Source organism: Trachemys scripta, chromosome 10, assembly GCF_013100865.1.
Source record: "Trachemys scripta elegans isolate TJP31775 chromosome 10, CAS_Tse_1.0, whole genome shotgun sequence".
NCBI lineage: Eukaryota > Metazoa > Chordata > Testudines > Emydidae > Trachemys > Trachemys scripta.
The window spans coordinates 6,129,917-6,382,772 of NC_048307.1; the positions used below are offsets into that span (position 1 = coordinate 6,129,917).

General features: G+C 47.0%; 1 protein-coding gene across 2 annotated transcripts; it reads left to right on the plus strand.

Annotated features, from left to right (window-relative positions):
* The first annotated feature begins 17,180 nt into the window (after nt 1-17,180).
* On the plus strand, nt 17,181-222,920 carry CACNA1H (calcium voltage-gated channel subunit alpha1 H). Of its 2 annotated transcripts, XM_034783486.1 has the most exons (34): nt 17,181-17,288; nt 20,066-20,199; nt 29,531-29,628; nt 44,049-44,208; nt 65,199-65,514; nt 83,387-83,479; nt 86,059-86,848; nt 93,182-93,591; nt 134,953-135,104; nt 136,403-136,588; nt 138,707-138,824; nt 141,296-141,451; nt 150,255-150,345; nt 153,292-153,500; nt 157,103-157,537; nt 159,761-159,861; nt 160,436-160,559; nt 160,700-160,768; nt 160,937-161,121; nt 166,510-166,636; nt 167,151-167,276; nt 169,020-169,109; nt 170,519-170,711; nt 182,648-182,799; nt 186,590-186,699; nt 187,805-187,938; nt 189,557-189,627; nt 199,916-199,994; nt 204,745-204,866; nt 205,355-205,693; nt 208,610-208,765; nt 213,686-213,872; nt 218,113-218,291; nt 220,022-222,920. In XM_034783486.1, exons 1-34 carry the CDS (start codon nt 17,196-17,198, stop codon nt 221,210-221,212), a joined length of 7,176 nt encoding a protein of 2,391 aa, XP_034639377.1. In that variant the 5' UTR covers nt 17,181-17,195; the 3' UTR covers nt 221,213-222,920. The 2 variants fall into 2 exon arrangements, with proteins under 2 accessions (XP_034639377.1, XP_034639376.1); XM_034783485.1 differs by lacking the exon at nt 208,610-208,765 and having other exon boundaries at nt 17,182-17,288.
* The last annotated feature ends 29,936 nt before the right edge of the window (nt 222,921-252,856 follow it).

Sequence of the window (252,856 nt, forward strand, 5' to 3'; positions counted from 1 at the left end):
TTTATTTAAATGATCCTGTTTGGTGAGTTAAAAATAGCTTTAATCCGTCAACTTTTTAAAAATAAAAATCTCCCTTACGTTATTCAAGAGCACTAGCACCAAGTGCCTCTTGGGAATTTTATTCTGACTGATTTCCTAACTTCTTTGCTGCCGGTTTTTTTTTTTTTTTTTTCCATTTAATATTGTTGAGGGTTGAGTATTTTTTCACTCATTTAGCAGCTAATATTAAACATCTAGAAAGTGGACCTTTTCAATCATCCTGTTTTTTTCCTATCATCATGCTGGTAGGTAAGGGAGGTTGTTACTATCATAATGTATGCACGTATGTATGTGTATTAAGGCAGCACCCAGATGCCCCAATGAAGTAAGTGCTGTACATTCATACAGTTCTGTCTACTCAAGAGCTTACAATCTTAATACACCAAAGAGACAAAGGGTAGAAGAAAGGAAGTATTATTATCCCCATTTTACAGACGGGGAAACTGAGACACAGAGAGATTAAGTGGCTTGACCAAGGTCATATAGGAAGTCAGTGGCAGAGGCAGGAATCTCATCCATGCCTTCTAGGTCCCAGTCCAATGGTATCATGTTTATCTATCTCTAGGTGTTTATATTATGCCAAGTTCCCCATGGCATCTGACCTCCTTGCAAAAATGATAATGAGCCCAGTTCTGCACCTATATAAGTCAGTGGCCTAGCTCCCAATGACTTCATTGGTCAGGATCAACAAAGAGCTTAAACACGGTGGATGTACAGTTCGCCTGCCTCTTTTTCCCATTATTGACCAGTGCCCTGGGACAAAAGCTTCAGAAACTGGCCACTGACTCAGGGCGCCTCGGTGTTATGGTAACTGACTCGATGACTCTGGCCTGAATTTCAGAGGGCCGAGCCCCATCTACCTCAGCTGGATCTGCGGATACGGAGCACCTTTTGCAAAGCAGGCCCTCGCTATCCCAAGCTGGGCACACAAAATCAATGGCCACTTTTAGAATGGGCGGCCATGGTTCCCCGGGTTGGGGGCGGTTGCTAAGAAACTACGGCAAAGAGGCAGGTCTTACGCTTTGTCGGGAAAGTAGGGAGCTTCCTGGTTATTCTGATCCCTTGGGGAAGGGAGCTCTAGCTTTGGGCCAGCAGCTGTGAACGTTCTGCTTCCTAGTACTCCAGGCCTCATCCTTGTTCTTGACAGTTCCATGTTTCCTGACGGTAGCTGCCATGGCAGACTCTGAGGATGGAGGAAATTTGTGGGGGAGCGATTGAAACTTTAGGGAGGGATAATTAGAGGAAAGCAGAAAGAGATCTTCCCTTACTGTTCTCTCGCTAATGTATTCTCCCATCTCTCCTAATCCTCCCTAAACCAAAGCAAATGGCATGTGTGGGGCTGTTCTGCAGATGGAACAGCAGTGGCATGCACACACAGCTGTGCACATCTGGCATGCAGCTCTTTGATTCTCTGTTTCCTAGCTGGCCAGAGGCAGCCAGATTCTTAGGTGGCTCACAAAGAAAGAGAGAGAAATCCAGTGGCACCAGTCCTGCCTCACAAGAGCCTCCATGTCTGAGGCAGAGCTACTACTCTCAGTTTCTCTCTCTTCTTTCCCCTCTGTCCCCCACTCTGATCCGGATTCTGAGTTACTCACATCCTCTCTGAAATAGGTTAGGGGCAGTTGCACATAGGCACAGAAAATGCACAAGTGACATCTGCTACAAATTAGCTCTTCGGCAGTCAGAACTGGAACCTGATCTAATTTACACTGGCTTCAATCTGGAGTGACTCCATTGCAGTCAGTGAAGTCGTGCGATTTTGGTGGCTTCAGAATCTGCCAAGGCGCTACGGTTAAAGGTCCATTTCTCCCCTCTTCCCCACTCCATGCCTTATATTTCTAATTCAGGCCTTGATCCTGGTAGATCCACATGGGTGCAGGGATCTGTAAATCTTATTCTTATAATGGGAGCTGGGCACGTGACTCCCTTACACCTCTTTGAAAATCCAGGCGTAGGCCTGGTCTACACTGGGCGAGGGGGGGAATCGATCTAAGTTACGCAACTTCAGCTACATGAATAACGTAGCTGAAGTCGACGTTCTTAGATCGACTTACCGTGGTGTCTTCACCGCCGTGAGTCGACAGCTGCCTCTCCCCCATCGACCCCACCTGCACCTCTCATGGTGATGGAGTACAGGAGTCGACGGGAGAGCACTCAGGGATTGATTTATCACGTCTAGACTAGACGCGATAAATCAACCCCCGTTGGATCGATCGCTGCCCACCAATCCGGTGGGTAGTGTAGACATACCCTTACTCAAATAAGAATAATATATTTTTTTAAAAGTCCACCCCTTTTGTGTCGTGCGTTAGTAACATCATAGACTCTAAAAACTGAAAGTTCCCCTGACTGCTTCTTCTGTAAACACATGTAATTATAACTTGGCTTTTATTCCTTGTTCTTCTATTCCTTAAAGACTTATGCACAGTGTGTCACAGTACAGTAAAGCTACAATATGATTAAGTTTTGCCAACGCCAAGCATTTAAACACCACGAGTCAGTCCTCCCCCAAAAAACTAAGAGATTGGCTTAAAAATAATAAATTTACGGTCTTTTTCTTTGCCTTCTGTTTTATGAGCCTATAGGTCACATTTTCAAGCTTTTCTCCACAACCTGAGGGGGGCCAGAAACTTACTCTTTTCTTTTAATGAAAGCAGAGATTCTCACCTATTGATGGGGCATTGCAAAACAAACCCACTATCATGAGACTTGCAATGATATCACAAGAGTTGGCAACACTGTACACAATTCTAGCACTTTTAATGTGTTTATTTCAAAAATCTTTGTCAAATTACAGATATGGGTAATCCTGATTATTCCCATAAGTATTATTCCCATATTAGAAATGGGAAGCCTGACGTGACATGTGGGAACAGGACTTACCGGAGGTTACAGCATCAGAGTCAACCTATAAGCCATTTTTCCTGACACCCAGTCCTATGTTGTCCACACCTAGCTCTGTCTGGAGTTCCATAATGTTCCCCCCATGGAGTCTGAACCGTGAACAGTGCAATGACAGACAGCCAAAAGCAGGGATTACAGGGACAACAGTCAGAGTTTAAATACAAAAAGGAGGTTTGGCAGGGTAGTTACAAAAAGCCACCATCCAAACACAAATACACATATTTTTGTGGATTTTAAATATAGGGTGGATTTCAACATTTAGATAGATGGCTAGATCTTAAACCTGAATCTGCAGCTTTGAAACCCCAAACATCATGACACTAATCTAATGCATGAGACACTGGGACAGTGAAACTGACTGGAAACAGGAAGTGAAACTGAGCCATCTAGTTTTGCTGGCCAAAGATGAATGAAACGTGGAATTGGGCCACATCCTTGTAGAAAATTGCCTTTGAATTTTACAGTTCTTTCTGAGCTGAGAATCAAATGTTTGTTAGTGTCAGAGATAGGGAACGTCTTGTTTTTTGTTAGTTTTTAAATACTAATAATACCCAGCTCTTATCTAGCACTTTTCACAAGTAGATCTAAAATCGCTTTACAAAGCAGGTCAGTATCATTATCCCCATTTTGCAGATGGAGAAACTGAGGCATGGAGAGCTAAAGTAACTTGCTCAAGGTCACCCAGCAGGCCAGTGGCTGAGCCATGAATAGAACCCAGGTCTCATGAGTCCAAATCGACTGGACAGCACTGCCTATGTGATTTTGTTTTTTTCTTTTGTTTCGTTTTGATTGCATCCCTTTCAGTGTCACAATGTAAAACAATATTGACCATCTCAAAAATTTGTCTATATGGGAAAGTTGCACCAGTTTAACTTAAACCAGTTTAGCTAAACTGGTGCAAATCCTGGTGTGGACACTTATTTTGATTTAAGAGCATCTTATTTCTGGTTAGCCTATGTGTTCCCAAGCAACTTAAGCTAAACTGAAATAAATGTGTCCACACATGACTTTGCACCTGTTTGACCATATTGTTTTAAATTCACACTTTAGGTTACAACAGTGTAACTTTCTCACGTAGGCAAGTCAAGGTCTCATTAACCCCAGCACCAGAAGGAGTAGATATAACAGCCCCCAGCTGGGCAGACTCCTCCGTGACTTGGTTTGGTGGGGGAGGACTGGAAACATCACACACAGCAGCTACACAGCTTTTTTTTATTTTTTTATTTTTCTGTTTCAGTCAAATCAAGGACTAATAAATCTATGAATTAGAAGAAAAACGAGACCCCTCTTCTGGAAACACTTGCGGCATTAAGAAAAATGCATGTAAAATCTCTGCTGTACACCATAAAATGTAAAGTGTTGGTGACAATCAATTTTGCTCCAGCTCCAATGAGGCCAATTTCAAAGACTAAAATGATCTCTGCTAGTTGTTAGCCTGATCTCCTAATTAATCAATAATGTCCCTTACACAAGAAATGAGAGACTTGTTGACAAGTCAGCCTTGTCAGAACTCCTTCCATTTGAATAAGACAATGGCTGCTATCACAACCACCATATGCCAAGACACACTCTGCCTGCATTCAAGACAAATACGCACTGGTGCTAGGCAGTTTGTTATTTTGGGTTGTATAAGCCTCTCTGAGCATATTCCAGAAACACAATGAATCCCCCTAAAATTAATTGCTAGACCATGCTGAACTGAAATCCAACCCAATTTATTTTCTTTTGGCTACTTTAACTTAAAATACGCTAATATTTCCAGAAGTAATGTTGCCTTGTGCTAGTTGGAAAGTTGAGATTAAAATGGACCTATATTATTAGTGTATATTATTAGGATGGAAGATCAACTCGTTACAAAATGTGATTGCCAAGGAATGCTGCTACATGGTCAGCAGATCACGTGGGCACCAAAAGCTTTGATGGTGTGATAAGTTCACCAATGATGGACATAGATGGAACATCCAGCAAGATCATCTCAAGGACCTAACTAGATTGATCTGGGTGGTGCGTGTTCTGCAATGAGGCTACATCCTTTTGGGATTTGCCATGATGTTGGCGATTAGTGCAAAGGAGTCCTTAGCATCAAGTCAGATCCTTGCCAGATAAGTTGACACGGCTGAGGCCAGAGTGGAAAGATGATCTTGGTCATTCTTGATCTTCAGAACCAAGAGTCTTTCTTTGAGGTAATTCTGATTTTAATTAAGAAACGTTGTTTCAGTGACTGAGCGTGTCAGTTTAGCAACTGCCCTACCAGCCTGTGCACTGACATAATTTCCTGGAAGTAGCTGGTTTTAAAGTCTATTGCGTCTAAGCTCTGGACCAAATCCGGAAGTGGAAGTTACATTTCAGTAAGTGAGTTTAAGTTGGTGAAATTTACATGCTGAGGTAGAAATGCTGGACTGTTGCAGAATGTATAAAACTGTCTAGGTAAAATCAGACCCTTCAGGCTTCAACTTACAACTTCATATCCCCTCTAGCCCTTGGCATGCAAGTTTCATTAATGTAGACTCTCTTATTTAGATTCAGGTGCCCTTACCAACATATAACTTACACAGCACCTCTGAATTTGGCATTGAGTGTGGAAACTGAAGTCTTGCTATGGAGATGCATTAATGATAATTAGCACTCTATAGTGCTTTCTCATCTGCAAAGTGCTGGAGGTCTGGCTAATTGAATACTTGCTACCTGGCCTTGGACATGATGGTTCTTGGAAACCCATCAGGTGGAAACATCTCAATCTAGCCAGGACAAAGCTTTCGGTAGTACACTGTAGAGACCCATCTTGCCTTGGATGGACAAGATGACCCTATGGATCTTTTCCAACACCAATCTCTCTGAGTCTAACAGCCTTGTGTTTGCAAGTTTAGGTGGGAATTGGAGATTGGCCTAGTTCTGGTTCAGATGCCATTACCCTGGAATTTGCTTGCAGACAAAAAGATTAAGCAAATTTCATATACTTATCATCCCCTCTAGTGACAGATGACAGCAGACATCTCTATTGTGTCTTTTTATTTTTAAATCTCTGCTTAATCACTGACTCAGCTGCTTTTAAACTGGGTGGCGCTTCATAGGCCTCTGAGAGCAATAGTTTCCATGGTAACTAAAATTTACAGGCTTTTGCACAGTGATATTGTTAATGGGTCAGCAGCTATTACAAGTGGGTTGTGATGACATTAGCAAACTGAAGGGGGAGCTGAAGAATTCCAAGCAAGGAAGAAGTATCCGCACATGGGGGCAAATCGAGACCTGGCAAATTCAGCCATGGCATCTGTTCTGGTGAGGCTCTGCTGTGCAGAGAGAGCTGGATTTGGGATGGCGATGAAGCTGTGATAAAACAGGAGTGCTGGTAAGAGATTGAACTTCCTTTCCTGGCGCCAGTCACCTGACATGGTTAAAGGTTACTGCCCCTGTTACATCTTCCCTCCCATCATTGCCAGCTCTCATGATTTTAACATTAGTTTAGTGGTATTTGTTTTTTTTTCTTTTTGCCTGAGCTCCTGGAGTCATGTGAATACATGAGACTCTTGTACTTATGGTTTTTTTTTTTTGTTTTTTTTTTTTAATTCTGTCTCCAACCCTTATGGGTGCAGACTGAAGTTTGAAATGTGGCCTCTAATTGCTAAGAAGAAAGCCCACAAAAAGAATTTTTACAATTTGTTTAAAAATCTCATGATGGCTAAGCCTCCCTCGTGATTCTGAAGGCCTGCTCTGTGATATTGGAACCTATTGGGTAGGCAATACTGAAAACACAGTATCATCCAAACATGCCAACTGCAGCCTAATACATCCAGTGAATAACATGCACAATGGAGATGTATGAGATGGAGGGCATGGCAGGCGATCTGAACTCCTTGACACATGACTGCATTATCCTGCCTCTTGTGGGAAAGTTACTATCTCCGATCACGCAGAACATTTCTTATTCTGAGGCCTGTCCCTTCTGCCGTATCTTGTTTGGCCATTGAAGTGGATCCATCACTGGGAGGCTGTCTTTGCGGCTTCTTGTTTCTTTCATAGCCAGTGACTTTGTCTTGTGTGCTGTTCTGACTGTCTGCATGGTACTCTGCTTTCTGTAATCCACTGGGAATATAGTTTCCTCTCCTCTTTGTTTGTTTTAAAAGTGGTGGTTTTATTACTTTTATTCTCATTAGCGCAGTCTCACTTTCTTAGTTAACATTGTGTTGGTGCATGCATTACTTAATGTATGGTTTTAATAGTAAATAATCACAGAAAATAATAAGGGATGCTAGTAGCAATCACATCTCGTAGTGTTTTCTAGTATAACTTCTTCTGTTTCCATTGATCCGTTGTGTGTTACTGCTGTCATGCACGGGCACTGTCTGCAGCATTCTGGATGTCTTCAAGAAACATAGAGTCAGTGAATTATGTCCTCCAGTAGCACTCTCCCTTGGGGGTAGTTATCGTGTATGACAATAGCACAGATGGCATAGGTGTCACCTGGGTAAATTGTCAGCCACTTTCTGTATGGACTCTGATAACCTGTCCCACGTGCAGTGAGGGTAACTATATGTCATTTAGTATTCCTTCTAGTCTCCTGACTTGTTGCTTTTTTGCGACTACTTTGGGGTAAATTCACTTTGAATCAAGAAGCTTGTTATAGTAGATGGTAGCACTAAGATTTTTGTCTTTCCACAAGTCTCTGATCTGGTAGTCCCAGGCTCCCATTGTGACGTATGTTGCAATATTCCAGTAATGCTACGTATGAATTACTTGTACTAAGCAGGGCTTTTATTTTTATCAACTCCTTTGCTATTTGCACTGACCCAGACCTACTATTGGCTGGCACATTTGACTGTGCACAGTAAGGGATTGATGAGGTGCTTTAACTGATACACCAGAAAGAATTGCTGAAATGAACCATTTATGTGTTGTGCACCATTAGCTGTTATTAAGTCATCTGGAATCTCACAGCAAGCAAACTGTTATTTACAATGTGTTATTACATTGCCACTCAATGTGTTGTGCAACAGCTTGGGTTTAAAAGAGTAGTAGCCCACTAACGAGATGTAATCTTTCTCATTTATTTCAAATAAATCTGACACAACCTAAATTCCAGAGTGTTCAGAAATCACACTTGGTTTTAATGATTCTTTTGCATTGTATTCTGCCTTCCACTCATGGAGAACTTTTCTTGGATGGCAGCATTCATGCCTGGCCAGAATAGGCAATCTTGGGCTTTGCTTTTACCCAGTTGGGCACAATGGGTTATGCTTAGCGTTTCCAGCTTGTGTTGTGACACGATGCCGGAATCCCACCATCTGCAGCAATGTCTGTCGACCCAGTACGGGCTCTTATGGGAGTTTCGGCACTGCTCCCGAAGCCTGACACTACTCTGAAGACACTTTTTTTTACAAAATCAGCAGGCTATGGGTTAAACCTGATCCCCAGAGCAGTTCATCTACCAGGAAGCAAACCAATTTTCATTCCGATTGGAACATGGCCCAGTGCAAACTACCCTCACTTGGAGCAAGGGACATAGCGTTCTCAGTTTAGCTCATTGTTAAGAGAAATTGAGAATGAACTGAAATTGCCTCTGTCTGGAATTTCTGGGCACACAGGGAAGGCGGATTAGTTCCGTTAGACCACAGCTCTCAGAGTAATCCCACTTTTGAATTATGGAACAAATCACTGTCATTAATCTGATGTGAAAATAAATAGGCCAGGCGCTTAATGCATTTGTACAAAACCCCAGTTGCAGAGAGAGAACACTGTCTGGTGAGACAGGACAACAGCATCAAACCTCCTTGCACTACGCTAGAGTTTAAATTCAGAGTGCTTCTTCAAGAGGATATCAGTCATTAGTCTTTTTAAGATAGGAGTAAAGAGAGAGGAGGAAGGAATACGCATGGAAATTTCATACCACTGCAGATGGGGAAAATTCCTCAGGGGTCCTACAGTGTATTCTCTACCGCTTTCCCAATCTGGGTTAAGCATCCCAAGTGGTAAGCCGCCCACCACTTCTCGTTCAGGTGTCCACAGCCTAAAATCTCTCAACATTAGGAAACGCTTATTCATATTCAGCCTACATTTTCCTTTTCCTAATTTCTTCCCATGCTCTACTGTTATGCTCCTTTGCTCAGCTTGGGAATTTCCAGTGATGCCTTTTGCTGGACATGGCTACAACTCTCTAATCTGCGCGACTCGAGCTTTCTGCGCCACCACGTGGTAGGTGTTCCTTCCAAAAATCTTCTGACTTACTGCAAAATACCGAGTTCAGCTTTGGCATGAGATAAATGAGGGCCAGTAGTGCCTCCAACTTCCAGGACTCGCTTGAGCTTATTTCAACTCTATGGACAAAATTTCAAATGTAGGGGGAGGATAGCATAGGGGGGGGGAGGATAGCATGGGGGGGGGAGGATAGCTCAGTGATTTGAGTATTGGCCTGCTAAACCCAGGGTTGTGAGTTCAATCCTTGAGGGGGCCATTTAGAGATCTGAGGCAGAAATCTGTCTTGGGATTGGTCCTGCTTTGAGCAAGAGATTGGACTAGATGACCTCCTAAGGTCCCTTCCAACCCTGATATTCTATGAAAATGAAGCACCTAAATCCATATTTAAATGAAAGTGGCCAGGTTTTTAGCGATAGTGAGCTTCCTCATCAACCAGTGAAGTTGATGGGAACTTCTGGGCACTCAGCTTATCTGAAAATCAAGCCACTGACTTAGGTGTCGAAATATTGATTGGGGTGAAATTCTGACCCCATTGACGTAAGTGGCAAACTCCCATTGATTTCAGTGGGGCTGTGGTTTCATCTTAGATGCCTAATTTTTAGATATCTATGTTCAGGCATTCGACGGCAATAAAAAATTCCTGATTGAGATAAAGGGCATTGGAAACTCATATGAATTTATTTGTCATGAGAGGAAGAGCATGAAAGACGTTGCTTTCATTGATGTGCATGGGAGAGGAGCCAGAGAAGGATGAAAGCCCATGTTCGTCAATAGAGCGTAGAGAATTCACTGTAGGAAACAAACTTGAGCTAGCCAGATATATGGACAAAATGATCTACTGGATATTTTTCCACCTCTTAAACAGCATCTATTATTCTATTGTGGCCACAGAATCTATTACAGGGAAATGCTGGATGCTGTTACATTGCTGCTCCAGGAAGCTAGATTGAGTAAAGTAAACCCTGGGCAACCTTTGTGCTAGTCTGATAAGTTAGTGCAATCTATCTACCGTTTTTATGCTGTGCTGATTACTGTAGTGTGGGCCAATGTTCCCTCTAATTTTTTTCCATCCATGTGCGGAATGAATTTTATGATGTGCACTAATATGGAGGTCATGTTTGGTGGGGGTGGGGCTGAGGGGTTCGGAGTGTAGGAGGGGGCTCAGGGCTGGGGCAGAGGGTTGAGGCGTGGCGGGTGGGCTACCGGTGAAATGTATGAGGAGACCTTCCTGCTTAAAAGTAGGTGCTGAAAGTGGTTGTCCCTAGTGGTGGTGGTTGGTCTGAAGGGCCAAGTTCCATGCTTTGATACAATGTCCCATTGATATTTCCTCCTCCTCAGCAAGGCAGGACTTGCTTGGCTGAGTATAAGAGGGATTAGAGCTTTCAAACAGGGGAGTGGTAATCTCTATAGGACTGCTCTGAAATCCAACAGAAGACAGCAGTTAGCTTTAAAATGGTCATGAGCATCCGATTTGCTACCACATCATTCATGACGTGTTAGACCTCGGTATCTTTCTTTTCGGAAGGCACCGCCTTTCCAGGTCAGAGGGCAGTTCACAATCCGCAGGCCCATTTAGTTCTTGGCCTGTCTGTCGAGGCTGCCGACAATTGGGCAGCTGAGTGCCAGTTGTGGTGGTGACTTTCATGGTGTGGTCACTTGTCTACTGAGAGCTGGCGTGAGACTCACCAATGCACATCACAAAGACCACCCAGCACGCCTCCTCGCATCCTCTCCTGAGCTCTCCAGAGAGCGACCCCAGAAGGAACGTGGGGTCAAATGTTTTGTTCAAGCAAGGGTGGGAAATTGCGTAATGAGCAAGTCCACCTCATAAAATCCACCCCAGCTGACACTAACCAGAACATTGAGATCGAGGATGAACGGGGCCACGGAGAGAGAATTTCCCCTTTAGTCCCCTAGATGGCCTCTCTAGGAAAGGGCTGAGGCACGTTGGCAGGGGGGAGCATGCACTACTGTTGCTGAATCTTCTCAGTGGGGAAACGAGGCGCTATCTCTACAGCCCCTTTCACCAGCAGTAAATCTAGCCGCTATTACTCTTTTTCAAGGAAAATACAATATAAAGAGTGAAACAAATGTGAATGCAGGCATCAGGGAGTAACCCAGGAGCTATGTTAACACAGAGTTCTACATGAAACCCATCAAGCGAAGCAAACGTTGCAAGCAGTGGGTTGGTTTTTGTTTTGGTCTGACATGATCTGTTTTCTTTATGTTTATAAGTAGGGGCATTGCCAGCAGATTGAGGGACGTGATCATTCCCCTCTATTCCTGCGTTATGGAACAGGATTCTAACTCTGCTTCTAATTAGCCCAAAGATGAGGCTGAGGTGGAGCCAAACATGCCTAAAACATGCCCCAAATCAAAACCTAATGGCATCTGGGGGGATAAAACCGAAATAAACTCAAGCTGGTATTTCAGCAACGGGCAAGTTCTTTGAGACTATGTCCAGTAGCTGCAGTATGGGGCCCTTCAGACCACTCTGTAGGAGACATTGGCATCTCCAGTCTCATTGATTGATTGGATTTTTATTTGTTTATTTCTATTGAAGCTCTTCCATTAAAAATCAAACACGTTCAACACAAAATGTTAGTTGGGCAATTCTCCCAGGTGCATATTGTTCCGATTCAACGCTTTCTCATAAAACCAAAGGCGCTGTACCCAACCACTGATATTATCCTTCCGCCCCCAGCCTTTCCTCTGTGGACCTCCTGACTTTCTGAACTGCCTGATTCAAATCCCATTTAAATCAATAGAAAGGCTCAGGCAGGAACATGGCCAGGCAAAATATCTTAAATGTACCAGTAGATGGCAATGTTTCAGATTATTGCTTTGATTTGCGCTTGGTTTCTCCCAGAGGGCCCTGCCTCTATGTTCTCCAGCTGTTGTTGGCGGGGCATTTGGACAGTTTAGCCATGGGTTGGGCAGGGCTGCAAGGCGCCTGGAGCTACAGAAGAAGCCGGCAAACACACTGCCAACCCCAAGCATTCAAAAATTATGAGTCAGCCCTCTCCCTGTCAAATCAGGAGATCAGTTTACAAAGCAAGAGCTTTTAAAAATAATACAACTGGGGGGTTGGTTTTTTGTCTTCTGATTTCTGAGCCATTAGGATGCTCCGGGGGGCACATTTTCAAGTGTCTCGCTGCAGCCATTAGGGCTACAAATGTAGTCATTGTTTTAACTGAAAGCTGACGTTCCAATGTAATCACCTGACTCCAGGACCTGGGGCTTTAAAAAATACACCAAATGTCGTGACTTATGCCTAAAACTGCAAAAGTTGGCCCCGGGGCAGAAAGAGACGGCATGGGGCTGTCTTCTTTTAAAGACACTAAGAACTTGTACTTAACAACATTAATGCTACTTAAACAGTACATAGCACTGATACAGTAGCAACCAAGCCTGGTGTTGACTGTAGCCTGCAGTTCCCGGATATCCAGCACCCCACCTCCCAAATTGGAGGATGACCTTTGACTTCTGCAGCCATACCCCATTCTTGCATCATAATATCAGTAGTTATGCCAGGCAGACAGCGCACACAGACTTCGTGGACAATGACTCATACAAACAAGGTGCACATTCACTGAGAGATTTACCAGTTTGGTTTGCCTCTGTTCTCATTCCACCCTAGTGCCTTAACCTGTTGGCTGTCAAACCCTGCTCCAAGTACCAGTTTTGTATGGTGCTTTAGTCTTTTGTGACTGCTATTGCAGGCCACCATTCTCTCTTTTTGCTGAGGTTCCACACTGGACCTGAGGTGCCGACGCTGCATGTATCCATTCAGTGGTGCTGACCCTAACTCTCCATGTGTCCTAGCTAGCCCATGTTCTCTAATCGCTGAGGGTGATCATAACTAACAGGCAGGTGGCAGTCACTGCCTGCCACAACTGTGGTGAGTGGTGGTTGTTTTTCTGGATAAACTGGTACCTTTGTTTCATAAGTTTGGAAACTCTAGCTCTGCCATTGCCTGTTCTTCTGCTATGATTCTGTGACTTCGAAAGCTGTGGAAACGGACAGATTTGACCGCCTGGGCGGTGTGTCCTGGTGGGTGTAGCTGGAATATCGGGCTGTTAAAGATCTCCTCCAGACTGGCTCCATTAGATTGCATTATAAATCACTACTGAGATCACGCCATTGAAACCAGTGGTGTTTCGCCTGTAGAGACGTTAACCAATCATGTTTGTATTATGCTCTTAACCAATCGTGTTTGTATTACGCTCTTCTGCAGAAAAGGACCTAGGGGTTACAGTGGACGAGAAGCTGGATATGAGTCCAACAGTTTGCCCTTGTTACCAAGAAGGCTAACGGCATTTTGGGCTGTATAAATAAGGGCATTGCCAGCAGATTGAGGGACGTGATCATTCCCCTCTATTTGACATTGGTGAGGCCTCATCTGGAGTACTGTGTCCAGTTTTGGGCCCCACACTACAAGAAGGATGTGGAAAAATTGGAAAGAGTCCAGCAGAGGGCAACAAAAATGATTCCAGGGCTGGAGCACATGACTTATGAGGAGAGGCTGAGGGAACTGGGATTGTTTAGTCTGCAGAAGAGAAGAATGATGGGGATTTGAAAGCTGCTTTCAACTACCTGAAAGGGGGTTCCAAAGAGGATGGATCTAGACTGTTCTCAGTGGTACCAGATAACAGAACAAGGAGTAATGGTCTCAAGTTGCAGTGGGGGAGGTCCAGGTTGGATATTAGGAAAAACTTTTTCACTAGGAGGGTGGTGAAGCACTGGAATGGGTTAGCTAGGGAGCTGGTGGAATCTCCTTCCTTAGAGGTTTTTAAGGCCCGGCTTGACAAAGCCCTGGCTGGGATGATTTAGTTGGGGTTGGTCCTGCTTTGAGCAGGGGGTTGGACTAGATGACCTCCTGAGGTCCCTTCCAACCCTGATCTTCTATGATTCTATGATTCTTAGGAGCAAGGGCAGTCTCTTGAGGTATGTCGACAGTGGCAGTGTAATTTTTAGCTAAGATACACCTACCGCGCTAGCTCTGATTAAGCCAGCACTGTAAAAATAGCCGTGTAGGCTGGCTATACGGGCACCGAGATAGGCTTGCGGCAATGCTCCAAGTACAATCCCGTCCGAATCCCTATGTACGCACTCAGAGACTAGCCCGCGCCGCTGCCTGTGCAGCTGTGACTCCACTGTTTTTATTGTGTTCGTGTAACGCGGACAGACCCCGGTTGTCGGTGGGCAGGATCGAACCTGGGACAGAGCTTAGTGCCTGAGCCTCTAGCTAAGACTGTAGAGCAGACTCATTTAACTCTCCCTAAGTCGGGTCTCAAAGTCCCGGCCTGCGTGCCGCACTGCGGCCCACGGAAACGTTTTAAAAAGTTATTTCATCCGGCCCTCGCGGCTGCCAGCTGAGGGGGGGAGGGGCCAGAGGGAAGCGGGCAGGAGAGATTCACATGCCCCTCCCCCCGAAGGAGAGACCCATGCTGCCACGCTGCTGGCTCTGTCTGCTGCAGGCACCGCCCCCCACCGCTCCCATTGGCTGGGGGAGAAGGACAGAGATACCATCATTAGTTGCCGGGCAGAGTCAGCTGGGGCGGCATGCGGCCAAGGTGGTGGGGTGACATTATTGGCCCGCTGGGAGGATTTGGGGACTGGCACTGGCCCTAAGGGAAATTGAGTTTGAGACCCCTGCCCTAAGTGGTCTCAGTTCCACTAGATGGGACAGAACACCACCCCCAGGCGATGTGTGAGTTACACGAGCTTGGTCAGAGCTAACGCAGGTAATTCCACCCGAGCTAGAAATCTCACCTCCAGCTCCAGTGTCTATTTACCCTTCGATGCTCAGATACCAGACTGATGAGCAGTGTGGACACCTTGGGCCAGACCCTCGATTGTTGTCACTCAGTCGAAATCAATGGGCCTCTGACGGTTTATACGGACCGAGGACCTGGCCCCCAGGCTTCCTCTGAGGTTTGCAGAGCAGAGCTCGCACGGCTGTGATTTCAATGATCGTGCGCTCCATTACGGCTTCATTTCGCCCTCGCTCTGGCCTGGGAGGGTGTCTGTGGCTGGGCTTTATCAGAAAAAGCCTGACAAGCACTTAGTGGAAACCAAGTTCTCCTTCCTTTCTGGTGCACGGGCTGTCTTTGTTTTGTGGCTTTTAGGGAGGCTGCTGGTCGTTACGGCTGGAATGCTGCTGAGTTTGATTGAGCAAGCCGGATGGTAGCGGGATTCCAGCTGCCTCCCGGGTGCATGGTTTCCATCCTGTCGGACACACACTCACACCGCCCGGCAACCCAGAGTCCAGGCAAACCCAGGGAATGTTTTCAAAAAAACATCTTCAGGGACAATAACAACAAGACACAATCATGGGTGGTATAAATAAAGGATAAAACACGGGGCCACCAGGGCAAACTGACAGACCCATTTCTCAAGAGATGAGAAGCCCCGATAACTCAAGCTCTAGTTTTTGTTGGATGGTTTTCATGAACCTTAGTTGATCTTCAGATTATAAACACTGGATTTATTACTCAGGCAGTTCTTGCAAACACGGAGCAGTCAGGCAGCCTGGGAGGGGGGTTGAGTTAGGGATGTTGTATAATGAACAAACCACTTACTGTATAGTAATGAATAGGACAAGACATGGGAGGGTATTTTTTCTGACATTATTGATGCAAATAGGATCGTTTTCTACAGGGTTGTCCGAGGTAGAAGTGGTGTTGGTTTTTTTTTTGCATGGGAATATAAAATAATCTTCATCCTCTTCCTCTGCCCCATTCTCTCTCATGGTCACATTTATTTTCTAATATACAGTTCTTTCACACACACTTGTGAAACCAAGATTTTTTTCCCAAAAAATCTTTTTTTTTTTATTTTTTTATCATCCCAATAGTAGTAATGAAACCCTCTGAATCCAATTGCATTCTCATTTACGTTGGTGTAAATCGGCAGTTACTACACTGGAGTTACTCTGGATTTACATCCCTGTAACCTAGATCAGAATCTGGCCCTCTGGTGTGGTTGAACTATCAGTTAGAAGAAAATCAAAGTTCTCTAACCAAGAGCCTTTTGCTTTCCTGTGACTGTGAATCAGACATTTGGAAGAAACCTGGTAGTTCCATGGTGCCATCCAAAATACTGCTCAGCAGGCCCAAATTACATATTCTCCCTCTGTTATCGCCCGGTGATAACCTGGCATCCCCTCTTCCGACCGGCATCCGCTGCTGACTTCAGTTTGTTTTTGCCTTCGTTCACCTTGCCCGTGCGGTGGAGCTTGCATGAAGTTCCCATCTCCCAGGGCCTCCGACATCACCCTGAGGAGGAGTTGTAGAAATCCTTGGATTTGCAGCATTTGGTGATCGTGCCGAGAACCTTACATGGGAACAAAGGGAATATGTCAGTTTAATTTGGAAAATTATTAATTGTAATTAAATGTAAATGGAACCGCTAGTCAAGTCTTAGGTGCATCCAAGGCACAGAAGAGGCCCACAACTCAGGAAAGTAATGAGGTAAGATGCGGTATAGGTGGAGCAGGCAGGATTTCTGGGCTCTAATCCAGACTCTGTTACTGACTCACCACGTGACCTTGGCTAAGTTACTTGACTGTTCCTTCCTCAGTTTCCCCATCTTTGTAATGCAGAAATTATTACCACTAGCCTGCCTTGTGGAGGGAGGTTTGAGGATTTGGGTGATTCATGCTGATAAAGAGCTTCGAGATGAAGGTTGCTATGGATGGACAAAGAATTGTTGTGTCCTTGGCTGCTCTCACACCTGTATGAAATGTGGAAATTGATGACGAGGCGTGGAACTTCACCGGTGAAATCTACTAATTCGTCTCATTGCACTGTTCTAAAGCCCCTACTGTCCTTTCATCTCAGCAGGAGTCCCCTTTGCAGGGACCCTTTCCCCTCAGTTCCCAGAAACTTCAGCTGTCAGCGTATCTTTGGGGTGGTTTTTGTTGTTTGGATCGGGAGTGCTGGTTCTTTTGATGTGTAAACAGTGCCGTGTTTTTGCTGACACTCTCCATGTCTTTGCCCATTGCTGACCAAGTGCCTCCTCCTTAACTCGCTGCTCTCACCTGGTTCGAGCATGTCAGCATGCTGGTCATCCTGCTGAACTGTGTCACCTTGGGCATGTTCCAGCCCTGCGAGGACGTGGACTGCAAGTCGGAGCGATGCACCATCCTGGAGGTAAGAAAGGGAGCCTGATGCACTTTCACAGCTGGGTGGTAAAACATTAGCCAAAGGAGGACAGCGAGCCTTGTAGGCTAGTGATTCATTCAGGAGCCAGCGCCCTGAGGTTCTATTCCCAGTCATGAGCCCAAGGATCTGGCTAGAGTGTACTAAGCGCCCGTGCCTGCTCTGTTCTTCAGCTGAGGCTGCCAGCTGCATCCAAACGAACTGCAGATTATTGCCCCCTGAGGACGGTGTACAAGTCCTGAGCTCATAAACCCTTTTCCTGGAACCTTAATAGCCCCCCAGAGCTCCAGGGGGCAGCACGTGAGCCTGGCAATCACATAGCTGACACATGCCACTGGGCTGCTCGTCTCTAAGCCCCCGTGTAATGTCCTGGGCATGCTTGACTCTTTAACACATGTGTAGCTTTAATACCCTGCAAACCCTTCCGCGGTAAGGAAATGTCATTGGGACCCCTAGTAGATCATCACATACATCCACCTCTAAGGACTGGTCATGGATCACATGCAAATGTCAACAACCAGGGGTTCTCTCATCCCGGACCCTTCCAGCCTAAAGTTATGAGATGTTAGGTGCAGAACGGAACCAACCAGAGCAATAGAGAAACCACTAGAGATTGGTTACAGAATAAATTGTAGAACCGAGCTGAGAAAATACTGCAAATGGTTATCCTCCGTAGGAATTGCCACACCGGATTAGGGTAGGATCTGGTCCCAGCTGCTTCAGAGAAAGGTGCAAAAAATTGTGGTAGGCAATCATGGAATACCCTGCCCATGGGGAAAGTAGCTTCCTAGACCCCATCAGATGGCAGCTGGTCTGAAGCATCGGGTTTCCATTCCTCCCAACCATGTTCCTGCCTTTTGTTGTATGCAGTCGTTCACCCAAATGGATCTTGGCTTGGTGGATGTCTGTCATTCTTACAAATACCCCAATCCGCATGCAAACAGAGGGATTCCTGCATGAGCAAAAGTCATGGTTATTGATTATTCACTATATATTCTCTTCAGAGAATCTCATCAAATCGGTTAGCAGAAACCATATTATGGGTACGTCTACACAGCCCAGGCTGGCAAGCCTTCCCAGCCCAAGTTGTAAAAACAGCTGTGTCGACAGCACTTTGGAATTATGGTTCGGGCTGGAGCTAGGGCTCTGAAGCCCATCCTCCTTCCTAGCTTCAGAATCCGCGTCACTACATCTACACAGCTATTTTTAGGGTGGTAGCATGAGCTCTGGGAGCCCGAGTCTGTTGATCCAAGCTGGGAGGCTCGCTGCTCCGGGCTGTGTAGCTCATAACCTTTGTGACTTAAATGAATCTAAGTGAACAGTTCACGAGGAGCCCGTACAATGACCATTGTTTGCATTGAGCGTTGAATGATTACAACATGTCAGATATATTTGTAACAATCAGAGCATGTTGTGAACAGTTAGCAGACGGAAAAAGAGCGAAACATGCAAAGAACAATCAACCAACTTTCACCCCTGCCCCACTCCAGCTTGCAGGAAGAATGGAAGCCAAAAGAGGATGTAGGAAGCATTGAGCTCCCTTGCGGAGACAACACGGATGCCAATTATCAAATGAACTGAGACGGCTGGAACACATTCAGTATAGTTTGTAAAGGAGAAGTGTTGGTTTGTGAGCAGACCGCTAGAGTAGATAGCTCTCTCTCACCTGCACAGGTGCACCCCCAATAGGTATATGCAAAGGAAGACAGTTTGCAGCTGCCTGTTTTGTTACGTTTGGTAACAAACCATTCAGGCCTCAAAATGAACGTACCAGAGACACAACGTAGGAGGCTCTGCTGACTGTTACGATCACAAAGAAAATAGTTGGAGGCAGGGGCGGCTCTAGCTTTTTAGCCGCCCCAAGCACGGCAGTCAGGCTGCCTTTGGAGGCATGCGTGCGGGAAGTCCGCTGATCCCGCGGCTTCGGCGTACCCGCCGCCGAATCCGCAGGACCGGCGGACCTCGCGCAGGCAAGCCGCCGAAGGCTGCCTGACTGCCACCCTCGCAGGGACCGGCAGGGCACCCCTCGCGGCTTGCCGCCCCAGGCACGCGCTTGGAGTGCTGGTGCCTGGAGCCGCCGCTGGTTGGAGGGGTAGATCTGTCCACGTTCACATGTGTGGATCAAGAAGCTGCTGTAACTTTCCCGAGGATGTTTTTTCAAAACAGAAAAGCTTTTTCCGTGTGACTAATAATGATCAATACATCCCACTGCAGAGTCATAATTTATGGGGCAACATGTATTTAGCATTGAGTCCATTCCGTAATATTTCAGTTCCTTACCTGCAGCACATGTGGTCTGCCTGATTGATATTTCCTTCAGCCTGTGCATGATACAAAGCCTGGGCACCCCAAATGCACAGTATGTGTATCTCGGAGTTTCTCAATGGCAACTTGCCAGGACCCTGAGGGCTGCGCGGCATTTGCATATCGGTTTGCATATGCTTTAAATGCAAAAGTAAATGCGCAACAAGCATAACACGTTTGTGTGCTTGTATCTTTGTCACTAGATGAATAGAAATAGCTTATTGTTCCTCAGCAATAAAAACCCAACAGTTGCATTTCAGTCAGTGTTATCACCCAGCAGGCAATCCAGGATGTGTTTTGGGTTTTATAGCTGACACTTCAGTACTCCATGAGCCATGGTTTGATCACCTCAGTTGTAGATACACAATATCCATACAGTAGAAATATACATATGCCTGTTTTTTTTTATCCCTGTGATACAGAACCACAGTAGAACTCACTGCAATCATCTTTTTATGACCTAGGCATTTGACCATTTCATTTTCGCCTTCTTCGCTGTGGAGATGGTCCTCAAGATGGTAGCTCTGGGGATCTTCGGGCAGAAGTGTTACCTTGGAGACACATGGAATCGCCTGGACTTCTTCATCGTAATGGCCGGGTGAGTAGCCAAAGCTCATAAATTAATCATGCGCACTGGAGGCATAAACAAATCCACCAGTCGCCCAGGCGGCTTTTGGGTATTTCTTCAGGAAGCTGCCAAGTGCGAGCCAAAGAAAAGTCCTGTAAAACCTGATCTCGGAGGCAATAAAACGCTGTTGAGTTCAGCTGTAATTGATTTTGCAAAAGCATCTGCAAAATATGAAATGGGAAACTGCTGTTCATCAGCCCAGCCTGAACCTGAGGGTTGGGAGGGCGGGAAGGGGTTAGAGAAGGCGTTCTGCAGCAGGACATCCACCTGAGCCGGCTGCGTTCTATGGGTGTGTCCACACAGCAGCTAGACCCCCGTGGCTGGCCTGTGCCAGCCAACACGGGCTCATGGAGCTGGGGCTGCAGGACTCTTCCATTGCTGTGTAGACTTCCGGGCTCAGATTGGAGCCTGAGCTCTGGGACCCTCGCACCTCACAGGGTACTAGAGGCCGAGCTCCAGCCTGAGCCCAGAAATCTACATAGAAATGAAACAGCCCCGCAGCCCGAGCCCAAGTCAGCTGGCACAGGTCAGCCATGGGTTTTTCTTTCCTGTGTAGACATACCATGACGTTCTCTAGCCCTTGAAAGTTTGAGGTATGAAGGGATGGGGGGTAAACGATCATTTAAACCACTTGATTTTGTCCTGCCACAAACTCCACGTCATGTATCTGTCTGTGGATGTCGAAGCTTCTTCACCAGCAGGCACAGGGGAGGTCTGAGCAGTAGTGGAGGGTTGCAGGAAAAGTGCCAACTGGAATGCTGGCAACCCGGGTGCTACAGTACCAAAGGCATGTGCCTAAGCCCCTTGCAACCATTGATGTGAACCTGTGTACCAAAATAAGAGCTGTCAAGCCCCTTCTATAGCAATCTTTGCCGGCTTCATTTCAGTCAAATCAAATCCATTCTGATTTGGGCACCGTAATAACCAGCATGTTCCCAAAGCTCGCAGTTAAGGCTCAAGGACAGATGACCGGGTCCCTTCTGTGTCACTTGCAGCACGCGTTGCTGGACCATTGCAACCTGTGCTGGTGCTTGAGCACCTGAAAGGGACACTGATTAGAAAACCACCGCAAGCAAAGGTGAAACCAACTGGCTTTCTCCTTGCCCAAGCTCAGAGACATGCAAAAGTAAAGAGCAAAAACAGGGGGAAACAAATCTGTTCCTTAAGAGTTCTGTCCATGCTAATAATCTAAGATGTTAGCAACATAGATATGGGATTTAAATTAATGTATGAGATTTTCAACTTGACACTGTCCCTACCTGGGAAGCGACCATGCTGCTGTAACCCGCTGGCCTCAGTGGGTGCTGTGAGGGCGAACGGAGACAGCGGATTTCAGCTGAGCAGGAAGAATCTGGCTCAGGAAGGTTAAAGTAACAGCGGGGCTAGCCGTGGGGGGAAGGGCAGGGAGCTGGCTGTCTGGCACACTTTCTAATCCTCATAAATTATAAACACATGGTCATTTCTGCTTTAAATTTATGTTTGTTGACATTTGAACACACCTCGCCCAACCGCTGCTTATTCTCCTGAGACAAGTTTATGGAGCTGGTTATTTTACACTCCCAAACACCCTTGGAAGAGCTGATTCCTTTAAACTTCAGGTTCCCAGTGACCTGTGGAGAAATATTGAGCAGGTTTAAAAAATGTCCTACAAATAAACTAAATAGGTCCTAAGACTGGACAATACCTACTCAAAGCAATGTTACCGGCTTGGTGTACAATTAGGAATGGAAAATGTTTGGATATTGCGTGTAATCTTACCTTTAAAAATATATATATATATGGAGATATACCTATCTCCTAGAGCTGGAAGGTCATTGAGTCCAGCCCCCTGCCTTCACTAGCAGGACTAAGTACTGATTTTGCCCCAGATTCTTAAGTGGCCCCCTCAAGGATTGAGCTCACAACCCTAGATTTAGCAAGCCAATACTCAAACCACTGAGCTATCCCTTCCCCCCAATATGCAATATCCCTTGAATATCCTGGGTTTATAGTACTTGGTTTGGGAGTAATTACAACATCCCTGCAATGTGTTTTATCCTTAAAGTGCTCAACCTTAACTTCATCTTAATGTAGTTTTTTGTCCAGGAATACAATTAGGAATGGACTTACTGGTATGACTAAAACATAAACCGGTCTGAGCTGAGCCTCCTTGGAACCAGCCTTTGGCTACAGTTTAAGAAAAATCCAGTTAACTTCGTTTTAGCCCCACCATGTATTTTTTAGGCTATAGTCAGGAACCAGGTGCACAAGCATAGTTCTGTGTAAGACCATCAATCCAGGAACCATTCGATCTGGAATCTATACCCAGCTGTGCTGCCACTGTCTCTCTGTGGGACTTCAGGTAAATAACTGTTAGAATACAAATGAGAACGCCCACTCCTCTTATCCTGGGAGCAGTGGAGCTTCTGCATTCCATTAACATTTGGGAGGTTCTCAGATGTTATCACGATGAGCATCAGAGCAATGCACATTAAAATGACACACACGCACGAAGGGAGAGTCCTCTACTGCTGCTTAACAATCAGACTTTCCTTGGCTACGGTATTTGTATCTCAGTAAGCTGGAAAAGTAGGCCCACTAAGGGAGGAGGGATAGCTCAGTGGTTTGAGCATTGGCCTGCTAAACTCAGGGTTGTGAGTTCAATCCTTGAGGGGGCCACTTAAGAATCTGGGGCAAAATCAGTACTTGGTCCTGCTAGTGAAGGCAAGGGGGCTGGACTCAATGACCTTTCAGGGTCCCTTCCAGTTCTAGGAGATAGGATATCTCCATTTAATTTATTTACAATTTAAGTCTGTTAGAGGTAGTTTTCCAGCCCCATTTTATAGACATAAAAGGCTGGTGGAGGAGAGAAGGGAAAATCAAACCACTATTAACACAAGAAACCCTTCTGGTGAGATGCTGTTAATGCTGAGGACTGACATGCAGAACAATCCATTTGCAAGCCAGTCCCAAGGGCCTCTCAAGCAGCTGGAAGGTGCAATGTGGCCTATGACCATTGTACCTTTGGCGCATGCCTGTGGGAATTCTAACTTTGTCGCCCACAGGAGAGACTTGAACTTGAGGTCCAAACATGAACCATTTCTCCTCTTAATTTGCCTTGTCGTTCTCTGCTTGGCTAACAAGCCCTTGCATCCTCGCCCTGTTCCCCAACCCTGCCTGGGTTTTCACCTTCGGATCTAAAGAAAGGAGAGCCTTGGAGGGTGACTTGAATTACAAAGTACTTTGGAAACTTATTGCTGATGTTTCTGGGCAACAAGCAGCAGTTTTACCAGGCAGCGTGTGACATAATAAGTGGGTTGTTTTTCTTGGCAAGCGGACCTGGAAGCGATGGAGCCTATTAAGGGGCCCTTCTGATAAGCAGGGAAGTGAGTGACAAATGGGCAATGCCCGCCATTCCATTTGCCCTATTCAGTTTCCTTAAGCAAGCTGATTTACCCTAATAGCACAGTTATCGAGGAAAGCCAACAGTAAGCGGGAAAACTACAAAATAAACAGATCTTCTGCTGACAGCAACAGATTGCATCTGGAGGCCGCTCCAGCAGTGAATACTCGCTGTCTCTGCTTGCCTAAGAAAAGTACCATGGGAAGTTTCAGCCTGGAGAAAGCTGGCTCCGTTTCCTCTGAGGGCATGTCTATACGGCAATCAGGAGGCGTGACTGCGGCAGATGTAGGCATTTCCAGCCTAGATTGGAACAAAAAAGCTCACTACAAATAGTGGTGAAGCCATGGCTGTGTGGACTAGCTGCCCAAATGTAGAGTCAGGATCTCAGGCAGGCGTTTACTTGGGCAGCTAGGCTCACATGTCTCCACTTGTACCGCTGCAGCGTCACTCCTGTTTTCAGTGAGGAAGCTCGATCATACCTACCCGTGCTGCAATCATACCTCCCGACTGCAATGCAGACATACCCTGAGTCTGACCACGAGCCTTGTCCGAGCAGCAAAAATGTGATCTGCCATTTGACCCCTCATGACTGCTAATGTCAAGTGGGTCATTTACGTCTCTGCTCAATGGAGCGGCCCCTGTGTCGTGAGAAATGCATTAGATGCCATTAATCTAATTGCTCTCCAGACCAAGAGAGCACTTGCCTTTCTTGGGAGAGCAGAGAGGAAAGAGCTGTGACTTCTGTTCTCTGGCATATTGAGGCCACGATAATGGTCCAATCTGTACGAATGAATGATGCTGCTGCAGGACAGGACACATGTGACATGCATGTGAGGTCGTGACTGTTTCTCCCTGGATGCTCAGGGTCTTTGCACGCCTATGGTCTTCCATGGCTTTATACCCCACGGTCTGTGTGCCATCCTCCTCTATTATGCATCAGTGCATAATGGTTTGTATTTCCAACGCATCCCATCTAAAGCATCATTAAAGGCTACACAGAGAGAGACTAGAGCCAGACTAGAGGAAGAGTTTGGTGTAGCAATTGTCCTGACAACAAGAGAAATAAGACTTGGGGAAATAAATACAAGAGGAGGGGGCAAGGGAAGGGCTGACGTGTGAAAGCAGCCATGGGGGAGAGGGAGTGTAACATGGAAGGGAGAGTGTCAGGAGGTGGGACGAAGGGGCAAGATCACTGAAGATGAGTGCAGCAGTGCAGGGAGAATGGTAAGAAGGGGGAAGCTATGTGGGGAGCATGGGCTAATTAAAATAAGGGCAGATTAGATAATCCCCCGCCGAACTGTCGATGGATTTCCCAGCCAATACCCACCCGATTGCATGCTTTTAAATGTGTTTCTCTCTTCTTGCTTACCTAGAGCTGGGAGCACAATTCTGGTTATTCCAGTCAATGGCTTTTTTTACCCTAGACAGAGTCCAATGGTTCCGTATTCCATTGGATTCCCAGCCAAGGGTGTCTTTTCTCCCAGACAGATGCTCTGAGGGAGTTTCTGGGTTCCACCCTCTATCACATAAAGGAAGGAAAACCCCAAACAGTGAAACACATTTATGGGGTGGGGGTTGCTAAATTCACAAGGTTTGTTAATTAAGCCAATTCTTTTCCGCAAACCATTAGGAAACAAATCCCTGACTTAATCCTCCCTAGATGCAGTGCAATGAGTCTGCCAGTCCTAGTCTGTATTGACTACGCAACTTCTGTAGAGCTCAGGACAAGTCTTCACTACGGGGGAGGGGGGGTCGATTTAAGATATGCAAATTCAGCTAACAAATAGCGTAGCTGAATTCGACCTATCGGAGCCGACTTACCCCGCTGTGAAGACGGCAGCAAAATCGACCTCCGCGGCTCCCCGTTGACGGCGCTTACTCCCATCTCCTCTGGTGGAGTAAGAGCGTCGATTCGGGGATTGATTGTCACGTCCCGACGAGACGCCAATTCAAGTGGGTAGTGTAGACCTAGCCTTAGAGACTGAAGAAAGCTAGAAAGCACGTGGGGAAAAAATCCTATCAGGTATCTGTCAGGTCTCTCACTTTACCTTGCAGTGAAAATTTAACACTGAAGTTCATAGACTTAGATGGCCTGATTCTGAGTTACTCCATTCCTGTACTTGGGGCATGTAACTGGGTGGGTCAAAACTGAAGGGTGTGAAAATGAGAACCAATGGCCAAAAAAGAAAAGTGATCTAAAGCACTTCACTCTTAAAGAGAGCTTTTGTTTTGAGTTGTGTGTGAAGGTTTTTGATGGTTTTATTGCATACTAAGAGCTCAAGCCAAGCCTCCTGTCGTCAAAGGAGACAAACTGAATAAAAGCTAGGTAGGGATCCAAGGACTAGTACCCACCCAGACAGCGTAGGAACTCTCAGTGGAGCACTTTCCAACTGCTTTTACATTCTATTAGTAGTTTTAAAACTGGTGTCCAATTAAAGTAGAATCCACTTACTCAGCCACCTGATAAATTGCAAGTGTGCCTTATTAGGACGTCAGCCAGGGAACTGATTCAGGAATCAGTGGTATTCATTTCAGTGACTTTAAACAGAGGTTTGTCTATTCCTGAACGGTCTGTTTGAAGTGCACACCTGGTGCTGGCTACAGGCCTAGTTACTGTAACTAGCAGGTGCAAACTGATGTTTGTTATCAATTTCCCACTGTGTGGTCCTTGCTTCTGCTAAGTGCCACATCCCTGATATTCTGTGATCTGGCTGCTTAATGCATCCAGGTTAGTTTTCAGAACTGTTTTAGTGCAGTGCTAAATTTTAAAGCTGTCCCTCTAATGTAAATTTAGTTCCTAGAGGCAGACTTTAAGGTAAAGTTAGGGTTGCAAAGATTTATTAAATGCTTCAGGGAAAAAAGTTATTAAAAACAACAACAAAAAAGTCCAAAAAATGCTAAATTAAGGCTAAAGGGCCAATTTCATACCTGCTGTAATATTAGTTAAGTTAATGGATGTATAGCAGGAATAACTCCAGCCAAAGGTGTGGAAAAATCAAATATCTGAAATTCTTGAAGTTCCAAATTAAACTTCCCAAATAGCCTTAACTCTGTCCTATGCTGTATCACCAATCACTTGGAACAGATGTATACTCACACTTACCTCTGTCAGACAGATAGATTTACTCCCACTGGCAGAATGTATAAAGTATGCTGAGTCCTTGGCAGAACTTTCAGATATTCAAAATTACTGGTGCAAATCAGGCAAAGTGTTGCACTGCAGACTTCTCCGTTGTCAAAGGTGCCAGTAAGCTTGGAGAACAAATGAATAAGCAACACTTTCAGTGTGTAGACCAAGCCAATTTTGTGTTCGCTTTGCACGAAAGTTTTAGATATTGAGTGTACGTGGACACACGTCCGTGTTCTTTATGAGAATGTTTATGTGAGTTAAACTCCGCTATTCAAATGATTGTGGAAAGTGAACTTATGGGGGCATAAGCAAAAGTGAATGCATTGTTAAATCTGAGCAAGCACTCTAAGAAATGGGTGGAAATCTGTCATCCAGTTCTCCTATGCAATCATGATCACAGCTTCATAATAACCCTCTGCACAATGCCTTCCTGTGACTCCATGATAACGGGACCACCACAATGTTGCCATACTTCTCTTTCCATCTGGATGTTCCAAAGAAGAGGATTCCACTATATTGTAGCTTATCAGACTGTCGTTGCAAAACATGACCTTGTCCTCCCACATTTGTGCTAGCATAAAAATACCAATTAGAATCCTTGGGTTAATTTGCTGAAAGATGTGCTGCCATCATAAAGTGGGGATATTTTAAAAACAGAAATCCCATATCTGTTACCTTATTGTACCTTTAGAGTATTGAAAGTACCGAATTTTTTAAATCTCAGTCCAGGTCCTGGGCTAGTCTAAATCAGCATAGCTCAGTGGAACGACACGGATTTACATCCGCTGAGAATCTGGCTTCATGTTTGTTGCATTTCACTTGACCTGGAAACCAAAATCAGTGTGCAGTTAAAACTAGGCTAAAATGAGATTTCTAAAGCCCTGATGAAGCCAACCTTATTCTCATGAGTAATCCACTGACGTCAGTGGGACCACTTGCATGAGTAAAGACTACTCTCAAACAAGCAAGCTTAGCTATTGTTTCTAGTCGGTTTCGATTTCACTTTCACTCCCTGGTTGTGTCATGGGCAATCTCAGTGCCTATGTTCTTAACACGACTGTGGAATGTTTACAATAAAAATGATTTCTGCTGAAATTTTAAAATATTGGATGGAAACATTTCTGGGTATTTGCTTTTGTCAGGCCTCCCTCCTTCCCACTCCACTTTTTAATTTGTGTATTCTTTTTAAAAAAAAAAAAAAAAGGCTTTCTGGTACCAAAAACTGGTTCACAGTCTTGCTCTTGATGCATTCTGGTATCTGAACAGGAGTAGTGAGAGAGATGTAACATATTTACAAGTGCTTCCCTGTAGTCAGTTCAAATGCTATAAATTGTAATTACAACCAAGCTAACTAGCCAGAACCCTATTTAAGAAAAAAAAATAAAGCCTGACACATGTTTACCACTCCTTGTTATAAAAGACCAATGAAACTGACTAAATTTAACATCTTTCTCAGGCCAGGAGAGAAACACGCGTGTGAAATGGCAACAGGATGTGAAAAATAAAATGTTCCTTCTTTTTAATAATGTAATGCAGCCCAAACTACCTGAATGTTATTCCCCAGCTCTCTTCTGTAAATTTTTGTGGTAGGAGAAAAAGCCAAGCTTTTCATGAAAATACACAGGGGTAGTACAAGGAGGTATCACAGGAGTAGTGAGAAAGGAATATCAGGAAAATCTTCTTGTCTGTGAGCTGTGCGGAGCTGTGGAATAATCTCCCAAGCGAAGGGATTAAGCATTGGAACAATTTACCAAGGGTCACAGTCTGTCTCAGTTACTGACGAGTTTTAAATCAAGACGAGATGTTTTTCTAAAGGGAACTATTTTGGGGGAAAAGAACAGGAGTACTTGTGGCACCTTAGAGACTAACAAATTTATTTGAACATAAGCTTTCGTGGGCTACAGCTCACTTCATCGGATGCATGTAGTGGAAAATACAGTAGGAAGATAGATATATACGCAGAGAACATGAAACAATGGGTGTTACCATACACACTGTAAGGAGAGTGATCAGTTAAGATGAGCTGTAGGAGAGAAAGAGAAAGAGCAGGAGAGAAAAAGAACTGTTTGTAGTGGTAATGAAAATGGCCCACTTCCAGCAATTGACAAGGAGATATGAGGAACTGTAGGGGGGGGAAATAATTCCCCATTTCCCCATGCTTATCCCCACCACCCCTACTACTGCACCCAGTAGTCATGGTGAGTGGCACTAATGCATGTGGTTAGCCCCAGTTACTTCAGCAGGATGACTTCAGTAAGTAGCTGCAGCTCCGTGTAATGTACCATGGCGGGTGTTTTTCGAGGATGCTAGATAACTCAGAGACACCAGGGAGTGATACTTTGGCCTGGTCTGCACTGGGAGGGGAAGGGCAGGGGAATCGATCTAAGTTATGCAACTTCAGCTACATGAATAACAAATGTGAAAAATCGGGACGGGAGTCGGGGGTAATAGGAGCCTATATAAGAAAAAGACCCAAAAATTGGGACTGCCCCTATAAAATTGGGACATCTGGTCACCCTATCCAGGAGGCACTACCTCCAGCAGGTAAATCACAGCATTACCTAGGCAGCTTCCTCTGGTGCTGCAACAATCCCACCCTGCAATAGCCTTCTGCTAATCCTGCAGATCATGATGGTGCCCATTGTCTTGCTTAATCCTGAGATAGCCAGGGCACACACTGTCCGGCTAACTGACCCACCTGACAAGCTAGGAACTGCCCCTTTTCAGCCTTGTAAGGCCTAGGAGATGAGACACCTCTGTTCTGATTTCTTTCTCTCTTTCTTCCTTAGCATGATGGAATATTCTCTGGATGGGCACAATGTAAGCTTATCTGCCATCCGAACTGTCCGGGTACTCAGGCCTCTACGAGCCATTAACAGGGTCCCAAGTAAGTAAAATCCTTTTTTTCCCAGAGTGATGAACACAAATGTATATGTGATTCAGAACATGCCTGGGGAAAGTGGCACAGCACCAGGGAGCTAAGCAGGTGTGGTTCCTACTGACGTCCGTGCAAATTTGATCCCTCCTGGGTGCTTTGTTTATCCCATTGTCACAAGGTGTCTGACCCCTTAAGAGGAAGGGGGCCTCAGTCCAGCTGTGACCAGCTTAACTCAGCTCCCCAGGTGGGGCGAATGAAGATCATGTGACTTATAAAGGAGAGGTCTGGAGAGCGAGCAGTTGGTAACACTCTAGCTAGGAAGCCCAGGAAGGGCAGAAACCGAGGAAGCTGTAGATGGCATGAGGAGCTGGAGGGAGCAAGACTGGCTCCTGCAGGGAATAATGGGATTGTTTGCATTATAACCCAGCCCTGGGAAGGGGCACTGGGGGCTCCTGACTCAAGGGGAGAGAGACTGAACTGAACTCTGGAAAGGAAGGCTGAGGGTCTGGCTGGAGCCTATGCTCTGAGACCCTGTGACTGGTCATAGCCCCTCAGTGATGATGGCAGTGTGTGTCAGTGAGATCCTTGCCCCGCTGGTCACTGGGAGGGGCCGTGTCCCTGGCTTTGGGGCTCTGTGATGGGTGAGGAGCTTTGACCAGAGACACCGCTGTGGAGACAACGAATTGCTTGGCCACAGTGCTACAGCCATGAAACCCCACTGGGAGTGAATATGGCGTTGCCCTGGTGGTGCATGAATTAGACACGTTTTCTTTAAGGGGAAGGTTATCGCTGCTGTATTCTGTCCTTGTGAAGGTATGTGGTGATTTTTAGGGCTATGTGGGGGACACACGGTGGAGCCAGATAACTAGGGATTTCGGGTACGTGGCTGTGTGATGTATTTATATGATCGTAGCACCCAAAGGCCCCTATCAGAATTGTACCCCACGAGGCTGGGGGCTGAACTAACACAGGAAGATCCGGTCCCTGCCCTGGAGAGCTGAAGCAAATCTACATGTAGACACCAAAGGCTCTGTTGGTGCTACTTGCATCCCCCACTGCAGAGACCACAGAAGCTGCCGAGTCATGCAGCTCTGAAGGCGTTCCAAGGATCTGGGTCACTCACAGTCATAGCAGTTTTCTGCCGTATGTGGCTTATCACCTCTGCCCGCCCCCTTTTGGGGTGGTAAAGACTCTGGCTCCACCCACCCAGTGGCCATCCATGACAATCAAGCAATGTTGTTGCGACACAATTCAGTGAATCCCCCAGAGTCTGAACTGGGGGGTGGGGGGTTGTGTTCTTCCTTGTCTGACTGATAGCTGGGCTGAGGCCTCTCAGGGAGGCCAGTAAAACTGATGTTCCAAAGAGTGGGAAAAGCAAAGGCCTAGAATCTCCTGGGCAGAGTACATAGATTGTAAACTGTGCAAAAATCTACACCTCTGCTTCCCTAGGGCAAGTCACATTTTTATGGGTGAGCAAAATATCATTAGTTTTAGCATTATCATCAATCCTGGTGAAGGGCGGGGGTGTAGATTTTGTATCTAGGCCGGTAAATGTTCGTATCTTGATTTTAATAAAGTTTTGGACGCAGTCCCCCAGGACATTCTCATAAACAAAGGAGGGGAATGTGAACTATAAGGTGGGTGCAGAACTGATTGAAAGATGTACTCAGAGTGTAGTTATCAATGATTTGCTGTTGAAATGGGAGGAGATATCTAGTGGGGTCTGCAGGGGTCAGTCCTGGGCCCAATCTATTCAGTATTTTCATTGATGACTTCAATAATGGAGTGGAGAGTATGCTTATAAAATCTGTGGATGACGCCACGCTGGGAGGGTTTGCAAGCACTGTAGAGGACAAGACTGGAATTCCAAATGACCTTGACAAATCAAAAAATTAGTCTGAAATCAACAAGATGAAATTCAGTAAAGACAAGTGCAAAGAACAGCACTAGCGAAGGAAAAATCAAATGCACAACTACAACATGTGGAATAACTAGCTAGGTTGTAGTACCACTGAAAAGGATCTGGAGGTTACGAGTGGATCACAAATTGAGTATGAGCCAACTGTGTGATACAGTTGCAAAAAAGGATAATATCATTCCGGGGTGTATTAACAGGAGTGTTGTATGTAAGAGATAGGAGATAATTGTCCCGCTCTGTTCAGCACTGGTGAAGCCACAGCTGGAGTACTGTATCTGTTTCTGTGCACCATGCTTTAGAAAAGAGGAGAATAAATTGGAGAGAGTCCAGAGGAGAGCATCAAAAATGATAGCAGGTTTAGAAAACCTGACCTATGAGGAAAGGTTAAAAAAACAGGGCATGTTTAGTCTGGAGAAAAGACTGGGAGGGAGGGGGAGGGACCTGATAAGTCTTCAAATATATTAAGGGCTGTTCTAGAGAGGACTGTGATTAATTGTTCTCCGTGCCCATGAAGGTAGGAGAAATAGTAATGGGCTGATCTACAGAAAGGGAGATTTAGATTAGGTAGTAGGGAAAAGTTTCTGATTAAAAGAGTAGTTAGGCTCTGGGATAGGGGCATCCCCGTCACTGAAGGTTTTTAAGAACAGGCTGGACAAACACCTCTCTGGGATGTTCTAGGTTTACGTGTCCCTGCCTCAGTTCAGGGGGCTGGACTTGGTGAATTCTCAAGGTCCTTTCCAGCCTGATATCTCTGATTCTATGGTTATTTTCCAAGACTGTTTTAAACTCTTTGGGGCAGGGAAGATTGTCTCCATTCCTGGCTATAAAGTTCCCAGCACACTGGTATCTCAAGGCAAATCAAAATGTTCCTTTCAGGGGGGGGAAAAAACTCAAGGCTAAGAAGATCCCGATTTTCTAGATAGGCTCATTGCTCCTCTCAGATGTATAAGGTCTTGCCATTTCTTTGCGCTCAGGATTAGTGGCACAACAGTCTGTGCTTCTGGTGAAATACCAAAGAGCGTTCATTGCAATGTGGGACAAAATTGGGTTCACCCACTGTAGAAAGTTCAAGTGGTCCCTAAGCCCATTTTCAAGTGGATTCAGCTGTTTGTCGCCTAAATCCAATTTGAAAGATGAGCCAACCAGTTGAAATTGTTTCCCCATTGCTACCATCCCTCTTCTGAGTGATCCTTCACTGATATGCTAATTCTATATCCCTTTCATCACTCTTTAACTGAATCCTCTCTTTTTGGAGAGGCAGTGTAATTGTTTGCAAATCCTCAGGTTCCCTCCAGAAATTGCTTTTCCTGCTCCTTTTTAAAAATGCATTTGAATTATATGGCATTATCACTGAGCATCCCACTTAGATTAATTGCCCATAATGTCGGCACAGCTACAGACAGCAAAACAAACTCCCACTAAATTGTTCCGATTCCAATACCTTACATGAGCGGGCAAGAGAACAGATGATGTTTGCCTGCAGGAATATTCTTTGAAGTTTCTCTCGGCTCTTGCAGTTTTTAGACTTTCTTTTTTAAAAAAAAAAATTCCATGATGGCATTTTTTCAAGTCAGAAAAAACTTTGGAGGGCACACACAAGGAATGAGGGGACTTCAGAGGCTTTGGATTCAGAATTTAATTTTTTTATCACGCTTTCTCATCAGGCCAGAAATATCCCAGGGAGTAGCCTTTCTCATGGGTTTTTGGCTCCGTTGTTTCTGGTCCCAGCTGGGAGTGGGAAAAGTGCAGAGTGGAACAAAAATATGAGCTAGTTGGTAAGGGAGTTCTCTGAACTTCTTTAAACCACAAGAAAGGTTCAGGTTTTGGGGTAAAGGTTCAAATTGGTTCTTATTTTTTTCTGCATCCATTGAGCCACCCCTAGCTGCCTGTTGAATTAGAGCGTGTTTTAGGCTGTAATTCAGGAGAGCATTTAAACCTGTGCCTAATTTAACTCGAAGTCAATCGAACTTAGGCACATGCTTAAGTGCTTGGTTGAATTGGGGCCATAAGGACAATCATTTTATTCTAAGAGCTTGTCTGCACGACAGAGCCTTTGCCAATACAGCTATGCCAGCATAATTATGCGGAGACGCAGCGTATTCTGGCATAGCTACACTACTTCCCCAAACAACATTAGCTGTGCCAGCAAAAGCCCTCTTCTGTCGATCTAGTTGTGTATACATGGGAGGGGTTATCTGGCATAGTTCTATCAGCTGGGGGGAGATGATTTTTTTAGCACTCCCAGCTAACGGAGCTATGTTGGCACAACTTTGTATTGTAGACTAAACCTAAGTAAATGGGTCTGAACCAACATCCCGTCTCTAAACGCCTCCACAACTTGGGGAAAATACTGATCCGGGTCCAAAGTTTATGGCTTTGCCCCATTTCTCGGCTCTCTGGTTCTGCTTTATGAGTTTGCAACTGAGGCTTTGAAGTGGGATTTTTTTGGGCACTTTGTGCCATAATCCCTGGTTTGATTTTTCTTCAGAAGAGGGGTAATAGAAATTCATCTTTTTTTTTTTTTCATTAATAGACGATGAGATTAAATTCAAAAAGCTAAACCCATGTTTTGAGTTGGTTGGCCTGATGAGCCGCTGGGACAGCCTCCTAGTGTTAATAGTATCTTGAATTAGTGCCAAAGTAGGATTAGTATTCTTAGAAGTATCTCAGTTCCTGGAGGGTAGATAAGCACAGACTGTTTCTTGTTTATAAGGCACTAACTCTGTCCCCTTTTGACTTTGGTATTTTTAGTGCTCCAGCCTGATGTCTGATACAATCCAGGATCTCCCCTGAATGGATCGTGATAACCCCCCCATTATTTTTTCAGAGCAACTGACGACCTTTATAATAAAGATGACTTACGTTTGTACAGTCAGGCAGCTTTGATCCAGGGTGATTCCAAAGCTTAACACAGAGGGAAATTCACCCCCTGCTGAAACCCTGAATAAGGCGACTCATCCCATAAATCAGTATAACAATTGGCACTAATCAGCCATAGGGACGAAGCCACTCTCCAGCCATAGAACGGAATTAAGCTGTCTGAGCAAAAGGGTGGAGAAGGTGGGACGGGAACCTTGCACTGCAACTGCCCATTCCTGCTCTGTGATTGATGAGGGTCATTGCACAACTTTCCTGAACATAATTCAACCCGCAAAACCCCCTTCCTGTGCCTCCCTGAGATGCAGCATGTTGGCTTGGCCTCGTTTGTCTCCTCTTGGAGTGTGTTAAAATCAGCCTTGCCAAATTGCCATCAATTGGGGGTTGTGGATGGAGGGCTTAAAATATCTACCTGCCCATCAGAAAAAGGGACTTCCCTTGAGTGAGTGGCGTGGGATAGACCTTTGCAAAGCTGATCTAAATAGAGTAGTGTAGGAATAGCGGTTCTCAGACTTCCCCCTACTGGGACCCTGGGCTAGATTACGTCAGTCTGGAACATACCAGGCTACAGGACTCCCCTTGCCCACACCCCATACTGTGGTCCCATCCATCCATTAAGGGATGGGGAATATGTTCCTTTCAAGAGAGATGGGGCAGTAACATGGTTCCCCCCCACCCCCAGAGACATATGGTGCTTGGACCCTTCCCTTGGGGCAGCAGGCTCACATCCCCTGCACAGAGGCAGGAGAGCAGTGAGGGGGACCCCCATATTTAACCAGCAGTTGGAATGCATCTGTTTGGGTGAGTGGACCAGGCCTGCTGTACATGTCTTCTAGCACACACACAGCCCTCTGTTGGAGTAGTGCTGGTCGTAGCTTCTGAGTAGAGTTAACACCCCATTGAGATGTATGGTGCAGTTTTCCCCCTTGCAGCTTTTGTTTCAGGCTCTCTGCAGATTCAGGCAGAGGTTACTGTGCCAGTTGCAATGGGGTCACATTTTTCAAGCTTTTCTTTGCAATCATGAAAGGTAGAGACTTACTTAAAAAAAAACTGGTTCTAACAGTCACATGATTCCAGAACCTGGCACAATTTCCCTTTGCCTTGATCCAGCCTTTTTGAGACCTCCCTCCATTACTTTTTCCAAACCAGGACCCCCTCCCATTTATCACATGGGAAGGCAGGGTGGTCGCAAGAACCCCTGATGTAGGAAATCTAGAGGGAGTGATCTAATAGGAAAGTTTGGTCCTGAGATCCATTTTACCTCCCCCTAGATCCTCCAGTTCGGATGGAATAAGAAAGCAGGTAAGAATTCTTCTCTAGCTAGGCTGATCCCAAGGTCCTTTTGGAAAGAAACCCAAGTTGTATGTAGAGCTAGTATCATTTCACAGCATTGCAGCAGTGCCTGTAATTAAAGACAAGTGATGTATAAAGAGAGAGGTGGAGGGATTCATGCACACACGATTTGGGCACCTTTTTTTTGGATGCATAGATTCTAAGGCCGGAAGGGCCCATTGTGATCATCTGGTCTGACCTCCTGGATAACGCAGAGCATAGGACTTTGCTGAATTAATTCCTTTGTGACCTGGGGCAGATCTTTTAGAAAAACATCCCATCTTGATTTTAAAATGACCGGTGATGGAGAATCCACCACAACCCTTAGTAAGTTGTTCCAGTGGTTAATTACATTCACTGTTAAAAATTTGCCCCTTATTTCCAGTCTGAATTTGTCTAGTTTCACTTCCAGCCATTGGAGCTTGTTACACATTTGCCTGATAGATTGAAGAGCCCTCTATTATCATTTTTTTGTTCCCCACAGGAGTGCTGGAACAACTGACATAGTGGGGGTGCTGAAAGCCATTGAACCAAACTGTAAGCCCAATGTATTATGGAAACCACTTCAAACCAGGGGTTACAGCAGCACCCCCAGCACCTCTAGTTCCAGCACCTATGGTCCTCCATTTATTTAATTTAAAAAAATGAATCAAAAACACCTCCGTTGTACCTGGCTATGCCTGAATTTATCCTTCCTTGTAGGCATAACAAAGGAAGTGTCTCTTGGTTCTGTCTGACAAGCTCTCTGTCTTCGCAGTTATATGTGGTTTTCAATAATCATTAAGGGCCCCAAAATTGATGATGAGTTGCCTTGTTTGTTAGCGTCAGAAATCCAATGGAATCAAAAACAACTTGACCCAAAGCCCACTGACCTCAAAGGGGGTCTTGCTACTGACTTCAGTCGGCTTTGGATCAGGCCCTAAAGGAGTAAATTGAGGAGATATGGAGGAGATGGAGGAGGGGGCGTTCATGGGTCAGTTCAGGGAGGGCTGTTAATGCATGGAGGCAGCATGGAATGAAGTGTACAGATGTTTGTGAGGGAAGGTGGATGTCTGAATGGGAGAGGATGAGGGCAATGAGAACAGAGACCAACGTGCAAAAGTACAGAAGGGCACAGCTGTGATGGTCCTTGATGACCAGAACAAAAAGCTTGACGTTGATGAGCCAGCGAGGAGGAAGCCAGCGGAGGAATCCAGTGCAAGGAGAGGCGACCTGGTGAAAATGGTGGGGCTGGAAAATGGTCTTGGCAGCTGGTGTTTCAAAGAGACTGGTGGAAGCCAAATTGGGTATCGAGGGCTAACTGCATTGAGAGTTCAGCTTTGCAAGAACAATCGTCAAAGCAGATTTTAACTGCAGTTACTGCACAGTAGATAGAACTGTCCTCTAATTCCTTCCAACGGGGAACCAAAAGCCTCCAAAGTGGAGATCTGTCAAAAATAGCACAGCAACTTATCCACACGACAACCTTGCACTTTGCCTGGCCCCATCCAATTCTATTACCCCTTCGCTTTCATGTGCAATAAATTCATCCACAAGATATTTTTTCAAAGAAAAGAAAGAAAGGAGGAACCCAGCCAATAAAAACATCATCTGTATTAGAAATTATTCCTTGGAAATGACTGGGAAAGAAGATAATTCCACAATTTATGTTTTTGGCACGGGCTGTAAGGTTTTTAATAGCGGTCACTGTTTTCAAGCTCATTTCATTGCTGGGTGGTTGTTGTTGTTGTTGAAATATGTGGTTTAAAATGGGCACCACATGTAATGAAGTTGAAAAGAAATCATGAAGCTTGTTTTCAGCCTAACTGATGCTAATCCTCTTTTCCCATGCCACACTTGGCATTTTACTAAGAGGGTCCAAAGTGCCTTGCGTAGATAGCTAACAGATGGGATCAATCTCTAGAGCTGTGCCACTAAACAACCAAGTTGTCTGGCAGAGGAACATAGATATTAACCATTTTTGGGGAAAAGAAGGTAAGATGGAGGAAAGAGAATCGGATAAGGGCAAAACTTCTTCCTACCACTGGGAATTACATGAGCCTTTTGCTTTTCCAAAGATAGATTTGTTAAACAAGTCTGAAGGGCAGTGCTATTGAATGTGTTCCTTGGGTTTAGAATTACTGAGTGCATTGGGAAGGAACACTATGAAATAAAAACTCATTGTGCGCTCAAGTTAGTCTCCTACTGTATTTTAAAAATATATATATTTGTTGTGACATTGAAGCTCCTCGAGCTTGTGCTCTTGAGTGACCTTAGGGAAGCAACATGTTGAATAGTTAACGCACACGACAGAGAGTTGGGGAAGACCGAGTTTTACTCTTAGCTCTTCCATTGACTCGTTCAGTGACCTTTGACGAGTTATTTATGCTGTCTGTCCATCGGTTTCTCCATTTTGTAGGGAGTAACATCTACGTCACAAGACATTGTGAGATTAGTTATTACTGCTGAGGTTTATCTTACTGGTAAGGATTTTCTCTTCCTGATCCCGCCACTTTGCACCACTCGGACAGGGTAAAGTGATGGACTCTGGCCCTAACTAGTATAGGTTCCCCTACAGTTCTCTTGCCAACAGTGGAGTTCTCAGGTGGTATAAAGTAGCATTGCCATCTGCTACGCTAACCGCCCCCCCTACATCCTGCTATGGGGGTGGGAGGGCATGCGTTGGGGGTGGTGTGGAGCATGTCTGCACTAGGCTAACTCACAGCTGATATAAGATCCCACAAGGACCAGAACCCGTCTGTGTACGTTGTTGTAGCCTCCAACCTCTTGTAACTTATGCCAAAAGGCCTGGGAGGGTGCAAATGCAGTTGGGGAATTAGGGAGGCGTAACTTGCCCTGCTACTCATCCCCTTTCCCCCCGCATCAAGCTTGTCTCCGTGTAGGAGAAGAAATGAGCTATTGTTTGTAGCTGATGATCTCACCGTGCTTTGAGATCCTGGGATGGAATGTGCCATACTGTAGCAGCACATACATCTCTATATGCTGCGTATAAATCAGTGCAGCTCCGCTGACTTCAATGCAGCTGCATCGATTTCCACGAGCTGAGGGTCTGGTCCCGTTATGCCAAAAAAAGTGGCACTGCCTAGGCGACTGGGCCAAATCCTGATGCTCTTAGCCCATATGCAGACAAAACTCCCTCTGAAGTCAAAGGAGATTGAGCTGCCGCCCTGTGTAATTAAGAACTACTCAGAGATGCATTAGACATGACTTGAGAGTTGGCTGGAAGAAGCAGCAACCTGAAAATTAAGAGGCTAAGAGAGAAAATACATCAGAATTTAAATGCCATTCTCTATCCAAATGGGATAACTAATGGAGGGTAACATCTTGCAGGGGCGGGGAAATTAAGGGAGAAATAGCTCTACACAGACCGGGAGAGCACTTTGCAGCGCAGCCTCTTAACAGGATAAAATGCCCCTGAAGACTGCACTGTCGCCAGCACTATCTGTCAGACCGACTGATTTGCACCGTGCAGTAATCACGCGCCATGTTTTCTGTCGGAATGTTCAGTGCCTAAAGCTCTTTCCTTTTTTGGAACGTAGCACTGCTGGGGTTTTTTTAGTTCTCCTTTTCTTTCTCTCAAATCTACAATTATCAGCTGTTCAAATTATGGTTGGTTGGCTTTGCAAAGACTCATTTAACCTTTATTGAACCACTAATTTGCATGTCATTATTCCTCAGGATGGGTTTTTTTTGTTGCTTTAACTTAAACTTGGAAGTCACCCTGACCTCTAACTACAAAGTGCAGAGCGAAGACAGAGTTTGACCCTTCATTTCTGAGCATCTCAGGTTTGATGGGTAAGCCCCATCCATAAGTCCTTGACCAGTACAGTTAGGCTTAGGAGACTACGTTTTTTAATGGTGAATGTCAATCAACCTCGATATCACCATACACACACCAGCTGATGAAAAAGTATTCCAATCCAGAATAATCGAAATTTACAGCTAGGCAAAGTAAGGAAAATGCTGCTTGAAAACTTCTTAGAGTTGATTTAAGGACATTTAGTTGTTGACAATTTGTGTTGTAACAGTTATAAAGCTTTACTATTTTTTTTGAATTTCAACATCCACTGTCATTGAATAATTATTGTCTAACCCACACACCCAGCCCATAATTTCCTGCAACTGTGAAAATTTAATTGGATAAAAATCAGGAAAACATGCTTAAAAATAAACAGTGATATTATCAGTCGAAATCATAAAAAAACCTTAAAATCTAATTCTGCCAAGCCTAAGAATATTAGAGAGACAAGGTGGGTGAGGTAATTTCTTTGATTGGACCAAATTCTGTTGGTGAGAGAGACAAGCTTTTGAGCTTACATTGAGCTCTTCTTCAGGTCTGTATAAGCACAAAAACTAGTCTCTTTCGGAAGCTGGTCCAATAAAAGATATTACATTATCCACCTTGTCTCTCTAATATCTTGAGACTAACATGGTTACAACAAGGTTGCAAAGCCTACGTATAGTCAAGGAAACCATGCTAGCAACGGTCATTTTTAAACATGGTTCCTTCCACAGGGCCAAGAAGGACAAACCCCTTAATGGTACTAGTTTGCCATGGCTTCTTTAGGTGACAGGCTCAGTGTTATTAGGGAAGCTTTGTGCATCAATGTGTAAATGAACGGTCATCACACACAGCATGGGACCGTCAGACAGCACCAAACTCCATGCATTAGGAGAACTAGGCCTTGAAGAAGTAGATACGCCTCTACCCCGATATAACGTGACCTGATATAACACGAATTCGGATATAACGCGGTTTCACCTATAACGCGGTAAGATTTTTTGGCTCCCGAGGACAGCGTTATATCGGGGTAGAGGTGTATTATGACTGAGGTTTCTTTCCCTCTCCCTGCTGGACTGCTGCACCGTTTCCACAGAGCAGTCTTTCCCCTAATTGATTCTGCTCCAGTTGTCAGTCTCTGGCTCACCATCTTCCTCTGCAATATTACCGGGGCAGTGGGAGGAATAAACAGCAGGAGGAGAAAAGCTCACTTGCTGCTTTTTCACTTCCACTTACTGAAGCTATGGTACTATGAGACACCGTCACGGTGTCCAGAGGGTTTCTCTGCTGTCTGGCGCTCCGGCACAGCTGACATGACATTTCCCCTGCTTTGGGGTTGTGGATTGGTTTGCATGGACGCCGGTTCACTGTCTGGCCCTATTTCATAGGTGAGGAATAAACAGTATTAGTAAGAGATAGCAATTTTACAATTGTCCATGCTCTTTGCAGAATTCTAAACCATATCCAAGTAGGGATGGGTTCTGTCACTCACCCCCCCACCCCCAAATGCAGCCACCTCTAGGGTGGGACACATCAGCCACTAAAATGACACCAGCAATATTATACAACGGTTTAGTGCAGGAAATTGGGAAGAACCTTGTATTCAGAATAGATTGCCAACTCTTTGGGGCACAGTCTAGATCTTAATGCTACTTGTACTGTCAAGTGCCAAGCCCATTTCTGGATGTCTTAAATATATAATTACTACTACACCTCTACCCTGATAGAACGCGACCCGACATAACACGAATTTGGATATAACGCGGTAAAGCAGCAGGGAGCCCCGGGCCCTTTAAAGCAACACCCGAGCCCCGCTGCTTTACCACATTCTATCCGAATTCGTGTGGAGCCCCAGGCCCTTTAAATCCCCACCCAAGCCCGGCTGCCGGAGCTCCGGTGGTGATTTAAAGGGCCCGGGGCTCCCCGCAGCGGCTGGAGCACCAGGCCCTTTAAATCACCGCCAGGGAAGCCGGTCCAGCCCGGCACGGCTTACCGGCTCTTGCTGGTACGCCCTACCGGACTGAATCCGATATAACACGGTCTCACCTATCTCAGGCGGTGAGATTTTTTGGCTCCCGAGGACCGTGTTATATCGAGGTAGAGGTGTAATAATGATTCATTTCAAGAGAATTCATTTTCATTTTAGGTAGGCAAAATATAATAACCCATATTGGTATTTGGCCCCAATACCAGGTCACATACCCCTAATTTTGTGAAAAACAACACGAGTAGCCCAGAATTTCCCCCTAGCTGCCTTATTTGGGTATTTAACAATAACAATTGTATTTAACTACCTTAAGAACTTCTATCCCCTCCCCCACCCCGTTACCAAGGCATCTGAGTGCATCACAATCTTTACTGAATTTATCCTCCCAACTCCCCTGTGAGGTCAGGCAGGTCTCTCATCTGCATTTGACAGATGGAGGACGGAGACACAGAGAGGCTAAGGGCTTGTCCCCGCTGCAGTGTTCGCTCCAGGTATAACTCAAGTGCTGCCCCAACCTGACTCCCATCCACACACAAAAGTGTCGAGCTTGAGTTCAGTGGTACTTTAAACGCCAGCAGGCCGGCCTGGCAGGATGTAGGTTGAGGGTAGAGTGGCATTTGAGCTAGTGATGCAGTGGGGACTCCAGCAGCTCTGGGCTGCTCATACAACCAGCCTGCGCAGCTCAGGGATTGTGTTGTCCTCGTTCGACCCACGCTAGGTCAAGAGGAGTCAACTCGAGTTGACGCTTGCAGTGAAGGCAAGCCCTCAGTGACTTGCCCTAGGGCACACAGGATGACTCTGATGAAATGAGGTCTCCCACTTCCGGGGCTAGTGCCCTAACTTAGTGACCCGTGTCTGGGAGATCTTCCACAGGACTTTCCTATTGCCATGGCTACTAGAAAAGAATTATAGTCTAACTATGGCTAACCAGTCATAGGAAGTGTGGTGTAGAAGTGGTGATCGGTTCTTTATGCTGTACAGCAGTCCGGTTAATCCCCTTTGGCTCTTGACATCCGCCTGCTTTCTTCCTTTTCCCGTCCTTGTAAATTGCATTGAAATCCTGGTTTGCCCCTTGGAGGACTCTACGGATCTGTCCTTTTACTTCTGGAACAGTTAGTGCCTTTTGAAAATGCTTGATATGGACGTCCCAGAATCCCCACCTCCAGCCTCATAATAGTTCAATACCAATCAGCCAAAGGGATTACAGTGCTGTTTCCCTGAGGCAGCCAGACAATCAGTCAGGCATTGTGAAAGGACTGGCAGTCTGACAGCAGCACAGTCTGACAGCACTTGAGAGCACTCCGGGAGAACGGTGGTGGGCATGAGGGGCTTAAAGTGTTGTCAGCAAAGCTCCTGTATGGTTCAGGTAATGTTCACCCATCTTGTTCATAGTTTGCACTCTGTGGGATCTTCATGTTCCCGCCCTTTTTCTCTCCTATCACATAAATATTGCACAGAAACGAAAGTTCCCTCTGGCTGCGAAGAGCAGGGTTTGACACATCCATTGGCACCAGTAATGAAATCTTGGGCCCATTGTAAAGCACTGACTTAGTGTATATATCAGAGTGATGTCGCCCTCTGGGGGCTGGTTCAGAAAGAGGATAAAAGACCTACTGCTACCATCAAGTAGGGAGGTTCTTCTTTAACTTCAGTGGCAGAGGTCTCTGTTTTGGAGTAGAAGGGACAGATTTCTAGCCCTGCTCCCTACATGAGTGTGATTGTTGTCTGTAGGCCAAGGATTTGTTACACCGCAGCTGGGGCACCGACAGGTTGTGAATATTATTAAAATGCTTCTGCCCAGATGAATTTTGGGTAGGAAAGGATTCCTCAGGGCGTCGGGTGAGTTACTTGTTGGCATGTGATGGTTTCCCAGAAGGTAGTTTTTGAATAGAAGATGATGCTGGCAGGTGGGCTGAAGAGTAGGGACGTTTCTTTAGAAAGTTTATTGAGCCCGTAGTCCATCAGAGAGGCACAAGCCTTTGGCCTCACACGTCCTCCTGCCCTGCAGGGTGAATTCCATTGAATAACACTGAGTTCCTGAGTCGGGAGGGGGAACTCCCAGCCTGTAAGATGCAACTTCAGTGGAGATGAGCCTTGGCAGCCCAGATTTTTAAAACCTTAAGTCTTGATTCACCCACACCCAGAGCATGCTGGGAAGCCGCCTCGCAAGCATCCAATTCCGTGATTCATATGCAGTCCCGAGATGTAGAGTCTGTTTTTTATCCTACTCTCCTCATTTCCGTTGACTTCACCGACTCGTGCAGGGAGTGCCCCTTCCCCGCTCTGAAGTACCGATCTTGGACTTGGGTCCATCTTCCATTGAAAAGGGAATACACTGCAGAAGATAACTTCACTTCATTTGCCACCGTACACACTTAGAAGCTGTGAGCTTGCTTCTGAAGCTGCAGAAGTGATGAGAAAGCTTCTCCTAAATGTGTGGAGCTCATCACAACACCTGCTCCTGTGTCTAGCTGTGTCCTGCTTGAAGGGCTCGCAAAGGGCTCACATAACCTGTTTTCTCCTTCTCCCCACAGGTATGCGAATACTCGTTACCCTGCTGTTAGATACTCTGCCTATGTTAGGCAACGTCCTTCTCTTGTGCTTCTTCGTCTTTTTCATCTTTGGGATAGTCGGCGTGCAGCTCTGGGCAGGGCTGCTCAGAAACAGGTGTTTCGTAGACAGCAACTTCGCAATGTAAGTACAGCGGGAAACTCACGGTCTCGTCTTTTCTCCCTCCGGCTACAGGAGAAACGTGTCTATGTATCTAGCTAGCAGGGTTAGCATAAGTTGTGGCTTCCATACCAATATCTCCTCCTTCGCCCTGCCCCAGGCAGGAAAAGGAAGGTTGCCCCATTAGGAATAGGTGTGGCTAGCCGAACTGAACTGAACCGGTCCATTTGTTCAGTTCTCCTCCCAGGATTTAGCCCTGTGTCTGTTCCTCAGGTGCTGTAAACTGGCGTTGTGTCAACTAGAGCAGTGCTTCTCAAAGCCGGTCCGCCGCCTGTTCAGGGAAAGCCCCTGGCAGTCCGGGCCGGTTTGTTTACCTGCCGCGTCCACAGGTTCAGCCGATCGTGGCTCCCACTGGCCGCGGTTCGCTGGTCCAGGCCAATGGGGGCTGCAGGAAGTGGCACAGGCCGAGGGATGTGATGGCCGCCCTTCCCGCAGACCCCATTGGCCTGGGAGGGCGAACCGCAGCCAGTGAGAACTGCGATCAGCCGAACCTGCGGACGCGGCAGTTAAACAAACCAGCCCGGCCCACCAGAAGCTTTCCCTGAACAAGTGGCGGCCCGACTTTGAGAAGCACTGAACTAGAGCAGGGCAAAAAAATTTCAACAGATTTTTTTTTTTTCATTGAAAATGCATTTTTCATTGCTCTGAAACTATTTGCAAAACTTGGGTTGAATTCAACCAATAGTTTTGCCCAGGAACAAAACGATTTTTTGTTTTTTTTTTCAAAAAACCTCAGAACATTTTGTTTTGACCATTGTAAATGTCTCATTTTGACTTTTATGGTTCACAATGGCATTTTGAATTCAAATTTGACTATTTAAAAAAAAAAAAAGGGTGGAAGAGACCCCAAAATAGCAAATCGAAATGAAAGTCAAAACAAAATTGATAGTTGGCTGAAACTTTTTGGTTGACTCTAAATGAATCAAAAAAACATTAGATTTCTGTCTGAGCTGACCCAAAAAATTTTGATCCATTAGCAGTGAATTTTTTTCGAGATTTTTGATTCGATGAAAAAATTGGTTTTGGTTCAAATCGAACTGGATTTTTTCCCTTGGTATTTCAGATTGGTCCCAAACAATGTCAATATGAGTGCTACCAATAGCAGTATTATTAACCTCAAGCACTGAAAAATCATGAGTCACCCTCCCCACCAAATCATGAAATTGGCCTAAAAAATCACAAGATTTAAAATAATAATTATACATTTGGGATTTTTTTTTTAATATTTGCCTTCTGGTTTCTGTACCTTTAGAGTTCACGTTTCCAAACTTTTTTTTTTACAAGCACAGGAGACAGGCTCTTACATTTTATTTTAATGAAAGCTGAGATTCACCACTCTGGGAGCTGAAGATTTAAGATAAACATCAAATCGTGCGAGACTCCAGAGTTGGCAACACTGCAATAGCAAATGCAGAAATGTCAGAGGGGTGTGTTTGTGTACGTGTGTGTGTTCTGAAACATGTGTTGCAGTTTATTCCTGGTGGGAAGTGCTGGTTACCCTGCTAGGCTGTCTGACTCTGAATCACATAGGGCCATTTTCCCTGTAAAGCATGTGATGACGATGTGTGTTCTGTTTCTTTAAAACTCCGTCAGGAATCCAGCCAGGAGGGGCTGGACCCAGAAGGATCTAGGTAGCAGTTCTGCAGTGAAAGAGAGGCATAGTAGTTTGAAGAATAAAACTATTCTCCTTTTTCTTTCATCTAGCTCATTGTTCAGTGCTAGATGAAAGCTACTTCTGAGATGCTTTACCATTGTCACATGACAATGTCATCTATAGCATCACAGGTTCCTTCCGCCTCACTGGTTCCCCAAGTTTCTCTCCTGATCGGAGCAATTAAGCTTTAGCCCGAAATGTGCTTGTGTAGGGTGCTTGTTCGGCATCCTGATTGCCTCTAGGATGCTAGCACTTGTTCTGGTGGGTTGGCGTCAAGAATATCCCAAACACAAACTAAAGAAACCCAGTCAATTCCTTGAAAATGATAATTGCAGGTATCATTCCCAATATGTGACACATTCCTCCTCGACTCCTGCCAGGAGTTGTGCTGCATGTAGGTCATTTTCCCTAGATGGGCAATAAGGCCTCCGTTTTGTCCTATGTCCTGGATGACCCAATAATTTCAGTCTTCTGAATGAACCCATTCTTTGGACAGATACCTTGACTATTAAACGCACTTTGGTAAACTCCACTAATTTTTAGCCCCTTCTACCCCAGAATGAGTAAGCCATTGTGCTCCATGAGGAAAGAGAGGGGGAGGGGAAGTGCAGATTGTTGGGATAGGGCCTCCCAAAACAAGCCTCTGTGTTGCCCCAAAACACGAAAGCTAGAGGTGATTCCAGTCAGGCCTTAATCACATATTATCATATTTTACTAAAGGGCTCAGAAGATGCTTGAATGCGAATACACAGGCACCCTGGGATGAGTATCTGCTCAGGCACTGGTAGCATTCTGGGTAGTTTTGGAGAATGCCCTGGTGGAACCCTATGAATAGACCAAAATTGGACCCTGCTCTCTTCACAGAGAGAGTGCAAAAGCAATTCGCTGTGGGATTAGCTCTGTGGAAAATATACATTTTCTGTGCTGAACCGGTAGATCTGTTATAGAATGTGTTTGCAAATGCATGTTTCACGCGGTGTAAAAAGTGGACACCATGCACTGTAGCGCAAGGAGGGTGAGGTTGGCAGCCAGGAACCCGAGAGCTCCCCTCTCAGTTTTGGCAATGACAGTGCAGTTTTGGGGTAGGTCACTTAGCTTTTCTGTGCCTCCGTTTGCCTGTCTGTAACATGAGAATAATGTTCTGCAAAGCTCCCTTACAGCCGCACGGTTTGTTGGGGCTTGCGCAATGCTATGAACACATAGAGTGTCATTTTATAAGGCAGTAGAGAGAGCAGGGGCACCGGAACAGCTATGCCCTTCCACTTTTTCCAGCCATATGGGCGAGCGATGGGGGTAGCGGGTGGAGAGGAATGAGCGGGGGTGGGGGGAAGAGGCGGGGGGGACATGGAAGAGGCGGCGTGGGAGCGGGGCCTCGGGGGGGCTGTGGAGGAGGCGGCGGGGGAGCGGGGGGGGGGGGGGGGGGTGGAAGGGGCGGTTTTGGGGTGGGGCTTGGGGGGGGGAAACGGTTCGGTCACCTCTGGCCCCACTCCACTTTTCGGGCGCTTCCACCGCTCCTGATAGACATCCTATTGCCACATGCAAAGGGGTCTTCGTTCTTATAATTAGTTAAAATAAGAGGCATGGCACGGCATGTATTGGGCATGTTTGGATGTGTCCCTTGTGTCAGGGACATAGGAATAGCATCAGGGCTGTGGAGCACATGCGGTCCCTCTGCCACATTTGACACCACTTGTGACTAAGAAGCACTGGAGAATCGCAGGGTGGAAGAGCCCAGCCTGACGCTAGGCTCAGTCACGGAACGGCAGTGGGGAGAAACACATCTGCGGGCCCTACGGTACTTAACAAAGGGAAGAGAGATGGATGTTCGAGGATCAGATCTTTCTGGGCGGATCAAAATCTCTCACCGTAAATGGATTTAACTTTGATCTAAGGCTTTTTTTCCCCCCTCTTTGTGCAGCAATATGTCAGGGGAAAAAGTGAGAGCTTGAATGCTGTCGAAATCCATGTTGTCTTAGAGCTGGAATAGCTGGTGTTTTCATGCAAGTAGCTGTCTCCTATTCAAAGAAGGAGAACACCGATGAGAAACCAGGAAGGCCTAGAAAGAAGGGGAAATCTGGCCGGGGCGGGGGAGAGACATGGAGAGAACTGTTGGGAAAAAGTCAAAAATCAGGGTGTAGGGAATAGAGAGCAGGAGCCCCTAAGAGAACAAAACTGTCCCTTGCTAAGACGAGTAAATGGGAGCAGCAGCGATTATAAAGGGAGCTCAGAATATGAGTGCTGTGTCTGAGAGCCAGGATCTCCCCCGGCCACTCAGGTCAATGCCACTGCTCCTCTTATAAGTGGTGCATATCGCAGCTGGTATCTTGAAATATGGCTCTACAAATGCAGTTGCTTGTTTCCAAAGCTATTCAGCGTATCAAAGGGAAAACTCCGAGCCTCTAGACCTAGGCCTGAACCAACCACCCCGAAATTTGGGACATTCAGGATCTGGATTTGAATCTGAGCGTTACGGATTGAGCCCATATTCATGTCATGTATGTCCTAGTACCCACCTTAATAGCCACACCAACCGCGATCCAGACTGAATGCATGCAGATTTCTGGAAACGCCCAGATGAATATGAACTATGGTTTGGATTCATAATGAAAATCCTGTAGAAAAATCTCACTTCTGAGATCGCTAAAGATGGACGTTGACCACACAGCAGCGAGGAAGTGCCTGAGTTCAGTCTGCATGTGCAACTTTAACTCTGTCCCCTTATGTGTATGGATTATGACACCCCCCTAGTTACCGCATCATATCCTATTTGTGACTGCCTAGTATTCACAGCACGTGTCGCATCTTACCCAGTGTGCAGAGACCATCCCTTAGTTCTGATGCAGGACTCCTGGGGCCTATCTCACTCTGATTCGGTGACTACCTTGTTGCGTGATCTTGGACAAGTCACTTTACATCTCTGGGCCTCTGTTAATTATATAAAACGGACATTGCAACATTTATTCAACTGGCCAGCGATGCTGAGAGACATGATGCTAGGAAGCCTTTTTAGAACCTCAAATAAAAACTATTATGCGTGTTCAGATCTCTCTGTAGCTATCAGCTGCCCTCTGAGTCTGAGATGTCACTTTCCCCCTCCTACATCTTATTGCTCTGATACCGATGACTCAGGGTTCTCTAGCCAGTGCCAATCAAAGACCGCGCAGCGTACTTCGGGACTTTCCATCAGTCATAAGATAATCACACAGTTGTCATTTAAAAGCTCACGAAGCTGTGTTAACACTGCACTCTGAGAGGTTGCATTTCCATTTTACAGTGGGCAAGCACAGTATGAGTGCAGTGTTTTGGGCGCCTGGAGCAGAGCGCCGTAATTGACATAGGCGGGTCTCTCTAATCTCTTTGACCGGTTTGCGTCCCCGTAGTCAAAATTATGTATGGGGTTTTTTTTTTTTGTTGGTTTTTTTTTTTTGCTGAAAAGTGGAGCCTTTAAAAATTAACCACACGGGGATCACTCACTAAGTACAAAAACTAACCAGCACAGAGGAACAGGCTGTTACATAACATCCATTAGCCACATCAAAGGCACTGCAGGCTTTTCTAATCAAGGGCTCAATCCTTATCGTTAAGAGCTAAATTGGGTTCCCTGTGTCACCGGACTTGGTGCTGAGGGAGGGAGTCCTCGGCTCCAGGCATGGCAGCACTTCTGTGGCTACTACTGTAGCCCCCACTTTTCCTACACGCCTGGTCTACAGGGAACAGTAGCAGGTGGATCCAAGTTGCTGCGGATCAGCTTTCCCACCTAAAAATCCAGTTGCTTAGGGATGTACAGGGAGTCACTAGCAGCTAGGCTCCGGAAGACTTGGGGGGTGCAAATGCACTGGATTTGATTCTGCTGTTAGTTACACTGGAGTAATAGTATAAGGCCTTGCACCTGTTCCATTGTGTCTGGGGCCCTCTGCAGCCCTGAAGGAAGGGACGGGGCTCGTATATTTCCCCTTATGTCCAAATGTTACAACAGAACTCCCACTTTGACTCTTGTTCTCTGTGGAGTGAGAGATCATGCCTAAAACTGCATTTGGTTTGTGTAAAATAGCCCCACTCACCACCACCACCCCAAAGCTTGGCCCCAAACTGGGAGTGAATAATTTCTGAGGCTTGATCAAAATTTGTACCTTATCATCTGTCTTTGTCATTCCCCTGAGTCTGCGCTTCTGGGTGCCAGGAAAACATTCACAGAGGCAGACGCAGTGAAATCCCACAGGAAGGGATGTTTCTGGGCGATTTTTGACTTGGCTGCGAATCTCAGAAGAAAGCTTGTTCTTCCAAGAATCCAGTGCAGCTTTTCAGTCCCAAAGAATCCAATCCAGCATCTGTTAAGATTCATGGCAGCACCCACATTAACTTCAGTGGGAGCAGGGTCAAGACCAACAGTTCTGAAATCATCTTCCGGATTTTTGAGAGCATAGAAGAATGGAATAGAACCCCCAAACCTTTTGAGATTTGCCCTGCTAGACAGAGAACAAATCCCAGTGGAAATATTCATTGTGGTCACCCTGCTGATGGAATAATTGTCCCCTCGGGCATCCTGAAAGGCTCTTGGAGGGCTAGATTCTGCTCTCATTTTTACAAACACCACCCCATGTATTTCAGCACGGCCCCAATAACTTCAGTGCCATCCGTGCTACTGTGGTAGACGTTGGCATAAGTGCAGTATTCAGTGCCACCCCACTGAATAGCAGAAACAAATGTGGTGGCTCACACAGGCTTGTGACAGAGGAAGTTCCTACATCATTGAAGTAAATAGGGCTGCATGGGTGAAACCGAGGAGAGAATTTGGCCCATTTGCTTTAGTGCCCTTGGTAGGTTTTTCCCCTTGCTGCTGTGAACTAGATGTGTCTGGCCCTCAGTCATGCCTTTCAGCTCCAGGGAGAGCAGTCAAAAGGAAGAAAAAACCCTTATGCATTGGACATAGGATTAAAATTAAGCCATGGCTTTAAACAGAGGCAAAGAGAATAGACGTCTGTACTGAAAGGGGAATGAGATTCTGGTCATTTAGTGTCGTTTGCCAAACATTCCATGTCCCTAATGCCCATTGTTGTTCTCCTCAGCCTAAGATAATGGTTGCTAGACCTTTGACTGCCCTTTGGGCAGAAGGACACACCACAGCTTTCCTCCCATCTGCGCCTGCTGCTGGAGGCCAAGACAAAAGAGACAGGCATGAACTTTTCCCATTCCATTTAGCTTCCAGAGGGGGACAACAGTCCAGAATATGAGAAGGGGGCAGGTGGGGCTTGGGTAGTCAGCAAAGATTAGAATCCTGGTTCTGATTTCCCGAGCACCCCTGTAAATTGGGAGTGACTCCCGTGCAATCACAGAGCCCGATTCTCTGCAACCCTGCTATCATTACACTAGTGCAATGTAAAATGCTACCCAATGAGAATGATGGTGTTTTAAACCCACTTTGCGCTGGTCTAAATGACTATACGAGGGGCAGGGAAGAATCAGACCCATGACATTTAACTGGAGTAACCAGTCTAAGTGAGATCTGCCTCTGGCCCTTTGACTACAGTTTCTAGTTAATTTCCTCCCTTTGAGGTCTTCATTGCCAGAACGGTGCTTTGTCATTGGCAGAAGATGTCTGGACAGTTTGACTTTCTACAAGAAACTTCAGCGATTACCGTACCTAGGAGGCCAAGGTCAGAGGTTCTTACACAGATCAGACTCCCCGACACTGTTTTCCTGAGGAGAAGTAGAATAATAATAGCATGGGGGACAAAGGTATACCCTGAACCCCAGCTCCATAGTGATCTCCCCACTCCCAAATGAGTTCCATGTGGTGGGAGAGAGCTGAGCAGCGGGGGACCTTCCCCTGAGGTGTCATACCCAGGGCTTCTTGTGTGGTTTGTCAGATCTGGCATCACTGCGATAAGCACCCGAAGGAGTGTGTGTGTGTGTGTGTGTGTGTGTGTGTGTGTGTCAGCAACAAGTTCAACCCAGCAGCCTATCCAGGTGCTTGCCCCTGCCACCCATCAATCCAGAATGAACCTTTAACTCTAGAAAGAAAAATAATCCAGGTCACCTCCGGCTTGCCCAGGCTGCTGGTGGGCTGTTCCTCGCATGCCATTATTCGTAAGAGCATTTTTCTCCTCCTTAGAGCCTTTGAAGAAATTCGGCGAAAGAGCTGTGATGTGTCGTATTTAGCTCACGCTGCCGGACAGGTAGAACACGAGCACTTCAGTCTTAATTAACTCCGGAGCCGCTCCACGCCGCAGTGCCTTTGGCTGGTTGGCTTTTTCAAAGCATTGAAGTAGGTAGAGGGCATTGCAGACAGCTCTGTGGGTTTGTGTGAAAGGTGCTTGTGAGTGTAGTTTAACCAGCCCTTCTGGCTTTCCTTAAGCCAGTGGATTTGTCAGTCTGATTTCCCCTGGAGAGGAATTTCCTCTTGAAAGGCCCAATCCCGCGATGTGCCGAGTGCTCTCAACTCCCCCTGGCTTCATGGGACATCCAGGGCACTCAGCACCTGGCAGGAGCGTGCTTATCGTGAGCTCCAAAGCCTGTAGATGAAGATAAACTGCTGCCTTCCTTCCTGGAGGATAGTTCCTCTGAGCCGGCACTGAGGCATGCTTGCACGGCAGTGGGCGGGGAGTTTGGACTGGACAGCGTTGTTAATCCTCCATCTCCACGAGACATACAATTGCTGCACGCACGACAGACAGACAGGCCAACTGGCAGAGAAAGAGGTGCTAATCCACTCTTCATTTCTGGTGCGTTTGTCCTCCCAGCCCAGGGGTCTAGTGATGAGTGGATTCACAGCCATTAGCAAGTTATGCAAAGGATGTCTAGTTGCAAATAACAATATAACCAGCTGGCCTGTCCCCGCCTGAACAAGGTAGGCGGTTTCAGATGAGTAGCTTCCATTTGGTGCATGGATCTCACCGGCGCTTTACCATTGGATGATGGTTTTGCTTTGCATTTTTTTTACCCATTTGGAATCGCTGACAGGCCACTCGGTACAACTGGACACCAAGAAAGGATCTTAAGTTTGCTACATTGCTACCATGACATGGGATTTTTTCTTATGGCCATTACAGTAAACGTAGAGAGTAGCCATTGTTCAGTGAGCAGCCACAGGGCCGGCTTTTTGTAATGGGATGGGAAAGGGGGAAAGTGGAGTCTCAATTTTGTGATCTCCTTAGCAGCACAGACCCAAGGGAGCAGCACTGGTTACTCAGAGCCAGCAAAGACTCTCTGTAGAAATCAGGCCTGGCGTAAGTGGACACAACGCTGCGGATGCCCATTGACTGCGTTTGGCCCTCTGTGGAGGATGTTCGTTTTTTTAAAAGTGATTTTAGTGCAGGTGCAAAATTGAGCAAAAGAGGCAGAAAAAAACAGGCCTGATAATGTAAGAACGAAGCCAAACTTCCCTCCAAACCTCACACGCAAACCTTTTTCCACTTCAAAAATCATTAGTTAACCGGGCTTCCCCCAGAAGCCTCCCGCCAACACGCTGACCAGATCTGACCCTAGCTAGCTTGTTAGATCACCGCCCAAGGTGGTACAGCTGCGGACAACATTTATTCTCTAGCAGAAATGTCTGGCATGGTGCCCATCTCTCTGCCCTCACCAACCTTTGGTTTCACTAGCCATATTTACCATCCTTCTGCCCAGTTTTAATGTACAGGGGGGAGTGTATCAAATCAAGAGGTTAAATATAACCCAGGAGGGAGAGAGGGTGCAATGGAAAAGATTGATTTGGGAAGACAAACATGTATTAACTGACTTGCAGCTGGGAGGACAGATAGCTACAAACGTGTGTGTGCCATAGAGCATTGCACTGTGTCTGATTACACTGGACTGGGATGGACAGTTTTCATAATAACCAGGGTGGAAGATTAGGGGGTTGGCATCACACGCATGCATCGGTCACACCTGCCTGGATCGCTCTTGAATCCTTGGTCCATGCTCAGTGATTATGGCATGTGTCTCTGTCCGCACATTTAAACATGAAACAACCGCCAGCAAGTGGGCTTTGGCATCCATCAGCTGCTAATTGTCCAATCATCAATCCAGCTGGTCTCTCCCCCTTTGAAAATCCAGCTCTGCTCTGGGTGGAATCCTAATTACAATTACCCAGGAGAGACGGAGCCCTGACCCGACCCCGCAGCCATTAGCAACCAGTGTGCTCCTGGGTCCAGAGTTGGGGAAGGAGGTTGCGTGTGGGCCACTGAAGGTAATGAGCCTCTGCTTAGTTTGACATCTGTCTGGCTCATTACAGTGGTTCATCTACTGCACTCCTGCTTGGGCTGGTTTTCCTGGGTGAGCAATTAGAGGCTGCGTTGAAAGGCATGTCATCTGAAATGCCACGAATGGATCAAAACAGATTCTGGTCAAAATTGCCTTCTTTTTTTTTAAGCTGGTGCCCAGAAAGGGCAAGTGTCTTGTTCCAAGGACACAGTCAGCAGAACTGGCAACTGAACTCAAATCTTCCAGGTCCCCTGCCAACGCCTAAGCCACAAGACCATCCTTCTTCTCATGGTGGCTCTCCCTGCAGCACTACGCACACCTATGGACTGAGCTCACCTGCTAGGATCCAAGACGCAGGTTTCCAACTCCCCATCACTCCGTGGGATTTTATGTTTCTCCTCTGCTTAGTAGTTTTAACTCCAGAGGAGGACAGATGAGGAGTAACACACTGCCTGGACCTCACTGGGTGGAACTATCTTGCTTAGCCCAAGCCACTTTTGTTCTGTTTGCTGCTATATTCTTGTCAGCAAACCCAGGAATTGGAGCATGTGGGGCTCAAATGCCCTTTTCTTCGCCTGGTTAAGACCAAAGGCTGCTGTAATTCCAGGAACTCTCTGGATAACCAGGGCTGCAAGATGAGAGAGCACCTAATGGCAGAAACGTCTCTCCTGCCGACGTGGGAACATGTAGATTTTCCTTACAGGTTCGAAGGCCTTTGCAAAACAGTACTTGCCCTGTAACTGAACTCAGGAGACCCGGGTAACAAGGATGAGCTTGTTAACTACCGAGGAAAACTAGGCAGTTGCTAGGCGTCCCCATGGTTTGTTACTGTCAGAGGCGGTGCTAGCCCATTGGGGGCCCTAAGCAGAAATATTTTGGGGGCCCCCTACACACAACACATAATAGACAGCAAACAGGGGGACCCATTGAGCTGCTCAGGGCCCTAAGGAATTGTTTAGTCTGCTGATGCCTTGCGCCAGAGCTGATTACTGTTGCGCTTTCTAACACCGTCAAGCAGCTGAGGGTATCTTCCTGCAGCCCCAGAGTGAGACCAGGGGGATAAAGTCTCTTTATTAGATATATAACAAGCTGGCTCCTACGGACTCTGACCATGCAGACCATGGGTGTGTCTGCATCAGGTGAGAGACCCATTCCAATGGGAGGCGCTCTGGTGATAGCACAGGACTGATTTTAAAGAGACATTACCAGACTGTACTACAGTTACCTTGCTGCAAAGTCAGCCAACGCACAGCACAATGCAAAGTGGGAAAGGTTTGGGGGTTGGCTCCGTGTTAGCCACGCCCGGATGACACAAACCACAGGTTGCTGAGTCTCATTTGCAAGACTCCGGCGGTAGACGCTGCATGTTGCGGTCTCCCTTGGACGGCGGAGGGTGCTGAGTCACTGCTAGTGGGTTTCAGACGTGTGGCTCTAGGGCATTTATGGTCTTTCATACCTATGGGCTGGAAGAGGAAAAGCCGTCCCCTCCAGCACAGCGCTTGGAAACGCTGCTTTGCATCGCGTTGTGAGAGGGAACATTTGGGCCAGAAATGTCGCGGTCTCAAACAGTAAATGAGACTGGCAGGAGGCAGAGGAGCTCCGGTCTATTTCCATGCAGTAGCTGGAACTGCTGTTACATCGGGTTTGGTTTTTCTCCATACGCTGCATCTAAAAGGTCACAGCCAGGAAGTCAAATGGAATTTACGGAGCAGTAGCCGGAGCTCCTTGGAACGCAGCGCGCTGCATGCCGAGCCACCAGGACAGGGAACGTGCAGCCATCAATAACAGATTTACTAGGGCCGCATGTGGATGCCGCTTCCCAGGGTGAGCGTATCGTGCGAAGAGTGCTGACTAGTAAGAAAGTGAGGCCAAAATGGGGCTCTTCATGTCGCCCTCAGCTGCTGCTGCTCCCAGACCTCCCTCTGTGTCGTGCAGAGAGGCCCTACGATTGCTCCCTCAGGCCTGAGAGCCATGGCTGGCTTAATCAGCCCCCGCAGCCTTTGTTCTGCGATGGCGCTGCAGATTCAGCATGCATCCCCCCACGCTGAACGGCCTTTTGCTTGACAAAGTGACTCTCCAACTTGCTCTGCCCTAGCGTAAGGGTGAGCAGTTCCCAGTGCGTTCACTGGGGGTTGGACCCATTTGTGCTAGAGCTGCGTTTAAATCCAGTGTTTTGCAGGAACAAGCCAGCCGCTGCCCCAGCTGTGCCGTGACCGCGCTGAGACCGCCAGTGTGTTTCACCCAGAGCCTCTGAGGCAATGCCTCTCACTCCCTATCAGTCTGGGCTCCGACCAGCCAGAGACTGACTGACACAGCCCATTAGCAACCCCCCGAGCTGTCTGTCTTCTCTCTCCCCCGGTCACCACTTCCTGTATTACAGTCATTCTCTCCCTGGTTATTTTGTAGCCTAACGGGCTGCTTAAAATCAAACTCTCTGAGAAGGCCACGTTGAAGAGACAATTGGCACAGGATGTAACACGCCCACGCGGCTTCCACCCACACGCAGCCTCCAGCATATGTCAGGTGCATTCCTGTGCCTTTTGTTCCTCTAAGGCCCAACTGCAGACAGTGGGGATGTCTGCTGATTATGTTCCAAGCAAACTTTCTTCTGGTGTGTGGGGGTTTGGGTTTTTTTACTCTTCCTTCTTCACCTCCCCTCCCCCAAATCTTTCAGCTACCTCCATGCGCTCTGCTCTCGCTCTCTCCCCTGAAAACCTCCACACACTTATACACGTGTGCCTCGGCACATTTTAATCCTTCACAAGAATCTCCCTTTCTCAGTGTGATGACATAGCATTCAGTCGCATAACAAGAACAGCAGGAATACAGCACTCGGACTGTTCTTCAGCCTGGTTTTGGATGGAAATTTCCCTCGGAACAAAAGAGGCCTGTGGGTGGGCAGGAGGAATTCAGGCAGGCTGGGAAGATGCAATATTTTAATGTGCCGTCTGTCTCTTCAACTCAAGATGCAGACACTCTGTATAGTGTGGCACGTCCTGTGGGCCGGATATGGGGCCCAGTGTGAGGCCCTGAGACAGGGCACGGAGAGCTCGCCTTGGCCTTGGCAAATAAGGAGTTAATAGCAATCCGCATTCACTCCGTCTCTCCAGTGAAGTGGCCATAAAACCAGCTGCTTCAAGAACAGGAAGGGAGAGACTGGGGTGGGGGAAGACTGATATCTCACCTTGGGGGTGATGGCTATACCCTTAAGCCGGGAAACAGGGTTTTATCTGATGCATTAGGCCTGAGCTGGAAGGAGAGGGAGATCCTTAGCCACTGTGAGTCGTCCTAGCTCCATTGTGGAGCTGTTCTAAGGTTATCCCTGGAAAAAAGGGATCGGAACGGCTGAGCTTGTGTGTTTGCTATTTCTCCACGGAAAAGGCGAATTATACAGGATGAAGAAAAACCAGAGTTTTGCGCTGAATGGTTTCACCAGTGTACAGGCCCCGTAAATCTCTACCAAACACAATAGGCAGCTGGATTTTCAGAGGTGCTGAGCCTTTGTACCCCCATTTGACTTCAGCTAGTGTTGCATCTGCCTGTGTCATCCTGAAACAAATCCGATAAGGGAGAGATCCCTGCCCCCACGCTTCTGTCTAGTTCCAAGTCCTGGATTCCATATAAATAAGATGTCATTTATTTCCCCTGGGCCTCTTCAGCTCAGAGAAGCAGACTCCCGTTTTTTATTGCGGTTTTGGTAGCAATTTCCCAGCTTGGTTTACTGATGCTTCTCTCAAAAAAGTCCTGGGTGGATGAATAAGGCAAACTGCACAGGAGCCATTGGGTTTAGCTGGGACTTCCCACGTGCTTGCTTCCTTGAGTTTTAACCGCTAAACCGTGCAGTCTCCGACAAGATTATGGCTGGTGCAGGCTCAGAGATTTGGTGAGTGGATCGCCCCTGTCTTGAAGCAATCATTTAATTGCAGGGATGAATGTTAGGGGCGCATCTTCCTACACACCCCTAAACCGGACTTTAGATCTAACTGCTGAGCCTCAGTTTCCACACCTGTACAATGGGGATAACGCTACTGTCTGCCGTTTAAAGAGCTTTGAGAACTACTGAGGAAAAGTGCCAGAGAAGAGCTAGCTATTTTTTGTTATTTTATAACAGGAAAATCTATTCTTTCTCCACTCCTGCCCCCAGATAATCTCACATTATTGCTTGCTTAGCTAATGGCTCCACTAGGCCCCTGAAATCTGGAATCCTGAGGAGATGGAGCTGAACATTGTGGTTCTGCTTCTCTAGTTGCAATATGCTCGTTACCTCAGGCCTCCATCTTAGAAGCTTTGCTGTGACTTCCCCTGCACGTAAGGATTCCATAAGTAAATATACCCAGAGTTGCTGAAAACCTCACAGACATGTGTTCTCAGTTGCCCTCTGGTCCAATTTTGTTATTTAAGATGTTCCCACCAGTCCTTCCCTTCCACACCCAAAGATCGGTCTGGCCGGCAAGGACTTTCGTGCTGGAGGTGGCAGATGGACGGACATTACTCACAGAGCTAGCAGGGTTGTGGAAGGAGTCAAAAGCAGAACGCCACTTTCCAAGCAACAATAGCAGCAGTAGAGCAGAAAAATCATAGAATCCCGTCTAGAGCAGGGTGACCCGTGGGTGGCTGGGTGGGAAATGACATGTAACTAGCTCAGTTCGCCATTAAATAGCAAATTATCCATTTGACTCGCTCCATTTCCCAATCCGTGGAGTTGATTGGATGTTGGTTTGAGAAGTGTTTCAATAACCAGGGGGGCAGAAGAGACGAACTTCACAGTGAATGATGTTCACAGCAACTCCTACCATCAGCACTGCCCTACAAAGTTTGTGCTGGAACACAGTTACTGAGTGCCGTAACTTTTTAGAAGGACTTAGGTGAAGGCTTAAAGCGATAGGTTAAAAGTAAAGCGGTATGGCCGTATTTACGGGATTTAATTAAATTCTCATTAGCGAGTACCTAGAAGTTCACTATGCACTTCACAGAAACAAGGACTCGGCCCCTGCCCTGAATGTGGGGACTGGTCCTGCTTTGAGCAGGGGGTTGGACTAGATGACCTCCTGAGGTCCCTTCCAACCCTGATCGTCTATGATTCTATGAAAGTTAAATCTAAGTTCTATCTGAGCCCTATGGCTTTTTTCCTTATCTACTGATTGGTTTTATTTAATTATTACATTGCACCTTAGATGTGCATGGTGCTGTACAGAGCAGATCGCGTGTCTGCACTAGCACTTGTCACGCTAAACCTTTTTTATCCCACTGCGGTGTTTACCGGTGGTAAAGTCTCTGTGCTTGCTCTACACTAGCATAGGGTTACCATACGTCCGGATTTTCCCGGACATGTCCGGCTTTTTGGGCTCCAAATCCCCATCCGGGGGGAAATCCCAAAAAGCCGGACATGTCTGGGAAAATCGGGACATGCGGGGCTGGGCCGAGGGCCGGCGGTGCCGGGGCGGCCGGGGGATGCTGAGCGGCCAGGGGTGCTTGGCCGGGGGCCGGGTCAGGGGCCAGGGGGTGCTGAGTGGGCCGGGGATGCTCGGCCGGGGGCCTGGGGGCCGGGCCGGGGACCTGCAGTGCTGGGCGGGCCAGGGGTGCTCGGCCTGGGGCCGGGCCCGGGGCCGGCACCCCAGGGCCCGAGCCCGGGGCCGGCACCCCAGGGCCCGAGCCGACCCAGGCTGGAGATGCCGGGGGGGCCAGACTGGGCCGTGCCTCCTCCCCCCACACCCCCCTTATCTGCTTCAGGCTTCCCGCAAATCAAATGTTTGCGGGAAGCAGGGGAGGGGGCGGAGTTGGGGCGAGGACTTTGGGGAAGGGGCGGAGTTGGGGCGTGGGTGGGGCTGGGGGCGGGGCCTGGGCTCCGTGGAGTGTCCTCCTTTTGGAGGCTCAAAATATGGTAACCCTACACTAGCACTTCAACATCACTGGTACTAGTGGATCTGCGTCAGTGCTAGGCAAACAGTGTGAAAAGTCCAAGGCTCTGACACTCCCTTGCTTTGCCCCAGAAATTACAGGTGTAAGTAAAGATTAGTGAAAAGGCACACACCAGCCATGCAGCAATTAAAGCTCCCAGTTATCTTAGCCTTCCAGAACCATAAACTGAATCCCAGACTAATTAAATCAGATTGGAGATAAGCATACAGCCCTTGGTAATGTGCTTTTGGTTTTTTTTAAATTCTGCAACAACAGAAAGAGTTTGAGATGGCTGATTCACTCCTTGTTAATGCTTGGCTTGCTCTTCCCAGGGACATGCCTGGAGATGGATTTATTGAAAAGCCAAATTGCTTTTAATTGGAAATTGGGTTTGTCTGAAGTTTGTTCTATGCACCAAGGGGGAGTTGCTTTTAGTGAGGCAAACCTGACTTTTTCAGCAAGAAAGAGGACTCCAGAGCAACCACAGACTGGCTGCTCTTGGCCATGCTTCTCTCTAGTTTGCTAATTAGTTAATTTCTGCTGTAAGCCACTTCTGGAGGTGGACCCATGCCATGAAGTTTGGAGCCAGGGTTTTGTTTCGGACCTGTTGCTAGCTGACACCTATTGAAAATTGATCCTGCAGGGGAAAAAATGAGTGATGTTGTGGGACTGTGTCGTGAGCCTGATGTTGCAATACTGCACCTGCAGGAAACGTGGTAGTGATCTGTCAGCATGTGGCATTGTTGGGGCTTTGTATTGTGCTGTTGCAGCAGTGCGGGATGACGTTGCACCCTAGTGCAGCAACAAAATAACTTGGCTGTGTTGACATGAAGCTGTGATGAACTAATGGACTGGCCCAACTTCCTGACCTGGCAACGTTGGGCTTGTGACGCACCGACATGACATCACAGTGGTGTGGCCACCCTTATTAGCAGGATGCAGCATAAAACTGAAGTTAACTAGCAGGCCTTATGGTAGAACTATCCTAACCCCATTTGTGATGCTACTGGGGACAAAGAACACGGCCAGTCCTAGATTTTTGTGGGGCTCTATGCTGCACCTATAACTGGGTTCTCCAACCTGCATGTATCCACATCTTCTACTTATCTCGTCCAGACTAGACACGATAAGTCGAACCCAGAAGTTCGATTTGCTTGCTGCCGAACTACTGGGTAATGTAGATCTATCCTAAGACCCTTAAAAGCACAGCTGTGGAGGTGGGAGGAGTCTAGCACCTGATCTGCCATGTTTGACCGTCTCTGTTCTAGAGGGACCTAGGGGTGACATAGCAGGGGGGCTGCGAGGTGGGAATGAGGCACTTTGGCAGAGCTGAGGGAGACAAGCCCAGGACCGGAAGCAGGGGGGTTGCAGGTCTGAGTTCAGGGACATTGATCATGCTCTGTGGGTGTGAAGAGGCCAGGATTGGGGGCTGTCAGGTTGAGGTGTGTGGGGGACAGCAGGAAGCTACAGCCACGCTCCTCCCTAGGCCTGACTGCAATTTGCATTGTTAATCTTTCCATTTCAACAACTGATTCAAACACAGCGTTTAAACTTATTAAAAATAAAAAGCAACCTAGACAAGTGGGCAGCAGAGCTGGATCCCTTCCACGGCCAGTAATTATCAGAGAGCAGCAAGGAATAAATATTTCATTAAAGCCAAGCTGCTGTGGGCCAGCTTTTCAGGTGATAACTTGCCGCAGTATGCAAGGCAATCCCCCTGCTTCTTGCCCAGACCTGACCTGCTGAACGGCAGCTGGGAACATTTCAGTGTCGAGCTGGAAAGGGATAAGTCTGAGGGCTTCTCTAGCCAAAGGAGGTGACGCAGGAAGGGGAGGACCCTGTTTGTGCAAGAGTTCAAGCAGCCGAGCGTTCCCACCTGCAGCCAGAGATAGGGTGGCGGGGCGGCTGTAGACCTGCGGCGGAGAGAACCTTTGGCGCTGGTTCCAACTCTTTAAAAACGTTCTCTCCCTAGCTGTAGACTAATGAGTCTGGTTCAGAGACGAGTTCCACGGCCTGCCAGGCGGGAGACGGACACCGGGTCGCTGCTTAATTGAGGCAAAGGGCAGTGCTTCGGGGAAGCTAGTCTAGTCTTAACAAGCCCTCTGAGTGAAGAGGAGAGAGCCCCTCAGCCATCGCCTCTCTCTGTGGGACCTGCGGCCTCTTCCCTCACAGGGCGCGTGTAGGGGAGGGCACTCCCACCGAACGCTGCACTGGCTCCCAGGTGGGGACCCGCCAATTTGGGAGGGGGATGAGAGGGTTGTTATAGTGCCGGCAGCCTTCCCAGCAGTGTTTACGCTGCGTGAGCAGCATTCGCCGTGGCGGCTCGCCTCCGCACCTGCTGTGCTGCAAAAGGTCTCCACGCCAGCCCTGCATAAGCCAGTGCAGAGAGCAATGACGGGGCAAGCCCAGGGCGGGGACCGCAGGATGCAGCAAGCTGCAGGCCTCCCCGCTGCAGCTGCTATTCCTACCCATAGCTCAGAGGGGTCCTGTCAGGGGAGCTGTGCTTCAGCCCCATAGCCTGGCCCTGGGTGTGGGGGTTGGAATTCAACTCTCCAAGCTACTAGAATTCAGAGTTTCGCCCCGTCCAGCTTCTATGCTTGGACTCAATTCCTCCTGACTCCAAGGCGGTTCCCTGGCTGGCTGAGTCTGTGGTCCCTAGACAGCTGGTGAGTGAGGAACTGAAGGCATGTCTACCCACTGGCTAAAACGATGGCAAAACGGTGAGATTATGCATTTGTATGGGTGCATTTCAGGGTCAGGACATCACACCATTTACATGCAGCTTTTTCACTTCTCTAAGAAGGTAAATAAACAGATCTTCAAGCATTCATCCTCCTTTGATGTTTGCCAGCTAGTGTGATAAATCCACTGCCCTCCCTGTTTGCAGACTCCAGCCTGGCTGGTTTCCGTAATGCCACTGTTCCTTGATCATGGCAACACTCTTTCTCTCTGCCAACGAATAAGTATAATCAGGGTGACCCTTAACACCTTCTGGCCCTGAGGATAGTCCAAGGAGTGGAACCATAGGGTGGGCAGGGCATGTGTGATAGCCCTGTAGCTGGTTGGTAATTTGGATAAAAAGCGGATCCAACTATTGAAATGCTGGAGATGGGATGGAGTATGGAGGGGGAGGAACAAACCCAGCTGGGGCAGGGAAGTGACTTAAGTTCTGATCTAGGAAAAGTGTCCTTAAGGACCACACAACATAAGCTTCCTCTTCAGCTTAGTTCTTTGTAGGGTTGCAGAACCTCCCAGCCCCTGCTCTGAGTTGCCTCTGCCCAAGAGGGAGACTTCAAGCCTTTTTACAGTTCTGGGCTCCTGCAACTAATAGGACCCACCTGGTCTGGTGGTGAGGGTGCATCAGCAGATTTAACTACATCTCTGTGCAGGATCCCAGAATTGACACTCTGTAAGAGGCCATTGCTGAGGGAGAGCTGTACGCCGTTTAATCCCTGTTCTCCTACGTCTTTCTAAGTTAATTACTGACTTCTGCACTTTAATAAGCATGGAAGTGTTTGAAAGATGAGGACTGGATGAAAGGGGCTAGGCCAGGATGGCATAAGTTTCCTAACCTCAAACTTTGAGCACTAAATTCAGACTTTTGGGGGATTTCACAGGCCAACGGGACAGTCATTAAAATCTCAGGGCAGCCAGTGAATAAACAGAGAATGAACAGGAAGACAGCTGCAAAGAAGACAGTTGTGGAGACCCAGTTATTGTCTGGGTTCATAGAAAGGAGGAGTTAAGAAATTTGGATGTGATTAATGTCCATTGTCTGTCTAATTCCAAAGAAAAGTGTCTGGGCGGTTGGGCATGGAGTGGCTGAGATGGAAATCTTAGGTTTTTCAGTTTCCTGTTATAGGCAAGAATTCAGGCCCTGCCCTTCTCCTCAGGTTTTCAGAGCAGACTTTTAGAGTTCCCCATCTATTAGTCATCCATATTTGGCAGTGGACTGTCAGACTGTCAGTGTGCAAGGTCCGATCCACTATGGGTATCTAATAAAATCCAGTCATAAAAAACTAGGGATGGAGAAGACTTATTGGGTCTTCTAGTTCACCCCCACCTCCAGGGTATGTTCTCCAGTGCTTTGAGCCTTTCCCCAGAGAGTTGATTCCGGGATCAACTAGCCCTCCCTCCCAGGAATGTTGTTTGTCAGCTTGTCTCCGTGAGGTTACTCCTGATGATGTCTGTGGCAAGGTTCCCACTGATTTCAGTAGGAGCAAGATTGAGCCCATACACATCTGAGAACTTGGAAATGCTTGTAAGCATTTTGTGCTTTCTTTTTTTTTTTCATTCTTTCCTCCATCATTACGGTGTTGTTGTCCTGGTCTGTCGGTCAGTTTCTGCTATTCCAAGAAATGACTCAGCCCTAGACACTTTTCCCTATCATCTGGCATTAGGGTACATCCACACTGCAGTGTAAGCCCAGGGTTCAAACTCAGGCTCAAGCCAAACCCTGTTTTAATCTACACACACATCGTGTTAACCCAGGGCTTGGTCCCAGGATCCCACGGGGAGGGTCTGAGCCTGAATCAAGCCAGGACCCAGGGTTCAAGCCCTATTGCTTTGCAATGTTGATGCAACCCCATCGGATTGGCGCTCTGGGAGTCCGCCAAAAGTATCCACAATCCTATGGACCGACTTTCTTTGTCCTCTGGAAAGTCAATTTGGTGGACATTCAGGTTTAGCTATATTGCACAGTGGACAAAGGGCTAGAGCGGCCACATTTTGGGAGGGTGCTAGGAAGCCTGGAATATGAGTGGTTGGACTCAGGCCTGCAGAATGTAGTGTAGACACTGGAACCCCAGGTTGGGACCCAGGGTTCAACAATTCCTAACCTGGGTTTACAAATGCGTGTAGACACTCAAGCCCTAGGTTAACAGGGTCTGCTAACTCGAGTTCTACTAACCCTAGGCTTACGCTCCCTTTTCTCACTGTATTCGGTACAGTTCCAAGACTGCTGGTTTAGAATAACACTCTTAACTCCGGTCCACTCAGATCTTTTTTTAGATGAGGTTCTGCCACTCTTTCCCTGTGCTCCATCCATACCTTGTTTTAACCCACTTTGGGAGTCTGAGGAGAAAAGCAATTCTAAATCCCGTGTCAAAATCAGCAGCTACCAGGCCACGGCATCTCCTTCTGATGAAACAAATGATGGTATAAGACACTGACTCTCTCTCATCTGCTTTTTTCCCGTTAGGACATACAACTTTACTCTCCCGCAGCCGTATTACCAGCCAGAAGAAGGGGAGGAGAATCCATTCATCTGCTCGTCCCATCGGGATAACGGCATGCAGAAATGCTCCAATATCCCAAACAGGAAGGAGTACAGGGTGGAGTGCACCTTGAGCATGGACTCCTACAACCAAAATTTGTATAATCCAGATTTCAGCAACAGGAACGCCTGCATAAACTGGAACCAATATTACAACGTATGCAAGGCAGGGGATGTAAACCCGCACAATGGAGCTATTAATTTTGATAACATTGGCTATGCCTGGATAGCTATTTTTCAGGTAGGATTTTGCAACTGTTTGCTTTATCTTGTTTTTTCCCATGTTGCTTGAAGGGGTTTTGACAGATGTTAGTTGAAAAAGGAATATGCTTGCAATAGAATGAAACTGGTAACTAGATGGCACGTGTCAGGTAAATGAACCAAAGAATAAACTCTGTGCTGTTTGGCGAGAGGCAAACTATGATATTTATCAATGCATTTTAAAAAAGGGAGTGAAGATTTCTGATAGTAGAAGCGTTTTTCATCTAGCAGACAGAGGCATAACAAGGTTGAGTGGCTGCAAACTGAAACTCAATAAATTCAGGCTAGAAATAAGATACATTTTTAATAGTTAAGGCCGTTAACCATTGGCACAACTTACCACGGGGAAGTGGTGGATTCTCCATCGCTTGAAGCCTTTAAATCAAGAGTGAACATCTTTCTAAAAAAACTATGCTCTAGCTCAACCACAAGATATGGGCTTGATGCAAGTATTACTGGGTTACACTCTCTGGCCTGTGTTATACAGGTGGTCAGATGGGATGATCTTAATGGTCTTCTCTAGCCTTCAAATCTATGAACAGCTGTATATTTAGATGTTCTCCTTGTGCAGTCATTTATACCAGTGCAAAGTGCAATCAGGTCAGAGTGGGAGTGTGTTATATTCACCATAGATGTTTAAATGGCTTCCCAAGGTGTAATGTATCAGATAATCAAGTCCTTGGTGCACTGTTCCCTGAGGTCAAGAGCAATGGATAGTAAAGTTTATGGTCCGGAGGCCATTGTGGCTTCGGGATTGTCTACACACCAACTTTAACTTTTGATTCCCACCTTGTGTTATTTCAGGGCACATCCGTGCATGGGCACTGTTTTTTCCCAAATGAGTGTTCTGTTTTGATTTAGGAATATCAAACTATAATATACATTTATTCTGAAACAAGAAATAGGTTAGTTCTTTGGTGCAAGTTTCTATGAAGACCAGCCCAGAGTAATACAAACCTGGGGAATAAGGTCAGAAGAGTCTGGCTGAAGCTGTTCCCTATATAAGAGGTATGGAAGGAACATGGTTTTTCTACACACAAGTTGCACTGCTGTAATTAAAGTGGTGCAACTTTGTGTGTGGACAGAGTACATCAGTGTAAACTTGGCTTACATGTGCAACCTGAACTGAGGCAAGTCCGGTTTAAACCAAAGTATGCAACTCCATCTGTGGCGTGTGCCTTCTGGTTGGCCTGGCCAGGATTGTACCGGGGACCTCCAGAGCTAAAAATATGAGTTTGCTACAATTTGAGGGGCCGTAGCAACTCTTCTTTGTGCATCAGCACACAAGCAGACTTTGAACAGACACTTGTGAGTGCATTACGCGTGCACAAAGTTACACCAGTTTAACGGAACTGAACCTTTAGTTAAACTGGTGCAGCTTTGCGTGTAGATCAGCCCAAAGGAGGAGTCACTTCCGATCCCAACAGCAGTGACTTCTAAGTAGATTACCATGCAGGAATCATCTGATCAGCTTACCATAGAGGTCTTGTCTTCCCTAGGAAAAATGGTGTGTGTTTATCTTGTGTTAGCTAATGTGTAACTAACACAAGGTAAAATCCTACTTTGTAGTTTTCACATGTTAGCAGGTTAAGATGAACCCCAAACTCCCCCATAGTTTTTGACTTGACCTGCTAACCCACAACAAAGCTACAAACTGTTTTCTCTTCACTGGGATTTGACCTAGTGTTAGTTACCACGCATGAGCTAACACGCCATTTTTCCTAGTGAAAACTTACCTAGAAAGCAGTTGCTGTGCTGTCCTTTGAAAGTCTCCAGAGCTCTAAGCCTACAGAGTTGTAGCAGTAACGTCTTCACAGCGTTTGCTCTTCCCCTTTTGAGGACTTTACTCAGGGCTGGCCCACAACATTTTGGCACCTGAGGCGGGGAACTCAAATGATGCCCCCATGCCCCCTTGCTTGGGCCGAAACTTTGAAAGGTCTCCATTCTGCCTTCTTCCTGTTCTACTCCTCTCATGGTACTGTTCTGCTACCTACCCCAATAAAGGAGAACTAACAACTTAAAATGCCTTGTTCAAAAATTTTAAGTAACACTTAACTTTCAAACGCCTGAACAGCAAATGTAACTTTTCTTGTCTGCATAGTAAACACTGGCATTTTTATCTGTTTGAATAATCAGTGGTGCTTTCCATGCCTTCTTGGTTGCAAAGATTTGAACTGCTTCCTGAAGGTCCACAGTCTGGGCCAGCTCATGGTCTATTGAGATGGTTGCAAGGCCGACCAGCCTCTCCTGTGTCATTGTGGAGTGTAGATGTGTTTTTATTAACTTCAGCTTGGAGAAGCTGCGTTCTCCACTGGCAACTGTTACAGGAAGGGTTAGAAGTATGCGCAGAGCAACAAAAGCATTTGGAAAGAGGGTGGTCATCTGATTTGTGCACATATATTCCAGAACAGCCTTTGGAGTTTATCCTGCTGAAATGTATCTTGAAAGGGCCTCAGTTTGCTTCATGGTAAGGCCAGCCCTGAACTGCCATGCTTTGTTCCCCTTCACTGTGTGTAGCATGTTGGCATATATATTACACAGTTATGCAATGTGTGGTAAATAACACGTATGTATTGCCAAAGGGGGGAGATTGTTGCAGTGAGACCTGCAATGAAGAAGAGCATGACATGCCATTGTTTTTAGCCGCTGCTTTGTAGTTTGGTGAATTACGTAAGAGAAGGTTAAATTGCAGAGTAGTAAGAAGAGAGGGAGAAGTTGAGAGAGAGAAGGAAGAGTAGGGAAAAGGTAAGGCTGGCGGGTGAAGGACTGACCCAAATATTCATTGATAGGTGAACTCTGTTGCAAAGTTTGTACTTTCCTTTCTCACATGATCTGGTCCTTCCACTTTCTGATATGCAAGAATGTTCTGATCATACGGTCTTAATTCCCATCATCAGTGCTCTTCAGTTTCTGCCACCAGTTATTTCTTCCTTTTAATTATGTTAATTACTAATAATTACCTGTTGGCATTTGTAATTGGTGTGATTTTCTTTTCTAAATTTCCCTCTATTCTTCTATTCCCTTAGCATTCTAAGAAGCCCCGCTCCCAAGGAAGATAGGCCAATGCGCATATTTTCTTTGCTTTCAAATGCTGTCCCAGTGGCACATCTTGAGTTATGTTGCTGCTGCTATCTAGTGCTCTAAAATGCATCCAGAAAGGTTTAGATAAGTCCCAGGCATCCCCTATTTTAAAAATGCATTGGTACCCGCCTGGAATTAATGAGTCAAAATAGGAGCGGCCTCCGTGACTTTTAATATTCCTGATTGGTGCTGCCGGTTTGTCTCCTGGGGCTGGGAATCACCCCCCAACCTCAAAGCGTCGATGTGCCCCAAGTCTCTTGGCTACGTCTGCTGCGCACCACTGGCGGCGGCATGTAGGGTATGTGCAGCTACATGCCATAGTGAAAAGCCAGCTGCATCCACGCTGCGGCGTGTAGCTACATGTGCCAGCGAAAGGCTCTGGCAGGGGGGAGGCAGCAAGACACTACACTGCTAAAAATGCAGTGTAAATGTGGGAGACGCTGCTTGGGGATGTAGAGTGCCAGGTAGGGTATATACCCACAGGGTTCAGGTGTGTCTTTACTCACCTAGCCAGAGCCTCGCTGTCTCAGCTGTTATCTATACCCATGCTAGGGGGGCGTGCTGCGTACGTAGTCTGCACGCAGCCGTCAGGAGCGTGCCGTGTAGACGTACCATGGAAAGTCAGTGGGATGTAGGCTCCCAAGACCTAGTTACCAAGAGGTGTTCAGGCCCCTCACTGCAGTGGTGGTCAGGCTGCTGAATCTCTTGGAGGATCTAGGTCCCAGTGCCGAAAGCCATGTTTTGAAAATGAGCCTCAAGCTCCTAAATCAGTCAGGTCAGACTCTGCCACATGGAGAACAAGGAGTCACGGTCTCAAGTTGCAGTGGGGGAGGTCTAGGTTGGATATTAGGAAACACTATTTCACTAGGAGGGTGGTGAAGCACTGGAATGGGTTCCCTAGGGAGGTGGTGGAATCTCCTTCCTTAGAGGTTTTTAAGGTCAGGCTTGGCAGAGCCCTGGCTGGGATGATTTAGTTGGGGATTGGTCCTGCTTTGAGCAGGGGGTTGGACTAGATGACCTCCTGAGGTCCCTTGCAACCCTGATCTTCTATGATTCTATGAAGCCTAAACACCTTTAAAAATCTGGGCCCAAGGAACTCCAGCAAGGAGACTCAAGACCATGCTGATAATAAATTCACGAAAGACAGAATAAGGACTATGGCTGCATCCATGTGTATGCGAGGATAATAATTCCTTATGTAATCCTACAAATTATTCATGTTTTGATTCCCTTCATTTGTTGTGTAATAGGCTAATTCATGTATGTATTTGTTACGAAGGCACGTTTCAATGGCGAATTATGTGATCTAATTATCTTACTACAGAATAAATGAAAGGAGATGGAACCTAAATTAACTGTGAGGTTTGGCATGATATTAAGATCCCTTTATTGCACATGAATTTCAGTAGCAACAATAAGAGTTGTAATTATGGGTATTGTCGTACTACAAATGATGAATTACCCACCTAAGCAAAGTCGAATGTAATCTGAATTACAGATCCTGTTTCGCGGACATCAAAACACTGCCACCATCTACACCAGAAATTACAGTACTGCAGGGCCTAAGCTAAATAAAAGCCTGCTGTGTCAAGGGGGCCGGAGTGTTGCTATGAGATACTGTGCAGGAGAGGAGAGGTGATTCAGGCTGCTTTGCTTGTATCATTTCATTTTCCATCTCAAGTTATGAAGGGCAGGGTCCACAATGGATCTTTCTGACAGAAGGTATACTCTGGGCAAAATTATACAGGCAGTTTTGGGGGTGACCGTGACATCAGTTCTAGGTAGGAACTGATGAATGAATGTAGGGACAAGAAGTGGGCTGTAGTCCACGAAAGCTTATGCTCTAATAAATTTGTTAGTCTCTAAGGTGCCACAAGTACTCCTGTTCTTTTTGCGGATACAGACTAACACGGCTGCTACTCTGAAACCTGTGTTTCAATATGTTCTTTAATCTCTGATGAAACTGGAAAGGGTAAATTTTTCAAGCATCATTGTAGGGATTTAGTTCAACCCAGGAAGGGAGTGTTGTGTCTAAGCAGTTAAGGAAGGGCACTGGGAGGCCACTCTCTCACTGTTGTCAAGTATCAGGGGGTAGCCATGTTAGTCTGTATCTACAAAAACAACAAGGAGTCTGGTGGCACCTTAAAGACTAACAGATTTATTTGGGCATAAGCTTTCGTGGGTAAAAACCTCACTTCTTCAGATGCATCTCTCACTGTTGTTTGTGACTTTCTCTATGCCCTCTTACGTGATATGTTCCACCCCAGAGGTGGCTGCATTTCAGTCCCGGGAGAAGTTTACATGCCATTTAAGGGCTTTTAGGGTTGGAAGGCCCTATGGAAATTAATCAGGCTGCCAGATTGGGGTGCAGACCTTAAACTTCAGGAGGGTTTTGGTTTCAGGCCCATCTCAAACGCTTTTCATGCGCCATTTCTCCGAGAAGAAGAGTTAATCAAGTGGGATAAGCAGTGCGTATCTGGTCCTTCGTCAGGCTCCAGTGAGGGAATTCTCTGTGGAGGCTGTTATGTACACTGCTGCTGTCACTGAAAAAACCCGGTAGTGTGCAAGAGAGGCTTGGCAAGCAAGCAGCATGACAAGAATGCCCAAGAAAGGAAATGCAGAATCACCTTCTCCGAGAAAAATGCCTGAAATACTGAGTAGTTTTAAAGGCGCGGTCAGTGACCACGAGAGTTCTGTGTGTTATCTTGAGCACCCGCCTAGGCAGTGGAGAATTTCTGGCTGCCGCTGGTCCTACTGCACCCAGCACTATGTTACAGCAAGGAAGGTGAACGTGATAAACGCACCCAATAAATATCGCCCTGCTCAGGAAAACACGTTACAAGAGGGAGCCGATTTGGAGGGGGGAATGTGACGCCAGCTGCACCTCATTCATTCCTGTGTGGAGGAGATTTCTCTGAATGAAATACACCGGCGGGAGGAAGTAGATTTTCAATGGAAAGGGCATTTGTGCAAAGGAAGAACATACTCCTGCCATTTAGTCCTCCTGTTGCGCCTTTCATCTGAAGACCTCCGAGCACCCTGCAAATGTGAACTGGGTCACCAAATGCCCCTTTAAGGCCAATATTGTGATCCCCCTGTTGCACATGGGCAAACGGAGGCATGACATGGTTGAATGACGTGCGTCTCAAAGATACGAAGCACCTGCTGCCCCCGTAGGAGTCACAGCTCGTAAATAACCGGCCCAGGACCCACAGCAAGTCAGTGGCAAAGCAAGGAACAGAACCCGGAAGTCCTGCCTCCCAACTCCCTGCAACAGTCTCGGAGTCCATTGTAAAAGAGGCCACCTTCCCTTAGTGCTCCCTAAGAAACCCCTGTCTAGGGTTACCATACGTCCGGATTTCCCCGGACATGTCTGGCTTTTCGGGCCTCAAATCCCCGTCCGGGGGGAAATCCCAAAAAGCCGAACATGTCTGGGAAAATAGGGAGGGGCCGGCGCCGTTGGGTGCTGGGCCAGGGGCCGGGCCGGGGCCAGCGGTGCTCGGCTGGGGGCTGGCCTGGGGGTGCGGGGCCGGCGGTGCTGGGCCAGGCCGGTGCCGGGGGTGCGGGGCCGGGGGCTGGCCCGGGGCTGGCACCCCAGGAGCCGAGCCAGGCTGGAGACGCTGGGGCCGGGGCTGGCTGCCAGAGGGAGCCGCTCGGTTGGGGGGGCCAGACTGGGCCGCGCCTCCTCCCCCCACCCCACCCCCAGCTTACCTGCTGCCTGCTTCAGGCTTCCCGCGAATCAAATGTTCGCAGGAAGCAAGGGAGGGGGCGGGGACTTTGGGGAAGGGGTGGAGTTGGGTGGGGGGCATGGGCGGGGCTGGGGCGGGGCCGGGGCCCCGTGGAGTGCCCTCTTTTTGGACACTCAAAATGTGGTAACCCTACCCCTGTCAGGACAGAGGGGAGTTAACTGCAGGGGTTAAATACGGCCGTTTACACTGCCCAATCCTGTTTCGCTTGAAGCGAATGGGAGTTTTGGCACTGACTGGAGTCAGAGCAGCGTCAGGCCCATATAGTGGGAGGCTTTTTGCTGCTTTTCAGCTGGCTGACGAGGATGTTTCCCTCTGCTACATAGCTGCTGGTGCCTTCTCCTGCATTTCTCACTGAGCAATTAGCTGCGCCACGCACAGTCCCAGCATGCTGGCATAGTGCCCAAGCAAGTGTGACAGCAAAAGGCAGCCAAAGCTTCTTTCCAGAGCCAGAAAGTTATATGTGGAATTCTACCTCCTGAATTCCCTCTCTGTTTGCAAGTGGAGACGTTACCTGTGTCCCCTGGCTTGTCTGGAAAGCAGCTGGGACATTTTGTGAGCTATTAAAATGTAAAGAATTATTAATTCTTTATATCACTTCCCATAAATTCTGATGGGAAGTCCAAGAGGCACAGTTCAGCTCTGGAATGGGAACACCTCTGGAGCTGACTGGGTTTGGATCCAGGGTATTTGGGGCCGTGTGTTAAATGGGTCAGCCAAGAAAATGCGGAGTCAGATCTGGGTTCAGATTTCAGACACCTCCCGAAGCTGGGGGCAGAAGGGTTCACTTGCTCCATCATGGCAAAAGTTTTTGTGTAGTGTACATCTGGGCGAATAATGGATTTTCAGCCTATTGGCAACATTGAAAAGTCCAAAAAAAAAAAAAGTGTGTGTTGGGTCAGAACAAAATCAAAAATGTTCAGATTTTTCAGTAAATCAAAAAGTTGGGAAAAAATCAGTTTGGGGTGAACAAAATGGTTCATTTCCACAAAATTGAATTGTTCTGATTTCAACCAATTTTAAATGGTTCTGAATTTTTAAAATAACATTCAAGGAAAGGTTGGAATGAAAAGTCATTTCAAACCACAAAATCAAAACATTTAGTTTCAAAAATGTTGTAGCAAAATGTTTACGGTGTTGGGTTTGGGGGGGGGGAACGAATGATTTCATGAAACCAACTTAAATTTTCGATTTTGATTTCTGCATTTTTTGCCAAAACTTTTTGACCAAAAACTTTCACCCAGCTCTAATGTAGTGTTCCTGCTTGATTTGAGTGTCCCTGCTGCCCACATCAAAGGGAAACCAACATGGGTTATACACACGCTGGCTTAAAAAGTTCCTTGAGAAACTTTTCTCTTGCTTGGGGATCCTTCCAGTTATGCTGGAGTGGAAGCAACATAGACTCATAGAAATGGAAGGCTGGAAGGGACCTCAAGAGGTCATCTCGTTCATCACCCCTCTCCCCCCATGCTGAGGCAGGATTAAGTATACCTAGGCTATCCCTGACAGATGTTTGTCTAACTTCTTAAAAACTTCCGTCATCATCCCATCCCGTTCAAAGCAAAACCTGCAGCAAGTCTGATGCACGCTTCTAGAGCATTCTCAAGAAGATCCAAAAGTCCCTCATGCTAGTCCGTGTTAATGATTTTCAGCCTAGTTGAGCTCCAGTTGAGGGCATGGTGTGCAGAGTTTTGAGCTCTGTCCTCCTTGGAAGTAATAAAGGCTGCACTAGAATCTACCAGTAATCAGAGTAATTTTGCAGGCATCCCACTGGTCATGCATTGTGGGGGAGGAGTTAATTCAGAGTTAGGGGAGTATTCTAGCCCATGTGGCATGCACAGTTTTTTCTGTGTGTAGCTGTAGTCAAAGTGAGGATCTTCTGTGGGTTCCATATTGGCTTGGGTTCCATTTTTCTTGGTAAGGGAATTGCTCTGTGAACGCTTTGCCTTTCAGCTTTGATACCTTTTCAGACTGGTTTATGGTTCTCAGTTAAATACATTCCCCGTGCATAAAGTACTTTACAAAAACAATGAAGACCAAGGATAATTATCATGGTAAATCAAACCTCATTAATATGTACTGAGATATGATTTATTGTTATAGCCAGCATTCATCTAAAATTGGTGATACTTGGGAGATAAGGATTTTGCATTATTTAGTGCAGAATGGATAGGCAGTCAGATAACATCCTCCTCATTACAGAAGTATCAGAGGGGTAGCCATGTTAGTCTGGAACTCTAAAAGCAGCCAAGAGTCCTGTGGCACCTTATAGACTAACAGACGTATTGGAGCATGAGCTTTCGTGGGTGAATACCCACTTCGTCGGATGCTGTTGGGATTAGATAATTTCATTCAAAGACATCATTTTCTGCTCCTTGCCACCAAAGTTGATAGGTCCTCAGATTCGCTGACCATGGCTGCTGTCAGGTTCAACAGCAAAAGGAGAGTAAGGGCGTTCATTTTAAAGGGACAGGATCTGCTATTTTGAAATCAAAATGTACAGGCTAAAATCCTGTCTTTAGTGGTAGAAACCACCTGGAAAGGAGGGAGTGGTGTTGGTTGTCTTCACTGCAAAAAAAGGGGGGAAAGTGTGTCCTTAACTTATGTGTCCTTAACTCGGACCATGGTACATTGACCTGATAACCACTTGTTTATCAGAGAAAGCAATGGGAGTCTTTCCATAGACTGCAATAGGCTTTGAATCAGGCCCTAAGGTAGCATATTAATTTCTTTCTTTCTTTTTCTCCAGAGTAGTTCCCCAGTTTTGCTTTTAAACTGAGTTCACATTGAAATTAGAAACTCCTTTTCCATGGGGAGCCACTCACTGGAGTAGAATCAAGAAAGAGAAGGTGCGGGGAGGTGCTCATAAGCTTTCAGGAACTTTTGAATATTTAGGTGCAAATTCTGCCCTCTGGGGTAAGCTTGTATTTCTCATTGAGCTCAGTAGGATTGCATGGTTATTGGCCACAGAACCAGGTGGATGATCAGGAAAACAGCTGGGTAAATAAGAGATTTTTGGTTAAATGGTCATTCTGAAAAATCAGTTGTTTCAGGTCAACGCCGAAAACGAAGTTTTTTAGAAATGTTGTGTTTAAAAAAGTAAAAGTTTTAGGTCAAACAAAACATTCTGTTCCAATTTTGAGCATGTTTTAACATTTCTTATTTTTTAAAATAAAACAAAAGGAAATTTTGAAAAGAAAAGCCATTTTGAATCAAAAAATAGAAACATTTTGTTTTGGAAAAAGTCAAAATGAAACACTTCAATTTTTTTCTAAAAGTTTGGGGCTTTCTCCCCCTAAATGAATGCTTTGCTAAATATTTTGGTGTCACCACATTTGCATTTTTCACTGGAAAAAAAAGTTTTGGTTGAAAAATATCACTTAGCTCTAAGAGGGAGCTTTTCTTTGAACGGCTATGGGAAAAAATGACTGATGTTTGAAACTTGCTAGAGAAGCGGTCTGTGTTTAGCAAGGGGAGGGAAAAAGTTACAGATGTCCCAAATCACTTCTGAGCACCTCTGGATATCTAATACGATTTTAATATTCCCTTTGTGACAACATTGCGCCATTTTACTGTCCTTCCTGAGAGTCCCAGTGATAAGAATTCCTGGGGCCCTGTGCTAGAACAGAGGCTGCTAGACCACTCCTGGGACAGTTTGTTTTTTGGTTTGGGGGGGGGGTTGCCACAAGGGGACTGAGTCTCATGGATCTGAGAGTCAAGCTGGGTTTTTTCTATTTTGTGCATTCTTCTGTATTATCGCCAGTCCTAGACCCAACTAAATGTGTTAGAGATCTGGTAAGAGTATTATTGAGCTGTCCAATGATATAATACATGTCTATTTGGGGTAGAATTCCATTGGCAGTGGGAGGGAGAAAGAGAACCCAGCTTAACTTTCAGATCCCAGTGTGACTTTGCAATGCTGGATATTGGTGGGGAAAGAATGACGGCATCCTTTTATTTGTAAATGGAGCAAATTTTGTCCAGAGCCATTGAAAGAGAATGAACATGAGGCTCCACAATGCTGATTTTTTTGCAATCACTTTTCAGAGTAAATTGACGCTTTGCAAGACTCCCAAGTTCTAACGAGAAGGTTAAATATGCTTTGCAAAGTCAGACGAGCTTCAAAGTGCAGGAAGAAATACCTATTCAAAGGATATTACTCAAAGTAATAAAAGCTGTTTTTCTGCCCATAGAGATTACTTAACAGCGTGTGTCATGAGGAAATAATTAAAATTATGAAATGAACTTGAAAAATATAGTTCGTGATTTGATTAGCTGCCAAGCACTCTGCATCGGAAAAGTAATACTCCATTATTCACTGGTCAGAGCTTGTTAGCCAAATCAATATGCCCATGAAAGGGCAAAATACATAGAAAAAGGGCCTTCAAAAAATGCATGCTAAAGGCCTTGTAAATTTACTGAGAGCATTGTGGTAATTAATTAGCTCCCACAGTTTATGATATCATTGGAACTCGTCTTGACAAGGTTCATAAAATCCTCCTAGTGGGGCCAGCGAAATTGAGAGATAAGCGGTGTGAAAAACAGAGCAGATCACAGAGTCTCTGTCCAATCAACATAATGGATGTTGATCCAGATAGTCTCCATCTTGCGCAAAAAGAACCCTTGAGCAGATAGGCTGAGTGGAAATGTGTATATTTGAATATATATGTAAATATTGACTGATATATCAATTAAGATGATCCTGACATGCAAGGATCTCAAAACGTTTTGCAAACGTTTAGGATTCAATCCTGCATTAGACCCTGATTCAGAAAGGCAAGCGGATGCTTAAGTGCTTTGCTGAATCAGGTCCTAAACTTTTGAAATGAACAAGTAAGGGACTTGACTAAGGTGTCAGAGCTGGAAATAGAACCCAGGAGCGCAGGCTTCTAGTTCCTTGATCTAACTATTAGGCAACATTTTCCTCCCACACATCGTAAGAACAGCTCTACAAGTCAAGCTAGCTCAAGTGATTACAAAAGCAGAGTTTCCCGGTGTTTAAGGTCTAGTGTCAGGGAGGAGGCCAGGATTTAGTAGGCCGGGCATTTAGTACTTAGCTTGTAGGCTTCCCTTCACAAGGTAGTTTTTGCCAACTTCTCCATTGATTAGCAGGACTTCAAGGTTCATTTCTATCTGCAGCAGTCTGTCTGGCACTCACCGTTAGTGCTTTATAATATACAGGGAAGACTTAAGTGTTTCAAAAGTAACATTGACTTTCCTAATTAAAGGAGTTTATGGGGTTTGGGTTTTTTTCCCCTCTTTCAAAAAGTGACACTAAAGAGAAGACAAACCTGACCTCGAGCTGGGCTGTGGCCAAGTCTCTGCATACACTTTGGCAGAGCTTGGAGACAATGCTTTTATGGTGAAAAAACTTGTAGACGCGCAGTAAGAAATAATTCCGGAAAGAGAGTTAAAGTGGTCTGGGGACTGACAGAAAAAAACTAGGTAAACTGTCTCCCATTGAACAGCCAGGATGCCTGAGTTAATAGCTACTGGCTTTAATCTACATCTCTCCCTTATGACTTTAGATCTAAAATCTTAGGCTGATTCTGATTGACTTGAACAGAAGGCCTGAGTCTACTCCCAATTACACTGCTATAAATCAATGGCATTAAGACAGTATAAATATAACAGGAGATTCAGTCCCAGGATAATTGAGATTTCGTCTTCACTACAAAGTTTTGCCAGCCTAGCTATGTCAGGAAAGGGTGTGAAAAACTCAGAACCCCTAGCAAAAACCCTAGTGTAGACACAAAGAATCCTTTTGCCAGTGTATCTCACGTTGTTCAAGGAGGTGATTTAACTGCACCAACACTCCTCCTTTTGTCGGTCTAACCTGCCTCCCCACTAGACGCTTTGTCGGCATAGTTTATATCAGTATGCCTATGCCAGCAGAGCATTTGTAGTGTAGACGAGCCCTAAGGAAGGGCTTGCGTACGCATTGCGTTAGTCTGCACCAGAAGGATACACATTTTAATCCGCACTAGCGTATCGTGCGCTAAGTGGCCCATATGACCCCTGGTGGCACCCACGAAATGTTTCCCTATTGCACGGTAACACAGGTCTGTTTGAAACTGGGCTACATTCGTGCATACTAGGGAGCTTTTAGTGCACGCCAGCAGGATCCACATGGGCCAGTTATTGTGTGACACGCTAGTGTGGACTAAAATGTATACCCCACTGGTGCGCGCTAAAGCACTGTGTAATCAGGCCCAGAGAGACTTTGTTGTTGTGAATCTCTTCTCTCGCCCATTGCGCATCAGTATAATGCCATTGAGTAACTCCTGATATAGGGCCTGATGCAAAGCGAAATGAAGTCAAAGCATGTCTTTCCATTCGCTCCAGTGAGCTTTGGGCCAAGACCGTGCACTGATGTGAGCAGAGAATCAGGCCCTAGCATGTCAATTGCTGGGACAAGATGCAGGGTTTTAGCACCCACTTCTGTTGGGGTTGGGTGGTTTAATCCACCCCTCACCAGCTGAAAACATACAGATGAGAGTTAAGGGATTGGTGAAAGCAGGCAGGGATAATCCAGTGTCTGTCCTATAGGACCTTCATCTGCCTTCCATGACAGTCCCACTTTCTGCCCAGGTCTTCATCAACCAAATCCCTTCCTGATGCTAAAGGGGGCAGCTTTGCTTTCCCTCTCCATCTCCAGCATGTTATTGCAATTGGCAGGGCCCTAGCTTGTCAATCATCTTAATTGAATCTTTCAGCTATTTCCCTCCAGCTGCCGTTTTGGGTTTGCCGCGTATCTTGCACAAATCTTTTTCATCAGAGCAGAATTAGGAAACGTGTTTCTTGCTGCCTTATCTCTGTGGATAAATGATTGCATGTTGCCTCTATGGGAGGCTTTGAACTGGTACATTTTGGAGGGGCTGTTTAATACGTCTGTCTGTGAACGATTCTGATTTGAACTGAATTTAATTATTGAGCATGAATTGACATGATTGCAAAGCACAGGGAAAGGTGCTTTGGGTCCTTGGAAGATATTTAAAAGGGGCTTGGAGGAACAAATGGGGCTAGTGTCAACTGGATTAATCACACTGGAGACTGGAAGTGGGAGGGGAGTAATTTCCATTTAATAGAGTAGGTGATATTACATTCAGGGTGCCCGAAGGGGGAGTCACAAGCAATACAGTGCTGAAAAAAATAGCCGATTTTTACAGGCAATATAGAGTATTCTTGACCTAATCGCCAACTGTTTTTGGTCAGGGGACATAAATAAGGGATCAAATTCTGTTTTCCAATGGGCACCATCAATCCAGAGCAATCCCATGAAAGTGAATAGAGTTACTCTGGATTTACAGCAGGTGTACTCCTTATTTTATTATAAATGGAGATATCCTATCTCCTAGAAGGACCTTGAAAGGTCATCAAGTCCAGCCCTCTGCCTTCACTAGCAGGACCAAGTACTGATTTTGCCCCAGATCCCTAAGTGGCCCCCTCAAGGATTGAACTCACAACCCTAGGTATAGCAGGCCAATGCTCAAACCACTGAGCTATCCCTCCCCCCTGCAGTCCAGTGCTTCCTGGTTCCAACCACCTTTGAAATCCCTCAGGAATAAAACTTTCCAAGGGTATTTCTGCATTTGACATTGTGTGTGCATTGTAAGAATGAATCCACCAGGAGCCAGTCACACCCTATCGGTCTGCATCACTTTGTTTTGCAAACGACTCAGCAATGCGAGTCCTAATGACCGTTGAATATTCTGGGAGCTGGGTGAGTGTTTTCGGCCCGTTGCAGCAGAAATCTGGTGTGTCGATTGACAGCAATTGGAAAAGATGTGTAATGCATGAGAAAAAAAACCCCTCTGTTAATGTAAAGATTCAGTTCTCCCTCCACGCACGCTCCCGAGTTCCTGAAGCTGTTTCTCAGGCACTGCACTTCATAGCGCCTCAAGAACTCGACCGCAGAGCGGCCCTCATTCAGATGCCTCTGCCATTTAATCATTTTACTACATTCGATTTGAGGTTTGCCAGCCAAACTCCAATTCAGTGAAGAGGTATATCCAATATGTTTTGGGTCCCTGGGCTCATTTTTCATCACCAAGTGTAAACGGATAGAACACCTGTTACCACAGCTGTTACAGCACAACTCCAAAAGACTCACTGAAAGAAGGGAGAGAGGGTATAAAATAAAATCTTGAGCACTATGGGGAAGCCCGCCTTCTTGGGTAACTGGCAGCAGTTCGATATACAGTAAAAACTGTGTTCTCTGGCACTTCATCAACGAAAAAGCTCTAGAAACCAGCATTTCTGATATCTCCCAATACAAATCTTCAATAAGGTTGCCAGGTGTCCCGTTTTTGACCAGAACACCTGATCGCAAAGGGACCCTGGCGGTTCCGGTCAGCACTGCTGACTGGGCCGTTAAAAGTCCGGTTGGCGCAGGGCCAGCAGTCTCCCTGCTTGGCTCCTTATGGTTCTCCGGAAGTGGCAACATGTCTACTGCTCCTAGGCAGAGAAACAGCCACGGGGGCTCCTTGCATTGCCCCGCCCCGAGTGCTGGTTCTGCAGCTCCCATTGGCCAGGAGCCGTGGCCAATGGGAGCTGTGGAGGGGGTGCCTGCAGGCGGAGGCAGCATGTAGAGCTGCCTGAGCACGCCTCTGCCTAGGAGCTGAGGGACATGTCACTGCTTGTGGGAGCCGCCCGAGGTGAGCGCCGACCAGATCCGGCACCCCGAAACCCCTCCCGTGTCCTAACCCCTGCCCTGAGCCCCCTCCCGCATCCAAACTGCCTCCCAGAGCCCACGCACCGCACCGCCCTCCCGCGCCCCAGCCCGAAGCCCCCTCCCGCACCCAACCTCCCTCCCTCCATTGGTAAGTATAACACTTAGTTAACCAGAACCCCTCATGCCCCCAACATGCCGGATAACAAAGCTTTTACTGTACTACCATGCTGCCTGCCAACTTGATCTCCTTGGATTCCCTGTGAAACAGCACAAGTGATTAGTGCTGGAGACAATCCTCTCCCTGGCATGGCAGGGACTTGGATGAAAGAAATTTTGTTTTGTGCAAATGTTTCAACCACAAGGCAGAAACAGCAGATTCAGAGCCTGAGCCCGCTGTCATGTCAGTTTTACACCATTGAATCGGACAGAGGTACTCTTGACTTCCAGTGACTGAAGCGAGAGGAGAATCAGGTGCGTGTAGTTTTCTGTCTCTTTAAACCATCTCCCCTTCAGCACATGTGTAAACCAAGGGTGAGAGATGGGATGGGGCAAGATGATCGAAACTTTCTATTCCACCAGGTTTGGGGTGATCCTGAGTATAGTGTTGTGAGAACACTGACAGTCATGCTGTTGCATAGAAAATCAAACAACAAGGACCCATGTTTATTTCAGCTCCATTAGAAAAACCCAGGAGGAAAGGAGCTACATACCAATGGGTATGTCTACATTGCAATGTAATCTTAGGCTTAGTGGAACTCGAGTCAGCGGACTCTGGATTAGAGAACCCAGGGCTTGAGCATCTACACTGATTGCCAAACCTAGGTTAAGAATTTTCTAACCCAGGCCTGAACCTGTGGCCCCAGCATCCACACTGCAATACGCAGACCTGAATCCAACCAACTATCCCAGATTTCCTTGCGCCCTCCCAAAATGTGGCCACTCTAGCCCTTTGTTCGTGGTGCAGCATGGGAAAACTTGACTGTCCCCCAAACGTAACTGTCCAGAAGACAAAGAAAGTTGGCCCATAGGATTGTGGGATACTTTTGACAGGCTCCCAAAACACAAGTCCAGTGGGGCTGCGTCTACACTGCAAAGCAATAGGGTTTGAACCCCATATCCTGGCTTGACTCAGGCTCAGAACCTTCATCCCTATGGGGTGCTGAGACCCTGGGTCCAAGCCCTGGGTTAGCGTGATTTGTGTGTGGACAGAAGGAAGGTTAGGCTTGAGCTTGAGTTTGAACCCTGGGCGTACATTGCAGTGTAGACAGACCCAATATCCCTTGCACATGCAATTCTCCAACTTTAAGGCTACTTATGCAATACCAACTAAAGTGGAAGAAGTCAGACTGACTCTCTCTCAATGGCTGTAACCAGAACTTTGCATAGAGTCCTTTTATAATCTCCCTGCCGATATGCCTATAGGCGTATTAGGCCTGATTCTGATCTCATTCACACCGGTGTCAATCAAGAGTAACTGAATGGCTATCGAGGATCTCAGTTACCCCGTTTCCAATGTGGTATAAATCTGGAGGAATGTCATCAAAGTCAATGGCGCCAGTCCAAGTAGGTGCTGATGCGTAACCGAGGACAGAATTTGGCCCTGTGCCTAGTTTACTGCCAGGAAATTCATAATCAGGTGTGTTGGTTGTGCAAAGAAGGCAGGATCAGACCTAGCACGGGGTGTGAAATGTTGCAAAATGAATGTTTGGCTGCATTTTAATTAAATAAATAGCCGGAATGATGCAGCGGCTGTTACTTTACTCTGAACACTGGCTGCTTAGTGTTAATTAAATCCGCAGCTCCTTTCCTAAGCAACAGGAGATTGAAAACACAAGGACGTAAGTGATCTACAATTTAATTTAAGTCACTTTCTTTCGTTCAAACAGTTTGCCTCAGCACCAACAATAATGCAATTTTAATATTAGGCTTTGGAGTGGATATTACAAAGAACGGAGGTAAAAAAAACAGAACCTCTTTCAAATCAGGAGCTTCTCACTTTAAGTGTAATGGAACCAACAGACCAAGGTAGATTTCATGTCCCTGTCTGTATCTTTGCAGCAGCTCCGTCTGTAAGTTCTGCTTTGCACTGGCTCTGAACCAGTCCTTCAGCTGTTTCACTGTGTTGTTTTATCAGTTTGAATCATGCTCGATTCCTTTGAAACCTTAGGCCAGTCTCTTGGCCACATGTGTAGCACTTATTACTGTGATGCTAAGCCAGCTAGGAAAGAATTACTGCGAGAACATTGACAGGCTTTGCAAAGTGATAAGTAACAGGCGTCGGCAGAAGTTTGACATTAACTTTGATCCTAATTGTAACTTGTTCTTTTTTCCTCTTCTTTCTCTCCGTGTAGGTTATAACCCTGGAAGGATGGGTTGACATCATGTATTATGTTATGGATGCACATTCTTTTTACAATTTTATATATTTTATATTGCTTATAATAGTAAGTATAACTCACTGGCCACGCGCACTCCCCCGCCCCTCCATGTTAAAGTTGTGTAAGGGCCCTTTCCTGGAGAAGAGCCAGGTGCTGTGCTGATGACCCTGTCAGCATGTCATTCGGGCCACAAGGACACTCTACAAACCCTGGGTGTCGTCATAAAGGTGGTTTTCCTGCTGCGGGTGGGAGATTATGGCACAAAAAGCTTTGTCCTTCTTAGCAACATAAATATGATGTATTGCTGCAGCTCGTCAAACCATATAGGCCTCTCCCCCCTCTCGCTCTCCGAGTCTTGATCTTATAACCTTGACTTCTCCTAGCTGTTGTGCCTTGTTGCCAGGACTGCTAATGAGAATAAGCAGCACACGTCTCTTGCGTCCCACCCCCCAGCCTCCTTGACATTCCAGAAGGCAATTTGTTTGTATTAGAAAGGAACTACTTGTGTAGAACCCCAGATGCCGGATTATCCTTTATTAGCAGAAATGTCTCCTACAAGACATCTCCGCAGCGGCTATAGGTGTAATTTCCAGCACTTATAGAAATACATGCACTTGCTTTGCGGCTACTGTGCTCTAGTGGTTAGTGCATAGGGCTGGGAACAGGAGACCTGGGCTTCTATTCGGGACTCCCTCGAACATTTCTGCATATTCATAGCCCTTCAGAAAAACCCAGAAAGTGACTAATTGGGGCTGAGGGTGGCACCCTTAGTTCTTCCCAGAGAGCGCCCAGGCTGATGCTAAAGATTGGAGATTATCACTGCATATCAGTAACCCAGTGATTTCTCCAGAGGAGGCATGGAACAATGGCCCAAATTAAATCCATAGATTTACTGCTGAGCCCAGCACACAGGTAACGGCACCTTGAGTCTATCTCTCGACATCAATCACTTTTAAGTCTCGGTGCATTGGTTCTCGTAACAGGAATGCTGGACATTTCCCTGAGGTTGATCTTTTGCAATGTGCTAACCAGGGAAATGAGAGGGAAAGGCAGGGAGAGAAGGGGTGAAGCCAGAATGACATCATACCCACCGGCATGGCCTTCAGCAAAGCAAAGAGAGTGGGGGGGGGTCAGTTGTGTCCTGTCCTTTTGGAGAACCTCACAATCCCTTATGATCTCCACCACCCTTGACTAGCCCTGTCTCCTTCCTCTTAGAAGGATACTATGTTCCCGTCAGGCAGTGTGACCTGAATAGAAGGCAACTAATCCTTCGTTCTTGCCCATGAAATGTAAGGCCCATCCTGGTCCCAGTCACCGGACTGGAGAAGGGTCTTAGGATAGTAGCTAGGATGCAGACTAACTCAGACAGTAAGATGCTTCCTTCGGACACACATACATGGAAAGCCCAGACATCAAGTGGTGCTTTTAGTTACTGATTTCATTTTGGTGAATGGACTGATTTCAGTGCACCCGTGGCAGTGTCTCTGGGCACCTATGAAAACCACGCCCAACGTAGATGAATATGCATCTACAGCTCCGAGTGGGGGTAGGACTCACTGGCTGGGGGGGGGCAATAAAGATCCCAACTCTACAGGTTATGTCACATCCCTGTCCTTAGGCCTTGCTTTATTTCCAGCAGCAAACCGCATCAACTCAAACCACACAAGGACTTTCCAGCATCAGCCAGCTGGGAGGAGAGTGGGTGATGTCTACACGGCAGCTGTAGGTGTAATTCCCAGCACAGGTAGATGTACGTGCACTAGCTTTGCACACTAAAAACAGCAGTGTAGCCACCGTGGCACAAGCAACAGGATGGGCTAGACACCTGAGTCCATACCGAGGGTTTGGGTGGGATTGTACTGGGGCCGCTGCCCTTCCCGCTGCCCGCACCACCGCAGCTACACTGTATTTTTAGTGTGCCACCTCGATCAGAGCTAGCGCAGGTATGTCTCCCCAAGCTGAAAATTACAGCTCCGGTGTAGACATTCCCTTTGTCTCCTTAGCACCAGCTTCCCCTTTCCTTGTATGACCCTGCTCGGATCAGCTATGTGATCGGCGGGCATTTATTAACTGCTGCTACGCTAGAGCACCCTTACTCTTTGTTATGAGGGGCTAAACCTGAAAGGACTCTCCAAATGGGGGTTTGAATCCTGGCTGATGTCTCAGAAATCAGAGTGCATCATGCCTATGGGTAAGTGAGTTAAAAGGAAGAGGGGACATATTGGCAGTTTCAGTACAAGAGAGCACGTGAAACACAAAGTACTGAACTTCCTCTCTGCACGTTGGCCAGCTGCTTGCTAGTTAAATGATGTATTTCTCAGCAGTACTTTGGTTAAATTTTGGTTTGTAAGTCCCACTATAACCGATGTCAGTCTTGGGTTTGAGAGGGCGGGCGTTTAAAAGTAAAGATCTCCCTTGTTGCCGCTGGAATAGCTTAAAAGAGCGTAAGCGCAAATCTAAAACCTTTAGTGTAATTAATACAGCACTTGGTTCTCCAACTGCAGACCTGGGTATTCGGCATGATGGGCAAATCCTGATCTTAAAATGAGCCCAGCAAATATTGTGACTTCCCTGGGGGCAATTCGGTGTATTTGGTGGGTGCTTCTTGGTAAAATTGCTGATTCCTCTCTTCTTGGCTTCCCCAGGTGGGTTCTTTCTTCATGATTAACTTGTGCCTGGTTGTGATAGCAACACAGTTTTCTGAAACAAAGCAGCGGGAGAACCAGCTGATGAAGGAGCAGCGTGCCCGCTACCTCTCCAATGACAGCACAATCGCGAGTTTCTCGGAACCGGGCAGCTGCTACGATGAGCTTCTCAAATATATCTGCCACATCTTCAGGAAGGTAAAGCGGCGGACGTTACGTCTGTACAACAACTGGCAGAGCAAGCGCCGGAAAAAGGTGAACCCCAACAGCGCCCCCAATGGGCAAAGCCGCAGAAGCAAAAAACGCATCACCTCCATCCACCACCTCATCCACCACCATCACCACCATCACCACCACTACCACATCAGCAATGGGAGCCCTCGGGGGCTACGTTCCAACCCTGAGATCTGTGACCTGGAGCTGAAGGTCATGAAGTCTGGGAGCCAACTGATGCTTCCGTCTCCATCCCCCAACCTGCATAGCCCTCCTCCTCATCTGGATTCAGAGTCTGTCCATAGCATTTACCATGCTGACTGCCACGTCGAAGGACCGCAGGTGAAATGCAAGTCTTCCAATGCCACTGCAAGTATTAAACTGACCGCTGGGCTCACCACCAACCATGGAAATATGAATTATCCAACCATCTTGCCTTCTCCAGCTAGCAAAGCCAGTTCTGCCCCGGTACCCAAAGGGAAGAAAAGTGGCAGCGGCCCTGTGGCCATGGTTAATAGCCCAGTGAGTTTGAATGCAGCTCCTTTTGAGAAGCTCCGTCAACTGATGGGAGAACATGGTAAGGACAAAGGACTTGATGTCCTGCTTGGAATCAGTGGGCAAGGGGCAAATGGTCAGATGGGATTTGTAGGAAAGGGTCTTCAAGGGCTAACTAGAGCCCAATTTCATATCTTCATGGGAGCTCTGACCTTCCTTGTAACTGGGGATGGGTGAACCTCACAGGGGTCGGAGTTCAGGTTCAGGGTAGCCAAGCGCCCAAGAGTTTGCATGCTTGTCTAAAGCCCATCAGAATTAGCCCAACTTCTTGGTTCTGTGAAATGGAGCCTGAAGAGAGAGAACAGGCTTTCTATGGGCCCTATTGAAACCCAGAGGAAAGTAAAAATCCAGGGGAGAAAAAGTGAAGCCAGCACTTAGCTGTGGGCGAAGGGTCAGACTGGTTCTTAGTCGGTCAGAATCAGTTTGACCATTTCTCATGATAAGCCACAGTCCTCACTTAAGCTGGTGGGGAATCCTGGGTGGACTGCAGGGTTTGGGTCAATGAGACTGCATCAGGTTGTAGTGCAGCTGTAAACTTGAAGCCTTTCTCACCTGTCCCTCTCCCCTCTGATTTCCAGAAACTTGTGCCGGCCAAATTGGGTTCAGGGCAGGATGTACTTTGGGCTCCTATTTTATATTTGCTTGTTTGTGTTTTGACATATAAAATGCCCCCTTGCCCGCACTGAGACCTGCGGCAAATAAATGAAAAAATCAGGGATTGTTAATCATGGAGGCTGTATTGGGACAAGGGGGGGGAATGGATGAAATCTCCGGAGCAGTGACATGAGGACAAAGCCATTAAAGGTGAGGGGCACTAACTGGAGAGCAGATGAGCGCACACGGGAGATTTCCTGAACCGTGTAAGCGGAGAAGCCAGGAATAAGGGAAGTTCGGGGCTGTACACTTCGTTATGCCCTGCCTTCTGCTGGCTGGCTGGTTTGAAGTATGCAGTGTGAATGCGCAGACAGCGAGCCCTAAGCAAGACTGACCGCCTCTTTCTCACTGCTACGAAACAAACAGCTTGTCGCTTTGCACCCAGAGAACAGTGTTTCCTGGAGTTTCCCTCTTCGCTCCCACCCAAAATGAAAATCCACTGCCTGGAATCCGGTCTCCAGGGTGGCAGTGATGAATGAGGATAGAATGGGCCTGGTGGCTTCGTTTATTTCTGATCTCCGATCTTTTGTCCCTGACGTTACAAGCCGAATGCGAAACCCTCAGTCTCGCTCCTTGTCAGCCTCTGATGAACTGATTTATCAAAGTAAACCACTGCCTTTGGAGTAGTTTCTCTTGCTGTTCTGTGCATATCCCCCTGGGCAGCTGGCTTCTAAGGAAAGCTTGGATGTCAGCTGTCTACGCGGCATGAGTTTCGCCCGGTGTGCAGACTGTATTGCACCTCTTTGGGCACGTTTCTCGAGGCTTTGGTTAAAAGGGAAGAGTCCACTCTACATGCTGCACCATTCCATGTGCTCATTCGCAAGCCCAAAAGGGGACAGGAAAATGAATCTCCATACATGAAAAATAAAGATGGAAAGAGAAGAGACCCCAAACCCTGCTCTTGTTCCACAGGGGATCCCCTGGCAGCAGAACCTGTGGGGTTCTGCTGTGCAGTGGGGAGCGGTATGGTTGCTATATGCTAGTACTCAACAGAGGGATGTGGGAGCAGCAGAACCACGTAAGTCTAGATCCTCTAGTCTTCCCCTGTCTTCCGTTTTTCCCTGCACAGGGGAATGTGCTAGGCCTGCAAAGCCACTGCGGGCTCAGAGCTCTTTTAAATCAGGGAAACGACGGCATTAACGTTGAACATGCACATATCTTATGAACTCTTTCAACATACGTCTCCCCAATTGTACATTGTGTGTGGCCGCATTCAGCAGTGCTGACTCTCACGGTTTTATTGTGAGTTTCGTAATATTTGTTGCTTTTCTTAAAACCCCAGCTGCTGGAATCATGGGATTCTGAGAGACTTTTAGTTTCCTTTTTTTAAAAAAAAAACTGTGTCTAGCCCTCATCGTGGCAGAGAAAAGATGGAAAACGTGAACTCTAAAGTCTAAAATGACAAAAAGTAAATTAAAAGACCCCACGTTATTGTTTTTTAAAATCTCGTGATTTCTAAGTCAGTCTCGGGATTTTTAATGTTTGTGGTTGTCAATAGAGTTTATATTCATCCACGCATGTACACACGCAACTATTTAAACTAGTGATGTAGATGTTAAAAGAGTTCTAAGTATGTCTTGTGGGTCAGATTTAAGGTTGTTTGTGAAATATGTTGGGTGACTTTTTCCATGTCAACATTGTCTTTACCTGAATGCACAAATGGGTAAAGCTCATGAAATTATTTATATAAATTACCTTCACTGGACATTGGACACTTCCTCCCTTTTAAAATGCCCAGTGGCGGGAAGGGTTCATTGTAATATTCTTATTGCTTATGCAAGGGTTTTATATTCATCATCGGCGTGGCCTTAACTCTATAAGTTAACGAAGGCTATAGTGTGAGCAGGGCTGGCTCCAGGTTTTCTACCGCCCCAATCGCGCCGCTGCATTCTTCGGCGGCAGTTCGGCAGCGGGTCCTTCACTCCCTCTCTTCCTCTTTGGAGGCACTTCCGTGGCAGCACAAAGAGGAAGAGAGGGACTGAGGGACCCGCCGCCGAATTCCCGCCGAAGACCTGGACGTGCCGCCCCAATATCGGACAGAGTGCCGCCCCTTTGTATTGGCCGCCCCAAGCACCTGCTTCCTTAGCTGGTGCCTGGAGCCGGCACTGAGTGTGAGAATATGTATTTACTTTGAGATAAAAGCCCACGCTCCTGGAATTTGAAAGCAAAGAAACTGTTCCACGGCTGTTGCTTGAAACTCACAGTTCAAGCCGGAGATTGGTTCTGCTGATGTGCACAAAGAGCCCGGTTCTCTGCTTTTATGTGAGATAAGGCAGTGCCAGATTCACCTTTCACTTACACCCATGTGAATTCAGTGACTTCACTGGATTTTAATTTGGCTCAGCATCCTTCAAAGACCTTGCTCTTAATAAGGCCATTAATAATAGTACCCTGTGTTTATAGAGGCCCTTTCAACCCTAAGGATACCAAAGCACTTTATAAACTCGATCAGAATCGTATCGTCTCTCGCTGAAGTGCAGCCCCTACAGGGTGGAACGCAGCAGCTGCTTGTCAGTGAACTGCAGAACAGTTGACAATAGGAAGTAAAGAAGAGGGTTATCAGGCATCTCTTGGTCACTTGGAAGGAGGGTGTTTCTAGGGGGAAGGAAAGTCGAGTGGAATTCCCGGCGGAAATCCCTGGGACTCAAAGCCACCCAGTTGAGCGCATATCTACTCTTGCCTCCTCAGGTTCTAAATCTGATTTCCAGCTTGACCAGTCTAACGTCCAATCCCTATCCCATTGGTAGGGCGGCCACTCATGCAGCCCCAGAACACCAGACATTTTAGTACTTCCAGGAATGGTGTCGGCCTTCCCCCCCCTCCTCCCAGAGTGACCCTACCCCTACCAGTGTGAGGTCACACCACATGAGGGTGCCATTTTGAAGAGCACGCTGCCCCATCCCTCACATGCATGCCATCCTCCAGCTGTGAGACTGGACAAACCATTAAAAACGGGATTGTCCGGCTTAAAACTGGCTGAATGGCTTGCCTTACCCAGTGGGGGTGGAGGAGAGTAAGTGACAGAGGGAGGGGGGGATGGAGTGAGCGGGGGCGGGGCTTCATGCCAGGGGCGGAGTCTTGGGGAAGGGGCAGAAAAGGGGGCGGGACAAGGGTATTCGATTGTGTGCGATTAGAAAGTTGGCAACCCTACTTGAAGGTGGAGGCGGACAGCAGTTGTGTGGGTTTGGAGAGGCCTTGAAATGGGAAGAAAGGGAGGTGGCCCCCTTCTACACCATCACCCCAAGAAATATTTGCAGGGCTGGAGAGGCACCTTAGCAAGGCAGGGAAAGGAGTATTTAAATTGATCCATTTAAGCAAGAGTTTCATAGCCCCTAGTTCCCTCTACTAGCCACTGCTGGAGACCAATAATTCCACCACTGCTGGTCCTTGCTTCAAAAAACAGAGCGTGGCGCTACGCCGCGGTGTCTCACGCCTGCTGAGAAGTGGCTCCAGCCTGTGCTCAGCGACGGACCCACGCTAGATCCCTGCCCCATGCTGGAGGGATTAGACACTGAAGCCAGTTGGTGAGCTCCATCTGGCATTCCTGGCTTCCAGCTCAATCGGAATAGTCCAAAGGGCTGCCTCACTTATCCCCCTGCACCTTCCCAGCCGGCAAGAAGGAGCAGAGTGGAATCCAATCCTGGCAAGCGATGTGCAAAACAGAAACCCTTGAAGGATAATTGCATGCATCAGCAAGGCATTAAGTGCCGGGGAGCTCACAGTCCTGTCTGAGAAAGGGGCCTGGTGTCTCAAGAAGGGATGTGATTGGGGGAGCGTATTCTCTCTTTTTGTGCTGTGGAATTGAGCAAAATGAAGTACAGCCTGTTCCTAAGAGTGCTTGTGCCCTGCAATGCTGTGAGGTTGTTGGAGCAGGCAGCCAAGGAGACTCTGGTGCTCTGAAGACATCTGCGGCGCCAGTGTTTTTTGTATCATTTTTAACACTTCGATAGCATTTAGGAGGTACAAGCCCTGTGCTCTAGCATGCGTACTTCTGAAGCAGATGCTTAGTCATTTCTCCTTGGATCTGCTTGTGCATTTCTAAATCATTGTGTAAATTAGCAAAGAGAGGAGCTGACGTGGCCTAGTGTGTGGAGTCGGGGGGAGAGGGAAAATACCTCTGACCTCTTGGGTTCTTTGGCATGATGACCAGAAATCTCCAGAGAACCCATTCTCCTGAGGTGATCAGCCCAGTTTTGCAGGCCTGTGATTTCTGGGTAAGGTTCAGTGAAGCTGCCAGTCTTTCAATTTCTCATTTGTAACCCAACTTTCAGACCTTGTGAGTGAAGCGATGGCTTTTTCTGTAACCTCCTGGAGTATTAGACAGCAGGGGTCTAAATCATGACTGTAACACTGCTGTGATGCTCTTGTCTTTTAGGCCCACAACCATTATTATCTGATGGCTCTTGGGTGGCTTCTGTGAAATGAGTTGGTGGGTCGCAGTCTTTTTCCAAGTGGAGAAGGCCAAGCTCTTCAAACATGACTAGTGACTTTGGTGCCCAACTTGAGGGACTTCACAAGGGCCTTGAAGATCAGGCTCCTTTATGGTGTCTCCGGGCAGGCACCCAAAATCACTAGACGCTGCTGAAAGTCTCGTCTGCATCCCCAAAACCAGCGGTTAGCCCCTTTCTTGGCAGACTCAGCACACAGGCCACTGTCTGAGCATGCTCAGGAGCTCAACTACCCTCTTCCCTCCAAGCTGATCCCTTCCCACCAAGCACGATGTGGAGGAGGGGAGCGTTACCGCGCAGTTGCCTGCCCTGTATGTATTTGACTCTTGCACAGGAGTCTGGATCAGGTTCCATTCGGGTGAAGGTTCAGGTCAATTCTCAATTCATCTCCGTTGGCGCATTGCGTTGGTCTGTAAAGACCTCCTGGCTGGGCACATCCTCTCCATGCTGGGTAGGCAGCACCGCCACCGTGCCCAGCTTCTGGGAGGGCTGCCAACTTTTCTCCTCACACCAGCAAACACTGTTACAGATTGGATTAAAAAATCCAGCCCCGGCATGCCTGTTCGAAATAGCCACAACTCCCGCTGTGCCATGACGGCAAGAAATTCAAATGAACGTTTCAAAAAAGCTTGAAAGGCAAGGAGGGGTGAGGCGACATCAAAGCAGCCACTGCTGAGATGTTTAATCTATAGCCATCCTTGTTCCCCCAGTGCCCTCCCCCCCACCTTGTTATCGGAATTGAAGGGTCCTCTAAATCTGGCATAACGTTCAGGCAGCACTAGGGTCGCCATTAATGATGATAGACCATTGGGTTTAATCCAAGTGAATGGAACGTGTGCACTGTGCCACTCAATTGCAACAGAGTGCAAAGAGATCACCGTGTGCTGGGGGAGGATGGCCTATCTAGGGCTAGACAGCCAAAGCAAGGAAGCTAAGGGATACTTGTGGAACTTGAAGGAGGGGAGACAGGGATAAAAGGGGAGACTATGGAAAATATTGGACCAAATTAGAGGCAGTTATAGAGATTTGAAGGCCAGAAGGGACTGTTATGAGCACCCAGTCTGACCTCCTGAATGGCACGGGCTGAAGAACCTTCCCCAGGGAGTCTAGCATCAAGCCCGTGATGTCTGGTGGAGCTAGAGCAGATCCATCACGTTTGTTATAAAATGACATGTCCATGGAAAACAGGAGATTTGGGGAGTAAGGTGGGAGTTAATTCCGCTGCTGATCCTGTGCGTGTCCCTTGGTTGTAGGTCTGTGTAGGACTTCCAGCAGGCTGTCGGGTTTGAACGTGCCGTGCCCTCTGCCCAGCCCCCAGCCCAGCATCCTGACCTGCGAACTCCAGAACTGCCCCTACTGTGCTAACATTCTGGAGGATCCCGAGTTTGAGTTCAGCGAGTCCGACAGCTACGACTCTGACAACAACGGCGTCTACGAATTCACGCAGGACCTGAGGCACGGAGACCAGAGAGATCAGATCCAGCAGCAGAGGAATAAGAAGAGGAAGAAGAAGAAACCAAAGGAGAGGAATAAAGTCGCTAGACTTTGGGTGGCTTTTGGCAACAAGCTGAAAAGGATTGTGGAGAGCAAGTATTTCAACCGTGGGATTATGATCGCCATTCTGATCAACACGCTGAGCATGGGAATCGAGTATCACGAGCAGGTGAGTAAACTCACCCCAATGACCACTGCTTTCCTTTTCTTTGTTGGGCTGCGTGTGCTGCTTTGCATAGAAAGGAAACGAACTCACACAGCTGGGATTTTGAGTTTTAGAGTCTGAGCGTGAACGGCTCACGTGATCTAGATCAAGCGCTGCTTTACAGACAGTGGTAACGGGAATGGTTTCTGAATAGTGAATACATGAAAGGGAATTGTCAGCTGGGAACAGAAAATAAGGGCACGGGTCAGAGCCATCAAACCATGGGCGGCGGGTATCAAAGGCCAGGGCAGGCTAAGCCTCCCCTAGACCAGGCCGTGGCCCCACCCATGTTCCTCCCCAAGGCCCTGCCTCTCTACCCGGAAGCCGGTGAGGGCTCAGCTCCAGCGCAGCTCAGGCCAGCCCAAGGGTTGGGCCAGAGGGTCAGGCTGGTGCTGGGGCCAACGGCTCGGCCTGGAGCTCAGTGGCAGGGGGGTATTGGGCTCCTCCAGTGGTGTGGGGGGGATTGGGCTCCTCCAGTGGCAGGGCCGGCGGGGTTAGCCTTCCTGAAGTGGGGATTAACCCACCACCCATGCTTCAAACCATTATGCAGGCGCTTAACTTCCTGCATATGAGTCAACTTGCTGATGGCAAGTGTATACACATGTACAATGGTTTGCAGGATCGGGGTCTGAATTCATGGAATAAATTATCCTGTTCCTCAAATGCGTGAATTGTTCCACTGCAAAGTGTCACCTATCCCTGGCCGAGATGGTATGCTGTGAAAGACCGTCTGCATTTGAAACGTGACTCTGGGTTTTTCTAGTAGATGATAGAATCTGGGAGAAATTCATTTTGTAACACGACTCACCAGTGCACAAGTTTGCTTCTGTGCATTGAACTAAAAAACAAAACTCCGAAGCCCACTGTTATGCCAGGCCAAAACCAAGGAGTCAGTTTCTACTTTGTTCATTGTGGGAGGACTCTTTGTTCAACCCCATGAGCTGAATTTGATCTCCTAGGGCACAAGGTGATGTCTTTTAGGTGTTTGGAGGCAGGAAGAAAATTCATTCTGTTCAGACTAACTCTGGGAACAGCATGATGTCAAGAAACAGCATTTGCCACTGAGGGTGGTGTGTCGTCCTCACTGTAGCTTGGCTGGAGCTGAAGGACAGTGAGATGAGAGAGATGAGTCATCTAAAGATCTTTCAGGCAGGTCACTGTATGGGAACCTGCTCTTTTCTGAGTCTTCTTGGAAAAACTGGTTAACCAGCTATTTTACAAATGACGTGCTCTGAATTTTCTCGGCAAAGTGCTGAAAACGCCACCCTGTGATTTGGAGAGGAATTTTAGTGCTAATTTTCTAAGTGGCAAATGATTCAGAGTTCCATCGAAAGCGCTCCCATATTGTGTGCTGCAGAACCATGAACATATTCTGCAGCCCAAGGTTATTAACCGGGAAATTATCCCTGTCACCACTAAAATCTGCTTACGTAGAAATGATGAGGAGAGGCAGTACAGGGTAGGGGTGGAGCTTTGCGGTGGAGGCACTTAAGCGTATGCACACAATGGGGGGGGCAAGGTTCTTTGTGTTCTCTTCTCCATCACTGCCCCTTGTTTGTGGTCCCACATAGAGCCAAAACCCATCAGTCCCTACAAGTTCCGCCTTGTTATTTTTTTTTTCACCTATGTCTGTTTGCAAAACCCATGTCATTTATTGTGTGTTACTGTGTATGATTTCCCCCATCTCTGTTTGCAAAGCCCATGTCATGATTTAGGTGTCTTTTCTCTTAAGATCAATTCTTAACTAAAACAACCTGACTAGCAACCCTACAATAATAAACCAATTCTTGTCTGCAACAGAGGAAGGCCAAAATAAAAAAAAAAAAAAAAGGTGGGGGGGGGCAAAGAAATGAATATCAAGGGCAGATTTTTGTCTGATAAATTGTTCAACAAGAAGTTTTAAAATTAGGAAATACACCTAGACAGTCTCCTTTGAATAAAGCCGTTTATTCATTGGGAAGGCTGTGTTTCAGCAGGGATACTTTGTCAGGCAGATAAAACTCCAGTCCTTAGATACTCTGGTGACAGGGGATAACCTAAGCTAGACAGCCTATGGCAAGCAAGCACAGGGTTTCATAGAATCATAGAATATCAGTGTTGTAAGGGACCTTAGGAGATCATCTAGTCCAACCCCTTGCTCAAAGCAGGGCCAATCCCCAGACAGATTTTTATCCCAGTTCCCTAAATGGCCCCCTCAAGGATTGAACTCACAACCCTGGGTTTAGTAGGCCAATGCTCAAACCACTGAGCTATCCCTCCCCCCATAGAGCCTGTGCCCCATCACTTATAAAAGGTAGATTGTGATAATTATGTCCTTGTTCCTAAGAAAGTAAAACTCTGTGGGTTTATTTTGGATTCCAGATTTGCTTAAACTGTCTTAAAGCCAATGGTAATAAAAGATTTTTAAGTTTTTGGCTAAAGATCTCCAGACTCCAGCCAGTTTTGCTCCTAGCCACTGGCCAACTTGGGTGCAATAAAAAGGAAGAATTTTGAAGGAAAACCCTGTAAAAGTTCCTGCACATGCCTGACTGTGAAAAGCCTAATGCCTCTGGTGCACTGCAAGGATGACAGATGGCTGAGCTGTCAGACCAAACTTCTAAGCACCTCAACTAGGCAGTCTGATATCAACAGGCTGGGCCCTGGGCCTTGCCTGGGGCCGGTACATGATGCTAAAGCAACAGGAAACAAAGTCAGACTCCTAAACTACCTGGCATGAAAGCCTTGGACTTTTGTTAGCAAAGCGTGGGTGATTTCAGAACCCAAGCCCTGTGAAAATTGGCTGTAGGATTCAGGACCAGAGAAGCGTGTTTGGTGCAGAGACAAAGAGCAGTCGCCTTAGTGGAACTGACCATGGCTTTGGGCTGGGAGGAGATCTGGGAACGGATCGTTCTGGCTACCCCTCCCTCGCTGCCGTGAAAAATCAGTTCAATCCCAACTTGCTTGATTGCTGAGTGAAAGGTGCTGGCCCGGTGGCCCTGAGTGCCAGAACAGCTACGGCGTTGGTGACAGCGGCAGCAGCAGCATGTGTTTTCCCCAGGTTGCTACTGCCGTAACCCGAAGATGCCAAGACGGCTATCCCACCCCCACTAGAGCACAGGGGAGGAGGACAGTCTGCATATAAAACTACTCTATAGAATCTGCTGCCAAGCGTCTCCTTTGCTGGGGAGTGCTGGAACACAGTGGCAATTATGGGGGGCAAGGTCTCCTAGCCCTGGGGATGCAGGAGGAAGGGGGGTACAGTTGTAGGGCGCAGAAGCAGTCTGCCTGGATAGCTCCTGCCTACGCTCTGCTCTGCTGACTTCCCTCCAGGTTACATGGTTGCGGCTCATCCCAGTGCCGCTGCACCGAAGCATGAGCCACAGAAGGGGCTTGGGAGAGCAACTGTGGCTTTGAACAGTGGTCACTCCCCGTTAGGTCACTGCATGGGACCCCGAAGTGTCTCCAGGGGACAGCGCCGTAGAGCCCAGACGCTCCCAGCCCTGAAACTCGACAGAGCCCTTCAGGGCCGCCCAGAGGGGGGGGGCAAGTGGGGCAATTTGCCCCAGGCCCCCACGAGAGTTTTTCGGGGCCCCTGAAGCAAGGTCCTTCACTCGCTCCGGGGGCCCTGGAAAACTCTTATGGTGCCCGGGCTCCCGGAGCTTCTTCCGCTCCGGGTCTTCGGTGGCGGGGGGTCCTTCCGCCCCAGGACCCGCCGCCGAAGCGCCGGATCTTCAGGGGCAAGTCGGCGGTGGGAAGACCCCAGGCCCCCTGAATCCTCTGGGCGGCCCTTGAGCCCTTTCCAGACAAAGCACAAGATGGAAGGGATTGTGCTGTGGGGAGGGAGGAGCGCTAGAGACACCAAATTCCCACAGACCATCCCTTCAGCACAGACAGGGAGATCCACAGACCAAGGGATGCTCCAGGCCTAAGGGAAATCCCCCATCCTGAAGTGGCTTTCATGTTCAGGATGGACTCCTGGAAGAAGGCACTAACCATCTGTGAACATGCAGCAAGGCTCCAGGATCACCTCCAAGAACCCTATTTGAAGGGCTTTTCCCTCACCATGAAGGCCGGCACCTCTAGCTGAAACATCCTGTCTGAAGCACTTTTCAGTCAATGGTCTTGAATCCTGGATGTCACCTTCTCAGATTTCCTTAATGTGGACAGAGCTCTGACCAGCTCAGCCTCTAAGATCCCTTCAGCGCACGGCTGCTTTGTTGAGACAGCAGCTTATGTTAACCAGGTTCTGTGACACCCGGTGACAGTTGTCCACCAGGAACTGTTCTGAAACTAACTTCATTTGAACAGCCGTTGCCTTGACCTGGCTGGAGTTCAGGCAGTGACCACTTCTAAGTCCCACTGCTCATGTCACAAACCATCCATCCCCTTCACTGGTCTTTGTTTTTCACATCGTTAAAGAGCGTGTTAGCTTTCATTTCTTGGCATTTCAGTTCTGTGAAAACCATCAGAGGCTTTGCAGATGGATCGACAGGCGGTCCGTGTTTTTATTACACAATTATTCAAAGCCAAAGAATCGAGTCCTCTCGTTTGTACGTCCTGAAGAACATATGGCATGCAAGATAAAACAATAATAGTCTTTGCTCTTCTGTAGTGCCTTTCATCCAAGGACTTCAAAGCACTCTGTAAACAGCTAAAGTCTCACAGCAGCCCCTGGAAGTTAGCAACTATTACTGTGCCGATTTTACAGATGTGGACATTGAGGCATGGAGAGGTTGTGATCTGCAGGGCTGGGACTAGAACCCAGGAGTCCTGACCCCTATTCTAATTACTATAAAAATGCCTCAAGTGCCACGATCATCCTGGGCGGTGAATGGACAGGACAAGAATTTGACTAGTTCTCTTGCTTTGTGTCTCAACCCTAACTGTACATCATATTCATTAGGGATGATCCTGGACAAAAACCATCCAAATGGCCCCCAACTTTGGGACGGTGTTCAGATTTGAAATTTACCCCAAACTTCATCGCACACACTCCTCACCAGTGTTAATATGGCTGTTTTGCTACCTGTCTTGGAACTAGCCTCGTGAATGTACAACAGGCAGTTTCAATGTCTTCTAGCGCCAGAAGTCCACCTTTCAGCTGGAATAGCCCTCGCTTCATAGACCCACTCTTCTTGAAAGCAGTGTAAGATTTAATGGCAGGATGGCCTCTTTAAGACATTGTTGGCCTTGAAGACTGTTAGAACTGGAGCTATTTGAGAGCCAAATAATAGAAACCAGCACGCAGCAGATAATTGGCAAAGTGTTTCTCTGGAACTTTAGTCATTATTTTGAATCCGATACTATGGCATAGCACATTCATGGGACTGGCTGACCCAGTTCTGTCTCTGCCTGTCTTATAACATGTGAATACTAATTAGGAGGTTACAGGATGCTGCTAGTTAGTGGCAACATGACTTGTATTTTACAGGTTAATTGGCTGCTTTGGATTTTATTCTATTTTTTTCACGCTTTATGTATTTATTTTTCTGCCTCCACCCTGAATAGGGACTCCGCCAGGTAGGGAAAGCTGGCACAGAGAAGATGGCAATCCTTGTATTATTATTATTACCAGCGTTTTCAATAAGGTGAATGCTTTGACTTGTACATTCTTCGTGACAGACAGCTCTTTGGTATACCCGAGCGCGTGCCTTTTTAAGCTGAGCTGCCAGTTCTGTCTCCAAAACAACTAAGTACCCATGTAGTTTGCATGACCCCTTCCCCAGGTCATTGTGGGGGATGACGAAGGGATGCACAGAACAAATATGGCAGGTTCCAGGGTCTGTCTCTTAAAGTGTGTCTCTGCTCTGGAAAGTGACTGTGGAACTGTGAACACCCTCTCACTCAATAGATATGCTCCCCATGAGGACCCAGAGTCCAGTATCTGCTGACTTGAGTGGCCAATACAACTGATTACTCCGTTTTACTGCAGCTATTCCTGCAGGGCTGGCGAACCAATGGGAGAGTGAGCCGGACTCTATTCCTTCTCTTGGACCATCAACGCAATTGTGAATGAAATTCCCATTTCAGGGGCAAGCTCTGTCCTCAGTTACACCTCTAAACCAGCAATGAAAACAGCCTGCTGTTGATGGTCCAGGAGAAGGAATAGGCTCATTCATCCCTTCAGCCCCACTGCGTTGCTCACTGTAGAAAACTGAGCGCAGAATTTGCCTCCAGGACCTTTTTTTGTGCTGATGACAAGTGGGCAGCAAAGAACCCTGCCGGACTTCAAAGACCCAAGGTGAGTTTGCAGGGGTGACAATGCTAAACTGAGCCCGTTTGATGTGGAGCCATCACATCAAATGACACCCGGGGATGCTGTTTTATAGTCACTTTTCAGAGCAGAACTGCGAATTAATACTTGTTCCAAGCTTTTGCTCTTCCTCATGATCCTTTCGGTGGGCTTTATGAATTCTTGCTCTCATGGTGTGTTTCATTCGGAGAAGCTTGGTTTGGAGTAGTCAAGAGCCAGTCTTTAGTAAACATTCAACAGTCCATAGAATCATAGAATCATAGAATCTCAGGGTTGGAAGGGACCTCAAGAGGTCATCTAGTCCAACCCCCTGCTCAAAGCAGGACCAATCCCCAACTAAATCATCCCAGCCAGGGCTTTGTCAAGCCGGGCCTTAAAAACCTCCAAGGAAGGAGACTCCACCACCTCCCTAGGTAACCCATTCCAGTGCTTCACCACCCTCCTAGTGAAAGAGTTTTTCCTAATATCCAACCTAGACCTCCCCCACTGCAACTTGAGACCATTGCTCCTTGTTTTGTCACCTGCCACCACTGAGAACAGCCGAGCTCCATCCTCTTTGGGATGTTCATTGCTATAGGCCAAATGTTAATTCAAAGCACCAGGCTAGCTCAAGTCTGTCTCCAAGAGCAGCAGTCACACCTCCTGACTGCCGTGTAGACATACTCATAGAGGCAGGGCCATTGTTCCTGCTTTGTGGGTCCAGTTGTAATTGGCCTTGATGGAGCTCCTTCTCACCCACTCTCTGACCGTTCTTTCTATATTAACCAGCCATCTGCGCTCACCCGCTTTCCACCCTCGGAGTTTTATGTTGTCGGTATAGTCTTTTTATTATTTTCTGTAAGAGTAATGGACCCTTCCATGCCTTGTGCCAGAAGGGAACAGCACCTCCGCTGTGCAATTAAGCATCCAAGGGTTGGCATTCTGAGAGGTCACCAAGGAGAGCGTGTGTGTGAGGGGCCAATACCACCGAGCTCATTGTGGGTGGGCCTATGGAAGTTCAATTTGCAGATTGTCACTGGTTTCTACAAATGTATTCATTATTCTTAATGATTCCCTGCAGAATTCTGCAGCCTCCTCATTGTTAGCCAGCTGTTCCCTTCAGCTATGCCTTGTTTGTAGTGTGTGATTGGTCGCATAAGTCACATGGTATTGTTTCTGCACTCTGATTGGATGACTGAAACTTTTTAAGCAAAAATATATTGAAGGGTGAATAATGCACTTCCTAGTACGAATTTTCAGGTGGGTCTATAATCGGTGGCTCTCCGATACACTCCAGTTTAATCTGAAGCAGTTGGGTTTGACGCAGGAGGTACTGAGTGATGTTCTCTGGGCTGTGTTATGCAGGAGGTCAGACTAGATGAATAAATGACAGAATGAATCCATCAAACAGTCATGCTCTATAAACAGAGGTTACGGCAATGGGAGTCCTGTGAGAACCTAGCCTGTAGGTAAAATAGCCAAACACTCACAAACAAAGAATACTATAACCCCGCAAATCACAGCAGAGAGAGCTTGCCAGCTGCATTTTGTCATGGAATCACTGTATTATTCAGGGGGACTGGACTCGATGACCTCTCAAGGTCCCTTCCAGTCCTAGAATCTATGAAACTTCAGACAGCGGTGTGACATGGGGTTACGAGGCAGAGAGGTTTAGTGTAGTGGGTGGTGAGATGTTACTTTTATACCAGAGGAAATGTAAGATGAGGGCAGGCCTTTAGTGAAGGTGGATCGTACAAACGAAGGACATGGTGTTGCATCTAATCCGCTGCTTATTGCATGTTGTCCACGAATAGATTTCACAGGCGAGTGGCGTTTGGGTCAATTAAGGAGGCCCCAGGGAGAGCACACTCCACCATCCGGAACAGATGTACCTGGTGCTCGTGTGTCTGAGAAATGAAGAAAAATGAGTCGAGGCTAGGAAAGGTTACATCCCATTGTTCAGGGCTTGTAGCGTCTGTGAGCGGCACTGGAGAGATCACACCGCCTTCAGGCAGCCCTCAAAGCCTCCTGCCATGCAATGGGAGACCGGCACACAACTCCTTCTGTATCTCCTGCCAGCCATGTGGCTTTTTTTTTTTTTTAAACTTCACACTAAAGCAAATTACCCTCATTCTGCATTCCTCCTTGTGTCTATGAAATGCAATCTGGCTGTCTGGAATAGTAATGTAATTACCTGAAGGCTTTGGGGAGGAAATGCAAATGAGCAAGGCAATCAACAAATGACTGGTGAAAATAATGCTTGCACCATACCAGCACTAGTAGGAATGCAATGACAGTGTGTACATGGCTTTAAAGTGCTGGGGAACTTGGAAAGGTATTTGGGGATCTAGTTGACTCAGGAGCCTGGTAACTGAAAAATGCAAATTATCTAAATTGTCCAGGGTTGGTTGGTTGGTTGTTTTCCTACAAAAAACCCTGAAAGTTTTCAAAGAAAAGGAAAAAGCTTTGATTTCGTTGAAATTTTTCACTGAGGGGGAAAAATATAGTTTTCCGCTCATCTCAGAGGAGAAGCCAAATGCAAAATACGCCCCAAAGATGGAGATACTCTCTTGCATCTCCCGATGGTTCCTCCAGCTAGTGATGATGGTGGTGCTAGCCTATCCTATTCCGATTCTTAGACTGGTCCTTTCCTCCTGGCACCCAGGTGCTGTACAGAGTTAGCCTAATCTGCCTCTATACAGGTAGAGGATTTGAGTCTCCAAGTCTATCAGTCTAGCACCTTTCATCAGCAAGAAATTCACTCCAGAAAAATAAGCCAGTGTGTCTACTCCTGCCTCCACCTTGACTCATGACTCATGATTTTTGCTCAGGGTTTTAACCACATTTCTCCAGCTGTGACAATTTCAATGACTGAGATTTCCCAGAATTATGAATGTAGTTTTAAATGTCTCATTGAAACTTCCTTCAGAATCCTTCATCACAAGACTGAGATGCTTTTATAAATGATCTAGGTAAAAATGCATCTGAAATAAGTGAGACTTTGGCTTGACAATGAATGAGACTTGGCACATCTTTAACTCTTTAAACCTCTTTTTGTTTTCTCTGTCTGGCTCCTTAACTTTACTCTCCTAAAGGCGGATTGACACCCTATTTGGGAACATTACAGTGGGCACTGGATTAATAGCATCCACCATAACCAACACTGAAGCAGAGAATCTGCCACCAATGTTGCCGGGATGGGAAGCAGGGGGAGGAAAGGTGACTTGGCCTTTTATCCAAACTGAGTGCATCTCTGAGTCATCTTCTCTCCTGCCTAATTGTCTTTGGGACTAAGAACCCTGCAAAATGAGATTAGCAGAATGAATTGGGAAGTCTTTACTGTAGTATCCCCTGATACTGAAAAGAGACAGGACTTGGGTATAATTAACAAAGTGAACGGAGTCTGCTGGACACAGACAGACCCTGTAGTTCTCTCTGGCTCAAGTTCCCCAAGTGATGCACAGCTCGTGCTGGCTAGTGTAATTGTCAGTTTCCTTAATTCCTGGCCTGGACTCTGCAGTCATAGAATAGGTCATATAGGTGGACACCTTCCCCTCCCCCCCCCCCAAAAAAAAGAATCCTGGATCCAAACTTCCCAGACACCTTCCTCCTCCACTTCCTCCCGTCCCTAGCAATCAGGTGCAGGTCCAGCCCATCTCAAAGCCAAATGAAAACCATAGAGAACTGCTCAATAGGGACGAAAATCAAAGTTACGATTTGCCCCTAAAGAGTTTGGAGCCAAAACGCCCACGGTCCCAGCCTCACGTATCCCTGATCTGGGTGTACAACAGTGGTGCGGTAACTCATAGGCAAGAACAGCTTGAAGTCGTTGGTTTAAAGCAATTTCTGCCAGAGCTTCAGAAAGCAGAATATGTTGCTGGGCAATTTGAGTCTTATTTAGAATGGCCGGTGGTATGTGGCCCAAACATTGTGCTGAATAATCCTCGTTGCGCTGAAGTCTGGGTTGCACAGGGGATAGAGGGGTGCCCTGAATGTCCCAGAGCCGAGATGCTATCCTGTCCCTTTAACAGAAGCATTCTTATCGGTCACTGTATTGCAGAACAGCTGGGGTGCTCAGGGGAGCAAAGAGCTGGGCCAGACGGATGCCAGAAATAAAATAGATAACAGAGAACTTTTTGGAGGTGGTGAGTCCACTGAGAGCAACATGAGCCAAACGTGAGCGCTGTGGGCAGGCACCGGCATCCCTTGGTCGATGTCTAGCCCACCCCAAAACAGACGGCAAAGACCTCCAAAGGCTTGAATAACCATCCCCTCCCCCTTTCTCCTGCACCTCTCTCTCCCAGCCCGCTCCTCTGTCCTTGCTCCAGGCTCTGCTCCTTTTTCAGGCTCCCGCTAGAATCCTCAGTGACTTCAGCCAGACGTCCGCCAGAGTTACATTCCAGGCAGATATTACTGGCAGAGCAGTAGGGTTGCCCCCATGCTGTAGCGGTGGGAATGCATCATTCTAGGATTTCCGGCTGCCCCTGCAGCTCTGGTAGGTGGGTTCCCACCATTCCCAGGAGTGAATTTATGACAGTGATGGACAGACTGAGATCGACAGACAGACATCAAGCCCATGACTTGTGGCTGGGGGAAGGGAGAAGACTTCTCTGTGGATTATGAAGGTCCTTTTAGTGTTGCCCTCTGAGCTATCTGTAAAGCAAAAACTTTCTAATGCTGTTAATTTCCCCCTTTCTCTCCTTGTTTGTTTGTGTGTAATAGCAGGGGGATTAGTGTGTGTAATTTTTTTAATATGAAAGCTGAATGCAATATTTATGGTTGCATCTGTCACGCCTCTGAAAACATGGAGCAAAGTAAAGGTTAACAAGTTTGGGCTCTCGGAAAAGCATGTACAACAGAGTTTTGTGGAGGAGTTTGTGTGTCACCACATAGCAAGGAACAACACGACTGCATTTTCCAAGCATTCGCTCACTTTCCCTGGTGCAGGGTTATTTATCATACTCTGTAGCAAACTGTCTTCTGATTGTATGTCCTCATTTCAGATTCTCAAAACCCCAAATCACATTCCTTCCCCGTGTACAGCATAAGCAGGTTGTACAGTATAAATAGCCAGAGGGGATTGCTTAAGCATCAGGTTGGAAATAACTATACTCTCTGCAACCATATGTTCAAGTCCCTCTGGCATCAGCTCATTGGGAGGTAAATGGTGCTCCATATAATTTGTGTTTCCTTAGAAACAGAGGTCGCATGTGACCGGCATGGACACGCAAGAGCCTGGGCTAGTTTTTGGAAGAGGAGGGGTTTTCCCTGGCATCTGTGGTTAAAATCCCCCCTCCCCATATGGTTGTGCACCTCTTCTACCCCTCGCTGCCATTCTCTCCCCACCCCAGAAGTAGCTGTATTCAGATCCATACCTTGAGGCCCTTACTCAATTCTCACTTGTTGATTTCAATACGAATTTTTCCAGAATAAGGACTACAGGATTTGATCTACTGTTGTTTTAGCAGTCCTCTGGAAGGAAAGATACTAGATCTAAGACGACAATTGTTCTCACCTTGGAATTCATCTGATACCAAAACTTCCCCAGCTCTTCACTGGTTGATGCAAAAGGTGACGCCATGAAGGGAGAGCAAGAGGGTGGCGAGTCATTTCTAATAATGACATCCCTGTTTAAAACACACACACACACACACACACACACAATCTCCTCTAAAGTTATTTTTTAAGATGTGAGATTTAGACTCATCTGCCCAGGTTTTCAGATTCAAAAGATGCAGCTTGTGCTGGAAGCAGCCAGACTTCTCATAACCAAGCCTCTGAAATCAGTGATGTTCACTCATGCCTAAAAAATATTCCCTCACGCCCTCTTCCCTTTAATGTTCATGTTGTGAGGAAATTGAGCAGGCTATCCTCTTGCCGTATTAATACTCCATCTACTGCAGTTAATCAAACATCTAGATGACACTAAATGCAGCATGTCAATTTTGTTAACGCCTGTCATCCGGAGCAGTAATTTACTCCCATTATCCACAGCCCTGAATAAGCAATCATATTCTGTCTCTCTAATTCAGTTCTCTCACTCTCACTGCTCCCCACACACACACATTCGCTGCTCACACAAGTTCTCTCCGTGCACAATCCAGTGCTCAGAAGGTGCTGTTCCATTTTCCATCATCACCATAGAAACAGCTTTGGAGTTCCAGGGTGCATGTGCTTTAACAAGCCTTTTAAAAAAAAATAAATAAAAAGGTAACAGTTCGGTTCAATTGAGTTGCAAGCTGCATTTTATAGGAGAGAAGGTGTGTTTCCATGATAAAGCCAAGGAGACAAATGGCAGAGATTGTCAAAGGCAGAGTGGTAATAGAAACTTCTGTGAAATCTGCCATGGAGGCACTTCTTCCAACAGCAAAACATTTATCTCCAGGCTTGATTTTTTTTTCCTCTTTAAAACACCAGACAAACAAAAATCCAGGTAAATTATTTCCTAGGATCATACCTATTTGTATGCAGAGCTTTGTAATATTTTACCGCCATCCTCCATTGATTCAGACTTTCTTAACAGGCACTTGAGATCTGATCCTGTGAGGTCTTGAGTTCTCATTACCCTTACTGGCCTCTTCAGGAATTGAGGGCTCGGCACTACGCCGGGGTGCTCAGCTCTTCTGAGGCGTGGGCCCTTAGTCAGTTTCCAGCCGACTGACATGAGAGGCCATCAGGGTTGACGTCAATTAACTTGAGGGTTGAGAGGCTGGTGTGAGCAAAGGATGCCTGTTTCTGTAGTAATTCCAACTTTTTCTCTCTCACATCCTTATTGTGCCTGACTGTCCAAAGGTTGTGTCAATTGAACGGTAACATTCCAGAGTCACCTAGGCAATGGAATTCGTGGCCTTGGTAACATCCACCACCTCGACCAAGAGGGTGTCAAGCAAGCCCTGGTGATTAGCAAATAATGATCGGGGGACCCGTTGGAATCCTGCTCCTTGATACATTTTGGGGCTAAACACTAAAAGAACATGACAGCTCTGACAGGGGTCTAGCCGTTTGGGAGGCACTGTGGCAGGATTGCCACTAGGGTAAACGTTTCCAGGCTCAGTTGCTCTCTTAGACCATCATGGTTTCTTGGGGATTATTTTAGTTTTGGTGGCTACTCAGTACACTGCACTGGTGTCTCCATGCTCCTAAGATTGCTCAGAAATTCTCTTCCCTTCCCACCCAGCATGGAAATAAAACCTCCGGTTGACTGACTGACAATGTTTCATATGAAGACTGACTTAGCCGATGAGAGGATTAGGAATTGCTCCTTCTGGCAGTGAGGTTTATTTCAGGGGTGTCCCTCTTGTATATGGATCAGTTTTCATTATCCTTCTACTGATCATGGGACCACTTGGGCAATGTGTTAGACCAAGGGGTGGCAAATGCTGGTGCAATACTGAGAATCAATAAGACCAGGCTTTCAAGTAGCTCCAAGCTCCATCCACTGCAACTCCTGCTGTTTCTGCTGCCCGGATTGTGGGCAGCAGCTTCTTGCAGTTTGAGACAGCTTGGCTTTGATATTCAGAGGACAAACAAGAGGCTGGGGGAGGAAAGATCATGACATGACGTGTCATGGGGGGGGAAATTGAATGTATAAATAACGTTTGGATCTAGGATTCTTTGCGCTTTTCATCTGTCACCATCTTTGCCTCTGACAGGTTTTTTTTTACCAGATGAATGGGGGATCAGCTGGCTAAGAGTCGCATTGCTATTGAGTAGGGCTGGACGCCGCTCTGTCACAGTGCCACGCTCTTACCGTAGGTGATCAGAGACCACGTGGGCCTGATTCTGATCTCATTTTTGCTGGCATGACTCCACTGACTTCCATGGAGTTACTCCTTATTTACATGGGCATGAGATCAGAATCAGGACCACTGGCTCTGTTCTTGCCATGGAACAATGGGCTACCCAGAGCATCCTGTCAAGATCCTTGGCCTCCCTTCTCTTTGGCTGGAGGTTCAGTAAAACGTTGGCATTTGTTTCCAGCATAGGCCAAAGCAGAGAGTGGGTAGTTGTGTCTTCTGTCCAGTGCCTCTGACTCAGTTATTCCCCACCACTGAGTCAGCCATGCTGCCAGTGGCAGAACCTTTATCATTGGGTGGTCATGTAAGAGGCAGAAGGAACCCAGCCAGAATTCTGGGTTCCCGTTTGGGTTTGTAACTTATCACCTGCAGCCCAATCATCTTCTGGCTTATAAACCAAACACGTTAGCTATAGAATCTGCTGACAGAGAATAAACCAGGAGTAATGTGTTGCCATTTTTACCGTCCCTTTTCTCCCAGGATAGCCCCACTTGAATTTATGGCAATATGGGATTGTATCACTTTGCCATTCGAAGCATAAGTGCTTCGAACTGATGGCTTTAATATGTATTATTATTGCTGCTATTAGTGTAATTAGCATTGGCGTAATTAGTGTTGTTGTTATGAGCGTGAATATTGATACTATTATTTTAATAGTAATTTATTTTATTAACAAATTAAATTACAACGGTTAACATGTTCTTGTTATTGTATTATTTTCCTGTTATAACAAAAGGAACACACCAGACGTTCATATCTTCAAGCCTGGAGGGTGCGCTTTTTTCTTAAAGGAATAAGAAAATGTAGCTAAAAGCATTCTCCGTATTTTTAAAGCATAATTTTCTGCATATTTTTCTCTTCTGATCTTAGATGCCAATGCTTTCTAAGAAGCACATATGAAAATAGATTTGCAGTATAAGAGGGAACATGAAGGGGGATTTTGCTCACGTGCAGCCTAAATCTAAATAATTCTGATGCAACTCAGCTAGTCAAAAAAATCCAAACATTTTCATTGAAAACCAGTGATGCTTCCTCCATTTAAAAACTGATTTTTAAAAAAAAAATGTTGGAAACTTGGAAAATTTTGACCAGCTGGGGAACTCAGTGGTGGCTCCATCGAGGTCACTTACATGGGTACAAATAAGATATATCTAGATATGAATCTATTCCCAACCCCAGAGTGTCAAGGCACCTGATCTTCGCACTAGCAAAATGAGAATAAATTGAGGAGATCCAGACTATGGAATTCCTGGGTTGGTATGTTCCTTAGTACTGATGTTTCTCCACAAACAACATGTCTCATGTCAGGGCACCAGGTGTCTCAGCTAAATATTGAATATATTACTATGCAGCCATGTTCTTGTCCACTGCACAGATAGTTGATGTTTTTATCTGATGGCAGTTGCGACACTTAAGGGCAGCTTGGTGTTTCTTTATTAGCGGTTTGCATTCATTGTTGCCTTAGAACACCAAAGTCATGGCCCTTTGGGATTATTGCGGTGGGGGTCAACATGTCTGATGATAGCCCTTATTTGTATATTTGCAGCTTTGCATGTGCAGATCACTTGCGTGTCTATTTTTGGTGTGTTTTGCTGGAAGAATCAAGTCTCCAGCTTGGTTTCTGAACAGGTTGTGAACACGCCCTATCCTGCTCTATGCTTGCAGTTCAAGCATGTGCAGCTGATGGTAGGCAGTGGGTGATCTTTCCATTGTAGAACTGACCAGAGAGGCTCCACAAGCCTGTGATGAATCAGAATCCAATGTCTGCTTACTTTCTGATGTATTTGAAATGATCTGGCGAACATCAGCCCTCTGCGAGCCACCATTGTTCAAACCCTTCTTTTCACACACACACACGGTCTTCATCCTTCTCGGAATACCAAAAAAAGCCATTTAATTAAAATGCTATAGAAGGGGTGAGTTTAATGAGGAAAAAAAAATCTCACCAGTCACTTTTCACAACCTAAATCAGATCATCTTGGATTCTGTTTTGGAACATTTTGAACATGCAACTGTGAGATTTCATAGGGTGCTGCTTGCAATGGTTTGGGTTGGGTGATCAGTTGCCGATGTACAAGATAGACACATCTGTTAGGAAAGAATGTGAGCAAAGGGGTCTGTGTTTTAAATCTCCTGCATTTTGGAGCACAAAAGAGAGACTAGCTTTGTTGGCTTACTTTATCTGTAGATCTTGTTAACTGCATCTGCAGAGGAGAAAATTTTGACAGTAGGGACACTTGTTAGTAATATTACACCAAATTCAGCATTGGAGTAAACAGAGAAGGCTAACGGGTGACCTGATGACAGTCTATAAGTACAGTAACTCCTCACTTAACATCCTCCCGCTTAACGTTGTTTCGAAGTTATGTCGCTGCTCCGTTAGGGAACATGCTCGTTTAAAGTTGTGCAATGCTCCCTTATAACGTCGTTTGGCTGACTTTACAAGGGAGCATTGCACAAGTTCCTCCTCCCCCTCCCTTCCTCCCTCCCTCTGAGTGCTTCCCCCACTGCCAAACAGCTGTTTGGCTGCGCTTAGGACTTTCTGGGAGGAAGGGAGTGACTGAGCAGGGAAGCTGCCCCCTCCCCCCGGGCAGGCAGGGCCACCCGGAACACAGGGGCTTTAGGGGCTGCAGGGCCCTGGGCTAAGGAGGCCGCGGGGCCCTGGCCTGCAGCTCTAAAGCCCCTTTCGGAAGGTGGCCCTGCGAGGACTCAGGAGGAGCAGGGGCCGCCGCGCAGCCAGCGGCTGGAGAGAAGCAGCGCTTTCCCCTTCAAAGCAAGCCAGAGAGAAGAGAGACAGGTATGTTCTAGTTCTCTGAACATGAGATTGAGAACCAGAAACCCTGAGTTCTAAACCCAGCCCTAATGCTGATCCCTCCCTTTGGCCTTGTACTTGGTGGTTAATGTCCGCCTCAGTTTCCCCAGCTGTAAATAAAGGAAATAATACCTCCCCTGTGAGACTCATGGTTAACATTTGCAAAGTGCTCTGAAAAAGAAAAGCATTAGCTTATCTCTTTGCATATAGCTACCCTTTGAAATTCCTCGTGTGTTCCTCTTTCCAGCTGTGTATTCTGCTATGTGACAGTAATTTCCATGGCTTGGAGTCTTTGTTCTTTTGCATCTGTCATCTTTCATTCAAACCTCTGGGGTGAGGTGTCCATGGGGACTGGTGCTGCCATGACAGTGTTACTAATCGTGCACACTGAGACTGACAGGCAGAAAGCAAGCAATAGCCATCCTCTTCCGTAGTCTAGACCCTTTTTATGCCAGTAATTATTTGATTACCTTGCTCTCCCCCTGGGGTAAGGGAGACACAGAGAACGTATCGGTGTTGCAGTTCCCCTCACTGTAGTTTCAGCCATTGGTTCCAACTTAGGAAGAGGCACTGCTGCAGATGGACTCATCATGTGCTGGTTTGACCAGTGATGGTGAGCCGAGGTTGGATTCAGCCTGTGGTTGATCATGTGCGTCCTGCTACCAGACCGTCCCAAAGAAGCTGGGTTCGATGTGGGCGTTGTTGTATTTGTTAACGAGCAGCCAGCCAATGGCTGAGTACAGAGATATATGTTCTCAGCTCGCCAAAGTGCTGTGTGTTTTCCGCACTGAATATTCAGCAGGGGGTGAGTATTATTTGTTTTTTCACGATTTGTCATTCTCGAGTTTAAAGCTTTCACTGATCCAGTCAAAGAAACTGCACCGTGTGATGCTGATGACCAACCACAGACCAGGAATAGCAAACAGCCCAACCCATATCCTGAAAATTGTTCACTCCAACGCTTCGGTAAATACTTGTGCATTATCACCATGTCAGTTACAAGGGGCCAAATGTGTCGTGAACGTTTTGCAACAGATTGTTCCACCAGCCCTAGATGGGAGGGTGAGAGTGGCTTGAATCTCCTTATTTCACACCTTCCTTTGAGGCACATGTTACAGGCCATTATCTGAGACAGGATACTGAACAGGGACCACTGTGGCGATTCCTACATTCCTCGACGTAACCTAGCACCTGCAGTTGGCTGCTTTGAAATACAAACCCTAGTTTATTTTACCCTCCACCTTTCATTGTAGCCAATTTCAATCGCCATTGGAATGTGGCGTGCACAGCTGTGACAAGTGTATCAATAATTCAGTTCCAGGAACTGCGTGGCGCTTCGGGACCTAACCATCTGCCCGTTTCAGCGGCAGGGCTCAGCACCCCAGGCGATTTGCTACATTGTGTACCTTGGGAGAGAGGGGGAAGTGTTAGTGTTTGATTTGTGGTTTTTTGAACAGGCGGAAAGGGCGGTTTCCCTAGATCCTAACTTATGTCTTACAAAGCATAGGCAGAGAGGAGAAGAGATAAGGTGTGCGTTTCTGGACGTAGAGTTTTCCAGATAACTGTACCCGTGCTGATGAAGCTGTAGGGTCCAGAAGCTTTGTGAGAGCGTTTCTGTGAGACAGCTGAGTTGTGCCCCTAACCTCATTGCAACAGCGGTAAACCTACAACGTGCAGCCAGGCCCAAGCCCGTCTCTGAGGGAGAAAAGCTGGAGATGTGCCATCTGTATCGTTGGGGCATCCCAGTGTGACCATGTTCATCGCTGTACTCATTGGAGTGGGAGGACCAGCCTCGGTGGTGGTAGGCGGAAAAGTGGTTCTGGATTCTGCGTGGTGAACCGAGGGGTATTAATTGCCAACCTGGCCTTTGCCATGTGCAGCCCATCGTAACGCTGCTCCTCAAACCTACCCTGTTCAGAATTCATCTCCTAATGTTTCCTCCGGCACCGAAGTGTGGTGGTGAGAGGTGACTCTGCTTCCAGAGGTGGTGGTAGTTGTGGGCCGCTCTGAAGAGCGTGCTATTTCAGGCAACAGGCCTTGAACATCATTAATTTCCAGAGTGGTCCAAGGTTCCCACTTGTGGGCCAAATTACAGCCCATGTGTAAAAAAGATGAAAACGCCATTGAAGTCAGTGGAACAGCACTTGCTTGTACCAGGGCTGAGCTGGGTCAGGGTGCCTGATTTGCGAAAATAATTTGAGCAATGCAGAAGCCTTCAATGAGCTTCTATTCCACATGCTCTAGTGGCTGTTAGACAGTGCCACCCGATTTACAGCCTTCATTAAAGAGAGAATCTTCATTTCTAATGGATGGAGACAAGATGTCCCTGTCCTTTTCCCTCCCTTTCCATTCCTTCACCTTTCTGTTCTTCTGCCTTTTTCCCCTCTGTTCTGTCTTCTATTCGGGGTGGGGGTAGGGGGGTGGGAATTGTTTTCAATGAAATACAGACTTGTGAAAAAAGACAGCATCTAATGCATGTGTAACCCACACACCCCCGGGTGTGATGTTCTGTCCCATCTAGTGGCACCGAGACTACGTAGAGAGAGATTAATGAGTCTGCTCTACACCATAGGGCTTTTAGCTCATGCAGTAGAGGCTCCTGCACTAAGCTCCAGAGTTCCCAGGTTCTATCCCACCCACCGACAACTGGGGTCTATCAGTGTTACACGTGCTCCAGACATTTGCTCTAAATCAGTACTCAGTCCCCAAACTTTAAAAACCCCTTTCACTAAAATGTCAAGTCTCGCAAACCCCCTCCTAAAAATGAATATTTCCAGGGATTTTCTCCTTTACCGGAGTATAAATGATAAAAGCCGTGATCTTGGAAATATAAAATTTGTTTTTTGACATGCTTTTTACACACTATTTATTATTAATTATTATTTATCATTATAGTATTTTTATTATATTATGAAAATGGCAACACTCTTCCAAGATCTCACTTTCGTAGCTTGTATCACTTTGAATAAGCCTGTCATAAGACCAGGCTCCTATGTTTCATCAAGGAGTATCAGATGTGAAACAGCAGGAAGATATTTAAGAAGCCAACTCAAAGAGTTCTTCCTACACAAGCATTCAGGTCTTGAGCAGTCCAGGCAAACAACGCATGTTACAACAAAGCTTAAACTTGTTCTTCATCATAATTTTAAAAACAAGACTAGCTGCCTATTTAATTTAAGAAACAGCAAAAAGTATCCACCTCCCTTTCCATTTCTTCTAAGGAGTCTTGAAGTTTAAATCTCCTCAGTGTGATAGCTATGCTTGCTTTGCTCTGCTTAACTCTTGGAAGTCGAGGGGCTGCAGGCCGCTGGCCCCGTGCCGGGGTCCCTAGGGACAGCTCTGTCCGCCATTAGGGAATTTTTTCCCTGAGAACCCCCTGTAATATTTCACGAACCCCCAGGGGTTCACTAACCCCAGTTTGGGAACCACTGTTCTAAATGAATTTGCTTCTGAGAAAAGATGCTGAATTCAGACCACCAGAGGCTAGCATCCTCCGATTTATCCCTGGAGAAGGCAGGGCAGGGCAGTCCTCTCCAGTGGGTTAATCTTCATTCCTTTTTAGCTGTTGGCTTCACTCACAGCAGAGAGCCTGATTCCAACCGCCCTTACCCTGGTTGTGCAGCAGTGAAACTCCACGGGCTTCAGCAGGGACACTCCTGCTTTCCATCAGCGTGCGGGAGGTCAGAACCAGCCCCAGATAGTCCAAGTTCTGCCATTTCTGAGGGTGACTGTCTGTGATGTCGATACTTGTCCAGTAGGAGAACATCATGTCACATGTTACTGACATTTGGTCTCCTGTGGCCTGAGATGCATCTGAATTGGTGAGGGAGACGTGAACAGTTCCATATTTTCTAGGACATCCTGGCCCTCACCCCTCTTCGTGACATTAGGGAACTTGAGAGGCACTCTCCTATACCTGATCTTTGAGTGGATGATGGCAAAAGCTCGCTGGCTGCTTTTGAGTCAGTTGTCTAATTATCTACGAAACATTTGAACATAAAGTCTGTTCACATCCCAAATAAAAACCTATTAAAATGGAAGCATCAGAACCTTAGCAGGAGGACTTAGAACAAATTGTAACTGAAGAGAGGCAGCATGAAAATCAGCAAATATCAGATTTAAATTTTTTAACAGGAGGCTGATAGCATGCAGATCCCATCTGTTCTGATGGGAATTTCCAGGTTTGCAGAAAGCAGTTCTGTTCCGTAGCCCTTCATCTCCCTGATCCCTCGCTGCTCGGTTGGGCAATCAGGCCTTCCCTGGAGGCATGTTCGAAAGGTAAAAGCGGACAGCGTTAGAAGATGGAATTTTGGAGTCACCGTATAGGCATTGCTACATGTCTTGTGGGAGAGATTATGCTGAGAGTCTGGCACCTGGTTGTTAGGAGTTTGTGTCTCGCAGCGTAGAGCTTCCCAGTTACAGTTTGGGTGTTTATTTTGTACTCTTATCCAGCACAGAGATTGAAACCAACACAGAGATCTGAAAGTTGTGGTTCTCAAGAACCCAGGGACGGCTCTAGCTTTTTTGCCACCCCAAGCACGGCAGGCAGGCTGCCTTTGGAGGCATTCCTGTGGGAGGTCTGCCGGTCCCATGGATTCGGCGGCATGCCTGCAGGAGGTCTGCCGGTCCCGTGGCTTTGGCGTACCTGCCGCCGAATCCGCGGGACCGGCGGACCTCCCGCAGGCAAGCTGCCGAAGGCTGCCTGACTGCCGCCCTCGCAGGGACTGGCAGGGGGCCCCCCGTGGCTTGCCGCCCCAGGCACACACTTGGTGCGCTGGTGCCTGGAGCCACCACTGCAAGAACCAATCTCAGGGTCTATCTCTGACACTTATAGGGGTTCCCTAACCATCGTATCTGAACTCCCCACCACCTTTTATGGCTTTCTCCTCATAACACCTATTATCCCCACTTTACTGAGGGGGAACAGAGACACAGAGAGGCCAAATAACTTGTCGAGGGTCACACAGAAAGTCTGTGGTAGAGCAGGGAATTGAGACTGGGTTTCCTGAGGCCTAGCACTCTAACCTCTCGGCTGTTCTTCCTCACTGAAAGAATCTCAGAAACCCCTTGATTTAGATTATGGAATAAATGACACGAGTTGTAATTCAGAAGAAAATTCTCCCAAGAACCCCTGCCTTCCTTCCTCTGGGCATTCAAACCAGCTAAGTAAATAAATACGGCCCGCAACTCTCACTACCTTTTACACAAAGGTCTTGGTGCCTGGGAAGTTGTGTTGGCAATGCTGATTCACTTCATTTTATCAGGTGAGCCTTGTGTTTGAGTCCCAGTGCACCTTAAACCCCACAGATAAATAGATCACGTAGATGAGGTTGGCACTACCTCAGGGATGGCATGCAGGCTGGGATCACTGAGGCTTACTGAATGCTCGTTAGAAGAATAACCTCCTCTGTGCAAATTACACTCCTCTTTCCAGACTGTATAATTTAGCTGAGTTTTCACCATAGGAGTCATGATGTTTGTAAGCAAAACAAACATCTGTTGGGGGAAAACTTCACAGGCAGCACCAAGGAACACAGGACCAAAACCATAGGGTATTCTAATGCAGAAATGATCATGCTTGTAAACTAGGAGGCAGGAGAAAATGAGGTAGCAATCACCATGAAAGCTGATCAACAACTGTGAGTGTCCAAATCTCCAAGCCTGAGGGGTCCGCCAACTATAGCTGATGGTTCACAGGCTGCAAAAGAATAGTTTTGCCGTGACTTGCCCGCGTGCCTCTCGCTCTTCCATCCCTGTGGTGGCATTCACACAATCTCTCTCTGAATCCTTTCCTCCTGGCATTTGCATTCTGGAGGCTGAGCGCATGCCTGGCCGGGAATTCAGAGCAACCTGGAATTACAGTCATCACTCTTCAAACGCTGTCTGATCCAGTCTTTGGAGGGCTACAGAATTTAGGAGATTTATCTCCCACGCCCCACAGAAGACCCGAGGCCAAATTTATCCCAGCTGTGACTCCTTTGATTTTTACACTGGAGGTGGAGGTGGCCCATTGCTGCTGTTCAGCTAATGACAGAAACTCTTTGATCCAATCCCTCTATGCTAATGCAGGATGGTTATCCAGAGCTGCCTTATCCACGTTCCTGATGATCGTTGTTCTGCTTCTAAAGCTTTCACGTGAGGATCGCGTTTCATAAGTGCCATTGTGATGTTCGTATTATCCCCATGTTAGAGATACTGACATAGAGGGGAACTGATTTGCCCATAGCGCTAGGCAGGGTGGTCCAGTGGAGTAGGGCATGGACTGGGTTCAGGTCCTGGCTTGGCCACAAACTTGCTGAGGGACCTTGGGCAAGTCACTCGGTCTACCAGTGCCTGAGGTCTTCATCTGTAAAATAGGGAACATACTTTCCTACCTCAGATGTGTGCAGAGGATATAATCTGCTCATGATGGTGAGGCATGTGGATACTCCAATGAAAAGTACCTAGGTAGGCGTGGTCACATTGCAATCCGTGGCAGAGCTGAGAAAAGAACCCAGGAGTCCTGACACCCAGGGCCCTGCTACAGTCACTAGGCCACACTCCCTCCCTAGTTGTAAATGATTGAAGCAGTGGGGAGCCCATCTCGTGCCGGGGAGACGGTATCCCATTATCTCAACCTCACCTGAAGGAAGTTTCTTCTAATATTCACCCTACATTTTTGCTGGCATCAGTTCATCCCCATTAATGATAGTCACCTTGAAACCCCTATGCAATCTCTGTCTCCTGGGTCTTTTTCGCCTTCATCACAGAGCTTGCAGGCCGATTATGGCTGACTGTTCAGTCTCTCCTGAAAGATTACCTCCTTCTTGCACTTATTTCCCCATCATCCCATCCCTGCCTTCCCTCCAAGGGCCTGAAAGATGATGGAGCCAGCGCGTTTGTGAGCTGTTGGACAGAGGCATTCCACGTCCAGTAATACAGATGAGCTCCCCCAGCCAGGAGGCTGGTTTTCTTTGCTGCGGTTTTCTTTCTTGCTTTCTTCTCCTAATACCGGCACGCGGCCCACAAGCATTTGTCAAAGGGACTTTCCATAAAAGTCTATTACTTGGGATGAGGAACGGCTTGACAAAATAGATTTAAGTGGCCCCTTGTGAATCATCCTGTCAGTATTGGAAACTGTGTCCATTTTTTTGATTAAACATTTCCAACGCCATTAGTGGGGGAGAAGTAAACAACTTCAATTGAGTTTGGCTGTTTAATGGCAGCAAAATGGCCTTTGATCTCTCTGTTATCAGGGAGCAGTCCACTGCCTGGATGTGGAGAAAGCTCACGTAATCGCGGCAAGAGGCATCGCCAGCAGAGGAACAAAGAACCCAGAAAGAGCTCTTTATTCTCTTGCTTCTTTATGGAAATGACCAGATCCTTCTGTGATTGGCTCCTTATACATCTGTGGAGTCTATAAAGGCGGTACTGAATAAACTAGCAGTTTGGCTCTGGAACGGTTCAGGCACGATACCAGGGAGCGGAGTTGGGGGAAACTTCCCAGCTACTGTGCCCACTGTCCATGGTCTGTGGATAAAGACACTACTTTGCTCTCCAGGGCTGACGATCCAGCACTATACTCACCTTTGTTTTAGCTAACATTTGTTAAATGTCATGGAATTTCAAATCTAGCTGGCAGGGCTGATGGATTTGCAAAATTACTGGCAGCTGCAGTTTTCTCCACAAGATTGTTGCACAGCAAAATCAGCCTTGTGTAGGTAAAGGATCTATTTTGTTGGTAAACTCCTTCGGACAGGAATACCCTGTGCCTGTTGTTCAGTGTGGAACATGTTTCAATGTTACCAACACTCTCAGTTTTTTCCAAGTCTCATAGTAGTTGGTGTTTTTTTCTTAAATCCCCAGCTCCTGGAGTCCTGTGATGATGAGAGACTCTCGGCTTACTTTTTCAAATGTAAGTGTCTAGCCTTTGTGGTTGCAGAGAAACACATGAAAATGTGACCCGAGTGCATCCTAAAGGCTCAAAAAATCATGAGGCAAAGAAGAAGAACCCAAAATGTATTATTTTTAGAAATCTCATGAGTTTCAAGCCAAAAAAAGCTAATTGTGGGGGGCTTGGTTCCTGAGTTTTGAACACTTGTGGTTGGCAACGCTGTGTTCATGTGACTGGTTCCCTGTGTGAGCATAGACATTTCTGATGAAGTTCATGTTCATTATTTCCATATGTTCTTTGCCCCCAGTTGTTCTTTGGGTGGGAATCATCATGGGGATTAGAGCAGATAGGAAATCAATTGCCCTTTCTAAAAAAGTCTGCGATGTGGCGACAGTTTCCCTGGCAGCTAGAAATAAGTAGGGGGGTTGCGATAGACCATTCCTGGATGTCTCCCCGTACTTGGCTGGTGACAGGCAGCCTTTGGCCTGAATATACAGTCCCTTTGGTTTTGGTTGCCTAGCGTTTTGTTTGTGCACAAGCACTGTAGAAGCGACTGGGTGCTCTCCCCCGAGAGGAGTGCTGACGTCCTCTGCGTCCTCCTTTTCTCCATAAAACTAATCAGTACATCAGCAATAACAGACTGAACCAGTTCATACAGAGTACACGCTCGAGCATCTGCCCCGAAACAAATCATTACTGTTCTCGGGTGCATTGCTGCCCTGCCTCGTCCTTGCTTCTTATCTGGAGACTTGACTTTTTCTTTCCCTGAGACCTCTTTGTTTAATAACTTCACCTAGGCTCTTCACAAGCTTTTTCTGTGGCCATCTGTCAGATTAAGCGAGTGTCCGTGGAGATATAATCTGGCTGATTGGCCCAGCTTTCAAGAATAATAGCTTTAGATTTGCATGCTGCTGATAGGAGTATTTCAGATTTCTTACCCGGCTTCTTTTCTCCTGTGGGGGAGCCAGGAATTGATCTAATCTAGCTTGGCATTTATGCCATTTGAAATGAGATTGCATTTTGCTGAGCAAAGCTGAGAAATAGAAAACTAATGCGACAAAGCACAGATATGTGATGTCACGTAAGAGACTGGAGGGTCTCCTGAGAAGCTCTTGGCTGGGAAGTTTCCTCAGGAAGTTAAAAGGAAGGGAATCGTATAATTAGTTGATACTAAAAAGCAAACTTGCAGATGTTTAACATTGGAGTCTCAGGAGTGGAGACTCTGCTTTCTGCTGGAAATGTGAGCTCCGAGGTTTCACCTATTGAGTGGGCCCAAAATCAGCAATCGGCAAACCTCAACAGACTCTGATACCCCACCCCTTTAGCTGTCAAGCTTTTATTCCGCATGGTGGATTGCTGGGTAATGTTGGCTCTGATTGCAACTTTCAAACTTCTGAGCAAGGCTAATGGCACCTGATTGCTTTCCTCTGATCTCTGCCTCTGTGAACAGCCTGTTTGCCATTCCGAATAAAGGAGGGGAGCGTTTGCATTTGGTTGGCCTTGTCACTCGTATCCATTTGGGTGAGTAATTATTAGCGGTGACTTTCATGCCACAGAACAGACAGGTAGAAGCAATTCTGTGGAGCATTACGGGATCTTTAGTTCAAATGGAAGTAAGAGGATAATAATTTTCCTATCTTCAATTAAACCATTATCACTTCACATGAAGGAGCCTATATAGTTAAAGGGGAGGCATAAAGCCACAGAATAGAGTTGGCTTAGAGAATGATGTGTCCAATTTTAATTCCAAAAGCAGGAGGGAGAGCAGCCGTCCAATATTCTTCCAGCCTGGTAGAATTTCCTTGTCAGATTTAATATAATGGAGTGTTTATTGAACCAGATTCCAAAGGATGTTGTTTGTTGGTATCTGTGATGCTCTCAAAGAACAAAGAGAGAGTGAGCCCTGGTCTACACTGGGTGTGGGGGGGGGATCGATCTAAGTTACGCAACTTCAGCTATGTGAATAACGTAGCTGAAGTCGACGTACTTAGATTGACTTACCGTAGTGTCTTCACTACGGTGAGTCGACTGCTGCCCCTCCCCTGTCGACTCCACCTGCGCCTCTCGCAGCGCTGGAGTACAGGAGTCAATGGCAGAGGGCTCAGGGGTTGATTTATTGCATCTAGACTAGACACAATAAATCGATCCCCGCTGGATTGATCGCTGCCCGCCTATCCGGCGGGTGGTGTAGACATACCCTTAGATTCAGATTGTACAGACCTTGTCTACATGGCAAAGTTTCACTGGTATAACTTTAATTTTCTGGCAGAAACTGCCCTGTGTCCATATACAAATCATCATATAATGATTTATCTCGCACCTGCATTCAGAATAATTAAACTGCTGTGGAATTGACTTAAGACAACAAGGACCCGCTATGGATAACAGGCTTGATCTGAGTCATTTACAAAAGATTTATCTTAAAGGTGACCTTGCAAGGATTTGATTTAAAATGGCATTTATGTATCTTCATATTATATAGGAGAAAATGGCCAGATTTTCTTTGTTTTTAAATTGCTCGTCTTTTTACTTTAGAAATATCAGGAATGTCAGGTCTAGTCTGTGATCTCAAAGTCAAGTCTTTTGTTTGCTGGAAATCTCCTTGAGGAGATCACTGATGTTAACTGTGAGCTCTCACACCACAACTGCAAGGGTCTGGGTGTTGAAGCTTTAACAAAGATGTCCTTTCTCCTAAATGTTGAGTGGGTCTTGGAATTAAATAGGTGTTCAAAATACAGAGTTTTTAACAGTCTGGGTAAAAAATCCCTTCCTTTCTCAGGTTTGTTAGTCTCTAAGGTGCCACAAGTACTCCTGTCCTTCTTCCTTTCAGTCTTTGTTTTTAAATTGGCACAATTTCACAAGTTCTCTAGTTATCATAGTCTCCCAGAGTACTTTTAATTGGAATTTCTAATTTAAAAAAAAAAAGCCAAAAAATTTCATTTCATTTTTTTTGGCAGGGGGAGGGGTTAAAAAATTAGACTGCCTTTATGCATCATAGCAAGGTACATAATCCCAAATTTCCCCCGTTTCCATCTTAATATTAAAATAAACAGAGATTTTGTTTGTGATGTTGAACCCTGTAATGTATGTAATCCTGTGACACTCTTTCAAATCCAGGGTAAAACTGAGACCCTGACCGCTTGTGGTAATTGAAGATCCCACTTGACTTTTTGCAGTAACAGCAGCATTAACGCTGGCACCCAGTCATTCTCCTGCTATAAATTAGTGCTGCAGATTCAACTGGATACAGGATTTTGTGTAGTGTTGCAGGACACTATTAAATAGTTACTTAGTTCCAACCCAGAAATAGATACCTCTTCGTGATGGATGAAGACATTTATCTTGGCATATACAGGCCCAAAATGCTGATGTCCTTACTCGGACTTAGCTCCCATTGGACCTGAGATGCACTGAAAACCTACTGAGCTTTTGCAATATCTGAAGTGGCAGGCACACAGCAACTTCCAATGGGGGTTTTGTGAGAGTACAAACTAAATAAGGACTTGGTCACTTCATCCCACGTATAGAAAGAGCTTTGGAAGGCAAAGCTCCCGCTAAGGAACCATTCTCATTTCTCCATTCCAAAATATCAATGCTGCCGAGGCTTTCAACAGGAAGGACCTTTTCTAAGTATCAGACTTGAGTTCTCTTGGACTTTCCCGTATTATTATTTTAAGTCGCTCCCAATTTTAATTGACGTGGACTGTGTCTCTTTGCCTGAGACACACATGTTTGGTGGAGTTCTGTGTGGTGGAAGGCCAGGGGATAGCCCAAAGCTGCAGCAGTCCAAACAATCAGCCCTTCATGCCGAGGTCTGATCACTTTGCACTGGACAGGCTAATAACAACACCCTCATCAGCTCTGGCAGTGACACCTGAAGGAGCTTTAGTTTGGGCCTTGACAAGCAGATCAAGTTGCAGCCCTGGCTTTTGAGCAATCTCTGGTTGTACACACAGTCAGGGCTGGCTCTAGCCTTTTTGCTGCCCCAAGCAACAAAAAAAAGCGCCGCCCCCCCGCCCAGCGCCGCCGCCCCCCCCGCCCCCCGCCCCCCCCCTCCACCGCCGCCGCCCCCCCCCCCCCGTGGAATGCTGCACCGCGCTTCCCCCGCCACCCCTTACCAGGTGCCGCCCCAAGCATGTGCTTGGGTGCCTGGTGCCGGCCCTGCACACAGTGATCCAAGCCAAACTGCTTTGCATGTCATTCAGCCAGCTTAGGTCACGGGCTCATCAAGCAGTTACAGACTCATTGCACGTTTGGGGTCATTGAACCATAATGGGAAATAAAGGCTGATCCTTTGCAGCAAACGTCTCTTACATGCTTGTTGCTGACAGTGCCCAGCCTGTGAGTGGACTTGAGGTGCTGACAGGAGAAAACAAGGCTTCCTTTATGACCAACCCTACTGTGGACTAAATGCTAAGGGCCAGATGCACAGGGGTGCAAGGAAACCTCCCCTCCACAAGATGACCTGTCACATTTCTAGTCCTCGAGCTCACTTGAGCACAAGAACTTTGTGGGAGATTGGCACTAGCCAACCCAAAAGGACTAGGAGGGAGGGGAAAGTCAGAACCATGGAGTCACCCCCACCTCCTGTGCCTGCCACACAGAGGAAATGGTCCCAATCTGTTGCCCTTAGGGCCTGGAAGAGTTCTGATGGCAGCATAGCTAATACACGCTGTAAGGAGGGAGTGAAACAGCAATGCACTACTCAGCAGTGACTCCTTTTGCCAATTCAGCAGCACCATTCCTAGGCTCCAAAGGAAGATCTGGCTTGAGGAAAATGAGGGCCACATCAGTCACATTCAAGCTGGGAACGAACCCCGCCACCCCTAAGGAAATAAATTAAACCAATGCTGCTCTCTGGGCCACCGCCAGTGCTTTACTGGCCAGAGATGGCCCTCAGGGTAGAGACTAGAAATACCCACCACATTAATGCGGGGAAGTCAGAAGCAGCAACAGAACAAACTATCGTCCCAACCATTAGACCATATTCTACCTCCAGCTCTGGGACTAGAACCCAGGAATCTTGGCTTCCAGTCTGACAAGTGAATTCCCATCACTGTTTGAGAGCATGGCATGATGTTGGTTGCCAATAATGTGCATGTTTTTTAAGGTGATGATTAAAAATTAAAGGAGTATTTTGTTGCATTGAGCTCCCTTTAACAACTTTATTGATTCGCTCCCTTCTTGCGGTGCCAGCATTTTAAATCCATTTAAGCTAGGTTTCTGCAATTGTGAACAACTCTTTTTAGATACTACTCCTACCCAAACCATCACTTCTGTCTCCCCCAAAAAGCAGGCTTTCATCTAGCAATTGCTTTCACATTGACACGTAAACCCTAGAAATCTAATATGGAGATGAAGCCCCATAATCCATCCATCGTTAAACAGATTCGTTGCGCAGGAGGCTGCATAGCTTACTGGGGAAAGCACTAGGCTGTAATCCCTCCCCACGCACACACAACCAACTCAAGTATAGCTCATGGGAGGCTGTAAATGAAGTCAGTGTGTTCCTTTTGTTTACAGCTCCCCCGGCAAGGTTTGGACGAGGGATGTGCTGGCCCATGTCACGCGGTGTTCCGTTATGGATGAGTGAGTGTGAACGTGCTCAGCTGGGCCAGCCATTGAGACTAAGAAAGCAGGGAGGGAATCTCAGTCCCACCCCCCTACCAGTGCCATTGGGGAGTGCAGTGAGGAGAAGAGAAGATTGGCCACTGATGACTGCCCTCTTGGTGCCTTATAATGACACGGTTTCTCTCCTGTAGAGCAGCAAAGTCTACTTGTGACAGTCTGACATTAATGCTGAGGTGACTGCCAGTCAGAGAACAAATGCTTCCGAAGACTTTAACTCTGTCACGAATAAATATGTCTCAGAGCACCAGAGTCTAGTGCATTGAGCACAAGTCTAGAAGCGAGGCATTCTTGAGTTCTGCCACTGATCCTCTATGTGGACTTGAGGAAATCTCTTAACTTCTCCATTTCTGTATCAGTACAATGGGGAAATACCTTTCTACTCCATGGGAGGGGGTGCTGGGAAGAGCAATTAGTTAATGCTTGCAAGGTGCCAGGAAGAGGTAGAGTATTGCATAAATGCTTTAGTACTGTGGGTGCAGAATAATGAATAACTTCTTGTGAATAAGTGGAAGGCATCAGAATTGGCATAAGCATCTGTGATGGACAATCTAGGGTTCAGATGGATGAAGATGCAGAAGCTTGGATGCTGATCTGAAATACAACCATCCAGAGACCTTTAATCTAGAGATCCATCAAGAGGCTCATAAGAGAGCCTGCAATGCTGATGCTTCCAGGTTCTGATGATCAACACTATCAGAGCAGGCTAGCTCATGGTCTTCACATCCCTGCTAGGGCTAGGAAATGCAGAGCCGCCTCAAAGTCAGAAATAAGAATTTTAAAGTTTAAGCAAAAGAGATTAGAGCCTCAGAAGAGCTCCTGGCCAAAAGTGGCCACTAATTTGGGGTGCCTCCCTTTTGAACAAGCCAACTTGAGAGGCCTGGGGCCTGACTTTCAGAGGCGGTGAGCACCTGTATGCCAGCTAAAGTTACGGAGAGTGGCGGTTGCTCAACACATCTGAAAATCTGGCCCCGGGTGTGTCTCGTTAGGCTCCCAAATGGGGAGAGACTGAAAATTAGTAGGCACTATTGCCAATTTGGCTGCTCAGTTTGTATTGGGGGAAAGTTCAGGCTGATGTCAAGCTCTCCAGGTCATCCTGTGCAACTGAAGTGAGTGGGACTCCTGGGCACAGCATCAAGACCTTAGATACAAAACACCTTAGACTAGAACCTATTTAACTCAGGTATGTTTCTCTCCTCAGTAATTACTGTATCATTACCACACAGTATCACACACTGCTACGCAGTCCCTCCCCTAACCACTGTACACCACTTGCAAATGCTTCTGCAACCTATGGACATACTGCAAAGTAAAGCTTCTTAGCGCAGGGTGGATTTATCCCGTATTGCGCTAATTGTCTTGGCTCAGGTTTAATAATTCAAACAGCTGTGAAAGATGGATTTCCCCCCTCCCCCCAGTTGTAATTAGCATGAAAGGGCTTTTTTTCCTCTGTCCCTCTCTCTTCTGCATTTGCTTCGTTTTAAATTCCATGAAATGACTTTGCTGTAGGGCTCCCTAGCCAGGTGAAATATATTGCAAGGAAATATTCACAACCCAGAAAAAAAAAATTGGGGGAGGGAGAAAATGTCCAGAAGCAAAGCACAAGTTGATGGTTCATTGTGGGAGAATATTACTTCCCATCTTTATGGTCAGCGTCCCTGCAGGCTGAACTTAAAAAATATAAAACAAAACCCCCCCACGTATGCACACAAAATCTCATTGACAGCTTTAGGCCAGGAATTCAAAATAAAGAAGAACCCAACAACAAAAATGAAAGGAATGTTTGTGAAACTAAATGTTCTGAATTTGTTTACAATTCCCCTGTGTTGGTGCCAGGCCTGGCTTTCGTTGTTCCACAGGATTAAATCAACGGCCTGTGGGAGGGGGCGGAATTTCTGACGTGAGTCACATTTTTTTAAATTTGCAAATGTCACCCAAACACATGGAAGAATCCATGTGTCGGCTTTATCCCCCTGCTGGATTATAATTATTTATTTCACAGTAGCATCTATGCGCCCAAGCTAAGTTTAGGGCCTCATTCTGCTGGATGCTAGACATAAGCATAGTAAGACAGTCCCTTCCCTGAAAAGCTTGCGATTGAAATAGACTAGAGAGAAAAAGGGTGGGAGGGGAAACAAGTGCAGTGTGATGAAGTGACTTGCCCAAGGCCACACAGTTGATCAGTGGCGGAGCCAGGAATAAATCCAGATCTTCAGATTCCTACTCCACTGCCCCTCCATCATGAATCTTAGCCACACCCATGCTGGACTGTGATTGGATTTTTCATTACTTTTTGATCAATTTCTCCCAACTTCCTGGTGGCTAACAGGCTATAAAAGGAGACTCTCCCTTGGTGAAACGTTCAGTGTAAGATTTTTTCCGAGAGAGCGCCTGTTCTTCCAAGATTTCCAGACCCAAGCTAACTAGAAAACTAATCCCATCTTTGGCTGTTCATTTCACCTTGAAATGAACCTCTGAATCTTCTGGGATTCACTCCTTGCTAATAAAAAACGCAGTTTAAAATCACTGAAATATCCTGTAGACACATGTGGTACAAATATGGACCTTCCACATGAACAAAGGTGGCGGTGATTGCATCTGAGTTAGGTTTTGGCTGGAATCAAGGCTAGTGAGGGTAGCAGCTGCAGATTCAAGGTGCTGGAGGGTGGGAAACTTGCTCTCTACTATTCAACAGAAGCCTCCTCTAAACCAGCCATAGACAGACAGTGGTCCCATGAGGGTTGAAACCCTTCTGTAAGAATGGGTTTGGATCAAGTGCAAACACTTCTGAAATTCGAAGGGGTTCTGACTTGAGGGGGGTGGGGGTTGACTCTCTTGTCATGGTGACCGCCTTGACAGCCCCACGGGAAATCTTCACTTTGTCCCGGAGTTTAGGCTGCTCCTGCCGGCGTGACAGTTTCCAGAAAGTCACCGAGGATGATGCTTTGTTTGGGGTTTGCTTAAACCCATCACCCTTAGGGCAGGTGGCATGTAACAGGCAGACACTGCATGCCCCCTAGCACAGGTATAAATAACAGTCTAGACAGGGAGGCACTGCTTAGGCAAGCAGAGCATAGACCTGGGCAAACACTAAGTATACACCCTACACAGCTCTTCACATCCCCAAGCCGTGCTGCTCTTTTTAGCAGCACAGTGTCCCGCTAAAAGGCTCCAGCAGCCCTGCCACTGCCACATTTAGCTGCACAGCGCAGTGTGGACGCAGCCTGCTGATCACTGCGGTGTGGGGCTACGCGTACCCCGCACGCTGCCGCCAGGATAGAGAAGGCTTCATGTAACATCCTCAAGGGCCACTTGCTCGCCGACAGGAGTTGTTGGGATCTGTGTGGGCCACAACGAGGTGTGCCATGCAACAGCAGGGCGTCCCACTATGATCCGTTTGTGCCTCTGCTCTTCCATCTGACGCCTCCCTCTGGTCTCTCCTCGTTGCTAGGAGTGGGGAGGTGGTGTTTCCCCCTTCCTGACTCTAGGGATCCCTACCATTCCAATCTCTTTGGTTAGCACCATGCTGTAAATGGGTCATGTGGCATTAGGGTTACCACCTCTGAGATGCAAAAAAAAAAAAAAAAAAGGCACCCCCCCACCACACACACACACACGGCAAGCCCACCACAACCCCCAATCATAAGGCAAATCCGCAACTCCCTACTTATAGTATCTAGAGAGGTAACACACACAGATAAGATTGACCACATTTCACGTCTCCTCACTCTCGCGTGACTCAAACCCTCTCTCACACACACACCGTGCGCTTGTGTGTTGGTGGGCAGACAGCTGCTGTATTTTCATCAGGTTTGATCTGTTGTCGCTTAAACTGCGGAAGGTGGGAACACTGCAGCATCTTTAGCTGGACCCAGAGACTTTTAACATTTGATATCCCCGTGTATGGTGGTGCTAGTGCAAATCTTTAGACCTACATAAAAACCCAGCAGATTCAAGTATCTTTCTGACAACTGGCAAATCCATTTTTAAAAAACAACCTGGCCAGGCCAGACAAATACCGGCCAGGTGGTAACCCTGTGTTGCATTAAGGGCTGCATTGCTCCGCTCACTCCACCTGAACTGGCTAGAGCTCCTCTGACTCAACATGTCCACCAGATCTGCCTGCAGAGCCTCAAAGTATGTCTGTTTCTAGAGTATCGCTCATTCTGAGTTTCCCTTTCCTGTGTCTGAAAGATTGCAGAGCTGGACAGCTTAAATGTCACAGCAGGAAAAATGTGACAAGGTATCCAAAGCTAACAGAGTTGAACCATCTCTTTTGAGGAGCATTTTGGTGTCCTACAAATGGCAATTCAGTAGGGCTTGGGGGGGGGGACTTTTTCCTGTCCCACATGAATGTTTGAGATTTAAAAAAAAAAAAAGTTCTGTCCCAAATCAGGACAAAAAGTCCATCTCAAAAATGTTTGGGATCCTACAAACCAAAAAAAAAAACCATTTCAGCTTGGGTCAATCAAAATGTTTAGTCTCAATCATTTTGAACCATTGCATTTTGATTCTTTTAGTCTTTTTTCCACCTTTTAAAAAATATCAGTCAAGTTCCATTTCTAATCAAAAAGCCATTTCGAACCGAAAAAAACAAAACTTTTCATTTCACAAAAGGGCAAAATGGGAAGTTTGGACAATATGGAAACTTTTTGTAATGCTTTTGAGTCAGGAAATTCAGCAGAACTGATCCAAAACCACCAAAAAAGAGATTCGGTTTGGGTTCATCAGCAGCTTTTGGTGAAAAAAAGTTTTCCAAATGGTTCTACAGTTCAGCTGAATGTGAGTGATGCAACAGTGACTTCTAGTGGCTGGTTCAGTTAGTCTGGTGTCTGACCTAGAAGATGATTGAAGGAGGCAAGCCAAATTGGTGTTGGTTTTGTACATCTCTGCCTTAACCTTACTCCTTGATCTTTGCTCGTCAGGGGATATGAGAAGTGGGAGATGAACGACACTGTAAGCCACAAACCATTTCATAAGACATAAAAATACCTCTGTCAGGCTGTTTCCTAGACTCCAGTTGGTGCTGAAAGGGAGTAATTACGTTTGAAGGCAATATCACTGGTGCTTGACTGTGCTGTACAACTTCCACTCTGTGATACAAAAACTCACATTAGCTAGCTTTCAGGGCCATCCAGCCTTGTCTTTTCCTGCTGGTTCCTGTGTCCATGTCATTGTGGGACTGCAACCGAAATGTCTCTCATTACAGCAGTCCTTATCACCACATCAGTTCTGCCTCACACCAAATATGAGTAATAAAGGGTAATGAAGATCTCTGGTTTGAAGCATAGTGGCTTTGCAATGTCAGCTAGGCTGAGGCATTGGTGCTTTGTCTGTAGCTATCTGCTAGAAGATCCGCTTCTAATTACAGCTATTGATGGTCTCATTGGTGCTAGTTCCCCCTCCTGCCTTCCCTCCCCCCCGTTCCCTTGAGATACCGTGGCATCTTTCATTGTGCAATCTCTGCACTGATATTTCAAGCAAAGGTTACAGTGCTTGAGAATAAGAAGCGATGGCACCAAAATGTTGACATGAATTGGCAAGTGAGTTCAAACAGCAGTGTTAGCATATTAATCTGTGCAGTGCTGCCTGCTCCACGCTTTTGGAAATCAAGAGTCAGGTTACAAAAAAGTATGAGCTTGGCTTCAAAATTATGGGATTTTTTTTTTAAATGGGTTCTTTTTGTTCGCCTTTTGTTTTGGTTTTGGTTTTTGAGACCATCTAGGTTTCAACGTTTTCAAGCTTTTCTCCACAACCATGAAGCCTAGAACCTTACTTTTTCTTAATGTATGTTGAGATTTTTCTTGTATTCACATGACTCCAAGAGCTGGGGCTTTGCGAAAACAACAAATGTTATGAGACGCAGGATAAATTCATGAGAGTTGGCAACTCTTGTAATAGTGACAAGGAGACCACAGAAAATTTTTGGTTAGGTTTGGTTTTAGCTAGAAAGACTCCTCCTATCTTACTCTCCCTTTAAATGTTCAGTTCCCATCTGACGGTACCTTGAGATCCTGCAAACATGCTCTCCCTGTGCAGAGAAGTAAGACCATGAGTGCACAACATTCTTGATGCTCTGTGTGTGTGATGTGCTATCAAGTTCCAGAGATGCCACCACGTCTTTACTCTCCTTACATGAATTTACCTAGAGTTGAGATCTAAGCCGGGGTCCGCACTGGGAGGAAAGAGAAGAAGAGGCAAAGATGGAGAGGAGAGAGAGAAAATATGATTTTACATTTAGTGTTCGTGCTCAACAGTGAGCTGTTCATAAGATAGCGAAGCAGCCCTGGAACAGGCTACTGGTGCTAGAATGTGTGTATGCAGACAAATAACTCAGCAATAGCTAGCCAAACACACATGCCCCAAGAAGTTGAGGAGACATTCCTAATGGTTTGTATGATTTAACCAACACCTGGACACGTGTATAGCGTTATCTGCAGGAGCTGGACTGGGGGCTTCATTTCTGCAAGAGGCCACAGTACGCAATACTGTGTCTGGATCCCTAAAAATTGCTGGGTAATTTCATGACCCCCTAACACTTGTAGATATGCAAGTTACGATCAGTCTCAAGCTGCTACAGGTCACTTGATGTCCTGAAAGGGTCAGGGCAGAACTCACACGCTGATGCCATAAGGGGGGGTTTCACCTCCTGCTGCTGCAGTGGGGCCTGGCTTGGATCAATGGTCTGACCCACTGTGACAAACGTAGTGGTCTTGGAAGGTCTGACTTCACTGTAAACACATGCTGCTGGTCGGAGTTGGGCCAGGATGAGACCTTGTCAGGATAGCCCATCACTAACCATGATTACAGCTCGCCAAGGTGTGGGGAGCAGTGGTTAATATTGGGGATTCCCAGCTTCTGGTGCATAAGGGTATGTCTAGCCTGCAATCGGAGGTGCGACTGCAGCTACCACCAGTGACAATAGCAGTGAGGCGGTGGCATCACATGCAGCAGCGTGGGGTATCCAAGCCTTCCCGAGATCCTGGGTAGGCACTCAAGGGCTAGTCTATGCTGCCAGGGCTTCACAGCTACTGTTATTCAGGCTAGCTAGATCAAAGCTGGCTCCGGGATGTCTACACACGCAGCAGTCAAGCTACGGATTGCAGCATTGGCGTCCCCAAAGAGTTAGAGGGGTGGAACCCTGGAGAAGTCTAGGCTCACTGCAGTGTGTACCCCAGTCACGTGAACCAGCACGCCGACTACTCAGCGCAAATCAGGCCCTTCCTTCTGTCTGCTCCTTGGGAAAGAAGGGCGCGCTGGCAGCCTGGTAGTTGTTCCCCAGGGGAAGCTCCCTTACAGGAGGGGGAAAGAGCCTGGGTTGATGAACACCGTTTTTGTGTAACTAAACTAGACACACGTGTTTATTTCTCCAGTGGCAGGTGACAAACGCAACCTAGCAAGTGTGATTCTGTAACTGAGCGGAGTGTCGTTGGCACTTGGCAGCTGAACGCCCTCGGGCAGGGGGAAGCGGCTTCCTTTAGATGGTAGCACGGTCCCGGGAGGAATGCTCACGTGGTGTTCAGTCCCTTCTGGTGGCCGTCCTAATGGGGTTACCCCATCGTGCCAGAAATGCCTGTGTTGGACGGCGCTGCCCAGCACCCTTAGGAGGAAGTTGGGCTTGACTCCATTTGGACCGTGGTGATAAAGCATGCTGGGTGGATAGCCGCAAACCTTCTCCCCACAAATAAATAGCTCACGTGTCCAGCATACCACGTGTCCCCTCTTGGGGGTGTTCCCTTTTCCTTGGGACATTTACTTCGGTGGAAAGGGCCTATGTGGCATTCCTATTTGGAGGGGTTAAGTGATGCACAGGCCTTGCATTCTTCCCTCGGCTTGGGACAATTTCACCGTTTGTGCATTTATATCACCCACTGATAACAGATGTTATTGTGAAGAGAAGGGACATTTCCTGTTAAAGTCCCACTTAATAGCCCTGGGGCAGACTCTGTTTCCATGGACATCAGTGGCCAAAATCTCATTGACTTGAGTGAAAGCAAAATCAAGCTCCTGTAATGTGTGGGAGTTTTAGCAGATGCTCTGGTGTTTTCTTACTGCCGTGTTAAGGCTTTCCCTTTTCCTTACTCCTTCCGGGGCTGTGCAGCCTGTGTCTCTCTCTCTCTCTCTCTCTCTCTCTCTCTCTTATCCCTTTTATTTTTTCCTTGGCAGGGTTTCCCTGAGGTTCCTTGCAAAATGGAGAGTAGAGAGCAGAAATGGTGTTACTGGAGGCCCCATCCCTTTAAAGCACTCTGAGCTGCAGCTTTCATCTGAAGATGATGCTGTTAATTCTCCTCTGGCCAGCAATGTGCTGCCAATGCTTTGACTTTAAGAAGATAGCACAAACATTTTCTCCCGTAATCTGCAGTAAACACCGTATCCCAGGGAGGCTAGAGAGACCAAGGAACGTAACCCCTAGTTTCGCCTGTCCTCAAGAATGCTCCCTCTTAACCCTGACCAAGGAGAGAGGCAGTAAACACGCCATCCGATCTCTGTTCCTGCACAGTGTCTTGAATACACTGAGAAGTCTGGCACAATGTTCAATTTGTGTCATGTGATGGGGAGGGGAGGATCCGTGGAGCTGCCTAAGGGTGGTCTCTCCCCCGGGAATGGATGGAATCTGGTACAATCCTAAGGCAAAGTCTTCTACAACCGTGTTCTTATGAACCCCAAAGATAAGTCATCTCTGGGCAGGATGGTGGTAGCAGCATCCACAGGCAATGGGGCTGGGGAGAGCACGACTTCGTTATATGCAGGGAAGCCATCCCAACCGTCCCCCTTCAATTTAGTCACAAAGCTTTAACAAGGGGCACCAGAGAAGCCCATCCAATATAATCTCGGCTTCTGGCCCAAGGTGGTGGTCAGGCAACTGAGTGCTAAATGGGGTTGTCCTTTTATAGGGGCTTGAGAGCAAGGAGGTATGGTATGAGTAGTTGTATCTCTAATGTATTTTAGCAATCAGGGTGTGCATTGATGATGATTAGGAGGTTGCTTGGAAACACTAACCACAGTTAGTACTGTCTCTATGGGATAAATGGTTGAGCCCATAGTAGGTTATTGCACAGAATGGTTTGGCCTGTGCAAGGTGATTTCATAGACTCCTAGATGATAAGGCAGAAAGGACCCCTGTGATCATGTAGTTGACCTCTTTTTGCATAAAACTTCCGTGAATTATCGTCTGTTTGACCTAGAGCCGATCTGTTAGAAAAACATCCTATCTTGATTTTAAAACTGCCAGTGATGGAGAATCCACCATGACTCTTGGTAAGTTGTTCTAGGGGTTAATTTGCAGCAGCCTGATGGTATAACCAGCCTAGACAGGATGGGATCTCCTTGGTTACCACTGAATCCAAGTTAACCGCTGCCATTCCTGGCTGTTTGATGAGTATTTGATATACAGTGCATTGAATTCAAAGTGTCTTTTCTATGCTGCACCATGGTACCACAAGCATCTCTTGTCTTCAGAAGTTCAGATAATGCAATAACCACCTCAAGTGCTTCCCAGCTGTTAACATACCATGAAAAATAAAGGAAGCTATTACCAGACAGGAGATGAGTTGGATATGAAAATAGCCCCTTTTCCTAGGCAAGCTTATTGCACTGAGGAAATGGAAAAGACTCGTTTTCTTTTGCAAGGCAGCTGGTATTTAGCTTTAGAAATGTACGTTGCGGTTCCTTGAACTGTTTGTTAGATTTTCTCACTGGAGTTACTTCAGACTCGGTCCCTTCCTTCTCATTAGGTTGGTGAGAGAGGAACTTGTAAAGGTTTCACACGAAAGGCTGTAACTTGGAGCGAGTGTTGGTTTATTTGGGAAGACCAATTTTCTGTGTCATGGATCTGAGTTCACGCACAAGGTCTGCTCCAACTCCAGTTGGAGCGAATGGAGATCTTGCCATCAGCTTTAAGGGCCATAGTTAGAAAGATCCCCTCCAGGTTTCTGATCAGAACTTTGGATCAATCAAAACAGAGACAATCCACAAAGAAACCTTCCTAGATTTTTAGTGTAGCATTTTCAAAGGCAGCTAAGAACACAAATCCCACTGACTTTCAGTGGCCCTTGTACTTGTTAACTCTCTTGGGTGTTTTTGAAAAGCCCCCCTTACACTCAGAGCATTTAGTCTGCTACAGATAGACCTCTAGCCTGGCTAGGCACATCCCACAAAGCTGCTGACTTTTTGCCTTAATGCTTCATTTTAGTGCATTGCTTAAAGATCTTGTTATGCTAGGACAAAACATGAGTGTCATTATGGTGTGTGCTACAGAAATGGGCATTTGCTCTATTACAAGACCTGATAGAATGTCCTTCCAGTTCTTCTTATGCACTGCCTCTCTCTTCTGTCCCCTCTCCAGTTTTTTAATGTACTTTTTGAAATGTGGACACCAGAACCGGATGCAGTATTCCAGGATTAGTCATAGACTCTCAGGGTTGGAAGGGACCTCAGAGGGTCATCTAGTCCAACCCCCTGCTCAAAGCAGGACCAATCCCCAGACAGATTTTTGCCCCAGATCCCTAAATGGTCCCCTCAAGGATTGAACTCACCACCCTGGGTTTAGGAAGCCACTGTTCAAACCACTGAGCTATCCCTCTCCCCCCAAAGTGTTTAACCACAGAAACATGTAACTGCCTACATCCTAAGTTTGTCTATGAAGTCTCACCACCGCTGAATCACCTCCCTTTCCTCACTTCTCCATTTATCTATCCATGGATGCCGTTAGCCCTTTTTACCACAGCCTCATACTGAGAGCTCATGTTGTGCGGTTTGTTCATTAGGGCCCCAAAATCCTTTTCCGAGTTGCTGCTTTCCTGGGGACAGTCCCCTATTCTGTAAGTGCTGCCTGCCTCCTTTGTTCCCAGATGTACGGATTTGCAGAGGGCTTTATTATGTGCAAAGTGAAACAGTGCAATAAATCCCTTGAGGAAATGAGTGCGTTTACCATGCGGAATAATAAAAAAAAATTCCATGTTTCTCCGTATGTACCAGCTTGATTATGTGTCTTTCTGTCTCGTAGCCGGACGAACTGACCAACGCTTTGGAGATCAGTAACATTGTCTTCACCAGCATGTTTGCCCTGGAGATGGTCCTCAAGCTCCTTGCCTTTGGTATCTTCGGTTACATCAAGAACCCATACAACATCTTCGACGGGATCATAGTCATCATCAGGTCACTGCACGCTGCATGATACTTTCCACCATTCGCCTCCAAGTAGCTCCAGGAAACTTTAGACAAGTCATGTCATGCAGGGGGTAGGAGTGATGTGGTTTAGTTTGAATTTAGAGCTCAGTGGGATTAAGAGCATATTGGCCTTTTAGGGTCATATCTTTAGAAGTGCTGTCCAAACGAAATGGACGTGACAGACGAGGAGTTCTATTTCTGCCGCACATCTGGCGTCCTGGTGAATTTTCCACTGAAACCCAGCAGAACTAGTTCTGGGGAAAGAAGTGTAACGACCCCAAGTTGCAGCAGTACAGTGTTTTCCCAGAACAAATACATGAATACGTGACCTGGAAAGGCAGGAACAGGGCAACGTTGTGAGAAGGTGGGATACAATAGGTAATGGGTGTGGTGCCCACTACAGAGGGCTCCCAACAAGTGGTAGGGATGCTGCAGATCTGGGGTGGGTTGTGCTGGCCCATGTGCGTAGGAAAGGCTTCTTCTGCGTCTGTCCATGCTGTAACTGGCTTGGCCCACGCCAGTCATCCCCCGAGCTTCGTGGCTGCTAAATTCACTCTAATTTTGAGAAAGAAAAATGTCAGGCCAGATCCTCAGTCGGTGTAAATCAGAATAGTGTCATTGACGTCCATGGTGGGATGCCGTTTTATACCAACTGATGGCTGGGCCCCTGGCTTTGAAATAAGTCATGACAATTAGAGAGGGATCCAGACCAAAGTCCCAGATCCAAACAACTCCAAACTCTGAGATTGTTCAAACTCCAAACCCAATTTTACACCTGGCTCCATCTCTTTATAATAATAAGCTGAACTAAAACCCCCATGTTTGAACCCTCTGGAATTTCAGGGCCTTCCAAAATCCTGATCTAAATTTTGTGGCTCTGATTTGCAATGGTCCAGACCAACAATGCATATAGAACACCATTAAGTCATTTACTTTATCGCTAGATGCCGTAGAAAACAAGCAGGTTAAACAACACTAAACTGGCTATAGAGGAAATAGATTGAGCATATATATTGAAGGGGGCTAATTCTGAGAACTTTCCAAAGTCAAGAAGGAGGCAGAGCATCAGAGGCAAATATACAAGTTGGCCTCCCCCCACCCACACTAGCTTCGTAAGTCCCATCTGTTCCTACAGCGCTCTCTGATCCCAGGTCACAGGCTGGGCCAGACACCCGGTGAGCTACCCACAATCCAGTTAGCTACGGGTTTTGTTGTACTGTACATCAAACTGCTACGAGTCAGACAAGGACAGTGAGTTTGTTGTTTTCCCTCTTGTGCTCCCGTAGTGTCTGGGAGATCATTGGCCAATCCGATGGAGGCCTTTCTGTGCTAAGAACTTTTCGGCTGCTCAGAGTCCTCAAACTGGTACGCTTCATGCCCGCCCTTCGCCGCCAGCTGGTGGTCCTGATGAAGACGATGGATAACGTGGCCACCTTCTGCATGCTGCTCATGCTCTTCATCTTTATTTTCAGGTACCAGCGGGTGCTGCTTTTCTTCTTGGATTAATTGTTTGGCTTGCTTAAATGATATGTAAATTAGAATGACAATAGAGCATGTTTGCCATGCAGCCTAGATGACAGAAGTGCTCACAATAGACTGACAGGCCGATATTCAACAGATGATTTACCTCTTTGAGGTCTCAGTGGTTCATGCAGTCCTTGTAATTGTGTAGACAAATGAAGAACACAAACCGACAACAACAGAAAAACAATCACACCAGAGTTCCTGAGAGGCACGGGACAAGAGCGGCAGAAGCTTCCTAAAACTGGGGGTGGGGGGGACGCACCGGCACCTGCCCCCTCTGTGCCACCCCTCTCCCCTGACGCCCTGCCCCCGCACCACCTCTCCCTTCCCCCTCCACCTCCTCCCCAAGAGTTCCCCCTCTGTTCCAGGATTCCTGACGCAGGAAGTTGGCCACAAATGGAACTTGATGGCTTCATGTTTTAGAGGGAGGAAGTATGGGGTCCAGGAATTACTTTACTAACACTAGTCTGCAGTTGAGTGGCTCAGGGGGTTGATAACAGGGCATGCAGCCGGTCACCAGCTGCGCCCCCCTGAGTTCTAGGTTTGACTCTGACCGAGGTCAATAGTGAGGATACGTGATCCAGAGAAGCAAGAAGAACTATGGAGGAAGAGTGGGGACAAAGCGGGCAGTTGATCTGATGGTCTTTCTGATGTTACCCCACCTTGTAGAGAATAGCAGGGGTCATTTCCAGTGCCTGTTTAGTAGCCAAAATGAAATGGATTGTTGGTCTTAGTGAATTTGGTAGTGGACAACTATCTGTAGCACCAGCAGTCACTTCCCAGCAACTCCATGGGATCATCTGTCCATGTCAAATAGAAGACTTTCGAAATAATAGTCCAGATTCTCAGATGGTTCAAATTCGCTTATTTCCATGGATGTGGGCCCACTGGCTTCAGTATAAATTAGCTGAGAATTTGCCCCAATACCTATGGCAAACGTCTTGGAAGATGGTATTTTTTATTAAATACTCAGAAAGCGCAAGCAATTTATGTCAACTGTTAAATCTTCTGAATGTTTCTCCTGGTTTGTGTAATTCCAAGCTGTTTTCTCTATTCTTTCTCTGTTTGATGTCATTCATACTTGTATATTTGTCATGCATATTGTATATTTGTCATGCTTATGTCATACGGAATAGTTCCTGACCACATATCCATTAGGCTGTTTGATAGCAGGAACTCAAAAGTGGGGGAGCAGCTACCATTGCAGCTGCCACTAATTGGCCACTTTGTTGGCATTATCAGCAAAGAGTATGAGGACTGAATGGTTAATGAAGATTGAGTGACCCTCTCAAGATCCTGGAAGTGGTCAAATCAGCTGTAAGGTCCATTTTTCATAGAAGATCCCTTTCTGGGAAAATTTCTGGGACCTGGTTGGCCTGAGCCGTGACAGGTCAAATGTGCTTTGTTACACTCCCATTTAGCAAAGGTATCCACTTTTTGCCTGAGTCCTATATAATGAACGGAAAGTAGCCCCTCCAGCACCCACAGCCCTCTCCAGAAATTCCTCAGAGAGGATACTGGAGATGGAGATGGATTGTTTGAAGAGTCTTCAGCCAGGTCATCCATAATTCCTTGGACCAGTAACATCCATTCCCAGTCAAAGGCTGCATAAGGTGTAGAAAGCTCACCAACTAGTATTACAGCTGGGTCAATGGAACCCAGAGGCCATCAGGCTCTGAAATGGTGGGTCATCTGTAGGCATCTGGACTGAAATGGCAAGTAGAGGCTGGGGGCCTCAAGAACCAGTACATTTGGTGATGGTTCACCAGGGAGTTAGTGCAGGAACATAAGGAAAAAAGTTAGATCTAAGTCATGCTATTCTGCTTTCACCTTCTGGAAAGGCTCTTTGTTGCATATAGCAAACCCGTGCTCTGATTCACCTTGTAGTTGGTGTCCTCCTCTAAGGAGGTCTCATTTCCTGCCTGCAGGAGCACAGATAGCACTATCAATAGACCCACAATGTGCAGCTGTGAAAAGAAAGTGACCCCCAAAAGCCCTAAGTTGCTCCCTAAAACCATGTGTCTCATGCAGTGATGTCTTCTATGTCGCTTCCTTTCCCTCTCCAGCATTCTCGGCATGCATCTTTTTGGATGCAAGTTTAGCTTGAAAACTGATACGGGGGACACAGTTCCAGACAGAAAGAATTTTGATTCCTTGCTCTGGGCCATTGTGACCGTGTTTCAGGTAAGATCTGGGACCGCTGATGAGTTTTATTCTCTACCAAGCAGACAAATGTTGTTGCCTTTCAAAAAAACTTCATTAACAACATCACAGAGTTAATTGGACAAACTTACCATGAAAGAGGTTTGTTTCAGTACTTCCCAATGAATCGACTGGTCTCAGGCTAGCTCTGAGTGGGCAGATGCCCTTGTCACAAACCCCACCACTATAATGATCTCGCTTCTTAGCAAAGGCCAAAGCCTGAGAAGGAATAGAGATTGAGCAGCACTTTCATATCATTACACTTGTGCAAATAATAGCAGATTTTCTCAGTTCAGTTTTGATTAAACTAAAAAGTAGGAAAAAAATTCTGGTCGTTCAAAACACTTTGACCCCCCAAAAAACGTTTTGTAACATTCAGGTTTTTTTTTTTTAACTTTGTTTCAAATTGTATCTTGATTTTTTTAGGTATAAGGAAAAAGCAAACAGATAGAATATTTTGACTCTGAGGGAATTTTTTTTTCCCAGACAGAAACATTTCAGCAGATTCAATATGAATGCATTAAATGTTTCAGTTGACCCAAATCTGCATTTTTTTGCCCAAAATTCAAGAAATTTTGCCCAGCTGCAATCATTATACAAGTCAGGTTAAAACATATCGGTCATTGTGAAGGAGGCTTCTAAAACCATTCAGTGCTGTACCTGTTCCATGAATAAACAGAAGACTTCTGTCTCCAAGGATACCAATCCAACACCTTCCTCCAGCACTGAAATTCACTTTTTTAAAATACTGTGTTTTAAAATTGGGGGAAGAACAGACTGTCTCAGGTCAATCTAGCTCAGCAAATTTTGTAGGTGCTGGCTACACAAACAGTGGATTTGGGATGAGGATTGCTGGACTGGTAAAGACTGTGACACAAAAGAAAAGCAAGGCAGAGGACTGGAAAATCTCTATGTAAACTAGCCAACTTTCCTGTGTAGACAAGATCTAAGGTATCATTGGAATGACTCATATATTTCATAACAGAGCAATAAAGCAACAATTTCCAGGAAGGTATCTCTCCGTAACATTAGCTGTCTTTCTGCTTAAGAAATCAGCCCTTATAATGGGAAGCAGAGTGAGTATATTAATGGCCCCCTTACAACCACCAACAGATGTATATTGCATATAGTGGAGGAGAGCTTGGGAATGTTAAGCAGGATTCCTAGGTACAGGACAGATGCACCTCATTAAATGAGTTGCAGTTAGGGTGACCAGATGTCCCGATTTTATAAGGACAATCCTGTTTTTTGGGTCTTTTTCTTATATAGGCTTCTATTACCCCCCATCTCAGTCCTGATTTTTCACATTTGGTGTCTGGTCACCCTAGTTGCAGTCCATGTGCAAACTGATCCAAACTCTCCATAATGCAGAATGTTAGCTCTCCCCTATATAAACAAAGACAGATTTTAGTTCATTGCGAGAGGAAACTGACATCACTTTCATGAGGCTCATACTGTTTTAATAGCGGCTCATGTATTTATTTTTAACATTCGAAGTCGTGTGTGTAACTAGATTCAGCGTGATGCACAAGGACATAACCTTAAGGGGAGGCACAGAACTAATGGGAGGCACAAGACTAAATGCAGCCGAATATGCTTTCCCACCCCCAGATGCCGCCAACTCGTTGTTCCTGTTTTACAGCAGTGCTAGAGGACATCTTCATTGTAGAGTCTGGATTAAAGAAGGGCAAGAAACCATCGTCTTTTTTTTTTTTTTAATCCCTGGGTTTTTCAGCTATGGAAAAATTGGCAGGCTAGGAATATCTTGAGTGACTCTTGTGAAGGCTCCTTATAGTCAGACGAGTCTTTTCAAAGAAAATATGTTTTCCTGTCAGTTTATCATCTTTTTTCCACCCAACAAGCAGTTGTTTCCTTTCCTGAGTTTCTGGAGATCCCTCGTGTCAATGACTGTGAGGAAAACCTGGGTTTCTTTCCCCAACTCCAGTTAACTCATAATGAGAAAAAATGTTCTGATGAAAGGAAAATGTGGCCCTGAAAAAGGGTGACTCTCTCTTGGCACAAAACTGATGGTGCCACGGCAGGCCTATCAACTGGTAGCCGATCACCAGAGTACACGTAATCATTTGGGAACTTCCCCACCACGTAGTAGAACTCACTGCTTGTGCACCTGCTACATTACCAGAGTGGAGATTTGAACTAGCAACCTTTGTGGGTCATAATGCTACTAGGTGAGCTGACAGGGGACCTAGTGCAGAAAAGTATCTCAGGGGGAAGCCGCAGCTTGCAGATCTATCTCATGTGCTGAGATCTAAATAAAGAGATCCTTTGCGGTCTCATCTGGTTAGATCTCTAGGAGGTCAGAAAGGAGAGCGGGTGCTGCCTCTGTAAAGGAGAAAGGGATAAGTCAGTGATTCAATGTGCATTTTAAACCAGCTGCTCCCGGCGAGCAGAGAGGAGTAATCGGAAAGCGTTTCCTCCCCAACTCCATGCAGATCCTCACCCAGGAAGACTGGAACGTGGTGCTCTACAATGGCATGGCATCCACCTCCTCATGGGCGGCACTCTACTTCGTGGCCCTGATGACCTTTGGCAACTACGTGCTCTTCAACCTCCTAGTTGCCATCCTGGTAGAAGGCTTCCAAGCAGAGGTAAGGGGGCTTAGCAAAGTGATGGGGCAGGGAACTGGCACGTAGGGAATGGGTAAGGGGTTCAGTCTCATGAGCTCTTCATCAGTAGGGAAGTAGCTTATCTCTAAGTGATCCTCCAAGGACCACAACAGTACCTGGCCCCCCAGATCCTCCAGTAAATCCCACCTGGTACAAGACAGGACATTGATAATCCAATGCTCATGGGGGAAAGGGCCAAACTGAATTAAGCCTGGTCTACACTTCAAAGTTGGTGTCGCTGTGATGGCTAGTTGGGGGTGGGGGCAGTTACTGACATAGCTATGTTGGCATAAGTCCTAGGGTGGATGCAGTTATACCGGTATAAGCAGAGGAGGAGTGATAAAGCTTGTGATGAGGTGCCCTTGTGATGCCTGGCTAGCTCTGATGTGTCCATCCTTGAGAGGATGATCCAGTGGTTAGAGCACTTGCGTGGCATTCACAAGACCACGCTCCACCCTGTTTCCAGTGTGACCCTGGGCAAGTCGCTACGGGGACGTTTACCGTTTGTGTTGGAGATGTAAACTGAATCATCCAGAGCATGGTCCCAGCCGAGACTTGAGGCGACTGGCTGCTTGCATCACTGTGACTATTCTTCTGGTTTTAGCGTGCTAGTGTGGGTGTGTCCCCTTGCTCGAATTTATAGCTGCCACACCTGCACAGGCGTGTCTACACTGGGAGTTGGGGATGTAGATTCCCGGCTCGAGGAGACATTTTCGTGCTAGCTCTCATTGAGCTAGCATGCTAAAAATAGGATGTGCCCGGTGGGACGGGCTCGCCACTCTGAGTACGAACCTATGGTCTCTGGTGGCAAGTACTGGGGACAGGACCACTGGTCTGACCCAGTATGGCTGTTCTTATGTACCCCCACCTGAAAATGAGTGCTATAACAGTATATGTGGCCAGGGGACTGGATAATGTCCAATCACCTTATCTTGGGTAAGGAAGTTTAAAGAAATGACTATTTCTCACTCTGCTTTGAGAAGTTTCCAAGTGTCAATCCTGGAACCCGCTAACCTAGTCTGCTCTTCTCCGTTTTTTCTTTCGGAGCAGGACAGATCCATATGTAGCATGGAGTTTTAAATGAGAATTATGATCCCATTTCTAGTTTAATATATTATCAAGAAGCTTTTGTGAAGTCAGTAGGGCACGGACATGATTTTGAGACTCACCTAAAATCATCCAGCCTCCGTTCAAGTTGAAAATAATGATCCAAAAGGCTTGAATCACATTTTTGGATTTTTTTCTGGTATCCCAAGGCATGCAAGAACAGAGAGGCTGCTTGGCGCTTTGGAATATTGAACCAGCGCTAAGCACATGGAACAAAGAAACAAAACGAGGAATGGTTTTCAATTTTCATTCTCTAAATTCCCAGGGTGTGGAGAGGGAAAGAAAATCTTTGATTTATTCATTATTTTTGATAACTTTTCATCTTGTCCCCAGAAATCTCATCATTTTCATATTTATTCTGCTTACATTACACTGAGGCAACACTGCGGTTCACTGAGAAGTACCATTGAAATATGCATGCACCAGAAACACCCTTCTCCTAAACTGTCACAACTACATTTTTCCCCTTTAAGGTGATCTGTATGGTTTCCATTATTAAAATGTCCCTTCCCAGCTTCCTGATAAGTACCAGGACAGGCAAATTAATAGAAACAGCTGGAACAGAGCCCTAGTTTGAAAATGATCTTATCTTCATTGTTTATTCCCAGACTCACAAAGCAGCTTTCTCGGGATCACGGATCTGTGTGGTACGTGCACGTAGCTGGGGATGCTACAACGCTTCGCATCCTTGCCTCTTAGTACAACTGGCACGACCCTGCTTCTATTGAAGTCTGTGGAAATTTTGCCACAGACTTTAGTAGAAGCAAGATCAGCCCAAAAAGAAGGAATTACCAGTGTTCATGGAGAATCTGGCTGGTGTGTCCCAGCAGGTTGGCGTTTTGTTCTGAGGTGTTAGTTGTCTTCAAAGTCACACGTGCCGGGCAGCAATCTGGACCCAAAGCCTATTGCAAAGTGCCTGGACCCTGATACAGCCGGCTGACAAGTCTGAAGCCGATTCATTTACATTTTAAAATGGTAGCTTAAAAATGAATAACCCAATCAGTGCGGTAACCCTGGCGGTGGTGATTTTTATATTGAACTCCATTCATTTGAAGCTGTTCCCCATGTTATCCGTTTGCAGTGTGCTACAGATTTTTTGCACGGACAGCTACATCATAGCAGTAGCCAGTTGAAGAGGGTTTGAAAACTGGCAACTGATCGGGGACAGTTTGAGTGCTAAGCACCTAAGAAGGTGGGGGAGGCAGTCTGAGATAATTGGCTGAACACATTAGCTGTAAGAACAAATTTAAAAATTTTATTAAGATGATGTTAAAAAAAAAGTGAACAGAGTTTGAGCATAGAAGTTTCTGGTTATCAGGGAATAACGTACAGATTATCGAGGGTGCAAAGTTTGGTTTAAGATCAGGTGGCATAAGGAATACATAATCTGCAATATCCCCGATTGGGGGTAAAAGGTTTACTACTGCTAAATCGATCCACGGTGACATAGTTAACAACACTGGACCCAGAACATTCATTAGGAGGTTTCAGAGATACCAGCCAAATAGAAATGAATGAAAGTTTCAATCTAGACTTTCCCATAGCTTGGATGTGTTTTGAGGCGGGAGTGTAATATATGAAAAGGAACTGAGTACCTCGACTGTAAGTTCTTTGGGGCAGAGATTGTCTTTTTGTTCTGTTCATACAGGACCTAGCACAGTGGAGTCCAGGGGCCCCTAGATGCTGTGGGAATACAAATAATAATACTGTTATGTGTGTGTATCACTGCCCACTGTTAGATGGAATCAGAATAGCTCAAATGTGTTTCAGAGACCCTGTATTGCTAATGAGGCTCTCCTTGAACTCAAGAGGCAAGGACTGTTCTTTTTTGGAGCTGAAGGATCTAAGTTTTATTTTTTGCGTCTACCACCAAGTCCTAAGCCGCTATAAATTTGTTACAATAGGTAGAATTTGAATGATATGTGTTTGTGTTTGCCTTTGCCTAAATCATTCTTCACCTTGGTTCATTCCTGCAATGTTGCCCATATTTCATGACTCGTGCTGCTTTTGAAGCTCCTGTCTCTCAGGGCCCATTAGCGTGTCTCAGCCCCACATCTCCCGGCCCTCGGAGAAGACGCTTGAGGATATTATAAGAATGCTGAATGTGTGTGCCAGCCGTCTATGCTGGGGAAGGGCCCCTGGTATCAGCCTTTTGATCTTCAGCAGGTTCCAGAGACAAGAGGTCATACACATGGGGGGGAGGGATAGCTCAGTGGTTTGAGCATTGGCCTGCTAAACCCAGCGTTGTGAGTTCAATCCTTGAGGGGGCCACTTAGGGATCTGGGGCAAAATCAGTACTTGGTCCTGCTAGTGAAGGCAGGGGGCTGGACTTGATGACCTTTCAAGGTCCTTTCCAGTTCTAGGAGATGGGATATCTCCATTAATTTATTTTATTTATTTATTCCAGATGAAGTGCACAGGCTGTGCCAAAAATTGTAATAGCTAATTGAAATCCAGGAGTCCGCTGAGCAGTGTTCCTTTGTGTTCTGCTTGGGGTGTAGAGTAGATGCAGCTGTGTGATGTTGCCAGGCAGACCCAGCCAGTCATACTTTGCACTTTTCACCTGTTTTTTTCTAAGTGCAAGTCCACATTCATGCTCCGTACCCAGGCAGGCAGGAGAGAGGCCTTCCTTGCCCATTCAACTTTATCAGCTACACTATTGCTGTTTCATTGACACCCTTTAATCCCTGTGTGCTAGGCCCCAGCTCCCCGTCTTTGATAAGACACTTGTCTTTAAATTTGTTGTCATTGACGAAAACAAACAATGGAAGAGGACCTGGGGAATGGGCCCTGAATTATTCACGAGCTAGTCTTGGTGTGTGGGGGGGAAATCGGTGCTTTCGTTAGCCACTCTGCCTGGGAACGTTTTTAACTGTCTTGGGGATTTATAATACTTCTGCTTATTCCAAGCTGTTTCATTCAATACGAGAGAGCAAGCAGAGAAAAATCATATTTGCCCCATATATTTTTCTGTGATGACTTCAGTGAACAAATAATGATGCATTAAGCGAGTCTGGTAAGGGTCCCAGCCAAATGCCTGGCTGGAGACAGAGAGTTCTAGTTTGTAACTTAGAGTTAAGTTAAAGGATAGTCCTCTTCTCCCTTGGATTATACTAGGTCAGCTCACTAAAGCTCCCTTCACATGCCCATGGCTCCAGACAAGTCCAGCTCCACTTCAAATATCTTTTCTGGTTTCCCCTTACCTCCTGAAGCAAATGTAACCACCTTCCCCTTTTCCCCAAAGCCCTACACAATCAATCTCCTACGTAGAATCATAGAAGTGTAGGACTGGAAGGGACCTCAGTAGGTCATCTAGTCCAGTCCCCTGCACTCAAGGCAGGACTAAGTAATATATAATACTGTACATATAATGCTCTGGCTCTCGCGTCTATTCATTTGTCCCCTCAGCATGACCGACAACCCCCTTGGTTTACCATCTTGTGTTCTGACTACCAAATATAACACTCATTTACTCACAGGCTCTCTGTCCCACTCTAGTAGCTGAAATACTATGAGTCCACCGCAGCCTGGGCTAACAGCTAACAGCTACTGTGTCTACTAGCTCAGGTCATCAAAACTCATGTTTTTTAGCTCCGGAGGTCACAGGTTGAATCCTTGCTGTGGAAATAATGTGGGGTTTGCGTTGGGAAAAAGAAAATTCTCTCCATTCAGCAAACCTGTTTGTTGCAAAAGCCACCCTGACCTTTCCACAATGTTCTGTCTCCTGCTTGTTTTCTAAACGTCTGAATCGTGCTAATATGAAGACAGAAATTGGTAGCCTTGTGCAATATTCTCTATAAATATGTAATTACAGTCTTAGCGAAATGGACCCTGTTTTCTTGCTAGTGTTTAATAGCTCCTTTTGGAGCTGTTACAGACTGTGATTTAAATGTGTGAGAGACAGTCTTTAAAGCCAGCATCAGAACAGCCCAACCACCCCAGCAATTAAATTTGTAGCGTGCATTTTTCTTTCTGGTTTCCTTCATTAGGGGGCTTGGCAAAGCTTATGGCTATCGGCTTGTCAATTGTCTCTTAGCTAGGTACAGTATGCACTAGAGAAATCCCACCAGAGCCATATTTCAGCCACGAGGCCTCGTATCAAACTGCGTGCTTATAAATGAATAACTTAGCTCTAGTTTTTATACAGCAAAGACTGGCAAATCTTCCTTGGCTGCAACTCGCAGGGAGAAGCATTCAGCAGAGCTGAGGATTTTTTATTTTCCTGCGGCTTTATTCTTTGATTCGTTGACTAGCTGTTGATGCCAAAATATGAAAAGTCTTTTAAACAGGAATCCACATAAAGTCATGTACTGCAGAGGAACTTGTCTGAGATCTTTTGCCTTGCTCTTCTTCTTTGACACTGCATGTGAGTACGGTCAGAAAGGTGGTTATATACAAATGGGCCCTTCTTAGTCATTCGATCACTCCAAGCAGGTGCTTGGGGCGGCCACTTCGGAGAGGGACGGCACGTCCAGCTGTTCGGCGGCAATTCGGCGGACGGTCCCTCACTCCCGCTCGGAGCGAAGGACCTCCCGCCGAATTGCCGCCACAGATCGCAATCACGGCTTTTTTATTTATTTATTGTTTGGCTGCTTGGGGCAGCCAAAACCCTGGAGCCGGCCCTGATTCCAAGTCACGAGGGCTGACTTTACTGATAGAATTGTGGGGGGGTTGCTATTGTTGGCCCTCCCCTACAGCTAAGGAAACAAGCTGAGTTCTGTTCTATCCTATGTATCATTGACAAAATTGCCAACTGAATTTGATTGAGGGATTCCTCTATTGATGATGCTGTCAGAGGCAGAAAAAACCCAGCTTGATCTTCAGATCTTGACTTACGAATGGTGCAAATTTGATAGGGACATCAAAGAAAGAGAATAGAAACGGAAATCCACAAGGTCATGCTTCGTGTAGAGCATCCCTGACTTGCATGTATGACTGCAGAACTACGAGCAAAAGGGCAAAACTTATGCTTGTGTAGCTGAGTCACGTAGAGGTTCCAGATTGACTGACTGGAAAACGATCTCAAATCTGCTGTACAACGCCACCCAGAGCTTCCAAAATTATGCAGATCTAACAGCTATTGTATGTTAATTCGTCATCCATGAAACAAAAAAGATGAACAAAGGAACTCAATCCCCTCTTTTAACCTGTTGCTCTGGCTGCACCACTTAGCAACACACTGCCAAAGAAATCAAGTTCATCACCACCTTGGGGAGAGCCGTGTGTGTCTGCTGAGACCGTGGTGGATTTGTACAGGCACCAGTTAAGAAACTGTGCTCCTTACAGAAACCAATTTGCACAACTTCTCTGTAGCCTCGATGGGTCGGTTCGACAGCCTGCCAGAGCAGTTCTGTCTTGCTGACCACACACAGGATGAAATTGTTTAGGAGAACTTTACAAGACAAGCATTTGTACTCCAGCCTTTTAAATGAATTTAGGTTAGTCTCTTTGGTAGCATACCTGGATATAAGAAAGCAAAGAACCCGTGTTCAAATCTGGTAAAGACATTTCAAAGAGGATTGTGTGGCTGAGGGCTCGGCTTTGGCATGCCAAACCTCTCAACAACATAATCTTCCGGTTGCTGGTCAGGGCCCTGTGTGTAAAAGGAATCAAGGGTCTTGTCCCAAATCCCAAACTCACTGTCACCATTGGCCCTCCTGCTGGCGGTCTAGAAGGAGACACTAGAGACTGTGAAGACTGAATTATTCTTCCACGCTAGAGGTGGTCCATGATGGGGCAGCGTGTGCGTGCGTGTCCATTCACCACTTGTGCTGTAGCACTGCTGTGGATACCAAAGTGTCTAATCCGGGGTCTGTTCATGACTATATTGGGGAGGATGTACAAAAGCACTCAGTACTGGCCTAATTGCTCCCACTGAACAAAATGGTGAAACTTCCATCCACTTCAATGGGCACAGAGCTGGGCCAATGCTGAGGTACAGATCACCAGCACAGTTCCCAGGAGTCCTCTTGGGTTAGGGTGACCAGATATCCCAATTTCATAGGGACAGTCACGATATTTGGGGCTTTGTCTTATATAGGTGCCTATTACCCTCTCCCACCCCCGTCCCAATTTTTCACACTTGCTGTCTGGTCACCCTATCTGGGGTAGTGCTCTGTGGAGCTACAACCTTCTACCAGCTGAGTTTCAGCCCTGAGTGCATCTGAAAATCCCACCCTACCTGTTATGGTAATAAATGATTGTTTATTTGTTTCCTCCAAGGATTGCACGGTTTTCCATGTGGTGTTTGTATAATATTCCAGTATAGAGATGTGCAACAAAAAGCAACATGACTAGACAGAATTGTTAACTAGGCCCCCTGCATGAGATGCACCATAGGCAAGAAAGATGTTACAGCATGAAGGATAAAGACAAGATCGTTTTCCAAACCGCTGGGGAGCCCAGCCTGATTCACAGAGATAACAGACTGACAGCACAGAGATGAAAATCACTGGCTGCTGCTCAGAGGTTTCCTCACGAGGCACAGACCCCCTGCTCTCCATCGTGAAATGCCGTGATCTGTGTTTGTTTGCTGAAGATATTGAGGCAAGAGTCAGCCAACAAACTGGCTGTCATTAAATACTGATCTTTAAAAAAACAAATAGATAGGCAGATGTTTTGGAAGGAGAGAGTGTTTTAACTGCCCAGCCTGAGTGGAAATAGGCTGGAGGAAGGTGGTTACTCAGTTGTCATAAAGCCCCCAAGTCTTAAGTCTCCAGTTGTGGTTATCATCTTCACTTTCAACCCCCTCTCTCTGTCTTCAAGCCACATCTGCTGACTTTACTGACATAAATAAACTCCCAGGACTATCTCAGCCCTGCAGAGCAGGTGCAGTTATGGAAGAGCAAGCGAGGTTCTATTCTACCTCATCCTACAATGCTGCCAGGTGGCTTCTGATTGCAGAATCTTTATAACGAGGCAGGATGAAAGACAGGGTATGGCTTGATTTTTCAGATCCCTGGGTTGAGTTTTTCAGCACTGGCAGCTAGAAAAATACCCTTTTGACATCTAAACCCAGCCGCTTGTGAGTTGGGATCATGGAGAGAGAGGTTAGATACGGAACCCCGTGATGCCAGATTTTCTTAGTCACGTCTCTGATGGTAACAGCACTTCTACATTTTGCGATGGGACTCATTGTTCAGTTATGCTAGACACTGAGGTGAATGCAGCAGCATTGGCAGTAGCTATATCTTGTATAAGGGCATTTCAAAGCAGTTCTAATACACATAATAATGCTTAGCGCATATAGTATGATAGTGCCCAAAGGCCCCAATCACTGTACAAACACAGTCGAAGAGAGAGTCCCTGCCCCAGCTTTCAAAACATTACTTGATTAATACCCACAACAGGTAAGTCTCATGGTCCCCATTTTAGTGAACAATCCAACAGCTGCAAATGTCAAGTTAGGGAAAGTGAGGCACGGCCGGGTTGAGAGATTTGCCAGCGGTCGCTCAACAAGTCAGTGTAGGAGCTAGAACTCGAAGCATACTCTTCCATGGCCCAGGTCTATGCTCTACCCACGAGATGACATGGCCTTTCTGATGGGATGAAGTATGTGGGCAGCCATTGGTCTGGCATTAGTAACTTAAAGGGATCTGGGGAATTTTATTCGAAAACTTCTCTTGGTCAAGAGCAAAACACTAATCAAACATTAAATTCACCTGTCACCTCCCTGCAGGGTGATGCCAACAAGTCAGACACGGATGAGGACAAGACCTCTGCCAACTTTGATGAGGATATTGAGAAGCTGAAAGACCTCTGTGCAACAGGTAGGAATAAGCTTGAATTTCCTTCTGCAGTGTGCATAGCTATGTTATAACTCTGCTTCCAGAGGCCTGTAGAATTGTTTAGGTCAGTGTTTCCCACATGATGCGTCCCAACCCAACAGGTGGGCATGGTAGCACTCCCTCTCCCCAGCCACCTTCCACCCCCCTCTCTGGTGCTGTGACATCCCCAGGCAGAGGCATGGGGAGGGGGTGGGATCTCCGTGGCAAGTGCAGTGCGAAGGAAGCTGCCGAAACCAGCGAGCAGACAGCCAGCAGCCTGGTAGCGATTGCAGCCCGGCTGTGGGGAGAGAGGGGCTGGCTGGGGCACAGAAGGGGGAGCCAACCAGGAGGCTTGGGCTTGGGACTAGAGGGCTGGGGAGGGGGAGGAGCAGGTGCAATGGGTCCCCAAAAGAGACAAAATACAACTTAGTGAAAAGTTTGGGAATCTCCAATTTGGGAGCTCTATCCCTGTTATCTCCCCTTGGGGGCAGTACGTTTCACGTAGTGACTCACCTGGCTGTTATGCCTGTGGGGCGGTAGTTTTGCATTTTCAACTATTCAAAAAGTGTTTCGACTATGAAAAAGACTTTCCAGTCTTCACAAATACGAAGAGAGAACGTGTGTTGCTTTTCAATATATCCTTGCCTCAGATATTAAACTGTATTGGCTATTTGGTCACATTACATCTCGTCCCCTTTTAATTTTCAGCGTGGGGTTTTGTTAGGAGAATTTTAAAGTGTCTTTCGGGCCTGTAGCCAAAATTCATTTGACTCAATGAAATGACAGTCATTTGGCGACCAAATGGAATTAATTTCAGGTAGAAACAGAAGTATTTGAATGGTTGGGGTTCCCAGTTGAGAGAGCTAGAGCAATACTAGGTGATTTAACTGCCCAGTCATTCAGCTCAACTGGAAAATTCCAGATATTGGGTTATCAAATTCAGCTTCCCTGCGGACGGTTGGCGAACAATCCACAGGCTGAAATTCCTTTGTATAAACTGTTTGCAGAACCACTTCGAATAACAGGCTCATTTCAGGGCAGGAAGGAAATTGCCACTTATTCTCAGGGAGCTCACAAATAGAATCATAGAATCATAGAATATTAGGGCTGGAAGGGAGGTCATCTAGTCCAACCCGCTGCTCAAAGCAGGACCAATTCCCAACTAAATCATCCCAGCCGGGCTGTGTCAAGCCGGGCCTTAAAAACCTCTAAGGAAGGAGATTCCACCACCTCCCTAGGGAACCCATTCCAGTGCTTCACCAGCCTCCTAGTGAAATAGTGTTTCCTAATATCCAACCTAAACCTCCCCCGCTGCAACTTGAGACCATTGCTCCTTGTTCTGTCAGCGAAGGGCTGAATTCTCAGAATAAACTGTGGACAAGGAATAACGTGACCATTTCCAGTCTCCATAAACCTCCTAAATGCCATCATGTGTACAAACAACATAAGGGCATTAATGATCCCATTACAAACCCATTGGCCTGTAAAAGGTGTATAGACAGAAGGCTCTTGTGTGGTGCAGATTAGCAGATTTGGGACTTGATCTTCCACCCCTTGAAGTGATTGGCAAAGCTTCTATTGACTTCAGTGGTTTATGCTCAGGCTCTTTGTGCATAAGCAAATAAGCAAACTAATGCTAAAAAGACAAGGGCACTGCATGACAAAAACAAGCATCAGAGGAGAATTAGCAAGGGTAATAAAACCCTTGGCTTTCTCAGCACAGTGGAGGTGGAATCATTTCCTGAACTACCTGTACCAGTGTAAAATTGTTCTTCTCTCCTACGTATGGCAGATGGTCCCATCCTCTCCCCTCCCCCAGACAGCAGACTCTGCAATCATTAACCGAAATCCACTGAGACAGAATAGATTAAGCGTTGCTCTCGACTCCAGACCTTGTATTTGAATCTAGGCTTTTGATGACAGAGTATTACTGCACTCAGTAGTGCAGAAGGAGTTTTGTTATATAGATTCTTGTTTATCTTCATCAGGAATACAGTTTCTGCAATTTTTAACGAGTACATTCTGTTGCTTTCTGAAAAGATCTGATGCTGTGTTGCCGTGTCTCAAGGAGAGGTCCATTTTCCCTTGCCATAGAGCTGAAACAATATGATGTAATTGCTCCCTTTCCTTTTTATTAACTAGCAGCAATTATCGGGGAAAAGTAGTTCATTCAATTATTCTGTTGTATAAGGATTGCTCCTATAAATGAATGCATGTTTAGAAACCCTTCGCATTTCCTGTCCCTGGAATGGATGACTAACGATTACAGGGCACATTTGTACAGTGCCTTCAGCCCCGAAGGAATCCAAAGCCCTTTACAAATCATGAAATCTCCGCACCACAGGAAGAGAAGAATAATTTATCCAGATTGTAATTTGGCCAACACATGAGGACGAACAGCCGTTTCTCTTAGGGGGAAAATAATAGCCATACAATCCACAACTCCAATCCTGATTGCTCCTGCGCACCTGAAACTCCTTGTGTAGTCCAGGATGAGTTTCTAACTCAGCAAATGCTGATGGCTTAGTGGACAGAGCACTGGACTGGTCCTCAGGACACCTGGGTCCTATTCCTGGCTCTGCTGCTATCCTGCTAAGTTACCTTGGACAAGTCACTTCACCTCACCATGCCTCAGCTTCCTCCATCTGTTAAGTGGGGATAATGATACCAACCCCTTTTTAAAGCCGTTTGAGATCTACTGATAAAGAGTGCTAGGTAAGAGCTAGGGATTATTATTAAGATTGGGCCTTCTGAATGCTCCTGTGCTTGGCCTTCTATCTCCTATGAAAGACCAACCTGGCATTGGTGGCACCAAGGAATTTCAATTTGATCTTCCATTCAGTGAAGTCAATAGGAGACAAACGGGGGTTGCCCGTTTTAAAAGTGCTGGTTGCAGTCCTCAGCTAAGCTCCTGAGCGGAGGCCTAACTGCAGCTCGCCTTCTTTCCAGAGATGAAGATGTACTCCCTTGCCATCACCCCAAACGGTCACGTGGAGGGCAGGGCGAGCATACCCCCTCCCATCATCATGCGCACTGCTGCTACTCCCATGCCAACGCCAAAGTGCTCGCCGCACATGGATTCGGTGCACACCTTCGTGGACTCAAGGAGAGGGAGCAATGCTTCAGTTGATCCACTGAGCTACGATCAAAAGTCCTTGGTATGTTACCAGTATTAGCAGTTTCCCCCTATTATCTGCCTTTTATATAACACAGGGGGAGATATAAATGTATAATATTATAAGCAGGGCTGGTAGCACTGCCTCTGATTAAGGTTGCCCAATATTTCCCATTATAAGACCCTGTTTTCAATTGCATATAACTTTGAAAAACTCTCACCATTTGGGCTGAACTTTTCCATGCTGTGTATCTGCCTCAGGCTGAATTGTTTTGAGAAATTGCAACCAAAACAGTTTAGCCATTTCTGAGAGGGAGGCTGGGAAAAAATACATTGTTTCTTCCCATGTTAAAAAATTCGGGTGACCTTTTCTTTGACCAGCTTTAGTGTCCCCGTGCTTTGGAGCTAGGATTTGAAATTTAGCAGGGGGTGGGTCATGGACTTGCCCTTTGTCATCCTTGTGAAAAGGCTTTCCCACAGACAGCAACCTCCTGGTAGCCCTGGCTCATCCCTAGAGCAGGTCCAGCCTGTGCACTGAATGAGGCAGGGGTCCTGTGGGAAAAAATAGTAAGTGATCATGTAATTAAAGACGGTGTCGTAATGCATACACACAAAAAGACATAATTAAGGTTGCACACTGGCAATCTTCATTTTGGCATTTACTAATTTTTGAGTACTTGATTTTGCAACCTTTAATGCTCTTTTAACATTTTGGGTGGGTTTGGTAACGTATCAAGGTTGTGTACGGAGCTGATCGCGAATCGGAATTGCCATTCTGTGGGAAATTCTCAAATTTGTTTTCAGACAAAAATTCAAAGTATCTAAACCTATCACCGAATGAGAAGATGTGAAAAATTTTGATTTGGAAATGTCATAATGTTTTGTTTCAGGTAGACATTAATCTCTGCACGGCCTGACCTGTCACCGTGTTTGATGGGATTTATAGTTCTGGGTCCCTCAGTCCCCATTCCCCTCTGTTGGCCCAGCTCCCTGGTTGGACTACATCTCCCATGATACATAGTGGTGACTTACCTATCCCATGATGCACTGCCACTCAGCAGTAATTTTTCCTACCCTGGGTTGGGTGGTGGAAATGAAGTGATCGGTGGGAAGATGAGATCAGACAGCAGGGTGTCTCAGAGATGACTGCACAGCCCCCGGGCGTCTCAGAGATGAGCAACGCATCTGTCAAGCGGAACTAAGGGGTGGTGGCTCTGCAGGGCCCTAATTCCTTGTGGCATTTTAATGATTGGCTAGATGTGAGGCCCACCTGTGAGGCCGGAATAAACCGTCTTGGAATGACTGCGAAGGAATCTGAATGCTTGTTCACCCCTCGTACGGCTGTTCTGCTCGGTTCTTGTTTATTATACAATGGCCCCTTCGTGAGGGGAACAAACAGAAACCAAGAGCTGAAATAATGGATTATCCTTAGGGAATAACCATCTGAGGGGAGAGAGATGGCTGGAATTACTGAACAGGCCGTAGATTTTGTTGCACTCACAACAGGGCAGTGGGTGGGAAGGCGTGAATACAGAAGGACCAGAGTTAATGGATAAAAACGGGTTTCTAGCTCTGCTTATTGGCCCTGTTTTTCACTACGTAACTTCAATATCATGTTGAAATCAAAGCAGTGGAGCATGAATGCACTTCATGCAACGTGCTGAGGTAGAACCGTTATCACCTTTGGTAAGATGCTTAGCCAGGGTAATGCTTCTGAAAAGAAAACAGAGATGACTCTCTAGTTTGTCTTGGGTTTACATGGGATTGCTGGCTCATGGCTCGAATCAGGACATAAGCAGCTACCCAATGGAACAGCACTGAGATGAACCTTAATCGAAACTAACGCGAATGCTTAAAGCAGTCAGCTCTGTTTCTGTGCCGGAAGGAAAACGTTAAGAGAAAAGATTTCTTTCTAGGCTTCGCTGCTCTGACCTCGAACGCTTTCGTCCCAGGAACTATTCAGCAATGCAAATTGCAGTTACAAAATAATGATCATCAGAAATTTACTGGGGGGGGAGTCCATTTGAGTACATATTTAAGGAAAAATAAGGCTACTGTCTGGGTAACAAGAAGAACAGGAGTACTTGTGGCACCTTAGAGACTAACAAATTTATTAGAGCATAAGCTTTCGTGGACTACAGCCCACTTCTTCGGATGCATATAGAATGGAACATATATTGAGGAGATATATATACACACATACAGAGAGCATGAACAGGTGGGAGTTGTCTTACCAACTCTGAGAGGCCAATTAATTAAGAGAAAAAAAACTTTTGAAGTGATAATCAAGCTAGCCCAGTACAGACAGTTTGATAATAAGTGTGAGAGTACTTACAAGGGGAGATAGAGTCAATGTTTGTAATGGCTCAGCCATTCCCAGTCCTTATTCAAACCGGAGTTGATTGTGTCTAGTTTGCATATCAATTCTAGCTCAGCAGTCTCTCTTTGGAGTCTGTTCCATTCTATATGCATCCGAAGAAGTGGGCTGTAGTCCACGAAAGCTTATGCTCTAATAAATTTGTTAGTCTCTAAGGTGCCACAAGTACTCCTGTTCTTCTTTTTGCGGATACAGACTAACACGGCTGTTACTCTGAAACCTGTCTGGGTAACATTTTCAAAAGCACTTAGGTGCCTAAGACCCATTGAAAGCCAATGTGATTTAGACACCTAAATCACTTAGGTGTTTAAAAAAATATTACGTGGTGGGAATAGGGTCTTAGGGCTGGACACATTTTTGCTGCCAGAGTGGTGTACAGGGATCTTAGTTAGGGTAAATGAGAGACAAACCCTTAGGAACCAGTTGTGTGATTTTTACGGACACACACGAGAATGTATCTCCGGTGACTGATCCCTGCCCTGCCATCAAGTTGGTGTCGAGCAGTCCCACTGTAACTGATTTCTCTGAAAAACAGGACTACACCAAGTGTTCTATAAAAGGGCTCTGTGACCCCACGAGGGGATTCCATAAAATCCTCTTTGGCTGGGCTCCTCCGCTTGCCGTGAGAAGCATAGATCTGGAGCAGATGCGGCGCTGGCCTTGAATTTTCATTAGCTGTGCCCAGTTTACATGGGGAATGTTTTAAGACGGGTGTTGAGTCAGGTATGTGGACTCAGACCCCAGGCCACAGTGCGTTGAGTGTAATTTCGGAGGGGGGGAATCAATAGCTTTTGTCATTCTGGAAAAGGGGAAGTCCTATGGAAGCCTTCTTGGCGCCTTTCTAATGTGGCTGGCCTGCACAGGCAGGACCCTGGGTGCTTAAAACCTACGTGGGATTCAAGAATCCTGCACTGCGAAGGGTTCTACCCATGCAGAGGGTGCACTTTAAAGGAACACCTTCGATGTGGGTTCACCTGGGTACCCAGGTATATGGGAGCCAAGGAGATGAGAGAGATTGCAGCAAAGCACTCAACTGGAACTCCAGCCTTCTCAGTGTGGGGCCCCGTCCAGCAGCATGAACTTACCTTCTTAGCCCTTAACAACACCTGCAATGTTCCCTGTCTGCTCTTAACTGAATGACTGTCTTGTCTCTGGAGCCGCCTGGCAGTTTGTGCCGTAATTGCTGGGCTAAATTCCTTTCCTTCTGAGCCGTTTCCTTCCCTCTTCTGCTTGAGGGTGAAATCTCATGTGTTTTTCCCATCTCTCAGTCCAGCCTCCGCAGCTCGCCGTGTGCAAACTGGGGACCCAACAGCAACTGGGGAAGCCGCCGCTCAAGCTGGAACAGCCTCGGCAGGGCCCCAAGCCTCAAAAAGAAGAACCAGTCTGGGGAAAGAGAGTCCTTGCTCTCTGGGGAGGGGAAAGGGAGCACGGATGATGACTCTGATGATGCCAAGTCCAGCACTGTCAGCAGAGCCACCCTGCACCGCCGGGCGGAGTCCCTGGATTACAGAAGCTCCTTGGACTTGCCTGAGCTTCTCCAGCTCCCCACCATGCGCCACTCCCTCAGCATCAACCCCATGGCCGTGCTGCCCACAGAGTACCAGGACTGCAATGGCAAAGTGGTGCATGTGCCCAGCGAGTTCTTCCTGCGCATCGACAGCCACAAGGACGACCTCTTGGACTACGACGACGACATGGACGATGTAAGTTGCCGTGGGGATAGGGCAGCCCTGGGGGTAAGGGAGCCTTTCCCCTGTAAGATGCTTGTTCAAATCCTGGGCAGAGACGTTACCACCTACTGGCTCGTGTAGATGAAAGAGTCCAGTTCCTCGTGAATTGGCATCCACTTCCCAAAGAGTTTTGTTTGCGAACAGGGGGGGTTCTGTTACTGTCTGATCTGTAGGCAAGGTGAAGTGTCCAGGTGATGGGCACCCACCTGGGTGAGCTACAATCCCTGGCTGCGGTTGAGACCCATCTCAACTAAATTTCACCCCCAGGCATCAGTACAGAGATGTGTCCTCTGTCCCCAACCCACCATTTAACTAGAGCGGTGGGGAACGCAGCGGCTGCAGGTCACAGAAAATTACGTCGCTGCATTTCATTCCGTGACTTCGCTTTGCATTGTCTGTGTTTGTGCTCTGAATGAACAACACCTCGCAAAGTGGCACCTGGCCAAAGGCACCTGCATTGCCCGTGGTTTGTATCTGAACATGCAAATCAGCCCCTGGCTTGCTTGGAAACAGCCACCACCTCCACCTTCCAGCTCTCGCCAAAATGCAGGGCCTCCCTGGGGTTGCTGTGAAATGTGGGACCCCTCCGTCACAGGCTTGCTGGAAATGCAGAACCCTCTCTCCTAGACTCACTTGCAAGCCTGGGGCCTCTCCCTTGGGCTTGCTATCAATTTCAGGCCCCCACTTCCCCCAGGCTTACTGTGAAACATGGGTCCTCTCCCAGGCATGCTCGGAAATGTGGAGCCCTTTCCCTCTGGGCTTGCCCCAATCTACCCTTCACTTTGAAATGGAGAAACCCCCACTTTCCTCTGGACTCAGTCAGCCACACAGGCCCTTCTCTAGGCTCAGTGCAGAGTGTGAGGCCGTTGGCTCCCTCTCCAGGGAAGCGTCACACCTCTCTGTGCACAGCCCCCTTGGGGCACAGCCATCTTTTCCCTTGTGTTCTCAGCACTGCAAGCCCTATCTTGGCTGTCAGCTCTTCTGGACCTGCTGTATCTGTTCTCCCAACTTCCAGAAAGTTCCACCTTCCAAGGAAAGAGGAGGTGACGTGTGGCATGTCCCGGCTTGGTGGGTGGCCCAGAGCAGCTTGCAATGCCCTTTGCAAGAGCAGCATTAACTCAGCTGCTCTCCAGCACCAAGCTGGATGTTTGTTAACCCTCCACTGTGACCTCTCCAGAGCCTGATTCCTGTTTCAGGGACTTTGCTCCAGAGTTTCCGTGAAGGGAGGATAAAGCTCAAAGGATTCCATTCACTGCTGATACCCGGTTTGAGTTTTCAGACTGGAGTCGCAACGCTACAGTCAGACTCATCTCTGAAATAGAAAAACTGGCCTCATGTCAGCCAGCATGGAGGGTCAGCACGTAAACCGGTGTCGATGTAATTACAGTGACGCGGTTAGGTAGCTTAGGCACAACATTTTGGTATTGTGAAAAACAAAACAGGATTTTCAGTGCCTCTGGATAGGGGAGTTTAGGCGGATGCTCAAAAAATTCATAGACCTGGGGGGATTAAATAACCACTTAGTGCAACACCATGAAAGTTGGAAGTCCCTCAGTCCTTCTGTCTGGTGGGAAGATGAAGAGACAAAATATGACTGGATTGGTTTCAAGTGCAGCGAGCACCCCGTAGCTCCCGCTCACTTTGGGGGAAGCTTTGAGGGAGTAAGGGCTTCAAGGTTTGGCCATGTATGTAGGGTTCATGGAAGCTTCCCTTCCTCATGCAGAGAAAAAGCATTAGATCTTTACCAGCCTGCGTCAGCGTCAGTCCCAATCCCAGCTGCTGGTCTGAGCGTCAGATTGCCCTGTAGCAAGGTTTCTATTCTACCTTGGACTGCACGTGTACAGTATTTCCGTTGTGTGGGGCTCTTATTCATTTCTCTGCGAGCCTGATGGGAGGGTAGGAAAGATGGTGTTTTGGATAGGGCTTTGGATTGGGACACGGGGAAACTTGAGTGCAATTCCTGGCTTGGCCACAGGCTCCATTTGGACCTCTGGCACGTCACTTTACTGTGGTAATGGGGGCCAGATAAGGACACAGATAGAATTTGGCTGTGAAAATGAAGACCTAACACTGCCTTGTCCAGAAACCACCTATAGAGCAAAGAATTCAGAGGGTCGTTTGAGAAGGGCAGAGGGACCCCGTGGGCTAAAGAGCTGGGAAAACTAAAGAAAAGAGCAATTTCTTTGTTCTCTCCAGAGTTACTGCTACAGGATTCGTAAAGCCCTGGAGCCCTACAAACCGGAATGGTGCAAGAATCATGAAGACTGGTCCCTCTACTTGTTTTCTCCTCAGAATCGGTAAGAAACCCCGGTCCACTGGGTGGGCTGGCAGCTGAAAACTGGGGCTTGGGAGAAGCTCATTCCGTTGGGCAGGACAAACCCAGCCCCGACTGAGGGGGAAGAATTCTGTGAGGGAATCCTCACAGGGCTTGTGTTTCTCTCTCCTAGCCATTTGAGTGGGTTTTACCACAGGAGGGGCTGTTCCAGACTCCAGTTTTAGTCAGCCCTTCCGTAGGCAAAACTCTTGGATGGGGAAGGACTGAGTGAGAATGTCCAAAGTCGGACCCTTGTGCTCTAAGTAACGTTTCTGTGATAGGCAGAATCACTGGACGGGGCCGTCGGCACCTTGGCAGGAAGCTGAGGTGACTTATTAATACAGTTAAAATTATGATTGTTATTTCTTTCATTGATAACGAGTGCAGCAAACTGTGCACAGGAAGGACCTATCTCAGCACGCTGAGGTAGTTACCATCAAAGGATTTAAAGGAGTCTCTCAAGAAAGGAAATCCCAGTCAGAGGGGTGAGTTCCAAGCTTGCTGACCCAGACTGGCTTCTGGCCATGACCTCTTCCTTTCTGCCTCTTTTCCCCCAGGATTCGAGCGATGTGCCAGAAGGTTATAGCCCACAAAATGTTTGACCATGTGGTTCTGGTCTTCATCTTTCTCAACTGCATCACCATTGCACTGGAGAGGCCCGATATTGACCCCCACAGCACGGTGAGCAGCCCCCCATCCCTTTTTCTGCACCCACAATAACTTTTCCCCAGCCACATCGGGGAAGGAACCCGCGGGATGGAGGATGCTGGGTTTCTGCTGTTTAAATAACTTGCCTCCAGCTGTTGATTTCTGTTTTACAGGAGAGGATATTTCTGAGTGTCTCCAATTACATCTTCACTGCAATCTTTGTTGCTGAGATGATGGTGAAGGTAATTATGTGTCTGCGCTAAACCTGCCAACCCACAATGAGGTCTGGCCTCTGTGGTCTGAGAGCTAAGATGAGCTGTATTTCACTGCACGTCAGCGTCCATCATGTACAGCAAATAAGCAAAAGGCATGAGGCCACAGCCTAAATATCTTTCTCCTACTGGTTCTAGGTGGTGGCCCTTGGCTTCTTCTCTGGGGAAAATACCTATCTCCAAAGCAGCTGGAATGTCCTGGATGGGGTCCTGGTCTTTGTATCCATCATTGATATTATCGTCTCCATGGCATCAGCAGGCGGGGCTAAGATTTTGGGTATCCTTCGAGTCTTAAGATTGCTGCGGACCTTGAGGCCTCTCCGGTACTTTCACACTGGGCAAAATGGATGTGTGGGGTTTGGGCTTGTCTTCATGGCAAGCTATTAAGAGTTAAGCCATGGTCTGAATCTACAGTGGAAGTCCAAGTACACCGCTTGGCTACTGCTGCTTGAAAGCACAGTAAGCTAAGCTCCATTCCAGGACTTTCACTGTGTTGTAGCAGTGTCCACCTGGGACGTTACTGTGCAGCTATCTGGTGTGCGGTAGATTCACACCCGGACTTGTCACGCAGTAACTGGCCATGTAGGTGAGCCCTTTGTTTTGTTTTGATGAATCAAGAACTTTGAAGGGAAAGACTTGATTCCTTAAGCTACTGAAACTCTTCTGAAGCCAAATATCCTCTTGAAGCTAGCGCTCATATAGCACGTTTCATCCAAAGACCTCAAAGCGCTTCACAAAGGTGGTGAACATTGTTCCTCCTTTACAGGTGGGGAGAACGAGGCACAGGTTGATGAAGTGACTCACCCACCAACAATAGGCCAGGCCTCCTGAGTCCCAGTAATCTATCCACTGGGACACACTAAAAATACTGAATGGTTTCACTGCAATGCATGCACCATGTCAATTGGAATCGTCATGATAGCGCATCTCACTTTATGGCATCCTTGCAAATTCAGGATGAAAATGCTCTGATAGAACAATAACTGATAATGATGGGAAAACTAATGGTATTTTACTGGGCCATAAAAAATTATTCTCACTACAAATGAGTATTAACAGAAATTGGCAACGCTGATTGTAGTGAATCTGCTCTGGGATGGAAAAACAAGTAATTGCTCTAGTAGAGGGGTTCTTCCAAAGTTGTAAAACGTCAGTCACATTTCTGGATTAACACCAAGCCAGGATCCTTCTCTGTTTCAGCATCAGAGTCATAAGAAGTTATGAAAAGGGCAAGGTTGTGTTTTTGTGAAGATTTCCGGGCCAGCTTTGCAGTCTCCAGCCTGGTTTACACACAAGGTTGAACCAATTTAGCTAACGGTATGATTTTAAACCACTTTAGTTAAACTGGTACAGCCTCCTGTGTGGACTCATATATTGCTGTGAGCTTGGCTTTGATCTGTTTATCTGGCATTGATCAATTTACAGACCCAAGCTAACCCAGTATAATCAGTCTGAAACCAATAAGAGTGTGTCTGCACAGTAATTTAACTAACTTGTATTTTTAAACCAATTTAAAATAATCCAGTGTAGACAAGCCCTCAGTGGTGATGGAGAAATATTTGAGCTTTCAATTGCTTATTATCAGAAGTGAATGAATGTGAACACCAAATGGGTTTTGGTCCACCTGTTGTTTATGCACACATCAGCACCTGTGAGGAAGACCAAAATGACTGGTACTTTGTCTTCACCACTATCTAGAAGACCTGATCTGGTTTGGGGCAGGAAGTTTTTATCGAACTCGCACTGTGTGTATGATGAATGCCTTCCTCACACTGCCTTTTTATCATAATTTTACATATCAGGCTGGCTCCCTAATCAAAGTGACATGTTACACTGCACAACCTTACAGCCATTCCCAAGTGAGAAGGTCGCATTGGCTGATAGTGAATTGGCAATTAAACAGGTGCCGGCAATAATTTGATAAGCTCCAGCTTCTGTAGTCTTTCTCCTGTGTGTGTATATCTAAGACCACCTGGACACAATGTAGCTGTTGGCTAGGAAGAGGAAAGGTCATGTTTTCAATATTTGAAAGAGGAATAAAGGGAATTTGTATTTTGTTTGATAGCACAGTAATAAAGGGACAAGGAGAGTATAAATACTTGGGGAATTCTTATCAGCTCACTTTGCCCATGCCCATTTTGCATCATGCCCGACAAAAACACATTCACTTTCCCATGAAATTTCTTTGGAAATAAGATAGGTGGCTCCAGAAACGTGTGGTCCTTCGGAAAAAGAGCCGTTTGCCTCTTCCCATCACACTAGTAAGCCAGAAACAATGGGGCCCGTTCCTACCTAAGCAATGGCTTTTGTGTATTTGCTAGTTATTTCCTAGGTGACAAAGAGGTGGCATTAATGTTTCCATCTAATTTGTTGCTTCTGTTTCCCGGTCTGTTGTCTGAATTTGTCTTTACTGCTGCCCTCTTAGGCTGGGTCTACACTACCCGCCTGAATCGGCGGGTAGAAATCGACCTCTCGGGGATCGATTTATCGCGGCCCGTCTGGACGCGACAATCGATCCCCGAATCGACGCTCTTACTCCACCAGCAGAGGTGGGAGTAAGCGCCGTCGACGGGAAGCCGCAGAGGTCAATTTTGCCGCCGTCCCTACAGCGGGGTAAGTCGGCGGCGATACGTCGAATTCAGCTACACTATTCGCGTAGCTGAATTTGCGTATCTTAAATCGACCCCCCCCTGTAGTGTAGATGTAGCCTTAGACTGCAATCTCTTCAGAGTAGGGACCATCTCTTTCTTTGTGTATTTACAGGGCCTAGTGCAATGGGGCACTATCTTGGCTTGGCCTTTTTAGGCAGTACCGTATTTCACAATGGTTGTAGTGGATTCTCCATCATTGGCCATTTTAAACAGGAATGATTTGGGGGAAGTTCTACGGTCTGTGTCATGCAGGAGCTCAGACTGGATGACCACAATGGTTCCTTCTGGCCTTGGAACTATGAAGAAGACTGGAAATCATGGCACAAATGATGTATGAACAAATAAAAGGGACAGAATTGGGAAGAATTAGTTCCAGAGAATAATTCAACCACAAAGAGCCCACCATTGACTCTGGTGTTACTTACATAAGCGTTGTGCACTATTATTCCAGAGACCATTCAGTTTCTCTGTCACATTATTCATTTCTAGCTTGAGAGAACAAGAAGCGACTTAAACACTCCTCACTTAGAGGAAGTATAAACTTTCTGATGTTACCTATTCACTGGGCAGCCCCAGGCTTACAACATCTACCTTTTATCCTCCGTCCCTTCTTCACACATCTCTGCTTGCCTAAATTATCAGCCTCCTGGGCATTAAAGTGTTAACTTAGCCATGCAAAATGAAGCTACCAACAAGGAACCTGCAACCCCCATCTCTTAAAAAGTTTTGACATTTCTCAATTGAGACATCCACCCTCCTGGAAAAACTCCCCGGGGCTTGTGGTGCTGTTTGGGCACAAACACATTTCTCAGACCCACGCAGGAGATCCGTTCTCTAGGCACTCACATGGAAAAGAAAAACATCCAGACTTTCTGTGCTGCTGTAAACCATGCCTCTGGATCCACGGCTGCGCTCCTCTGCAAATAGAAGGCAGTCGGTGCTGCCCATTAATGACCCCTTCTTGTTACGGAGCTGTCAGCGACAAATCCCTTTTGTCTCTGAGCCAGTTCCCGGACCGTTTAGGTAGGAAACAACCCCCCTCGTATGATAAAACACCCCTCCCCTTTATAAACGGTGTCTTGCGGTTCAATCCCGCCAAAGGGGCCGAGCACCATGGGCCCGAGGCAGCCAAGCACTTATGCCTGTGCTTAACTAAGGGCTTGAGGGATCCCACTGACAGCAAGCTGAACATGTGCTTAAGTGCCTGGCTGGATTGGGGCCAGGGTGCTCAGTACGTTGCAGGATTGAGCCCTTGGTTCATTAGCCTTCCTGAGCATTTCCAAAGATGGAACATCTGAGTAACGTGTGTTCTAAAGGTCTGAGCCCAAGACTGCGAGCCACAACTGCAATGCTCTAAACCTGCCTCTGCCTTCAGAAATCCGCCAGAAACAGACTCTCTGTGGCCTCGCTCAACCACCCTGCGCTTGAGCTGCTCCAGCTATAAAATGGAGGCTAAGACTGCTGTGAGTTACTGTCTATATGCTGCTAGAAAGATTTTACATGCTTGGTATTTGGGGGCAAAGTTCAGGCTTGATATAAGGTCACCGAACGCAACATCTGCTCTTCCAGATCAGACGAGTGGTTCAGTATCCTGTCTCTGAGGGTGGCCAATATTTCAGAGGAAGGTGCTAGAAACCTTTAGTGGACAATTGTGAGAAAGTCCAGCAGAGGGCAATGAAAATTATCAGAGGGATGGGGGCACATTACTTATGAGGAGAGGCTGAGGGAACTGGGCTTCTTTAGTCTGCAGAAGAGAAGAGTGAGGGGGGATTTGATAGCAGCCTTCAACTACCTGAAGGGGGGTTCCAAAGAGGATGGAGCTCGGTTGTTCTCAGTGGTGGCAGATGACAGAACAAGGAGCAATGGTCTCAAGTTGCAGTAGGGGAGGTCTAGGTTTGCTATTAGGAAACACTATTTCATTAGGAGGGTGGTGAAGCCCTGGAATGGGTTCCCTAGGGAGGTGGTGGAATCTCCCTCCTTAGAGGTTTTTAAGGCCCAGCTTGACAAAGCCCTGGCTGGCATGATTTAGTTGGGGTTAGTCCTGCTTTGAGCAGGGGGTTGGACTAGATGACCTCCTGAGGTCTCTTCCAACCCTGATCTTCTATGATTCTATGAAACAACCTGCCCATAGGAGATATTCCTTCCTAACCTTCATCAGCTAGTGAGACTGGCTTGTGCCCTGCAGCAGGAGGGTTTATATCCCTTATACATTTTTATCCTATCTAATGTAACTGTGAATGTTCTCATTGTCTATAAAAATGTCTAATCAGCTCTGAGGCCCTGCTACATATTTGATCTCAGTGAAATCTCACGGCAGTGAGTCCCACGGGTTTAATTATGCATTGTGTAAACTAAGTCTTTCCTTTTGGGTTTTCAATTTCAACTTCACCCCCGCTCTGTCTGTTACGAGAGGGTAAATTGGAGCATGCAACTGACTCTATACCCAGGGCACCATGCATAATGTTGTTATGCAGCCTCGTTATTTTTTTTTAATTGCCGCATAACTGTATTCTAAGTTGTGATTTAAAAACAAAGGCCTGATTCGCATCTATACTACGGCCCTTTAAAGCACACGTGCACTCCCGAATGGTGGGAGATGGCCTTGGCATAAATGAACACCAGGCCCAAGGTTTCCAGCTCTCACGCGTGCAAAGAGAACTTTCAAAATGTGAGTCAAGTGCAATCGATGCAGAGACCGCTGCCTGAGTGTCCAAAGAGCCTTAAATACTAGCCCCGAGAGAAGGGCAGGTCTGTGAACACTTCTCTCTTTCACAGGGGTGTAGTGAGGCTTAATTAATTAACACCTGTACAGCGCTTTGAAATCAATTGATGAAAGGAGCTATGGAATAGTACAGCATAATATACTATATGATAGGGTACCGTGCCAGTACGTATGGGGGATAAAGAAGGGTGATATCAGCCTTACTGCCTACAAGAGGGAGGAAGAATAAAGATGGGCTCATGGGGGCTAGACTAGATGGCCCTGGCGGTCCCTTTTAATTCTATGGTTGTATGAGTCTAGGATGAGTGCCAAGCTTTGTTCCGCTGCTTTCCCCCCAGAGTCATCAGCAGAGCCCCAGGTCTAAAACTGGTGGTGGAGACCTTGATATCGTCCCTGAGGCCTATTGGAAATATTGTGCTTATCTGCTGTGCTTTCTTCATTATCTTTGGGATCTTAGGGGTTCAGGTAAGACTCTCCCTCTGTAACCAAGCACTCATTCAGATAATAATTAATGGAGATATCCTATCTCCTAGAGCTGGAAGGGACCTTGAAAGGTCATCAAATCCAGCCCCCTGCCTTCACTAGCAGGACTAAGGACTAATTTTGCCCCAGATCCCCAAGTGGCCCCCTCAAGGATTGAACTCACAACCCTGGGTTTAGCAGGCCAATGCTCAAACCACTGAGTTATCCCTCCCCACAAGATAGTCCCTTCTCGCCCGCCAACAAGACAGGCCATTCAGAATAGGCTTTCCCCTGCTGTGTGAGGCAAGCCACTCCAATCCCTCCAGGGACCCGAAATCCTCTTACCTCAACAAAGGAGCTTCAGGCTTTGTGCCTGAAGAGGGGTACCTCAGCTGCGGGGTCAAGGGAAGGAATCCCAATTCCAACCAAGGCAAACAATGATCTGTCATTGGAACAGAACCAAGTGCCCCTGCCAGGCTTCCTGAGATATTTTTTTCCCCCTCCTCTTCAATTTCAGCTTTTTAAGGGCAAGTTCTACTGCTGCGAAGGACCAGACACCAAAAACATCTCCACTAAAGCCGACTGCACTAGCATGCACTACAGATGGGTCCGGCGGAAGTACAACTTCGACAATTTAGGGCAGGTAAAGTAGTTCTTGTTCCGAGAGGTTTGTGTGTCATTGTCTGATGGGCTCTTCCGAACGGGTCCCTCTCCAGCATTGGCCTTCCAGACATCTCATCGACAGGTCCCCCATTTAGGCCCTGGTCTACGCGAGGGGGGGCGGGGGGAGGCAGTCAACCTAAGATACAGAACTTCAGCTACGTGAATAGCATAGCTGAAGTTGGCGTATCTTAGGTCAACTTACCTGGCCGTGAGGATGGCGGCGAGTCGACCGCTTCCACTCCCCCGTCGATTCCACTCCCGCCTCTCATGAGCTGGAGTTCCGGAGTTGACGGGGAGCGCGTTCGGGGATCGATTTATCCCTGTCTAGACTAGATGTGATAAATCGATCCCCAATAGGTCGATCACTACCCGCCAATCCAGTGAAGACCTGCCCTTAGTTTCATTTATTTAAAGGTTTAACAAAACCCAGGAGCTGAGAGTCTGGTCCCATTACTCACCCTGAGTAGTGCCATTACTTCAGGGCATCACTCCTGATCTAAGGTACTGTTCAACAGGAATATGGGGATTGCAATCTGGCCCCCAGGGTGAAATAATACCTTGATTTAAAAAAAAATAATAATAATTTAATCAGATTTTGTGTGTTTCAGTGGCGTGTATAAATAAATAACAGCACTGAGCAACACTACACCTAACCCACAGGTCAATCCGTTATGTAGCCCCCGATGGGATCCACCGAGGATGTTTCACCCCTGGGCTCTTTAACTCAACCATTAGCAGTTGATGCTTTAGCTCTGGAGGTCCCTGGTTCTCTCCCCACTGTGTTGAACGAAATGATGGCTGTCACATGCTCTGAGCAGAATCAATAGCATGACCTCACATTTTCACTCATGCAGCATTGCCAACTCCAGTGATTTTTAGCATGAGTCTCATTCTGGAACAGCCTTCCAATAGGAACAGTGGGGGCAAACAACCTCACTCGCTTCAAGATGGCACTTGACAAAATTATGAATGAGACTATATTACAGGCTTGCCTGTAATAGGAGGGGACTGTATTCAGTGACTCAGGGGTCTCTTCCAGTCTTATGTCCTATATCCTATGTTCCTATTTTTCCCTTAAAGCCCCAGTACCTGGAGTCAGTTAATTGTGTGAGAATCTCAGTTTTCATTTTTTGGAATATTTAGTTTCTAACCTTCGTGTTTGCAAAGAAAAACTTGAAAAAAGTTACCCCCTCCAGATTTTTGTACATTGGGTATGGGCGATGCTGCCAATGTAGCTGAGCAGAACCTGGCCTTCGTTTATAAGTTCATGAATGAATCTGAGTGGAACTAAAAATGAAGCTAACCAGTCAGCTTTCATTGTCCAAGCTCCGTTAAATGCAAAAACCAAACCAACAGCTTAAATGGTTAAAATCACAGTAAATTCCATTTTAAAAAATTATCTCCATTGGGTTCTGAATTGTTTTAGCAGGTCATTTGACTCTTCTTGGTTTCATTCCCTCTTTGAGGCTTGAAATTCATTGTGTTCCCCCATCAACGTCGTCTGCAAACGTTGATTGTTTTTCTCCCCTATGTACTGAAGGCAGAGGAAACTGATATGACTAAGTGATTCTGCCATTTCTCTTTGGTCCCTATGGCCCTACCTTTCCACTGCTAGTCTGAGTAACTCAAAGAGCAAATGAGTCCACCCCTTCCTCCTTTAAAAAGACCAAGAGGAGGTGAATAGCAGCAGGGCCGATCTTCATATTATTTCTTTTCCTTGCAGGCTCTGATGTCCTTGTTTGTCCTCTCATCCAAAGACGGCTGGGTGAACATCATGTACGATGGCCTGGATGCTGTGGGCATTGACCAGCAGGTAGAAACAAAAGACCTCAAAAAGTTTTACAAGTTTAGTGTTCATGGTCCAGATCACTATGCGCAGATCACAGCTGTTATGAGTAACCCACCCAGGCGCTCTGCTATGGCGCCAATTCCAGTAGGGGCGTCCAAAGCAGCAGCATGGACCTGAACAGACTGAGAACCGCAGCTGAGCCCTGACAGGCACGTCAATCAGGGCTCAGTTATCCCCTGGATGCCATCTGGGTGTGATGGGTGTAATGGGGCCCCAGTTCAACAGGTGTCTCCAGAAGGAATTCTGGCAATCTCACCTGGAATTCTTCCTAGAGGTCCCAACCTCCCCAACATGGCAGCTACCCATCCCTTTAAAAAGCTACAGCAAACTCCTCACTCTATGCCTGGACAGCTTGGGTGCCTGGAGTACAGCCCTGGCCCCACCATCATCGCAACCTTCCCTACCCTCTTTCAGGCCCTGAGTGTCCACTAAGAGGGAGCAGGGGCTACGTCCTCCAGTGGGACTCTGGGCAGCCCCTATGCAGCAAGGTTGGGAAGGATGCTCTCTGTGTACCTACGCAGGGGCTGATCAGAATCTTGCTCCTACTCAGAAATGGTTGCAATGGCCCATCTAGTGCAACTTTCATGAGTGACATGGAGCCTGTCAAAATGGGCATGTTTTTGACACATGAATATGCAGAAGATAGAACCCACTGCCCACAGGCAGCTCTGAGTCAGCCCTCTTCCTCCCTCGGCATCGCTGAACTGCTGAAGAAAACACCATGCGGTGAAAGCTACAAATCATGTCCTAAGGACAGATATCTTGGGACCCGAACACTAGCTCCAAGGGGCCCTGAAAACATGTTCCATTCCACTGTTGCTTTAAGGAATGCATGGTGAACATGAATGTATTGACATGAAATAGAAAATAATTGGGGATGTTAAAAAGAGGTGCTACCGAATTTGGGTGTTGGGAGGCTTAAAGCATTAGCAAAATTGTCTCAAGATCCTTAGGTGAATGGTACCATGTTGTAACAGCGATAACCCTTTGTACTTAGCATCTGCAGTGTCCAAGGATCTCAGAACAATGGACAAACATCAGTTAAGCATTAATGTCCCCCTGCAAATAATAAATTTGAGCCTCTCTTCAATTAAAACTATTTCCATGCCAAAAATTGTCATCTTGCGAGAGATTTTTTTTTCCCAGCCAAATTATGGTTTTCACAAAAGAAGGTAAAATTTCAGCAGGGGAGAAAATGGGTGAAAGGAAAATTTGCTGAGAAACAGCCCATGGGTCCTCCAAGCCCTATTCTCCTACCCATGGGAATCCACTACCAACTTCCCACTGCTGCTGGACACTTGATATGTCTGTTTTACAATGACACACACTTTTCTCCTCTTCTCTCTTGCCCTCTCCTGCCTCCCATCTCTCAGCCCGTCCAGAACCACAACCCATGGATGCTTCTCTACTTCATCTCCTTCCTGCTCATCGTGAGTTTTTTCGTGCTCAACATGTTCGTGGGGGTGGTGGTGGAGAATTTCCACAAGTGTCGGCAGCACCAGGAGGCAGAAGAGGCCCGTCGGCGGGAGGAGAAGCGGCTGAGGCGCCTGGAGAAAAAGCGCAGGAGTAAGGAGCTATACGTGTCTGGTCGGTAGACTGCATTACAAACCAAAATCTTTCTGAGCTCTGCCTGCTTCCAAAGCAAGACTTTCGTTTTCCTTTGGTTTGGTTGACATGGGACTAAAAAGGCCGCTTTGTTTATTTACTACTTTGGCGACGCCTTAAGTCTCAGGGCTACACAGTCCCTGGACGTGTTCTCTATGAGCTTGATAAAAATGTTGCCCCTTTATGTAGACGGTAGGCAGAGTAAAGGCCAGCATGCCTGGAAAGTAGAGTCCTAGCTGACTTCGTCGCTCGCATTGTCGCTCGCATTGTCTTCAGGAAGCGGGAAGAAGGCCGTTGGGCGAGCAAGGGCTTTACTGAGTAAACGCGAGCGACGTTTGCCACGTGTGTGAAGGCAACTCACAAAGGCATCCCGGTGCCCTGGGGCTTAAAGTGTCGCCTGCATTTTTAAATTACGATGGTGGTGGTTTGATATTTTTTTTTTCTTAGATCAAATAGTTGCGATGCTTTTTAGGATCTCGGCGCATGGCCCCGCATGCCACCCACATGCTGCATGAGGGCATGAGCAAAACAGGCTTGGGGAGAGGAACGGAGCCCCAGTGCGGGGAAGTCGAGGCAAGTCTTCTTGAATGGAATCCATTAGACAGGATGCTTGCCTAGCCACCTATTGCAGGAGACCTTTAGCACGAAGCCATGATGTAGGTCTTGGACAGGCCTTCTAAACACGTTGGATGGAAACAGTGGCCACTGGAGAGTCATGAGGGACCTACATAGCTTTGATAAATTCTGACCCTGGATTTCTTTTAGGGATGGCCAAACCAGACCAGAGAACATCAGAACCTGCCTGAGTCTTTGCCCATTTCTAGAACGGAACCTTCTGAAAATCCCCAATGTTTCAGCTAATTTTTCCTGTCATAATTTTTCACTTTCACTGTCCCTGCCAGGTTCCAGCTGCAGGTAGGAACTAGCAGGGAGTGGTTTGGGTATTCCCAGCATGCCCAGCTGCAGGAAGCAATAGAAACGTCCCCAAGAACCTGTCACACATGATTCCCAGCCACATTAGCAGACCCAAGAGACTAGTTTTGAGCTGGTTGAAATTTGTCATACCTGAGTGGAGGGATACGCCCCAAGCTGCAGTTTCTTAGTGGAGCACAGACGGATCTAAGAGGCAAGGTGCTTTCAGCTCCACCAGGAACTCTAGCACTTTGTCACATGGATTGTACCCTTATCATTATTCTGCCTCACATAACCTCCTGCAATGGCTGAGTGCCCCTTAATGACAAACTGCCAGCAGTCTCCTAAAACATAGAGCAATAGGCATCAGTTTTCAGCAGGGAGAGCTGCTGTTAAATCAAAAAGTTATGTCTCCGCTGTAATGACATGGCAAGCAGGTGGCTGTGCTCATTGAAACCTCCGCCCCAACCAGTTTCCTCCTTCCATCCCTGAATCTGATCTGCATTTGAGCCAGAAGGCGGTCTGCCTACATCTCCAACAAAAATTTCCACTTTCCTCATTGCCTCTCTATTAATTTGTCACAGGAGGTTTCAGCGTGAAATAGCTTCACAATGAACTCGTGCTGGGCCTTAATCAATGGCAGATTGACCTGAAACCCAAGCAAGGGCTGCATACTTGGATTTGTAGCTAGTCGTGGGTCAAGTGGCGTGGCTAAAATAAAACCCAGCCCAGCTCAAACCTTCCAGCCCCAAATGCCAACTGCACCTCTTTTGAGATCTGAAAAAGTTCAAAAGCAATCCAGCTTTTCTTGTTCACGCATCTGAGCTTCCAGGTCCAAGCTGGGGTTAAAAGCGGAAACCTGGGGATCGCAGAAGGCTGTTCTTGCAGTATTTGTAGCACAACAGGAGCCGTAGGTGATAAGTGTTGGGGGACAGCTAGCTTCCATGAGACTTCCAACCCAGTCACCAAACTCCCGAGTTTTAGAGGTTGCTCATCATGCTATGGGGCCAGGTCCTGAGAACTAACAAACATGTACAATTCCCATTGAAGTCACCTGCAGGGCAACTCCTCTCCCAGGAAGTCACCTGCACCACCCAAAGAAATCAGTACCACTCCGGATTTAGCCCACCTTATTTTGCAATTTACTGCAAGAAATCTTTGAGTCCAAGAACACACCCAGTAGGATTGCCAGTCCACGTGCAAATACAGCCAGCTGTTTCCCAAAGAAATCCATAAATAATCAAAGGTACTTCACTGTATGATGTTCAGGAAGATAAACTTCAGCTAAAGGAAGATGAAGTGAGGAAAAAGCAGATATTCCCTTTGTAAACTTCTCCTAGACACTATATAATTATCTTTAGCAGGCTGAGACACTCTGGAGATAACGCCACCTACCTTTAAACTCTGGGATTAAGGTCTGATGTGTAATGAGTTTGGTCTCAGCGCTGTTCCCATTGGAGAAGAGTCCATGTCAAGAAACTCCTATGGCACAATGGACAGCAGAGAGCTTCTTATGCTCTAGGAATTATTTTGGGGAAGTTCTGTGGCCTGTGCTGTACAGGAGGTCAGACTAGGTGTTCACAGTGGTCCCATCTGGCCTTAGACTCTATGAATCTGAAAGCTGAATCACCTCCCTGCTCCAGAGGGTATGGTTGTGCTAAGTCATTGTTAATTGCACTGGCAAAGTAAATTGGGGTATGATCACCCAACAGTTTCCTAACTCTACCTGGTCTCTGGATTTGGGGGTTTTAGCTTCAATTCCTGCTAGCCCCGTAATCATGAGGACGACGGACAGTTCACCTATGTTTGCAGTTATTTTTTGGAAGGCTGACCGTGTATTTTCCTTGCTAGTAGTGTCGCTGTTCTCACACCTAGCTTACCTCCTGCGAGGCAGTCCCTCATGCAAACTGACATGAGTTTGAAAACAAATGTGGCTGTGGAATGGGAGGCAGTTTGGGAAACCACAGAATCCATGATAAATTTGTGCAGCTGGATGCCTCTCTCTCTTTCAAGATGCAGAGAAGACTTGGCCCTTTCCCAACAGCAGCTGAAGGATTATTAAGGACTTTGAGTTTCCCTTTTAAGTATCTGCAACACTGCACTGCATGGCGAAAAGTACTGGACTGAAATCCCTGGGGACTCATGGCCAGACCAAGCCTCGCCGCAGGACTACAGAACAAAACAAGTTTCACCTACATTTTCCCACCAGCATGCTTTGACCCTGACCTAGACACAGCACATCTGGGGGTAAGAGGGACGTTTAGCCTCCAGGGCCCATTCCAATCATGCAGCTCTCTGCTGAGATGCCAGGATGGGGTTGGTGTTTTTTGTGAGGTGCACACTTCTCCATTAGGAACTGGCCTGAGACCCACCAAACTCATTTCACAGGGCCCACTACACAATCATCTGATCTCAGCAACTTGCAGTCAGTATTGGCTCAGGCTGGATTCGATATGACCCCCTAGAAGTCAAAGCCAAATCACCTGAACCAGGCCGTGCCCATTATTCACCAAAGTTCACTTGAGGCTCCCTCGATTGATACTCATTAGAACATAAGAACAGCCATTCTGGGTCAGACCAGTGGTCCTTCTCGCCCAGTGTCCTGTCTTCTGATAGAGGCTGATGCCAGATGCTTCATGAGGAATGAACAGAGCAAGGCAATTATCAAGTGATCCACCCCCTGTCCAGTCGTCCAGTCCCAGCTTCTGGAAGTCAGAAGCTTAACCATCTTGACTAATAGCCATTGAAGTATCTAACCTCCATGAACTTATCTAATTTTTCCTTTGTACCCAGTTATACTTTTGGCCCTCACAACATCTCCTGGCAATGAGTTCCACAGATTGACCATGTGTTATGTAAAGAAGTATTTCCCTTTGTTTGTTGTAAAGCTGCTGCCTATTAATTTCATTGGGTGACCCCTGGTTCTTGTGTTATGTGAAGGGGTAAATAACACTCCCCTATTCTCTTTCTCCACATCTCCTGCTTCAAAACATCAATTCCTTTATTCCTACTCTTGGAACAGAGATCATGCAAGGTCCTGAAGCCCCCTCAACTCCCAGTGGGAGTTTGGGTTGCTCAGCACTTCCTGAGGGGCCCTTGGCAGCTCACACAGTTGGTCCAGAAGAAGCCTCCAAACCATAACGAGTGGAACTTGTAAGCAAAGAGCAGAACTCACCAGTAGTCTGTAGAGAAAATGGGCTACAGCACAGGCAAATGAGAACTATCCTAATCATAGGTGGTTGCTGTGTCTGGTGTTGGGTTAGGTTGATAACAGGTTGTCCCTGGCTCTGAGGCCGAGCAGAGCCAGTCCCTGTCTACGTGAAGGACGCTGTTGAGTTGCTTTCCCAGAGAACTCCACAACCCATCTTAATTCATATAGAAGCCTGGAAAGGGCAGCCAGGAAAAAGCCTAACAGATATTTGTAGACCGAGGGCCCAGGCGCTGCACAGATGTGGAGAGTAACATTTCCACCAAGCGTGTGCAGTGAGGAAGACAGTTCTCTGGAAGGGAATCAAGGCAGACGGAGCAGGCAAGTTGAGCCTAAGTGTTTCATCACATGCAGGGCCTACAAGAGGTTACCTCAGATCAGCTCATTCTTGCGTGCGTGCTTGGAGGATCCCTTCCTGACCATGTTCGGACTGGCGAGCTTTGGCTCGGGAAATGTTTTTTTAACCAAGTGAAATCAAACAACGGTCACTTTTTAAATTATCATTTAAATTTAAACTCAGATTTAAACAGCCAAAATCCCACCCATGTTATGTCAGTTAATTTAGAAGACTATGGGTTTGGCTCAAAACGTGGCAGACTCAGAAAGATGTGACGTGTGGCTGGTGCCGTGTGGACTTTCTGTGTGTGTACGTGGCGTACCGTGCCTGTGAGGTGATGCAGTGACCGTCTTGGCCTGCACAGTGCTATGTGCTGTTGCCGTTTTGTACCGGGGGGTGGGGGGAGGAGAGGAGAAAATGGGTAGCTTGGCATTGGAAGGAAGGTGTACGGCAAATCCAGCCATGCAGGCGGGGGAGCGCAAGCCCGAGTCAAGACGGTTCAGCAGCCAGCCACAGCTTCCCCTGGGGCTCAGCTGGGCTGCAGGGGCCGTAAAAACAGGACGAGTATGAGAAGCATTGAGATGTATCCTCTTCCCAGGAGGCTAAGGGGTGACACGCGTAACATACTGTGGGCAGCAAAAGGAGGCTGTTGCTGGAAAATAGACCGTCTGGCCACCTGTCTGTCTGGGACTAGCTTCCAACTTGTGTCTGTCTAGTTCTCGGTCTGTGTATGTAAAGCAAGCCATATGTTGCGTGTCCTTAAGTGCCTGTGTATATGTACCTAGGGATGTGTATGTACACACATGTAAGGTAAAGGCACAGTAGGCTTTGGCCTACGTCTGGGAAATGATTAGCAGTCTGGGAAGGGGCAGCTTGCTCACAGCCTGCCTATGGCACAGACCGAGCTGGCTCGGTGGGTGAATGTTAGATAATTATTGACTAGCTCCAAGGGCCGTATCAGGGCAACAGCTGCCAAGAGTTACGATAGTTTGGAGACTGTGCACCATTGCTACAGATCCTGCCCATACACTGCCACACCCCAGAAGGGGTTACGTGAACCCAAGGCCCAGCGCCGACCCCCACCCCCAAGCCAGTGGGGATTTGGATGCACGATGGTTTCTTTTCTTCTCCCCAGACCCCTTTCCCTTCCCCCTCGTAATGAGGCCCCCCATCAATCTCTTGCTGCCTTAGATTATCTAATCCCCTGCTCTCCTCCCCTGCTGCCAGTCCTTTTGGAGCTGGCCCTCTGCCTGTGAAATCCCTGCACTACGCACTTCCTTGGTCCCTGTTGAACATCGGCAATGGCGGCCTGCTGCCTGACTCGCTTCCTCACCCGGCTGCCCCGTTGCATGCAGCCCGGCTGGGATCTCCCTCAGCTGGGCTGGGCTGGGCTGCAGAGATTCAGCAGACAGTCTCTCTGCCTCCCCCCTCACTATTCCCACAGCAGGAGCCCAGCCAGGGATGGGCGGACGCGGGTCATGATACCTTCCCTCCAGCCATCTGAGCCGGGGCCCTAAGCACCACGCTCCCCCTTGCTACTACTCACCTTCAGCTAGTGTGGCACCCTACCCCTATCCAGCAGCCTCCCCGACCCTTCCTAGAGTTAGAATGCCTGGGGGGAGTGGGAGGATGTTGGGGTGCCTGTAGTAGGTGCTGGGGCAGCTGGCTGCTTGTGGGAGAGAGAGACAGCCGGATTGCCCCTCTCCTCCCCTTTCACTGCTCCCTACCCAGCCCCCCATGCCAGCAGGGGGAGAGGAGTTGGTGGCTAGCAGGAGGGGAGCGCCATTCCTCCCATTTGCTCCAGCACCTTAACAAAAAACTTCCTTCTGTGACCAGTGTCACTCGAGAAGCACCTCGTGACTTGGCAGCGGGGCTAGTGGGTCTTATGGAGGCAACATTCCCAGTGAGATCAATGGGCCTGACCGAGGTGCAGTAGCGACTGCAGGGACTGGTGGTGATGATTTGTATGCAGCATACTCAGCTGTGAGAGGCTGATATTGACCGGCAGAGTGCCAGGCAGGCAGTGATTGATATTTAATGAGTTTATTGTAAGCAGGAGAGAAAGAGGTTTAGAATTCAGGACCAGCAAGTCCTGCACACAGCTGGCCTACCAAACACTGTTGCCCTTGTCCACGCTCTCCCCCGTTATTTCTGTGCCCTTGTTACATCTTGTGTTACGTTAGTGTCTTCCTGTGTATTTGTGCAGCGCCTAACACAACATGGCCCCGATCCTGACTCGGGCTACTGGGCTTCATTGTCATATAACTAATACTAAGTGTGAATGAGCTCTTAGGTATCTTTGCATACAGGTGACGCTGGTGGACTGGGGGTCAGGAGACCTGGATTCTAGCTTTATTTCTGCCACTGTTGCTGAATACCCTTGGGCTAGTCACTTCCTTCTCCGTGCCTTTGTTTCTCCACCTGTGACAGTGGGGATACAGATGCCACCCTTTATAAAGTTCTTTGAGATCTATGGACTAAAGGCACTACTTAAGTGTTAAATATAATGGTGCTGTATATTTGCCAGCTAACTGCCCTGGAATGAAAAAGAGGGAGGGAGATTGAATAAATAGGCTTTAAAAATAAAATGTGGTGGCTTTTTTAAAAGCAGAACTATGTTGTGCCACAATGGGATTGTTAATGAGAAGGTAAAACTTCAAGATAAGCTAACGTATTCCTCCTGACACGATCACGGCCTCCATCAGATATAGCCACTGTATAAATAAAAGTGCTGTAATTTTATAATCCTGCGGCTCCTAACCTTTTGATGAGGCTTTCCGAAGACATAAAGTGGAACTCTCCTCCCCAGATTAAAAGCTTTGATTAAAAACAACTGGATCAGTTTGATCCCGTCTGTGTTCAGGACACTGGGCCAATTTCAACCCTGTTGTAATGGCTGAAAAGCCAGTGCACTGGAAGCTGGGAGGCATTTGGTCCATCAAATACAATCTGATGCCAGGTTAAAACTGAGTGGTGCTCCGCCCCTTCAAAGGCTAAACACAAGTACTTACGACATCGCATGCAGAAAGGAGAGAGCAAGCTGGACTGAAAACCAAACCAGTTGGCGACAGCACTGGGATGGTCCTCGGTCTAATGATGAAAAGTTGGAGTTCGGTTTTTAATACTGTGGCTAGTTTAGTGAACCATGGGAAGATCAACTACTGCTGTGGACAGCCTGGTTCTCAGTGCCAGAGAGTACACGATCGCAGCTGACCTTTAATTGATGTCCATTCCCTTAGGGATCCTGGATGGACAAATTAACATCTAGACGTTTGTGGCATGTAGAAGGAAGAGGTTGGTTTGTTGAACAGATGCCAAAGCTGTTCCCTAATAAGACCTGCACTTCAACGTGCTGATCGCAGACAATTCTCCCCGAGGGTGATGAGGCGTTGGGGATGCTAAGCAGCATTCAGGATCATGTCCATTCTTTCTAATCCATGTGGTGTGTGAGCTCCGTAGTCTATAGCCTATTTGAGCTGTAACTAAAACTTGTGCACTGTGTATTTGTATGTTTCACGTCTGCCTAGGAACTTAAAAACATTTTGCTTATTTTTCCAGACACCTTTCTTAATACAGGTATAAAACCAGCCTATGGGAAGCATGCACGTAAACCCACTTGGCTTTCTAATGTTTCTTGCAGAGGAGACTCATGGAGCAGCTTTTTAGGTAGCCAACCTGAATGCCTTTTAAATAGGAGATGGTGCTTCATTAATTCTCACGTCAGCAAAATCTCAAGCAGAGCAGTCTAAATATTCCCCAGGGGAGGTGAGATTCTAACTCATGCGATTATTAGTCGATGTCAGGAAGCTGGGGGAGAGAAATGAGAACGGTTCACCTCTTGTATACCTTTCATGGTCTCTCTCTTCCCTCCCGCGTTTCCACCAAGTCAAACCTTCAGCAATAATTGATCGAGGTAATAAGACTGCTTTTGACATTTGGTCACAGTCAGCTGGCTGCAATATCATCAGAGAAACCATTTCTATGGAAAAACCAAGGGAGGCTTGCATTCTGCCTGATGAGGTAATTAATGAAGAGCTTGACGTTTTCCCACCCCAGCAATCCAGTGTTCTCCTCATCTAGGCTCTTCTGTAGATTCCTCCGTCTCCAAACTTTAGCAGCCCGTACAGTAAGTGTGTGCAGTGAACCTTCAGATGAAACGCACGGTAGCCGGGAGACTATGACAGCATATTCTCCTTGGGTATTGGTAATACACACAAATGCATGTCTTTGATTGGACCGAAACCAAGCATGCAAATGACAAGCTGTCACTCTTTGTGCAGATGACTTAAAAATACTATAGCTAAAGGAAATTGGCATAGACAGTGATTCGGCAAAGCTTTGAGCCCACGTGACTGGTGACTTTTCAGGAACTCTTGATGTGTTCCTACTGCACTGTTACATCAAAATACAGGCCTCATCATTGGTCAAAAAGAAATAGAAATGCAACAAAAAACATGGGACTCTCTCTTGTTGGTTTCACACCGGTGTCAGTGGGGTTACTCCTGATTTACGGCAGCAAACCCGAGAGCAGAATCTGGCCTGTTGTCCCCTCTGCACACCCCTGCATGCCACATTTAGCAGTGCATGAGTAGCATCTCCTCAAATGGCCATTGCCTGGGTTACTGCACTCAGCATGATGTTGCTGCATGTGTTTCCAAATGTCATCAAACTTTACCCTTGGATTGTCTTTGTATGTGTCTCAAAGTTAAAGTTCTTTTCCAACCATTAATTGGCTTAAAGAAGCTAGGGAACTCCAGTAGATTAGGAGTTTTCAAGAGCTTTTGCTGTCTCTCTGCCCACCTCACATTAAATATCTCCCAGACTTCCAAGCAACCAGCTAATCCTTCGTGTCACCTTCCCACCATGCAGAACAGCACTGCACATCTGCTGAGCATATCAGATCTATTGTACATACTGTACATGGCACCTTCATGCTGTACAACATTTATACACATTGTACATCGTAGAGAGGATCCCATATACTATACCTATAGCTTATCATGTATATAGGGAAAGGTCTTTTTCAATAGTGGGACAAGAAGCACTCCTGTGCTGTAGCAATTTCCAGGTAGAGTATTTAACTCTGGACTCACGCTTTATATTAAGGTGCATTATATAAATAGTTGATAAAGGGTTAATAAATGATAATCAGCTCTTTTAATAAATTGCTAATCAGTTGTTATAGATTGTTATAGTCCAAAAGGTCAATAGATGATCATCTGTAGTACCTTTTACTGATGTACTTATAACCATCTATGGCACATACTATTCATGTCTGTCACATGCTCGTAAAAGCTATTAATCATTTATTAACAATAAATGTACCTTTAATATAAAGTTTGACCAATTTGGGTAAACCTTAGCCCTTCCTGCAAGCTGATTTTGCACATTCCCCAAGAAGGCAGTTCCAAATTTCCACATGTGATAAACCTGAACACGCAATGTGCTTCCATGCACAAACTTAAATAAATATTTTTTTAATTTCAATTAATGCTTTTTATAGATATACTATAGGATTAGCCAAACTCAGCTATTCACAGCAAAGACCATCGCTCCAGTTCAACAAAATTTATGGGATTTATACCCGTAATCAAAAACAAAACACACAGAAAAACAATTGTGTTTGCTTTTGTGTTGTTTTTCCACTTCCACAGGCATTAAAATTAAGTCTAGGTGACCTTGATAAAAAAAAAATGTTCACTATGTCCCCAGTCCACATTTAACCACCAAGAAAAAATAGTAGCTAAAGGATATGGGTGGATCCAGTTCCTTTGAACCAAATTATTTCCGTTTCTGTTTTCTGATTCTGGCATCATCCATATTACCAAAAAATAATATTACAAGTGCCACTCCAGCTGGAAGATATTAGCAAGGATGGGAAGATGAGCTCCTGGAGCCTTCTGAGCGTAGTTGTTCCATATTTCCCTTCTTTTAAAATAAACTCTCTCCTGCTTTCAACTCTTGAGACATTTAAAACTAGATTGGGCAAAGCATTAACAAAAACACTGTCAGAAACAATCCCGCTCTGGCTTGGATATATGGCCTAATAGGTCCCTAGATTTGGCCCTGATTTAGGTTATTTGTATTTTTATGCTTATTAACTTTGAAACAGAATCAATCGGAAAGACCACAGTCAAAATGGATTACTACCCACACAGTAAGATTACTACACAATCACGGGGTTGTATCCAGAAACTAGTTACAGTGGCTGTGCTCAGGCTTGTTATGTGCAATAAGTTTCTCAGTTAAAAAAGTTCTTGACCGAAGGCACAGATATTAAGTTCATGTGGCCACAGTCCAGCTATTTTCCTGGTTACGCCCCTGCCCTGGTTCTTAAATTTCAAAAGAACCTTGCGCTGCATAATGTTAGAATTAATGTTTTAATCACGTTTCACTTATAGCATGTTTCCTTTGGGTGACCTTCACTCCTGGGCAGTGGGACTTGCGTGTCATCCTGCACAGGGTGAATTTCACCCCACTGGAGGCATACAGCAGAAGATGTCACACCTCCAAGCACCTGTCTAGATACAAAAGAGAGAAGGAACTAACACTATTACAGTCTTTGAATCATGGCTGCTTTCTGTTTGCAAATCTGAGTTACTTACAACAAAGTCATTGTAAGGACATTGTACAGAACATTCCACCCTACCTCCTGGGGATAGTTACCCTTAACCTGGTCCCCTATGCTAATAACCATCCACCAATATGTGTTCGTCAGCTGCCTCATCCATCCTTGCATTCCCTCATAGACCATGCCGAGCTGGTAAATCCCCTTTCTCGTCGAAGATGAGTCCTGGTTCCCATTCTCATTCCCATTGACCTGCAAGTTGTCTGACTCTAGCTGAGTGAGAAGTAGAGGTGCTCAGCCTGGTCCAGATAAAACAAAAACTGCCCTGGCTCTTTGCCCCAAACTGGAATTGAACCTGTTATGGGTGTGAGGACTTTTTCTTCCTTAATTTCTGTTCCAATCCTGCCTCTTGCACTCCCTGCTTCCAACCAGAGGGGGAAGTGCCTGGGATAATATGAGTGAGAAGGCTGGTCTCTGGTCTGACTAGAAGTGGTAAGTACAATGAAATCTTGCAAGAGAGAACCTGGCCTTCCAAGTTATCCAGGGCAGTTCTGTGGGCCCAAGAAGCCTGGATTGTTTTGCTAAGGTATCTGATCCTTTTGGGTGCTTAGCTGAACTGAGTCTCCGAAGAGCCGTTGTCGCTAGTTGGGAGGCCTTTGTTCATTCTGTGTGAAGCTCGGTGCGTTGTGTCTGCTCAAAACTCTTTGGAAGCCTCTGATCCCAGTCGGTTCTTAGGAGCAGCCCGCCCAGTGCCCAATTGTGTGTAAAGACAACAGTCAGGAAAGGATGATGCGTGATACCTGCCAACGTGCCTGACCCTGGTAGGAGGGAAACATGGTCATTGCCTTGCGTTTGCTTGTCTCTTTCTGCAGAAGCCCAGCGCAGACCCTACTATGCTGACTATTCCCCAACGCGGAGATATATCCACACCCTCTGTACCAGCCACTATCTGGACCTGTTCATTACTTTCATCATTGGGGTCAATGTCATCACCATGTCAATGGAGCACTATAACCAGCCCAAGGTAAGAGCCACGTGCCCTCCTTGGAGTGCAATCAGACGGCGTGCCAGAGCAATTAAGGACCATATCCTGTTCCCTGAATATCATGGGAGTATGACCATTGATGTCAATGGTATCTGAATATGGCCCTAAGCGAAAACTGACACGAGAGCGTTCCCTGTTCTTTGAGATGCTTCTGAGGACATCAAGTATTTGGTACAATGAATTCATCAGCTGTAGCCCCATTTCCAGCTTTGATTAGGGCCAGCTGTACCGTACTGCCAGAAAAGAGTCACCTCTTGAAGCAAAAGGCTTGATTCTCCTCTCGTGTAAACGGGTGTAAATCAGGAGTAATGCCTTTGAAGTCAGTGGAGTTACACTTGCGTAGGGGTGAGATCAGAATCAGGCCCACACAGTATGAAATGGACTTTTGCCTCAAGAGTGATGAAAGAAAAATTGCCCAAATAATTAGTCTCCTGATTTTAGCAGTGTCCTATTGACATTTGCCATGTAGTTTTTCATTACCGGGTGGAGTAAAATATGCCAATGTTTTAGAATATTCCATTAACTGATGTTAATATGCAATGAACGAGCTCAGGGTGGCGTTCTTTCCTCACTGAATTTGGAAAAAGAACAGGAGTGCTTGTGGCACTTTAGAGACTAACAAATTTATTTGAGCATAAGCTTTTGTAGGCTACAGCCCATTTCTTCGGATGCATGTAGTGGAAAATACAGTAGGAAGATATATATACACAGAGAACATGAAACAATGGGTGTTACCATACACACTATAAGGAGAGTGAATTTGGAGTAAATCAGCTTTGTTTACATGTAGTGCTTTTGGCTCAGACACCATAAAATCCCTTTCTCGTGATGAAGCCTTAGGCATATGTGGCAGGGCACCTCCTGTGTCTCATTGGCTTTCTCCCTCGGGCGGTAGGAGGACTGGAATAAACCCACCTGTCTCCAGAGGTTTTTCTCTTCACTCGGGTTGTTTTTTCCTTTATTTACCTGGTGGGCCTCAGAGTAGGCCCAAGAAGTTCTCTTAAGCAAAGCAAAAGATGAGATGCGATAAATCGATCCCCGGTAGATCGATTACTACCCGCCGATCTGGCGGGTAGTGTAGACGTGGCCTTAGTTTCTTTCCCTATAGAGAGGGGAGACAGCCTGTCTCTTATCTCTCCCCTCCCCTCTCTCACCAGAAGAGAGTTTTTTAAAAGTCACTGGCAGCCCGTAACTGGCCTCCCGTGTCTCTAGTTAACCTGAATTAACCCTTTTTCAGCTCCTAGGGCAGTGTTCCACAAACATTTTTGTCTATGCCCCTCCCTTACCAAGTTGGTCGTTCCCCCAAACCCCCCACCCCAGGAGACACAGTCGGGAGCCAGGACCGGGGCCGACCCTGCAGCTGTGGCCTTGGCTGGGAGTGGGGCCACAGTCGGAACCAGAGACTGCGGCAAGGAGCAGGCCCATGGTCGGGATTGGGAGTAGGGTTGCCAACCCTCCAGACTTGTCCTGGAGTCTCCAGGAGTTTAAGATTCATCTGTAATTAAAGATTATGTCCTGTGATGAAACCTCCAGGAATACATCCAACCAAAATTGGCAACCCTAGCTGGGAGCCAGGGGCCATGGCCGGGAGTAGGCCCATTGTCAGGGCCAGGAGCTGGGGGCTGTGGCCGGGAGCGGGGCCAGACCTGCAGCTGGGGATGGGGGTGGGGTCGGAGTGGAGCTGGAGGCAGAGCGGAGCTAGGTATTGCTCCCTCTCCCCTCCATCCTGCTGTGGGAGCTGGTCTGGGTCCCGCCACACCTCCCCGAACGTTCCTCCATGGCCTCCTAGGGGGCATGTCACACAGTCTGGGGACCGGTGTCCTGGGAACAGGGCCTTCACCAGTCTAGGGCTGATGTATTTGCCCTTCACCACACTCTTAGGACTTGTCAGGACTGACTTTGTCACACACAAATCTTTTGGCTTGTCCATTTGTATTATAGGAACATTACATAGTATTATCCCTCACAGCTCTCCTGAGTCTGTGTTTGCTTTTTAATAATGTAAGGTTTGACATGTCACCTGAAAATGATTCTCTGGGAAGCTACGCCAAGATACACCAAGCCAGAGGGTAGTGTGTGTGTGTGTGTGTGTGTGTGTGTGTTTTATGCCACCTGTACTTTTCTGCTCCTGTAATTCCTTTACACTGCAGCCTCTGTTTTATTTCTCCTGAATCCGATCTCACTTACACGTGTGTTACATGAGTGTAGATCAGTGGAGTTCTTCTGGGTGTACACCAGTGTACATGATACAAGAACTGGACCCAGAGCGAGGGAGATCTTAAGATAAATAATAAATGGCCACATTATAAAAAACCAAGGTGTCTATTTTATTTTAGGCAATTAGAATCAAAATAGAGCAAGGCAGGCGTTCAGAAATGCCAGCCCTATTACATCTGTACAACTTTCAGATCACATTTCCAAAAATCAACAGAAGTCTATCCCACGCATCGGGGGAGAGCAGTCGCACAGATGTCAGTCGAATTTTGCCCTGAAATTAAGCCATCTCTGAAGTTCTGTGTTCCCCGTCACCAAAGCAAATGAGCTTTTCTTTTCTCTAATATTTCCGTTGCCTTTTTGTTACCTATTCTGTCTGGTTTTGTTGTTCACTTTTCTGATTTGTAAGAAACCTATGGCCACATTTGACCAGAAAACAACCCCAGTCAGAAAAAAAAGCTCTTTTACTCCAGGGCACTCTATTTTAAGATTTGAGCAGTGTTTTTTTGCTATTGTTGGCCTCCAACTCCAATGAAATCCATTATAAACAGTCATCATCTTAGAGTATAAACACTCTGGATTCCTGACTTCCGAGAGCGGCTTTATAGAGGGAGCGAACATTACACCAAATATGGAGATACTTTGCCCATCACTGGAGATGTAACATTTCGAGAAGGCAAGATTTCATCTGTCTCCATTATTATTTATTTTGCTGAATGTATTAAACTAAGCTGAATTCCTAGGAATAGCCACACCGGAATAAAGCAGTGATCCATCTAGTCCAGTAATCTGTCTCTTATCATAGCCAGCTCTAGATATCTCAGAAGACGGTGTAAGATATTCATAATGCACCTTATAACAAAATTATAGTAAGTGGGAAAGGGGTTGAATTTCCTCTTGTTCCTCATGTGTTCAGCAGTTTATGCCCTGAAGTCTGAAGATTGATAGATAGCCATTGTAATTTTTGGACTAGCTAGTATCATTGCTGATGATGTTCTTATTCAGCTCAACGTCTAGTTGTTTTTCAAGTTTTGCTATGGTATTTTGATGCAATAATATTTCATAGCAATGATTCCACAGGCTCATTCTACTTTGGGTTAAAAATAGAGGGCAGATCAACCCAAACAATGCAGATCTGCATCTTGAAAACTCCTAAAGACTGCGGGGTCTGGAGGCCTGGTTTTGGTTAGGGTCCATCTTTAGTTAAAATTTAACTATTTTTAAGCAGCATAGAAACTTGTCTTCTCAATTTCCATGTCAGAGTGATTCTTTTAGGGCCTGATTCTGATCTCACACTGGGGCAAATCAATAGTAACTCTTATGAAGTTATTGGCGTTATACTGATGTGAGTTGCAAATCAGGCCTTTAAAGTCTTATTCATTCATATGCAGAGCATCTGATTCTAAGTTTCCAAGCATCGGCTGCTTTATCCCTCCATTTGTGCTTGGCCCTTTCTTTTATCTCTACCTCTACCATCCTCCTACCTGCCAAGTGCTTTGTGGTGGGACAAAGGTAATGCAGCCTGTATAGAACTAACGAGTACCTTTCCTTTCAGTCCCTGGATGAAGCTCTGAAGTACTGCAACTATGTGTTCACCATCGTTTTTGTGTTTGAAGCTGTTCTGAAGTTGGTGGCATTTGGTTTTCGAAGATTCTTTAAAGACAGGTGAGATTATTTTCAACTCCTTTGTGTTTGGCCCAGGGTCTAAACCAGAAGCCAGGCAATTGAAGCATTGTGGTAAAAATAACATAGTTGGATACAAGAATCTCTATGCTGACTAGCTACCGGAGATGTCTCGCAGGAGTCAAGACGTTAACAAAAATGATGATTGACACCACTGGTCACGCTTTGTAAAGGGAATAGGAAATGAATACAAAGGGTTTAAGTTTGTTCTTAGCCCTTTCACTGACTCCACCGAAGAATGTATCACAGCTTAGTTATGCTTGGCCTTGAGGTGACAGTCAAGCCACTACCCTTAATACATGCATGGAAAAGACTATTCTTAATAACCCAACGGCACCATTTCCTGCAGAACTGATGTCCTATCCAATCTAGACTAGTCCATGGGCAGCCTGCAGGATGCTAGCTAAGTAAACCCACCAGCAATGGGCAAAGGAAGACGCCCTCAGCACTGTTGTTCTCTGACCGCAGCTACCCAGAAGCAAAACTTCACATTTTGCTGCTCACTCGACCGGATACAAACGTATGTGACAGTGGGCTGTGATTTGGAGACCTGCTGAAGAGCCAGATATGTCAAAGAGCCTTATTTCATGCTCCACTTCACACAGATAGGTCAGATGCTGTTCCGTTTAGTCCTGGGAACAGTTTGTGTCCCTCGTTTATCCAGACGGCTGATACATGGTTCTAGGCTGCCATGAGCAAGCCTACTTATCAGGAAAACTCCTTAGGAAAGTAGCTTGATCTCTTTTAGCTGAAACAAGTATGAGTTTTTTCAGTTGCACGTTGCTCTATTTCCGGGGAAGGTAGGGATACCAGGAACAGTGTCGCATAGTATGGTTCCAACTTTCCTCTCTAAACTTTGGGCCTGAGCTGGAGTAAATCAGTTGAAATAAATGGTGTTTTGCCAATTAACACCAGCTGAGGTTCTGTTCCATCAATCCTGGATCTGAGAGGGGATGGGGTTCTGGCCTTGCCCACAGTCCTTTCTATAGAATACAATGCCACTGTTACTGGGCATCATCCTAACAACTCTGTCCATGACGCTCCTTTGAAGTGTGTGTTTTTGTCTTTCCCACCTGTACCCTGCTAGGTGGAACCAGCTGGACCTGGCCATAGTTCTCCTCTCAATCATGGGCATCACGCTGGAGGAAATTGAAATGAATGCCGCGCTGCCTATCAATCCCACGATCATACGCATCATGCGGGTGCTACGCATAGCAAGAGGTAAGACTTGCCTTTCCAGCCTGGAGCCTCTTCAGCGACAATGCCTGATCTCCGGGGTGATTCCATAGAAGCCAGTAGGGTTGCGTCAGGGATGAATTCGGCCCATTGTTTCATTTCTAGGTCATTTGAGTTTGATTCAGACCTAGGGATGGTTCCGGGCTGCAGGGTTTTGATTCAAAACTGTAGCCTGATCATGGATAAATATTCCCAGTTATCACTTTGAGGGATGACAGGTTCTTGTCCCAAGATCTGGCCCAGTATTATTAAAATTATTATATAGTTGGTACCCCCGATATGCACAGGTGCAACATGCACACTATAGAAACTTTTTTATATTTACAAATAAATAATTTATTAATACATTTAGCAAATAATTTATTAATACATTTACACACACTCTAACTCAGTAAGGTAGATGGAGATAATACAGAAAGTACATCGGAACATCCATACTCACACCATTCTTTGCAGAACAACTGAAATGTTAGCCATTATCTTCCTCATCCCCGTCACCCTCCTCATCTTCACCAGTGACCATCATTCTGGCCCCTCCCAAGGGCTCCATCTCTCTCTCCTACTGCCCCAGGTTGGGGTGCCACTTTTATAATATGTTATGCTGATGTTACCATGTCTAATGCATATTCAATAGGGGTTTCTCCCCTCTTCCTTATTTGTATTTCCTCCCCTTACCAATGTTAAGGTGTCCTTCTTCTATAGGTTAGTCTATTTATGATTTCACCCCATTATTATATACGTCAATTCATTGCCATGGCACTCTTGCGGTCGGATGTTTCGTCCAAAACCTGCCAGAAGCCGGTATTAGTTCATGTTCTGTGGTTGACTGATATCTTTATGGACAAAATTCCCCCCTACACTCTACTTCCAATTCCCCCAAACTCACAAGTTACCTAAGTTTGTCTATGCCAAAGTTCATAGGCCTCAAGCCTCATGCTAACTGCTGAAGCCAATGACTTACAGGATACAAGCCTGTAGGTTCCTTGCATTGCTGCTGAATATAATAAAGCGGACTATAATGCAAAGCAGTGAATATAATAGAGGTAAGCTGGTCCACTGGGCTACAAAACCCAACATGCCCAGATTTCATGGCCCATCTCTAATTCAAACCCAGGGTCCCAGACCTCTTGTGGGAAAAGATCTGCAGTGGGAGCACACAAGAGGAAGAACTGGTAGATTTCCCCCATCCTAGTCTCCTCCTTAGAAGAGGGGGATCATACCAAAAGTGAGGCACCTTTCCTAGACTTCAGCTGCAAGGGGGCAAGGAGGAGAATTGACTTTGAAGGTTACTGTCTGCTCCCATTTGCTTAGGAAAGGACACGAGGGAGTAGGCCCAGAAGTTCCCCCATTCTGTTGTACATACCATGGAGGGGAATATACTTAGATCCCTGTCCCTGCATGCCGTATTTATAAACGTAGGGCCTGATCCTCCTCCTCAATGGGTGTAAATGTGGAGTCACTCCACTGACATTAATGAAGTGGCTAGAGAGAGGAGAACTCACCCCACAGCGTCTGTTCCACTCTTCTTCCTTGAATAGGTTTCTGGTGTTTACATAAAAAATGTTTCCCAGCCCTGGTGCTTCAGTTTTGTTTCTCATTGTAGTGTTGAAACTGCTCAAAATGGCCACAGGGATGCGAGCTCTCTTGGACACAGTGGTGCAGGCGCTACCCCAGGTAAGTCCGGGGACTTGATCCACGCCAAACAGGTACAGAAGAGTTTGATTTCTCTTGTGGATTCAGTTTTTGTGCTGCACGTTGTAGGAGATGCTGGTCCTGGTGATAGTCTTTGTATTCTACATTGATACAAATGATTCTGCTGAGAACCGCAGGCAAACATTCTGCCCTTGGAGACTGCAGGGTAGATCTTGCTCCCCGATGTTCTAGCCCCTTGCGTGCATGCAATCCCCAGGAGTTCTAGGCTTGGCGACAAAAGCAGAGTGTTGGCGTTAGAGGTCAACCGTGCAGATCTAAGAGCAAAATCTACCCCTCAATCTTTGTAGGCAAAGTTCTTATAAAATACAGAATTGGGGAGTCAAGGGTGGACCAGTGCTTCTCAACTGATGCATCACACCGGTTCGGGTGTAGGGCGCTGGACGTTTCATTACAATTACAAAAGAAAAGAAAATTTCCAGAATAACTGCAGGGCAACCAAAATCTTCCATGTTTGTGAGATCAGATGTTGTGGTTATCGTAGTACCTCTGCCCCTTTCATGTCTGCAAAGGTCACCCAGACCCACCACTCTCTCCCCTACTCCCCACACCCCCATATCCTGGAAGGTCAAATATTCTGCCAACTCTCAAAATGCACACCCCAATAATTACATAGGCTTAGCATCATTATCACTGATCATAGAATCATAGAATATCAGGGTTGGAAGGGACCTCAGGAGGTCATCTAGTCCAACCCCCTGCTCAAAGCAGGACCAATCCCCAACTAAATCATTCCAGCCAGGGCTTTGTCAAGCCGGGCCTTAAAAACCTCTAAGGATGGAGATTCCACCACCTCCCTAGGGAACCCATTCCAGTGCTTCACCACCCTCCTAGTGAAAAAGTGTTTCCTAATATCCAACCTAAACCTCCCCCACTGCAACTTGAGACCATTACTCTTTGTTCTGTCATCTGGTACCACTGAGAACAGTCTAGATCCATCCTCTTTGGAATCCCCTTTCAGGTCGCTGAAAGGAGCTATCAAATCCCCCCTCATTCTTCTCGATGCATGGTTTGCTCTTACTTCTGTCATAAATGGGAGGGGTCACAAACGTTTTTGACTTGGAATAAAGTGAGACAACCTGAAAAGACTGAGAGAGATTGGGGTCGACCGAGGAACCTGCTGATGAAAGCGTTGGAGTTAAAGGACTCTAAATGTGCACTAAATTGACTGTCAATATATGATGATTTCCTTAAAATCCTGAGCTCCTTTATGGGAGAATCTCCGCTTTCATTTTTAAAAGAGCAAGCGTCTAGCTCTCATGGTTGTTGGGGGAAGCGTGAAAGCATGATCCCTAAAAGGTCAAAATCCAGAAGGCAAATAAAAAGAACCCAACATTTTGTGTTAGGGGTTTTTTTTTCCCCAAAAAAAATCTCATCTCATGTTTTTTGTTTTTTGTTTTTTTTGGTCACCTGGCTCCTGATTTTTGAATGCCTGTGGTTGACAATCCTGCCAGTGCTGTAGAGGAAAGTGTGATTTTTCCCCTGCCCTGTGCCTTGTGCTCTCATATACACCTGAGCAAAGTGGGTTTAAAATGCTCCCAGATCAGAATGACAGTGTCTTGCACCCACTTTATTACAGGCAGTAAGTGCTGGTACAAGCCTGTGGAGAACTGGGCCTAGGTAACTCATACAACTTTGTTAGGGGTTCTCTACACAGGGAAATTTACCAGTGGAACTATACCAGTATAATGATGCTATATATCTACTGTATCTACTCTGGTATAACATCCTATGTGCCTGCTGCTTTTAGAATAAGTGTGTCTACATGGGAGTTGTACCGGCTAGCTACAGAGGTTTAATTGTACTGGGATAGTAATAGAGGTATAATTGTACCGGCATCCGGTACCTTTCTCCATATAGACAAACCCCCAGTCTCTCCAACCTGAACTGAAAAACAGAAGTTTCTTTTTCTTGGAAAGCTCTGTTTATCCTTCACCGCTGCCTCAAAAGATGTTCTTAATCTAAGCCAATTGCTCTTTGGTATTCAGACTTTGCTTTCAACAATGGGCTTTGGCTGAGAAGAAAGCCTGGAATTTACAAACCCGACCCCTGCGTTGGCATTTCAAAAAAGCAATTTATTTGTGTATATTCTTTTTCTTTTGAAAGCCCATGTGATTACAGAACTTTTTTTAAAAAAACAAAAGGGGCGCTTGAGGCCGGGTTTTTTGCTTCTGACACGCAAACCAAATTTTGTGCTAATGTGAAATCCCTGGGAACCTTGCTGATAAAACCTCCACCTGTCATTAAAGTAAAAGTTGGGGAAAGGAGGAAGGGGACTTGGAAAATCTTTCTCCCCATCTTCAACCCTAATAACGCTGCACTGCTTAAAACTGCACCCAGGATCTGAAGCGCAAGGAGACATTTCTGACCCTAATGTATCCGTCTGCGTAACTCTTTTGCGCCTGCTTTTTAAAGGTCTAGAGAGGGGAATCCCATTTGTATGGGTGCTGCTGCAGCTTTTGAAGACGTCTGTCTTGGAGTTGGTTGAATTAGCTCTTTCCAGCACTCTCATGCAGTACTAATTACAATGAATTACCAAATGTTGGCATTACAATCGATTTCGTTTCCTTTTTCGAGGATGATTTTTGTCCGTTTCCTATTCGTTTGTATTACTTATCGGGAGAGCTGAGCTTGTTCTCCCCCTGCAGAACAAAGCACCCCTGAACTTTGGGGATGCTGGCCTTCGAATCCACATTTCGTAGCTGGCCCACTGAGACGGGGAGTCCTCAGAATCCAAAATGCATGGACTCAGCCTGTGCCAAAATCCACAATCCCAGTTCATTAATATTAATGAACGTCAGAATAAGTGAGCGGGGAAGAGAAATCCTGCTGCCACCATAAAATACCTTTCTCCTCCCCTAGAACTTCCAGACTGAGCATCTAATGAAAACACTCCGCCTTAAAGCCAGGAAGAGTTCCCATCATGCACTGCTCTTAAAGTGGTAGTCTAGGAGCAGTGAGGCAAAGAAGCAGTGGTCAGGGGAAAGACCTTGAAAAGGTAGCGGACCCCCGCGCCCAATCACAGCCCCAATATTCATAATGAGTCAAACCCCCAGCAAACATTTTGGAGGTTCAAATCCAGATCCAACTCTGTGGCTTGGGCCTGTCCTTGTCTGTCTGTTTTGTGGTGGTTTTACCTAAGGCATCATCTCTTTTTTTCAGTGATGAACCTGTGTTTTCCAATTTCACAGCTCAGTTGACCAATCAATAAAGATATCTAGTGACGTGTCCAGGGTCACCACAAAGACAATATCCATCTTTGCCCCGCTGCTCTATGAGCGTCCTAGGAGAAGAGGAATTTTTAAAAATGCAGAATGAGCAAATCATACAGTGGAGAAGAATTAAAAAAACCCAGTGAAATAGCCTCATTGGCAGGGGAAGAATCCCTACTACGGACTTGCAGCTTTTACATATATAGAGCCAAATTCTGCTCCCAGGTATGCTAATGCAAATCTCAAAGCGACAGTGTTACTCCAGGTTAACGTGAGTTAAACTGACGACATTCACGAGACATTACTAACGATAGCTCAAGTTTTCTATCATGATCATTTAGTGTGACCTCCTGCATAAGCCAAGGCAAAGAACTTCACGACGCAGTATCTGCATCAAGCCCATAACTTCTGTCGGTGATATAACATCTCTTGTAGAAAGATATCTTAGTCTTGATTTATAGAGTGAAAGTGATGGAGAATCCACCACATCCTTAGGTAACTTTTTCCCATGGAGAGTTAAATACCCTCATTGTTAAAAATGTGCACCTTATTTCTCTGAATGTGTCCTGCTTCTGTTTCCATTGGATCTCATTATGCCTTTTTCTGCTAAATTAACGAGCTGTCTTCTGTCAGAAATCTCTTCCTTATGTAGGTACTTGTTGACTGTGGTCAAGCCACCTCTTAACCTGCTTTTGAATCTGCTAAATAGATTGAGTTTCTTATCTCGCACTGTGTGAGGCGGGTTCTCCAGACTTTGAGTCCTTCTTGTAGCTTTTTTTCTGAACCCTTCCCAGTTTTTCCACATCCTTTTTCGAATGTGGACATCACCCCTGTACACCCCCTCCCAGTAATGATGTCACTAATACCGTACACAGAGGTAATACCACTGCCCTACTCCTGCTTTGAAATTCCCCTGAGAATATATGCAAAGATTGCTTTTGCCCTCTTAGCTACAGCATCACACTGGGAACTCACATTCACCCCAATTCCTTTTCAGAATCACTGCTTTCCAGGCTACAATAACCCATCTTATAAGTGTGACCTACATTCTTTGTTCCTAGATGTATGACCTTGCATTTTGGCTGTGTTAAAACCCATGTTGTTTGAGTGAGCCCAACTTACCCAGGTCAGTCTGTATAACTGTTCTCATATAAATCGCCGGTCAGAAAGCGTTTGCAATCAGTTGCCAGCGTTGCTCCTGATAGAGGAGGCAAAACGAAATTCAGCCCTAGCAGTGCTGTCGGTAGCACAATGTGGGGCCTTTGCTGTCAAAAACACAAACAGAAACAGCTGACAAATACATAGGACGCAACGGATGCCATTTTTACATACTCACTTTTCGGGCCATAACCACAATTTGCTAAATACCGTTAATGTCTACTGTGGAAGTGAGACATTTGCAGAAACATGAGGCACAATAGCGCAGCTAAAAGAGATCATTTGTTGCAAGTTGAACTGTTTGATTTTTCCTTTGTATCCCCCACGGTGGGTTAGATTCTGCTCAGTCACACAACTCTAATTCCGTTGGAGCGACTCTGGATTTTCACTTCTGTGGCTGAGAGCAAAATCTGGTCCAATCTGTCTAGAAGATCTGGGTTCTTTTTTTTACTTCATCTGTGGAATGCACATTAATTAAACCCAGGATTGGACAACATACCCCCTTCTTCTCTTCAAAGCTTGGAACTCCGTACAACAGAGATTCTGTGCCAAGAAAAATGTGAAGAACTCCCTGTTCCATGCTTCTTTCTGCTGAAGGACATAGGCTACAGTTTGCTGCTGTCTGGGAGTTTAACTCTTCTAGGGGCAGCAGCTCCCATGGTGATTTCGGGTGCAGCTTTTAAAGGCATTACTACTGTTGTCTAAAGGGGATTATATGATCTAAACAATAGTCGAGTGTTACCATACCCTGGAAATATACGGCGATCGTAAAGGCCCAGAGAAGGGGAACAAAAATGGCTTGAGGGTGGGACCTGCAGCTGACAACAGCTGGGAGAGGTTAAATACTCAGTGCTGATGTGGAGCCCCATTGAAGTCAATGGAGTTGTTCCTAAGTCACGTCCATGCTTGGCCCTTAAATTTGTTTAGTCAATAAAAAAGGGGGGGAGTCTTGACTGAATTATTCCAAATGATACAGGCTGCCGTGAAAAATGACCAGTCCCTCTTTTTTAATCCTGTCCCATAATAGGGGGAACAAAGGGGCTCTTTTGCACCTCAGGCCATTATTGGCCACCCATTCTGAAAAGAACTGTTGGCTTATTGGCACTAGACGAGATCAGTGGTTAGCTCCCAGCCGGAAGGAAAGAAAAGTGAGAAGAAAAAGAAAGGAGGAAAAGTCGGGGGCGGGGGGACAGGGAAGGGAAGCAAAAATGTAAGCGAGTCTAGAACTGGGCCAAGAGACGTTGGCGGAGCAATGCTTGGGCGGGTGTTGGTGGAGCAATGCAATGCAGTTGACTGCCCTGAAGTAATCGTGTAGATACGCAGAGCACTGCAGCCTCCCAGGCTGTCGATCTGGCACCTTCGCCTAGGACTGCGCGTAAATTAGCCGGCATTTCCCTAATTCCGGAGTTATTGCTTTGCATGGCGGGAGCTGGCAGGAAAAGATCAGGACCCATTGTCCTGGGAAAGGATTGGCAGAGGCTTAGTTTTGTGAGACATTGCTCGTCACAGGCATCCCGGAGTGTCCCTGGGCGTTGTCTGCAAGGACGGCTGAAATGCCAAGGGGTGGGCTGGCAGGGTGGAAATAATTGAGTCAGAGCAGCGAGAGGTCCTGGAGGTGCTGAAGCAGGTTTCAGGAGCAGGAGAGAGGAGGCCCTTGAATGCCTCTCATGGAGCTGACCGGCAGAGGGTGGAGAGGAGGAGGTCAGTCACAACGCTCTGTAGGGCTTGGTTTTGACTCTACGTCCTGTCAGCTGTGGGCCGGGAGATAGCTACAGGATTTGGGGACTTCAACAGCAGAGTCAAGGGAAAGGGTAGGGTCGGCTTTGTGGCCTGCATCATGCAGGAGGTCAGACCAGATGATCATAATGGTCCCTTCTGACCTTAAAGTCTATGAGTCTATGAGTCTATAGCATCCTGCTCTAATAACGATCATATTCGCGCTTCTGGAGCACTTTCCATCTGTCTCTCCCAAAGTGCTTCGTACCAGTCACCCCGTTAGATACAGAGGGGGAACTGACACACAACGGGCCTAATCCACAGCCCATTGAAGGCATCATGAGACCACCCTTTGACGTCACTGGGCCTTGGATCAGGCCCAGAGAGAGGTTATAAGACCCACTTGCTCCATGTTCATACAGCAAGTCAGTGGCCTCGGAGGGAGCAGAATACGGGCATGAGTCTCAGCCTTGACATCCTTTCACCAACAGGGTGGGCCCAGCTCAGAGGAGACAACGCTGCCACCTCAGCACAGCCTCTGCGCTGCCTGGGAGGCACTGGGCCTCCCCATGGCGCCCAGTGCAGGGCTGCACCTTCAGGGCACAGCTGAGCCTTTAATGAAAACAGCCTCCGAAAACTCCTGTGAGGTAGCGCGCAGCTGTATCCTCGTTCTGTGGGTGGGGAAACTGAGGCACACAGCGGTTTAAGGTCATCAAAAGGTCTGTGGCACCGCTGGGAACCCAGAATCCTGATCCCCAGCCCACTGGTGCTTAGCTACCACAGCAACTAGATTTGATTAAATCGAATAGCTGGAACAAAAAGACGCCCCTCACTACAGTACTAAGGACGGTGATGTCCTGAGAATCCAAAGCAGAGCGAGGCCGCAAGCCATCCATCACAATGCATGCTAAGCCCATGCCATTGGGGGATGTACTCAGTTCTATGGAGTCCTCCTGGATGTTCTCAGGAAAGCTGCTGGATTTCCCCCTCGCAGCTCACCCTTAGCGTGTTAGTTCAAGGCTCCCAGTGGTTGGAGATACAAATGGGAGGCGAATAGGGTGTCAAGTGACCTGCCAGAGCCATCCGTGCTTGGGTCTCCCTTGACTGTGTGGAACAGCAGCATCCCGCTCCCTGTCCTCCAGCCCCACGCTGGGGAAGGGACCAGTCAGGGGGATGTGTGCGCTCTGCGGACTGTCCCCCATAGCCCCATGGGGAATCCACTGAAAAGGCCAGGCAAGTTTAGGCTGAATTACCCTGTCTGGGAGCCTCTCTGTCCCCAGCAAAGTCCCTCTCCGAGATGTTCCCCAGCTAGGGAGGTGGGACCAGGCTGCTGGGGAGAGAGAATCCGGGGGGAGAACAGATGGCCCTCTCCTGCCCCTGATCTGCGGGCTCTGTGGCTGCATCCCCCGTTTGTTTCAGAGGGAGCAGCTCCACAAGACAGCCTCCTGGGGCTTCCCTTCCCCGGGCTACTCCCCACCCTGACTGCTCCCTGGCAGCGCGTGGCCTCTGCCCATTGACATTGGAGCCGCAGCGAATGACTGATGACGCACTGGCTGCCAGCGGGGGCAGACGGGTGGGTTATTTGTTGCTTTTTACACTGGGTTCAGACAGGCCCAGCACAGGTCAGGGGGAGGCCGGCGGCTAAACAGAGCCTGTGCTGAACTGCCAGGGCAGAACCGCCGTCAGTAACCCTGCCTCAGGTCGCTGGCTGCCAGGCCAATGATTGCTGGCTGTTGTTAGAAGATTAGCTGGATCACGGGTGTCTGTTGCTCCTGGAGAGCCCAGTGAAGGCATCCCAGGCCCTGCCTGCTGTAGAAAAGTTTCTGGACGCGATCTCACCTGCCTTGTTCATCACAACAACATATTTAGCCCTTCTCTAGTGCCTGTCCTCTCTGGCTCTCCCGAGTGCTGGGCTGACCTCAATTACCTCCCGACAAAGGGACTGCAGACGGGTATGTTTAGTTACAGAGGTGAAATGACTCACCCAAGGCCATGTACACAGTGCCCCTCCTATGCTGTTCTGCAGTTTTCTTTGGCCAACTTCCCCTCTCCCTCTCTCCCCCACCTCCTCAGCTGGAATGGGCCTCTGATTTCTTCTTCAGACTTCAGCATCTGCAGGGGCAATGGATCCCCGAAGCCCCTCTTTCCAATAGCTTGAGGCACGCTCCTGTTTAACACAGCGCCGTGACGTAACCCACAGACAAGCTCAGGAGTAAGGGGGAGAGCTGCTGAGTTCATTGCTCACCATGCGCAGCCATCAGCCAGACACATCTCTGCACGTCGGGAAGGCTGCGCGGCCACATCAGGCAGTTTTTACTGGCAAAGTCTCGGCTGGAGTCGAGCTGTTTCTTGGCTCTCCTCTTTTGCGAGCCGGGTGTCGTTGGGGTAGTGAAGCCAGGGCTCGCTGTTAGAGATAATATCCACACATGTCATCTTCAAAGCTCATAAACTGGTGACCACAAAACATGACTTGGCTAATTGCGCTGGAATTACACTGGGAGATTTTCCGAGCTGCAGTTCTGGTGTTTGTGAGGAACACTGTTATTCATCTTTCCATTGACACATCACTGAAGCTACAGGCCGATATGTATATGGAGGGGTAGGATACCAAGATGGGAACTACCAGTAGGCTATCTTAGGGCAGGTCTTCACTACAGGGGGGGGTCGATTTAAGATACGCAAATTCAGCTACGCGAATAGCGTAGCTGAATTCGACCTATCGGAGCCGACTTACCCCGCTGTGAGGACGGCGGCAAAATCGACCTCCGCGGCTCCCCGTCGACGGCGCTTACTCCCACCTCCGCTGGTGGAGTAAGAGCATTGATTTGGGGATCGATTGTCGCGTCCCGACGAGACTCGATAATTCGATCCCCGAGAGATTGATTTCTACCCGCTGATTCAGGCGGGTAATGTAGACCTAGCCTTGGATTTGTAACCCTCTTCCTTATTCCCCTTCCCTACCTCTGCTTTGTTTTCCATCATCACATCATGTCTCTACTTAGACTCTGAGCTGGGTAAGCCAGGGGCTGCCTCTTTTTCCTGTTTTGTGGTACCTAGCACACTTTTAAGCACCATAATTAATAACAGCAGCAGAGCCGTGAAAAATTATTAAGAATCTGCCATCTTATAACCAATCTATAAAATATAAAAAATCCTATATATAAAACCGATCTAGGAAATACAGAGCAATTTTTAAGGCTTCGTGTGCATTAAGATTCAGGGTAGTTCCTACTAAGTCACACTTACAGATGGGTTCAGTGAGCTCCAGCAAGCCCAGAGGGAACTTGCAATGGAAGATCTTGTGGGGAAGCCCCAAGAACAGCCAAGCTCAGGTAGGAATCCTTTTGAGTCTGAGTTACCAGTTAAACCCGGGAACAGGACAGGTATAAGTTTGGACACCGATTCAGGGTCTGTGTTTCTTCTTGAGGAAGAGATAGGGACCCTGCCCATTCTCAGTTGGCAATGAAATCCAAAGCTGGATTCTCAGACCGCTTGCTTAGGCTGGGGGCCCTGGTTTTTTATTTTCCATTAGAAGAAATGCTGCAAATGAGATTTAACCAGGAGGGTTTTACCCATTGGCTGGCGATTTAACCCACTGATTGCAATAACAGGACACAGCCAGGAAACATTAAAGGTCACTGTTGACCCTCCCCTGGGGTCAGAGGGAGCTTTTGAAATAAGGCAGGTGCCTGCATAGGAATTGAGGCGCCTCACTTCAGTGTCTTATTTTTGAAACTCTTGCCCTTAATCACCATAAAATAAACTTTATCAAACCACGAAAGAGCTAAAAATCCAAACCAAGGCCCCGATTCAGCCCAGCACTTCAGCACATGCTGAACCAAAAGCACATGCTTAAGTCCCATTCTGTGCTTGGTGGAGTTGGGCCCTAAAGCAGCACACTGAGCAGGTGGGGGTAGGAGGGTCCTACACAGACACCGACAGTAGCTAAGACACAAAACACCTGTGGGTGGGGGTGGCTGAAGTGGACAAAACCACCTGAAAGAGAGAGGGTACCCGGAAGGCTTCTCTAGAGAGCGGCCCAACGATTAACCACTGGCCATTTTGTTTCCCTTTTTTTTTTTTTTGCTTGTATTTAAAATGTAATGGAGCAATTATGGTTGTGACCTCAACTTGCCTGACGCTTGTTCTGCTTTCTTCTTATGTAGGTAGGGAACCTTGGCCTACTTTTTATGCTCCTGTTTTTTATCTATGCTGCCCTGGGAGTGGAGCTGTTTGGAAAGCTAGGTGAGTAATGTGCTTGACACTGTTTATTTCATCCAGTCGATATTTATTTGTCTCTCTCCGTTTCCTTTGTTTTCTCCCTCTCTCTCTCTGGTCCTTTATGGCTCTGTAGCTCTGAAGATTAAAGCTTTCTCTTGATCTTGGGGTCACAGCTGACACATGAGGATGTAACACAGACCCTTTCCACACCACACATACACACACGCAGAGAGTTCTGACCCTGCTTCCAGCTGCAGAGGAACTGTTTACTGCCTAAATATAATAATCTTGCAGGGATAGAGTCACTAAGGCGGAAGTTCGCTGCTTACAGAGTTGGCTTAGAACCAGGTTTATGTTGGAGTAGCACCACAGTGAACCTCTCGCTCTTCAGATCTTCCGCTGCCCTTAATTATTTCCTTTTCCGATACGTTTTGGGATTCTGTCTTGTTTATAGATTGTTCTCTAAGAGCCATTTCCCCCTTTCTCAGTCATCACAAAGCATCAGCCGTCTTAGCGACTTACGCCACCGACATCGTTTATTTACCCTGCTCAAGGGAGGTCTCTGACACTGCAGAAGAAATGGCTAACTAGTCACATACGTGCTGCCGTCCAGAAGAAGAGCAGGAGGCGTTAGACAGGAAAGGCAGCATAGTCCTGCTTTGCTCCCAGCTTCCTGGGAAGAGAGAATACCCCCCTTCGCTATCCTGGTCGGTGACTTCCCCGTTCCCGACCAGCTCTTGTTGTAGGGTGGCCAGATGTCCCTATTTTATAGGGACAGTCCCGATATTTGGGGCTTTTTCTTATATAGGCTCCTATTACCCCCCACCCTCTGTCCTGATTTTTCACACTTGCTGTCTGCTCACCCTATCTTGTTGACCAAGTTCAGGAGACACTGCGATCAGAGGTGTAACTGCAGCACCTAGTTTTGATTGAACGAACTCAAATCACAAGAGTAGTGAAGCTGTGGCAGCACGGGTTATACAACACCGCCTGGGCCCCTCGAGAAGCTAGCTCACGCTGTTGTGGCTTTGCTGCTATTGTTATTGAAGCTGGCTAGAGTTGAGCTAGCTCGGGCGTGTCCGCACATGCGCCAGTCACCCTTCTGACTGCAGTGTAGACATAACGTTTTCACAATGTGGCTCTCTGGCTCCCTCTACTGGATGGACCACATAGAGGTCTGTGGGTCCGTGATCGCTGCAGCTGGAAGCATGTTTCCCAGCTCGGGTAGACAGACACACCCGCATGCTAGCTTGCTACAAATAGCAAAGTAGCCATGGGGACGGCGTAGGCGAGCCACCCAAGTATATACCATGGGGTCCAGGGTTTATACTCGGGCAGGTAAGTCAGGCTGCTACCCATGAGTTGCTGACAGAACAAGAAGCAATGGTCTCAAGTTGCAGTGGGGGAGGTCTAGGTTGGATATTAGGAAACACTATTTCACTAGGAGGGTGGTGAAGCACTGGAATGCGTTACCTAGAGAGGTGGTGGAATCTCCTTCCTTAGAGGTTTTTAAGGCCTGGCTTGACAAAGCCCTGGCTGGGATGATTTAGTTGGGAATTGGCCCTGCTTTGAGCAGGGGGTGGGACTAGATGACCTCCTGAGGTCCCTTCCAACCCTGATATTCTATGAGTCTATGATATCCCCGCTATTTAGCATGCTAGCGTGAGCAGAGCTAGCACATGTCTGTCTGCCTGGGTTGGGACACATGCTCCCAGCTGCAATGTCGACATACCCTATGAGTCAGGTGTTTGCTTCATGCTAACAGCGCTGCATCTTTTAGCTCAGGAGGTAAAGCCCATGCTTTTAGAAGCGTGCAGGCTTTTAGGCCCCATGTTCAATCCTCACAGGTTACAACCCATCTAGGGGCATCACCAGCCTTCCATTAAGCAAGTCCAGGAACGCAACAGAGAGACTGTCTCCTAGCCAGCTCCACAGCACTGTCCTCTTTCCAGTGTGACAGGGCCAGGGGACAAAGTGTCAGAGTCACATCCAGAGTGTACCCTCGGTATCACAGTCACCGATTGGGAGTCCCACACACATTGCTTGGCAAGCCTTGAAAGCTTTGATTTAGGACTCACTTTTGCATGTTGTGATTCTAACAAAGCTTCAGAAACGTCCAAAGCAGCTGCTTCCTCAGCCCGTAGGGATGGAGAGGCGGGGCTGATCATTTTCAGATGGGCTTGATAGGGTTACAACCGTGCTTAGGGCCCGACTGTGGTATTTATATGAAACAGCAGGAGCTTCAGAAAGCTATGCAGTTAATGATGCTGTTACGTATTTTGCACTGCTGTGATGCTTTTCAGTGTATGGATTTCAATGTACTTTACATATATGTATTCCCCATAATCCTGACTGGGAGATCAGAAAGTGTTAGTAGCTCCATTTTACAGAGGGGGAAACTGAGGCACAGAGAAGGGAAGTGACTTTCCCAAGGTCACCCGACAAGTCACTGGCACAGCTGTGAAAGGATCCCTAAGTCTTCTGACTCCAAGTCCCATGTTTTAGCTATTAGACAATGCCTCTTGGGGAGTTATGTGATCATTCGCATCATTGCTCTCTACTGATATGTCTAAATGACGGTTGTTTTTTTAAAAAATGGTATTACGGTAGCAGCTAGGGATCCCCTGAGATCCAGGCCCCCTTGTGCTAGATGCCGGACACATACAAAGTGAAGAGGGTCACTGCCTGGAAGGGTTTCCAATTTAAATAGACAAGACAGACAAAAGGAATATTTTTATATTCCCATTTTACAGCTGGAAAAACTGAGGCCCAGAGCAGGTAAGTGACTCGTCACACAGTCCGCATGTGGCAGAGTCACTAATAGAACCCAGGTCTCCTAGGTCGCAGATCAGTGCATTACAACATCTATGCTTGTGCAGCAACTCTCCAGAGAGCAGCATTGAAAATGTGGTGATTCCCGTGCCAGGTATCTCTGGTAGTGGCAGTATTTATTCACCTATCCTTAGACAGAAGATACCTGAATACCTTAAAGACTATGCAGCCCTCTCTGCAGCTCTAAATCCATGCTGTGTTTCTATGCACGCTCCATGCCAGCCCTGTGCAATAAACAATTGCTGTGTGTGGTTGGAGATTGAGACTTGATCCCAGCTGTGACGAGCACCCAGCCAGCCAGCAGACCACTTCCACTTCCTGACTTTTATTGGGAACAGTTTGATTTTCCTTTTCTCAAGCACAGCTGGTCCATGTCTGCCACAAAAAAGCCCAGCTCCCTCCTCACTGAGGTTGGTGGCCGGGCTTTTTTTTTTTTTTTTTTTTAATGCACTTCAGAAATAAATGACTAATAATGAAAGGCTCTTGCAAGAAGGATTGCTGCCTGTCCTAATGAAAACTTAATGAGCCTGTGTTTTATGTACAAGGGGATGTTTGGTGTGTGCAATTTACATTCATTAGGATATTAAATCTCAGGGAAAAAAATAGCAAAATTGCTCATGTTATTCCAGTAAAATATCCCTTATGGGAAATGTGCTCTGTTTAAAAAAAATAAAACAAGATAATGAACACAATGGAGAGAGTAATAGTCAAGTAGACGGTGCAGAGCGGCAAAGAGGGAAAGTAGTGTTCGTAGCCATTTGTGGAGAGTTAGCTTACACGTTCTTACTTCTTTCCACTTCATTTTCAGCGTGGTATATAGTTAGCACTGCCTGTTAAGTGGGGGGTGGAGGGAGCGAAAATGCAATCAGGTTTGTACCGAAGGCAAGTTACTTAATCTGCAGGAGGTCTTCAGAGATTTTACACACGTGCCCAGCAAGCCGGACTACTCCTAGTCATAGACTCGGCTCTTCCATAGCACGTTTCACCAGTAGAGCTCATAGCTCCTTACACAAGGGGGCAGTATCTTTATCCCCCTTTGTGGAGATGGAGAGACTGAGGTGAAGGCCACACTGACTAGAGTGCGACAGAAATGTTGGATCTCCAAACCAGGGCGATTGCTTGGGGGAGATTAGGGTGAGGGGAAAATCTGCTGCAAAAGAGCTTGTTGCCTCTGAGAACAGAGGAAGGTAGAACCGTCCCCGACGATCGGCTTGCGCTGCAACTATGAGCTACGGACAACATCCGGGGGCACGTGAACGTGCCCTTCTGAGCTCCAGGAGCACCCACAAAGCTAGGCTCTGATTCCAAGGCTGCAGATTGTAAGCTCCTTGGGGCAGATGCCATCTTTGTGTCCTGCTTGTACAGCGCCTAGCACAGCGGGGGTCCCGGTGATACAAACCGTAACAACATCCTGTACAAGATGAAATCATGGAATTGAATGAAAGAAAGAAACACTCCATGTAGGGTAAAGTCCCAAGAAGCTTAGTGAAGGTAGGGGTGTGGCAATGGAGATGCCCCTACAGATGAAACCCATATGGTTCATCTTCCTCTTGTAACTCCCGCACCCTGCAGCACTATTAACCCATGCTTCCAAAGCTCTTTCCCTCCCCTCCACCTTGACAATGAAGTTGGCAAAGCACTAAATAATAATAATACCTAGCTCTTAGATAAAATCTTTAATGAGTAGATCCCAAAGCACGGTCAGTATCATTTATCCCCATTGTACTGATGGGGAAACTGAGGCACAAAGCAAGGAAGCAATTTTCCCATGGTCACACAGCAGGCCAAGGGCAGAGCTGAGACTAGAACCCAGGTTTCCTGCGTCTCCAGCCTGTGCTGTAGCTGCTTGGCCACACTGCTGTATTGTCAGTTGGAGCTGTTTGTAAACCAGCCCTGTTAAGAACTGTCTTCATTGTGTTGCTTTTGCTTCTGTTCTGTGCAGACTGCAGCGAAGACAATCCCTGCGAAGGTCTGAGCCGGCACGCAACCTTCACCAACTTCGGCATGGCCTTTCTCACCCTCTTCAGGGTGTCGACTGGGGACAACTGGAATGGGATCATGAAGGTACGTGTGCTCTCTGGCCATGCTGCTGCCAGCTTCTCCACGCTCCAGCTGTTCTCTGCCCCCTTTCCGCCACGGAACTGACCAGTGTGAGTTTACACCACTGCCCTCTATGGGAGGAATCAATCGTGTGGCACAGGCCCTGTGCTTCTAAAAGATACCAGAGCTCCCAATTTAGCTCATGTGGCGGGGTTGTGGCCTAAGACAGCTGATCCCACTGCACCCACTTACCCCATCTCTATTCTGTTTACTGCAGAAGTTCAGCTGGGTGTCTGGGGCATATTGGTGTGTCCCTAACGTCAGTACAAAAGAAAAGGAGCTAAAACTCCACCCTGCATATGGAGTGCTGAGTCCTCAGCCTGTGTCTGCAATAATCTTCCCATTAGCTGCACAGTTCTGAACAGCTTTGGAGTCTGTCTGTGGTTTAATGCTTGTTAGGAAAGTTCAGTCTGCTTCAAAGCCCTCCCTCCCTCCCTCTCTCTGAATCTCAGGACACGCTGCGGGAATGCACCAAGGAGGACAAGCACTGCCTGAGTTACCTGCCCATCATCTCCCCCGTCTACTTCGTCACCTTCGTCCTCATCGCCCAGTTTGTCCTCGTCAACGTGGTGGTGGCCGTGCTGATGAAGCACCTGGAGGAGAGCAACAAGGAAGCCAAGGAGGACGCGGAGATGGACGCGGAGATAGAGCTAGAAATGTCCAGAGGAGGGAGCACCCCGGCCAACAGCGGGGGTGGAAGTGGCACCTCTGCTTCGGACGTCAGGGCCCCCTACGGGAGCCAGGAGGCCATGAAGCCAGAGTCCCCCATGCGAGTGAAACATCAAGCCCTGGTAATGATTGACTCAAGGCCTATGGTATCTTCTAATGAGCGGGGCAGGGAGCTTCTGGTCAGGATCTGTTGAGCAGAAGAGGCTCCAGAGTCTGTCAGAACCAGGGCCGCCCAGAGGATTCAGGGGGCCTGGGGTCTTCGGCGGCGGGAGGCCCCCACCGCTGAATTGCCGCCAAAGACCCGGCACTTTGGCGGCGGGTCCTGGGGCAGAAGGACCCCCCTGCCGCCGAATTGCCGCCGAAGACCTTGAGCGGAAGAAGCTCCGGGGGCCCGGGCCCCACGAGAGTTTTCTGGGGGCCCCGGAGCGAGTGAAGGACCCCGCTCCAGGGGCCCCGAAAAGCTCTCGTGGGGGCCCCTGTGGGGCCCGGGGCCTGGGGCAAATTGCCCCACTTGCCCCCCCCCGGGCGGCCCTGGTCAGAACCCCAGTTATATCAAGCTAAAGGGACGTGCCACGAGGCAGTTCAAAAGGAAGGCAGCTTTTCCCGTGTCCCCCAGGAACTTCGCGCTTGGGAGTAGTTTCCACCCCCATCTCCAAGTCTTCCGACAAGTTGAGAGGCTCCCCAGGATGAAGGGGAATCTGGCTCTTTGCCCTCTGCATCTGACCTTTCACCACACAGCATTCCAGGGGGAGTTTTAACATCCATTTCTAGTAGGCCTCAGCAGTGGAGGAGCATCCCTGGTGAATTTGGGCTCAGAGAAGTAACAGCCCGAGTCGCATTTTATATGCACCACTCCCCTCTTTGTACGTCATTTTATCGTGAACAGCAGCTGCAGGGCCGTTGGTAGCATAGGAGACTTTGCCCTGAGCAATCCCAGTTCGTGGGCTAAGCGGATGGCAGGACATTCTTCCATGCAGGTGCAGAAATCCAGCTCAGGTTATTTTGAGTCTTAGCACATCAGCCTCTTGGCAGGATTTACAAAGGAGCCGATCGGAGTGAGGTGCCCGAATCACTTGAAATTCAGTGGGGGTTGTGCTCCAGTTTGAAAACCACCATGCTTGACATTAGGGCGCAAATCCAGTTCTGACCGAAGCTCTCGCAACTCTCACTGACTTCAGCAGGACTTATGCTCTGCTTAAGCCAGGCTGAATTTGGTCCTGGGCCTTTTCAAAGTCCACAGCAAACAGCTGATGCCAACTTGGTGAGTGTGGAAATATCCCCAGCTCCCAAGCAAGCGGCACTTTGAACTCTTTGACTCCTATTTACCCTCCAGAAAAACAGGGCAATCAAAATTTAGGCAGGAGGGGGGTGAGATTTGTCCCATCTCATGGCAGACAGTATATTGAAAAGAGAAAAATACAGGCTTGCTTTGCTCATATCATGAAAAATTAATCTACCATAAAATCAACAGGGGATTTTAGACTAAATAGTATTTTTTTTATCCCTCAGACTCTAACAAGACAGATAAAAAGTAACTTGGTTAGACAGTAGCAGGGGAGACAGCATTTTGAATCTAGAGTTAATAAAAGTTTCTACCGGCAAATGAAGCACAATAGAATTGGTCGAATTTCTCCTTGGGCTTTGAGCTCTCTGTTCTGGTCACACATTGAACACAGACTGATCACACTTTTTATAAATGTGGTCATGATCTGTCAATAGTCACTGAACAAATTGCAGCCCGTGGGTTGTTCCCAAAACTGCTCATCTCACCTGCTCATGGTGCGTGATTGGACAGCTAAAACTTTTTAGAATGACAACTGGGAAATAACCAATCAAATGTTTCCTGGGAGGGGTTTTCACATGACTAATTGTCAGTGTGTAAATGTGTATAACTTCCAGGCGTCAAAAACATTTCCATGAATAAATTGATGGCCATCCAATTATTTGTGACTAGCCAGTAGTACAGTGCCAGCGAAGCAGACTTACCATGTTGTTCAGTGTATTGGTAAAAAACCCTTCCATCAGCTGGAAAACCCTCCATACGGCATGGTGTTAGCAGGGTGAGTTCCCACCGTGACCTACATCTCAGGTGCCTCAGGTTGGAACAGATGCCTCATGGAGTTCCTGCTCCAGGTACCTACAGGAATAGGCCAGAGGCCTGTCTGAATCCAGGTCAAGAAGTTGCAGGCTAATGCTTTAACCCCCACCCATTACAGCCCTCGGAACCCTAACTGGATTACCGTGTCCATCTGGTGTGGTATTTGGCTCCCCATTTAGCTAGGTTCTCTGACATTCAGTAACTTTGCCCTGGGCTGGGTTACATGCACACCTAGGAGATATGAAACCCCTGGGGCCAATGGTCCCATTCCCAATATCGCGGAAACCAGGCTAGTGGCACATGGGATTAGATGTTTATAGTCCACTCTGGCTGCACTGTACAGCAGGGAAGGAATGATCCAAGGAGCCTCCTCAACCCCCAGGCAGAGCCCAGACACAGTATAGTTTGGAGTCGAGCCGCTGTTCCCTGCTAGAAATGCCCCTGGTGCTGGGCTGTCCAAACGTGGAAAGGGTGGTGAGAGCCCAGCCCTTCCGTGTGAGTTAGTGGAGTTGGCCAGGCCCAGGGGGCAGTGCCTGCTCAAGGCTGGCGGAGCTGCTCCTCCAATGGGCATTATCTGGGGAGCTCCCGGAGGGATCGGGAGGAGTCGGTCAGAGTTCCTCAAGCTGCTACAGGGCAAGGGGGTGTGGAGTTCAAGGAAATACTGTTCTTAGGGTAACGGGGCAGGAGACTCTCACACCTGGAGTGGAAGGGGCTTTTACAGTGTCTGGGCATGATGGGACAGATGCCTTTGCAAGAGGTAATAAGACACTCCAGACTTTCTTGCCATTTGGACCCTTTTCTGCCTTCCTTTTCTCTTCCTTCCCGTTTCACACGGATGGGGCAGGTGTGGGGAGAGCGTGTGTGAGCGCAGGGTTGAAGTGTGAACCCCATCCTTGCCCCGCTACTGATACCTTTTATCTTCCTAATTTTGTCCCCGAAGGAGGCACTGAGCTGTGAGAACGTGTCTTTAGCCATCCCAGACTCAGACCCGCTGGAGGGCAGAGAGACTCCCCAGATGGAAAACACGTCCTTCCGCTCTGTTCCTCACCACCATGTCCTGACACCTTCCCACAAAACCCCAGGCCGCGAGTCAGAGGTGAATGAACGACGGGCCGTTGCTTCTGCGTTGTGCCATCATGCTTTAGTGCTGTGCAGCTGGCTGATGGTGTAGTCATGTCCGCCTAGCATTGTCCTCTTCCTGTCACTTTACAGCTAGAACAGCCTGTTTCCGTCCTCTGTCTTCCATGCTGCCTTTGCATCTGCTGAAGCTGGGCACGTTCTAAATCATTCCGCTGGGGCAGGCCAAGGAGCCTGCATGGATTGCGTGTGACGTGCTCTTTTTAGCCAAGAGAGCCCTGCACTTATTAGACAGAGGGGGGGATAGATTGTTAAATAAACAGTGAGTCCTGCAAGTAACACCGTGATGTGTCTCACGCATGGAAAAGCTGCTCCCCACTGCCTCGATATGGACGCGACATAGATCATCCACAGCTGTTAAAATTGGCTTTGATTTTTCAAGTCGGTCAGCTGGTAACCTGTGGATTTTCGACCTGGCAGGCAGTTTCCACTGTGCGGCTCACGTGAGCATATTTTCTTGGTTAAGCTGGAGGGGGGCAGCAGGTAGAGATTTCTATCAATTTCCTGCTTTTGGTTGAATGCCGAAATTGATTTTCTTGCAATTACTGGGAACTCTTTAAATCTGTGCTGAGAAGGTGGAATGGCACAACAAAAGCAACACATGGTACGTAACAATCTGGGCCCTGGCATAGAAAAGGGACATAACAGAAAAACTCCACAACTACTCCATGATTGATTGGTTGCACCTCATCTTATGATGGGCTCTCAGCGGGTAACTGACAGTATAGGAAATGGCCACGTTTCAGTGTGTCTTGGGGAAGTGACCCGTGGACATCCCTGGGTGAGGTCGTGCAACAAGAAAGGCAGGAGTGAATCTATTGCTGTTGAGAGCCATTCCTGTGTTTTGCAACTGAAATGACCTTTGTGGGATATAAGGGGGGAGGTGTTTTCCCACACTGACCCTTCTTGCTTCTAATCGTCTTTCAAAACAGTGTTCAGGCTGGGTCCTGTACCAGATGAGAGCTCTTCTTAACCCCAAAGCAGGACTAGCTCTAGACCCCTTCAGCACCCATGACCAGGGATGGTGCTGTCTGCTAACTCTGGGCCTAGATTACCTTAAACTCTGCCTCTCCGTCTCTGACCCTCTGGCATCCTGGGAGTCGCTAATGCCAGGGTGATTGCAGGACATCTTTCTCATGGGTCCTGCACCTCTGGAACTCCCTCCCACTGGAACAACATTGAAGTGTATACCTGTTTCAAAGAGAGTTAGTCTTTGCCCAGACTTTCAGCTGATTGAGGGCTGTGAAATTCTGGGCTCTTAGCCAAATGGCCAGAACTCTCTCTTCTCTCAATCTTAAATCAGTAGGCTATTGGGTTTGCTCCTGTCATTTGGAATTGTTAATGAGTGGCCGTGGAAAAGGGACCCAAACACCATTTGTAACAGGTGCCTTAGGATCATGTGTGACAATTGCCGTGTTATGGCAGCCTCGCAACATGACGATGTTTTGAGACATAACACCACACGGCATGGGAAACCCCAAGTCTAGACTTGCATGGACCTCCCCAAATCAAGCCATCTGGCCTCATTAGGACCATGCTGTCTCTACGTTCACTGCTCTACTGATGTCTGTAATTAGAGTGACAAAAAAGGCAAGTGGCAAACATCTCTGGAAATCTCTGGATCAGTGGCATCTCCGAGCAAGTTCTGGGCTAAGACTGAGTTATTGATTGGAGGGTGAGTTTTCAGTGGGTAAGGCAGGAAACAATCTGTATGAAGAAAAGCGACTCCGAGAAGCATCTCTTGCTCTCTGCAGGGCTTCTGCTTCCTTGTCTCCTTTAACCTTGGCCACCTGGAAGCTAAGCTTTGATTTGCATCAAAGGGAGAATGCAGCAAGGGCATGTTGCAAAGAGAGGCAATAATTGGCACGTTGAATGTGTACCACAAGAGGTCGAGGGTTCCTGCTGCTGTGCGGATAAGGTCCTGGCTGGTCCTAGGGCAGACAGCTTGTTAGCTCGGAGGAGAGTTAGAAAAAATGTCACCTTGTTAAGCTGCAAGTGTTTGAGAATTTTAAGTGGCTCCCGGTTCTGGCATGTACAGGCAAGAGTATTTGTTTTTCGCTCTTGCTTACCTCCTCCCTTCCTCACTGTGGAGCCTGGAGTTATCTGTGTGGGAAGTGGCTGAACTAGCTCTGAGAGTGAGCTACATTTATTTAGCAGGACAAGCGAGAGAGAACAAAAAGAGCAACAGCCACTTATGTGCCTTCCCAGGAGCCCCCCTGGGGAGTTCTGCCATTGCTTGCTTGCAGGAACCGTGCTCCAAACTCCAGGCCCACGTCTCCTGCCACAGTCTCCTTTGCTTGTGGAGTATTTCTTTTTGTTTAAAAAAACATGGAGTCGGTTTAGGACTGGGGAAGAGGCTAAGCTGACAGGGAGCCGGTGAAGGGTAGGAAGCATGGGTGGGGCACACTGGTTACATACAGGTTCCCTACGTGATCTACCCGTCCCTGCCACTGCGTGTGCAACTAACATTAATGTTCTTTATTTAAGGCTAGATTATACCTTTGTCTCCTCTGGCTGTGCAGGGGATCAGGCAGCAGCACTGGGGTCTCCCAATACCACCGACCACACACACACACAGCATTCAGAGCGCCAGGACGGTATTTCACACACACGTACACACAGAGGCAGACTCTTCCTGGGACAGCGCACCTGGACACTGCCCTGTCTCATGAAGACACGGTGGCATGGATTTAAGCTGTACAAGCTTGCTCAGAACCCTGGGTACATACTCACACTGCTCGTCAGTGCCAGGGTCTGGGTCACCCCACCTTCACTTCCATTTCCAGCTGGGATCGCTGGATTGACACTCGTGTGTGTATGCCTACCTGAGCTGCTGTCACAGCTCAGACAGCAGTGTAAACTCTTGGGGTGAAATCCTAACCCTATTGAAGTTGGTGGGAGTTGTGCTGTTAACTTCAATGGGGCCGGGATTTCACCCTCAATCTGGCCCTTATCCAGCATGCTCCAAAGGCCCACTGAAGTCAATGGAGGGACTCCGGTTGACTTCAGCGGGCACTGGACCAGACCCAGCGGAGTGCTAACTAGACACGTTAAAAACAAATATGAAGACAAAGGGAGCTTGTGTTCAAGTGTCAACGGACGTCACCATTTCTTAGAGTGGCATTACACCCTGGTTGGGCCAAAGTACATATCAGGTGTGTAAATTTAATACGTTCATATTTAAAACTTCCTTATAAATGGATCTCTTCTGTTCCCATTGAAAAGGTCACGCATTGGCCCAGTGCCCAATGGCCTCCGTTATCGCAGTCTTTTCCGTTAGGAAGTGTTCTTTGCAGCCAACAGTCCTTTTTAAAGAATTTTAAACAAGAGCTTAGTTTCTATAGACAATATTGTGACCATTCTTCAGAAAATGGCTTCATGAGCCACTGTTTAAAACTATTGATAAAGGGAAACGACTCCTTTCTTGCCAGCACTTTTCTTCGTAAATGACCTTATGCATGCAGCTCAGGTGTTCACATGCTATATTATTAACTACAGTGACTCTGCTCTGGCCAGAATTGGCACAAACCTGATGCATTAACAGATTAGAACTGAAGGCCTGGGTTCCCTAGCGCTGTTGATCAAATCAGTATTTTGTTCCTGGTGCCAGCTACCCATAAATAATTGCTGCTTGATCCACTGTATTCTCAGCCAAGTTCAACAGCGTAAAAGCACAGTAAGTTGTCTCAAGGATTTGTCCTAAGAGGAGAAAAATTCATGAGCTGGGGATATGGAAAATACAGATTTAACCAGATCCTCAATGATATGTGGACAATTCAACTTTGAGACTTGAGCCCAGACTTTTCTAGCATGACTGAGGGAAACCCTGCAGCTGGGAAGTAAAATGAATTAATTTAACATTCATAACTGGGAAAATGTTTTCAGGCAACCTCTTGGAGGCTGACATTAAAGGAAAAGTGATGTCATTAGTTGTATTTTAAATAACTAAATAAATGGTGAGGGAACGTGTCTAGTAGTTAAAACAGGGAGTCAGAACTCCCACCTCCGACACTGACTCACTATATGACCCTGGGCAAGTCACATAAACTTGTCTTAGTTCTTCCCTCTGGGAGTGGCATAACAATTAGGTAAGTAAAGAAATTTAAGTCCCTTGGATAAAAGTTGCTAAATAAGGACAGAGTACAAGTGGTGTTATATAAATATATATTTGCAATATCAAGCCGTGATCCTGCAATGTGTAGCAGAGTCACTGGGGCTCAGCATGGACTATAGGATACACATCACATAGGACTGAGGTCTTAGTGTATCTACAGGAGGTGAGCAATGTGTATTTATATGCATGATAAATCAATGACCAGAGACTTGTCACTGCTTGTCAGCATGGGTTTGAGTGTCTCTGAGTGGGAGCGGCCATTTTACCCATCTATCTTCAGACTGGACCCGGAGCTGGGGGTGTAGGTTAAGACGTAGGTAATGCTTATCACTGTGGGAATTCCTAAGAATTGCAGGACACTTTCCGAGTTATTATTAAATTAACGGCACAATAAAAGATTAGAACTTGTCCACTTGGAAAGCCTCTTTCTCGTGCGTTCCCATGATGATCTGTGTTTCCTGTGATGTCAGATGCGTGTCAAGGTGGTGGCTTCCTGGCTGATTGTTAATTGTTGTTCTGTTATATTTCAGACACATTTTGAGTGATTTACTTATCAATAGAGCCAGTGCTGAGTAAAGCCTCTTTCACGTCCCACTGGAACTTTCTTTTACCCAGGGGCACCAGAGACATCAAGCGAGAGGCATATCTGCCTAGAGTTTTAAGCCTCAGTGCTGTTTCCAAGGGTAGCTAACAAAAAGGAGATCACTGCAGCCTCACTGCCAGGGTGCAGAATAACCCAGTTTTCCTTCTCTTGCTAATTTGCAGGAAGGTGCTGCCTGCATGAGAGCAAAGAGAGAGCCTCAGAACTTCCTAACGGTTCGCAAGATCTCAGTGTCCCGGATGCACTCCTTGCCCAACGACAGCTACATGTTCCGCCCTGTGATGCCAGCCAAGGCCCCGTTCCCTCTCCATGAGGTGGAGATGGAGACCTATCCCTGCAAATCACAAAGAGGTACCACGGGGAGGGGATGCATTCTCTGTGCTCTTTGTTCCTCCTCATATTGTATTTGCTAGGAACTGGGAGGATGTCAGGCGAACTATGCAAGGAATCAGAATCAGTTCATGTGGTGGTGTGATAGGAAGCCAAATAATGCAGTCAGTACAGAATAAATCCTTTTAAATGTCATTTGCTACTAAATTTACTTTATTTTATGCTACGTCTAGAATTTTCAGGGTGCTGTAGGATTTTGTATTTAAAATGCATAACTGCCTTGTTGAAGTTATCTGGAGGAAACTGGAAGTTTGCGTGTCTAGATAGGGGACCAATGGGCACCGGAGAGGTTGCAGGGTGAAGGTTGTGTGTCATGGAATAGCATATTATCTGTATGTTTCTTCTTATATGATCAGCAGTGAAATAGTTAACAAGGGTGTCATTTGTATTGCGATTATCAGTTTTCAGAGTCAACACAGTATTGAGATGAATGGGGCAGTTCCAACTTCTCAGAGCTATAGTTTCAGACTGTCTGTAGACTCCGGAAGCTGTCACTTTACTAGATTACATTTAGGTCCCATTAGGAAGGTTTTTGTTATAAAGCTAGAAACCATTTTTCCCCCTCGGAAAAACTGAGATTGCATAGCACAGCTCTGTGATGAGTTTTGTGTGGTAGATTCTATGGAATCCGAAACTACATGGGGGTTCTGACAACACATTGAGACAACCACATCCAAATATTTTTGCCCTAAGATTCCATTTTCTCCCCAGTGATTCCTGTCCTGCAGGTTGGTTTAAAAGGGGAATGGGAGTGAGAAAGAATGTCTATCTCCCTAAAAACATGTGCATCTTGAATTATTGTTTTCTGGCTCCCAAGAACTGATCCAGACTGGCTTCCTCTGACGCAACAGTATTTTAATGCAAGAACGGCATGGACAGATGGGTGGTGGGATTACCTGGTGGGGCTGGCCAGGACTAGCCGATCTGTTCTGATTTCTCCGGGTAAAGTAACTCTCTGTTTGTTAAAAAGCTCTGGACACAGCTCAATGTTCTCTGTTCAGTATTTATGGTTGTTCCACCTGCCCTGGAAAGGGAAAAGCAAGAGCTTTGCCTAAGCAAAGTGAGTGGTTGTTGGATTTCACTGCCGACGGACTGGGGCTGACTCACCGATCTCTGACGCTGATGTGAACGAGGAAGAATTCCACTGGTGTCAGTGAAAAACTGGCATGAGGGGAGAATCTGGTCCACTATTTTGTAACCTTTTCCAGCTGGATTCCTCAGAAAATCACAAGAAATATCCCTACGCCTCACAGAGGGACTATTTTCCCTCCTCCAGTGACCGAATCCTACCAGTGTCCCCTCATGCTGTGCTGATCAGCCTACTGGGGGTGTACGCTGGGACTAGTGTTTGTTTCATGCCTTTTTGTGGGCTTTTTGGAGGTCTTAGGAAGCCAGTTATCAGACCAGAATCAGCGAGAGCTGCTCTTCTTCTAGTGGTTTGGTTACTAGATGGGGAAAAATGCCATGAAGTGGCCAGATCGTGTGTTCTTTCGGCCCCATAAACGGCTCCCTGACTCATTAAGAAAACAAATGAAAAACACACAGATGCTGAGCGATTTTGGTTTTATTCAGCTCTCCAGAATACCGCAATTTAGGGCTTTCTTGGTCTCTCGTCTAGGAGAGCGAGTTGGGAAAATTTCCATCAGACGGCTAGTCCAAGAAAAGATGGTGGGGGGGGGAATGCCATGAAAATGTTCACTGTGTTTATTTGGTTTGCCCACCAGCTTCAAAAGCCCCGCCATAATGCTTGCCTAAGAAAGGAAAGATTGGTAATAGGGTGTCAGCCAACTCGTTGGAAAGGTGTTAGCGGTGCGTCCGGAGTGGGTATTTATGGTCCCTATCCAAGAGGACTAGATTAGCAAGTGCAAACCAAAATTGAAGGGTATTGGCAAAGTTTTGTGGGATCCCAGGACGGGTCTAGCCAGAGGGGCTACGGGTCATGACTTCCTTGCAGTCACAGAGCTGTGGAGGAGCGAAGGACAGTCATGGGAACGCCTGCCACACTGCAGAGCTGAGGACCGCAAACAGAGCTATGCGTGGTTCTTTCAGTCCCTCTGAGGATGGATAAAATTCATTAAAATATTCCGTGCATATTCTGGGAAAAGGTCCAACCCCCCACAAAAAAAAGGGCCCCAAAAGCCTATTTTTCTCAACGCAATCAGCTACCCAAGAGGCAACTGCAGACTGTCTAAATGGGTCTTGTCACAGGTCCAAGGTCACTGACCTCTGGGTGAGATCCCTTAGTGTGATGGATACTGTGTTTGTATGTGGAGCAGTGATGTAAAAATAGACGCTGGCGCGTGCGCTAATGAGGAACAGTAAATCCTGCTGCCAAAAAGCAGGCGATTCTTAAAACAAACGGGGAAACTCTGGCAAAGCAGCAAAAGTTGAGAGGAGGAGGTTGCTTTGCAGAATGAGCTGGGGAAGCAGGAACTGTGAGTGGGAAACTAATGACTCGAGGTTGATACCTGAGATTAGGGGGTCGCGTTTCAAAGGGACTGTCTTGTAGGTGCAGACAGAGAGAATATCTGCATATTCATCAAGGGCCACTGAGCGAAGGCTCAGCAGTCTCTGTGTTGTTGATGTCATAGAGTTTTAGTCCAGAAGGGACCACCTGTCAGACCATCTAGTGCAGGGGTGGCCAACCTGAGCCTGAGAAGGAGCCAGAATTTACCAATGCACATTGCCAAAAAGCCACAGTAATATGTCAGCAGCCCCCATCAGTTCCCCCCTGCTCCCAGCACCTCCTGCCCACCGGCAGCCCCACCGATCAGCGCCTCCCTCTCCCTCCCCGCACCTCCTGATCAGCTGTTTCGTGGCGTGCAGGAGGCTCTGGCAGTGAGGGGGAGGAGTGAGGGCATGGCAGGCTCAGGGGAGGGGGCGTGAAGGGGTGGAGTGGGGGCAGGGCCTGTGGCAGACCCAGGGGTTGAGCAGTGAGCCGTGAGCACCCCTCCTCCCCCCCACCACCACATTGGAAAGTCGTCGCCTGTAGCTCCAGCCCCGGAATCGGTGCCTATACAAGGAGCCGCAAATTAACTTCTGAAGAGCCGCATGTGGCTCCAGAGCCACTGGTTGACCACTCTTGGTCTAGTTTGACCTCCTGTAATATCATAGGCCACTAAACATCACCAAGCCAACCACTGAATTAGACCAAAATATTACAGCCCTCAGGAGACTAAACTATTGTGTGTCACAGGCAGAGAACAGGACGGACCGATGCCTGAATCCCCTGCAATGGTAGCAAATTGGTTAAGTGTGACCAGGGTCAGCTGAGCAGGAGCTCCTGAATCAGTAACCATAGCAACAGATCATGTTTTGAGCTTATGTAACCGTTAGCTGAAGATTTCAAAGCTCTTCTCTTACATTGGGTCTAAAGGTAATGGCGAAACTCTCGTTGACTTCGCGAGGTACTGGATGGGACCATGAATGAAGGCACGCAGAAGCACCCCTCTGGGCATTTAAGTGGTGGTGTCTCCAATTTACAGATGGTTAAGGGGCCGTAAGCAAGTCGTTGGCAGCCCAAGGAATAGAGCCCAGGTGTCCTGACTTACAGTATCCTGATCTAACCGCTAGGCTCCATCTGATCCAAACTCTGAAACTAGGCCGCTTCCCTATTCAGATCCAACCCACAGCCACATGCGGAGGTTGTAAGTATGGAGCTTCAACCCACTCTCCCTCTCCCTCCCAAATAAGCCCCTAGCAAATGAAGTGACGAAGAGTCTCTGCTAACAGCTTAGGGCCTAGGACACACCAACTGAGCAGTATGCAGTAGAGGGCAGGCCCACGTATGAGACAGTTATCATTGGAAAAACCACGTGCATTTAGACTGGGGTCCTGGTCCGTCACTAGGGCTTCTACACGCAACAGTAATACAAATAATAAACAATAATCACAAGCTTTTCACAGGCCCACCTAGGAGATGTGTTTATCCAGATGCGTTCTACAGTTCCACTACCCAAGTAGTGTGGTCTAGTGGTTAGAGCAGAACGGGACTCAGGACCCCTAGGCTCTACTCCGACTCTGCCCGTGAGATATTGTGTGGCTTGATTTGGCTTGTCACTGAATTAACTTGTGTTTCCTTACCCCATGTCTGTGTGCTTTGAAATTCTTGGCGCCTGGTTCTGCAGCGAAAGCTCTCACAAACCCACATGTTACAACTCTTGTCCGGCAGCCGTGGCTAGTGTTCTCTCTCCTTCTGTAGGGTCTGTCACCTCCATCCGTTCCCAGCCCATGGAAACATGCTCCTCTCTGAGAGTCCCCAGGGCGTCGCTTCAGGTGACTGCTGTATCTTCTCACCGCGACAGCTGTGACGCATGGAAGATCCTTTCTCCACAGTCCACGTCGCGATCTCCCAGTCTCAACAGGCTGCTGTGTAGACAGGTAGGAGGCGATGAACTCTCCTCTCCCATCAGACTTTTTCCCTCTTTCTTTTTCCTCCCTCCCCTTCATCATCTTTGGAGTGACAGCGTTATAAAACAAGAACAAATGGAGTTTTCCAAAGGCTGCGAGCAGACCAGAATGGGACAGAGTAGCTATTTGAGCACAATATAATCCTGGCAACATTTCCTATCAGTTTGGATGCCTTTATGATTTTGTATTTTTCAAATCAATTTCCCGTCTCAGTGCCCTGAGTATGTCAGACTCAGTACACACAGACAGATTCCAATTTCAGATCGGCCATGTCGGAGAGGCTGTGTTGAATGGGCATTTGAGAAACATGCTTTCATGTTGTGCAAAGCTTCTGTTAACCCCCCATTAGTCAAAATAATTGCGGAGGTTGTTTGTTGGGCTACCTCCAGGCCTCAGATGCACACTGATAGCTCTAGTTGAACAGAGAACAGAGCTTGCAATGACTGATTTAGAGCAGAATGTTTCTAATTCAGGTGCCGTATGGCTAAATACACTTGGGTGACATAAAGTCATTCAGCTGGTTTCCCGTTTTGCATGCAAGAGGCCTAATGGGCTCGCTCTGTCAATGATTGGGATTGTATTAGTCAAAGCTGCTGGTGTTTTACTCGAGGCATTGCCTTTCAGTATTTGCTAATGGTGGTGCCATAAAAGAGTACTGACTCTGTATAAGAACAATGGAATGGCCACACTGGGTCAGACCAATGGTCCAGCAGGCCCAGTGTCCTGTCTTCTGACAGTGACCAGTGCCAGGTGCTTCAGAGCAAATTAACAGAACAGGGCAATTGTTGAGAGAATCGTCTCCTGTTGTCCAGTTCCAGTTTCTGGCAGTTGGAAGTTTAGGGACACTCAGAGGATGGGAAGTATCAGAGGGGTAGCCGTGTTAGTCTGGATCTGTAAAAAGCAACAGAGATTCCTGTGGCACCTTTAAGACTAACAGATGTATTGGAGCATAAGCTTTCGTGGGTGAATACCCACTTTGTCAGATGCATGCCCAGAGGATGGGGTTGCATCCCTCACCATCTTGGCTATAGCCACTGATGGACATGTCCTCCATGAACTTAGCTAATTATTTTTTGAACCCAGTTATACTTTTGGCCTTCACAACATCCCCTGGCAACGAGTTCCACAGGTTGACTGTGTGTTGTGTGAAGAAGTACTATACTCATATTAGAACAGAGACCGATGTTCCATCTGGTTTGGTACCTTAGCTCTGACAGTGGCCAAGCGCAGATGCTTCAAACCCAAGCTGTGTAGCTTGCATAATGTACCAAATAGTGCAATATTGTCCTCTGAAGAGAAATTCCTTCCTGACCCCCAGCTGACTCTGGTGCCTGTAGCATGAGACTTGATAGCATGTATTGGTACAGGACTTTATGCTGATTTACAGATAAAACAGGAAGGTTCAGAAGGCCTGGGAAGATCAGAAGCCTGCACATACAGGCAAGGCTGGAATATACCTGAGATATGACCTACCCACCATGGGTCTGTCTGTTAGCACAGTTGTTACCACCTTATACCAAATGAACCTCCACTAACGATAATTAGTCAGTGTGGCAGCTGTGGTGATGTTACCAGCTCTGAAACTCACTGGGCATAAGTTGATTCTGTCACATGCCACGTCCACGGCTAAAAGCGTGTCTTGTTAGCGCCCTTGAGAGAACGTTGTGCTCTTGTCCCATCTGTCTCTGCTTGCATTGCAGGAGGCCATTAGAACGGATTCCTTGGATGGGCAGAATACAGATTCCAAGGACAGTCTGCAAGCCGAGTCCAGCGAGAGTCTGCAGCCGAAGAAGCAGTCCCAGAGCAGCTTAGGTCCACCTTTGCTCCATCCTAGCCCACTTTCCCAGCCGGGCACTCCCCCACATTCCCCAACGTCATCCTCACACCATCGACGCTCGAGCGTTCGTACCCGCAAGCACACTTACAGCCAGCACAGTATTCCGAGCAGGCCTTCCAGTCAAAACAGCAACCCAGCCAGCCCCGAGAACTCTCTGTTTGAATCCTCAGACCTGGCTGACGAAGAAGTCAGCCACATAAACAGCTCGGTAAAAGACTGGCAAGAGCAGCTGGAAATCAGGACCCGCTCGGTCTCTCCTTTCATCTCCCCGGCTTCATCTCTGGTCCCCCTCAAGAACTGCAGCACAGCCAGCCTGGCCGGGAGCAACAGCAGAGAGAGAGACTTGAAGAAGTTTTACAGTGTCGATACTAAAGGGTTCCTGGACAAGCCCAACTGGGCAGACGACCAAAGAAGGCACTCCATCGAGATCTGCCCTTCCATTGACAATGGAGATGGTAGCTTGGAACAGCCTGCGGAAGGGAAGCAAAGGTCTCCTGTCCACGTTCAGTCTGAGTCGGAGTATATCCACGGGGCTCGGAGGAAGAAGAAGATGAGCCCACCTTGCATTTCTATAGATCCTCCCATGGAGGATGAAAGCAGCGCGGCTTCACGTACCAAAGCCTCTGAGAACAGCATGCTGAGGAGAAGGACACCGTCATGTGAATCCACCGCGTACAGGGACTCCTTGGACCTGGCCGACAATCAGCCCGGGGAGCAGGCTTCTAAAGCAGAACGGTGGGTCCAGCCCACGTGTCGAGGGGAGCACCTGACAATCCCAAACTTCTCCTTCGAGCAGTCCGACCCCAGCTCCTCGAGCAGCCTCTCGGATCTCCTTTCGGACAGCGGCCAGGGCGCGCCCTCCAGCGGGGTGTCCGTGGACTCCCAGCCAGACACCGCGGCGCTAGAACTGAAAAAGCTGGATCACTTAAAAACTCAGTGCAACAACCCTGAGAAAAACAAAGAGCTTCTAGGCGTTACTAAGAGCCCCATAAGGCGGCACGGACTGGTCCCTATGACTGTTACAACAGATGAAGACATAGATGAACCAGTATAGCTTTGTAGGGGCGGGAGAGGGAAGTCTCAAGGGCTTGACACCGATGTGGTTTTGAAACAGCACCCCTGTGCGGAAGGGACTGCAAAGCCACATGTTCGTGGCTGATTCTTCTTCCCCCCCAGTCACTCGCTCCTAAGCGCTGTCGGGGGAAGGGTTTGCAAAAAGTAATACAGAAACGACACAAAGTGTAGGGCAGGGGAGGGGGATATGCAAGCGTGTTTCTTTTCTAAAGGGAAGATGGAGTTGCTTTTTTTTTTTTTCCCCAGGTGGCCTCAATCACATTGATTTGGGTTCGGGCTGTGTTCGTTTGTTTTCTTTTTGTTTTTTAACCGTTCTCGACTTTTAAACCGGCACCATTTATTGTGTGGAGACGCCACAGTATGCAGACGTGCCCAGGAGACGGGAGCTGTACATTGTCTGTCTATCGGCAGTGATATAAATAGAAATAATGTATTTGTGAGATACAAAAGCTACAAAAAAACCACAAAAAAATACCCACAAAAAACTCTCTCTTCATAATGCACATATTTTTATAGAGAAGCGATACTGTTTTTTGCATTACGTCCGACTCCCCAAACAGGAGGTGTTTTCTTGGGTTTTATGTGGAAGGAATTATTAAGACTGGTTTTTTTCCCCAAATGTTTCTCTTCTTTCTTTGCTTTCATTCTTCTTTTCTCTCCTTCCTCTTTTCTCCCTCCACAATCATCCTGCTGGCTTCTATTCACAGCTGATGCTTTTTTGAAGTCTCTCTTTCTTTCCATATATTTTACTTTGGTACTTTAGAGGATGTCCACTCTAAAGAAAAAAAATAACCAAATCACTACTGAATTGTAGCCAGTGCAATAATAAGTTATTCATTCTTGTCTGTACAAACTGTCCTTTTTTATTTTTTTTTATTTTTTTTGCTTTTACTGAATTCAGGTTAAATGTTGCAATAATCTGAACTAATGTGCACAAGCAAAGCTTCTTGAGTTTAAAAAAGAAAAGGAAAAAAAAAGAAATTTACAACGAGATAAAGGAAAAAAGAAAACAAATAAATAGTAAATTATTTAAGAAATGTATTTTGTTTACTGCAGTCAAAGTAAATTATTGATACAGTATGTAAAGGTTTTAAGAGTCGTCTTAGATGATGTTCTTTGTAAGCATTTAAGCTAACGATTTGTTTTCTTCATAGCGTAATGCCTTTGAAAAGAAGGTGAGATCAGTAATTGTATCATTTGCACTCTTTGTGTTCCTTTTCCCTACACACACACACACGGAGCCACACAAGCCTACTAGCACTCTCAATCCATGTGGAAAGGCCTCTTTTCACTAGCGGCATAGGATCAACAGGAAGCCACTAGCAGAATTAAAGTCATTTATTAACACCCCCAACTCGTATTTTTATTTTTCCTTTTTTAATCTTCTTTCCTCCCCCACTCTCCATCCCAAACCCCTTTCTCCATGCGACGGCTCTGCCAATGGAAAGCTGCTGCTGCTTAATGAAAACAATAAACCACACCAACACCGTGCGAGCGTGCGGGGTAAAATCGAGCGCCAGACGGCCGCGACGGTGACGGCAGCAGCAAAATAATAATTCTCTCTTCTTTTTTTTTCCGTTCCACGCCGCCTCATATTTATGCATTCACGTATATCTTCTGTTATTTATGCATTCATTACTCAGAAAAAATGTATCTTGTTTCACATGTATTAAACTGTATAAACTGGACGCGTGGCTTGACTTTCTGCTACACGGTCAGATTTAGCTGTGCTGCCAAATCCGGCCCTGTGCCAGTCCTGCAACCCTCACCCTAGTGAGTAGTCCTGTTGACCTCCTTATCAATGAGGACTGTGGGACAGTGGTGGCTGAAGACACAGCTGCTCCCCTGGTTGTGTCCGGGTCCCCATCTCTCTGGTTCTCAATCTTTGCCGGCAAAACCCTATTTGGATGAAGTATTTCCTGGGGACCCCAGACTGCATGGAGAATGCCGTTCGGAAGAGCAAAATGGCATCCTCCGTATCTAGTGACCTCACATGCACCCTACGTGCGAGGTCATGCTGTGCGAAGCAAAATGGCATCCTCCGTGTCTAGTGACCTCGCACGCACCCTACATGCGAGGTCACGCTGTGCGACGCAAAATGGCATCCTCCGGACAGGAGGGATTGCCACCACCCCATCTGCTGATGGCACGGTCCCATTTGGGGTCACGACCCACAGTTTGGGAACCGCTGCCCTAGTGCATGGTTGCTCTAGAATAGGAGCGTCTTTCCCAGCATGCCTTTCAGGTGCTGGCCCTTTCAGGTTGGCAGCTCCAAGCAGCTGCAGCTCGAAAGGGCCCATTTTTCCACTGGCAGCTGCCTCCATCTCTCCTGCACCTAGTAGGAACCTGTCACGTTTCCTTTTTCTGATGGCTGAGAAGACGGCATGTTTGCACAGGACTGCTAGCTAGGGTCTACTCATGTGAGTAAGGTTTGCAGGACCCGGTTCCAAATTGCCTTTCCCCCAGCTGTCACCGGCATCAAGTATTCTTAAACCATTTCCAAGCTGCACTCATCTATAGCAATGCTGAACCAATGCGCAAATCCCTTACCTAGCGGGAGGAGCCTTTCCATATGTTCCGGCGCCTCCGTGCCATCGTTACACGAAGGCTGCCTCCGAGCACCTGTGTTGTGTAATTAAAAAGCAGTTAGGATTAATGTAAATAATGATCCCAGCTCAGTGGGATGGCGAGGACTTCCAAAAATGCACCATAAAAGTAATTATTAATAGCACTTTGGGGACAGTGGCACACTCCCTTGATTGCAAATTAACCAACAGACTGGAAAAGCAAAAGCTCTCTTTTGACGTGAATTCGGCTTTAAGGCAAACGCCACGTCCCGGTATATCCCACGTTTTTCCCTCCGCGCAGCTGTGCGTTACAGCATTTGGCTGTAATGATCGGGCTTTGTTGTAAAAGACAATATTCCCCCTCTGACGCTCCCCCGAAAAACAAATGTGAGGAAAGAATATCCCCCCTTGTGTTTTCTGTGGATTTGTAATTACAGCTCTGCATCATTAGAAGACTAAGAGGTTTGCTTGTAAAACGAGGCAAACGGATCAATTCCCCACACTGCTCGTGTTCTGGCATGACAGCTGGCACCTGAGCGCCGCATACTAAAGTTAGCGATGCAGGGCCAGCTTCTGCCGCGGTGCGGCCGCCCGAAGAGCTGCTACTGCTGAGACCAGCTCGTGTGTGACGGGCAGGAGGGGAAACTGGGGGACGTGGAGGGAGGAGGAGAAAAGGAGGAGGACTGGGGAGGGCGACTAATGGATGGGGAAGTGGGATCTGGGGGGAACTGACTGATTTGGATACAGGGGGAGCTATAGGGAGCACCCACATTTCAGATTTTATACAAATTTCATGCCAAGTTGACATATTGCTGCGAAGTTTCCTCAGGTGATTTGCCTCATCAGTGTAGATGGGGCCAGGCCGGAGCCCTGAAAAGCAACTGGAGTTGAGGAGGGGGAACCAGCCTACCTGCCTCTATAGGGGCTGCTGCTCCATCAGAGGGTATGTCTACACGGTAGTCACGGAGCAGTGAAGCTGTGGCAGTGTGGACTAGCCCCCTGATGATGACCCCGGGTCTGGTGCAGGCTGCTCTGAAGGCCGGCTGCTGTAGCTTCACGGGGCTGGTACCCGAACTGGCTGGATTAAAGCTAGCTCGGGCAAGGCTCCACCAGCTGCAATCATAGACAGACCCACCAAAGGCAGGGTGGAAACGGGAGCCCATCAGTGGAGTTGGAGCTGCCAGCCACTGTGGCGGGGGATCAACCTCTCCAGGCAAGAAGGGAGAGTCAGCCAGGAGATATAGGCAAGGGGAGAGACAGAGACAGGGTGGGGGGAAGAACAGGTGTGTGGGAGGGGAGACTTGGGGTGCTCTTTTCAGATACTAGCCATAATGTGCAGCGACGCTGATCCCAAACCCCAGGGCCCGGGGCAGACACCCCCATGAAGGCATCAATGCCGCGGTGCAGGTGTGACACCATGTCTGCCTGACTCACTGAAGTTGCAGAATCAGATAATTCACCTCAGACGCAGTCCTTTGCTCAGACCCAGATTCCCCCTGCCCTGAAAATCCACCCGTAGAGCTGGGGCACAGCAGGGCAAGTAGCCCAGCGTCCCCGCTCTGCCAGGGGCAGGGTTAAGGTCCACCAGGAGGAGGGCTGATGTGTGTACCACGTAGAATGGCTTTCTGGCAGTGAGCTCCCAGCCCCACAGTTTCCCATCTATGGGGTCTCTGCTGTATGCTGAAATTGAGTTTGCATGTGTCTGTTGGAAACTACGTTGACTGCTTTTAACTGCACTGTTCCTTATCGTATCATCTGGCCTGGGGCACTCTCTCCTTTGTCTCGTTAATGAGTTGATTCCATTGATGAGTAATTCACAAAGAACGGGTGGTCCATTGACCCAAAGGCTATTACAGCAAGTGTGTTCCTAGGACAGGGGTGCATGTGTTTCTTTTTCCCCCATACAACTTCTGCGCTGGGCTGAAGGATCTGAAACCAGGCCAGTAGTTATCAGCTGTGGATGAGGTGTTCATTGTTATTTTCTTGTTATTATTTGCATTGCGATCATGCCTGTACAATCGCCGAACAAAAAGACAGTCCCTGTCCTGTGTTTAGAACTCGCTCAGGGATACTGTTAGCAGTGGCCAAAAGCTACGTTGGAAATGTTCACTGCTGGGTATTAAAGGCACCGTGTCAACGTTGACAATGCCCCCCAAACCCTTAACCCTCGCTACACTCGTTCCTAGGTGGGTGACACTGGGGTCATTATACCTAAGTTAAAGCCAGGGAAACTGAGGCATGTATGTTTTCAACAGTGTCTACTCATTTTAGGTGGCTCCATTTTTGGGAGTCCAACTTGAGACACCCAGGGCGTGATGCTTCACAGGTTGCTGTTCTGATTGACTTCACGGGGAGCTGTGGGCTCTCCACAGAGCTGAAAGTCAGACCCTGGTTGTATCAAGTTTGGGGCTCCCAATGTTTGTGGGCACTTATGAAAAGATATAACCCTAAGTCACTTACCCAGGGCCGCCCTGCATCAGTGGCAGAACGAGGACTAGTAGCCAGGAATCCCGTCTCCCACTTCTCCCCTCTGCCCCGCTCTACAAAATGTAGAGAGCAGGTTGGTGTGTTTGAAATCCAGTTCCTCGGTTTGGTGAGTTTGGCTTGAGTGCAGTTCTGTTAATAAATGCTGTGGGCTTTGAAGCAGATGTAGGAAGCTGTAAGCACCAACCTGACAAGTGGCTCATGTTACATAGTGTCACCCTATAGACGTAAACAAAAACTTGTGAACATGTTATGACTACAAGAAGAAAGAAGGTAAAAACACTGGGAACGGAACAGGAGCTAAGTATTTTGAAATTGACTGAGATCATCTGAAACAGAGAGGGCAAAAAGGCCTACAACCCTTCCTTCTGCCCTACGCCTTTTCCAAAACATTTTCCCTGTGACTGATGATGATCAATGTATGGTAACCAGCTAGAACAACACTGGAGGAAAGAGAAGATGAAGTCACAGGAGATGCCAAAGCAGTTTAATGATGTGGAGGCATGAATGATGCATCTGAAACCGGTATAGGACAGATAGGTAAAGGTCAGTGATAGCCTTTATCTTGGCTAACTCTCAACTTGTGGAGCAGAGGCATTTCTTTAGGCTCACCCAGGTTGTGCTGGTAACTTCTTCTTACCAGAGTTCTATCGCTGGGTTATAAAAGTCCACTCAAAGCAGGAACTTCTGGCATTATAAGGTCTTGGCTCAGAAAGGACAATGTTGTTAGGCTTTTTTAGAAAAAAAAAAAAAGAAGTAAATAAATAAAAATAAATCTTGCCATTTACCCACCAAGCTGTAAGAACATGAACAAAATGGGTTTCTAAGGCCATGTCTATACGTACAGCTGGGTTGGCGTGTGTGGTGAAGACACCGTATGTACTGAGGAGAGAGAGCTTTCCCGTCAGCATAAAAAACCCACCTCCACAAGTGGCAGAACCTCTCCCGCCGACATAGCACTGTGCACATGGCACTCATGTTGGTGAAACGTATGTCGCTCGAGGGGTGGTTTAGTCGCGGTGTAAGTTATGCCAACATAGGCTGTGGGATAGACAGAGCCTAAAAGTTCGCTTTCCCTTCCCACTTATATAACTTTTCAATGGTTTTTATGAGTGTGTTTAAGCTGAAACCCTTGTGACCGATGAAGATTCACCAGCCAGTCTAGCTGAGTGGTTTCTTTTCTCAAAAGCAAAACCAAGAATGAAATACTCTGAATTCGTTAACTGATCAAACCATCCACTATCGCCAGTCCAATAAGGACTGTTAAGGACTACTTATGGGGCCAACGTTCTACTGATCCTTAATGGGTTCATCAACACTACTATAGGAGTCCTGAATGCGGATTTATTACATTTGCTTATTAAAACTGCTGACTTACTACATTTGGAAACCAAACCTGGTGGGGTCTTTTCTTTGGGTCTTGTGCAGATGTGACTGAGAATCTTTGTTTAGTATGATGAGCCATGGGACAATTTACCTGTGGGGGGGTCGGGTAGATTCTTGTAGATTCTCCATCCCTTAAGTCTTTCAATCAACACTGGATGTCCTTGGGGAAGTTGGGCAGGAGGTCAGCCAGACGTTATGAGCTTGATACCGGAATCGCTGGCTGGATCTCAGGCCTGTGCTATGCAGGAGGTCAGACTGGATGATCATAGAGATTTCGTCTGGCCTTAAAACTTAGGACACATACAAAATATAGGTTCCTTTCTTACACACACAATGAAAAATCATATCAAAACTGGACCGGGAGGGACAAATTTTCCACCTGGATTTCAGCAGATCTCCATTCTTTATTTATTTTTGCAGGCCCAGTTATTTGCATCCTCACTTTCAGCCAATCGACACTGGGCAAATAATTTTAACCAGTTCAGCTAAACCAATTCTAAAACCAGACCGTGACATAGCATGGGCCTGGTTTGACTCTCTTCCCACGGAACAGATGTCTCTGAGTGACACAGCTGGAAATCTGGCTTCCACCTGAATCCAGGATCCGACAGAGTTTGTGAAAATCATTTTGGGAGGGAAAAAATTACCCACGTGTTTTTGAACCTCCGTGAAAGTTTGGTTTGGATGGAGGGTCAGGGTGGGTCGGGGGAGGGGTTAATCTCAGCCTGCTTGTCCACCCAAAGGATTAAATCTTGCCATGCAAGCATAGTGGACCCTTCTTCTTGTTTCTGGGCAGTTTATTAGCATGCTAAGGGTACGTCCACACTGCAGCTGGGAGCCTGCTTCCCAGGTTGGATAGACACACACACACTGCTCTGACTAGCGCACTACAAACAGCTGTGTGGCTGGGTGTAGTACAGGTGGCAGCTGGGTGGCTGGGTGTAGTACAGACGGGAACTGAGGCTATCCACCCGAGTACAGACCTGCCCTGGCCCCTGGGTACGTACTCAGGTAGCTAGCCCAAGCCACCGCTCGTGCCACCCCTAGCTACACTGCTATTTTTAGTGCACTAGCTCGAACGGAGCTAGCACGTGTCTGTCTGGCCCCACTCCCAGCATAGACATCCCCTAAGATGCTCCACCAATGAGGACTCTTGTTGTTGACAAGGCCTCAGCACCTAAGACATCCCACAGCAATAGAATATCAGCCAGACGCTCCGGTACCAATTCTTCACCTGCACCCACCGTTTCCATTCGTCAGCTGCTTTAACTCCCCGAGGGAAATGCTCCAAAGTTGAGCTCCAAGAGGGAGACTTGGCTCCTGGCTTTGTGCAGCACAATTGGCAACCTGCCGCTGTCTCCTAAAGCTCTGTGTTGTTCAGATGGCTCATCAGCTTCGAAGCACTTAATTCACCAGGCTGCGCTGAGAGCCCCTGACACAGGAGTATTTAATCCAGAAGTGAAGAGGTGTTTAATTGAACTCTAGCGCCAGTGGGAAAGCTTCACAAGGATGAAATTGCTTAGTTACATGTTCTGTTGGCTTTAGCATCTGTCAGAGCGAGTTGACAGGCTCTCCACCTGCCTTTCCGAGGCCTGCCTTGACCACAACAGACGCAGGCGAGTGAAGCTGTCGAGTCCAGTCACACATCCGCCGCGGCCCGCGCGCGCCTCTCTCGGAGCTTCACTGCTTCCCGTGGCCCCAGCCAGAGGAGGTGGGTCTGATTTTAGGAGCGTTGAGCGTTGTCATGAGCGAAAAACAAAGCGTCTGAAAGTAGGTTGCAGGAGCTGCTTTTGTGACCCAAAGAACTACTGTGAGAGCGAGTCCGTTTGATTGCAAGGAGAGAAGTAATTTTAAACCAGATTTGGTTCAGATGTGATTCGAAGATACTTATAGGGTCCCTCATTACTGTAGTATCAGAACACCTCGTGATCTTCAGTGTGTTTAGCCTCAACATCCCTGGGAGGTAAGGAATTGCTGTTATCCCCATTCTACATAGTGGCTCCGTGCCTCAGTTTCCCTGAGTGACTTGCCTCAGGTGAAGCATATAGCAGACCAGGGACTTGAACCCAGTTTGCACTGGTGCCTAACCACTGGACCATTCTTCCTCTCTGAGCATGGCTTTGTTTTCCAGAAGTCACAGCTAATTTCTGGTCAGGTAACAAACTGGGGGAAGGGATAGCTCAGTGGTTTGAGTATTGGCCTACTAAACCCAGGGTTGTGAGTTTAATTCTTGAGGGGGCCACTTAGGGATCTGGGGCAAAATCAGTACTTGGTCCTGCTAGTGAAGGCAGGGAGCTGGATTCAAGGTCCATTCTAGGAAATAGGGTATCTCCATTAACTTATTTTGCTACATCTTATCTGTGTGAATATGTGACTTTTTCCCCCCCACCCCCTGTGTTGCTATAGCTAATCAAGCGAGTCATGAAAAATGTCCCGATAGTTTTGTGATACTGAAATGAATCCTGCGAAAGCAGCTGTCGGGAGCCCTGGGGCATAGGCCAACTGGACCTTCTTTTCACAGATGTTCTGCATCCATAATGCCCATTGATTTCCCTGGGAGCTGCAGGTGTTGGTCAGCTCAGGCCCCGGGCCTTTTGCCTCACTAATTCCATGACCCTGAATTTGCTGTGGGAGCCAAGGAAAGAAGCCAGAGAAGGGTTATCAGTGGGATCCTTAAAGAGCACCTCAGACTGTTCCAAACTCGGGGATACATCCCTCTCCTGAATGCCCTTGGAAAGGAAGAAGTGCATACGAGTAAATCTTAGCCTGTCCTCCACAGTACTGTGTCTAAGGGAGAGGTTGCACCCCTCAGATGGTAAAACCCAGGGGTGGGGGCATATAGGAAGAAATGTCCAAGAAAAGTCCGGCCCAAATCATTCCATCTGCAGAACCAGCCATCGCTCCACCAACATGCCCGGTGCAGCCCTGCGCTCTAGGTCAGACAGCTCCGTGGTGCCGCTGGGCTGAGGAACCTGTTGCTTTGATGTGGGATGGGATGGGGTCTCCTGTTCACGGGGGGGGGAACCTTTAAAAACTGGCTTTGCTGTCTTAAACGGCAGCTCGCAGAAGCCTGCCCTCAGCTTGAACGGCCTCACCTCAGACACGAGCCCAGACGGTTTGGAAAGGCGAAGCCAAGCGCGCATTGTGTTCTCTTTCATGACACACGTGAGGGGAGGACTCCATGCATAATTCAGATGCAGCAGCGCAGCACCTGCATGGGGTTGCAGGAGGATGCGAGAACAGGGGCGATGCTGCTTCTGGCTGAACGAGCTCCAGCGGAGGGGAAATAACAGAGTCGTTGGCTGCAGATGTCTCGGCAGACACAGTAAGCTTGACTTTGAAACCCCCCCGACGTTGCGTGTGCCAGCACTGGCACTCGGATTCAACGTCTTTCTTTCATCCTGCTTTACATCTGGCTCCTAAAGCCATCCTGTTCCTCCAGAGTGGGAGACGTCGGCCATCTTGCAAAATGTTGTCTTCCCCTCAGCTTGTTCCTCTTCAGATCAAGGCATTGGACTCGAAAACAGCTCCAGGGGGGTCTCACTCATTCTCACTGATGCCTTCGGAATTGAGAGTGCGGAGGAGCTCAGTAACGTACGTCATGAACTCCCTTTTGTTCGGGGTACAGGCGTGCTGCTACGGACGCAGGCCCGTGCACACAGACTTCGCCTTTCTCAACCTGGCAGGGCCCAAGTGCAGGGGTGCTGGCACTAGGGGTGCTGGGGGTGGGGCGGCACCCCCTGGCTTGAAGTGGTTTCCATCATCTGCAGGGTTAACAGCTTGGGTCAATGGATCTCAGCCCCTCACACACACACACACTATACAAATTGTTCCAACACCACTGCCCAAGTGTGAACCACAGCAGCAATCCTGCCAAAGCCAAGCATTCAAAATTCACCAGGCAGGCAGCAAAGAATCATGATATTGTCCTGAAAATAACGAGATTTTGGCCTGGTCTACGCTGAACAATTCGATTGACCTAGCGCCGTTGCTCAGAGCTGTGTAAAATGTCATGCCCGGGGTGCCAGAGTTAAGTCGGCCTGACCCCAGTGTAAACATAACTAGGTGAATGGACGAATGTTTTTGTCAACCTAGTTTCCACCTCTCTGGGAGGTGGATTAAAGCAGGGGTTCTCAACCAGGGCTACGCTTACCCTTGGGGTCCACACAAGTCTTCCAGGGGGTATATCCACTCGTCGAGATATTGGCCTAGTTTCACAACAGGCTACAGAAAAAGCACTAGCGAAGTCAGTACAAACTACAATTTCATACAGACACTGACATGTTTATACTGCTCTATAGACTATACACTGAAATGTAAGTACAATATTTATATCCCCATTGATTGATAGGGTAAAAATGAGGAAGTCAGCAATTCTTCAGTAACAGCGTGCTGTGACACATTTGTATTTTTATATCTGATTTTGTAAGCAAGTAGTTTTTAAGTGAGGTGTAACTTGGGGGGGACGCAAGACAAATCAGACTCCTGAAAAGGATACAGTAATCTGGAAAGGTTGAGAACCACTGGATTAAGGATCCCTTCCATCAATGCAGGAAGTGTATACACTAGGGTGCAACAGTGGCACAGCTGTCCTGCTGCCGCTGTCATGTGGACATACCCTTTAAAACACAGTCCGTTTGGGGTTCGTTTCAATTCAGTTCTGGTTTTTGAGCCCTTAGACTTTGCATTTTCAAGCTTTTCTCTGCAATCACGACAGCTAGAAACGTATTTCTTCTTTTCAAGGCAAGCTGAGATTCTCAGGTACCTGACTGCAGGAGCTGGGGCTTAAAGAAAATGACAAATATTGTGAGACTAGCAATAAAATCGCAAGAGTTGGCCACACAAGGTCAAGAATTCCAGGTCAGCAGCGGGCACCGTCTGCCCATGGAAGCCCTTGGACATGATCTGGCAGGCTCTCAGAGGGTAGCTGGCCCTCTGAAGGGGCCAGGGCCTCAGCCTAACTCTGACTGGCTCCACAAGGGGAGATGAGGCAACTCAGGTTGGCCTGAAACTAATTAACTCACTAAGTAAGTGGGAGGCAGTTAATTAGGCAGGGAAGCTTCTGACCATGATAAAAGGAAGCTGCTCCCAGTGGGGTCAGGCCAGAGAATTGATGCTCCTGGGGAGAGGAACAATCTCCAACACCGAAGAGCTCTCACGGGAAGGACTTCTGGGGGGAACCTGGTGAAGGGGGCTCACCAGGAAAGGAAACCAAGGACGAACACTCCCAGGTGGGGGAGGCTCTGAAGAGAGGAGCTACGAATGCCTCAGCAGAACTCGGGCCCCATGGAAGGACTTCACCAGGGAGCAGCAGAAGCCCCAGATCAGAGGAATTATATGCTGTGCCAAGAAAGGGTCATCGTGGTTTGACCTCTGTGGGCACCTTGATCCAAGAGGAGAAACCTTTCCCCATCTGATGACAAGAGACCCTGGATCCAAAAGAGGATTCCGGGTCAAGAGAGCCTCACTGGTATGGGACCTGGACTCATCCCCCTCCCGCTCCCCCTCCAGTTAGAGATGCTGAGTTGGAGGCCTGTTTATATAATGTTCCACATTTGGGTTAAACAAACTAGACCCCCAAAAGGGCACCGTTCAATATACATAAGCCTCACTGGACTTATTGAAAACCCCTGGGGAAACTGAGGCAGAAATGTAATTGTGATACCATGCTGAGCTGCCCAGCGGGCCCCCACCCTGCAGGCCTTTGTCCCCTCAGAGGCTGCTGTACTTGGAAAATAATGGCAGGTAATTGCAACAATATCAACTCCCAATATCGCCTCTTTAACCCCAAAGAATGAAAAACATCACTGTTGTTTTATTTATCAAGTCCTATTTGCATATCTATCCAAGGATCTCCCATCATTTTACAAACAATTAACTAAGCGTCTCAGTGCAACACATCCCTCCAGACATCGACACTCGAGGCAGGTAGGTTAATAATAATATTTTATAGATGGGGAAACTGAGGCACAAGTGGGGCTGGAAGTGCCTTGCCCCAAGTCCTGCAGGGAATCAGTGGCAGAGCCAAGAGCAAGCCTCTGGGAGCTTGGCTCCAAGTTAGATAGCTTGGTAAGAATGTGTATAGAGTATGGGAATGAAGAGCATTAACACGGCAGTATCTGAATTACACAGACATGCCTCTTTATGGTGAGAAGAAAATCCTTCCTTTTTCTCCATATATATTGGAGGTATTTGTAACTGATGCATCGGCAATGCCTTTAAATCGTGCACAGTCTGATAGGCTCTTGAGAGATCCGGGTCAGTGAATTTGTACAGCACTAATACTACACCTCTTAACTTCAAGTCATTAGCCTGCACCGTGTCTCCTCCCGAAGTATGAACGGGCCTTTCCTTTAAGGTTCTTCTCTGCAAACCCCATAGCTAATTATCTAATGCTGCTATTGTCTCTCTGGTGCCGCCTACCAGTCCAGCTGATGAGCTCGGGCACACCTACAGAGCTGTCCCATCCCACTGAGACATCGCCCCAGAAGAACCAAGGTTCCAGCATGTTGACATTTGTCCCTCAGGGGGAGGAATAGCTCAGTGGTTTGAGCATTAGCCTGCTAAACCCAGGGTTGTGAGTTCAATCCTTGAGGGGGCCATTTAGGGATCTGGGGCAAAAATCTGTTTAAGAATTGGGCCTGCTTTGAGCAGGAAGTTGGACTAGATGACCTCTTGAGGTCCCTTCCAACCCTGATATTCTATGAAAATAATGCCCATGCCCAGCACTAGGGATGCAGCCAGAGAGCCCCCTAGCCTGTGCTCTGTAGTCCCAGCCCTTTTTGTTGTTTTCTCTCAACGCAGGAAAAGCGTCTCGTACGCTCCCAGGGCAAGGATGCTATCCCGTCACAGTCTGAACCTTGGTGGATCCAGTCATCTCACAACAGAGGCTGTGGGAAATGACCTTGCCGGCACTGTTTCTTGCCTGCTGTTTTCTCAGGAGGGTTGAAGCATCTTGAAGGAGACAGATGCAAGTATGGGAAAAAAATATGCCTAGTTTTGCCTTTGACCTCTGCATCCTCTGAGAGCTGAAATCAGGATGCAGAACTGTCACCGCCCAGGAATCTGCTGTTGCGCAGGGCTGTTTTTAAAGCCGCTGTCGCTAATTGATTCACCTTTCTATGTGATTTGGCTTTTATTTCATATACAAACCAGTTCCAGTCACGATGCCACTGGGAGCCCGTTTTTGTTGGGCGGGAGGTAACATGCTGAATATCCACCACTGGCTACTTTAGTGTCCTCTTGGCAGAAAATACCTCCGATTCCAACTCGGAGGAGAAACGGGTGTGGCTGCAGCTACTGTTTGGTTTAACTACATGGTCTACTTGTACCCCATCTATCGGTGCTCAAACACCCTGTTGCTATTGTCGCTTCAACGTCCCTCCCTTGGTACCTGCTTGTTTTGTCTTCGCATCGGCTATGTCTTGACTTTTTGTCTCTGACCTGCTTGGGGAATTGACACTATCTGTACAGAACCTAGCATGACGGGGACCAGCCTGGCCGATGCCTCTAGGGGCTACCGTCGTATAAACACTGAATAACTAACCTTTCCTCACAATGTGAACACAACCAAATTGGACACCTTTATTTATTTATTTATTTTCGACTTTCCCGAAAGTTTGACTAGTGCCTGGCTTGGTTGTTCACTGTGATTTCTCAAGCCACTCTGAACTGCTTTGCACTGGAAATGGAAAGACCACAAGACAAGTTCTTGTGACTCACTAAAGCCAGGAAGTCCTAATGCTCTAATATTAGCACTTGGCTGAATGATTTCTCCAGCCCCAGTTCTTGCTCAAGAAGTTCAGGTAACTCCATAAAAGTTCCAGATAACCAGCCAAGCTTTCGGTCAGTTATCTGATCCAGTCCAAACCTTCTGAGTCTGTCTCTCTCACATGTGCAGCTGGAGATGAAACTTTATGGTCATGTTTAGAATTTAGGTCACCATCTGACCTACTATTGATACTCCCCTTCTGTGAATGAAACAATACCCAGCATTCCAGAATGAAGGACCCAGCTTTGGACAAAAATGATTGTCTGATTAGGGTGACCAGATAGTAAGTATGAAAAATCAGGACAGGAGGTGGCCCTATAAGACAAAGCCCCGAATATCAGGCCTGTCCCCATAAAATCAGGACATCTGGTCACCCTATGTCTGATAGTCTGAGAAAAGGTGGCAAACCCCATGATTTGGAGCGTCCAGGGCAATCAAAGGTATTTCAAGCCGAGCTATCATTATTTAATATTCTATAGCACCCCAAATGCATGCAAGGAGCTTCACCGCAGACCTAGTTTCAGGGACATGGGCAGTGACACCTAGTGGTTGGAGCAGGAGTCGGTAGCCAGGAATTGGAGTCTAGGATCAGAGTCAGGTTCCCGGGAGGGATAGCTCAGTGATTTGAGCATTGGCCTGCTAAACCCAGGGTTGTGAGTTCAATTCTTGAGGGGGCCACTTAAGGATCTGGGGCAAAATCAGTACTTGGTCCTGCTAGTGAAGGCAGGGGGCTGGACTCCATGACCTTTCAAGGTCCCTTCCAGTTCTAGGAGATAGGACATCTCCATTAATTTAAGATGCAAGCCACAGGCAGAGTTGGGAACAAGCAGCTGTGGGTAAATACTTTGAGCAGCTACTGAACAACTGCTGCTGCTGTACTTACGACACAGTCTGCTGACTTTTCCCACCAATCAGGCAGCCTACTACAGACCAGCTGCATGTGTGCGTTAGGTTACCCAGAGACTGGCTCTGCCTTCAGGCCCTGATTCCTGACCCCTAGAAAGGCACGGTCCCTGACCCAAAGAGCTTCCAATCTGAACATTCCTAGTGATGGAACGGGGGGGGATGGGGTAGGAAGGTCAAAGGACACAGCAATGAGATCACATGCTTGTGTGTACGTTTTGGTGGGTCTCTTGGGCTGCTTCTATGGGTTTGTTGCATTTATATAAACCCGGAGGGAATCTAAAGACATCGGATGGTAAAAACGGTTGCTACCTGCTACCTGGCCCTGTTTCACTCATGATAAAGATGCACCAAAGCATTTTAAAGACCTTCATTTCCAGCTGCTTCTCTGGCCTTTTGATTGGGGGGATAGGGGTTAGCACAGTTTTATCCCAAAGCTGGAACTTCCAGAGTGTCTTCTGAGTGTTACTGGCGTACATCCATGCGCTTCACCCTCACAACATACTCCTGCATGCTGACGGTGTCCTTTACACACCCGGAGAGAACAGATCTGCACAGAAATGGCTAAATCCCCTTGAAGGGAAAGCTTCAGTTCCCAAACTAAAGTGTAATCGTTTCATTGTGCTCTCAATGAGAGACCCACGGCTGTAGCTAACTCCTGGGCATGAAGGCTGCAGCAGCTCGGCTATTTGCACGGCTCCCCGGAGTGCTGTCACCTAGTCCTGTACCGGGAACCACTCAATTAAGGCGAAACAGGAAGGATGTAGTATTGATTTTAGCGCAACCCTCATCAGTAAGTCACCACGATTGCAATTGCAGTGCTCCTGGAAGACCGTTTACTCGTCTGCCCTTGATGCTGTCTGCTGCTCAGAAAGCGCGTGAGTGCCCTGGGTCAGGTACCGTAAGTTCAGAAAGGATATTTTAAAAGCACTCAAAAATACGAGGCTTGAGAATTTGCTTTGGTGTTTTTAGGACTGAGCAATTCCAACCGAGCTCTGCAAATAGTGGTCAAGAATTAATCTCGGTAGCAAAGGACAAGTTGCCATTTACAGAAGGGATTTTGAAACCACAGTGTCGTCGAGGGCACCGTCCGTTACATTTCAGAGCTTCGTTGTCATATCTTAAAGGATCAGGAGTGGCCGGCCTAAAAACCGCATCTCGCCACATGGCTCTGGTTTGTTTTTCCCCCGAGCCATCCTACAATTCTGCCCCCCTGCTTGGATCAGAAACAGGGTTGAAAACTTGCTCCTCCATCACTCAGACCGGAACACGTTTAAAATACCGGGCTATGCCAAATCAACTGAAGCCACAAGAGTGTTTGTAAAAACAACTGATCTACAGAAAAAAACAAAAAAAAGCAGACTGTATGTATAATACATTTTGCAGTGTAGATTACTGTGCACTGTGGCATACCTCACTGGTAACATTTTGCAGCACAGTGGCCTGCAAAATAGGAAAGCCGGAGCTGGGCAAAAGCTGCAGTAAAATGTCTGTAAATAGCTGTTCAAACTGTTAATCATTTTTATTTCACTCGTGTTTGTGCCCTTTTGCATTCACCTGCCCCGAACAGCCCCACAAAGCAGTTCACTGGCTGGAGCTTAGGTCAAAACAGCACATTTTCAGTGAATATTCAGAATGAGAAGAGTCTCAGTTTGAAACCGAAGGTGCACTCATTGTATCAGGATCGTTTTGATTTATGAATAAATTGGAGAAGATCGTGAGCTAGTTGCAGCCATAAAAGGAGGTGACATTAATCAAATCCATTATTTCTTCCTTTCACGCTTTTGATGCTGTGACAATTCTACACCTGGACCACACTTTCTAATGCCTTGATGATTTTACTTCCCCATGATCCTCCCTTCTGAGTCACAAACAAATTGAAAAATCTTTTGGCAAGAAGTACAACTGAAGATTCAGCACCACCATTTATAGCCCAAGCTCGTTAAGAAAGTAATTTAATTGAACACTTAATCACTGGAGGCCTAGGAGGAAGACAGTAGACTTCTCCCATGTAAGGGAAGTTTTCAGCCTATGTAACTTTCAGGCATCCTGTCAGCGCAGCGGGAACATACATCATGCGGCAGATGGAGCGTTAACTCTTGAGATAACAGTTAGTCAATGTCCAGCCAAGGTCTTTCCCAGGGACAGTCATGTTCCCTTTCCCTTCCAGTGACTGTGACTTCCTCCTGCATGCTCACCGCGTATTGATTTCGCAGAGCACTCGCAAAGTGCAGCAAAACAGACTGCCATTCCCACAGCAAGACAGCCCACCTGAGCTCCAAATTCATCAAGTAGCTTTGGAGGATTCCCATGATCTGCCAGTCCACAGGGCTTTTCTCGGAGGTCTTTCTCGTGATCACACCCCAGTCACACAGGTCAGACACCTTTTGAATGCTGTTTGGCATCAACTGTAAAAAATACGTTAATTGGAATCATCCTCATCATGGTAAATCCCAAAGGAACGTGGCCTCCTTGCAGCTCAAGCGCCACCTAGATGAATCTCTAATATTAATTGGAAGCAATAGCCTAATTGGCCTTTGTTTCCTGGTTGTGGCCTAAGACCTAGTCTAACCACACAAAGTTGCATTAGTTTGACGAAGGATGTGATGTTAATCTAGGGTCTCTTTGTATGGCAACCTCCGTTTAAATAATGTGTGTGCCCACACACACAGTTGCGCTGTTTTAACTCAGTTTAACGTGACACCTTTAGTTAAACCAGTGCTTATTCTGTGCGTAGGCCAGGCCCTAACTATTATGATTCGTGACTTCGGTTTGCTTCTCTCTCTTTCTGTTTCTTTAGAAGAAAGCTGATCTCCTTTGTTGTGTGTGCAGATGTAAAATGTCCCCCTGCATTTTGGTTGCATGAACAAATAGCACTGGCAGTTGACGTGCAGCGCTCAGTCTGAGTGCTTGTGCCTCTAGCAACATGCTGGCAGGGTGCAGATGGGTAGCTGGAGGTACACGTATCCAGATTTGCACTCGTAGCTTATTTGTCCAGGTCCAAAATGGGGGGGCAAGTTTTTCAGGCCTTCTGACATACCCTAGGGCCGTGATAATTTTCATTCTGAGCCTGCCATTGTCCTTGCTAGTAGAGAAACTGTCTCTCTCTCCCCAGAAGTGAGTCTCTGAGCTCTTAGACCATAACTACTGCAAAGAAAACCTTATTTGGAATTTCAGAGGAAGCGCCGTCTAATGGTTTGAGCACAGCCCTGGGAGCTAGGAATTCCTGCGTTCTAATCCCAGATCAGTCACTGACTTGCTGTGTGAGCAAATCACTTCACTTCTCTGTGTGGCAGGTTCCCCCACTGGTAAAATGGGGATAACACTGAACTATCGCAGGGGTTGTTGTAAGGTTTAAGTTAATTAAGATCCCAAATGCAAAGCTCTGAGTAACTGCAGAACATTATTATTTAATTATTTGATTAATTTCAGCTTTATGGGGGTTTTTTTACACTCCATTCCTGTCGATGCATCACCCAAACCTGCGTTTTAATAAATGCAGTGAATGCAGGAGGATCATAATCCCTTCGTCCTATGCTCGACTAGAGCCTTCTTAGAAGCCTTGAGAAATGAAGAATAAACAATACTTAGAAAACCTATTTTGTAGGTGAAGGAGGTGGGAGAAGACATCATGACAATTACTGGTTGACGCTGCTCTACAGCTGTTCCATGCTTCAAGGTTAAACCTTTGACTGTATCGATTTTAATTCTCTTTGCTAGGGTGGAAAATATCCCCCACAGAAATCTGAATCCATCCCCAATGCAATTAGATGCAGCCTTTAATCTGTCATTATTACAAGATGGTACCGGCTGCATGAATACTAATAAACGTGTTTGATATTTGTACAAGCTTTTTTAGGATGAATAATTAAATTGACTTTATCCATTAAACCTTGCCTATTAAGCTTTTAATGCAGGGATGTATTTTAATGACTCAGGGCCATCTCTCTTCCTTTCTGGGGGGGGTCTTAATTAGGATTTTTAATGCATCCTGTTACAAGCCTTTTGCAAAAGTATCGTTCATCAGTAGCATGGTCTGAATGGCTGGAATCTACATCTTTGTCTGAGTGTTTAGAGTATGTCTGCTGTTTTCTCTCTGATCCCCAAGGATAATTTTCAGTAGCAGCAGTGATCAGGGTCTTGAGTGAGAGTTCTTTTCTCAGGTGACTGAGACCCTTGGCCCATAGATAATAATTGCTGGATAAGAGATCCCAGATTCCATAACAGATACACCTGCAGATACTAACTAGTGGCGGGTGACTGTTTGTGGAGTCGAGGGGGGAAAACACCCAAACACATTGGGTTTTACAAACCCCTCTATCCCTCCTTCCGTTTTGGGTTTCGGGAAACTCACAAACTCCCTGCTCCACTAAAATAACAGGGTTGGGTTTTGTCTCCTTCAATGGCAATTTTGAATTTAAAATAGATACATAGACTTTTAAGGCCAGAAGGGCCCGTTCTGCTCATCGAGTCTGACCTCCTGCACAACTCAGGCCAGAGCCTTTCAAGCTGTGTTCCTAAGTAACCGGAAGCCTGCAGTAAGCAAACAGTACAGACTCTCACTGCAAAGTTATTCTGGCCCTGCTCCTGGCATGCCCGGGAGAATAAAATAGACACAAAAAAACAAACCATGTGGCAGCTCAAAACGTGCCGTGTGACAGAGCCAAACAGAACTCGGACCTCGGATTTTTGTTCTCTGTCTAGAAAGTTTGGGACCAGATTCCCATGTCCCTGCAGAACGGAAAAGGAGCCAAGAACCCAGCTTAACAGGCAGGCCAATGCATACGTCTCTATGCCTTGTCCCTTTGCAACCCCTGTTGGAGTGGCTGTGGCCAGCGAAAGGGGTGTGGCCAGAGCGTGCTCCAGCTAATCTCAGCTGTTGGAATGGCCTCCTGGGTGCAAATTAGAGTAACCTTTGGGCTATCCTACTTTATAGACTCATAGACTTTAAGGTCAGAAGGGACCATTATGATCATCTAGTCTGACCTCCTGCACAACGCAGGCCACAGAATCTCACCCACCCACTCCTGTAACAAATCCCTAACCTATGTCTGAGTTATTGAAGTCCTCAAATCGTGGTTTAAAAACCTCAAGGTGCAGAGAATCCTCCAGCAAGTGACCCGTGCCCCACGCTGCAGAGGAAGGCGAAAAACCTCCATGACGGAGGCTAGTCCAACAAATTACAAAGGTGCGGCCAAAAGCTATCTCCCTCCCCCCGCCTCTCCCCCTGTGAATTCTGTACCTCGTTCAGCAAGCGAGACCCAAGGATCAGGGCCAGGGGGGTGCTACTCTGACAGAATGAATTGTCCCATGGCGAGATTTAACCCTTTGTGTGACCATAGCTATGCAGGGCTCATCCACCCTGGCAGTACCCCTAGCCGGCCCTGGGAAGGGTGAGATGGGAGTTCGGTTTCCCCAGCCCATTCAGTAGGCTACTAACAAGTGGGACAGTTGTCATGGTGGGTTTTGCGATGCGTGGCTCTGCATCTCATTTCCTGCCCATCAGAACCACGTTGGGCGGGTTCCTCCACCCCTATTCAAATAGGTGGCCTTGGCCAGAAGCTGGTGGTTGCTGGGCAGGGTTGGCTGAAGGTTGGCCGGATTTCTGGTTGACCTCTTCTAGCCTGAGTCTGATGCTTTTCCATGCAGGGAGGTGAGCCATGAAGAATGCTGGGTGGACCCCTGGTCAGAGCACTAGCCTCTGACTTGGGAGACTTTGCTTCAATTCCCTACTCTGCCCCAGACTTCCTGTGTGACCTCAGCGAGTCAGTTTTCCTCTCTGTGCCTCAGTTTCCCATCTGGGGAGAATAGCACTGCCGTGCCTCACGGGGTGTTGTGCGGTTAAAGAGGGGGGTGCACTTTGAAAAGTGCTTTGTAGGAGGCAGGTATTATTCCCAATGAGCCTTGTGTCACCATGAGAATCTGCACAGAAGCAGCCAGACTAGTGAGCTCCCACCAGCAGCCTTATCCTGGAGGCTCATGGGAACTCACTTCCCTGCTGCACTCAGGTGTTATGACACGGTATCTTGAGCCAGGAAGCTGTCACGTCCAGAGAGCGGGCGGGTGCTAGCTGGCTTCCTCAGCTGGCTGGTCCCATTCCCATCTCCCAGGCTACGAAGAGCATGAAGGGCAGCAGAGTTTTGCTTTTTTGCCATTATCTTGTCAATCAACCCAGATTCTCATTATGAAAACACCTCTCTGCCAGGTGGCTGCCTGCAATGGAACACGCGCTGCGCTTCTAGGCTGCACCACCATATGTCCAGCAGAACGGGACCTATTCTGTACAGCAGATCGGTGAAATAAGGTAACGTAGCATTGCACAGGATCTGAGGACCATGCACAATCTCTCCCTTGTCCCTCCTTTCTTAAGGAGAATGGCTCATTTTAGACTCAGATGCCCGCCCAGACTTGGTGTTGCCTTATTTAAAAAAAATGCATGAAGCAAAGCTCTGTGGTATTCAATAGTAATCCAAATGCAGTAGTAAGAGTAGAGTAAACTGTACTGTCTGCATTTACTATCCATCACTCTAGTATTCATTGAAAAAACAAGGTGTGTATGTTGGTTTGTCTTGTAATCATTACCCGTATTCATGGCAAAAATTCTTCATGATGACACTGAGAAAATGTTAGTGACTCTAATATTATTTCTTTCATATCTCAATATAATTAATTATATGAAATCCATTTAATAGCAATTTAAAATTCTCTGAGCTGGTTATTTTCCTCATGTCCCTCCTGTTTTGTATTTGTCCCACTTCTAGGCATTAGTGGACTAAAGCCTGTGACAATGAATTCTAACACTATTTACAATATTACAGATATACAGCACCTTTCATCCCATCAGATTCCCCAGCGCTACATATTCTGGCCATTGAAATGCAGCCAGCTCTGGGGAGGAATGCTGCAGTGGTGGAACTCTGTACAGCAACACTGCACAATATCTTAAGGGTCCCCGTCCATAAAAACACTTCAACATGTACTTAACTCCTATTAAATCAATGAGACTTAAGCTCTTGTTTAGAGTTAAGCACATGTCTAAGTGCTGTGCTGAATAGGGTGACCAGATGTCCCGATAAAATCGGGACTGTCCCGATATTTAACCTTTTGTTCTGCATCCGATCGGGACGCCATTTGTCCCGATATTCAGGTAAGGAGGCGAGCGGGAGGGAGGCGCTGACCCCGTGGGTGCTCCGGGGCTGGAGCACCCACGGAGGAAAATTGCAGCCAAGCTCCACCTTCCTCACCTCCTTCTCTCCTCCATCCCCCAGCGTGCCGCGTCCATGTTTCTCCCCCACTCCCAGTGCTTCCTGCCGCCTAACAGCTGTTTGGCGGCGCTTAGCACTTTCCAGGAGGGAGTGGGGAGGAGCGGGTACGAGCGGGTACGCAGCACGGCACACTCAGAGGAGGAGGCAAAGAAGAGGCAGGCCAGGGGCGGGGACTTGGGGGAAGGGGGTGGAATGAGGGTGGGGTGAGGGCGGTGCAGAGGCAGGAAGATGCGGGGTGTGAGCGAGCACCCACCCAGCAGAGGGAAAGTCGGTGCCGTAGGGGTGAGTGGCGGGCAGGTGGGGAGGCGAGCGGTGGGTGGGGGACTGAGGAGGGACACAGCAAGCCAGCAGCAGGCCGGAGGATGAGTAAGGGAGCGGGAAAGGGGCAGGACCTGGAGCAGAGTGGGGGCGGAGCCTAGGAGGAGCAGGGATGGACTGTGGGCGGGGCTGATGGCACCCCAATGTGTCCCGATATTTTAGTGTGGTGATCTGGTCACCCTAGTGCTGAAGCAGGGCCTAGAACAGGTAGTGAGGAAGCTTGTATCCACCTGAAACTGTAGGGGCATTTGGTGGGCAATATTATAGGGCAGGCACTATCTTTTTGTTCTGACTTTATACATGCCTAGCACAATGGGTCCATGACTGGAGCGCCTAAGTGTTATGGTAATACAAATAATAAATAATAATAATATATTCTACCTGACACCCACCTTGAAAGCTCCATTCATTCTTGAACTGAGATTTCAGCCCCCCTGTGCTTAAGATGTAAAGCTGCAACAGACCTAAGCCATGATCCAAATTAAAACCAACTGAATAGTAATGAGAAACAGGGAGTGTTGTCAAGTGCTCGGTCCTAATTGGTTCCTGAACCCAGCTGGGTTAGGAACACACCTTATATAAACGTTTCTTCTTCGTAAGGAAAAGCTCCCAAATCACAAAGGCATGGTCTTGAATTGGACTGAATGGAAGCTCATCTCTGCCTACCCCACTGCTCCTGAGCGCTGGCCTGGCGAAACTCATCACTTATATTTCCTAGCTTCAGTCGCTTTGCCTTGTGTTAGGCTGACCTGCAGCACACACAAAACTGTACAGCACCTGCTACCAGGATGGGAGTTTTGGTGGAACCGCAGGCTTCCATGGAGATGTGACCGAGTCCAACTGATGGTGGGAACTCCTGTGAGAAAGGTCTCACCCCCAATGCAAGACTCTTCTCCATCTGGACCTAGTGAGAGGTAAGTGGTAGTGTTTTGGGGAGATCAAGCCATGGGAAAGGACCCTCTTCCCCCAACATTCAGGTAGGAATCTCTCTCCTGGAGACTCAGTTGATACATAGCACCTCAGCTCTGGTTCTAACCATGTGGGCGATAACAGCTGTACAAGCTGAAGGAGCTAAGCTGAGTTGTCGTCTTAAGTATCTGTTGTAAATATTTCTAAAATGCCCATCATCTGGGTGTCTAAGCACTGACTTCCATGGTATGATGGAATCAGGTGGGATGGAGGTTCCATCCGAGGCCATGTTTGTTATTACAATACATGCAGTGTTGCTCTGGTGATTGGTGACCACTTGCAGGTACCACAGCTATCAGCCATCTGCAGAAGTGTGGTATCTGTGAGCTTTAGTTCAAAACCCACCTTCTCTGCTGGCCCAGGGAGCTGAGGGAACGGAGGACCACTTTCCAATGCACTCATAGAATCATAGAATATCAGGGTTGGAAGGGACCTTAGGAGGTCATCTAGTCCCACCCCCTGCTCAAAGCAGGACCAATCCCAACTAAATCATCCCAGCCAGGGCTTCGTCAAGCCTGACCTTAAAAACCTCATAAGCCAGTAAGGAGCATCTGGGCAGTGCAAATCAAGACGGGGCACATTTCAGCCTGGGAATTGCAGCCTCCAGGAGCTGAGAGACATTTATCCATCGGGGGAACTCTAAGTGACAGAGTGTGCATTTCCCAATGTCCTTCCAGGTACAGCATGCCCCAGCCACCCCTCATCGGCAGCCGCTCCTTGCTGAATTGGCTTTATAGGCGTGGCCCATTTCCCATGCCCTCTGGGAGCGACCAGATGGTGCCCACAGTTCTGCGTCCAACGCGCTACAGGACTTTGTGTCTGATTGGCACATGTCTATCACTGCTGCCCCACCCTCCTGTGACACGGTGGGTGGAGGGCGATCCTATTTCTCTCAGTAACGTTGCTCAGCCCATAATCTGATATGTATCATCCTTGTTACCGTTCCACTTACAGAAGTCGACTGCCCAGCTGGGATCCAGTATCTCAGCTACCTCTCGCCCTGCCCAGCATCCCTGGCTTTCGAGAGGTGGTGTGTAATTTATTCTGACTGGCTCCGATGGAGACACTAATTAATTTTCCTCATTTAAAAAAAATTAAACAAACGGTCGCAAATTCTAATACAAATTAATTCTTCATGGAGCACCAGGCATTTCACAAATCACTGGCAATAACTCTTCCTGGAAGCCTGAGTGCTCTGACTGGGTTAATATATTCCAACAAGCTGCATAGCGGCACTGCAGTTCTGTCGCTCTGCTGACTTGCTAGCCAGCTTTCCACTCTTAACCCAGAGTCACGTCACCTTTAAATCATTCATTGTCTGCACTTGTGGTGTTAAAGAGCATTCTGTGTCCTTCAACATACAAACCCTGGGAGCTCGTGTAAGACGCACAAATTTTCCCGGGAAAGTACCGTGGAATTTAACTGAAACCACATGTGCATCCCAGGTGAGGCATATAAAACTCATCCATGCTATTGGAATGTGAATGCCAGGCAATCCCAATAGCCTCTTCTGTTAACCCACCCTGCCAGCAGGTATTAGAATCCTGCATAAACTGTGGTGTGTTTAAAAACTGTCTTAAAATTACAAGCTACCACTTTAAGTTCTAAGGGGTTTCCTGGTTCTGCTTGCAGGGTAGGGGGATCTTTAAGGAAGGGAGTAATCTGGGTTGGGCAGTGTGACAAAAGGCAGCCTGGAGCAAGGTGGGTTGAGATGTGCCTCTCTGCCTTAGGGAGCAGCCTGCTTTGTCTCTCTCTGTTCTGGGTTCTTGTGTGTTAGAATTCTGGGGTCTATGAAATAAAAGAGTGTTATGTGGCAACCTTCCTGCGAGTGCATGTAATGTCTTTTTTATCTAACTTTTCTGTGTTCATGCCGTGAATATAACAGCAACCTGCTGACTCACTGCACCAGACATGACTCATTAACTGTGTCTGGAATATACGCAAGGTGGGAGTAGCTCTCCAGGCAGAAGAAACTAGCAAGCTAGGACATAGGTGCTGGAGGGAAACCCTAGCTGGAGGATAGCCAGGAAGCCGAGGCTGAAGTTTATGTTTTGTCCTTGTTTGTGTGTTACCATGCCCAACACAAGGAAGGGGATGATTTTGAAGCTCTCTCAGACTGACGACGGGGTGGAGTCTCATCACGTTCACACACTTCAGTAAGTGACCCGATTGTAGAGATGCGGAACATTCTCATTGCTCAGGGATGCCAAGGGCCATTGGAGGTGCTCAGCACGTCGGAAACCAGGCCACGTAAGCGCCCGATTTTCCCCAACCAACTTGAACTTTTTGGCCTAACTGCCCATGGAAGCGCACCAGGCCTTCTGCCCTGCCATGCAGTCTTCCTGCTTGAATTCTGGTGAAGGCTCCGGTACGTGGTGAAGGCAGGACCGTAAGGAAAATGGCCGCAGTGGCTGATTTTCAAGGAACTCCAATTGTCATTTTAGATTTCATTTTGCACATTATATATTATAAGTTCCATCAAGTATTGCTTGCCTATTGAGCTCACTTTGCAATACCCATCAGATGGTAGTTAACCTTCTATTATCACCAGTGTAGTGCACCTTGGGTTTTGAAAGAGTTTTTACTAATCCCCCGATCCACCTACCCTAATTCTTGCTTGTGTTTCCTTAATCGCCCATCAAGCTAAGGCAGATAATGCAGACAAATTCCAGCTGCCTTCGTTTGGTTCTTTGCCCTTCTTACCCATCAAAAATCTAAGAGCAAATAGATTCATCTAGCAAGTATATGCCTCCCAAAGTTCAATCCTTTCAGCATACTTCCTTATAAATTGGTTTCAACAGCAGGGGGAGAGAGTTCTAAGAACAGAAGTTAAAAGGCCATTAAATAAAAGGGCAAGGAATATCTTTGTATCTCTCTATTAGCGATAAAGGCTGGGCTGGGCTGAGTCAAACTCCCAGCTCTGTGCAAACAGACTCCAAATAAAACAACTTTATTGCAGGTTAATGACGCCATAAAAATGTATTTCACTGTCCATTTAGCAGATGTTGATCATAAATATTTTGGATTAAAAATAAACTCTCCAATGTGCCACTGTATTGTGATTTCTGTCTCTCCTGCCTCCCCTTGAGTGCTTTATGGGCAGCCATGAATCACCCCGGGGGTTAGTTTAATCATAGTTTAAAATACGAAGGCGATAGAGTCTCCAACTTTCCAGGCATCGGTCTCCGATTCAGAGGCTCTTTCGTTCAGGTAACAGCATGTAGCAATCATCATAACTGCCGCTCAGAGACCAATTTGTCCCTGGTATTTGATACTTCAGGGTAAGTTTTAGTCCCCTTTACTCACACTGAGTAATACAAAAAAACGGCCAAACTGGGTCAGACTAAAGGTCCATCTAGCCCAGTATCCTGTCTTCTGACAGTGGCCAATGCCAGGGGCCCCAGAGGGAATGAACAGAACAGATAATCATCAAGTGATCCATCCCCTGTTGCCCATTCCCAGCTTCTGGCAAACAGAGGCTAGGGACACCATCCCTGCCCATCCTGGCTAATAGCCATTAATGGACCTATCCTCCATGAACTTATCTAGTTCTTTTTTGAGCCCTGTTATAGTCTTGGCCTTCACAACATCCTCTGGCAAAGAGTTCCACAGGTTGACTGTGCGTTGTGTGAAGAAATACTTCCCTTTGTTTGTTTTAAACCTGCTGCCTATTAGTTTAATTTGGTGACCCTAGTTCTTGTGTTACGAGAAGGAGTAAATAATGCTTCCTTATTTACTTTCTCCACACCAGTCATGAGCAATCATATCCCCCCTTAGTCGTCTCTTTTCCAAGCTGAAAAGTCCCAGTTCCTCACAATCTAGGCCCACTGATCCCTCTGTGCCTTGCCGCAAAGGTGTGGGAAGGCAGGGTTTGCTGGATATGTGCCAAATGGTGCACCCAGATTTCGTAGAGTGAAAAGGTTACATGTAATGTACGCCGTGAGCAACAGAGCTGCCTTTTTGAAAAGGAATGCCATTTCCTGGCATGCCTTTCTTCCCCAACCCCACTGAGCAACCAAAAAAACCCAACCCCCAACCCCCGAAACAAATCAGTCGAATGTCCCCCCCCCCCTGAAATAAATTAATATTTTAAATCAAAACCAAAACCCTCCCCCAAGTACAGTTTTCACCCAAAAGAGGGAGATGTGCCAGAGATTCCCTGAAGGCCACTAGGGGTCTTCATTATCGCTAGTGCCTTTACATGGAAGGCACCCAGGGACTATAGCCATGGGCCTCAGGCTGAAAGCCCCAGACAGATAGGTGTGTGTTATGACACATCTAATGACATAGCATCTGCTATCCCCATAGAATCACAGGGCCAGATTCTGATACCTTTACTCACAGTGAGTAGCACCTTAAGCTACCTCATGTGATTTCAGTGGGACCACTCCATCGAGTGGGGGGGGGGGTCAGAAATGGAGCTGGATGGGCAACTGTGCCCCATCCTGCCTCAACTCACTCAGGCAAATTTCTCCATTTCTTAATTGATTCCTTTCCCCCAGGTTCTCCCCTGTGTTTCGCACGACTAAGTCCTCTCCCTCTTTGGTGTTTACATCCTAGCTCAGACTGCTCTCACGGCTGGCTTAACCAAGCAGTGGCTTCAGCTCTTTGGCTAAGTCAGTGCCCCCCAGCACCTGGCTCCTTCTAGCTGCTCCTCCCTGATGTTCAAAGCTCTTTGCTAACTGAGCCGCCGGGGACGGCAGTGCCGTCTTTCTGCATATTGAACGGGCCATAAAAGAAATGGGGGGGTTCTCCTCTGTGGGCCGAAGCTGGAAATACTTAATTTCAACTCAGCACGTCCGTAGGCGGAACCCGCACTCAGCCCAATGGCAGCTCTGGCCCAGTAAGGGCTGTGTAAAACAGGAGGGAGTGCCTCTGGGTTTGGCCCACTGGGCTGTTGTTACCATCCACATTCAGGGGGTTGCATCTCATAGCGCAGAGGTTTAACTCTGTGTCGTACTTTTTTTTTTTTTTCCCCCTGAAAAGCTAGAACTCTGGCCGATGCTTCAGCCGAGTGTTAAACTGCGGTGCAGAATAAAGGGGACTTTATCAGCATGTTTTGTGTTCTCGCAGGCCCTGTTACATACAGACCAGCACAGCCTGTGGCCTAAGAATTCTCCTGGCTTTGGTGTATAATATCCACGGTCAGGGTCTGATTCTGTCACCCTTATTCATGCTTTACTCACAAGAGCAATCCCGCTGAGCTCATGTTTCAGGCTGTGGGATAGTCTCCGAGGGGAGCCTTCCTCTGGAAAACTAGAGCCCTAAAACATCCTGCAAGGGCACAATCCTGCATTAGCTCCAGGGAGATGAGATGAGCTTTCCCAGCTCTAACCTCTCTGATTCCGTGACAATGAAAAGTGCAGGTCACTATGGGTTTGCTAACACGTACTGCGCACAGGTGTCAATTACATGCAATAATAGATGGGAGTTTATTACAAAAGCTTGTGTGGATTTTTTAGTGTTAATGGTGGGGAGGCCCACACCTGCCTTCCCTTTCCCCACAGCAGGGTGGCCCTAAAAGGCCACCCTCGTGCGTGCTGGGATGCTCAGCTTTGCAGAGGGGATCCCTTTGCAGAACCACAGACAGGTTGTGCACAGAGAGAACCATTATCGAGCCAGCCAAAATTGTCTAGCCCTTGAGCATTATCCATCCCTGTAGCCCATCTGTGACTGATAAGCAGAGCAAATTGTATTTTAATCGTGTTTCCAGAAAAATGGTACTTGCCCAGGACTGGGAGAATTTTGCAAATCTGGAGCTCAAAAGCTCTGTGATGGCCACACTCAGTTCGGAACAGGCCAGCTCTCTTTTTATAGCGTTTGTTGGTAGTTGTTATTCTCCATTAGCGTGTCCTCTTCCAGAGAGTAATTGACTGGACCTCTGCTGCACGGTACACACCTGACAAGCTCCTGCCTTTGATGCAGGAATGAGTCATTCATTAACTGCTGGGACATGCAAACACCAGAGCGGATTGTTCTGCAAAAGGGGAAAAGTCAGACCTCAACAAACGGGTCTCCTTTGTTCATGATGTAGGAATTAGGATTGATACAGCTCCCCTTTACCCAAGGGACGCCTTGATTTATTTCTTTTACAAGAGGCAACATCGCATCACTGTAGGGAGAAGAGGGAGAGTAATATTTTACCTTGGCCAAAAAGCAATACCAGCATCATTAAATAACGGGCATGGAATCGCAGTGATGCACAATTTTTCATTAAAGCCAGAGATCAAACTCCCTGCTGAATTGTTATTTGAGTTTTCTGTCAAGGTAAAAACCGTTTCTGCTTGGGATTTCATTATATTCATAAAGATTAAAAATGAAGCTAATTAGAGCGAGGTTGGCAAGAAGAATCGCTCACTGAGACCGGGAGGGGACGGAAGCCAGACATGAAGCATTTACAAATGACTCCGCTTCAGAACTGATCGCATTCCCTAGCGAGTGAATAACCCTGACACCACATCGCTGCTATGGGGCAGAATCACAGTTCTGGTTTTAACTCCTCCGGTGGCCTGCCGATTTGAGCAGTATCTTGACAAGGGCGAGGCTGCTGGTGTGCTGAGGTCACTGTCTGTCGTGCTGATTGCTATTGTCTTCTCGTTTCCTCGTACTCCTTCATCTGTCTGTACCCATCTGTTGATTCTTGTCTTGTACTTGGATTGGAAGCTCTTTGGGGAAGTGCCTGGCACAATGGGGTCCTGGTCCGTGACTGGGGCTCTGAGGTACTCTGATAACACAAATAATCAATAACGATAATCTGCTGGATCTTCGAGCTTGCTCTCAGCTAGATCTGCTGTAGCTGATGGACAAAACAGCCAGTGCTAATGAAAGGCCATCACGTGCCGCATCACAGCTGTAGCTGTTTAGGAAATCTCTTCTTTTTCCCTGGGAAAAATGTGGATTGAAAATGGAATTTCATTTTCTTTGACTTTTTTTGGATTTTTGTCGGGGAAAAAAATGTTTTGGCTTCGGCGACTGAAAGTTGAGAAGAGGTGGGGGGGGGGTTTCGACCCAAACCTGGAAAATGTAGTTGAACATTTATATTTCCTCTGGAAATGCCCATTTGGACGCACCCGCTATTTTCCACCAAAGAAACCTTTTTCAATGGGAAATTTTCAACCAGGTCTAAGCACAACCCGCACAGCACATCTGCTCCCTCGCACAGCTGTAGCTGGATGTGCCAAGGAGACCCATCCTGCCAAGTACTGGCAGCCCTTGGCTTCTAGTGAAGTGCTCAGCAACCCTGGATCAGACCCACATTGGGAAAATGAGGCCCAGATCCTTCAAGGGAGTTAGTACTCGCTTGGAGGATCTGGGCCCAAGTGACTAACTCCTATTTGCACCCCCGGTGCCTGGTTTCTCTCCATGCCATTGGGGGTGTCTGCACAGCCACATGGAAGGTTCACAATATTTGCAGCACCTGTTATTACTACATGAAGCGTTCTGGAGTGGCCAGGTCCTAAACAGGCAATAGAGAAGCACCAGCTGGGTCCTTAGCAACTCATGCCCCGATTGGGATGTGGAAGGAGTGAGCTTAGCTTGCTGCCCGTCTTTCTCCCAACACCGCGGGTAAAGGAAGAGGCCCGCTGTGCCACCTGTAGAGACCATACGGGGGAGCTAGCAAGCCAGTCTCCACCAAAACTCAACTCTCCCACCTTCACCTCCAGACAGAAGATGTTGGTTCAATCCCACAGAGGTAAGAGAACCAAGTAACTGAGGTTCCTGAGGCTTGTGAGGAGGGCAGATCCAGGTGAATGTTACTAATATGGGCCAATTAACAGGCCTTTGAGCCTCCAAAAGATTTTTTAAAAACTAATGGATACAGCAGCCTACCCAAAATGCCATGTTTCTGAGCCACCCGTATTCCAGAAACTGTTGCCTACACATGATCATTGCGGTAGGAGGGGAAAGGGAATCACCGCAACTAGCCAATTGCTTAGGTGGGCCTAACCCAAGCCCCCAGG

Coding starts and splice junctions, on each gene's coding strand:
- CACNA1H (XM_034783486.1), top strand. CDS start 17,196: ATGCTGGTCATCCTGCTGAACTGTGTCACCTTGGGCATGTTCCAGCCC. Junction 189,628..199,915: donor TGGTGCAGGCGCTACCCCAG/GTAAGTCCGGGG, acceptor CTTCTTATGTAG/GTAGGGAACCTTGGCCTACT. Junction 204,867..205,354: donor ACTGGAATGGGATCATGAAG/GTACGTGTGCTC, acceptor TCTGAATCTCAG/GACACGCTGCGGGAATGCAC.